The sequence below is a fragment of the Peromyscus californicus genome, unplaced genomic scaffold, assembly GCF_007827085.1.
Source record: "Peromyscus californicus insignis strain IS unplaced genomic scaffold, ASM782708v3 Scaffold_16__1_contigs__length_79575227, whole genome shotgun sequence".
Lineage (NCBI taxonomy): Eukaryota > Metazoa > Chordata > Mammalia > Rodentia > Cricetidae > Peromyscus > Peromyscus californicus.
Genome location: NW_026294458.1, coordinates 35641828 through 35930185, shown reverse-complemented (window position 1 = coordinate 35930185; position 288358 = coordinate 35641828). Strand labels below are relative to the sequence as shown.

The 288358-nt window shown below is 37.4% G+C and overlaps 1 protein-coding gene across 3 annotated transcripts; it reads left to right on the top strand.

Moving 5' to 3' along the window:
• Positions 1 to 100884: 100884 nt before the first annotated feature.
• Positions 100885 to 286153, top strand: Alcam (activated leukocyte cell adhesion molecule). Of its 3 annotated transcripts, none has more exons than XM_052740869.1 (15): positions 100885 to 101142; positions 240208 to 240308; positions 242612 to 242831; positions 251890 to 251954; positions 253140 to 253227; positions 253687 to 253869; positions 258430 to 258557; positions 260363 to 260495; positions 264980 to 265092; positions 267827 to 267962; positions 268062 to 268199; positions 271275 to 271403; positions 273380 to 273418; positions 273705 to 273822; positions 286041 to 286153. In XM_052740869.1, exons 1-15 carry the CDS (start codon positions 101070 to 101072, stop codon positions 286126 to 286128), a joined length of 1752 nt encoding a protein of 583 aa, XP_052596829.1. In that variant the 5' UTR covers positions 100885 to 101069; the 3' UTR covers positions 286129 to 286153. The 3 variants fall into 3 exon arrangements, with proteins under 3 accessions (XP_052596829.1, XP_052596827.1, XP_052596830.1); XM_052740867.1 differs by having other exon boundaries at positions 100886 to 101142; positions 268062 to 268195; positions 271271 to 271403; XM_052740870.1 differs by lacking the exon at positions 273380 to 273418 and having other exon boundaries at positions 100888 to 101142; positions 268062 to 268195; positions 271271 to 271403.
• Positions 286154 to 288358: the final 2205 nt, after the last annotated feature.

Below are 288358 nucleotides of genomic sequence, written 5' to 3'. Positions count from 1 at the left end.
ATTTGCATTAAGTGGCAAGCTCCTATCACAAGGCTTCATATATGGCAGCAGGGTCCAATAGCAGAGCTCCTAGCACAGGTCTTAGTTATCACATTGTGCAGCAGGAGTTACTGTATTGTGACCTTCCTCCTCTCAGATGACTTTAGCTTCTATCAAGTTGACAAAAAAACTAGCCAGGACTAAAGGTAAATTACAATCTGAAATAGAATTTAGTAGAGAAAATAATGAAAAGAAAGCTTCTATCAGTGACTTCCTAAATTGGTCTGATTTAAATGAGGCCAATCCCATCGGCTAATAACTTTGGATTCTTTTGGTTTATCACTTATACATATACATATGTGTTTACAAAATATTAATTCAAATTAAATTGCATATACAAGTACAGAGAACTTCATAACGTATTATTAAGTTATCATCCAATATTGCTTTTAAATGCTAGAAATGACTATAAATTCTAAAGGCCCAAGATAATTAAGGGTATTTTATATATATATATATATATATATATATATACATATATATATATATATATATATGTATATATATGTATATGTATATATATAAATGTGTGTATATGTGTGTGTGATAGACACAGTTAAAAAACATATGTGTGTAATTTATATCCAGCTCCTAATGTCAAAGCATATTATCAATATCATTTCCATGTACATTTGCTAAATAAGAACAAGTACCAATAATGACCACTGGTTATCTTTAGTAGCAATTGTCTGCATATATATATATACATATACATATATATATACACATATATATAATTGAGGAGGTTTTATATATGTGTATGTATATGTGTATGCATATATGTATAAACTGAGGAAGTTATGTATACATATAAGTTACATATATAACCTCCTCAGTTATTATAAAATAAGCTTTAAGATACAATTTACTATTTGGTGCAAAATTGCCTTCACTTAACTACTTCTCTAAAATCTGGTTAAAAGGTTGCCGTTCTTTAGAATGCTAAGGCATTCCCTTGTTTGTCACATTTGTCATGTTGTTAGTAAGTTTGGTTTTCCACGTTTATTTATGCCTGTGTCTGAGTATATGTGCATGCCACGGGCACGTCAGAGGACAGCCTGTAAGAGTCACTTCTCTCGTTTCTCCATGGAGGTTCCTGAGATCAGACTTGCAGCCAGCCCCTCCACCGTGCTCTCAGCCACCTCACCAACACTCCCCAAAATTTCTTCAGATCATCAAGTTTCCCAACAAAGTTCATATTTTCACAGACTGAAGATAAAATTGCTGCCATTTTTTCAGGAGTTTAAAAGTCTTTTACTCAAATTTTCTTTCAGAAATTTTTATACAGTGTGATTCACTAACAATGCATATGCATGTACTACTATTATAATTTCTATTTTCAGAATATTAATTCAGTTCAAATTAGATATGCAAGAGTGAATTTTGTAAAGAAGCATTGTGGCAAATACCTTATAGTTTGTCAAACCTCCAGGAATTAAGTCAAGTTCTAAAAACCAACTTCCTAGCCTGTGGTTACAAAGGAAATGATGATATCACCTCATACAATATCTAGGTTCTAGCAACAGAAAGGATGAAGACAATGACACCTTGAGTAAGGCAATTCAGACTAAGACTATGCCATGTGCAATTGGTTAGTGACAAGACATTTATAACACAATGACAAATCAGGGAGAAACATTTTCCTAATTTGTCTGTGAGTAATAAATTTCAAAATAGACTCATGCTATTAGAGGAAACAAAAACCTTGATGATGGATTTCATGATGAAAATGTGTTTACATGCAGCATTCACTATAGAAAGTGTATTTGAATATAGTTATATTGTCTTAAAAAGACACGAGTTAGCTGGATGCAGGGGAGAATGCTTTTAAAACCAGCACTCTGTGTATTTGGGGGAAGCTGTGTTCGGGGCTAGTTCAGTTTCTTAATATTCTAAATGGGAGGGTGGGGCAGAGGGTAAACAATTTTCTTCCAAAGGTAAGGAAGTATACAGTTCTACTGAAATCCTTAAAAATGTCAAAAATATATTCCTTGGTATATGAAGAAAAATCATGAATAGTTACTAAAGGAAATCCTATCTGAGAGCTCTAAAATATCACATAAGGTTAAAAAATCAACATGCTAAGTTCAGAGGATCAATTTTAATTGATCTGGTTAAGGTATTGTGAAGAAATAAATAGATTAATTTTTAAATGGTACTGGAATTCACTTCTAAAAATCAGTGAACAAAATTATTGTCCCTATGGATAACTATTCACAGGCTTTGTAGTTTATTAGTTCTTCTGGGAGAGAAAAGTCATCAGCAATCTTACTCAGCTGTGAAATCTGTGAGCTGAAATATCAACCTTCTTGGAAAGCTATTCCTATGGAAGTCATAGTGGCATCATGGTTATGGAGCTAACAAATCACTTTCTGACCAGATTCTAGGCCCACTCCATAGGGGAAATTGATACCCAGTACTGAAAACCTGTTCAAAAGCCAATGGTTGTAGAGGTCATAGGCTTCAGGGGCAATCTACTACTGTTGTTTTTGCTTTAGGGATATGATGTCCAACTGCCTTCAAAATATTTATGTTTCTAGCCATAGTTATATTGATCACAGAGTTGGTGAGAAAAGCTTCTGTTTGTAGCAGGCAAAGGGCATGGAGAGGCATTTAAAAGATCAAAGTACTGTGAACAAATGACTATTGAATGATCAACCCTAAATGGGGCATCCGTATTACTCCCTTTAAGGCACAGGGAACATGGCAGAAGAGGGAACAGAGGAAAAATACTTGTGCTAGACGTTTGGGAGGAGTGCTGTTAAAACCTGTCTTCTGGACAGTGTGTGGTTGTTGCCCTCATGAACTCCCAACACTAGTGGTTTTCTCTATAACATCTGAATCAATATTGACCCCTTAAACATTCCATCACAGAATGTGGAGGGTTTTATAAGACTTCATCCCTCCCAGAGAAATTATATGCAGCTAATGTTTCCTGGGGGAGGGAAAGTCATACTCCTAAGTGATGTAGCCACTGGTAAATGTCTGTTTGTCACGTAATTAACTCCCCATTCATGCTAATGTAGTCAATACTAATTAATATAAGTATAACTCAACTAAAAAAGGCATGAAAATAGGAGATGAGCAAGTTGGTATGGAGGTGACAAAGCAGGGGAAAGAGAGGGTAATGGCGAAGAGATACTTGAAGTACATTACATGTAGGGAATTACGAATAAAACTTCAAGAAGCACCAGCCCTGTCCCCACAGCCCAGGAGTGTGGACGCCACTGCAACAAACAAATATGTGATGAAGAGATGGAGTACATGGAGAGATTGGAGAGAAAGAGGAATGGTTCATATGCTGTGGAGAGAGGTGCTGCCACCTGAGGCCGTGATGATGACTGGGAGGGGGCGTTCTCCCATGGGTTGGTGGAGGGGCAGCAAACTGATCTGAGTGGCCTGTGCTGCCACCTGAAGCCATGGTTGATGTCCAGGACAAGACTAGCACCGAGGGCCGTGTCTGGATTCATGGTCTTACTGCAGCAAGGATGTGTATTGATGCCTGAGGCCCATGTTACCACCAAAGGCCATGCTGATGTCAGTGGTCTGGGCTACCACCTGAAGCCTTGTTGATGTCTGAGAGCCATGCTGAGCTGGCCCCAGCCCTAAATGACTGGCCCTGTCTCTAACTGATCTGCAGTGCTAGCAGAGACATGGGTACAGGAGATCTGGCCCTGCCCCTTGTCAGGGGTGAGGGCATGCCCAGTGGAGTCATGGACTGACCAACTCGGCTACCACACAGACCGAGAAACAGGGACTTGAGTTGGCCCACCCCAGCATCTACTCTATCTATGAACTGCTGGAGTGCCCAAAGAGGCCAGTACTGTGGATCTATAACCACAAGATCTCCATGACTCTGAGCAACAGCAGGATATCTGAGAAAAGTCTCAGTGATGGTCCAGTGTTGATGGTGGAGCAGAATCCAGAGGCCTTGAACAAGACCAATGACTCATTGCAATGGACATTTGCAAGTGCAGCTGTTTGGGCAGAAGGGTATACTGCATGATACACCACAGTTCCCAATGCCACTACAGTGAATGAATATGTTATGGAGAGGCAGGAAAGACGGAGGAGTAGAGTGGTACAAGTATGGCATCATTTTTATTTTTACTTTTTATTTTCTCTTGGGAGATAGGTTACAAGCATGGAGAGCAGATATGGAAGGACTGGAAAATGAGTGGGACTGGGGTGAATGATGTAAAATTCCCAAAGAATCAATCTTCTAAAAAATATGATTAAAAATGAAAAACAAGAAATTTTAAAAGATTATTTTTCTAGAGTATGGTACTTTCCAAATAGAAGAATACATAGAGATTCTTGCTCATGGATTAGTATTTCATGTTATAAAATTATGTAAGAAACTATAAAGACAATGACAGACAGTCTGAGAAAAAAATTATATGTTCTATTTTGCACTAGAAACTATGAGTGTGAGCTTATATTCAAAACATATAGATAAAAACAAAGCTGCATTTTTGCATTGCTTATAGACTATAGTTTTATTTGACCCTACCAATTTCTATCTTGATAAATTTCTTTAAAAATGCATTTTCATGGACATACTTTCACAATGACTATTTTGTATATGTATAATTTAAGTGAAAGGTGAACTGGAATAAAACTTAGCATATACTTTAACGAAAGCTCCTTCTTTTCTTCTTTTTAATCTATAGACTTGTGTGGCCCCCTAAAATCACGACACACACCACAGCTGTGAACCCGTGTCTTTGGGAGTACATGTCATATGCATGCTTTGATGTTCCTATTGCTTAAGAAGAATATTTTCCAGCTGTGCTTTTGCATTCAAGAAAATGAATCCATTAGAATCAAGCTCTCTGCTGTCAACCCCCTTGAGGAACCTGTGGCATATGGTGCATCTCCAGTGGAGTGTGGAATGTTGGGTGTGGCCCTGTGGTTACTTCTACACTGAGGTAAGTGCAGCTTCACTCTCACTCCAGGAGTCCCAGTAAAAAGTATAAATTTGCTTCATACAATAAGCACATAAATGCCTTTGCCAACCTCTTGGCAATATCTTTTCCTCAAGCTGGCAAACAAAATTCAACAGATGCTTTCCCAGATGACTCCACACTGATGAGCATTATATATGCAATCTATCTCATATGATTATACAACATAGATCATCATAAACATTGCATGTTTCACAGTCTGTCTGCCAACTGATCTATGGTTCTTGAGGCTTCCTGGGTTGGAAATCACTGTGCATTTGAATGCCTGCCCACAAATCCAATAGGGACAAATAACATATGTGACCACAAACCTTGGAATATCCCTGACTTACTAATATACTGTAGGTGAGAGGGTTGAGTTCTCAAGAAACTGACTTACAACAAAGGAATAACAGCCACAAGAGATGGCAGGAAAAACTCAGAAACCTTGACTGGAAGATTAAAAGTTCACATTACAGAATATTCCTCTACTTTGTGCCAAGGAAATAGTGCAGAGCAGTCACACCGGAAACCCAATAGCCCATCACTGGATGGCTGTCCATCTGCCTTCTAATGAGCTGCTCATTCAGTCCCTGGGAAACAATTTCTACAATAAAGAAATCAAGTTTAATATAGACCTGTACACTTAGCTTGAAAATTTATCTCTGCTGCTTTTTAGTTATATAACTTTTGTAATATTAATAAATTTTAAATGTAGAAATGTAATAAGTATTCTTTGTGAGGCACTACACTATGAAGATTCCTTAATTATGAAAATGTCACAAAGACCAAGTCATAAAGAGTCAGAGCTGTCACCTAGTTTTAACGTCATAAACACAAAAATTGTGATAACTCCATCTCTACTTTAAAGAAGGAAAATAAAGCTTGAAATGTTTAAGTTATCTGATAAATGTATAAAAAAGAAGTCACAAATTCTTCGCAGACTTAGAAGATTGAAGTCCAATATCTCTCTCCTTAAAGGCAAGGTAAAGGACAAAAATGACATTAGGGATTTATCAATGGGATAGTAGGCAACTGGTAAAACTCTTTTAAAAATATATTTTATTATTTGTTTGAGAATTTCATACATGATTTTATCATATTCATCCTTGCTAACTCTTACCAGATCCATCCCCCTTTTTGTACCCATCCAACTTTATGTCTCTTATTTTTTTAATGAAGTTCAGTTTGTATACAACATACACTCCTGAATGTGTGGCCTTCCATTGGAGATTGCTTAACTTAACAGGGACAATGCTCTGAGAGAAAACTGACTTTCCCTCCCTCGGTAGTTGTTTCTTACCAACAGCTCCTTGACTAGAGGTAAGACTTCATGCCAACTCAGCTCTCCTTGCCAGAATTTAGTTTGACTCTTGTTTGTACAGGACCTGTGCATGCTTTCACAACTGCTGTGAGTCCAACATCCTTACCCATGCGGGAAAGTCAATTTAAAACTATTTGAGATTTTGTCTTACCAAGGTCAGAAGGGTTAATTTTTTTTTTTTTTTTAATGCTGGCCTGGATGTAGGGTAAAAGAAACACCACTGCTGGTGGCAGTGAAAGTGTGTGCAGCCACTATGGAGTAAATGTGAAGGTTACTCAAAAAGCTTGAAATAGATCTACTACATGATCTAGCTATGCCACTCTTTGGAAAGCACCTCAAGGATTCCATATGCTTCTATAGAGATATATGTTCACTCATGCTTTACTCTTGAGTAACTAGGAAATGCAAGTAGCTTGGATGTCCATCAACTGGTAAATTAGTAGTGAAAATGTGGTATATTTATAAAACTGTATATTAATGAGCTACTAATAAAAATGAAATTTGCAGGTAAATTAATGTATCTGGAAAAATCATTATGTGGGAGGCAACACAGACACAGAAAGACAAATGTCATCTATTTCCTTTCATTTACAGATGTTATCTTTGAAAAATTTCAATGGATAAGTTTTATTTGGAATATCCATAGAGGTCAGGAAATTACTAAGGGGTTGTGAGTCTGGGTCTTTTAAGAGAGGGGAGATAAAACATAATAGTATAAAAAGTTATAAGGTAATGATAGAATAGGAAGGGATTAATTGGCATGAGGTGGCAGGATAGAGGAAGGAATACTGGGAGGGAAAAATAACATTAAAGGCTTTTTTTTTAAGTCATATAGAAACCTAGTGGTGTAGAAGCTTCCTAAAATATATCTATACATATACTTAAAAAGAACTCATATGGAGTTAACCTATAATGGGACAACAGTGACCACTACACCCCAGAGGATAACCAAAAGCCCAGGTTTGGGTTACTTCTTTTGAAGTTGTTGGCCAATGAGTTCCCAGAGACAAAATAAACAGTCAACAAACAAAGAAAAGAAAGAGAAAAGCAAAATAAAGGCTAATCGCCTTAATTAGCATAGACCCCAAGTTCTCAACAAAATGTTCACAAACAAAATCCAAGAAAAACACATCAAAAAATCCTCTACCATAGTCAAGCTGGCTTGAACCCAATGATGTAACTGTAAATCAATAAATATAATTCTCTACATAAGTAGATTGGAAGATAAAAACCACAAATCATCTCATTAGAAACATAAAAGGTCTTGGAAAAAATCCTGCATCCTTTCATGATAAAAGTGCTAGAAAATTTAGGGTTACAAAGAACATCTATCAACATAATAAAGTCAATGTACAACAAACCCACAGCCAGCATCATGCTCACTAGAGGAAACTAGAAGTATTTTCAATGAAGAACAAGACAAGAAAGTCCACTGTATTCACTTCTGTTAAATATAGGTTTAACTAAAGCAGTAAGGCAAGAGAAGGAGATACGAATAAGAAAATAAGAAGCCAAAGTACCTTCATTTGTAGATTATATGATTCTATACACAAAATACACTAAAGACTCCAACAAAAACTTCTATAGCTAATAAACACACTTAACCAAGTATCAGGATAAAAAAATTAACACATAAAAATCAGTAATCTTCCTATACGTGCTGTAAAACACACTGAGATGGAAAATCAGAGTTACAATCCAATATAACTTAGCCTCAAAAAAGAAATATATTGGGATAAATCTAGCTCATAAAGAAAGAATTGTGAAACAAACACTTTAAAACATTGAAGAAAGTAATTAATTGAAGTAGATACTAGAAGAGGAAAAAAGACAACAACAAACAAACAAATAAATAAAACAAAACACTCATGGACCATTAGGATTTGTATTATGAAAATAACCACGCTATTCAAAATAATTTACATATCCAATGCAATCCATAAAAAACTCTAATACAACTTTTTACAAAAATTGAAATAAAATGTTGAAATTCATTTGGAAGCACAGAAGACCCAGCACACCTAAAGCAATACTGAACAATAGAAGCAGTTCCAGAAGTGTCCTTGTCTTGATTAGAAGTTATGCTAGAGACATCATAATAAAAACAGCACAATATTTACATCAAAAGAGACTCATTAATCAATGGAATGGAATTGAGATGTCCAAACTCCTACAGCCATCTGATTCTTGAAAATGAGGCCAAAAATGCACATCAGAGAAAAGACAGTATCTTTAACAGATGGTGATAAAACTGGATAGCTACAGGTAAAAGAAAGAAATCAGATTCTATCTCTCACTGCACACAAAACAACTCAAAATAGATCAAAAAACTAATATAAGGTCTATACTCTGAATTAGTTAGTAGAGTAACAAATCCACCTGAACTCATTTGCACAGGAAAGAACTTTCTAAAGACTTTGATAAAACACTGAAGCATTGAGACCAATAATTAACTAATGGAAAGTCATGAGACCATGCTTTGGTACAGCAGAGAATATTATTATTCAAGTAAAGAGGCAATCCACAGCATGGAGGAAATTACTAGCTATACATCTGACACAGGGCTTATATCTAGAATATACAAAGAACTAAAAATCTTAAGAAGAAAACAAATAACCCAACTACTAATTGAAGCATGAAACTAAACAGAGAGTTGTTTTTTTTAATTTTTTTTTATATTTTTTTTAATTTATTTTAATTTATTTTGCAATACAATTCAGATCTACATATCAGCCACGGATTCCCTTGTTCTCCCCCCTCCTGTCCCCCTCACCTTCCCCCCAACCCCCCCCCCCCCCATTCCCATCTCCTCCAGGGCAAAGCCTTCCCCACAGACTGAGGTCAACCTGGTAGACTCAGTCCAGGTAGGTCTAGTCCCCTCCTCCCAGGCCGAGCCAAACAATCCTGCATAGGCCCCAGGTTTCAAACAGCCAACTCATGCAATGAGCACAAGATCTGGTCCCACTGCCTGGATGCCTCCCAAACAGATCAAGCCAATCAACTGTCTCACCCATTCGGAGGGCCTGATCCAGTGGGGACCCCTCAGCCATTGGTTCATAGTTCATGTGTTTCCATTCATTTGGCTATTTGTCCCTGTGCTTTATCCAACCTTGGTCTCAACAATTCTCGCTCATATAAACCCTCCTCATTCTCGCTAATTGGACTCCCAGAGATCCACCCGGGGCCTAGTCATGGATCTCTGCATCCAGATCCCTCAGTAGTTGGATGAGGTTTCTAGCACAACAATTAGGGTGTTTGGCCATCCCATCACCAGAGTAGGTCAGTTCGGGCTCTCTCTCGACCATTGCCAGCAGTCTGTTGTGTGGGTATCTTTGTGGATTTCTGTGGGCCTCTCTAGCACTTTGCTTCTTCCTATTCTCATGTGGTCTTCATTTACCATGGTCTCCTATTCCTTGTTCTCCCTCTCTGTTGTTGATCCAGCTGGGATCTCCCGCTCCCCCAAGCTCTCTTTCCCTCAACCCTCGCCTTTCAATACCCCCACTCATGTCCAGGCTGTTCATGTAGAGCTCATTCCATTTCTCTGTCATTGGGCGATCCCTGTGTCTTTCTTGGGGTCCTGTTTTCCAGGTAGCCTCCCTGGTGATGTGAGTAGCAGACAAGTCATCCTTGTTTCATGTCTAGTATCCTGCTATGAGTGAGTACATACCATGTTTGTCTTTCTGAGTCTGGGTTACCTCACTCAGGATGATTTTTTCTAGATCCATCCATTTGTCTGCAAACCTCATGATGCCATTGTTTTTCTCTGCTGAGTAGTATTCCATTGTGTATATGTACCACATTTTGTTTATCCATTCTTCAGTTGAAGGGCATCTGGGTTGTTTCCATGTTCTGGCTATTACAAACAATGCTGATATGAACATAGCTGAACAAGTGCTCTTATGGTGTGGTTGAGCATTTCTTGGGTATATGCCCAAGAGTGGTATAGCTGGATCTTGGGGGAGATTGATTCCCAATTTTCTAAGAAAGCGCCATATTGATTTCCAAAGTGGTTGTACAAGCTTGCATTCCCACCAGCAGTGGAGGAGAGTTCCCCTAGCTCCACATCCTCTCCAGCATAAGGTGTCTTCAGTGTTTTTGATCTTAGCCATTCTGACAGGCGTAAGGTGGTATCTCAGAGTTGTTTTGATTTGCATTTCCCTGATGATTAGGGATGTTGAGCAATTCCTTAAATGTCTTTCGGCCATTTGAGTTTCCTCTGTTGAGAATTCTCTGTTTAGTTCTATAGCCCATTTCTTAATTGGACTGTTGGGCATTTTGATGTCTAATTTCTTGAATTCCTTATATATTCTGGATATCAGTCCTCTGTCAGATGTGGGGTTGGTGAAGATCTTTTCCCATTCTGTAGGCTGTCGCTTTGCCTTGTTGACTATATCCTTTGCTCTACAAAAGCTTCTCAGTTTCAAGAGGTCCCATTGATTGATTGTTTCTCTCAGAGACTGTGCTACTGGTGTTCTATTTAGGAAGTAGTCTCCTATGCCAATGCGTTCAAAAACCGACATGTGGACCAATGGAATCGAATTGAAGACCCTGACATTAATCCACACACCTATGAACATATAATTTTTGACAAAGAAGCCAAAAGTGCACAATGGAAAAAAGAAAGCATCTTCAACAAATGGTGCTGGCAAAACTGGATATCAACATGTAGAAGGCTGCAAATAGATCCATATCTATCACCGTGCACAAAACTTAAGTCCAAGTGGATCAAGGACCTCAACATAAATCCAGCTACTCTGAACCTGCTAGAAGAGAAAGTAGGAAGTAGTCTTGAACAGAGAGTTTTAAAATGAAGAAATACCACTTGTTTGGAAATATTTTTTTGTTCAGCATTCTTAGCCATCAGTAAAATACAAATTAAAACTACTTTGAGATTTTTGTCTTACCCTAGTTAGAATGGCTAACTTGAAAACAGAAATTGTCTTGCATGTGGGCAAAGAGGAGCAATTACTCACTGTTGGTGGGAGTGCAAACTGTTGGGAGGCACAATAGAAATCAATGTGGAAGTCCCATAGGAAGGTGGAAATAGATTCTCCATATGAACCAGCTCTACCACTCTTAATCACATTCCTGAAAGACTCAAAATCCTCCTTCAGAGGTATTTGTTCATCCATGTTCATTATTGCTTTATTCACAATGGCAGAAAAAAAACATGAAAACAGCCTAAATGTCCATCAAGATAAAATGAAAATGTATTATATTTGCAAAATGGAATATTATTAGCTGTTAAGGAAAATGTATGAAATTCACAGGTAATGGGTAGATCTTGAAATGTTCAATCTGAGTGAAGTGAGGTGACTCAGACCAAGAGAGATAAATCTTGCATGTTCTCTTCTATGTGAAAATATACATGTTTTTAAATTGGAGTTTCCATAGATGTCAGGAAACTAGTAAGGGGCCATTGGGGTACTGCACATGGAGGATAGAATAAAGATGTTATAAAAGTGGATAGGGGAATAATTTAAAAAAAGAAAAGTTAAATAGAATGGAGAACTGGGGGACAGAATAGAAGAGGTGGTACGGGAGGGAATAAATAACAGTGAAAGAGTTTGGAAATAAAGTGGAAACCTAGTGTAATAGGAGCTTCCCAAAATGTACACATATACTTATTTAAAATGAGTTTAAACGTATTTACCCTATGACAGAGAACAGTGCCTTCCCCAGATACCATAGGCTATCAAATAAGAAAGCCCAGTGCCAGGTTGGGACAACTCTTTCTCAGTTGTTGGTCAATGACACCCCATAATGCTCCCCAAACATGCAAGCTATCATGATTGCTCTTGGCTATGCTCTTGAACTTGACAGTAAGACCCTAAAGGAACCACATAGTTGAGGCAGACGACATGAAGAATTGATATGGTAGTGACCTGGAAGCTTCATCCCTACTGGCTAGCTTTCATAATGCTTGAAGTTGTTTTCTATGCATGCTATCAGGGAAGAAAAGTAATTTATTATCTTGGCCCTCTGTGAAGTCTTGAAATAACAATAATGATTGGACTACCCAGATTTGTCAACTTGTGCAACAAAAACACAAGTGTCCTGTAAACAGCCAAACAATTTCTGATTGTATTTAACTCTACTTCATAAGATGGAATTTATGCTTGGTACTATTAACTGAATGAAAAACCTGTCACCAACTACAATGCAGAAGAAAACCTAAATGATCATAGTAATAAACCACCCATAATTCTTACCCTTAAGGCTATGTATTAGGACATCTTTCATAGAAGCTTTTGTATACAGTAAACAGCAACTACTAGAGACCCATAATTCATCAAGGTGCAGAGAACAAGAGATTGTGGAGTTCAGGCCTCTAAATGAGATATCTACATCACAGTTACTCCCCCAAAGTTTGGGAACAATTGTGGAAGAGAGTCTGGAAAGATTATAAGAGCCAGAGGTAATCCACAACTGTAGTGAAAGAGTATTTGCCAAGTATGACCGTGCTGATGCACACGTGTATTCACAGTACTTCAACACCAGAATTCATCTATAATACAGCCCCAGATTAGAGTACTCACACGTTCAATCAAAATGCCACCAGCGGTAAACATATACCACTTTAAGGCTCAAAACTATTTGATTCTATCTCCACTATCTTACACAAGATGGCTACTGACAAAAAAAAAACTGATAAATATATGGAAACACAAAACAAGACAGCACATTCCAAGAGACAAAAACAAAAACAAAAGCGGGTAGACACAGATATGGCACTGTGGCCGAAATCATCAGAAAAGAAATTTCAAAATGCAGTGATACAAGGGGTATGTCAAAGGTTGCATTTCTTAAAAAGAAGGCAGATAGCATTCAGAATAGGCAACATTCTTACATTCACATCAAAGCAGAGTAAATAACCTCACCAAAAAAAGATAAAAGAAGCCAGCTTGGTGACAGACTTCACATAAACCTTCAAAAACCAGTGACATGGATTTATGATTATACAGTGCTAAGGGATTCCCACCATGACCCCCAGTACTTGCAATGTGTGCCAACAAGACACTAATCTGTTACAAACACAAGAAATAATTACTTAATATAAAATTTTGAGGAATAAGCTGTCTGTATTTGTCACTGGTAAAAAGATAAAATCCAACCAATTGTATTTATTCAATATATACACCGAAGAAATACTGGTACTGTATTAAATGACATAGACAGGAACACTAAATTCATTCCACAAAACTATAATCACTCACTCACTCACTTTACTCAGTAAAGACTACTGTGATAAATCAAATTCTGTTAACTAAATATTGGGTATCTATTTTTTTCCAGGACTTACTCTCAATGATGAAGATATCACAATGAAAAGAAACAAAAGTTTCATGTTCACGAAAGTGAACCACTTAGACACAATTGCCAAACTACCACCAGCATTATAGCTGCAAACATTGGTGGGAATTTCAAAGTTTATAAAAGTAATTTTATAAGCAATAAAAACCAGTACCTAAGGCAAGAAAGCCAAGAGAATGTGTTGGAAGTGTCAAATACTTCTTTTTCGTGGCAGGGCTCCAACTGTTTAAAATTATGAACACATTGCCTTACAAAACACAATGGCTCTGAAATTTCAATCATTTTATAAGCATTTCCTTATAAGGAATTAAAAATCTTTTCCTACAAATGTACTTGAGACTTGTCACCTTAAAAGCTTCATTTGCTTCTGTTGATTTCAAGTGGAAGCAAAACTAGCAGTGTTGTATTTTGAAGCCAATCATAGTGTGATCCAATATGTATGAAAATTGTTTTTTTACTACTTAGTTGGATTATGTCTAAAATAATATTTGCCATGAATAATGAAGTACATTCTTAAACAATGAAGTTTGCTGTTTGTTTGTACTTCTATTATTTTGTTTTCCTTTCCCCTAAAATTTATCAATTTTCCATAATAAACTTTAATTGTTGCAGTATAGTAGTTTCTCCTTTTAAAGAAGGGTGTTACTGAGTGACAGGAATGTAAATGATGGTTATTTTATTCTTTGTATTTCCTGTGCTTTTAACTTGAGGAAATAAAAAATGATTTCAATAAAATAGCTCTCTAAAATACCAAGAAACATCAAATAATGCAAAATGTAAAAAAATGGAGTGCCTGACAAGCTAATCAATAAACCTGAGTGTGGGAGAACAGACGCATACCTTACAGGGGCTCCAGGGAAGGGTCAAGCAAGGGTCACCTCTCCATCCCTTCTCAGTCATGGAAGATATAGAGGCCTTCAAGAAACACCTTTGCTGACTGATGAGTATCAGAACATCAACACAAGGAACAGGAACTGTGGGGTCTCTCTCTTCATCCTGTTCCTTATGGCTCCATGTGCTTTTCTTAATGCCTGTACCAAAAGTGGTCAGGAGCATTTTTATTTGGGTAATAGAATCTGACATCCTGAAATGATGAAGCAAACTAATTCCCATGCTTCTGTTTGTATAATCCCTGGAGGCTGGAATAAAGTAATCTTCTTTATTTTATTACATTTGGTGTTAGCATAGGCCACAGTGACCAGAAGAAGCTGCTTGCTGTTCATATCACTGGGAGATCAGCTAATGGATCCAGGCTACCTTTTCCAGGAAATAGTTAAAAGGAAATAGAGGATGAGTCCATGTTCCCTTTCATTGTTTTTGTCAACCTACATCACAAACTTGGAAGCCTCCAGTTCACCTCACTAATTATCTAAAGTGGAACAAAGCCATGGGTGTTCCAAAGTGGGGCCAGGGTAGCCAGAGAAATAATGAGGTGCTTCATAATGTGGGACATTATTTAGGATGGAAAATGGCTTCAGTAAAGTTTGAAAAGAATTGCAGCAAATATAGACTGCATATTTTCACAAATTATATTTTATGGATGAGGTGTAGATTTAAAAGAGGGCAGTTCTTATCTTCTTTGCCATGTGCCTTGTGTTCTGAATACACCTGCTGTCAGATTCTGTCTATACAAGAACAGCAGCCCTTTAAACTCTATACCCATAAGAAGCTTTCTTTTAAAACAATAGTGAAAGTCATCAATTAGCAATGAAAAAAATGAAAGCCATTTCTCCTCCAGCAGGGAAGCTTTTTAATGCTTTCTTGTCAGACCCCTATGGCTCAGGCTCTCTGTCAGTTACTTTAGGTCTCAGACACAGAACGTTTATCCTGAAAGGTCATCCCTCCATGGCATTTTCTCCCATTTATTTTTAGATGTTCTAACCCTAGTAAGTTTGACCACCTAGAGGCACACACACACACACACACACACACACACACACACACACACACACACACACACATTTTAGTGCTGCTGAAGCTGGACCTGAATTAAATACTCGCCCCCACAGACGTTTTCCACATGACATCTCTGCACCTGCCATGGCCACCTTAATAGTCACCTGCATGCAAGGCACTGAGGTCTGTAGGGCATCAGGAAAATGAAAGAGGGCAACATTATTTTATTTCCAAACTCAAGATCAAAGCATAACCTATTTTACACATAATTCATTTTCAGCCAAAAAGGTCAGCCCTAGCACTCATGTAGAAACCTGTGTGTAACCCAGAGGAACTGCACATCACATCTGGACAGCATGTGCTCTACTCCACAGTGACTCCAGATATGCTCAAAGCTCCACTAAGAGGCAGAAAGTCACCTTCCAGGTCAGTATATGCCCTTCCAAACATATAAAGGTGAAATAATCTTTAAAGCTTTAAACATATTCTGAGTTTTGATAGCCTGTAACTACTCAGAGCCTACACACGGACAATGAGAACTGAGGGGAGTAAGCCTGTAAATCTGATCAAGATGTTTGATCAGAGCTGAGGCAAGCTTACAAAATCTGCATTCGATGGTGGCCACCACATGAGAGAAATGTTAGTAAGCCTTGTAACATTCTGAGACAACAAAATGATTTCTACCCACAGATATATCATCATGTGTGAATATGACTTAACTACAACATAGTTGTCTACCTTACTTGTATATTATGTGTGCATTTGTGTGTGTGTCTATATATACCAGCATTTTTCTGTGTGTGTGTATTTGTTTAAATTAAGGTGACATCTGTTAAAGACCAAGAACTGCGTGTAACCACATTTATGCTTAATGATTTTATAAAAATGTGGACACATCTTAGTTCTGTATGAAGTATTGTGTTTCAAATTGGAGGTAATGAGATAAGGAGTTATTTAGAAGACATTTTTGAATAGTTTAAGATGTAAAGTAATACGTTTTAGTGTTGGATTTTACTAAAAAATATATATAAAAAGAAGTACTCTATATTGCCAATCATTGCTACATGCTTCGTGTCCATTGGGATGTGAAAGAAAGGAATAAGAAGAAGAGACAGTATAATGGCAAAGGAAGAACTAAGAGGGAGTCAAGGAATGAAGCACATAGAGAAAAGTTGTCATAAACCCCCAGAGACAACAAGTGAAAAAAATGGAAGAAGAAAAGAAATCTATTAACAAACAACACAGACAGGGATGGGAGGATAAAACCAAAGCAGTGGAGAAGAGAGAGGGAGAAGGAGAGACTGAAGTTGAGACTGCCAGAGACACAGGTGGACACTGAAAGGTTCTCTAGAGGTGAATTGTATGTTCTTCCCTTCTTGTGGGGGTTTTAGATAGATGCCGATGAGTCCACAGCCCCATTAAAGGAAGAAATAAGTAAATAAACATTTTGTCAATATTTTCCTGGGATAATTAGTATGATGATATTCAAGAGGACATTCAAAGAAAAATGAAAAGATTATAGGGTAAGATCTGGAGAGGACATACATGCCTTCACTTATTTCTCAACTGCAGCACTTGTGACATTTCAAGTTATAATTCTTCCTTGTGCTAGAGCTGTCCTTGGCTTACAGTTTCCTAGTTAGCAGAAATCCTGGTTATTTACATACCAGTTGCCAATGGCACTTTCCTATAGTGACAATCACCAGATAGTACAAGCAATTCTGGTACTACAAAGAGTTGCTTGGTCCTTCTGTGCCACACATTGCTTCAGTCATCAGCATCCAGTATTGTTTGCACAGCAAGACACCATAGGTTAAGATTTAAATATGTTTTTCTCTATAAAGTGTTACATAGAAATCAAACTGGGTTAAAATTTAGTTGCCATTTCCTCTCTTGCACCATCAGAAACCCAAAACAGCCCTTGTAGGATATCCTGGAATTTCTGGTCTACCTAGATTTAGGATGGAGTCCCAGAGAGTCCAGCTACACTCCGCAGTTATTTGAGTCTTTCCTATCAACTGTGGATTGAGGTGCTGGCCACTGCTTCAAATAGGCCAACAGGCATAGTGAATAACAAATGCTTAGCAGTCAGTGTGTCTGAGGGACAGCAGGGGAGCGAGATTTTCTGGCACAGAACGCCCCATTAGAGTGCCATTTCCCTCTCTCAGGCCTTCTATTTCAAACCCTCAGGGAACATTAAAACCTTGCTAGAGCAGGCCTCTTGCTTTGGCTGAGCTGAATTAGGCTGTACAATTTCTAAATCACCCCCCTGGATATTAGCCACAGGCAATTGAGACACAAGCAAAGCAGGATGCATGCCAGCTTCTCAGAAGTCAAGCCAACTCCAAAATGGAAGTTTGCCTCCCAAAACACCCCTTGAACTTCACAACCACCTTCTTTAGTTTAGAGATTTTGTTTAGAAGACAGCATGATAAGACATGTCCAAGGAGACATCACATGTCTACTTTGAACCAGCAAACAAACAAAAAAAAAAAAAACCAACCAAACAAACAAACAAACAAACAAAAAACAACTTTGGTTATGGTATCAGCTTCATGGCAGCATGTACCTGAGATTTTTTTTTTAATTTTTTATTGTAATTTTGTTTATAGATATGCAGGTAGATAGATAGATAGATAGATAGATAGATCTCTTCAAGTCTAATCCTTCTTAGAATAGAAAGTAAATTAATTATTCAGATAATTATTGATATTCATTAGAGAATAAATATAAGATATATGTGGTTATGATTTTTACCACTTCCAAAAGCACAAAATGAACAAAGTATCTCTTTTTCTCTGTGTGTCATCTTTTATTCAAAACAGTTGTTTTTATGGTTTCTCTTGATTCATGCCTTGGAGAGCTCCCATAACCAGAGGAATGACAAAATCTTATTACAATTTTACAGATAAGGATTTTACATTGAGCATTCTCTTCCATCTGTTTATTTACCAGACATCCTCGGTTTTTGAGGGCTCTTCTGCATGACATTGCATGAGGATGTAACATTAACTTGTACTCTTCTGAAAGCAGCATGACTTCTGATTTTTGTTTGTTGCTGTTGCATTTATTGGTAATTTTGATATTATACAAAAAAATCCACAAAGAATATTTTCACACATAAACTTCAGTGAGTTTTTACAAGTTTTCTAATGATTTGAGAAATGTTTGACACCCAGACTCTCTCCTGGAATCATTCATACTCTGAGCAGTTGCAAAACATCCAGCATTTCTCAGGCAAAAGAAAATACTTGGTACCATTGTCTGTATCAATTTATCACAGTAGAGATTTCTCCCTCGTAAATGTTATATCATTATGTTAGAAATTATGTTTAAGGCCTTACTATGATGCAAATACAAGACAGAAGTTGTTGATATTTATTGACTGATTGAAACAACTTTGTAATGCCTTCCAAGGAAACAAACGAAACACTAATTATTGTATGTATCCTTTAGATAAAAAAAACATGTTTGTAATTAATGAGTATCTTCATTCTAATATTTAACATAATATTTAAATATATTGTGAAAATATGTTCATCTCTTTTGTATATAGATAATAGGGATGGAAGACATAGCAGTTTTTGGAGGTTAGCATTACCCCCAAGAGTGTATACAGAATCATCATGTGACCAAGCAATTCCATTCCTACACAAAATTTGAAAGAACCTGAAAGCATATCACACAAAGGCATGCACATAGCAGTATTTATAATGGATAAAAATGTGAAAACAACTACTTAAAAGAAACACAAAATTCAGTCAATCTATAGAGAGATAAAATAGATTAATGGCTGAGAAAATGCTGTTTTGAAGGGAAGACAGGGGGAACAGGAACTGCTAATGAATATCAGACCTTTGGAGGGAGTGGGAAAGTGATGTAGTCAGTTAAATGCTTCAGAATTAGATAGGTATTACTGTATTCTTCTAAAAATATGTTAGAACTATTCCATTGTCCAATTTATAAAAGAAAAACATACAGTGTATGAACTAAATATCCATAAATCTATAATGAACAACTAGGCATACTTGTGTGCAATATTTCCATAAGCATCAAATATGCTTTGCATATGAATAACAGCATCTTAGAGACCTGCTTGGCTGGGCCTAAAGTGACCCAGAATATAAGATAACTTTCAGTTAATTAGAAGGCTTGAGAGCAGATCTATTCTGGAAACTAGAAAGTAAAGTTTGCCTCCCCGTACAGAGAGATTTCTGAAAGTGAATCTTACTTTGGAAGATAGTAATTGGAAGCAATGCTTCAACCCAGTACTAAATTACATGTCATGAAACGCCCATTTGAAATTTATAATTAGTTCTTTCACTTATAAGTATCAGCTGAAGCACAGAAACGTCAAAACAGAAGAAGTCCAAGTCACAGCTGTTGACCTCCAGGAGAAGGAGGAGCTCAGAGGTAAATATCATGTATGCTGGATGTGCCACACCAGATGGATTGCTAAAGAAGGTTCTTTTGCTGTTATTGTGAAAATCTTTGTTTGGCAATCACTGACTTATATAAAATCAAATTCTAAGACTGAAAAGAACAGGATGATTTTATTGAAATGCTTGGCCAGGGAATATGGTTACTCTTGCTGAGTAGTCTTGCCTATCCTTCTCCCCGACTCATCATCATCTAATAAGAAGGGCAAAGTCCTGCAATTAACATTCTTGTGTAACCACATTTCTCATTTGGAGATAAAGGATCTTCGAAGATTCAGTCTCACTAGAATAAGGCTTTGGATGCTCTCTACACTGTTAAAAAACAAAAAGCAGCTCATTTCCTAATCCAGTGATATATTATGGTCTACCTCAGACTCTGTTCTCATTAGACTAGGAGGCCACTTCTAGGTTTTAGGCTTTCTGATTACAGAACACCATAAGGATGAATGACTTCTTGTTCTATTATCCCCAACAGGGTTGAGCTTTGCCAGACCATGAGCATAAAAATGAACAAACAAAAATCAAAAGGTATTTGAATCAGGAAAAAGTAATTTAGAATGTGCTTCATGGAGTTTCGAAGCATAAAGGAAAGAAAGAAATACTAAAGATCTTATATTTTTGGTTGTGAGCCTAGCCTTTAACGGCTGAGCCATCTCTCCAGCCCAGAAATACTAAAGATCTTAATGGTGATAGGGGTATTCTCTTATTAGAAAGGAATTCTAGCCAGGCAGTGCTGGCGCACGCCTTTAATCCCAGCACTTGGGAGGCAGAGGCAGGCGGATCTCTGTGAGTTCGAGGCCAGCCTGGTCTCCAAAGCGAGTTCCAGAAAAGGCGCAAAGCTATACAGAGAAACCCTGTCTTGAAAAAAAAAAAGAAAGAAAGGAATTCTAATACACTGTGAAATCCAAATCAAAGTATGTACTTACATGACTGAGTCTTATATCATATATAATTTGATAAATATATGCTATTTTAGGGGGTTTCTTGTGCTATGGAACAGGTTGAAATGTTCTTGTTTCTTTTATTTTGATTGTGTTATGATTATAACTTTATTCTTTAGAACACTAGATTTATTGGTATGACATAGACATAGATGTTTATATTATTTGTATTTCTGCTTATAAATACAAACACATATGTATGTATATCGAATAAGAGAGAGAGAGAGCTACCATTTTTGACAGGCCATGTATTGAGTTTATGTTAGTCCTAAGGGAAAATAGATTCAAGTCATGACCAATGTTCTAGATTATGTAAGTAAAATTATCTTGCTCCCTTTAATTCAATAAGCTTATATATCATGTTTTATAATTCATATAAAGATTAAAATTATACCTTTCACTTATATTCCAATGGAATGAATCACCCACTCTTCACATTTTAGAAAATGCAGAACTGCACTTACAGGGAGCTCTTAATATTTGAAACCCACTACCTACCCTTAGCTTTTAATTCTTACCAATATTATGATGCTTGAAATGCATAGAGTGAGCGAGAATTATATAAAAACATCAGGAGACTAATACATACTTAATACACTTAATCTATCCATAGGGGGAAAATCACTATCAGAAACTGAAAATACCAGATTGCAAAATGTTTGATTTTCCCATTCATGAGGAGGCAGTAAGGAAGTTTATAAAGAGTAAGTTTTCTTACACCATGTTTGACTTTGCTTGAAGCCTTTTCTTCTGTTGAGTAAAGGTAAAGAACAGCTCTCATGATTGTAGACACTATATTTCCATAAATGCAATGGTCCCCAGACTAAGCTTGGCCAAAGAACCAGGTTGGAGAGCCAAGGGGCTGAGAAATTAGTTCTTCAGGCTTATGTCTCCAACCACCTTGAATGTGAAGAACTTTGCCCTGCCAGCTATTCTACAGTTGAATTAGGATTACCATCTGGATGAATTTCAGCCATTACCATGAAATTTTAAATAGAGAAATGTTTCCCCTTAGCACTATGTCAAATTTATAATAATACAGTATAACACACTATGTGTGTGTTGTGTTGTGTATGTGTGTGTGTAAAATCTGCTAAAGCAATTATCATGAAACAAAAGGTCAGACAAACAGAAAGAGGCCATCTATCTGTTTGCTAGTCGTAACGGTTATTAAATTGTTTTATTTGCATGCTATTTCAGTCAAAACTGTTTTTGTGTTATAACTGATAGCGGCATCTAAGAGCATTTTAACATGTCCTGGGAACTCAACAGAGGTTTATAATTGCAAGGACTGAGTGAATAGAACACAGCTGAGAATAGGATTTTCCTCAGTATGGGGAATCCATCCAAACTCCTTTCCTTGTACTAGCTGCATCACTGCTGGAACTCTGGTAAGCGCCAAGAGCATCTCCCGGGCGCCACAAGTAGAGTCATACCTGTGTCTATAAAACAGCACAACGTGGGAGAAAAGTATGATGCCTAACATCCCGGGAGCTGCTCATTTGCAAAAATGCTTCCATCACATGCCCTTCGTTTTCTTCATTGTATGGGCAATTTATTACCCCCACACAGTGATGGATAAGGAAATGGTGAAGGAATGTAATTTGTTTGACGTGGCATAGCATAATGATGGCTTCATTCATGATTCCAGTCCAGTATTCTTCATTCTAAATAGCAAATTGCTGTCATTTTCTTTGATAAAATTGGTATCTTAAAATGATATATGCTCCCTCATGTTCACTGCAGCATGAATCGCATAGATGAGTTGTGGAAACAGCCTAGTGTCAGCTGAGAAATGATAATATCACACACACACTCACACACACACACACACACACACACACACACACACACACACACACACTTTGGAGAGAAGAGGAAAAATGTAATTCAGTCATTTAAAAAAAGAAATACAATGAACATAGTATTTGTCAGGGAAAATAAGCCAGATTTAGACATGGAAACCCAGTATGACCTCACTTATGTGTAGAAATTAAGAACTGTAGTGATGGAAGTAAAATGGCTTTTGTCATTGACTGTATAGGATGTGAGAAACTTGAGAAATGGTGAAAATACAGATGCTCACATAAAACCAATAGTTTCTGGGGATCTGCAACGAAGTGTCTGTACTTAATAATAATACCATGATGTTTCTAACTGAAATCTGGTGAGTGCAAGTAATTTCATCCAACCACATAATTTCAACGTAATTAATGGCCATGTTAATCTTTGTGATTGTGATAATCATTACAGCACACCTCACATACCAAATCATCACATTTAAAATTTTTAACCTGTATATGCACTGTTTAAGTCAACACAATCATTAAATTTTTTCAAATACAAAAAGAAAAGCCCCACAAATATCATGTTGTCCCAGCATTGGAAACTTACATTGTTTTTATAACTTAATTTTATATGCTATAGATTAATGTCATATTAATCATTTCATTGAACTGATATTTCTGGTTAGTTAGAAACAGTTACTAAGCAATTATTTCAACTAACTCTTAAGTACAGCCTCAAATGGAAGTCTTTCTCTTTCTTGTAAAAACCTGAATCACTATTTCTATATTTCTAGTAAACTCAATAGAACAATTATCTTGAACATAAACAAAATAAGCTCATTTTTCTTTTTCAATTGTAAGAGTTTTAATTGTTGGCTAAAATTTAATAAAGCGAAACTTCATGAAAACTTCAAATTAAAGAGCTTTGCAAGGATGTGGAAGAAAGAGAAATTGAACTTAGCTCACCACCTGAGGAAGAGGCTACCCCAGGATGTCCATTTAACTATTAGATGCATTTACTAGATCTCTTGGTTTCTATCTACCATGGGACTCTTTCCCTGAGGTGAAAACCAAGCATCTAATATCCCTTAACAGCTGGGGACATTGTGAATAATAAATGAGGCAAGTGGAGCACTTATCTGGCTGCTATGTAAGTAATATTTTTAAGAAGAAAAATATCCAAAAGGGAATTGAGAGCGATGTCATTTTAACACCATGTAGCCATTCCCACGAGGATGAAAAGAACAATCTAACATAAAAATAAATAAATAAATTATGAAATTTGGTTCAAGTTAAGAGACTCATACTACAGTCAAAGCCCTTGACTATGTTAGTCAAAAGTTAATAAAACATGCAAAGCAATCAGCATTCACATTCATGAGGTCAAAACTAAAATCACTGATAATATTAAAACAGAAATTGGTGAAATAAATCTCAAAGGAAATAAAATTCCTTTTGCTAAGACATGAAAGAAAAGTTGTGTTAATCACAATACATCTTGAAGGGCTGTTAGCTAAGAAGCAAAAATATGGTTATGATTAGTAAATATAGCATTAAACTATATTAGCTCAGGAAATTAATATCTTAGTTCAAAGCACATTCTAGTTGCCCAATGTATGATGAATTCAAGCAGTAACTTCTAGAAACATAGACATTGTTTTCAAGAGTATCCAATTTTTTATGGTTAGAGACACAACAATATTCTTAATGTAAATGTATATAAGTAGTAAAAATGTCCCTGTGTTATTTCAAGGTATTCCTGGCAACAGTGAAGTCTACTGGAGATCAAACTAGAAATCTAGGTCTGTATTCAAATATTCAAATTCCCTTCCCTATTCTACCTTCTGTTACATAATGAAATAATGTTAAATCAAAAACAGACTGAAGCGGGAAGTACTGAAGGGGCATATAGATTCATAAGCTTTATACACATGCAGATTTGGAAATATGTGTAATGGGAGTATCCCAGGATAGCATTAGCTGGAGGATGTTAAAGGATGTGACCCAAGTGTCCACATGCAAATGCATGTACTGTGCAAATGGAAAAACTGGTTTTCTGTTAGATTCACAACAGCCAAAGCATCAGTTGACCCTTTCCCTTCTCACTAAGCACTCATATAAGCAAACCAGAAACTTTTTGATCCTGGAGAGTGAATGAACTCCACTCAAGGAAACTATATACAGAGCACTCAGATTTGCGTGGCAGCTATAATGTTACATAGCTATTACTGGGGTTAAGGGCTGAAGATAAAAAACTATCGATTTCAGTAATAAGATCTCTATATCTGGAAGAAGATGTCACCATGGACAACATGTCATGGAAAAAAAATAGCCAGATGAAAATGTAGGAAAGGCTGTTACAATTCTACCAAACACACTGTTAAAATTATTCCACATTCTTTGAATGAGAACTGATATCAAACCAACCATATATATTTCAGAACACATTGCATATGGTATGTTGTGCTCTTATGTAAACATTGTACATTTTTACAGTTCTCCTCAAATGTAGATTCATTAATTTTCAGAAAATCCATCTGTCATCACCATTTAAGTCCAGATTTAGACTTTTTTTTCAGAGTATTGCCATAGTTAGGGATGTCAATCTAAGTGATCCATCCATCTAGTCTCTATTTCCTCAATATTTCTAAAATACTTCTTCATTAAAATCAATTCATTTAGATCATTCTTTAAATGCTAGCTCTTATTTTTAAATAGTTTGAAATATAACACCAAAGGATAAAATTTTTGAGGGCCAAGGTTTAAATCTTCAGCAGTCACATAAAAACCAGGCCTTGTAGTGTACTTATATAGCCCCAGAACTATGGGGGTTAAGAGATGAGTAGATGTTCACAACTTGATGGTATTCCAATCTAGCTGAAATGGCAAGCTTCAGATTCAATGAGGAAATACTGTTTTAAAAAAGTAAAGCACAGAGCAACAGGGGAAGACATCTGACATAGACCTCTGGCTTCCACCTGTACACACAGCCGAGAACACACACAAATACACAAATACACCCATATACAGATATTTGCACACATATCCATACATTATATATATATATATATATATATATAAAACACATACACACACACACACACACACACACACACACACACACACACATTCCATAGCTTCATGCCACTAGGATAAGGCAACTTGTAGGATTTGTTTAGGGAAAGAAGCCTAGTGTAGCAGGAATGATTTAGATGTCACACAATTCTAGCCACCATCTTTAAAAATCTGACTTACAATCTTACTAAACAGTTTTTTCAAGAACCATCAAAAGGATGCTCTTAACAGAAGGAATAGAGACTGAGAAGTATTTGAAATAAGAGACAAGCTATAGGAAGAGCATAAAATTCCTTTATATGCAATGAGTTTGGTAGACTGTGTGTGTGTGTGTGTGTGTGTGTGTGTGTGTGTGTGTGTGTGTGAGAGAGAGAGAGAGAGAGAGAGAGAGAGAGAGAGAGAGAGAGAGAGAGAGAGAGAGGGAGAGAGAGAGAGACTGAGTGTCTACTGGAAGGTGTATATATGTGCCTATGCCTTTGCAGGCCAGCAGGTGATGTCTTCATCATCACTTGCTACCTTATCTTTTGAGACAGGGTCTTTCAATAAACATAAATGTCATTAATTTTGGTAGACTGCATGTCTGGCCATCTTCAGGGACTCTCCCTGTCTCTGCCTCACAGCACTGTGGCAGAGACATGTGCAACCATGCCTAGCTTTTTACATTGGTTCTGGAGATCCAAATCAGGACCTTATACTTGCTAAGCAAGCACTTTAGCCACAGAACTATCACCAGGCAATTGAATTGATTTGTCAGACTCACTACTGTTATCCCCCTCTATTCATGAACCTTTGCAAGGATGATTTTGTTTGCATCAAATTTGCTTGGAATATTGCAAAAATCCATGCATATATTCATTAGAATATTTTAATTCTTTCTGTAGTCTTCTAAGAGTCAAATAAGACTGTAATTGTGGAAAACAGAATTTCCAGTAGGTAAGATGAAAACTGAATATGAAGTCTTGTTCATATAAATTAACATTCCAGTTCTAGAGTGGTCACAATTTGTTTTGCTTTTGTACAATTCAATCATGATGGACAGTGGCTTCTCTCTTCCAGTTAGTTCAACATCACATAACTACATCACTGAAGCAATGAGACACATGCTAGCTCCTCTTGGGGGAATCTATTGCATGTATATCGAAGAAAAGTTGTTGTTCCTCCACCCACCCTCTGCTAACATGTGATGTCATCATAAGTGCATTTGATCAATCAGACATTTTAATCTTCCTTTATCAATTAGTTCAAGGACTGACACTAAGCCAGAGTCAACTCAGGACCATGTGATTAGAATTGTCAGGAAAATGTTCTTTTGCTTAAAGTTACATTAGGTTGATTAATACTCCAGTGTGATTTCCCTTTTCATACAGTAAACACTTCTTTGAGTCATGGATAGTAGCTTAAAAATGAAGAGGTCATACCTGAAATCCAATGTATTGTTTCCTTTTCCAGGAGTTGGCACCTGATTTTAGGATCCCTGTGGATCCTCGAGGACTAGTCTGTGTTCATAAATTCTTTGTTTCATTTCATGAAAATCAGCACTGTGGACCAAAACCAAGAACTAGAAAGGATGTAAAATACTTATGTGTACATTTGTGAAACTGAGGATACGTGTATAGTGATTGATTACTGTGATGTTCATGTCCTAAACAGAGAAAGTGAGTCCCCCTAACTGACCCTGAATGAATTATAACATTGATCTGTTCATTTCACTTTCAAAACATCAAAATTAGAACAGGTTAAAAAAAAGAAGTAGAAAACTTTCCAACAGTGAACCAACAAAAAGGATAAAATTTATGTCTCTTGGTTGAATTAGTCTGTATGAGGTGAATGCATGAACACTTCTCTTTAAGAAAGAAAAAGAAGAAAAAAAGAATACTTCAAATTTTGGGGATTTATCACATGAGCAATGCTTGGCTTGACTTTCTAGCTAAAATATAGCATGTTCTTTATTGACAGATTCAAAAGCATCTTTCATTTTTCACTCTGGAAGGAGCAGTGAGATGCTGCTGCCTCAAGAAACTGAGCGGATGCACTTTCCCAGGAGGGAACTCAGAGTCGTGACTTCTTTAGAAGTCAGAGGTTATGTCAGGCTGAGAAAAATCCCCCCTGTGACCCAGTGCTATTTTGAAATATACAGCAGATGCTGTCGGGTGGAAAGGGGGAAGAAACATCATTTCCATCTCAGAATTCAAACTTGACATTAGATTTTGGAATGTCTCCATTTTAATCACACACGGGTCATGGATAATTGGCAAAGGATATTATAAAATGTTTTAAGTATAGGAAGATTCATAATGTCACTCTAGTGAGAGTAGAAACACCATATAATGCAAATGGAAAGCTGTGGTGATATTTTGTTGTACTCTAATAAAATTTGCCTAAATATCAGAGGACAGAGCCAGCCACAGAGTTAAACATAGAAGTCAGACAGTGGTGGCACACACCTTTAATCCTAGCACTCGGGAGGCAGAGATCCATCTGGATCTCTGTGAGTTCAAGGTTGCATTGGGCTACATGAGATTGACTCAGTCTAGGAGAGAAACAGAGCCAAGCAGTGGTGGCACACACCTTTAACCCCAGTATTTGGGAAGCACACAAGCCATTAATCCCAGCCCTAGGAAGGTTGAGATAGGAAGTGAAATGGCTGGGTAGAGAAAGGCATATAAGGCATGAGGAGACAGGCTGAGGACTCAGAGGCTTTCGGTCTGAGGATTCATGGAGTTGGTGAGGTGAGAAGGGGCTGTGGCTTGTTTCCTCCAATTTTTCAGCATTTACCTCAATATCTAGCTCCTGGTTTTTATTTTAAAACCTTTTAGGATTCATGCAACAAAAAGCAAGTCCTGTGGTGCTTTTTGTTTATCTGGCTAAGGTAAGGATTGCGCACAAAGAGTACTGCTTCTCACAGTCCAATTCTCTGTAAAGAGAGCTTTGTGGCCCAACCTGCTTTCTTAGAAGCGACTCACGAAAGCACTGCTTCATAAACTAATTTTAATTATATAAAGACTTAAATAGAGCAAAGAACGTTTTATTATTAAAATGCTCAATAATTGTCATTGTATTGGTTATGTCAAAGGCTTAGCCTGGTTGCTCTCCATTTCCCCTGCACATGAGAATCACCTTGGGAACTTGGTAAACCCAACTGTGCCCAGGATGACCACCACAAGCAGTCTGAGGCTCTGCTACAATAGATGTGATCTAGGACCTACACATAAGTAATTGTTTTTTTAAGTAGATAATTCTAATAATCAGCCAGAATTAAGGAACCATGACATAGACAAATGCAGAAGTTTTTATTGTGTAAATCAAGTGAATGGATGAACATAAAGAAATATGTTAAACTTATTGGAATCATTCTGAATCTTCCTTTCTAACCCCTTTGTCTCTACATACATAGTATGTGTACATCTCTAGATATGAGCTAAATTTAATTCTGTTTCTCCCTATTAGTAAGCATCATTTAATGTTGCAAGAGATATCTACTTGTATCAGTCTTCAATCCTTTATCATGACTGTATAATGTCTCCCAATAAAATACTTTGAATTAAATATATGCATCACAATAGGCAAAGCGAAAATAATTAAATCACTGTCCTGTTAATGTTTAAGGAAAAAAGTATTAGAATTTGATAACTTTAATAAACTAAAAGAAATCGGTATAAGAGGGTAGAAAATTAAATGAAAGATAAATAACATCCCTTTTAAATTGATGTGCATAGAGTAAACAGTCCAGTTTAAAATTAAAAAAATTTATGAAACATTTTTTCAAAGGAGACATTCCCAGATATAATATAAATTTGAAGTATGCATGTATGAGAATTAAATTATGAAAAGAGTATCATTGGCTTAAAATACAGCTTCTGGGTAGGGGAGATTCATGATTCTTTTGGGTATGCACGTTGGGAGGTTGACAAAGCTCTGGCAAATGGCCCTTAACTCATGCACATATAGAAAACACTAATTGAACTTAGTGGGTTATTAAAAACACACAGAGAATAGAGTATGAATTTGACAGAGGAAGGGAGTGTCTAGGGAAAATTAGGGGAGGAAAGGAGTATTATCATGTTTCATTACATATGTAGAAGTACTCAGTACTCATAGAATCAATTAGAAAGTTAGATAATTAATTAATGTAAAATACAGAGGATGCATATAAATTAATTCATATTGCATATGCATCACTTAGGTGGTATTTTAAGTTAAAAATATTGTATTTCACTAATAAGTTAAAACATTTAAAACCTGTAAGAAATTTCATCAATAAGCTGCAAAATTTCCATGATGTCTTTTTTACTTCCTCTTAGATGACAAGAATTTCATTTTTTTCATCATATGGGATCTCACATTTTGTGTTGTCTCACCCCTTACCAATAACAAAAATATATCCTTATAAACTACTTCCATCCATCATTCCTGCCCTTTGAATACTTGTGACAGTTTAGGGTTTTTTCTTTCATGTCAACTGAATGCATAATAATTGTCCAACATTATAAAACATGTCAGTCCCTTGGGATGGCATCCATTTCAAACTGGTTCCATCACACAAATAGAGTAAGTATATTGGCTCCTTTAACATTCCTTTATATAGAATGCAGGTTGTACTTAGGTTATTAAAGGATGTTGTTACTTACTGGCCATAGAATTCTGCATTGACAGTTATTTCACCATATTAATAAAAGTTGTTCTACTCCCTTCTGATCTTAACATCTACAAAGTTTTTCTTTATCCAACCAGCTTCCATCAGTTGAGTTTTTAAGTTAACACATGATTTTTTTTTACTTTTGAGGTTTTTTTTACATTTGAGTTTCATTATTTCTTTTAAAATTTATTCCATTTATTTATGTTTGTGTATATACATGCATTTGTATGAATATGGTACATGCACATCTAACAGACGCATACTTGGGAGGAGGAGAGGTGCACACATGAAGAACTGTATCATCTTCTTATTTTTTCATGTGTGTGCTGAGATGAGACCTCTGCTCCTGTGTTTTACAAGAAGTCTTGATTACCTGAGGGATCTCTTCAGATCAGACTCCTTCACAATGTGTAAATATTCCTTCACTAAATTTGAAGCCCCTGAGACCAGAATTTCTTGAGTAAATTTTTATATTTGTTGCTTAATCTTAAAAGTGAAGTTTAACATAGTTTCACAATTCTGCAAGTCTCAATTCATTAGTACATTGTGTTTCTTTAGTTATATAATTTAAACAATTTATATAAACTGAAATCTAAACTCACCCTCCTTCTCTCATTCTCTGAGCTCTACTTGTAAGTTTCCTGTTAGTACAATGCTTCCTATGTAAAATTTCTAAGTGGTTCTTTTATGGAGCTCTTATCTCCCTATAGAGAATGTCTACTCTTCCCTTTATTTCAAGAGTTTTGCTTTTTGGTAGGGGTAGTGACTCAGTGCATAAGAGTTCTAGACAGGCAAGCAGGAGGACCTAAGTTTTGAATCTCCAGAACCCCAGTCAACCTTGGAGCATCTGTGTTCCCAGTATTTCCACAGAGAGATGGGAGGTAGATCCAAGGAAACACCTGGAAGCTCATGGACCAACTAGATTGGCCTAATCAGCAACAGTGAGACTATTTCAAAACAGGCTGAAAAAAAGATGTACAGACAAGGTTGTCCTCTGAGCTACTCACATGTACAGCAGCATGCATATACCCATATTATACACATGAGTACGTGCACACACACACACACACACACACACACACACACACACACACACACACACACACACTTGCTCTTTTATCATTGGTTAAGGTTTTAGAAACTGCTTTAACATTTTTTTCTAATTCTAACACTGGGGCCAGACAGACTTTAGTATTTGTAGATAGCCACCCTTTTCTTTGAGAAAATTATGATGATCTTTGTTCTTTGGTTGTAAATAGTTTTAGAATGTGTACTGCATAGTTTAAATATTATGGGACTATGATTGCTGTTTAAAATCCAGTGGGATATTAACTATATGTTTGCTTATTTCTGTTTGTAATCAAACCTAGTTTGGTTAAGACTACAATCCCCAATTGGTCTTCAGTGGATTTGGCTCCAACATCAGTTTAATTTTCAAAGCCTTGTTGACTACTTAGCTTGCCCACATTAAATGTGTACCACAAGAGGAAAATTTGGGTACCTGGCAATGGAGCCCACCAACATCCTGATTTCCAAGCTTCATTTCTGTGTTTTGCTTCAATTTTACAGTATAGCCTGGGGACTACAGGCTTCCTCTGAAGACTTAATCTATCCAATTCCCTTCTTCCTATTACATTTCCTAGATTCCTAGAACTCCTGTCAAAGAATGTTGGCTACATAGTCAAAGTTTTAATCTCCTTATGCCATCCTTATGCCCCATTACTGGATGGTGCTCTGGACAAAATGTGAGACAAGAGAGAGGTGACGTAAATAGAGTGCACCCCATCCTCCACAGATCTCATCTGTCTCTTTTATAAGTGCTTATGGAGACAGAGAAGGGTTTGTCAGAGTTTCATGTGCCTCTGCCACCCCTGTATGGCTATCTCTCTGTTCAAGTCAGGAAGGTTTGAAAAAGAAAGCACAGGGCATTGGCCTTGGCTCACATTCTTATAGAAGCCCTACATGGGATCTAGCATGAAAGAGGATGTTTTTCACTGAAACTTTTTCTGTGTGTGCAGGATTTTAGGGATTGTAATAAGTTATGGGAAAAATGAAGAAGACTACAGTCCTTTGTGTTGGTCATTTATGAAAACTGTATTGCTATCATGAGTCTTAGAGCTGTAATTTACCTTGCAAGTCCATTAATATTAACAGGACCGTGTCCTTCAAATTTTCTTCTCTCTCATTAGTCTACATTTTCAATTATCAGGTGTATCCTGTGTGTCTCATTGTACTCCAGCAGGGTTAGACTTTAGCATTTTTCACCCTCAGATACCTCACAACTTAATTTTTATCTATAATTGTAGATTTCTCTTTGAGATAAGTGATGTATCTTCATTTTCTGACCCTTTAGAAAAAATTAGGTTATCAAAATTAAATTTACTTTAATATCTCAATCTTGAATTTGTATATGGAAAAAAGGACAGTATAGCACATTACCTCTTTGATGTATGCTTACTTTCTAATTTTTTTTACTAGAACTGAAATTTTTAGGATATAATTTATGAAATATTGTAACAACTAACATTAACTTTTCATATTTTGTCTTATTTATTTCATTCATTCTAACTTTTCTTCCTTTTGTACTTATTAAATGATTTCACAAGACTTTTAGGGTATATCTTTTACATACTTAAAAAGCTTTTCTAGATTTTTACTAAAATAACTCTACTTACACAAAGTAAATGCCTTTACCTGACATTGCAAAGGATCCTGAAGACAATTTCCTTAAATATTGTACAGAAGGGTTTAATTTTAAGATATGTAGCTAATTCAAACAAAATAGATACATATGTAGGTCTTCAGAAATTAGTCTCAAAATTAATGGAAAATTTGGGAGATCAATGTCACTGTTTGTAACTTCTGGAACAATGATGTAATAAAAAGATTACATGACTGGTGATAATTTCAATACAATATTTGAGAAAATATTCTACCTCAAAGATAATCTTGAGTAGATAGTAATAAACATTCCTATCATGTGTAAGGAATTTCATATATAAATATTTTTAAAGTGTTATATTAAACTGATGTTTATACCTTTAATCCCAGAGGCAGAGGCAGGCACATCTCTGAGTTTGAGGCCAGCTTGGTATACAGAGTGAGTTTCATGATAGCCTGGACTACACAGAGAAACTTTGTCTTGAAAAACAAAAAAAAAAATGAAAAAGTGCTATGTTAATTTCTCTTCTGTTGCTATGATAAATGGCATGATGAAAAGCAACAAAGTTTATTTGAGCTAAGGCTTTTAGTGGAAGATTCCATAATGGTATAAAATACATGTCAGAAGGAGCCAGACCAGGAAGCCCAAAGACCACATTTCTAACCACACACAAAACCTAGAAAGGACAGCTCACAAGTGGGACAAGGCTTTGAAATTTCAAAGCCCATACATAGCGATATCCTTCCCCCATTAAGGTCACCTAAAGGTTTCATAACCAACTGTCCAAATATCTGAGCCCATGGGTGGGGACTGGGGGAAACTGTCATTCAGGCCACTACATGTGCTACCGGTACAGATGTCATTGTACAGTACAGTACCCATTTTCTTTTTTTTTATAACTGCTCATTGATATTTTGGAATTTCTGCAATTCCTTTGATGTGATAAGTATATCAAGATAATCCAGTGATCGCATTCTACATCAGTACATCAAGACTATTTTAGAGATGGCCATAACACTTCAGATACCTCAATCCTAGTGACAATCAGGACTGATTTTGAGATTCTGAATAAAAGATGCCTCTTTTCTGGATCATTTAACATACAGATATGAAACACTGAACCGTCTGTTGCTGTTTTTCCTCTTGGAATTAATGGAACCATATACAATGAAACTAAAGATTTCTTCAAAAGTCATGGAAACACATAGACAAATGCTTGATCCTATTATGCCTAACATTTATTAAAAAACCCTTTAATCTTCTTCAGTAAATTAACTAATATTCATTATTGACTGTTAATAACAAACTGTCAAAGATTTCACTGGCTTAAAACGATGATAAACATTTAGAATATCTTGGTTTTTTTCCCTAAGTCAAAAATTGAGATAGCTTATCTCTGCTTCATAATTACAAAGACTGGAATATTTGAAGACTTGAAAACTGTATGCTGGAGTCATTTGATACACACACATTTAAAGTCTGACACTGACTGTTAACAGGGGAAACTGCTGGATGTATCAAAATAAAAAAATGTATATGTTAGGTAAAGTCCCCCCCCCCTTTATTACTAGACTCCAGGGTGAATCATACAGAGAACAGAGAGGAGAAATGAGAGAAAAGATTAGAGACAGAGTATCTAATGTGGAATATTTATTTACAGGAAGCATCTTAGGAAAAAATTACAGTGTGAGACATTAATTACATAAGCCAGTTTTGGTTAGATGATTTGTTCCTTATATTTAAATCATATAATTAGCAGTATACATGTATGTGTTATTACATCTTCATGGGCTACATCTATGGTATGGATATGCTTTTAGCACATGTATCAATCAGGGTTCTCAAGGAAAAGAATGATAAAGTTGTAAAATAGATTTACAAATGGATGGATGGATTGTTGAATTGATAGATGGGATAATGGATAAATAAATATATGGATATTATTATATGTAATTATAACAGTACAGAATCCATAGAAGGGACAAAAGAATAGAGATCTAGCAAATGTAATGACTGAGTTCCTAGTCTGGAATTTCTAGAGCAGGCAACCATGTTAGATACAGAAGATCTGATGTTATCACAAACTTGAAATTTTGTGGAGGCCAGATTTGGCAACTTGGCCAGAATTTTCACATTGTAAACATAAACAGAATTCCATCTTTGGAAAATTAGTTATTTTATCTAGAGGCCTGAAGTTTACTGGATCAGAGTTATCCACAGTCAAGAGTAATCCCCATCAATTATTGATGTTATTCACATCTATTCCACTATGCAACAGCATCATCTAACTCTGAACTAATATTTTTTTAATTTTGAGATCATAGTACAATTGTGACATTTCTTCTCTCCATTTTCTGCCTCCAAACCCTCCTGTATACTATTCCTTGATCTCTTTCAAATTCATATTTTCATTGTTATTGCTCTTACATATAATTATTATGTTAGTGAACATACATATGTATGTCTGTATATATAAATGTACATATACTTAAACATTCTTAAATACTGCTCAGTTCATATAACGTTACTTGTATGAACATTTTTCAGGGTTGACTACTTGGTATTGGATAATCAGCTGGTATATGCTTTAGTGAAGACTATTTTCCAACTCCTAGCTTTCCTCAGTCACCTGTAGTATTCTGTGTAAGTTTGAGTCCTCGTGGGTTTTTTCCCATCTACATTGGCATATCCACTTGTGTTTTCCTTGTTCAATTCACATTTGGGTAGTCATGTTAGTCATACTTTGTAAGTATAGCTTCTGACCTTACTAAGAGACACCATCTCACAGCAGACTACTTGGTCCTCTGTCTCTTCTAATCTTTCTGGCCCTCTTCTTCCAGAAAGTTCCCTGAGCCTTAGGAGAAAGTACATTTGGTCGACATATTCATTGGCACTGGGCTCCACACCTCTGCACTTTGATGGGTTGTGGTTTTCTGTGGTGGTCTCTGTCTGTTGCAAAGAGAAGTTTCCTTGATGAAGAGTAAATACTACACGTATTTGTGGGTATAAGGACAAATGTTAACAGATTGTTAGGGATTGTGATGGTTTAGTAAAGTAGAGATTATACATTCTTCTTCAATAACCATGATTTCACTAGCACTAGCTAGGTTTCCAGCACTAAGCATGGTTTCCCTCTTGTTGAATGGATTATAAGTCCAATTAGAAAGCTGTTGGTTAATCCAAGATTAACATGCCACTACTCCATCCTTTGGGTTATTATGCTGTGCTGGTCATTGATGTAGTTCATAGGCATCAGGGCAGGGCCTATGGAGGGTTGGTTGCCTCCTACCTTTGGAAGTTTGCCTGGTGCCTTCTAGTACCATGAAAGCTAGTCCTAAGGAAGGAAACTTAAAGGTTAGTTCTAGCTCAGGCAGCCCAGATGTTCTTCAATGTTCTCTACTCCTGACCCCCTTTTCCCTGAGCAGGTTGTACACAACCGGTTATAACTACATGTAAGTCAGGTATGTCAATTAAGTCTTTACAAACAATACATCATTTTTTAATAAGTATTAAAATGACTTTCAGCAATTCTTGCAATATACAGATGTGAATTCTCCATCCCATTGGCTAGTTTGTAATTTAGAAAATCATTTTATGTCTCATATCCCCTCTGTGCCTCCTCCAACATTAATCTATGCCCTATAATGTAGACACTGGCATCCATTATGCCAGGTGTGTGGGGAGGGGGCTCCACTGTCTTCTGAATTCTGCTAGACTACTAGAATTACAGCAGCAGTTCTCAACCTATGGGACACAACCCCTCTGGGGGTCACATATCAGATATCCTACATTTCATATATTTACACTACAATTCATAACAGTAGCAAAATTACAATTATGAAGTATCAACAAAATAATTTTATGATTGGGGGCCACCACAACATGATGAACTATATTAAAGGTTCACAGCATTAGGAAGGTCGAGAACCACTGTGCTAGAGTAGGACCAGGAGAAAACACCAAAGAGGCAGATGAGATCATCTAGAATATGTACTCTTCTGCTCATCCGCAGATGGGGTTCTATGGTGGGGTTATTTTTTCTTGAGAGCCTCATCATTGTGGACTTGCAGAATGTCTTCTCCTTCACCATTACATTCCACAAAACACCACTCTGGAAAAGCAAGTTATCTAGCCAGAATTATAGTGGTTGGCTCAAATGCACAGCATGTTGCCTTGATGAGAAACAGCAGGAATGTAAGAGTAGAGGAAGGCTTATCTGAAAGTTCACTAGTTGTTTATTTGTTACTCCATCCTGTGTGTTTCTGGTGTATAGACTCTATAAATATGTGGTATACATTTTTGAACTGTAGTCAGCATAAGAAGCTAATAGAACCATAGGCCAATTTAACAGAACATGGAACTGAAAGATAGAAGCAGAAGTGTTCATCCCTTCTCATGATTTTGTCAAGTAATTCATTTCAAGAGGGTGGACTACTTGTCCTGGAAACATGGGGCACGGGGAATTTAATAGACCTTACCTGAGGAACAAATGGTTCTACCAAGGGATGAGGGATAGCATTACGCTAAATGTTAGTGTGGGAATAAAAGCTAGCTATTCTGTACTATTCACTGAACCATTAGGAACAGAGAGACTTTATCCTACTGAATTGGTAATTGATCTCAATTACCCAGTGGAAATGTCTTGGTTACCTGCAATGACAGCAAAAGGGACAGTGGCTGGAACGTGTGAATTTGTAAAAGTTCCTCTCAGTGTTCCTTTACACATGGCTCTGGTCAATGGACACAACTTTATGAAGATAAAATCAATGAAAGATCATATTCTTGGCTGCAGGTGTATAGCTCAGTCATGACACACGCGCTTTCCCAGCATGGATGAGGATCTCAGTTCACTCCTCAGTTCCGAATAATCCATATTCTAGAGATTTAGTCATGCAGAAGGGGTAAAGGCTTGTCAGGGGGTTGATAAGCAGTAAAGGGATCATCCAACTTTACATCAAGTTCACTAGCAAAGCTTAGAGATTTCCTTTTCTAAGTAAGGTAAGTGTGTGATTAAATTTATTCCATGGTGATAGAGTAGCTGACTAGGACAGCTGTGTTCCCTGTGAAGAAGGAAATGGATTTCCCATCAAAAGACGTGTAAGGAATGGGTGTGGATGTACAAAGGGGTTAGGGCATGTGGGTTTTCTGTCCATCAGATACACTCAATCACTTTTCATCTTCTCTTTGCTCTGAGGGCACCCCTTGTGTGTGGCTTCTGATTAGCAGCAGTTGATAGCTTTTGTAAGGGAATCAGAGGCAGGAAGGGACACACTGGCAAATGCCTCTACCACAGGTCATAGGTTTTTGTGTCCCTAGAGCACTAGTATGATCATATCTTTCTGGTATTCCTAGCCCTAGGGTGCTTCATCAACCTTCATCCTTCTTAAGTTCCCTTAGTCTCCACCACAACTGTAAATGATGCCTTCATTAAACTCTCTTCTGTCACCCTTTGAAGATGCCATCTGTTTGTGACAGGAACATCATTGCAAGAAGTGGTCCGCTTCATTTTAATAAGGCTTATGATCATATTCAACCTACCAACATAATACTCCTAAGGCCCACCTCTGAAGCCACCTTATCCATGTGAATGTGGTTTGCTTCTGATGCAGTACTCTAGACTCTTGGCTAGCTCTGCAAAGGATGACAAGTAATTTTAGGTAGTATCAGTATTTCAGGGGGCTTTGCGAGCTCTTTGTCCTTCAAGCTAGGTATGATTTCAAAGACCGAAAAGCAAAGCCAAACATGTTGTAATTAAAATAATGCCAGAAGTTAGAAGGAAAAGGGATCTTAGGTTATCATATTAACAAAGAAAAAGGATGGAAGGTTTTAATTTGTTACTTAAGAACAGCCACAGGGTCTAAAACAAAAGAATACAGTTCTAAGAAAGTAGCCAACTAAATTGATAAGACAGATAACCCAAGAAACATTTAACATTGCTAAGAATTCTGGGGTTAATTTAAAAATCCATTTAAGAGAAAACTAGTTCCAGAGAAAATTAATTCCAGGACTGCAGTGTGGTGTTCTCAGTAAACAGCTGGGTGGAGCATACATGCTGTGATGCAGGGCTCCATGTGGGATCTCCCAAGCCATCGCCTGCTCAGCAGCTGCTAACACAGTGGTGTAAGTACTGAGGACACAGATAAAAATCAGATAAAGTTCTCTGACTGAAAACATGCTAAATATTTTAAATAATGCATCTTCTTTCTGAACATAAGAGTGCCTTTATCTTAGTGAGTGCCCAAGTTTTCCCTACCTCCCACCCAAGCTAAACAGCAGGCAAAACCTGAGGGTCCTCATTAGTTGCCTCTAATCATGAATTTCTGAAATCCAAAGCTGCAGAGGCATGGACACCATCATTGTGTAAAGCATTTGAGACAAATCAAGCTGTAACTGGTAGAATAATGATTCTTTTAGAAAAGCAGATGGAAAAATAATTCATAATTTGTTTAGACTTCTGTTTTTCACATAAAAGTCAACACTTCTAGTCTACGAAAGCTGAACTTCGTTAAGAATTTACATTTTTTAAAATGTGACAAAATGGGAATTCCTCTCCATGGGTTCTTTGGAAAGGTTTCAAGAATGGACAATGCATATGGCCAGATCCATGTGCAAGTGATGGAGAATTTTGACATTGAAGTAGTGAATTTATAAATCAAAGTCAGGAACTCGGGAGAGAGTTCAGTGATTAAAATACCCATCATGCAAGAGTGAGAGCTAGAATACCGATCACCTGAACCCTGATAAATGCCAAGTGGGCATACTGACCCACCCGTAATTCCAGAAAGTGGAAGGTAGAAATAGAGGATGCCTATAACAAGCCAGATATTCAGACTAGATGTACAAGTGAGTATGTTATTCCATTAAGAGTTCCTGTCTCATAGAATAAGATGGAGAGTGATCAAAAAAGACTCCCAATGTCAACTTCATCTCTAAATGTACACACACACACACACACACACACACACACACACACACACACACACACATCTGTGCAGGCACATGTGTGCGAACAAGTGTGTGCATGCATGCCCATCTTTTCCAGCAATTGCTGGCATAAATTTGCAGTACAAAAAGGAGATTTTTAGGATTAGGATTCCATTGTTGATACATCTTAGGGAACTTTTTGTTAATATTCTTAAATAAAATATAATTGTATCACTTTCCCCCTTAAAGAAATGCTGGTTACCACTAACTTATGAGTGTCATACATATATCATACTCAAGCATGATAATAGCAAGTATAAAATTTGTAAAAGTTCAGTCTTAGATTTTTTAATTTGCAGAAATTAATAGCAAAATCACTGAAGTCACAGAGATTAGGAAGCTCTTCTGAAGAATGGTTGATATATTTTGTTTATCCGGAGAAAATTTATTAGTGTCATGCCTTAACCCTTCCTAAATACTTAAAACTTTTAAAAGACAAGGAATAAAGACAAAAAGCAGGAAATAGTGAAGATGTTTGGTAAATTTAAGGTATTGTGGCACATTGCCTTTTCTCCCTCAGCCATTTCTAAACAGAATATAAGCAGCATGTGGAAATCTGGAGACTGAGTCACAGACTGAGTGTGACTACAGATGAGCACTGCTGAGCGCCTCTGAACACCATGCTGAGTTACATCACACACTTGCCATTCAGTTTCTAAGAAGTGGTGGGAAATGGGAAGCAATTGAGGAACTTTTTTCCTGAAATGCCAAATACAGTATAATTATTTAAAAAATATACCCTAAATACTTCGAAATAACCAAAAAAAAAAAGAAAGAAAGAAAAGCAAACTTACAGGGAGAAGCAAAAACATGACACACTTAGCATCTTTAATTTTCATTCAACTATAACATTTGAAAATAACATTTTATCCCTTTGTTCTATTGGTAAGAGACTTACATTTGCTGAAAACTTCTCGACTTAAAGGTGACAATCACAAGAGTCAAACAGCTTGATAACACCACTAGATTTTATTTACCTCTCTATTTAACCAAGCTATCTAAATTGATTGTGGTCATCATGGTAGCGGTGGGGTTAGGAAACTTGGGGAAAAGCCAATCACCCAGAAGAACAGTTTTCCTTTTTAGGTATTAAGATCAGTCTTGAGTGTCTTCTAGATATTTTCATGTGACAGAAAACAGTACCTAAAAATGTAGGGAAGTAAGTGATTTGTGCAGTCTACCATCAGGTTAAATTTGTACACACAGAGTTCTTCTCCATTACTTCAAGTTCAGTTCCTCTATTTAATAGGTATAAGTTTCAATTCCAAATCCCTTAAAAAAAAAAAAACAGGATAAAAATTACTTGAGATGAAGCAAAGGTTAGTATTTTTGTTATCTTTTGATGTGGTCTAACTTGAAGGGGAAAACATCACTTTAAAATAATTTGAACAAAAATATTAATCAGTTGAAGGAGTGGTTAAACACAGTTCTGAAGTGTGAAAAAATACAGAGCAGTTTTAAAACCTATACTGACTTCACCCCTTTAGTACCACATACATGGACCTCAATGAGATATATTCATTAATTTTTCAACTGAACGTTCATTCCAACATACAGCTTGGTGTTAAATCACAGTATAAGAGTGCATAGCATGAAATCCTATAGGGTTCATGTAACTCCCCCAGAAGACATGAATATCCTCTCCATGCCAGGCATGGTACCACTGCTGAACTTAAGCTACGATAGTACTTCTGTGTGTTTGACATCCTGTGGTGGATCACTTTAAATGAATTTATCAGAATTCTGTGGCAAGAAAATGAAAAGAACAAATCATTCCAGACAGTAGTAAACCATGCCTGAGCCCTGATTGATTAAACTCACAGTCATCCTCAAGACAGGCTTTCCTTCAGTGTTCACTATGAGAACATTAATAAAAAACATATCCCAGGAAGGGTCAACTTTAGACTGCTGCCAAACTATAAAGAAAACATAAGTCATTCTTCTACAGGTTTTGCCAGCCACCGTTAGTCATCTTTTTTTCTTCCAGAGCATGTAGCACATTTCTCCCATTTTCTATGTTGGTATTATTCTTCATAGTTGATATGTGCTCTTGAAAAGACCAGGATTCATGTTTGCTTGAACAGATCTTACCTATTCTATAGTTTACATTTTCTTATAATTCTCTTCCTCTCCTACTTTGGGTTCTTGTCTTCCCAAAACCCTCTAGTGCACCGCTTATTAAGCCTAGGAATAAAAATCCATAGGAAAACTTATCAAAGTACAGATTTGAGAGTTTTCTCAGATCCTCATCTGTTTGTCAAGAACATGGATCTATGACATTCATTTCCTTCAAGTGCTGTAGATGCTTCCAGTGCGCATTGAGTAGCACTTGCTCTGAGAGATGGTATAACAAAGTGTGCTCTGCAGACCACGAGGAGCAAAACTATGATTTCAATGTTCATCATCATGCAGAGCCTGAGGCTCTGACAAGGTCTACACAATGTTTTTTTGTTTGGTTTTTTCTTAAGCTGTGTCATAGAATAAAACTATACATCTATAGAATATATGTTGTCCTTCCTTGAAGTCACCTACCAAAGAATCCTGAAGCATGTAAGGCCTATCCTGCTTACTTATCTTTGTGTTGGGCCTCTGTTACTTCAACTAATACTGGGATACTTGCAGTACTTGGCAGAATTCAGTACCATTGTTGTAGCTCCTCTTCTCCAAGGGTGGAGTCAATATCCTTACTTTTTGAGTCCAGTTGGGTATGTGTTCAGATCCCTAGAGTATGACAAACCAACACTGTGAAACATAAACAAAAACATCATGAATCCTAGTGTTTTTTTGCTGTTCTGGGATCATTTGCCAACAGTCTCACATGAAATAACTCAGGCACAGATGTGGGATGGTGAGGAACATGTAGCATTATGACTGCAATGAACAGACAGGATCCCTCAGACACAAAACTGCCTGGATAACCAGAAACTGGATGAATGAAAATAAAAACAAGAGATTTGCCCAGCTGAAACCAGGCTTTAGTATCTAAGTCATGCAATTGTGGACCGAGAGACCAGGGATATTAGCAACTAAAATTTCTGTAAAGAAAAAGTATTGATCCTTCTTAATAATTTTCTTTGGGACACCTAAAAGCGAATTATGACTATACAGCTCAGAAACTACTCCATTTTCAACTTCTTGGCTTTGATAATATTAATAAATTAAGATAAAACAAAGCTAACACAGTGAGAAAGATTGGCATTAACTCTTATTTGAAAGTATGGCCGGGCGGTGGTGGCTCACGCCTTTAATCCCAGCACTCAGGAGGCAGAGGCAGGCGGATCTCTGTGAGTTCGAGGCCAGCCTGGTCTACAAAGTGAATTCCAGGAAAGGCGCAAAACTACAGAGAAACCCTGTCTCGAAAAACCAAAAAAAAAAAAAAAGAAAGTATGGTAGAAGTCAACACTAAATCCATCTAGCCGTGGGCATGTTTTGGTTGGTAGACGTTCAATTACTGCTTCTACTTCACTAGGGATTATAGGTCTTTTTAATTGATTATCTGATCTTGACTATGCACTTATCTCTAAATATTTACCAGTAAACAATTAACAGTCATTTCAGCAACCACCACCAACACCATCATCATCATCATCATCATCATCATCATCATCACCATCAAAACAGACAACCCATTACTACTTTTTAAGTAGAATAATGGAAAGATATTCATGCTAAATATATTCCTGAAGGATACACAAGTATTGGTTCCACTGTCTTCAGACATTGAAATCAATAACCAAGAAGGAGCTCCAGAGACATGTGGAGTCTCAAGAGTGTAGCCTGCACAGCCCCTCAAGCCTATGTTTCTTTCAGTCTGTACCCAGCCATGGCTTTTTTTTAATATTTTCATGATATATTCAGACTAAATTAGAGAACTTTCACCACAAAAGCGGAATATGTTCTGTGTATAAGACAAGTTTAAAGGGGTATCATTTTTCTTAATAAACATATTAATGAGCTTACTAGATAAGTTTATTTTATTTTTTACAACAGCAAAAGCTCATATTTGAGGGTAATTAGAAAGCATATGAAGTGGTGAATGTGAGTAAAATATGATGATATATGTTTGTAAAACCAATAATACATATGTTTTTGGGGTTGACCTTTTGCTCTTGGATTACCAGTTGGTGTGCTCTTTCTTGGGGAAGATTGTATGTAACAGTTGAAAAACAAGGCCATGAATTTGAAAATAAGCAAGGAGGAATATATGGGATGGTTCGTGTCGTTATTTAAATAAGAAGGCTCCATAGGCTCTAACGCTTATATACTTGGTCCTCACTTGGTGGAACTATTTGGGAAGGATTAAGGGGTGTTGCCTTAAGGATAACCAGGCTACAATCCACAACCCCAGAGAAGCTAGGTAAAAAGGAGGCCCCTAAGAGGGACATGCATGGAGGTCCTCAGGAAGGGAAAATAGTTAATATCTCCTGGGTAAACTGGGAAGAGGGTAGAAGATGGGGGCAGGGAACATGAGGGATTGAGATGGCCCAGTTGGGGGAGGGTCAGAGAGGGAGACCAGTGAAAACAATATCTTGATAGAGAGAGTCATTATAGGCAAGAGAGAAACAGAGAAACCTGATGCTAGGAAAATTCCCAGGATTCCACAAGGATGGCCCCAGCTCAGACTCCTAGCAATAGTAGAGAGAGTGCCTGAACTGGTCTTACCCTGTAATCAGATTAAATTGTCATCATAGAACCTACATCCAGGAACTGATGGAAGCAGATGCAGTGATCCACAGCCAAGCACTGGGCTGAGCTCCTGGAGAGCATTTGAAGAGAGGGAGAAAGGATCATATGAGCAAAGGGGGTCAAGATCATGATGGGGAAAACTATAGAGACACCTGACCCGATCTAGTGGAAGCTCAAGGACTCTGGACTGACAGCTAGGTAATCTGCATGGGACTGAACTAGGCTCTCTGAATGTAGATGACAGTTGTGAGGCTTGATCTGTTTGCAATGGGACCAAGATTTATACCAGGTGTATGAACTGGCTTTTTGGAGCCCATTCTTTATGGTGGGATGCCCTGCTCAGCCTTGGTAAGGGGGGGTGGGGGGACCCTGCCTCAACTTGGTATGCCAGACTTTGTTGACTCCCCAAGAAAGGCCTTACCCCCCTTGGGGAGTATTTGGGGAGTGGGATATAGAGAAGTGTGGGGCAGAAGAAGGTGAAAGAGGGGGAACTGGAGAGAGCATATAAAATGAAAAAAAATTAAATAAAATTAAAAAATATAGAGGTATTGCCTTGCTGAAGGAGGTTTGTCATCAAAGGTGGGGTTTGAGATTTCAAAAGTTCATGCCATTAGCACTTAGCTTTCTCTCTCTTCCTCATGCCAGTGGATCAGATGTGTGCTCTTACTACTGCTACAGTGCCATGTCTGCTTGCCTGCTGCCATGCTCCCCACCATGATAGTCATGGACTCAAGCCCTCTGAAACTGTGGATCTCAAAATTGATGTCTAGCACCTCTTGGACTCTGCCTTTGCCACTCAGAAAAGTTCTGGCAAATAATTGTTAAAAACAGTTAAAGCCACAAGGATGTTTTGACTTCCAAACATAAGCTACACAAGGGCTTGCCAAGAGGTCTATGGATGTGAAGAACATAATTTTGAGGTATGGGTATCTGTCTTTCTGGGATAGCATGCCTCTATTATTAAGCACCATAATAGAGGCATAAACAAATAAATGACTTAAAAATAATACTAATACCACTGTGTGACTGAGTCTAGGTTCATCCACACAGTGTTTAAACAATTTGAGTGAAAATAAGTAATATGAATTTCCTACAGAGAAATTATTGCCAAGGTTAGAATTATCATTAAGACATAAAACAACCAAGGGCAGGGCAATATATCAGTCATGGGAATTATGTCAGTATATATCATTTTAGGATCTACAGCTAAAGGGATACTGCTGGAAGCTTCTAAGGATGGACTTTTGGTTATAGCAATTTATGAAGGTTACAAAAATCTTCCCTCAATTTGATAGCATGTTGGTGGTGGTACTTTCAGACAATGCCATCATTAAGTAAATATATATGTCAAGACTGAATACTGTTGTTGATAGGAAATAGGTCCAGCAGGATTTCGGAGCCATGCAGTACACTTTCTGGGAAAAGTACATTTAATTATGATGTACAAAAGTTGTAGAAAAAAATCTCAAAGACATCCAACTGGTTACCACTTTGTCGTGCATAGCTGGACTTCATCCTACATTCAACAAACTAATCTGTGAGACAGTTCAGTACAGGCATGCAGCTGCACAGTGACCTAACAAGGAAATATGTCCTCAAAACATATTCTAGGTATGACAGAATCAAGGGTGTTCTCACCAAATACTTGAAAAATTAAAACAAAGATAGCAGATGCAATGAAAACTTTGCAATCATTGAAAATGAGCGTAAGAGATTCCCTTTCCTTTCGACAACTCTAGTAATAAATGTTTTTCCTCTTCAAATATTGACACACAGAGAGAAATGTCACTGCTTCCTACAGGACCACCTCATGTTCTGTCTCTTCCTAGAAAAGAGAAGTCATATGTCAGGCAAAATATACTGTCACCCTGGTGACTAAGAAATTGTTAGCAATGATTTTGAAAAGAAGTGGGCTGCATGTGGCTAGAAAAGTTTCTACACACAGAACATTATTGCAGGAACTCCTAACCAACTCTTGCCTTTTTATACATGATTTGAATCCAAGAAAAGAAATCATATATTTCTAAGCCTATTTTTGAATGCAGTGCTTCTCAAAAGATATTATGCACACAAATCACATTAACTTCCTTAAATTTGGATGCTAATTTGAAAAGTAGAACCCAGGGCAGCTTCTCTAACAAATTCTTAGCTCATATTACTGCTGCTGACCTGGAGACACAGTTTGCAAACCCATGATATACTTGACTGTCTGCATTCTATTGCATTTAGTGGAGTATTTATTTCTAAGAAAATATACTGTGTTTTCCCTTTTCACAGAAAATGAGACAATCAGCATAATGAAGAGATCAATCTCAGACTATTTTCTCATTATACATCTGATACCAGGTTGACTTTCAGAATATATAAGAAATAACTTAGGAGAAAAAATGATTAAATCATAACTAACAATAATGGACAATAAATGAAAATGGAGATTTCACAAAGGAGGACAAGTAGCCCACTATCCCATGAACAAACGTCACCATCACTAATTTGCAGTAAAATGGAACTCTAAATACTGGTAAGATATTATCTTATACCAACAAAAATGGCAACTACCCAAAAGATTAAGGAGAACAACTGTGAGTTAGGGGGTGAATAAAAGAAAATAAATTCACATTGTTGATGGCAATGTTCATACCTCTATTATGGAAGACCGTGTAGAAACCCTTGCCGAAGTTATCCAGCAATCCCACTACTGGTTATATATTCAAAGGAACTGAAAGCAGTACGTCTAAAGATACTTGCCTTCCTCTTTTTATGGCAAGAGATTTCAAAATAGTGAAAACAAGCAACACAGTGAACTTTAAGTGTTCATTGACTGATGAATAGATAAAGAAAATATGATCTGTATTCACAGTGGAATATATTTTAGCCTTATCAAGAAGGAGATCCCTTCATTAGCAATAACATGGAGATCATTAGGCTAAATGAAGTAGGCCATGTCCAGAGAGACAGTCCCTGAATGATCTCACTCACATGTGGAATATAAAATCTATAAAAGTTCACAGTAGAATGCATCTGGATGATAAAGAGAGAATAGACAAAGGGGAGGTATACAAAGGTCAATCTGTAGGTATTAAGTTACCACTAGAAAGCAGCAAAAAGTTCTGGTGTCCTCAGTAACGTGTAGGTAACCATAGCATACAGAGTACTTAAAGACAAGCAGAAAAGACTGAATATTTTCAACACAAATAAACAACAAATGTTTACGGATACAGAAATATTAGCTCTGAGTTGAATTAGCAGCCATTATATACTCCACTGCTAGACATTTCAGTCTGAAAGCATAGATTTACTGAAGATTGTCCACAATGATTCAGAAAATGTCTTCAGTTAAAATTTTCTAAACGGTTAATCACTTTGGCATTAACATAGTAGGGCTGTCACAAAGAAAACTTCTTATAAAACTGGGTTCCAAGCTAAACTAGTTGACTTGTTTATAGATAATTCAGTTTACTCGAAGATTTATAAATGGTAGTTACTCAGACTGGCATTTGGTAGACATAGTCTCCAAGCAGAATAAAATGAAACCACTGACAGCATTTGTTGGCAAGAATACAATCTGAGCTTCCAAGCAAAAGCAAGATCTTTGGGAAATTTATATCAGTTACAATTTTGACAGCTTCTCAATACAGACTTCTCTAATGAGATTAACAAATGTTACTATTTAATAATGTATAATAAAACGTTTCAACATTTGGAGGAACTGCATAATTCAGTGGACCAACATTTTCCAAATGGCTGATGCGTGATGTTACAGACTCAAGCATGGCTGGATATGCAAAGATGCTCTGAAGACTGTAATGTAGTGTTAATAGAGTGGAAATTTCATCCATATGGTTTTGGTTTCTTCATTGTGATTGCTTTTAACTAGTAGAGTTTCAGAGTAGCCTGGAATAGAGTGAAAAACTGCTTCCAAAATCTTCTAAAATACTCCTGCCTCCTTTTGTAACTAGTTGTCTTTGTAGCAATGCCATATCTTCATTAATTTCAAGTAAAAATGCAACATACACCACAAACAGACACAAAAAGCTTATACATACATCCAGCTGTTTCTGTTGAGCCACACATTAAAAACTTTTGGAAAAAAAGAAAAGTGCTGTCACTACTTACTGATTTTTTTTACTTTGGAAATTCAAATGGTTTCACAAATGTATTTATATGTTCACATGTAGTGGGTTAGTTATTGCTATTTTTATATGTTAAAAAGTAGTTTAATTTTTAATATTAATAGACATTGCTGTAAGTATAAAAGATAATAACTTACATTTAAAATCTCCTTCATCACTCTCAATTTTTTCCTTAAAGGGTCATGAGAACAAAATGTCTGAGAATCACTACTCCAGGAGATATATACATAGTGTCCTCATCAGTTTGGGGATTCTGCACAAGTCCTTGTGTGGTCATCCATCCTTATAGTGCCAGGTAGACCATGCATGAACTTCAAAGACTCCTTTTTATCTTCTTTTTTTTATCCAAAACTAAAATAGAACCTGGCTCCTATTATCCTCAAGATTAACCAGGACTTTTGCTTTCTCAGGGAACAAGACTCTCAAAGAAGAAAGTTTAATCTGTCTTTCTTAGAATCAGAGATTGAAAACATACCAAATATTAAGCTGCATCCTGAAAACAAAATCAAATTCTGAAGAGGCCTCCATACTTTCTGCCTGGCCTTACGTGGACTCTGCATAAAAGTGTTTCCCCAGCAAAAAGCTGAAATCTTAAGCCCGTGGTTTAAACAACAAAGACTGTGAACAAAGAGGGTTGTCCTCGGGTAAGTGCTGTATTGCCAGTGTCATTATCATCATTTCCACAATCAGCGTCAGCATCAATGCCTACTGCTCCCATCTGTGCAGCATATATGTCACCTGAGGCTTAAGCTTTATATGAACACTACCATTCTAAGGATTTTTAACAAATTACTTCATGTGCAGTAGTAAGATGCAGGTATGGTATCATTCCCATGTTAGAAAGGAGACACTGAAACTGAGTGACTGATTCATTTTAAGTCCCAAGTCAAGACTTGAAATGATGTAGGGTTAATAAAATTCAAATTGCTACTTTTCGGTGAGGACTCCTCTGCTCTTCATCAAGTTTATGTAAAGGAGGTGGATGGGCATGGATCCGAGGGGGACTTGCCTTCTTTTTGATTACTATCCTTCTATATCCTAAAGCATGGAATAGGATGGGGCTTATATTAAAATCAGCGTTATGACTTGGAAAATTTTACTGGTAGATATCTTGATAAGATGTGATGTGGGTCTTTATTGAGAAGACTTTATGAACTCATGCTATTTTCTCCTCATTCTTATTTCTTTGTATGCTGTAACATAAATGAAAACAATGTTCTTATCAGGATTTCAGGAACCAATTCATGCAAGTTTGAATAGTAAGTCACTCTTACTTTTTTCCAAAACAAAATTTAAGGAAATCTTTATCCTGTGAGTCTTGTCCAAAACAGTTTAGGCTACAAAATAAACAATGTCTTCAAAAGCTGTTTTTCGATAATGAGGAAATGTTGTGCAAGTAGACATTTCTTTCCTTGGCCCTCTATAAGAACTCAGAGCTTTAACCTTAGACCATACACCTGTGAAAGTGTTTCTGAAAGAAACTAAGGTAATATCACTCAGGGATGATGTTCTGGCAGACACGACTTGATAGAGAGTTTCTGTAAGTGGCTTAGAGAACCCAGAGCAATGAATAGTTAATATATTCTTAGCCTCTGTTACTGGTACATCAGCGAGCTGATGGCAACTGCTGGCTCACAGTCAACTCTTGATTAGACTTCCTGACATTGCCTGAAGAAGTGATATTATGTTTTGTTTATTAGAAAGAAATCCTAACGTTGTACATGCCAAACATTCGGGCAGCTGGCAAATCTGCTTTCAGAATTTTGAAGCCTGTCACATTCTTGGCAAAGGAAGAATCCTAAACTATATCTAGGTGATCAGAAGCGTGCACACAGCCTGGCCTCACTTTTTCCCTTGCTGAATCTATCCGGAGTCCTCAGAGGGCAAGCATACACCCTGGGTCTAAGCTGAGACTGAGTGACACGGGTCCTGAAGGGGCAGATTGCAGGATGAAAGGCTCTGGAGATAGGAAGTACCTTCTGAGAAGTAAAACACAACAAAGACAAATACCATGAATTTTAGGCAGAGTTTTCCTGTCCTGACTGCATTCTTCCAAATAACTGACACAGAGGTCTAATATTACTTACAAATGCTCAGCTGATACCTTAGGCTTGTTACTAGCTAACTCTTACACTTAAATTAACCCATATTTCTTATCTGTGATTCACCACATGGCTCATGACTTGATACCTCATTTTCTATATATGTCCTGCTTCCTCTATGGATCGCTGACATCTCTCTGACTCCACCCTTCCTCCCTACAGAGTCCTCCTTGTCTGATTGTCTGACCTATACTTCCTGCCTGGCTACAGGCCTGTCAGCTTTTATTAATCAATGAGAGAAATACATATTCACAGTCTACAGAAGGATTATTCTACAGCAATGAATAATTCAACTCACAATTTCCAGCATGAGTAAGGGGTTTCCTTACGCTGAGTACAAGATGCCAGAGCCAAGGGTCGTTTTCCATATGTCTCCAAGCCTCTGTACCCAAAGAAGGTCACTGTTACCCCACAAGTCTGTTCTAACAAACTTTGATCAAGACATGAGAGAAATACTCATCTGAGACCACAGCTGACATCATTAAAACCACTCTTTTGTGCTTTCTTACAAACAAGGGAGAGAACATTTTGCAATCAACACTTCAGGTAATAGTAAATATAGAATGGCTAGCTTTGGAAAGCTTTTATTTGGGCTTATTTAAAATGATACCACAAGCATAAGCCAACAGAGACATTTGAAGAGCTACAAAAGATGATTTTGTGAATAATATTTTATTAATTCTTTCAAAATTTCATACAATTTATTTTAATCATATTCACCCCCTCCTCTGCCTTCTCCCAGATCCACTCTCACCTCCCTACTCACCCAACTTCATGTCCTCTTTTTCTTTGCCTCAAGAATCCAATATATGTTGCCCATATACTCTTGGATGTATGAGCTTCCATAGGTTGGTCAACTTACCGTCACATCCTTAAGGAAAATAGACTCTCCTTCTCCCAGCAGATATCAGTTGCCACTCAATCCTCAGTTAGTGTTGGGACTTTTTGCCTACTGTCACCCTTCATGCTGGTATTTTGTTTTACTTGAGCTCTTGCAGGTCTTATGCACATTTTTTCAACTCTTGTGAGTTCATATAAGCAACTTCTCTGTTGAGTCTGGTAAATGCTCTTTCCCTATACTCATCCACTACTGCTGGCTCTTACAGTCTTTCAGCATCCTCTTCTGAGATCATCCCTGAGGTTTAGTGGAAAGAGTATGATATAGATGTTCTATTTATGGCTGAACATTACACAATCTCATATTCTATGCTTGTTGACAAGTTGTTGGTCTCAGTGTTAATCACCACCTATTGTAAGAAAAAGCTTCTCTGATGAGGATTGAGAGATGCACTAGTCTAGGAGCATGAGGATAAGTCATTAGTAGTCAGTTTAATACAATGTACCTTAAACAGAAAAAAATAGTACTTGGTAGGATCTTCCTTAGTTTGGGGCAATCCATTTGTTTACTGTTGTACCTCTGCTTTTTAGCAGCCAAAGAGTTTTATATTAATTTTTTAATTTTTATTTTTTCATTTTATGCACATGAGTGTTTTGACTGCCTATAAGTCCATGCACTGTGTGCATGCTGGGTGCCCTTGGAGGCCAGAAGAGGGAGTTGGAGCCCCAGAGACTGGAGTTAGAGATGGTTGTGCATCACTCTGTAAATGCTGTGAATTGAACCTACGTCTTCTAGAAGAGCAGTCAGTGTTCTTACCTGATAAGCCATCTTTCCAAACCAAAATTTACATGAATTTTAAGAGCACAGATAAAATACAGATTTACCTTAAATGGAACAGTTAGTCCTGATCAAGACTGTACATATCAAGTAGTGGCTAGTCTGACTTTACAATGAATAAACATGTTAAAGAATCTAACACTGATCTAAGTGTAACATTTCAAAGCCCCTTATACATTCTGAGTGGTTCTTGTATGTATTCATGTACAGTGCATCAGGAATCAATAATAGACTAAACATCATCACTATGGAAGATAATATATTATTATTTAGCAGTAAAATTTGTTCATGAAACTGTGAACATTACATTTTGAGAAAATATGTACAGTAAAATGCCTTTCTCTTTTGAAAGTAAACAAAATATTTCTCAATGTTACTAAACAGTTTTTAATTTATGCTGAAGTATGTGTTTGACATTTACACTAACATAGATATGGTCTTATCAATGTATATTAAGATACAGAAGTCCTTTTCAAAATCATTTATAGGTCTTTTTCAACTTTAATTTTTTTATTGTTTGAAAATTTCATACATACCTATAATGCTCATAAAGTTCCACACTTACCTAAGGAACTACTGGCAGTTGATGACTTCTGGAGAAGGAACAGTCTGTTTTCTTAAAGGTAGTGGCCCCTAAAAGGCTGCCTGTGCTACAGTAGATGGTCCAACACCCATATACATACTGGCAACACTAATTTTAATTTTTTTCAATTAATGAGATTACTGAAAAGAAAAACAAGACAGAAACCTAGAAGTTAGAAGATGCAAATGAGTATTTCATAAAATTTTTAAAACCTAGAGGAGTAACATGCAAGTATCACTAGATGATTTTAATCCATCATTCATATTACATATGTACTTCTATTATTCACAACATTTTATACTACACAACTATTATTGGATTGGACTTGATGGCTAAGAACAGGCCTTTCTTTGGTTAATTTAATTTATAAAAGAATAAGTTACTCTTAAAGGGATTATAAACTAACACATTTATGTGTGACTTCATCTGAATTCCAATTGAGGTGCTGTGCCTCTAATTTACCAATTATTTTAATTACATTTTATGCTATTTTTTTTAACTTCCCTGAAGTCTTGATTAAAATATGGGAAGCATGAGTTAGTACGCAATGGTCAAGATTCATTCAATCCTCCTGTAACCCTACCTACAGTTATCTCTAAATGACAGCCCAGAAGATTTGTTGAAATTGCTTAGACCTAGAACACTGTTGACCAAGAGAGAGCGAATCTGTCCATATTAACTTTCTTTCATCCTTCAATTAGACTAATAGGATTATGACCAGTTGCAACTGTAATTAAAATATTCATTTCTAGAATCATGCCAACCACAATTGGTAGTTGTTATTAAGAAATAATGTTAAGCTTTTGTTGGAGACAATCTTTAGACATGTTTCGTAAATCATGTGTTGGTATGATAGCTAATCTTGCCTGTCAATTTGATGCAACTGGGAAGAATGAGGAATTACCTCTATCAGATTTGCCTGTGGATATTCTGTAGGCCACTTTCTTGATTATTAATTGATATATATAGGTGGGTCCAGCCCACTATAGGCAGTACCATCCCTAAGCAGATAGGACTTGGCTATTTAAGAAACATAGATGATCCTGAGGATTAGATCAAGCCAGTAATTAATGTCCCTCTGCAGATTCTGCTTCAAACGCCAGCCTTGAGTACCTGCCTTGACTCCCCTCAACAGTGGTCTGTAATTTAAAATGAAATAAACCCTTCTAGCTCAGATAGTTTTCAGCCAGGTTGTTTATCACAGGAACAAAGTTCTAATTTGGATAGGCAGTGGTACTAGTAGAGTGGAGCTTTTATTTGAATGGACCTGATCATGGTGGTTTTTTTGCAATTGTGGAAATACTTGGAACTTTGGTCTAGAAAACCATTGCATGATAGAACTTAACTTCTTTTTTTTTCAATTTTTATGAATTTTTTATTCTTTTGAAATTTTAAATTTTATTTTTTTATTTTATAAAAAATTTAATTTTACATATCAGCTACGGATTCCCCTGTCCTCCCTCCTCCCACCCACCCCCACCTTCCCCCCCAATCTACCCCCAATTCCCAGGAGCCTGGAGGATAAGAATGCTGAGAAGAATGCAAGCAATATAAGCCTAGTTTGTGACCTTTCAAAATGAAGTGAAGATTCTATGGGAGCTGTCTCTGATAGTTTGGATTAAGAATCCATGGAAGAAAAACCTTTGCTTTATTGGGACAATGAAACTCAGTGCAGAAACTGTGGAGCAATGCTGCTGGTCAGCTGGGGTTAAGGAATAATCTGTGATTAATCAATATCACTGAGGCCAACTCTGGGAAGATTTCCTCAAAATCAGAAAGAAATGTGTAGACTATGGGGCCAAGGCTGCATCTCTAACAGGCAGCTTAATTTGGCAAGATCAAAGTCTCCTATGTACTACTTGTTTTAGATTCATGAGAGATGAAAGTTTGAGGTCTTTATGGGGAGCAGCTCAGTCCCTACACTGTGTGGTCGGACTGAAGTTCCTGAAGAGAATGTGTCACTTCAGTTGCAAGGGAGAGCCTAGAATGTTTCAAGATGTCAAGACTATGAAATGGCCATGAGGAGCATAGGCAATTGTGGAGTAGCGGTGACCTGAGACTACCAGTTAAACTGTGTGTGCAGCTGATAAAAGTGCTGAAGGGGCTTCCCAAGCCCTTGGAGCCAAGAAGATCATGAGGGTCTCCCTGATACCAGACATTGAAGAATAGGATTTGATTTGCAGTACTGAATTTAGGGGGTGACGTTGGTCTTGTTTTTGGACTCTGGTATATAATTTGTTTTTTGTTTGTTTTGTTTTATAAGAGCTGGCAATTATGGAACTTTGAGTTTTGAAGATAACTTGGGCTTTTAAGTCTTTGAAAAAAAATTAAATCATGGGAATTCTAAAATCAGCCTGTTTTGTTTTTGTTTTGTTTTTTGTTTCTTTTGTTTGATTATTTTAAAAAGTGATATTAACATGTGATCTTAGGGACAGGAAAAGGTCATAATTTAGCAGTGATGTGTTTGCATGTAAAGTTGACAAGGAGTAGACATCCGATGGCTAATCTTGTTGTCATTGTGATTAACCTAGGAAGAGGGAACCTCAACTGAAGAATTGTCTCCATTATATTGGCCTGTGGCATGTGACAGAGAGAATTCTTTCTTTCTTGTTTTTCTTTTTTTTTTTTTTTTGGTTTTTCGAGACAGGGTTTCTCTGTGTAGCTTTGTGCCTTTCCTGGAACTCACGCTGTAGTCCAGGCTGGCCTTGAACTCACAGAGATCCTCCTGCTTCTGCCTCCCAAGTGCTGTGATTAAAGGCATGCACCACCACCTCCTAGCTGAGAATCTTCTTAATTGTTAATTGTTGTAGGAAGGTTTAGCCTGTCCGTAGTTGGTAATACTATCCCTAGGCAAATAGATGTGGGCTATATAAGAAAAATAGCTGAACCAGAGCCTGAGAGCAAGCCAGTAGCCAGCATCACTCCATTGGTTTTTGCTTCAAGCTCCTGCCTTGAGACCCAGCCTTGACTTTCCTTGATAATGGACCATAACCTGTAAGATGAAATAAACCCTTTTCTCCCCATGTTGCTTTTGATCTTGTTTATCAGAGCAACACCACATTTATGTGGAATGGAAATGAAGTATTTGCGTAAATGGAAACCTCAAGCAGGTGTATGTTCTTGACATACAATGAATCTGAATAAATTATGTCATCTTTATGTGTCACAGAAGAACCATGAACAGCATATGCATAGAAATTGACCACAGTATAAAGTGAAAATACCATCTCTTCTCAAATCTGTCCTCATGTGTGTTTTACTGAATGTCTCTTCCATAAAGCTCTGGCCAGCATCATTTATCTGAAAACAAGTGCTGGCACACTCTTTACAATGTTGACTTCTGCAATGAATGGATAGAACATTAACTACAGAATTAGAACCAAAATGAACCTATCCTATGCCAGATGATTTCCTATAAGAGTGTTATTGTTGCTTGTACATTTCTCAATCCACCCTGTCCTCCAATGTCTTCCATCAAGTCCTCACCCTATGTATCAAAATTAAGTTTATTAGATTTGTCTGAATGAAATGCTTCCATTTGCATTAAACAGTTTTCATTTGTTTGTTTTGGCTTGAGACTCTGTGATCATTGAAAAATGCTAATGTCACATAGACCAGCCAAGTGCTTTTGCTCATAAATATTGGATGTGCTAGAATTTTGCCTGTTTCTCACTTCTTTGGAGCTTTAACACTTAACTGAGCACAATATTATTTGCTTTCATTGTTCACTAAACTAGACACAAAGGTGAAAGGGATGATCTTGTTACTACGAAAAGAACTGTGTTATGTAATAGTCAATTGGAAAAAAAATATGGTTTTTAATTGTGCTATAAACAAACAAGAAAGGCCTTGAAAATAAAACAAATTGCACACTGATATTTAATTTGCCCCCCCAAAAAAAGCAAGTTATAGTGCTAAGAATAGTACTCTTTACCAAGTATTCTTCTGTTTGTGGGGTTGGGGCATGAATGTTTGGGAAATCCCTCCCTATTTACCTACATGCCGTGTCCCTCCCCCAAGTATAGTATAGCTAGTTGCATCATCTAGGCTTTGTAATCTTATGTGAAGCTGCACACACTCCAAGTGGCTGATAGTATCCTATGTTTCCTGTTGGTGTTCTAATCTGTGGCTCACATTTCAAAATAAATCTAAGTTGAGTTAATAAAAAACATCACAAATATGGATCATGTTTATAATCTGACTATAACAAGTATGTTATAAGTGAATAAATGTATAAATAGGCATACATTTCATCTTTTTATCTGGATTTCCAAAATGTTTTCACTCTGATTCTGTATGTGCATATTTTCCTTTGGTTTCCGACTCCCTATGAACTGAAGGCACAGTGCACCAGTAACAGTAATGTAATGCCATAGTCTTGGAGTCAGCCACCTGAGCCTTTATGGTAAATTATGTGACCAAGGTTTTTCAGGAACCTTTTGGAGTGCAGTTTTTTTTTCAAGTACTGAGGAGAGCCCAGGAATAGAAGGTATATATCTTGAATAATTGAATTTTACTGTGAAGTTGCAGAGGGCAGTGGACAAGAATAAGATCTAAACGCAACGGCATGTGGTCCTTGGCTCTTGCATATGGTCCATGTCTGCAAGCACATTATGTAACTTCCATGAAGCACCATTTCTTCATCTCTAATGAAAGAGAAAACAACTAGCATCTAATGAGAGTTTTCTGATAATTAAAAAAAAAATAGATGAACAGTTTAATTGATGTTATAGTTTCAGGAAATGCCAATCATTAGTGTTTACCATTATAATAGAACTAGAGATGTGTACAGTAGTGTAAGTGGTGTGTCTGAACTTTAAGCTGCTAATCATCAGTTTGGAAACATTTGACATGTGTTTTTAAAATATTCACACACTTACTTCTTCATTTTACTCACCTTTTGGTACAGTTTCTTGATCGTGTATTTTTTAAGTGCAAATGTAATAATAATACAAGATTAAATAGATCAGTATGGTGCAGGAGGAAAAATCATAGTTTCAAAATCATAGGTTTGAATGCTTAATGTATCCTTTGTGCTGTGGTTTGGGATAAGTAAATTGTTTTAGATGGATATACTTAATTATGATGTATTAATAGGGATGTTTTAGAATTGAAAATATTGATTTATTTTTGTGTGGCAAATACTACTACAGAATAGAATAAGGATGAGACAGAGTAAATATCTGATGCAAACCATGTAAGCAAGAACTACTGAAGAAAGCATCACCATAAAGGCAATGTCATTCTTTGATTGTGGAATAAAATTAGGATTTAATAAAAGCACATGTGTGGTCAAAATGTTGAGGTAAATCAATTGGATTTATATGTGAATAGTCCAATGAAGAGAGAAATGAATATGGTATATAACTAATGGGAATAATGTGGTAAGTATTTTAGGATAGTCGGTTTGCATATGTGAGGTGTTGTACATTATCACTGCTTGCATAGGGAGCCTATGATGTATAGAAGGTGAGTCCAGATAAGGAGCAATTAGATGCAGGAAGAATAAGAAAGCAACAGCAATTGCTGTTAAGGTGGAAACATGAGTATCAGACATAGGTGAGAGCAGCAGGATCTGAGATACACTCGGAAGCACATTAACCTGACGTGCTTGTTTAGTGCTCTGTTTGGCTTGCAAAATTATTTGTATCTGGAAGTAGAATTTTTAAAAGGAGCTTGTAAGAGCTGACTGAGAACCTAATCAGAGGCAGAGGACAATGGTAAGACTTAAGAGTGTGATAATGGGGCTGGAGAGATGGCTCAGCCGTTAAAGGCTAGGCTCACAACCAAAAATATAAGAGTGTGATAATGATGGCTAGGGATCAGGTTTGAGTGTATTTATATTAATGTAATGCAGTTGGAATGGCCAATAGGATGCTCTTACAGGATTAATGCTATGAATTGGAGATACTTTGTATGTGTAAACCACATAAGATCCACTAAAAGTATTAACTTAAATATTACTTTTGCATTGAAAAAAATACAAATAATATGCTTCTGATTCGTGCAGAAGATGAAACAGAGGGAGTCTGAGGGAGAAAAAGAGAAGAGAGGAAGTGGGGGAGGAAATGAGGGAAGGAAGTCAAGAAGAGTAATGAGGGATGGAAGGGAGGGAGGGAGGTAGAGGGGAGGGAATAAAGAAGGAAGATATGAGTGAAGAAAGGAAAGAAGGAAGGAAGAAGACAAAAACAGAGCTCTCATAGAAATGGCATGAAAGAAGAAGGCAAATTTGTGTGAGTTGGGCCTTTGTTGACACCCTTAACTTGAGAGAAATAAGGATCAGGCAGGGATATGGAGTTGATTCAAGCAATTTGCTGAGGAGAAAGCCTTACCATCAGAAACACTCTGAAAACATCTCAGAGAAGACAGACAGACAGACAGACAGACACACACACACACACACACACACACACACACACACACACACACACAAAAAAAAAAAAAAAAAAAAAAAAAAAAAAAAAAAACAGGTAATAATTTTAGATTCGACAAGAAGGACTCCACCACATGGCCTCCATGGACTAGAAAAGGCTGAAATCTCACTTAGAAACACTAAATTGAGAACGGGAGTTGAAGAGATTGTTTCTGAAACAAGAGACCTTCAAGCATGAGATCAGCTCCAGGTCTTCTATGCAAATACAAAATAGAAAGTCAAGTACCTGCTCCGGTTATTTTCTGGGTATGGATAAGTCGCCTCCTACAGCTCTTCATAGCACCCTCTGTTTTACAGTATCACAGTCCTTACAGAGGGTCCACAATTTTTGAATACCAAAACTAACTTTCGTGAGGTTGCAGACAGTGGGAAAGATGCTAATTGTACTTGATTCTCTCCAGTTCACCATCCAGGACTGCCTTTGAAGCCTCTTGCTCTGAGCTGGTTTTACCTATCTCAGTGAGATAGCTTCTAATGCCCTCAGGGTAAAGTATACAAAGCAAAATGATATCTGTGCTTTCAATTTCCTGAGTGAAAAAGAAAAGGTTGTATGATGATTTAGCATAGCAAAATTCAGTATGAAATAATATTTGGTCCAAATTAAGGCTGTAATTATGTTAAAAATCACTTTATGATATGATTCAATCTTTAAATTTTAAATGATGCCAGTTATTTTGTTTAGTTTTGCATGAAACACTTTTACTTTCTCATTTTCATCCATTCCTCCCTTTGAGGAATGATTTTCTGCACCTCTATGACACAGGATGAAATGATTGCCCCAGGCTCACCAATTAGAGTATGTTCACCGCATCACAGTGACATGTCCATCAGTCAACTAGTCTATTACTGGTCCAGAGTGCAGCCCCTAGCAGAGATGGATCATTTAGAGAACCATGAGGATTCTCCTTTTAGAGAGAAAAGATGGACATTTTTATGTTCATTTAATAAACTATGAGGACTATGTCAGCCTTATCACTGGAAGGAAATGGAAAATCAACTCTTAGGACTGAAAAAAAATATATCTAACAAAGTTGGTTGTGTTATGTAAAGTGTCTATCATCTTTGAGGGGCTGGAAAGATAGCTCCATGGTTAAGAGCAGTGGTTGCTGTTGAAGAAAACCAGCACTCAGTTCCCAGCACCCACATGGTGGATCACAACCATCCACAAATCCAGTTCCAAGAGATCCTAAACCCTCAATCTTCCATCGACACTAGCACATATGTAGCACATATACCTACTTGCTAACAAAACACTCAAAGAAATAAATAAACCTAAAAAAAATTTGAATTATTTTTATTCAACCTGTCTTAGTTAGGGTTACTATTGCTGTGATGAAACACCATGATCAAAAGCAGCTTGGAAGAAAAGGTTTATTTGGCTTATACTTCTACATGACTGTTTGTCATCAAAGAAAATCTAGACAGGAACTCAAACAGGCTAGGAACCTGGGGCGGGAGCTGGTGCAGAGGCCATGGAGGAGTGCTGCTTACTGACTTGCTTCCCATAGCTTGCTCAGAAAGCTTTCTTATAGAACTAAGGACTACCAGTCCAGGGGTGGCACCACCGACAATAGTCCGGCCCCTCCTCATTTATCACTAATTAAGAAATTGCCCCAAAGACTTGCCTACAGCCCAATCTTATGAAGGCACCTTCTTTAATTGAGGTTCCCTCTGCTCAAATGACTTCAGCTTGTGTCAAGGTGACATAAAACTATCTGGCACACTACCAAGACTTACTGAGTATGTGCACATGAAACTCATGATTTGACAAGTTCTCTGCATTTCCAATAATATATAGGGCAACCTTCTGCTTCTGAGAGCCAGTAGGTCACTTGATAACACAGATCATGTCAAAGCCTGGTGTCTTTAGCTTCAGTGGTGTGTGGGACATAGGTTTTCACTTCCAATTTCAACCTAACAAGACTGAAGTCAATTGATATCTCTTGTGTATGATTTCTAGTTTGTGAGTTTGGAAACTGCAGGAAGTAAAATTCCAAAATGCTGTCCAAAAGAGTATTCCTCATGTTCTTAGTCCTTCAGAGACACATCACTGCTTCTAAGATCTCTTGTCTGGGATAGCCCATTAATTTCTTTATATATATACTGCTTAATGGTTTCTCAAGAATTGATCTTTTAAAAAGGAGTCTTTCAATTCTGTGGTAATACAACTGGGATTTAATTGGAAACAATTATGAAGATTACCTTGGTCTGAAAGAGTTTTTCAGACTCATTGCCATCATCGTACTAATGTTGAGAAGCAAGGCCAGCTCTGCACAACTGAGCATCATTGATCTTCTGAGTGAGCCACATGATAGTGTGCTCATCACAGACACAACCTCACTCGTAGTTCAGTACACTAAGCTGAAGGAGTTTAAAAGTCTGAAATACATCATAGCAGTCAAAAAAGTGTTCTTAAATACTTTTTAAATGACAGAAACTGGCCGGGTGGTGGTGGCGCACGCCTTTAATCCCAGCACTTGGGAGGCAGAGCCAGGCGGATCTTTGTGAGTTCGAGGCCAGCCTGGGCTACCAAGTGAGTTCCAGGAAAGGCGCAAAGCTACACAGAGAAACCCTGTCTCGAAAAACCAAAAAAAAAAAAAAAAAAAAAAAAAAAAAAAAAAAAAAAAAAAAAAAAAAAATGACAGAAACTGAAAGAGTAATCACAATTAATTAACATTAGTTCCAATACATTTTAAATCACTAAAACATGACAGAATACTCAGGCACAAAAATATATATCCTTAGTATTTTCTTTTAGAGTGCTTGAAAGTAACATCAATTTCCTGCCAGTAAAATCATACATGCTTCATCCATTGTTATTTGCCATACTACAATTGTCATATGTGCCTCATTTTAAAATACAGTACACATAACTCTTTTGAAAAATCAAAAAGTTTCAAGAACTATAGAAATGTACTATAGGATGCATCTGTAGTGACATCTAAGAAGGGATATAAAACCAGATATATTTCTATATTAAAAAAATTATACAATTTTATCTAATAATTTGGTTAGAGTCCTGTTTTCAAAAAAGTGGGGAAACTGAGGATAATATAAAGGTTTATTTTATGCCGTGAATCCTGTAAATATGAATATTAAAACAGGGAATGATGTATGAGAGTCGATTTAATTTCTCTAATTTATTCTAGCTAATCAAGGTTGATTGTCACCAATATATAAAGAATTTTAAGTAAAGGAGAAAATGTATGAATAAAAGCCACACATTGTTTTGATAGAATAACTGGTAATTTATAACACAAAATAACTCAGAGTAAAATTAGGAACCATAAAACACACCCAGATGTAGGTGGCTAGTTGTCACCAATACCTGCTTCTCATTTTTCTTCTAAATATATTTGATTCTTTCTCTCTGTAATACAGAAAATAATTTTTGCCGCTACTTTTTTACACCAGGTAAAAACCTATTTTCTGATTTTGTTTGTGATGAGAGAAAGAAATGGACTCAATCTCTCCTTTTAATTCCTGATGCCTTTCTCCCTCACAAGGCACTTGTGGGGTAGACCAGTTAGGAGTCGGTTCACTGATTGGCTCTTCCCAATGCTACAATGTCTTTTGCTTTATTGTCTTGGCAATAAAATACCTGGATAGAAGTTGTTTTCTGGGTATTGATACATCATCAGTGTCTTAGTTTGCTTCCCACTGCTATGATAAAGACATCATGACCAAAAGCAACTTGAGGAAGAAAGGGGTTTGTTTCACTTAACAGCTTATACTACACCATGAGGGGAAGCGAGGGCAGAACTCAAGGGAAGAATCATGGCACAGAAGTGAAGCAAAGGTCCTGGAGGAACATTGCTTACTGGTTTCTCCCCTTGGCTAGCTCAGCCTGGTTTCTTATAAAACCCAGGACTACCTGTAGACTGATTTTTTTCTGAGTTGCCAGCTCACAAAAAAAAATAAATAAATAACATAAAGACTTATTATCAATTATGAAAGCTCAGCCTATAGCTTAGGCTTGTTCCTAACTAGCTCTTATAACTTAAATTAATCCATTTCTATTAATCTACATCCTGTCACATGTTGCCCATCCTGCTTCCTCCATGTTTGCTCCACTCTCTCTCTCAGGCGCCTAGATTCTTCCTCCTACTTTCTCTCTCTGTCCAGAAGTCTGGCCTATACCTCCTGACTAGATATTGGCCATTCAGCCTTTTATTAAACCAATCATAGCAATATATCTTCACACAGTGTACAACTATCCCACAATAACTACCTGCCTAGAAGTGGTATCACCCACAGTGTGCTGAGCCCTCTCCCATTAGCCACTAATAAAGAAAAAATGTCCTATAGGCCTGCATACAGGACAAGATTATAGGAACATTCTTTGATTAGGTTTCCTTCTTCCCAGATGAAGGCCATGTAGGTGACAAACAAACAAACAAACAAACAAAAAAACCTAACTAGAACATTTGAACCTTTGTCAATTTGACACACAAATAATATCAAATCAGTAAATTTCCTTTCAGATTGAGCCCCAAGATCTCATGTAAATATCAATATCATAATATCAAAAACATTCCAACTTTTTTTAGGAGGTCCTCAGGCAGTGGGACTGGGACCTGTCCTTGGTGCATGAGCTGGCTGTTTGGAACCTAGGGCCTATGCTGCGACACTTTGCTCAGCCTTGGTGTAGGGAGGAGGCGACTGGACCTGGCTCAACTGAATATACCAGATTCAGCTGGGGAGTCCTTGCCTTGGAGAAAGTGGGAATCAGGGATGGATTGAGGGGGAAGACTGGGGGGTGGGAAGAGGGAGGACAGGGGAATATGTAGCTGATATGTAAAATTAAATTAATTATAAAATAAAAATATTTATAAAAATACAATTCCATAATTCTATTTTAATTCTATTTAAGGAGAATGAAAATTTCCAAATTCACTCTAAAAGTAAAAAATCTCTCGACTGTGGACCCTTGTAAAATACAAAATAAGTTAAGTTCTTCTTATTCCAAGAGTGAAGAACCAGGCACAGTCACAATCAAAGCAAAGCAAAACCAAAGTCTAACAGTGTAATTTAAATCCTACAGCTCAGTGTCTCACAACTTGGATTCTCTTATGGTGTCCTGGGCTCCAGGGGGCTTGGGGAGCTCCACCTCTTGGGCTCTGGCATTTTGCAGCTTGTCTCCTAGTTTCAGGCCAGCTCCGCTCCACACCTGCTGCTGTCCTTGGCAGTCATCTCATGGTCCTGGCATCCCCAGTATACTAAGTCTCCACTGTAACTGGGCTGCACCTTCACCACTACCTCTCCTGGGCTTTCTTCAGAGATGCTACCCCTGACACATGGTGCTAAGTTTCAGCTTCTCTCCATCATTTCTTCAATCATGGGATTTCCCCCGTGCAGCAGAGGCTACACCTTCACCAATGGCCTCTCCTTACTCTTCATGGTGCCAAATATGGCTGATCTCCACGACGCCTAAAACCTATAGCTCCCTGCTGCCAGAACCAGTAACATGTGGGGGACTCTCACTTTACCAAGCTCAGCAACCAGCTTGAAATGCAGCCTTGCCCCCACTGGCCCATAGCTTCTGTGTGATGACCCTGGGGAAATACTTCTACGAAGAATTTCCCTCAGTAATGCTGGTCTTTTCTCAATTACAGCTGATTTTTCAGCTCCAGCCAACCAGCATTGATTGTCCCAATACAGTAAGTTGTACTTCAATGGTGCTTGTCTCTTCTTAATCATATCTGATTCATCAGCTCTAGCTGACCAGAAACCACATATTTTTAATTTAAAGCATCATATAAATGACTTTGGTAGTCTTTGAGGGACTTTCAAACTTCCTCGGAAAATCACAAGTCCTCCATCACCTCTACTGCTCTCAGCATTATCTTCCACAGTCCCACAACAGCTCACGAAGCTCTGAATACTCAAGAGCTTTTCCAGCCTGAAGTTTCAAACTCCTCTCACAGTTTTCTCCCAGTACATAGTCATTTTTGCTATAGTAACTCCCCACAAACCTGGTACCAACTTCTGTCTTAGCTTGCTTTCTGTTATTATAATAAAGACACCATGACCAAAAGCAACTTGGAAGAGGAAAATGTTTTGTTTTACTTCCCAGCTAACTGTCCATCACAGTGGGAAGTCAAAGAAGACAACCAAGGCAAGAACCCAGAGACAGGAACTAAAGCAGAGCCCATGGAGGAATGCTATTTACTGACTTGCCCTCTGTGGCCTCCTTTCTTATACAACCCAGGACATTCTACCCAGGAAAGGCACAATATACCCCATCAATCATTAATCAAGTAAATTCCCAGATGCCTGCCTGTTGGTCAGTCTGATGAGACACTTTCTCAATTGATGTTCTTTCTTCCAAGATGACCCTAGCTTATGTGAAGTTGACAAAAAGAAGAACCAGCATAATCAACAAACACAGTTATTCAGAATTATTGACCAGCCTTCAAACATAATGATCCAGAAACTTTAATTAGCATAAGGGATTATTTTAATTTCATTACAATATCCTGCTCATACTTTCTTTGTTATATACAATCTAATTTTTTCAGAGATATTTCAACACATTAACAATTCCAATTGATATGTACCTATCCTTTCTGAATTTTCTCTTAACATAGGTTCTCAGTCACTCATTCAATACTGCATCTGCTCATTATCCAATATACCACCTCCTGTATACCTACACAAAACCACCTGGGGATTGGGTTTAGTAATTTTGTGCTGCAATGACAAATCAAGTTCTGCTTCAAGTCTTTTCCCTGTAGAGTTATAGTAATCTAATTACTACAGGTGGGCTTTAGACTTTATATACTATTTCAACCTGCTCCATTTACCTGAAGGGATATTCAGGTACCATTAACCTCCTCTCTATTTTTGGACATTGCATTATTGTCCACCTTGAATGCAATACATTTTGCATGATCATATTATCCATGTATGTATTTTTTTACTTATGGCTATGAAAAATGTTCAATTAAAAACTGAACAGTTAAAAATTCAAGAATAGAAGTAATAGTTAACCTGGTTTTTACCAAACCACCATGAATATGCCTGAGCTCATCTGATCTGAGAAAGATCAATAGTGATCTGAGAAAGATCACTATTGATTAGTACTTTGATGGGAGAAGTACTTTAACTGTGAGGGTTTGACTGTATCTCCCAACTCCTGTTGAAACTTAATTCTCACAATAATAGTAAGAAGCAAAAATGGCTTCTGGATGTATGTCATGAAGTCTCCAGCATCATGAATGGGATTACTGCTTGTATAAAAGAAACATTATACTGTGTTGGTCTCATTATTGCCCCCTTGCCATGTAAGAACAAGGTGAACAGATGCCATCTTGAAACAGAGATGATACCCTCCTCAGACTCTGGACCTGCCATTACATTGGTGTTGGAAGTCCCAGCCTCTGTAACTGTGAGAAATAACTATGTTCTGTGGACTAAGACAACAAAATGCAACACAAACTCCAATTAAAGCCATCTCATATGTAAAGAAAATTTGGAAGAGTAGTAAAAAGATCCTATTATTGCGCCTCTACTTGAATATTAGTTTCATTCAGAATATTAACTGAAAGGTTAAGATATGGTTTATAAGTAAGACTTGCACATAGACTTTGTTCTTGATATTCATCTATAAATCTATAATTCTCGTTGAAATGGGTGATTTAGCATGGCATGTTAATTTTCTTTTAAGTATAGTGGATATTTTTCAAATATTCTAATCACACTAAGCAGTACAACTCCGGGAAAAAATAATTAAAAGGTATCACAATAGAAGGTGTATTTTTATAGCAATATCAGCCTCTTGTTTTCATAGCCACATGCTAAAAACATTTACTGAAACCAAGTTAAACACTGAATGAATGAATATGGAAGAATGAAAATGTTTCAGTGTGACGGGCTTTCTTTGCAGCCTAGTGAGGTTTGATATCCTCATCAGGTGATACACAAAATTCCCACTTCAAATGAGTCCTGGGGTGAATGGTTCACATGTGTGTCAATACAGATAGGCCTAGGAGGCTTGTGATGGGATAAGAAAGTAAGATCTTGTTTCAGGAACAAAAATTCTAAGATTATGAAGCCTCAGTTATCACTTGAAATGTACATTTTTTTTTTTTGGAAGCTGAGGACCGAACCCAGGGTCTTGCACTTGCTAGGCAAGCACTCTACCACTGAGCTAAATCCCCAACTAAAATGTACATTTTAAAGGAATATTTTTAAAGTCCAGATTATATACCCAATAATGCAATTTAGTGGGAAAATATCAATGAACAAAACATAAAAATATTAAATGGTCTCTCCCCTACTACTTCATTAATCAGATGATACAGTGCACTGTGTATGTCAGGGGAAAAACCAAAAGCAATGCCCATAGTATGTAAATTTAATGAAAGACAGAAGACTTGAAGGGGCACACTCCTGACCCTTATTACTCATATAATGACGTCTCTAATATGTACTTTTCCCTTATGACCTCTGTAGAAGACAGTTTATGTAGGATGAGCAACCAAATTTGGTGCCTTGTGAAGCTATGAGCAACTTAGGAAAAAATAGCATTTTTATGTCATTTACCATCTTCTCTTCCCCACTTGCCTTTTCATTCACTCCTGCCCTGCAATTATATAAACAAGGTTCTTAGCAGATTTGGTGCAATAGGGAATAACAACTCAGATCAAAGGTAAGAAGCCAGCTCTTGCCAACAGTTTAATAGCCAAGTGAAAGCTATGACACATACGCTCCATTAGTGAGTTAGACCTAGAGAAGTTCACTGCTTGTGAGCGTTCACTATGGGGAACTCCACAACAGATGTGACCAAAAAGTTCTGAAGAAGGAAAAATAGTTACACATAAAGAATTCACCGTTTAAATATATTCCAAGAAAAGAAATTAGTAATGAAAAAAAAAAAAGCATGAAGCAGTTCACAGAAAAAAAAAATTATCCTGAGATTTATCATTCCGCATACCTACAAGGTACTTGCTTGAAATATGCTTTTTGGGACCTGTGATGGTTAATTTTGGTTATCAACTTGTTAGGATTTAGAATGACCATTGAAACAAATCTTGGAGTAATTCTGTGTGGTATTATCTATATTAGGTTAATTCAGGTTGGAAAACACAACCTCAAAGTAGACTGTGTTGTTTCATAGATTGACTGAATAAACACAAGAGAGCTGGCTCTCTCTGACTCAAGACTGAAAATATATAATGGGACAGCCTGCCTTAAGTTTCCGCTGCCATGACTTTCAAATCCTGGTAGACTGCCACCACATGATGCAAGCCAAAAATAAAGCCTTCCTTCTTTAATTTGATTTTTGTCAGATATTTTATCAAAGCAACAAAACAAGTAACTAATACAGGACTTCATTACAGTAAGTTCTGAAATGAGATTACTACAGTGTCTACCCCCACAGTATTACCTTCTGGCTTGAATAAGAGAATGCATGAAATATGCTGTTATGGAGTCCAGTCTCAATCAATACATCTACAAAACACTCCCACATTTGAGGCTCAGAGAACATTGAGGAAGAAAGGAGAGAAAGAGTGTAAGTTCCTGAGGATCAGGAGTTTTCTAGGAGATTGTCAAGTAATATCAGAAGCTACACTCCGTAACATGTCTCCCCAACATGACTGCCCCAACCTGAACTGAACAAGGATGACACCAACAAATTTGCTAACCTGGATTGGGAAAAGACCTAAGGCCTCAACTTTATACAAGAACTACAGGCAATTGAGGAAAGCCAGAAATGGGAGAGGTGACCCTCCTCAGGAAAAAGCACATCAATTGGTTGTCCAGTATCAGATGGTCAGTAACACTATAGGGATTAAAGAGGTCATCTTTGGGAATACATATGCATATACAAATACATATATGCATGTGAAAACAACTGATGAAAATAAAAAAGGCCATAAACTTGAGGAACAGGAAGGGGAGTGTGAAGGGAGGAAAGAGAAGGGAGAAATGTTGTAATGAAAATACAATCTCAAAAATACATTTTAAAAAGCACTTAGATAAATGTCTGGCAGATATTTGAGTGCCTTAGACACTGTAACAGCCCTGTTTTCAAAGGAGCTCACCCCATCTAGTCTTTTCTGTGTCTAGATAAATTGCATTACATGTTAATAATTTGAACTGTTTTAATATGCATCTCCATTTAAAACTGACTTCTAAACATCTATTGAACTGCCTAGGAAATGGACTTTCAGAAATGAACTAGTGATTCAGTTTAATAATATTCAAAGAATCATAAGGTTATCAAACCTCCAACTTGACAAAAATATTTTTTGACATTTGTGTTTCTCCATTTTTACCTTTTGATTAAATGTATCTGCGTTTGTGTTTTATTAAATACTGAAAAAAAACACCAATGAAGCAAGTATGTACTTTCCTCACTATCTTTAAGTGAGTCTGAAATTATTTTTAGCACATACCTTATTATTTATTTTGTAAAGGGAAAATGTCAAATAATTAGAATTATTTTTTAACAAATTTTTACTTAAAAATATCCTTAATAAATTATTATATATACCTTTTTTCTACCACATTAATGTATGTAGCATCAACATGATTATGAAGAGGCTTTATTTTCTCTAAATGTTTTTATCTTCATTACTTTTATCTTCTTCATTACTTCATCCACCAAAAATTAACTACGAAGATCAGTGGAAAGTGTTTCTCAAAAATATTCATTGCTCCATATTAACTTTCTGTTATTATGAAGGATTACAACCTTATTTATGGAATCTAAATGATTCAAATGATACACAGTTGTCCACAAATCAGTGCAAAAAGTAATTAAGATTTTAGAGTTCGGACTAATGTACAACAATGGAATGAATTGAAGAAAGTTGACTCATGGAATATGAGCAAAATGAATATAATTATAAAAGTTATAGTTGCAAATTAGGAATGTAGAATATCTGTCAGATCATTATTGTCTCTCTCTCTTTCTTTCTCTCTCTCTCTCTCTCTCTCTCTCTCTCTCTCTATATATATATATATATATATATACACACATATGTATGTATTATATATATGTATATGTATATATATCAATGTGTGAAGGTGAAACTCAACAATATATGCAAGTGAACTGGTAATAACATTGAGCAATCCATGTGACATAAATATTTGAAAATATTCTGACTATAGATATTCTACTATTAGTATCTGAATTTATATAAAACCTACTAGCAGGCCCTTAAATAAATATGACAGTTTGTGATAAAGAAACTAATTTTATGAAATATACCTTGTGGTTTAGAAGTCATCTTTCTTCTCTTCTTTTCCTCCTATTGATTATTTTTTTATTATATTAATATAAGGAAACAAGAAAAATAAACAATCTATAATGGGCTTAATTTGTATATCTTTAAGGTGAATTCTAAATAATCTATGCTTAATTTTTTCAAGAATTAAAAAACAGTAATAAATACTATGGGTTTTTTTCTAACATTCTTATCTCTATCAGTTTAAAATCAGTATATCTAAAGCAAGTTGCCATATTTACTCCTATGTTATAATAACAGGTATCTGTAATCACAGCTTAGAGAGTTAGGAAAGGAATAATGGGATTTTAATTTCAATGACAATTAAGTTTGGAATATTCTACCATTAACTATATTTGACTGATCTTTATATATTTAGTTTTTTGTTCCATTTTTTCTTTTCTTCCTTCCTTCCTTCCTCCCTCCCTTCCTCCCTCCCTCTCTCCCTCCCTTCCTTCCTTTCTTTCTTTTTTATTTTCTTTAGATAGAATTGACTCCCATTTGTAGATTATATAGAGACAAAGCATTTTCTGATCATAAAGGGCTCTTCATTCTTGCTCTCTTACTGACCAGCTTATCATTCAACTCTAGAGGAGTAGATGAACAAGATAATTAGTGAGATCATACTGATATCCTAAATGAGATCGTCTTACTTTATTATTATTTGCTGTATGATTCCCGATTCCTTAAGTTCTTAGGTCTGACCTTCCACATCGCAAGACGGTTTGTGAAGCTTACATGAAAATGTCATCACATCATGTGTCACACGGTTTAGTAAAAAGTATAATGTCATATGCCATGTGACACAGGGTTTAGCAGGATTATGACATCATCATGTCACGTGGCACAAGGCTGAGAAGAAAACATGATACCAAAAAGATTTTAAACATTATAACTTTTCCCCAAGTGTTATTCATTCCAAAGCAGGCTTTTATTATTATGAGCACCTAAAGTAATAAACAACTTAAGCAAAAATAAAACAATTGCCTTTTTTTGGTATTTATTTTTTTATCTTTTTTTATTTTATAATTTAATTTAATTTTACATATCAACCACGGATTCCCTTGTTCTCTCCAACAATTGCCTTTTATAAGATACTCTGAAACAGAGGTGAGTAACACTAGTTTAAACCATTTCTTAGTATAAATAGGAACTCCATACATATTAAGATTAAGGCTGGTTTTTTGTTGTTGTTGTTGTTGTTTTTGTTTTTTTGTTTTTTGAGACAGGGTTTCTCTGTGTAGCTTTGTGCCTTTCCTGGATCTCACTCTGTAGACCAGACTGGCCTGGAACTCACAAGGATCTGCCTGCCTCTGCCTGCCTCCCAAGTGCTGGGATTAAAGGCGTGTGCCACCACTGCCCGGCTAGCTGTTTTTCTTTTAAACATTATCCAAGCAGCAACTTCCTTTCTATTGGAGTAGATGTTGGAAGCTGAGTAAAATAAATAATGTAGAAAAAACAACATAATTGCTTGAGAGAGCACATTCATGAAGATACTAATTTTGACACATAAAAGGTCTCAACTTACAGTGACTTAACTTGGATTTTCCTGATAAAAGTGAGATATATTTAGTAGAACCCGTACTTTGAATTTTTGGCCTTTTTGCGGGGTAGACAAATACAGTACAATATACTCTTGAGGTCCCAGACAACAAGAGTGGGCCTCAGCTATCAGTTATCCATGCCAATGTTGAATAAACAAGTGGCACTCTAGAGAGTATGGTATTGCTTCCGAGGGTCATTAGGTTAGAGGTATGGAATGTACTTTCAATTTACAATACTTCCATCTAACAATGCTTTTATTAGAACATGCCCCATTTTGAATAACATAGCATTTGTGTTTTCAGATTAACGGCAGGTAAACAGGATGAATTGTCTTTCAATTCATTTACAATTCAATTACAGATAGTATCAGCACATGATTTAAAAAGTATAGCCACTGTTGTCTAGTGTTTAAACCAGTATCTCCTCCCTTCTTGTTTATTAAAAAAGTGTGTGAATCTCTCTTTGGGCAGAGCATACTGAGGATCCTAAACATCTGAAGATGACTGGAAGAAGGAATAGAAGTAGAATAATTAATCCTCCAATGATTTCCAAATTAATAAAACTCCATAAAGAGTTATCATTAACATTTTTTTAACAGAGTTGGTAAAGTAACTAGCCACCTATTCTGAAGAGGATATTTGTGTAGCCTAGAATGTCCAACAGCACTAATCTGAGAATGAAGTATGTCCATATTAATAGTAAGCTGATAACTGTTCTAAATGCCTTGTAGATGTATTTGTACTTGATCCCAGGACATCTCTGATCTACTGTAAGGCAGAGGAGTAATACACAGTGTATGTTAGAGTGATATATCATATTTCCTTTCCTGTACCTGATAATCATTAGGGCATACGATGTACTGTGAAGCTATAAAAACTTAAGCTTTGGGGCCCCTTGTGTGCAGAGGCCATCTCAAGACTCTACATTTAACATTTTATATATAATTTTATGTTTTGTAATTTTAAAAGAGCATCCTATGTTACATAAGCCTTCGAATCCACAAACTCTGCACATGCCCTCTGGAAGCAAGTGACATCAGGATACTATCAGCACTGGCCTCTATTCTAAAATGAGAAGACCACCTTGCCTAAAGGACTTACACATAGGTAAGCAAGAAGTGAATCCACATGGTTTCAAGACCCTGAAATGTGGTGTTGTCATAGGAGCATAACCTAGGTTACCTCAAATAGTATAATTGGTTCAATAATTTCCTACAGAGAGGGAATATGCAGTCAGGTCAAAGCAAGCAATTAATTGGCCTGACAATTATATTTAATATATGAGTAAATTGTCTAGAAATTGATTTCATCGATGCTTTATAAACTTAAATAACAAGTAAATGACTCGGTGTCTAAGACCTTAAGAATTAAATCAAATCTGTAGCAAGGAAAGCTATGGCTTGATAATTGGAAGCTGTTCAAGCTCAGTGGTTAAGAGCTAGAGTGTTGTCTTTGCCAGGAGTTCAAGCGAGATCCATCTTGAACAGTATCTCAGACATTAGAACAGACCCTATGCCTCTGATTCATTTTCTGTTCAATTTTATTACTTAAATAGTAACCAGATGCCAATTTCTATTCTCTCTCTCTCTCTCTCTCTCTCTCTCTTTCTCTCTCTCTCTCTCTCTCTCTCTCTCTCTTTCTCTCTGTGTGTGTGTGTGTGTGTGTGTGTGTGTGTGTGTGTGTGTGTGTGTGTTTTGTTGGACTGCATTATGTTAAATAAAATCAAATAGCACCAGTGGACTGCACCCTTAATTCAATCACTTCTTAATTGTGTAACCTAATGTAAATTGCTTTAGTCGCTGTAAGCTTTCATTTATTTACCTGCCAGTGAGGTGCATAATCTCACGATTTTCTGGTTGGAATAAAATGTGATCCTTTTAGTAAATAGAACGTATAGAAGCCATTTGAAAGACTAAGTGTAGCCATTATCCTGCCCTGGAGCACATACACTGAAGTTGTTGGCATTTGTGGTAGCCCACCTCTACGGTGATTTCCAAAGTATAGTCTCTTTCTGGTATTCATACCCTTCTACAGTTCTCTTTCCAATAACTAAGGCTTATCTGCTTGCCAATCCAGTGTTAACGAAGCATCCTTGTGATTTCTGCAGCTAGGCTGCAAGTAGCATTACAGCTATCATCTCAAGCTCTCCAGTTTCTCCCTAAGAAGAAAGCCGAGTAATGAGGTGCAAGCAGCACAGAGAGAAGACCAAGAGAAGGAAAAACCGAGTCCTTCTCCCATCAACAAGTGCCAAGTTGTCAGTCATCAATGTGAGGCATAGTTGACGGGAAGCGTCCAGGTCTCAGACAGCATCACGGGAGAGGAGAAGTTGCTCACCTGTGCCACTCTCAAACCGTGACCTACAAAAGCAGAGATAATAAATGTTTGCTTTTCTCTTAAGCAATGATAACAATTACGGCAATTCTTGTGCACTGATAAGGAACTAATGCCATTCTGCTTTGAGTTTTGTTCCACAGGATTGACAGTACAAACCATCTGTTGATTAAACAGCAAATTTGTATTCTCAGAGACAAGGTGATTGAACTTATACTGTCATCACAGAACAGTCTCAAGCCTACATACAACAGGAGCAGGATTCCCAACAATAACAATTTACTCAGCAATGAACCTTGTGATGGGAAATATGTGGGCAAGGGAGCAAAGGAAGGCAAAGGTCCTCCCAGACCATAAGAAAAGCTGTTTCGAAACAGTTACCTTTGGCTATGGGGATCACTTGCAAGTGTGATGTCAGTTCAAGGTTGGACTGGCAGTTGCTAGGTAGACATCTTTGTAGACCATGTTTCTGTTTTAATTTTTGTTAGGTTTATGGTGGTTTCCCTGGCAGTTTATGGCTCTGGCAGAGAGTTCTGTGATCGTTTTTGTTATCAGGCACATATTCCCATCCCTCAAAGCCTTACATCTTTGTTTATTTTTGTTAAGGTTTGACAAAAGTTGCTCTAAGTTCATTCTGACAACGTCTATAATTTCCACACACCATTTTCTTTAGTACAGCAAGCCAAGGTTCCATCACAGTGTCACCCAAGATTCTAATTTAGTTCAATGTTGTCAGTAAATGCAATATTACCTTTCTGCTTCCATTTCCTTCTCCTTGTTTATTAGTCTACACTAACTTTAAAACCCAGCACTGTGGGATGTTGCAGCTATGGGCTTTGGTATCTCTATTTTAATGCTTTTCCTCATAACTTTAAAAGGGGGCTTTTGCTCAACATGAGGAAGCTTTTAACAACAGAGCCCGAAGCTGCATATCATTTACCATTCAGTTCTTTTAAGTTGAAAAGTAAGTGCGCGGGAGAGATGGAGTCCTTCAGTCTCCAAACACCACTCTTGGCATAGTGGCCCAGAGGCCTCCAGCCAAGTGCTCCAAAATGTTAATTGATGAGTACCCCAGGCTCTGATTTCTGTTCCTAAACAGCTCTCCCTTTATTAGTCATTGATGGGATACAATGTTGTGCCAAATGCTGGGTTAGGCCTGTGACTCTGACAGTGCTTTGGCTTTCTTTTCCTTCATCGTCTTTTCCTTTTTTTTTCTCTTTCTCGAAAGGGACCAGAGATATATTTTCAGATGTATGTATGTAAATAACAGATACAGACAAATGCCACAGTTACCACATATAGCCTAGCGTTCCCATTCCTGTGTATTTTCTGCTTCAATTTGAATGTGTGATCACATGACACCAATAGCTGGCAGTCACAATTAGTGCTAACTGAAGCTCTAACGGAGAAGTGACAATAAGGTGGAAGTTCAGTGGCAGATCGGAAACAATCACTGTTCTGTGGCCAATAAAAGTAATCAATAAAATGAGCACAAGGTGGACAAACTGAAAGTTGTGAAAGTAAATGGACCATAAATGTTTAAAGGGACTTGAAAAGATTTGTTTCTTATTACATTTGTAGATCTGAATTTCTTATAAACAGTTGGGATTTTGTCCTTCTTATTTTTACCAAACTAGAAATTCCATGTAATGTTCATTGGCAGAGTGATGATACATTCATGTCTGTAAATGTGCTGTGATTGCTCTATCATGTTTCAGGCTTCCTCCCTGACCTGCAATAAGAAAGCATTTTTCTGTTGATGGGGGAGACATTTCTTAAATCTGTTGAATGGAGCATGTGATTAAGAAAAAAATTTCAAGGTGGTTGGTTATCCTGTAAAAGCCCTTAACTATCTGTTATAGGTATTGCAGACAGATATTATTTATGTTGTCCAACTACCTATGCTTAATGTCCAAATAAGTGTTACCAGGACCATGAAATTGATAGTCATACTGTATGCCAGTCTGTGTAGATGTTCAAAATAGTTAACAAACTGAATGGTATTGGTATAGACAATCAGAATTGACACTGGAGATAACACAAAATATTGCCCTGGGATAATCTGGAGCAAGTAGTTAGGTGAATGGACTAATCTTATGTGGAGGACTTGAAAGGAGTGACTGTTAGTAACCAGCATGGAATTTTTTTGGTATTTTAGTAGTTGAAATGGATGTGCCACATGGAACTGTTGTCAACAGAACTTGATGAGATAATATGATGCTGATGCCATTATTTCAGCACATTTATTTTTGTTTATTTGTATAGAATGTTTATGACCGTTTGTACCACGTACATGAAGTGATTATTGAGTCCAGAAGAGGGGATCAGATTCCCTGGTTCTGGCATTATGGATAGTTATAAACTACTATGTGGGTGCAGGGAATTGAACCAGGTTCCTCAGGAAGAGCAGCCAGTCTCCCCAGCAGCACCCCCTTTATTTCAGAGCTATTGTTACTGTCTGCACTATGTGGGGAACTCCTCTCTGCAAACGCCTTCAGAGCCACTTTACAAGCCAGGCAAAAAGTCTCATTAATTTCATCACAACATTTTCTTTACCAAAAATGGTCTTATACAGCTTGCTCACATGCATTATTCAATACTGTTGGCTCTGAGAGGGTTTCAGCTATTTCCAAATATCAGACTTAAGCCGCAAAGACAAAGACGTGTTAAGCATGTATTTTATAGTCTTTGGTTCAGCATTTAAAGCAACTCCAAATGAGGAAAAGAAAAGAGAAAAAGAGAGTTAAAAAAATAAAAAGACTATGGTCTTATTATACATCATTACAGTACTGTAAGTTTGCAGCACTTGTTTCATTGAGTTTCTATTCTTTTAATTTAAATCATTGATGACTTAAGTCTGAAACCCTGACAGAAAAATTTCAGAACAAATATCCACAGTGCTGTAAAGAGACTGACTATCTATATGAGGATAGCCCACCTCCTAATTACAACCTCTGACTCTAATTACTAGATGCATGGATAATAACACATTGAAAGAAAACAGGGACAAAGTTTCCAAATATTTTAAAATAAAAGGAAGCTAAGATTTATTGCATGTCCATTGCATGCCAGGGCTACCACATGTCAGAGCTAGCTTTGCACATATGTAGTAAATTTTAAAGGACTATATTTGGACAGGCAATGTGTTACATTTCTACATAATTTACTACTAACTAATTGCTGACTGGAAACAAAAGTTTCCATTAGTATGTGTTTTAACACTTTAGAGTCCCTACTAGTAAATAAACATATATAAAATAATTACATATTATTTTGTTTAATTCCCCCAATAATCCCACAATGTAGACTCTATTTAAACTCCCACTTTATAGATAAGGAAATGAGAGCTTTGGGGTGTTAAGATTGTTTATGATGACTAGAAGGGAAGTTAAGGTAACCTTGCTGTGGAGCTACCCAACTATGGCACATTGAAGGGATTAAATATACTGGCAAGGCTTGCATTGGAGAGTTGCTAAAACTAAATACACCACAAATTGGCTGGTTTCAAACAGTTGAAGTTTCCCATACTTTGGGAGAACTGGGAGTATAGATGATGCGGACATGGACCCCCTTAGGATAGCACCTCAACCCAACTGCAGAAGACATTAATATTGGTTCCTCATGAAGCAAAAGAGAGCTCTGGGTCCCTTCTTCTAGAAGCTCTAATCCCACGCGAGAGGATTCCCCCCTTGTGAACTAATTAAGGTCTCCTCCTCAGATATAACCCTACTTAGATTAAAGTTCATGTGAAATTTTAGGAGACACACATTCAGCACATTATACAATTAAAATCAGAGGACCGGCAAGATGGCTCAGTTGATTCAGGCACTTGCCACCAAACCTGATGACTTGAGTTTTAGCCCCCAGGACCCACAGGTTGGGAGGAAAGACTCCCTCAAGTTGTCCTTTGACCTCCATAACCACACCATAGCATGCTCCTCCCCCTCTCCCACATAAATAGGTAATATACTAAAAATTAAAATTCAGAACTCTGGTTTTACATTTAGAATAGTGTCTACCTTGTCGAGTGTTGTGGATACAGGTGATCACAGGACACTCATTCTGAAGACAAGACAGAAAGCAGGAGATGGTCGGTACTCAGTGGTAAAAAGAGCAGTCATTTCTCAGCATCCCCTAAATGTGTTTGCTGAAGTCTGAGTCTAGAATGACTGGAAATCTCAACACGAATCTGTCTTCTTGAAAGTTCAAGAGTTGTGTTAATTTTAGTCATATTATGCAAAGTAACTGTCACAAACAATTGGTAAACTCCATACCAAAAATTCAGAATTTGTTTTTAACTTAGTTTGTGCAAATGATTTTATTGTTCAACCTATATACACATAAAACTACAGTGCATGGACAAAGTCATCTATTATCCATGTATGTATATGTGTACACATGTAATAACATACTTAAAAGTAGTAAGAACTTCAATGCAGTTTTAAAAAAAAATTAGACTGACTCCTAAAGAGTCACAATCTTTCTTTTTTAAAAAAAGATTTATATTACTTTTAACTATGTGTATTTTTGTGGTGGGGAAATGATGGGGCATGTGAACACAAGTACAGATGTCCTTGGAGGGTAGCATGTAACATAGAATCCCATGGAGCTGGAGTGTTATGTAGTTGTGAGCAACCAACATGGGTGCTGGGCAACAAATTATCTTTTTAGAAAAACAGTATATTATTAACCACTAAAGTGTTTCTCCAACACCTTCTTCATTTTTTAAAAGTTTTTAAAGTGTGTGTGTGTGTGTGTGTGTGTGTGTGTGTGTGTGTGTGTGTGTGTGTGTTTGTCTGTGGGTCTGTGCATGCTGCCATGTATTATGCCTGCATGGAGGCCAGAGGACATTGGAAGGAGTCAGTTCTCTTCTTTCATCATGTGGGGCTGGTAATTGAACTCAGGCCTTCAGGCTTGGTGACAAGAACCTTTAACCACTGAGCCATCTCACCGGCTCTCTCCTGTAATTCTGACCCAGTTAACAATAAAGCAAGGACATTAGTATTGAATGTTTTTTTCCATGTTGGTTCCTTCTGTCTACGTGAACGTCTGCTGCTCCTCATGTTAACATGTGTGATTTCATTCTCTTGCATTTCTTCAGTTTACCAGTCACGCAGGTGTCTCTAAGGTTTTGTATTTTTAAATGTTGCCCTTTTTAACTTTATGTAAATGGAGTCATTGGCCTGGTTTCTTTTAGAATATCTACAAAACTTGGGTATGTTGATTAGCATTGAGGGTTTTTTTTATTTGTAGTTATATAATATGTACAATCCATTTATTCCTTTCATTTTTGATGAACTGAATTATTTACAGGCTCTTGGTCATTGTTTCTGTCAGGAAGACCATGGTGCTCTATATCACATGGCCCTCATTAGAAACATTAGCTCCTCACCTGGAGTAAAATGTCTATGTCACAGCTTCTGGTGGAGACACTTCATTTCTACCCAATCCTCTCTCATTCTTTATAAAAAGAAGACCCAAGAAAAAACATCCCCTGGACTTCTTGCAGCCACGTGTTTCCATGTGACCACGTCCTTGATGAAATAAAAATGCAAAGTGAATGAGAAACCTACTCTTCTAGCTCCTAACTTTCCGGACACCTGTGCTCTCTGTGTGCTTTTCTCCCTTCCCACACACTGTGACACTGATGTACCTACAGTTCAGCCTGAGGATATTGTCGGATTGGAAAATAGCCTAAAATAAGAGACTGACCAAGTCATGAGACAGAAAACGTCACTGATCTTTAAATGAACCTGAGGAGGAAGCCACTCACAAAACTGGAACCTTGATACAGAAGTGTATCCATAGCCTAAAACAAGACACTCACCAAGTCATGAGACAAAAAACATCACTGATCCTTAAAGAACCCTGGGGAAGAAGCCACTCGAAAAAGTGGAACCTTGATGTAGAAGTGTATCCACGAGATAAATACCACCATAGTTGTTTTCACAAGCTGAGCTTGTCTTTTGTAATGTGTGGGGCATGCATGTGTTTCGTGAGTAGGTGTTGCCAAAACGTATTTCAATGGGGTTTTGTCAATCTGCACTCCCACCACAAGTCACCATGACCCCACCTCCTAGCTCACATTTGCTATTGTTAGTCATTTTAACTTTACACCTCCTGTGCACGCCAAATGCTATCTCACTGGGTTTTGCCACATTCCCCTGGCCAATTTGCTTGTGTGTGTGTGTGTGTGTGTGTGTGTGTGTGTGTGTGTGTGTGTGTGTGCTTGTTTGACCCAAGTTCTTCTGTGAAGTACATGCTTAAGCCTTTTGGTGCATTTCTCTACCTGACTTTTTTTTTTTTTTTTTGCTTAATACTTTTTAAGAGGTTTTTATAACTCTTGAAAATAAGCTAGACTATTGTTAATCATATGTGTTGCAAATAAGTATAAACTTTTCATTTCCTTTGTGGCATCCTGATAATGTTTCTGTTTTAAGGAAGTAGCTGCCTCTAATTTTACTTTATTATTTGTGATTTCTTTCTTTTTTGATGATGAATAAGAAGTTCTCAGTCCTAATGTCATGGAGATGGCCATCCAGTCTGATCTAAAAGCTTCAGGCTCTGTTGCAATTGGGATTTGGTTAACTGTTTACTTGCTCCTTTTCTGGTATACTTTTTTCACAGAAGAGCAAAGAATAGAGGCACAACTGGTTGTTGTGACTCACAAGTCATCACAAGTGTGCCTGTGGGTGTTTCTACTCCTTATGCATGTCATCACTCCTGTGTACTGAGTGGGGAGAAATGTTGGGACTGACAGACTGAAGACTTTTTTCTCCAGGAGTTGCCTTGGGAGAATTTCAAAAGAACCAAAGTGAAACTTTTCTGTTGAATACACTCTTGTTCACTTACGTGCAGAACAGGTTGAGCCTGCTGTAGAAGGACTCATGTGCAAAAGCCATAAAGTTCTGACTAGTGGTTGACAAGCTACACACGAACCGAAGCATGTCAAAAGATTGTTGGAAATCTGAGATCTTAGCTTCCATTCGTATGCCAAAGAGCGAAAGCACCAGGTCTTAGGAAACACTATCTCCCTCTCTGGCTAGTATTCAGTAAACAGCGAGTAGATTATTGCAATTTAATTTGGAGGTATTTTTAAAGAGATACATGGGTAATGCAGGCAGATGTTGACAAGATGGGAAACCACAACAATCAATAAATAATTAAAGAATTTGAGACTCTTAGATTGAGTAGATAAGATATGGATTAGCAATTATATATAATATATATACATATTATACATATATATGTAGCATGTAACTACCAGAGATGATGACCAGAAGCTTTAAAGTAGATTTTTACTAATTACAAAGGGCCTTACACCAGTTGGACAGTGTATCTTCCCAAGGAACTGATGGACTAAAGAATGCAGAAGTCTCCTTCCCCAATACTGAGGACATTGAAATGGAATCTGAAAGCTCATTTATCATGGAAATTACCAGTAATGGCTAATATCTATTAATGCTGCTACTGACAAGGAATTATTCAATGTGCTTTGTCTGCATTTTCCCACTCCATCCTCACAGAGGCCCTACAAGACGTGAAAGAATTTTGTCATTCTCTAATGAAAGGGCTGAAGTATAGCGAGGTTAAGTAATTTGCCCAAAGTCATACAATTTGTAAAAGGCAGAAATCACATCTATCTTGTGTTCAGAATCTGGATTTGCACCCCTCCCCCGCCCGACCCAGGGCTTCTCACTTGTCAGTGATGTAAAAAGATTTGCTGCACCAGGAGAGAAACTACTATGGGGCTTTCTAATTCTGAGACTACTTGGTTTTAACAAATTAAAAAGGTATTCCCCATATGCATAAAACAGTACAGAAAAGAGAAGCCAGGAGGAATGTGAAAAGGGGTAGGTGAAATTTCAGGAGGGAGGAAAATGTCTGGAAAGTTCTTACATGCAGGGCATTTGTCCAGAAAAAATTCATTCCTGACAAGGTGTAGACAAAGGACACTTCCTGAAAGTTGTGCATACGTGATGTGATGAGGGAGTAGGAAGTAGCAAAGATATAAAACACACAAAATGTTCTTGCCTGGCAGAGGTGAGACGTGGTAATCTGAAATGAGGTTCCAAGAATCACATGGTTTGTTACAAGTAAGAAGGAACTAAGAGAAAAATAGCATTTGCCATCAAGTGTCAAAGGTCCTACAATGGTTTTACTTCAGGACATTTTATTTAACAATTAATTAACACTCCTCTCTATCAAAAATTAATAGCAAGAGGATGGTAATAAGATTCAAATGGAAAATTTTAGGCATTCATTCATGAGTGCATTCATGTCAGAAGCAATGACTGTGTTACTACAATTTGTACTTTTCTAGGAATTAGGGACAATGGGGTTAACAAAGGATTCCTCCCTACTCCTCACAAATCAGTCTTTACAAATGTTACTTATGTTCTCTGCATCAGGAAAGCACACAAACAAACTGCTGAGCTATGTAAACTCTAAGTTGTGGTAAGATAGCCAAGAGATGAAGAAACAAAGAAAGAGAACATAGAAAGTGAACACATATGGAAAAACTGTTGAAGCTTCACAGGAGTTGAACTAAACATCTGAACAGAAAAGAAGGAAAACCGTCTAGAAAAGAGGATGTGTTCCAAACCACGAGAGTGTAGTTCATGCTTCTGAGTCATAAGCACTGTGAAAGTCTCTCCACAATGTGAAGAGGGTGGTGGGCGAGTCACTTCCCTTCTCTTGACTCCATTTCCTCATCTCGGCAACGTCAATCCTAACATTAGCCCTCTTGGTCATCTGAGACGTAGTTGTGCTTCAAATGAGCCACTGAACTTGGGTGTGGCCTTCAAAGTATAAAACTTGGCGTCTCATTTTACTATAAATGTTATTAATATCCTCAAAAGTTCCCTCTAATTGTCTGGATCACTGATATATGTGGTCTTCCACACAGGAACAGACACATATACAAAACTGGATAGAGAATTCTTTCATTGAGTGTAAGGACATATACACATTTGGGCCCAATCCAACTCTAATTTTATAAAACCCGTCTAGAGTGACTACCTGACTAAAAGAATAAGTATGTCTGTGGTTGAAACCCAAGAACAGTGTACTAAAAAGCTCACAGGAGCATGTGCACAGACCTGGGTAATACATTTCCTCTTTATTCAGTCTCCCTGTGTTCCTGAAGCCCCAGTAAATCGCTCTCATTCACCTCTCCAAATGTGAGTTTTTCCTTCTATGTCCAGAAGACCCAACAACATGGAACTTGTCAACTCTGCTTATGGTAATAAATCTCTTTTCTGCAATTCTCCTGACATTCTAATGCCTTCCTGAACATAATAAAAAGGTCATTTTCCACCTGAATTCATCTTCTCCAAGCTGCCTTATATTTCTGCAAATCCAAGTTTCAACAAGTTAGATTTCATTCCATCTCGAGTATTTTATTTGCTTTAACCAAGTAAAAATCCCAACTGCTGCCCGAAGCTCTATTCTAATAGCTCGAATGGGGATTATATTTTATTGTCTGACTGTATAATGCAGATACATTTTGAGAGCTGAACTGCTTCTTTTTTCTTGAGTGACAGAGAATTAAATGCCCCTTTTTCAGATATTGCCCAAGGATTTCTTATAATTTTGTTTCCCACATCAACTCAATAATTTTTCTATGTATCAATTATGCTTCAACCAACAATTCTCACCTAAATTTAAAACAATCCCCCAGAATCTCTAAGACCAAACAAGTCTTTTACTTTACAAAGTCAGCTCAGCCATACTGCCTTGTATTTCACAATCCTGTCTCTTGTTTCCCAAAGAGTGGATTCCTTTAAAGAGTTTCACATTCCTGCTTCCTGAGAATTTCCTTCCTGTAAAAAGTAATAGTGTCTCCTTCAGGTAGATTTGAATATTGATTAAAATGTAATGGTCATTTCTAGAGAAGATTATCCAGAAAACTTTTTTCCTGTTTTGTTTTGGTCTTGTTTTTTAATGTGAGGGGTATGATTATCAGGGGCATCTCTAGGCACAAGTTTGAAATCTGGAAAAACCTTTGACTCCTTGTCCACAGTGTGGGAAAGAAAAAGTCTCCACTTGCTTGTTTTGATTAGCAGATCTGTGAGCTCGTTTAAGTAGATAAAACCCTCCACTTCCCTAAAATGATTGGTCAAAGGTTTGTGATTAGCAGAGAGTGGGCTTTCCCTGGAGGGAAGAAATCCCAGGATGGCTTGTGGAGTCCATACCATCACATGCTGTCTTCTGCATGAGGCAGGACACATGGCCATCCTGGGGACAGGTAGTTCACCCAGCCTCCCAAGAAGCCTTGTCACTGTTAAGAGCAATGCTAAATGCTCCACTGTAGCTGCCAGACACTGTCTGGGTCAGTGATGGCCACATCACAGCCGAGCCTTGTGCTCTGTATTCTTCCTGGGTGAGGCAGTGTGGTCTCAGTCATCAAGAAGAGGAAGAGGAAGGACAGTTAAGAGACACAGACAACTGCTCAGAAGTATCATATTCCCCTCCTCCTGCTGCTGAGACGGCAGGCAAGAGACAGGTGGGCAGAAGAAAGTCAGGAGAAGAAGTCAACAGGGCAGCCTGTCAGTGTGCTTACCTGTTTGGAAACAGGCTCAATGAAACTCTGATCTGCTGAAGAGAAGCTGAGAGCTGCATGGGGCATGGAAGTATGCAGCGCTTTGAGCCTAAAAGGGCAACGTAAACATTAGCAGTAACAAACTTTTGCCTGTGGCCTCCCATGCTGAAGAAAGGTTCACTTTAAGGAACAGGGATACAGAAAAACCAGCGGGGAAACCATTTTGTGATTGTTGCTATTTTGATTTTTTTGTTTTTACTTTCGTTTTCTTTTTTTCCCTTTTGCTAAGCTCCATAGAGAATCAGCCAGTACTGACCTGGAGACCATTTTTTTTATGTATTTTTTTTTAAGTGAGCATGCCTTTTTCTTTGAAATTAAAACAATAGTACTTCCTTTATCCACCTGTTCTTGAGTCAACTGTTCCGTTTCTCTCTTAATTCATGCTTGCTCTTAACTGATGGAGAGAACTTAATTCAGTTGCTCTGCCCTGTGCATTAGGTATTCATCTTCGCCAATGTTTCCTGGGTATGCTATTCACATGAAAATCCCTTCCCAAGGGACCTCACCCTTCTCTAGCCATTGTCTATGTCCCTAGTATGGATGAAGTCATTTCTTCCCCCATTCCTTCTATAAGAACACAGATTTTCAAGGCCTATCCCTTACATTCCATGACCTGACTGAGCTGCTGTTTTGTCTTCAGGCTGTCATAGGACTTCAAAGGCTAGTTTTGAATGTACTTAGACCAAAGTTGGTACATAAAGCAGGGTCACTTTCAAGACCTGAAACCACACATTAGATTTAAAAAAAAAATACAGTGTCAGTGTCTGCTAATAAAACCAATCAAGAAACCAAGATGTTGAGACAAAGCTCTGAAAAAGCAAAGTGTGGCCAGTCTTCTGCACCCCTAAATAACTTACTATTCCCCCTCCCTTTCCTGCTTTCTTTTCCTCATCTACTTTCTGCTCTCCACTAGCACTTGAGATTCTGGCATTCCAAATTTAATCCAATGCTGTTGACTCTGATATGGAAAAGGATCTAGTTTTAGTTATTTTGGCTTTGCTGTAAGGTCACACAAGGTACTACCAACCACTTGTTCTATAAGCAACCATCAAACACTTCTTAGGTGCCAGACACTGGGAACTGGTCCAGGGGCTAAAAATATAAATGCCATGTCTTTGGCATCACCTTTCTTCTCCCACTGCCCTGCCTGCTATCTCCTCCAAGGAGTCATCACCACGTCCATTAATATTCATTAATATACGTCAAGCGTTGGGTGGGAGCTTTACGTGTGCTTTGTCATTTTTGTTATTAGAAGGATCCTGTGAGACCAGTAGGATATTAGCTCCTTTTTATAGGTGAGAAAACTGGGGATTAAAGGAGCCGAGCAGCTGCCTTAAACTCATATATCTAATGTGTGTTGATGCAGGTGTTTGTAAACGAGACAGTCTGACTCCAGGCTTGTGGCACATCCCTTCTAAGGAGTCACTGTTTTAGTGGAGGAGTCAGACGTGTAAACAGATAAATATATCAAAGAGGTAAGTGCCAGAGCCGTAGAAATACAGAGGCAGCAATGACTAACATTGCCTAGGGGAATCAGGGAAGGCTGAACAGACAAATTGACATGGGAGGTGGGTTTTGAAATATGAGTAGGAACATCTCAAGCAAACAAAGGCCCCAGAGTGTGGGAGGTATGTTTCAGGCTGAGGGAATCGCATACGCAAAGGCATGGTTGAGAAAGACTGCCATGGTATGTTTGGGAAACAGTGAGTTCGTGAGAGAATGTTGAGATGTGAAACTGAAGAGAGGCAGAGGTAAAACTAGATTCGAGAATGTAAAAATGTTCACAGTTTCACAGACCTGCTTTCACTGGACTTTTATTGGGAAGGTACAATTACTCCAGCGTAGGTTTCTGTTGTTGTTTTGTTTTGTTTTGCTTTTAGGAGACCATCAAATGAGTGTATGTGTCTCTGTTTTTTGGTTTTTGGTTGTTTTTTTTTTTTCTTTTTGTCTGCCAACCTTAAGATGAGCAGAATTCTAGAGAAAGAAAAGAGGAACTCAATAGTACGACAATGGTTATAAATATCGTGTACAAATGTATGAAATGACTGGGATCTAAGATGAAAACAGTATAAAAATGAAGGACTGTGTGCTCTAAAGAATATTGGCATTCTATCTGGTGTGAGATTGAAAAGCTGGAGAAACCCCACATAAACTCGTGCAAACTAAGAAGGTCTCTTTGTCCTAGGCCTCACTCATTGTCCTTCTCAGTTTTTGTAATGCTGAGGATCTCACACGTCTTAACTACTGAGCTACATCTCTAGCCCAAGTTCTCCATGGGCTTTAGGGAAATGAAATCCATGCCGTCAACCACTGAGGAATCACTACTGTCACCTTCTGTGCTGAGACCCCTCTCCAGACATTATTGTCCTTCAGTACTGCTGATCCACATGACAACTTTTCAGCTGTCCCGCGCGCTATGTGCTAAGATTAAAACTTACCCATGGCCTGGGAGAACAGTTCAGTTGGTAAAATGTTTGCTTTGCAAGCATAGAGGCTGGAGTTTAATTCACATGAACTACATGAGGAACTAAATTTAAAGCACTGCATCCACATTAAAGGGGGAAAAAAAAGCCAGAGATGTTGGCAAATGTTATATCAGTACTGCAGAAACGGAGGCAGGAAGATCCCAAGGGCTCACCAGCTAGCCCAGGCAGACAACTTCCAAGCCAGTGAGAGACCCTATCTCAAAATCAAGGTAAATGGTGCCTAAAAAAAATTGATACCTCATGCTGTCCTCTGGCCTTCACATGTGCGTACAAGTACACACACACACACACACACACACACACACACACACACACACACACCACATGCATACATGAGTACATATGTAGACACATATGCACATGCATTAATAAAAATTTCAAAATTCCAGGCCTAGAGAGATGACTCAGAAGTCAAGATCACTGGCTGCTCTTCCAGAGGACCCATGTTTGATTCCCAGCACCCACATAGGAACAACCACCTGTAACTCCAGTTCCATGGGATCTAATGCCTTCTTCTGGTCTGTGAAAGAAATCCACACAAATGGTACACAGACATAAATGTAGACAAAACACCCATATATATATAAAATATCAGTAAATAAATATTTTAAAGTTAAATGCCTTAGGCATTCTTATTTAGTCACATTCTAATGCTGTCTTCAAAAATAAGCTGCCCTTATCTTTGCGCAATGTGTTCCAGTCATTACTGGCCATGCATTCCTTACTAATAATAAATGGATTGAGTTTAGATTTTGTCCATAAGAAACACATTAAGAAATGTACTACTATAACCACATTTAAGAGATAGAGCGGTGGTTCACAACCTGTGGGTTTTTGACCCTTTACGGGTCACATATCAGATATCCTGCACATCACATAATTACATTACAATTCATAATAGTAGCAAAATTACAGTTATGAAGTAGCAACAAAAATAATTTTATGGTTGGGGATCACCACAACAAGAGGAACCATATTAAAGGGTCACAGCATTTGGAAGGTTGAGAACCAATGAGTTAGAGTTTTATGATAAAAGAAAAGAGAAAACACCTGTGATATCCACATGCAACAAGAGACACAGATAATGAAAACTTCCTACGACAAGCATGATAGATCAGAGGTGGGGAAACCTCCACTGTTGTGGGTTTTCTCGTACCATCGGATTCAAATGTTTTATATTACTGCAGAAAAGTGACATAGGTGGATGAAATAAGTCTCTTAGTGTTGCAGAGATCCTAAGTGAACGAGTTGAACGTTTACCTCACACCTGACTCAGGCTCACAAGCACTGCTTTGCCCATTAGCCAAGATAGCAATCAGCTCCACGGAACGAGTCCTCAAAACTCAACAAAACTAAAAAGCAACAACAAACAAAGCAGACATTTCATAACGTCCGGTGGCTTGGAAGTGCTCTAAGAGAGAAGCTATGGTACGGTGTTGGTCTTCAAGCTGCCTGCAAGAGTGGAAGCAGCAGTGAGGACCTGCGTACACCTCCAGCTCTGGAAGGCGCTTCACCGTGCAAATGGAGGAAGAGGTCCATGAGCAGTAGTTTCAGAGGCAAAGCGTCAGAGAACTGGGGTAATCTTTGTAGACATAAAAATATGGCATGAAAGCTGGACTAGGGATTCCTTGGTTGCTTTCAGGAAGCCAGGCAGATGAGCCAGCTGTGATTCTGTGAAGTAGAAAGATGGGTTGAGGACAGTCTAGGCTGGTACTTCCTTTCTATTGCTATTTTTGAGAGGTTGACAGTTTTTTAGAAGAAGACAAATAATGACTTGTATTAAGAACTTTTGCCAAGTTCTTGTTTTAATGACTATTAAAACTGACAGCGTATGACATTAATCTAATCACAAGGCTAGATGAATCAAAAAGCTTAGCCCAATATGAATTTATGTGGGTTTTTGTTTTTCTGCTTTTCTCATTCCTTCTGGCAAGGACAACAGCAAAAAAAAAAAAAAAATGAAGATAATATATTGATTAAAAATGTGCCTTAGGAAAAAAATGTAGCAAATAAAGTTGAGCGGAGTTACTTAGTTCTCAACCTTCCAAACCTGCTTAACATTGACCTTGTGTGCAGGAGAAAGAAATACGTTCCCAAATACTGTTATTTTGTCACCTTATTTCACATGTCTTAGAGAATAAAACAGTGACAAAGCTTCCTTATTGCCCACAGGATCAGTGCATACGGTAGTGACAAGAGCAAACCGTAGCTGGTCCCTGTACATAATGCCTGTCCTCTGCGCCATTAGTACAGAGGAAAAGAAGAAGGTAAAAGCAGAACTCCCCAGTTGTGCAGTATTTCTGTTTTGTCTTTTGTCTTTTGTTTGTTTGCTTGTTCTTGTTTCCTTGACCTGCTAACCAAAAGGTTCTGTTGTGCACAATCTGGATGGAGAGATCTCTTGGGCCTTACAACCACTGAAGCATAAACAGGAAATACATTTGATGTATCTCATTTTCCCTGGTTGGAACACAGACCGCCACACACTTGTTCTTCATACCTTCACACATAAACTATCATGGCTTTCTCATCGAACTCAACATGCTACCTCCCTAGAACATACAAAAACATAACATTAAGTTGGAAGAAAAAGAAGGCAGAAGATATATTAACTGCTTTGAATTGAAAGAGCAAATCCATGCAAGGAAAAAAAAATTATTTGAAATTTCATAGCAGGAATTGGTATGGATGGAAAGAACTGCCCTGTGGTTAGAAAAAAGAAGCTGCTGAGAGTTTTCAATCCTTCTGTGAATATCCCAGAAGCTACAGAAGGTAGTCATGGAAAAATGAAAATATGTGACTCAGTTCCGAGAGTGAGGAAAAGATCTGAGTAACTCAAATCTATCTTTTTGTCATGCTGAGGGGTGTGGTCCCCTCTATACCACTTCTCAATTTGCCCCTGGCTAATTCTTTGCTTTACTGGGAGAATTGATAAAAATGAATGTTCATTTAATCCTAAGCTCAATATTTACCTCAGCCTTAAAAATCTCAAGAAATAACTGGAGCGCACACACACACACACACACACACACACACACACACACACACACATTCCTTTGAAATGTGGAGTCTTAAAAATTTGAGAAGTATATTCATTGAAGATTTTTCTAACTGGCATGTTAATTCTTGGACTGAATTGTTCACTTTATTAGTACTGTCATAGTTTTGATCAATGTGACTCAAACATTGACATTTCCGGGGAGACAGAACCTCAGTGGAGAGTTTGCCTCTATCAGAAGATCCTATGGACATGTCTATGGGATGTTTCTTTGATTTCTAATTGATGTAGAAGGGCCCAGCACACTGTGAGCAATACTGTCACTGGGCTGTGGAAGAAATGTAGCCAAGTAAGTGAGAGAAAGGAGGCCAGACAGCATTATTTCCCCTTGGTCAGTGCTTCAAGTTCCTGTGTTCCTACCCTGGCTTCCCTTAGTGATGGATTGGAACCTTCAAGCCAAATAAACCTTTTCCTCCCCAAGTAGCTTCTGGTCAGTGTTTACAACAGCATCAGAAAAATAAATGATACCAGATGCCATTCTCTATAACAAGAGAAATCATTCTTAGGCCCAGAGATGTTGATCAACTAGTTAGAACAAAAAAATAAATCCATAATCATTGGTCAAAGGTCCTATCCTCTACCTCCTGTTAGTTAGCTAGACTAAATGACTAGTTCTGCTCTTGTCAATGAAAACATGTTCACATTTTTACATCTTTGTCTGCACAGCTGTTTTAATATGCACTGCCTTTTCTCACAAGCTTCTCACCTTGAGGTACAATCATTAGGTGAATTTCCTGCCCTTACAAAGAAATGTAAACATATTAAGTATCTGCAAGAAATCTTATAATGCTGGACAATAAGTTAAATTAAATATTTGTCCTATAACAGTGTGAGCCGAATAGGTTATGAGTCATCTAAATTTGTGGAATCCGTTCCTCAGAATTATAACTGTACCAAATTTACTCCATAAAGAACACAGTATAAAGAACACCAAGGCTTAAAATCTTTAATGCTGTACTGAGTCTGTAGACCTTGCAATATTGGTACTGAATCCATAATCTTGCCTTAGTGAAATGTAATACGGAACATTATGCAGAATGTCTGCTCTGAAAAGAGTTTGGATAAATGTGCTATATTTAAAATTGATTAATGCAGTCTGATATACATCTTGATTTTTTTTATTATCCTTGGAATTTTAACTTAAAAGTTACAGGATGTCTTATACAGTTCATCTATTTGAAAGGGGTTCACTTGTATTTAAATAAAAAGGATACCCAAAGCTATGGAATTTCTGTTCTATCCTTGACTCTTGAGACCTGTATTACCTCATCTGTTCTAAGAGCTACTCTAGAAAGACTAAGAGCAGTGGTTCTCAACCTGTGTGTCGTGACCTCTTTACAAACCTCTATCTTTAAAAATATTTACATTACAATTCACAATAGTAACAAAATGACACTTACGAAATAGCAAGGGAAATAATTTCATGGATGGGGGTTACCACAATATAAGGAACTGTATTAAAGAGTCGCAGCATTAGGAAGGTTGAGAACCACTGCCTTAGCGTGTCCATAAAATGAAGTAAAGCTTCAGGCTACACACTGAAATTCAGCCAAAAGAACCCCACCTTCATCTGATTGTTAAGTACCTTGCACAATGATTTATTTGTTCATCCACATATTATTGAATTCATTAATCAAATAGTACCATTTGCATTTGCATTCTCTATGTTATCTGTTTCAGACAGAAAATGAAACAGAAGCAAACCTCTGCCTTCCTTCCCTGAGCTTCACTGCCACAACAAGACAGACAATAACCATCAAAATATGTGTTTAATATACTTTATACTATACGATAATAGAGTCTGCGGGGAAACATGAAGCAGGAAATACAGGAAATCAGTATCAAGGGACTGGGATTCAGTTGAAAGCTTTTATAGTTGTTATTGGAAAGCTTAACTGAGAAGGCAAAATATGAACAGACGTCTCAAAGGTGGTAATGTAGTGGTCTCCATCAACAGCTGTGGGGAAGATTTCCAAGGACTAGAAACACCAGCTGCAAAGGCCCTGGGGTGAGTGTCTGACTGCTATAATTAGGAGCAATGAAGAAAACACTCTGATTTGAAAGGATATAACAAAGGGGGAATAGGGAAACTAGAGTTCAAAGCAAGCCTATATTAGAAGGAAAAGGCCCATTTATTTTATGTATTATTTAAATGTATTTATTCAAAATAAAATTTGAAGATTGTTAAATTTCTTGAATGCCCCTGGATGGTATTAAAGTTACAATATTTTTACTTAAATTATGTGATCAGTGAGTCCTGATTCACTATTACCAATCTGGTTTTGAAACTTAAAAAGTCTTTGCTGTTTAGGAATTATAGGTTTATCCAAAAATTGATTTTTAATACTCTCATGTAAATCTAAATATATTACTTATCATTAGGGAAAACAGAATGGATTATCAAGACTAGTACTTAAGATGACTTATCAGAAGGCCATGGTATCTATGGTGAATTGTTTGTTTTTAACAATGAAATATATATTATTATAATATATTGGATCTATTTTTTGTCTAACTGATATTATTTAAATGAGTGATTGTATATAACAAAGGAAGGGTTTAGCACATAACAAAGAAATAGAGATGACGGTAGTGAGCTTCTGGAACTGAGTTGAAATTTCTCATCAGACTTTGTACTTTTGCACATACACTGAGTCACTTTCCGCATTCTCAAATCTAATAGAGCTGTTGATCTCAATGGAAAGTCTAAATCACCAAGTGACCTTTGAGGAGAAGCTCTCACATTGTGTTAGAGTTTTGGATTCAGTTCTATGCACTTACTGAAAACACTAATGAGTTATGAGTATTTAAACACACTGGGAGTTTCTGACATCCGTTTTATATGGTGGAAGTTCCATGGCCGAATGGCTTTGCTGGATTCTTTCTCCATTCCTCATGTCTGAGGCAGGAAGGAAAAATGACTAAGTGGATTTGTAGTTGCACTGAAATAACTATGCGTGTCCTTTTGTACCTAACATAGAACACACTGCAACCTGAAATAAGAACTGAATATTTACCGAAGACTATGAAAGTTTTTGCCTTCCTGAGCTCTTATGGTATCTTTATTAACTACTGAGGGTGTGAGCAGCTGTATGTTAATTATTTATGAACAGTGCTACTTTAAACAATTAAAATGATGTAATAAGCCCATTGGAATGTGTCTTAAGAAGACAAATACCTATGTAATTTTAATACATATCTAGAGAAATTTGAGAAATAAACTACTTAAAAAGAAAAACAACTTAGGATCCTGAAACAAAGGAATTTTATCTTGTATTTAGGTAGTCTCTGAGACTCTTCAAATTTTTATAACTCCCAAGGCTTAATATAAATCCTACTTAGTTTTCTGTGTCAGTCTTTGCCATCAATGTATTGTAAGGAATTTAAAATGGTCACTGTGGTGGTTTGAAAGAAAATGGCCCCCAAAGGGAGTGGCACTATTAGGAGATGTGGCCTTATTAGAGGAAGTGTGTCATTGTGGGGGCAGGCTTTGAGGTCTCTGTAACACAAATTGCTAAATGGTCTTATTAATTAAAAAAAAAAAAACAAAAAACAAACCCAGAGCCAGATAATGGGATAAAAACTAAGAGATCGGAATAACAGAAAGAAGCCAGCCACGTTCTTACCACTTGGAAATCCTCAGCTAAAGAGGTCTGTATACCCATACCTATATGCCTTTCTGTTCTGCAATCTTACTTCCTCTCTCCACCCAGCTATATCACTTACTCTTCCTGCCCAGCTCTGTCACTTCCTGTCTGTCTCTACAGACCTTCAGACCTTTATGGTTAACTAGTGTTGGAATTTAAGGTGTGTGCCACCACACCTGGTTCTGTTCCCAATGTGGCCTTGAACTCACAGAGATCTGGATGGATCTCTGCCTCCCAAATGCTAGGATTAAAGATGCGTGCTACCATTGTCTGACTTCTATGTTTAATACTGTGGCTGGGGTTTTTCCTCTGATCCTCAGATAAGCTTTATTAGGGTGCACAATATTTTGGGGGACACAATCTATCACCACAGTTCTCTTTTTCTCAAGCTTCCCTCAGGATGATAGCTAGCCAGCTTCCTATTGCCTGCAAGATGTATTACCCTCAGCTTCAGCACCACATTGGCCTGCATGCTGCCATGCCCTCCTTCACGGTCATAATGTACTGAACCTCTGAAACTGTAAGGGAGCCAGCCTCAATTAAATGTTTCTTTATAAGAGTTGATGTAGTCATGGTGTCAACTCATAGCAATGAAAACCCTAAGACAGTTGCTTACTAATTCAATATCTGGGCCCTTTGGTTTTATTGTCCTGGATAACAAATTATTTTTTCTATCCTTTTTCCCCTGAAGATTGTCACTTCATATTATATAGGTTGAGTATCCCTTATCCAAAGTGTTTAGGACCGATAGTCTTGGATTTTGGAGCATTTTGTCTTGTTTCAGAATATTTGCAGAAATAAGGAACTATTTTGAAGATAGACTATAGGTCTCAGCACAATTTATGCATTCATTATAGTTTATTGAAACTTTACCCTTACGTCTTATATGTTTGGTCCCATCACAAATGTCTTGAACTCACAGCCTGGAATAAGATTTAGATAATATTTTTGGTGCTACTGTTTTGACTTTTACTTGCAGCCTGAGGTCAGGCTTGGGATCTTCTATACGTGACATCATGTTTGCACTTAAAGAGGTTCATTTGTGGCAGGGGCATGTGGGGCTTTTTATTTCCAGTTAGGAATGATAAACTTGTACTTGGCTGAGCTTCCCTTGATGTTGAGGACTTAGTGTCGTGCTTTATCTGCATTCTGTAAAGAAGAACTCATCTCCACTGGTTGTCATTCGTTTTCAAATATTTATGGGATGTACAGTCTATTGGAAAAATACATCTTGTCTTAGCTAAGGTTCCTATCGCTGTGATGAAACACCATGACCAAAAGCAACTTGGAAGGAGGCAGTTATTTCACCTATGCTTCTATATCACGGGTCGTCACCCAAGGCAGTCAGGTCAGGAACTCAAACTGGACAGGAACCTCAAGGCAGGAGCTGATGCAGAGGAAATGGAGGAGTGCTGTTGGTTGGCTTGCTCTTTATGGCTTGTTCAGCCTGATTTCTTATAGCACCTGGGACCGCTAATTCAGGGGTGGCACCATCCACAATGGACCAGGTCCTCCTGTATCAATAATTATTTTTTTAAAAAAAATGCCTTACATGTCTATGTATCACCTGATGTTTTGGAATCATTTTCTCCATTGGGGTTCTTTCTCTCAGATGACTCTAGCTTGTGTCAAGTTGACATAAAGACTAGCCATCACACACCTAGACGTGGATTCACAAATAGGCTCCATACATCTTTGGCTAAAACATAGAAAGACACCCAAACCACTCTCATATACTAGAGTAAGAAACACATTTCTCCAGCTTCCAGACTTTCTTTGGTAAATTTCATTTACAGTAAGAAGCAGTTTGATTAGTCAGGGTGTGTATGTGTGGGGGGAGTCTTGTCTACTCATTAAATGCATACATACTTTCCAGGGAATGTTGGCACACAATGATGGGTTGTGGTTTTTATAAAGAAAAAAGATCATGGCCTGAGTCTTGGAAGTGGGGTGCTGAGTTCTGATCTTAGTAGACTGTAAATAGGAAACGTCTTTTGTATCAGATCACTTCTTTGAATATACTACCCTGACTGATGATAAAATATTTTATGCTCATTAATGCAAAGTTTTTCTTATGTTTTGGGCAACATGAAATATCTTGATTCTGGATGAGCATTTTTCATTTTACGTCTTGCAGTAAGGAATACTAATGAGGATGCTCTGAGCCAAGACTAAACTGACAAATATCATTGGGTTGTTATTTCTTCTTGATCTTCCCAAAAGTGCCCTTGATGTTGATACAACTAACAGCTTCCCTCTTAATAACCAAGAAAGGAGGTTCTTAGCCCCTGTTTCCTAGATTCTGGAAGACAAATTCTCTCCTGTGATGGTACTAATTTTAATTGTCAACTCAATATAACCTAGAGTAATCTGAGAAGAGTGCTGAGGAGGGATTGTTTAGATTAGGTTGGAATTGTCTAGATTAGGTTAGGATTGTCTAGATTAGGTTGGGATTGTCTAGATTAGGTTGGGATTGTCTAGATTAGGTTGTCCTGTGGGAATGTCTATGGAGGAACTGTCATTATTGTTAACTGATATGGGAAGACCCAAGTTATTGTGGCCAACACTATTCCTCAGGCAATGTTTCTGAATTACATAAGAAAAGAGAAATCCAGCTGAGCAGTAAGCATGAATGCATTTTTTTTTTCTCTATTCTTGACTATAGATGTGATGTAACTGGATGCTTCGAAGAAGTGTTTTGACTTTTGGGCAATGAGGGACTGTAACCTAAAATTTTTAACTGAACTCTTTCTCTCTGTTCTGTGTTTGCTATTTTACCACTGCAAAATAAAAGAAACTAGAACGCTTCCCTACTGCATTACTTGTGGAGTTCACATTCTCTCGTTCACTTCCGACTCTTGTCTACTATTCATGAATGAACATCAATTCCCTTAGACGAGCTCTCCCTCTCCTCACTTCTCACACAGGGCTCCATAGCCCAATCAGATAGTGCTAGCCACCTTATTAATTTCCTCAATAAAAAATGTTTCACTGTAGCAGACCTTATTGAAATTTTGAGAAGACGAAGAAATTTATGTTTAAGTGGAGACCTCCATATTCCCAAATGCATAAAGCTATTGTAACACAAATCCAGTAATCAAGGTGGGTAGGAATTCAATACTAGAATCAGAGGTTCAAGTCTAGAATTCTAGCTTTGTTGTTGCTATAAATCATTGTGTAGCCTTGAGGAAGCTACTTCTTGTTCTGGCCTTTCTTGCAAGTAAAATACTGACAGGGATTTTTTGAGGGTGAATAATGTTTACTGACTCATAAAAATTGCTTGGAATTTTCTAACATGAGCATTTAGTAAAAGTTCCTAATTAACTGAGATAATTTTAAGGGCCTCTGATCATTTCCAAATTCCAGCTAATATAATCAGAACTTGTCTCTTCCTCTGTCCTTAGTCTCATCCCACACTCTTCTGCTAAATTCCTATCTTAATATTTTATTATTTTATCTAATACAGAGTAATGCCACTATTACTTTTTGTGGTCCTAGCTATGTATGAGCCATGGCCTTTGAAGTTATTATTCCAAGCAGTTTACCAAGACATTTTCTATGGACATTCTGAAGATAACGGACTATAATTCAAATATATATGCATATATGTGTGCATAAATATGGTGTGCCTATTACATGTGTGCATATATAGTCAGCTGCATATGCTGTATATGTATACATATATGTATGTATACATGTATACATATATGCATACATTCCAGAAATGTGTGCATGCTTAATATCTGCAATTGATATATTTTGATGTATCTTTAAATGTGACTTAATGTGTCATCACAATTTAATTGTGTGTGAGAGGTTGACTTTTGATGAAGGTTACTAAGTGCAAATCAGGATTCTCCCTAGGCTCTATCTGTTCCCTAAAGCCCATCACCTTCTACTATGCCTGGCCAGTGTCCTATGCTGTCTCATTTACTCACAATAACCACTCCAATGATCCTGGAACGATGGATATCCCCTTTTGCAAGTGAGGAGACTGAGTTTTCGAGAGGTTGAATTGACTGTGCTCATGAGACAATGCCAGAGCCAGGGTTCTGCCTTTTGCCATAGAGCTATATGCTATGATAACTTCCCCCTCAAAATAGCCTGAAGATCCAGGAGGAATGCAGGATGGTTTGCTCTAAAACATCCAACTTAAGGCTGGCTACAGTTAATTCCCTAAAGGAATCTAGTAGGATTCCCACGAGTACGCCAGCCGTTTAGCTCTGTGCATGGAATACAGAGTTAAGGGCATTTGCCTCCTAGCATTTAGCCTTCTGGTTGATTCATAAGATGCAAATGAAATGTAAATGTTAAAACCATATGGGAAAAACTACTTATTTTCCGAGGAAAAATATACGAGATCCATCCTAGAATACTGTAAAACACCGCGAGGAGAACTAGACAGAGAGGCGCTGGGGGGGGGGGTGGGGGTGGAAAAATCACAACTGAAGATGGAGCTTAATAATTTCAAGCACGAAAGGAAAGGAATTCAAAGAACAGTGTCTGTGTGTGCGCTTGCGCGCTCGCGGGTGTGTGTGTGTGTGTGTGTGTGTGTGTGTGTGTGTGTGTGTGTGTGTGTGCGCGCGCGTGATGCTTCTGCCTGCACACTCGGAGACCCCCATCTCCACCCGCAGGTGACTGGTGGTTCCCAGTCTGTTGAAGACCGAGCCCTGTGTGACTAGTTAGCATTCTCAGCTGGAGACTGGCTTCTCACAGGGGATGACCCTGCGATGCAGGAAAGACTATTTAACCCTCGCGAGGTGGTTCAGGAACCAGGATTTTATTATGCTACCGGCATAAGAGTTGTAATCCCGCATTCCTGAGTTAGAGCCACTTAGGGCCCCAACAGCTCCACCCCGGTGTTTCAGAGGAAAATATTCCTTCATGCTTTCTGCCTGAACTGAAAACGACACGGCTTCCTGATGCTAAGCCTGGGAGGTGGTTGGAGCTTTAGAAATTGCCTGAGAAGCCTGCCCATCTGCTGGGTGCCTGGCTTTCTGGAACGGACCAGGAGGAGTTGATTTTTAATTCGAGTAACTCTGGATTTTGTTTTGTAATTTAAAATCGCCGCCCAATTAAAAATAAAAGTGACACTTTTTAAAAGGGACGTTAGGAAAATCCGTAAGATGTGGTATGGTGTAGAGTCCTAATGCTCACCGGGAGGGAGATGGGGAGTGGGGGGAGGGAGGGCAGAAATCTCTTCTGGCTTCTTGGTACTGGATACTTGACTAAATGTTCTGCTTTGAGGAGGTGTGCGGGAGCTGGGACTAGGGCTAGAGAAGATAGGCGAATTAGAGAAGGAAGGAAGGAAGGAGTTTATCCCGGGGGAGAATTATCCTGAACCAGCCAGTGACTGTTTCCATCTTTTCCACCTCCTCAGTCCTGGTCCAAGAGGACCAAAGGTGCTCTCCTCACCCCCACGGTGCTGCCCTCATAACTCCACAGAAGCCAAAGGCGGTACCACCACGGAGGAGAAAAATCCCTAGGTGTGAGCCAGTGAGTTGGGCTTCCGAGTGCAAGAAGACAGCTATGTGACTAGGCGGGGCGGACAGCAGATGGTCACAGATTGTGTGTCTTGGGGGCGCTGAGAACCCCGTGGCCAGAGCCAGTCCGCGGCGAACCCAGCCCGCTGTGCCCGGGGGTTCTCAAGCCCGCTCCTTATTGGCGGGTGTGTCCTTGGGAGGCGGAGTCAAGGGCAGCCCCGCCCACCCGGGCACAGGGCGGGAGGCGGGGGGTGGGGGGGACGTCAGGCTCTCCTCCCACCCCGGGGCCGCCAGCTCCGCTCAGTTCCCGGACTCGGTCCTGCAGCGCCTCTAGGCTGCAGATCCGCGCTCCAACCACCTGCTCCGCGCTGCCGCCAAGGAAGCTGGGCGGGAGGGAGGAGCGGGAGGAGCGGGAGGAGGAGGAGGAGACCGGCAGCTTACACACGCCTTCCAGCCCTCCACTCAGAGCAGCCCGAGCCCGCGGCCGCCTCCACTGCTCCAGCTGCCGCCGCTCCAGCCAGTGCCGCGGCTGCCACCTGAGGAGACCCACACGGTGCGAGCCCAAGGCGCTGCTGCCCCCGCCGACCCCTTCGAGGTCCCCCGAGATCCGTGCGCGGTGCAACTCTCACTGCTCTTCTTATCGTCTCCTTTTTTTTTTTTTCTTTTTGCAAGAAGAGAAACTAACCGGAGATTGCAGCCAAGAAGAACCGCGTCCACCTTGACTGACTACCGAAGCGTCTCCTGGAATTAAGAGGGTCGCCCGTCCTGGGAGGAGCAGCCAAAGACACCGAGGGAGGGCGTGGAGGGGGAGGGAGGAGTTGCGGGCGGCGCGTGGAGGAAAGTTGCGTGTGGTGTGGTCTAGACCCGACGGCGCAGCGCCACGATCCCCGGGGGACCGTGTGTCTAGGAAAACGCCGTTGCCCCTTGAGTCGGGACCCAGGAGCGAGCGGGCCCCGTGGGCCCGGGGACGACGCCCCCTCCTGCGGCGTGGACTTTGTCGGTGGCCCTCGAGGAGGAGGAGGAATATGGCACCTAAGGTTTCTCCTTCTGGCCGTCTGGTTTTCTGCCTCTTGATCTCCGCCGCGGTCCTCAGACCAGGTAAGCAATGGCCTCTGAGCAGGCGACTGGCGCGGTTGCCGTGGCCCGGGGGCGGTTCCCTGGGTGGCCTGGGACTGTGTGTTCTAGCGCGTGGTTGGGAAAGTCAGGGAGCTGGAAAGGCGCGCGGGGACGCGGACCGGTCCCTGGGAACAGTCACTGGTGTCACACGTTTTAGGCTTGACTGGGTCAGATCAAGTTTGGGCAGAGAAAGAGAGAGCGAGCGAGCACTGAGGAAATCTCCAGGAACTTTGGCTGAGGCTTAGCTTTGAGGCTGAGGAGCCCCCAGGATTTGCTCAACTCTCTCCCCAGCACGGTCCCTCCGGTCTCGGGGTGTCAAAGTCCACGTCACTGAACCCAGGGCAGTTTCCTTTCGCTGGGCTTTGAGCTGAAATAACTGCCTGTACTTTGTCATGATAAATCCCCTAGTAACTTCCTCTTGGTCATAATATGAAGACCTGGGAAGGAAGGCAGGGGCAAGGGAGGGCTTTGACCATCTCAGAAAAATAAATAAATAAATAAATAGATGAACACTGAAATAGCAGCTGCATCGTCTGGTGGGTGGTGAGTGGAGGGTTGATGGCAGCCGAGTCACGCAGCGTGGACTGGGTTAGCAGCCAGGTTTGTGAGCCCTGTGTGAGGGATTTCTTGATTTCCACACACCCGGTGATAGCGCCTCAGTTCTCACTTCTACGCTGAGTCTTCGAAGGAAAATGATAAAATTCCCACCAACCAGAATATCTTGGGGGGAATCCCTTTGCTCACCCTAGGGGACATCCCTGGCCCTGGCGTCCACCAGCTGGCCTGCGGGCTGACACACCGTAGTCCTGCCCTCCCAATATATGCTCTCCCAGTCTACTAGCCCAAGTGGCAGGTACTTTTCCCTGTGGAGCCCTAGGATCTAACCTTTTGAAGTTTTGATTTTCTACCGTTTAGTGGCTAGTTGGGGGTTCAACTACTATTCCCTGTTATTTTGGCTTCTGCCTGCTCCCCCCCCCCACCTCCCCTTTAGTTTTAAATCAAGGAGGAGGGGGAAAAAAGGACTGACTTCCTTTTCTCATCTTCTATCCCTGTACACCCCTTGAGTTATTGGCAAGCTGAAGCCACAGAAGAGGGTTTATAGGCTAGGAATCTTTCTCAGGAAAGAGGAGAAAGTAAGGAGGCCACAGGAGCCTGAGATCCTGCTGCTGCTGCTGCTGTGTGTGTGTGTGTGTGTGTGTGTGTGTGTGTGTGTGTGTGTGTGTGTGTGTTGGGGGGGGGAGATCAGAGTGGAGGGTTGTCTTCACCACCATATCTCTATATCAAAGTTGCATTTCTGGGTGAGGTAATGACTTTACTGTTTCTGAGGCTGGGAAAGACATCGGTGGCCAATCTCAGGCTCTGGGGCGGGGACCCTAAACCCTGAGTAGCACCGGATTTAAGGCAGGTAGGTCAGAGTCACAACACTCAGAAGATGAGCACCGGGCCCCTCGTCTTGCACAATGTAGACTCACTTTTTCTGGATCCCAGATGGGGGAAGGGCACCTTGGAACCCTGGTGAAGAGTCAATAAGGGAGCTTGGGAGTCAGTGTGTGAAATGTGACAATACACATGCCTGTGTCCGCTCTTGGCTTTAACCCTCTCACACCAGGCTCCGAGGCTGTCACACTTCCACCCCCCGGGCTGCAGCACACAGCAGTTAACCTTTCATGCGGTCGCGCTGGAATTTCTTTTCAGTTGGCCCCGTCGAAAAACAGGTTTTTCTTCACTCGGAACTGCCAACTGGGAGGGGGGAGAGGTTCCTCTTTCAGACCTGATGGCAATTCTTTCTGCACCGCAGCCTCCGGTCCAAGCCACCAGCTGTGCGCTTTCCCGCAGGAGCGCGCCTGCTGATCCGGGGGATCACAAGCCACAGACCCCCAAAATTCGCTATTCCCTTGAATGATAGCGCTGACGCAAACTTCTCCACGGGATCTCAGAGTGCTTTCAATGGAAAGATCGTGGTTGTAAAGGCACAGGGTCTCCAGCAAGTGAGTTCAGGACAGAGAGTGCGCCTCTTGCAGTGGGCTCTGCAGAGGGAGCCTTGAGAGTGAGGTACTGCCTAGCTTCATCCTTGGGGCTCATTTTCCTGCCTGCCTCATTTCCGAAGCAGTTTTTACAGTATGTGTCAGGTGCCAGAGGACAGACGCTGCTCCTGCAGGTCTTTTGACTTGACGAGGACCACAGTAGTGACCCATATGTTTTAGGCCTCTTGTATAATCTGTTTTGAAGGTAAAGGGAGGCAAGACTTCCACCAACAAAATCTGAATGTGATAAAGGCAAGGAAGTGTGTGCTCAGCATCCTAGGTGGCAAAAATCTCATTATTCTTGCAGAAAGAGCGTCAGCCTGTGGTGACATTTTGTACTGCTTTAAAGAAAGCTTTCCTTGGTTGTTTGCAAGGAGGTGTGGTATGGCAGTTAACTGTTTCTTCACTTGAGCCATCTGAGCACAGCCCTCCCTGGGAGTTTTTTTTTTTTTTTTTTTTTTTCATTTCTCATGAGGATACAAGGTTCACTCTAAGACTTAAGGACGCATAAAGCTGTTCTCAGTGGGGGTACCATCGTTTATCAGTTTATTTCATTAGTTCTGGGGCGGGGGGAAGCAGCCACTGAAGTCATGTCCTTTCAGATCTCTCACATGGGATTATTAAAATTTATTAATTTTACAAATACAAACTGCTTCGTAGCCACGATAGGTTGTTGTTTGCTTGGTTTATTTAATCCAATAGCAATTTACAATGCAATGGTGTACTGCTTGCAGCCAATTGCTTTTCTAGACTTGGCTCAAAACCTACGTCTACATTTGGGCACTTGAACATGACAAGAAACCTTTTGAGGCTTCAGCTTTCTCCTGTGAAAAGTAAAAAAGAAAAAGGAACCATGAATCTATTCCTTGAGACTTCCTCCAGCTCAGACACTATTTTTTTTGTATTGAGGTAGAAAAACATTTGGACTGACAGAATCATTTTCCAATAATGTGTTTCTTATACTCTCTTTCTGGACAAAATTTATTGCTAGAAAGATTTCAGTGTGTATCCCTACTGCTAACTTTCTCTCTTTTTCTCCTTTTATAAATTCATGAGAATGTGTTGTGCTTATTCTTCCAGGACCAATCAGGACAATCAAAACAACATGAGACGGGGTAGGGGTGGGGTGGGGGGTTATTAGTCTCCTATTCACCTAGGAGTGGGAAAGGTTTTAGACCTTAGAAAAGCCTGGTCGTGTAGCCATCTGCCTCCCTCTTAACTGCGTGTGTAGTTCTAGAATTAGGTATAAGCTGGCTGGTACTAAAATGCTCATGTACCAAAACTTGTTCTACTGACCCTAATAGTGCTCATATACAGAGAATACAACACGCGGAAACTTTCATGTCACTTTAAAAGCTATAGAAATCCAAGCTATTTTGCATTGCTAATTCCCAACTTTTCTGACATTTTAGGATATTCAAGCTCACTTTTTTTGTGTGATAGAAATTCAGATGGGAATGCATGTATATCACTAACTTGTTAAGCAGGCAGTCAACAAGAGCCCACTCAGTACTCTTAAGTACTATTTATATTGAAGCTGGTATTCCAGAGTTCAATTTCTTACCTATTGCATCTAAGAATGCTGTGGCATGACCTTGAGAGCTATTGTTCTGCCCCTGTTTCTCATCAACAGAATTTTCCTTTTATGTAATTCATGGTTCTGATTGTAGTGAGATTAATCATTCCACAGCACTGCGTTTTTGAAATTTGTAGATGTAAGATGTGCTATATTAAAACGTAAAGATATTAACAAAATATTTTTAATCTATTCCACTTAGTTATCTCTTTATTGTTTTATTAAAAGGCGCCAAAAATGTTACTTTCTTTTCTTTTATCTTAGTCCCTTTTTTATGCCCCCAATTCTTATGTCATTAAACCCAGATCTTACCGAAACTGAGTGCTGAATTGTAAACATTTTTTCATGTGTAATAGCAGTAATTTTAAGGCAGTGTTTTAAATGCTTTATGATCATTATGTCTTATATTCCAGACACACCATTTGTTTAACATCAAATATGAAAGAGTTCTTTAACCCAAGTAGACACATCTGATTTATATCTGGGAAAATGGAGAAGAGCCACACAGGTTTCCTATTTTAAATATAAAAGTGCATCCGTGTCTTTGTGTGGACAAAGAGAATCAGTTACTTCAAAGTGTTAATTTTGTTCTTTGTTGTTTTCACACAGGTCCATGCCATTGCTGGCATAAGACTTTTGTGACGTACAAAGAATTACATCATTCACTGAAATAACAAAAACTACCAAGAATATTTTCTTAGGAGTGGTGATAAATTAATGTTTGTTTATTATTACTTTCAAATTTTAGTTCATTTTCTTCTCAATGAGAACTAAAAAGACTGGAAATGTGTCCATTTCTACCTTTATTTACTTTCTTATTTGAGTATTTCCTTTCCCTATGGAGAGCAAGGTGAAATTTGAATATATATGTGTATATATATATATATATATATATATATATATCATGCCATTTGACAAAGCTGTAGCCTACAGTTACTCAAGCAATCTTACTATATGTAAAATGTTACATATTACTAGAGTTATAAATATTTTCATTCAGATATTTATTTAAACAACAAATCTCATAATTTTTTTTACTTTTTGTTTTTGACTAGAGTAGCATATATTTCAGAAAAAAAAATGGTTCAAAAATGTTGTGATATTTAGTCATTGTTTTATGGTAACCTATTATCATTGCCCATTATTGTAGTGTGTGTTCCAGGAATGAAATTAGCTTTTAATGCTTCTTCTTATTTATCTAGTCAGTTCTCAATTACCCATTGTATCGACAGGAAAATCAGAGTTGCATGCAGTGCATACCAGTCCTAATCAAAGGATTATTTAATGTGACTTTAAGTTGAGTTACTTAATGATCATGCCTGTATCTGGTCTTCTAAGGGTTGATTGTATTTAAAAATAATAAAATCAAACTATGTGGGGAATAGATGGTTCAGAAATTGGGTATCTAACTTCTGCCTCTGGTTTCTCCTTTCTCCTCTCTGTTTTCTATGTCCTTACAAAAAGTGAGGTGAAATCTTGGTCAAAGTAAGACTATAAGACTAAAAACATCATGTTTAGATGTAATTAAGTTTTTCCAGTCTTTTCAAATGGTAGAAATATCACGAACTCTTGACAGTCACAAGGAAAACATCCTATGGCCACATTATTTCATCTAATCTTCAAATTTGTCCAGTCACATATCAATCACTGAGATGGGCAAAGTTAATACTTTCCAGATTGGGTAAGAGTTTGCCTTCCCTAAGCGACCACTTTCTTAGCAAGTTTGTTCTGTTATTTTATATGAGTTTCTATGAATAAATCAAGAGGTGGCTCCTGTTTTCTTGATATAAGTTGGCTTGGCAACTTGGTACATTGATTCTCCAAGGGCTATTTACATACCTGCTCTTAGTAAAAACAGTAGTACTTTCAGTGGATTTCAAGGTCATTTTAAACAGTGGCAACCAGTAATGTAAAATTTATAAATAACAGAGGGAAACTGAATTAAAAGAAGTTTATAATTACTGAAGACACAACAATGGAATAGCTTTCTGCCCCAACCTCCTTTTCTTCTCCCTGGCTCATGGCATAGGCAGTTTTCCCGTGGTGTCCTCCTGCCATGAAGTACTGTGTCACCATGGGCCCAAAACAAGGGTGCCAATTGCATTCCAACTGGAAACTTCAGAACTATGATTCAAAACCTTTTCTCTTTGTAAGTCGATTTTCTCAAGTATTTCATTATAGTAACAGAGAACTGACAAGCAGAGCATAATTATTACTAACTGTTCCATCTACATGTTTACCTTCTAATACTTAACTATAAAAAATGCATTTGTCATCCTGAAAAAGTCCATATTCCTAACATTTTAAAATTTAAATGTCAGTTATAGTGAAATATCACCAAGAGATCTGAGCTTGATTCTTGTCGAGTACATGAAAGATGGAGTTATAGCCTGGTTTTGTAGTGAGTTTGATCGCTTAGATTCATAGTTAAAAAAGAGAAGTGGGGGAGAGGCAAAAAAAAAAGTGTGTGTGTGTGTGTGTGTGTGTGTGTGTGTGTGTGTGGTGGGGTGTTTGAGAGACAGAGACAGAGACAGAGAGACAGAGAGGCAGACACAAACACATACAGATTTACCAGGATCTTCCATTAATTTCTTACTCTTAAAATCTTAACCTATGGAATGAGAAGATGGAAAGTTTCATGTGGGAGAGAGAGAAGAGAGATTAAGACCAAGATCCATGCTTTGGCATGTCAAAAGAATGGCATAGAATACTGTGAAACCTCTAAATAAAGAATTTGTTACCAGTCAAAGGGCACATTGTTGGACAATCTAAATTCAAAACTCACATAACTACTCAACATGTAAAACATTCAGTAACTGCTGAGTCCTCGGAGTGTGTAGAGCAAAGGGCTGTACTTTGGGATGAGGAAGTGGGCTAGTTACTCGACAGCTAAGAGGCCATCCCTCCAGCACCGTGTTCTCTGGGAAGCAGAAACTTGTACAAAGTGTGTAACTAGAGCAAGGGGGGATTGCTGGGTGCTGCAAAAGAATAAAGAACAGTTTACATGGAAGCACCTGGATCTAGTTGAGGTTAGGATAAACTTGGAAAAGGTTTAGAGTGACAGCTGAGGCATGTGCTGAGGAGGAACCGGAGCAAAAACTTTTGGGTCAGAGAGTAGGAGGGATAAGGAGACTGGGGGTAGGGGGAATGGGGCTCTGACTCAGAGACAAGTGGAACCTGTTCCTTTTTAGCGAAACTAAACAAGCTCTAAAAGTTGTCACAGACACTGGGTGATTCTTGAGGTTGTTTAATACTTCCCTGCTACCTGCTAATTTGCTTGCCAATGTGAGGCTCAGAAAATCTGTTTCATTCAAGTACTTATACAGTGACAGAAAATTGCACAAACACTTCTCTGCTTTAGGAGGAGTAAGGACTCATTATATCCACATTTTTGCAATTTTCCTTTTCCTTATCAACACAGTTTAGAGACGAAGAAACTCTGTCATATCAGAACATTTGTTCCACCTCACCTAAAACCAAAAAAAAAATTTATGCATTTACTTAAATTGGGACATTGTGATGAACATTTTGCCATTCTTGGAAGTGTAGCTATTCCTGTATTTTTTATATTGTAAATAGAGCAATGAACATTCTTTTACATGCTATCTTCTGTATGAACAATGATGTTAGAAGGAAGGTATGTTAAAAGTGAAATTCCTGAGTTATATAACACATTCATCATTTGAAGAGAAATTCTAAAATTATATTTCAAAAAAACATGCTCCTACTATAATTGTGCTATTGCCATATAACAAACATAAAGAACTGATTTCATATAATCAAAAGATATTGTAAAATACAGTTATGAGTAATGCACATGCATAAATAATGTACATATAGAGAGCAGAAGTTACAAATATATTACTGCCTGACTTGGTTGTACACAGATGGAGCCATTGATGACGGGAAACTTGGTTCATATGGTTTTTTAAATTACTGTTCTTTACATATAATTTGACACCTAACTTCTAGAACACCTAACTTTTAGAACACAAGTTGTAGTTGGGAGCAATGTTTTATTCCACTCACAACTGTGGAATCAGATTGGCTGGCCCGAAAGTAGATTCAGAGGAAGCCACATGTGTGCCTTAAGTATTTGACACTGCTTTCCCTTACACAAGTGACTGCCAAATATTTGTATTCATTCACTGAAGGTACAACATACACTGTGGTGGTATAACTACTGCCATTTGCAATGCCCATACAAAAGATCTTACTAAGCAAACTTCACATATTTTTAAGTAAATCATATTTTGAACAATTCTTCCAGCAATTCAGTGGATCAGGGTCATCATTTAATGTTTTGTTAAAGCTGAAAAATAGCATTATTTACAAACACTAAAGAGGTTAATATGAGTAAACACATTTCATCCTGTAATCTTTGGACCTATTAAGAAAAATGGGAGCGAAGTATACTTCATGATGACTTTTATATAGAAAGAAGCATGGCAATCTATATTTGGAAAGTTTCCACCAAGAATATACTGAAGAAAACATTTTTAAAACAAGGAAAGAAATATTCACAGTGGAGTTAAGATGTAGTTTCAAGCTTTTTCTGCTTGTTATTTATGCTTGTATGTCACATTTATTAACTTAGTGTGTGTGTGTGTGTGTGTGTGTGTGTGTGTGTGTGTGTGTGTGTGTGTGCGCGCGTGCTCAGAGTGTGAGGATGGAGGTCACAGGACAACTTGCTGGAGTCCATTCTCTCCTGCTTTGGGTCTTGGAAATCAAGCTCAGATCATCAGGATTGACAGCAAGCACCTTTGCCCCCAGGGCCATCTCATATATTTTAACAAATATATATATTTGATTTTTTTTGTTTGTTTGTTTTTTAGATATGGGCTTTCCGTGTGGCCCTGGCTTCCCTGGAACTTACTCTGCAGACCAGGCTGGCCTCTGACTCAAAGATCTGCCTGCCTCTGCCTCCTGAGTGCTAGGATTAAAGATGTGAGATACCACTTCCTGGCTGACTGTTTATATTTTTATAGAGCTAAGCAAAATTCTTCATAGAATAGTATTTTTGGTATCAGATCAAGGAGGAAAATAGAATGGGTATTTGCATTCGTCCTTCTAGATAAATAACCTGTTTGACTCAGCCCCTGGATGACAACCTAGTTCTCAAATATAATTTATTTAAGAAATGTCTGTTTAGTGAGGAACTCAATCATGTTTCTTATTATACTAAAATATTAAATAAGTATCTGTTTATGAAACAGACCATGAATCAGTTATTATCCCTTTGATGATAAAAAATGTCCCCCATTTTAAAAAAATTGTAAAATAGAGAAAAGGAGGGAGGGAGAGAGAGAGAGAGAGAGAGAGACAGAGAGAGACAGAGAGACAGAGAGACAGAGAGACAGAGAGAGACAGAGAGACAGAGAGAGAGGAGTTGAGATTCACAGGATTGTTTTGGAGGTATGATATAGAATTAATCCAAAGTGTTCAGAGGGAAATCATTAGAACTCTTTAAACAGTAACTTCCTGTTGTAGGTTGTATGATACACACTTGGTGTTAAAACCTATTCTGTACTTGCGACAGCCCTGACTCATGGCTTCAGGACTAGATGTCACTTAAAGAACTGAAGAGCTGCAGCTGTGGTCAGGCGTTTTTTGTTTGTTTGTTTGTATTTTTTTTGTTGTTGTTGTTTTCAGGTAGTTTTCTAGCGTTTGTCTGTTTTCTCATTCATAAGTTGAGGATGATAATTATCAAATATATTTGATGTAAATATTCAAGAAGGTAATGAGTTTGTCTGGCATTTCCCCATGCCTGACACACAGTGGACTTTCAATAGTTAGGAATGGTTTGCATTCCATTTTCAGAAATAGTGTTAAAGCTGTAATGGAAATTGAACATTATTCTCCTCTATTACTGGAATTTAACAACTGCATCTACAATTACTATGCATTTTAAAACTCAATTAGTTAATAAGTTTTGTTGTGAATAACAAATTATCAGGGGAAATTACCACAGGTAATAGACAGGAAAGGTGCAGCAATGCATGAAGATGATATTTATTTCTATTGACAAAAATATCACATGTCTTTATAATAATCTGTGATAAATATTAAATTAGAATATATTTACCTGAGTAATAGAAAACTTATGTTTTCCAACTTTTCTAGATTTCTACAAGAAAATGGTATACATTTACAGTCTGCTTGCTTCTTATTTTCTCTAAAATCCCCTTAATTCACACAGCTACAGCCATATTTTCACTCTGTGGAATCTATCATCTTATCTGTTTATTTGCTTTGTAAATGGATTACAATGAAAGATATTACTTGGGTTTTGGCACAAAAATTTAGAATTTTTTTTGTCACCACTGAAAGTCTAATTTATAATAGATTTCTATAAAGCAAGTGCTCATTTCATTGTGTCCTCCATTATAGGTTAGTATTTCAGAATGTGGCTCCTCAGCTGTGAAACTCATGTCTCCATACTTTGCTGTCCCAGCTGAGTGGAACAATTGATTCACTACCATCTCTGAAACAGCCTATGCCCTGAGGATGTGACTCCTGAAGTGAGGGCCACAATAGAGTTGTTGGGAATGAAAAGTCATTACTACACATAAACCTCATTCAATTCTGTGGCTGCCAGAGCATCAGCTCTTAATAAATGTGACTATTATTTATATATTTTGTCTTTAAACTTTTCCCTCCAAATATAATTGATATGCGTCCATTGGTACAGAGAAGAGAAACCACAGATTCTTCAAAATTGTGAAACTGCCAGCTCTGGTGTCTCTCCACTTGGCAGATTAAAGTGGAGCACAGTGACGTGAATATAAAAGGAAGCAAAGAAAACAAACGTGGTGTGACTTTCCCCGAATGTCATTCTAACCTCCCTTTGATCAAATCCTCTCTGCTGCCATCAGAGGGATACCAACGTGAATCGAATTGTGTAGCTGCCTGCTTACAATACATCCATTGCTCTTCTGTACAGTCAAGGTAAACTTGAGCTGTTAGTCTAGCATTTAAGGTTCTTAAAACTTTCTTGCACAGTCTTCCTTGGAACCCATGTTGGAGCTATATTTTTAAATATGTCATGCCCTTTCCATTCTCTGGGTTGCTTACACACATCTCTGGCCTCTGTCTTATGCTACAACACTTCCTCCTCCCATCCTCCCACAGAGCCTCCTTTAACTGAATGAGTTGTGTTTCCATCTTTTGGAACACTGGTGAGATGCTCTTTCCTCCAAAGACTCCTCCCAGATCTCCCCCAGGCTCCTGTCCTCAGTAGCTCCAAAGCTCATTTCATTATTTCTTGTTGTTTATTTAATTCTTGTTTCTCTTTCTCCAGAGTCTTTCTGTTCCTAGAGATAAGGATTATGATGTCATAATCTTTCTCTACTCAGTGTATTCTGATATATATATATATATATATATATATATATTATATATTATATATATATATATCTTCAGCACCTGTGCCACTGTGTAATTAAATTAGTCAAAATCTCAATTCTTTGTAATAAAGAAGACACAATTTTATAAATTCCCATTTATTTATTTAGAAGATAACTCATGTATCATGGCACACATGGAGTCCAGAGAGCAACAGGCAGAAATCATTTTTTCTTTCCACCATGTGGATCTTCAATATGGACTTTTGATCATCAGCCTGGGTGACACATTCCTTTACTAGCTAACCTATCCCACTGTACTAGAAGTGGAAGATGAATTGCTAAATGGTCTTATTAAAAAAACAAAACAACAACAACAACAACAAAAAAAAAACGGATCCAAATACTGGAGTGAAAGCTGAAAGATCAGAGAAGCAGAAAGAAGCCAGCCACGTTCTTACTGCTAGGAAATCCTCAGCCAAGAGAGATCTACTTTCTTTATACTCATGTCTATATCCTTTCTGTGCCCTACCATTTTACTTCCTCTCTCTTCTCAGCTACATCACTTTCTCTTTTTGCCTAGCTCTATCACTTCCTTTCTGTCTGTACAGACCTCCAGACATCTATGGTTAACTAGTGCTGGGAATTAAAGGCGTGTGCCACTACACCTGGCTCTGTTTCCAGTGTGGCCTTGAACTCACAGAGATCCAGATGAATCTCTGCCTCACTAATGCTAGGATTAAAGGCATGCCTTACCACTGCCTGACTTCTTTGTTTACTATAGTGGCTGGCCTTTTCCTCTGGTCTCCATACATTTTTATTTATTAGAGCACAAATAAAATATTACCACACAGAAGCATATTTTAAATAACAAAATATATTCTCATATTAATACAAAATAACTGTAAATGAAAGTTTCTATTTCCTTTAAGAATTTAGGGGGGAAAAAAAACTTCTTTTAAAACTTATACACAACTTCACTCCTAGCACTTTGGAGACCAGACAGGCAGATCTCTAACAGTTTGATGCCAACCTGGTGTACATCGTCTACATAGAGATTTCCAGGACAGCCAGTGCTACATAGTGAGACCCTGTCTCAAACTAGCAATTAATAAAGTAAAATAAAAGCAAAATCATTACCCTAGCCAAATGAAGTGTAAAGATATGCAAATGAAGTGTAAAAACAAATGGAACGTTTGTCTATCTAATTGTTTTCAAGTATCAATACAGATTAACATAAAATAAAGCATCCATAACTGGGAAATAGTCTTGAAAACTTTCTTCTGTTTTACACAGTCTGTATATTAATATGAGGTCATCTATGTCTGTAGGTTTCTGAAGATAGTCAAACTAACTATACTTCTGTTTCTAGTTAGTAGCACATGCTCAAAATTGGCAATGAATGCTTGACATTACTTCTATTTTTTAAAGTTTTAGTTTGTATTTTCTTGTGTGTGTGTGTGTGTGTGTGTGTGTGTGTGTGTGTGTGTGTGTGTGTGTGCATCTGCATACAAGTGTAGCTGCCTATGAGGGCAACTTTCTGGAGTCAGAGATTTCTTGAGCAAATTAATCATCCACTTAGGCACATGAAACACATTTACCATTAATGCTTTTCAAATACAGTGCAATAAAAAAGTTGGAAAAACACCTGATGTTCCATTTTGCAAGTGAATTATAGTGATGACTAGTCAACAAACCTTCAGAAAATACACAAAGTTGGGCATGTTGAGTAATTCCGACAGTTCCAGCACTGGGAAGGCAGAGGAAGGAGATCAGGTACAAGGCCTGTTTGGGATAGGCAGTGGGGTCTTGTCTCCACAAAAAGATGATATTTGATTTTTTACTGCAAAATAACCCTAGATCTGGCAGGATGGATCAGTGGGCAAGGATGCTGCTACCTAGACTGGTTAGGACAGTTGTCTTTGTCTGCTCTGAGTTAGCTGCACAGTGGCTCAGGTATCCCTCAATGCCAGATTAAGCAGAGGCTGGGGTCTGGGTGCAGGTTTCCTTTCTGGGATTTATTCATAAATAGAACTAAATTAAATCCATTCTCACGAGCTTAGGACATTGCTCCTTCCACTGATTTTTTGTCAGACTTTCCCCCGCCCCTGCACCCTATATTCTTACCTCTTTCCTCTAATTCCCATGATTCCTATTGCTAAACTTTAGACCTTGCTTCCTCACAGGCCTGCAATCCCAGAACAAAATCTATCTCTGTTTTTCTGCGAATGGTGGATTTTTCTTTCAAAACTCAGAGTTCCATGAAACTTAAATTCTAGTCTTTATTATCAAGCTAGGCCCATGTATAAGCACACTTGTGGGCAAAGTTATACAGAAAGGACAGGTAAGAACTTACATCTTTCTACTCTTTGTCCACTCAGCAATGTCTCCGGTTCAGAAAGCTTTTCATTCCAAACTCTATCCTATAACTCTAAAGCAACCAAAGGTAAGCTGAGCAAAAATACCTAAGCAACTTTATTTTTCCAGGTTTAAATCTGCCTATACTTAAAGTCATATTAATTGATGATGGGTCAAGCTGATGAAGTGTTAGTTCTCTCTTAATTTTTCTTTCTTTTTTTTTTTTAACCACAATTCACTTTCTAAAATAGAAGTTTGGTAATTTCTCCATGAGTAGAATGGGGAATAACATGGGACTAATTATGTTTTCCTCAGTGGTAGGTAGTAGTCACTCAGGGTGTTTCCAAATGAGGCTATTACAGGAATGTTAGGTAGAAATAAAAATAAAATAAAGAATCCTTTCTGTCCACACACACGCACACAAACAATACAGAAATCAAAAGAAAAAAGAATGAAACCTTCATACAAAACTCAAACCCTTGAAATGTAAGATCTTTTATTTGCCTTTTCTTGGTTGTTTATTTTACCTTCTGAAAATATTGCCCAACCTATTAGCTTTTCCTCTTTTAGATGTTTCAGGATACTGAATCTACTGGAGACTTAACTGCAGAACTTGTATGTGGAGGCCCACAAAGGTTTCCTAGTGAGATCTGAGCTTGCTTTACCCAGCAGGGCTGCATTAGAGGATTGCTTGACCATGTGTGTTTACCAGGTGATTGGAAGGGTCTGCACTTGGCTGAGCTAGGGGGAGGTATTTTGCTTCACCCCTTGGTATTCCTATAAATAGCCCTTTAGAAGAGACAGGAGGGGGCAGTGGATAAGGACCTGGGCCCTCCCGGGGCTATCCTGTGTTTCTGTTTCTCTCCCCTCTATCCATCTATCTGATATTTCTTATCCCTCTGTCTCTGAGAGTTCCCTGTCATAAAATGTAGGAGCCAGGCTCCCAGCTGGACTCCCAAACTTGTGTGCATGTTCATGAACCACAAATCTATATTATTAACCTAAGTTTCTCAAAAATAATAAAATGGAAAAAAAAAACCTTAGGAAACTGACCTTATGCAGACATCCCATTACTCAGTGACTTAAGGAGGAAACATGTAAAGTGAATGTTGATTTGTCACTGTTGAGACTACAATGGTTGAGGATCATAGTTGTTCCCTGGCTACCCAATGACTGATGGGGCAGTGACATGGAAGATTGGAGAGGGAATAAGAGACTTGGCTTCAGTTCTCTCCGTGAGTTGGGTTAGTCACTGTGTATTTTGCTTCTCCAAGTATTCTCTTGTTCAATGGTTATGTTAGACTACAACCTAGTTGGCTCTCTTCCATGGTAATTGTGTGATTTTGCTCTACTGCCATATAAAAATAATCACTTCATCATCTCTGTTCCGTATTATTCGTGCTTTATTTGTCCTCATAACTATGCATTATTAGGAGCTAACCATGTAACGCTTTGCAGATTGAGATCCCCAGTGATAGTGGACCATAAATAAAATAATTGAAACATTGAAATAAAAAATATGATACAAGCAGAGTGTGAAATTAGGTTAGACAAGGAGCAGTGTAAGCTTTCCCCTATGCCATGCTAAAACTAGGCTTCTTTTATGATTTAACTTTTTTTTTTTTTCTGTTTAAGACAAGGGCTTGTTATGTAGCCCAGGCTGGTCTGGACATCTTGCCTAGTGTTCTTAGAGTTGCATTTACTGACATGTGCCTCTAACTCTAGCTAAACAAACTTTTCTTCAGACTGTAGTATAATGCTTTATTGAATGCTTTACAATTTTAATGAAGCTGCATAGAACTGGAAATGGCCTGCAGAGAAACAATACGACTGATTGATTAAACATATAGAGTACATGTCTGTAAGGAAGGAGGGCTGGAGAAGGAAGGGAAATAAATGGCTGCTAACGTGGTTGCTGAAAGCAAAAGCTCATCCCTTGACTTGGTTGGTTTTCAAAGAAAGATCAGGCACCATTGTTCCTGACAACATTGCAAAGATCTAGCCACTCTACTATTTGCAACTTTGATGTATTAGGATACTCTAGATAGATATTCTCCAACCTTTATTTTCAACTTGAAAATTCATACGAAAGAAGGATAACTTGTTGATACATTGAATGACAGGTGCCTTGTTTTCCTTATCCATAAAGCATTAAGAATGGCAGATTACAATTTCTAATTCTGCAGATTTTTCTTGGATTTTGAGCCATTGAGCCTAAATGTTTCTGACTACAGAAATACTTGCTAAAGAAAACCTATTTTGAATTAAGAAACTATGTATTTCTTACTTGTTCTTTTTAGCTATCGAGTGAATTCACTTCTAACTTAATTATTATTAGATTCCAAATGGTTTTCAGCACACCCTGTAGATCTCTGACTCTCGAGGGTTTGAACTCAAGAGGCTTCATGGTAAAATTTCTAAAGAGAGGGATAAAGAAGGTGTGGAGTTGGGTGGGTGGGCAAAGTGGGGAGGTTCTAGGAGGAGTTGTGGGAGGAGAAACAGTCACCAGAATATATTGCATGAAAAAATATTTTCAACAAAAAATAAGACTTACTAAGTATGAGTGAAATGACTTTATTAAAGAGTTCACAAAAGAAAAGAAAGAAAGAAAAACATTTAAAACAAGTTACATAATTTGGCAGGTCCCATGCTGTCTCTAAGCCTATTTCTTTATCTGCACAAAGAAAAGAATAATAGTAATTACTGGAGACAGTTGTTGAAAGAATGAGGTGAGATAATGTTTGGAAAGTGATTAGCAAAGTGAAGGCGAGTAGGACAAGCCTGGGATTTCTGGCTATTGTTGTTTTTATTTTCATTGTTATTAACATCTTAAGGAGAATGTTTTAGTATAATAGGCCTTCTAAAGAGAGGTTAGATATTCAATGTATTCAACCGTAATAGAAAAGGAAGGGAGCCATACAAAATAGAAAATTTTGTTGTTATAATTATGTTTGTCTTTGTTTACTAAGATATAAAAAAGTAAGAAAAACAGAGTGGCAGAATTATGTGCATATATTTGATGATAGCAAACAAAAAGTGGAATACATTCACAAACAAAGTCATTGCACGTTAGCTTGTACTTCCCCAAATGCTCAAAATAGTTACTGTTATCTCTGTAAAGCATTCCTGGGAATAAGTATCATTTTTAACTCTAAAATCTCTGTATTATTGTTATGTTTAATTCTTTATTAATTAAATAAACTACTAATATCAAAATCATTGTAAAGGAGCTACCATCAAAACTAGAGATAGCAATATTGTCTCCAGTACTAATGTACTTATTCTGAAATAAGAAACCAGGGCACAAGTAGATATGATTCTTTAAAGATTTGGTGACAACCATACACATTTTTCTTTGTTATTTTTTTCCTTCCTTTCCCAAGACATGTGATAACATTCTGACTTATAATAAACTTAAGGGACAGAATTGAAGTGATTCTCCACTTTCATAGTATTTATATATCAGTCACGTAAGATGAGGTTGCTTTGATTACTTTTTATTGGTTGGTTAAGTGATTTGTGGATAAAAATTTAGCTGACAAAATATTACCAAACTATGAAGAGCAGAGCATAGATTCATTAATGTCTGAAGTCCATATGTGATGGTACGCAAAGGACTTGAGAAGAAACTGAGAAAATGGGGCTTTAAGCGTTGTATTAGTGATTTCTGAGGCAAATATCAGATTGTGCTTAATGGAGTGGATTATTTTACAAGTTTCCATCACACTATTCCAGGAGAAACTTTCCCTCAATTCAAGCAATCTTAATTATTAGACTTTGATCAAGTCAATTAGTAGATGGCGTGTGCTTACACTCACTCTACAATTCTCAAATAAACTGAGTTCTGATGATTTCCTGATGTAAGTATATCTGCTTAACATTGTTTAATCTTGTCCCCTAACTTAAGACATTCTGAAAGCCAGTGTTTGAGAGACACTGTTTGCAATGAACTATATTACACAACAAGATATGGTGTCCAGATTTAGGGTTATTTGGTTTCCAGTATCTTCTAGAACTATATTTCTGTATTATAAACAAAAGTACACAGAAGATCATAACAAATAAAAATAAAAGAAAACTACTCTTCATTTCCATAAGCAGCATGACTTTCAATTTAAATTATTCAAGACCTAATCATAAACTCATTCAAGTACAGGCAATCATTAATTGTGGAAAAAGACAATAATAACATTATTGTTGTTGTGATAATTTTCTATTGAGTTAGATACCTTGCCCTTCCTAAATGAAACAAGACTAAGGGTTTTCATGAATACACCTGACCACATAAGTTATAGAAAAATTGTATTGCCAAGCCATTTCCATCAATTACATACCATTTCGAAGTATAGCAATCTAGAATATAAAACATTTCTGTTATTCTAAGTTACTGTATAAGACTTGGAAAAGTATTAAGTCTCATCTCTTTGTGGGAGATTCACGGTAGCAGTGTAGCCGACTTAAACACCATGACATCAAGAAACGCTTGTAACAACAATGTTCATTTTTATTCATTTTAAATTCATACAAAATGTATGAATTTCTCACAAAATTCAGAGAGGCTCCACTCTGCCTCGTTCTCTGCATGACTATTGTCTCTGGAACCTTTTAAAAACATCACTCATGAAATGACTCTCAGATGATAGGCTACCTGGGTAAAGGCTTCATACTTTTAGAATTTACTTTGGCATTGAGAATTCCAAATTATCCTTGTTTCTGGGACTTCTTTTGTGTCTGACATTTTGTTCACAGGTAGGGAAAAGCTAATTTAAAAGATATTAGACAATAAAGTATATGTCAACATGTTTATAAAGAAACAACTAGGAAACAGGACAAAAAAAAATACCAAAAAGAAAGAGGATAAAATTAAGACAAGGTGTAAACTTGTACTTTCTAAAATTTAAAAATACAACAAATACCTGCAGGGAGGTAATCCACAATCCCGGGGTGTTTTAACTGACCTCACTCATCAAGTATTGAAGAGGGGCTGATTCGAGTGGAAAAAAAAAGTGCTTTCAGTTTATGAGCTGAGCTGTATGTCTTCCAAGGCGTTATGAATCTGTTCAAATCACAAAACAAGTCTAACTGCTGCCAGGGCAAATGGCACATGTGTTTTTACAAAGCAGATCAGTGTGTTTTCTCAAGAGTGCCATGCCAGTGGCCCGCTATTGTTGTGCTCTAAGTAAATACATGAAGAGGTTACATGTAAGCCATACACAGGTGAGGGAATTCAGATTTAGTTCTCTGCTAGAGGAAGCCACTAGAGTACAGAGCATTGGGGCAGAAGGTTGGCTGTGTTTCGTTCCATTGTGTTTCTCCATGACTGCCCATGATGCATGTCTCATTTCCTGTGTGTTGATACCTGAGACAGTGATACAGAAAATGGTTGCGGGGAAGCTAAGGGCAGCTTATGTGTCCTAAGGCTTGTGCCTGCTCCAGTCTAGAAAACACTACCCCACAGTTCCGGATAAATACCCACTGCCCACACTTCTCTCCACCCGCTGTACCCCCTTCAGCAGGCCCATGGACAGGTTTGTGCTTTGTTGGTATAGTTTACATCTACTGAGGTGTCAAAGATTTCCTGAGACTCCTTCATTCCATGCTGATTTATAAACCTGAACTTAAGAGGAAATTCTGGAGCTTGTCAGTATTAAAACAAGCAATTAAAGCAAGATATTAAGCAAATCCCACAGTGTACACATAGAAATACCATTCCATATTTTAGAATTACAGGATATGCACTTAGAACCACACTTCTACAGCTCCCTCAGCTATGTCTAGAACCATTATCAAAACAATATTGGCTTTAGGTAATGCCATACCTTTCCCACTTTAATATCAACTGCAGCCATATAAAAACTGCATCAAGCTATTTGCTATATTCTGGAAAGTCATTTAATATAGTCTACAGCTTACAGATATAGCCACTGTTTCTACTGGACCCCTCATAATGGCCTTGTGAGACCTGCTCTATGTAGTGGCACTTTTCATTAATGCAGAAAGTAGTAGTCATTTCATAACTCTGAGATAAATATGAGTTTAATATTATTGACCATGTTACAATGATTTTTTATAATTTGTCACTGTGATTTTGCTAATGAGAAACATAAGCAAGGGATGCTATAGAAGGTAGAAAGTCATCCTGGGAACTGAATTAGAATGAGGGCGGGAGCAGCGTCAGCTTCCTCTCCTCATCTTTTAGACTCTGTTCCCTTTATTTATCTGTCCTTCATCTGCATACTATCCTACCTTGATCATAAGGGAATATGATAGCTATTCACTTCTAAATTTAGGTTTTGTTTTTTTTTTTTAAAAAATTCCACTCAAAAAAAGTAACCAGCATGTTTTTGCCTAGTTCTTACTCCAAATTCACAGGGGAAGGATTCTCATTGGCTCAACTGGAGTCAGGTGTGCCGGGTAAGACCAAAGGACTGGGAACTTCGATGCAGGGAGAGCGGCAGGTTTCTATGTAAGCGCAGAAAAGTTCAAGGAAACCTAGAGAAAGACCGGGAAGGCAAAGCAGTTTAACTGGTAGTTCTGAGGCAGCCACTGTGTGGATAAAATGCTGTAGGACTTGGGTCTGCTTGCAAAATATTCAGGAGTACAACATCTCAGGAAGCTGTGTATATTAAGTAGCTAGGAGATTTTGTACTTCTGGAATATTTAAACAAAAACTATGTATGGGGTGAAAATGAAACAAATGGCAAGCTAAAGTGGAGGGACTGAGCTTGGAAATCAACGAAGACTGATAAAGTCTGAAAGGCAGGCAAAAGCATGGTTTACAACTGTTATGGGCTTAGTCCTCAGAGACAGAATCAAAAGACCGACAAGGAACACAGGACAAATAACAAAGTTAAGTTAAATTCACTTGTGGGAGACATGACGTTTTGGATAATCACCGGCAGTATCAGCGAACAGGAGTAAAATGACAGCCGGACCACAACAGGAGTAAAATGACAGCCGGACCTCCACTCTCCAAGCCTCACTTTGTGTCCGTTTCCTTTCTTCTGTCATGCGCACACGGGGAAATTTTACCCTAACTGCAAGTAAAATTTCATTCAGATGAAACATTTTAAGTCAGCTGAAAAAAAAATTGTTATAAATGAAATTTATTTACCAGTACCAACAAAATACCAACAATGACTTGAAATACCTGTTGAAACTGATAGTACTTGAAATATTTTTTGAGTAACTTCTATGATTCAGCCAACGTACTGGGTTAGGTTCTGGCCAGAAATCAGTGAAGAATATATATATAAATTATAATTATAAAATGTATCTTATATTTTGGTAGTCTGGTGGTTCTCAAACTTGGACATATATTCTAATGACCGCAAAGCTTGTTCAAATTGACATTTTGGCCCAACCCCTAGAGGTCCAGACTCACTATTTCTGGCATGGGAGGGGGGAATTTGCATTTCTAGCATGGTCCACATGCTGCAGGTAAGGCTTGTCCTGGGCACACTGTGAGAGCAGCTGTGTGAGGAGGAGAAACAGCGCTGCTCATATGCTGAGACTCTCGTTAGTCTACTCTCTACTGGCCCAAGCCCACTACCAGCACTCCTGCTGGGTTATTTCCACTAAGAGAGAACATTTTCTATAAATCTAATCTGATTTCTGACTATTGTTCAGCTGTATAACTTAACAAAATTATCGATAACAAGGTCAAGCAAATACAATTTTCAAAGACGAAGGCTCCTTGTTTACTCAGTAAAAATATTTCCTCAGCTTTATGGCCTAATTTCCAATTTAATTGTTGCTTTATTTTTAACAGGAAACTTTTCTTTCTGATTTTTGGTAAACATCCAGTCTTCCATACTCTTTTAGATGTGATAGCCAGTGGTTCATTTATTGCAATAATTAAGATGGATAACAGCATGCCAGCTGGAGTGACTGTGCTTGGGTTTAGTGTGTGAATTATTTCGCTGGTCGGAAGGCCTCTTTTGCAGCTTTTGCTCTCGTCCTGTCTCTTGCATTCTAAGCCATTAGCCACAGCATGTTTTGGAAAGCTATTTATAAAGAAGTTGGTCATATTTACCAATTTTTGATAACTATTAGTTTGAGTCTTCAGTTTTCAAGGTCCTGAGCATTGCCTCTCACTTTCATTCTGCCAAGGAATAGGGTGGGAAAAAGAAAAGCCTTCTAGGATTTGTAAGTCTAATTTTTGTTTTCTTACATTCATACTTTTATCTTGTCCCAGTTCTCAACTCCCCAGTTTATGACTCTTAAGTGACTGTGGGCAGTTTACTCTCAATACCTACAAGTGCAATGCTAATGTGAATTTCTCATAAGATTCTGAAAGCCCATTAAAATGGAGATGGCAAAAGACTTGCACTTGGACACCATTTTTATTTCAAAAATAAATGTACTTCAAGTTCTAAAAATGTTATTCAGATAAATTTTGGACAGTGGTCAGGTAATGTCTGCATCCATCTCTCTCTACATCCAGCACATTTCAGTAAATAATTGTTGGCCTAAGTTTATTTTTCCAGTTTAACTTCAAAGGAAATTGAACTCCTGTTACCTTTCTGCATTAGAGTAGTTCATTATTCTGTGTTCACAATATGCATTTTTCCTTTTAAACATTATATATCTAAAAAATATACTATAGAAGTTGTCAAAATGGTATTAGTTAGTACCCATGTCAATAACTCACTAAAATACGCCAATAAACTTAATAAGGAATTTCCACAGGTAATGCATGCATACTGTCACATGTTCATATTCTTATTAGCCTACTAATATTCATGGTCTACAATCCTTTAATTTTCTTACTGGGTTTCACTAGGAAAACAAGCAAAAATCTAATGAAATAAACCAAAGACTCTATTGAGTTAATGCCTGTAGTATTTATTTGTATCATCATTATGATTTCATGTTATATCTTGATAGTCTTATGATTTCAGACTAATTTTTTTAGGTTGTCTTTTCCCAATGACCCAAACAGTGAAAAAAAACTGGTGCTCTCTGGAAAATATAAACGAGCTGCTTATACAAAGACAACAAGACTCACTCTGTTTGCCAAACTTTGGCTCTTTTTCAGCATTCTCCATGGGCCTGAGAACACAGAGCGCTCTCACTTACCGGCTAAAATTAACTTGCTTATCAGACAGCCTGCGTTCCTTTGTATGAAAACTGTTCTGAAGAGAAGCTAGATTCGTCCTAGACCTCCACACCCTCTTCCTCACTGCCACTACTTCTTCTCTGTCAATGACGTGTTCCTATCTTTATTTTTACTTATCTACTAGTATTGTAGTGTTAAGAACAGAAGCCAAGGCCTGGCCCATTCTAAAATCACTCTGCCAATTAAAAGAGCTCCAACCCATTTGTCGTTATTTTTTATGGTGATTTTACATCTTCTTCTTTTGAAATCATAACAGTTGATAGGAGTAACCACATTGTTCTGTATAGGATAACAAAACACTCTGTAGACAAATTTAAATAATCAAAGGAAGAATTAGAAAAGTAAATATTGGCCGGGCGGTGGTGGCGCACGCCTTTAATCCCAGCACTCGGGAGGCAGGGGCAGGCGGATCTTTGTGAGTTCGAGGCCAACCTGGTCTATGGAGCAAGATCCAGGAAAGGCGCAAAGCTACACAGAGAAACCCTGTCTCGAAAAACCGGAAAAAAAGAAAAGAAAAGTAAATATCCCTATTTTGAATCCTCAATGTTATGATGAAGTGTATTTTTTATAGCATGTTCAGAGGTATTTGAGAGCTTCTATTCTGCCACCATAAAACAGACTTTTTGTTTTGTTTTTAATCAGGTTTTAAACTGATTAAAAACTGAGTAGCAAACTAAAGTATATATATATATATATATATATATATATATATACTGTTTTTATATACATATATAAATATACATATATGCATACATATACAAATACTTTAACTGAATTCTAAATTTTAATACTTAGAATGTTAAAGTAGTCTAGAATAATAGGCTGCTCTGACATAATGCATCATTCACACTTATCTAATGAGTTTATTAATACCCTTCTGTAACATGCCTTTGAAACCATGATACAGAAATGAGAAGAATGTCTATAAGTTCTTAGCCGTGTTATCAGAGATGAGCAATAGGTTGTTGGAATATATGCAGAGGGAAAGAATCAGTCCTAGGCAGAATTGAAGAACTGTTCAAGTGAATGTTTCTATGTGGTGGGGTTGAAGTTTCCATGGTCAAACAGAGAAGCTCATTTATTCGTTTTGGATACCTTAAGTAAATCAGTGACCAGTTTCTGCTCTCACTGTCTAGCCATGTGTATTCGAGGCACTTGAATCATGCTTTCGATTCTTTGATTTCCATCTGTAGACTAGGGCAACTAATATCTATTGTACAATGGGGAAATTGAATGTTTAGGATGTGTGATATAAAGGGGAAAAGAAGAATGATGTGGAGAAAAATCTAACTGGGTAGACAGTTGAGAGAGTAGGGCATAGGAAGAAAGAAGAAAGGGAAAAACCAATACTAAAGATGTTTAAGAGACTCATATGGAAACCAACTATTTTATAAACTTTCTAAAAATAAACATGCACACACACAAAACATATACATATATGCAGACATACATACAGATGTATGATATATACACACATGTATAAACACACACACACACACACATATCACAATTATTCAGAGTGCAGAGAAGAAGTGTCAGTGGCATACTTGGCCATAAACGTATCATCTATACCACACTATCCGTGAGTACATGGGCAGTATAATTTGTTCTTGTTGGATTATAAAAACAGAGGTCAAGAATTGAGGTGTTGTGTGGTGGATCTGGGTTAGTCAGAGGGAGAAGCTGGGTTTGTATATTGTATGTATGTATGTGTGAAATTCTTAAAAAATCAATAAAATGTTATATTTTCAAAAGTATTTTTTTTACAAAGTATGCAAGAGCTATTCCTAAAATGTATTTTTTAAAGATTTTTGTCAATAAATTTAATCATACATAATAGTGGGTTTCATTATGACAAGTCCATACACGTGCATAATGATTTTTATCATATCAATCCCTCATTACTCTGTCTTATCCTCTTCCAAAGCCTACTGAACCCATCCCTCTTCTGAATTTATGCTTTAATTTCTTTCTTTCTATGTGTGTGAACCAATAAGTTTAAATATGATTATTTACAGGAACATAGATGAGGGGTAATTTACAGAATCAAGGGTGTTCACCACCAAAGAAAGTGACCAACAAGTTGTAAGCTGATGACACAATGAATATATTATAAAATATTTACTGATATGAGCTGGTGAAATGACTCAGTAGGTACAGGCAATTGTCCCTAAGCCTAACAACTCTGCAGAGAGGGGGAGAGAGAGAGAGAGAGAGAGAGAGAGAGAGAGAGAGAGAGAGAGAGAGAGAGAGACAGAGAGACAGAGAGACAGAGAGACAGAGAGACAGAGAGACAGAGAGAAGTGCGTACATGTGAGTGTGTACTTGTCGTAGGGAACATGTGAAGGTCCAGAGTACAGACTGAGAGTCGGTTAGGCCCAGGAACTGTGCCTAGAACTAAAAAGCAGGTCTAGTTGTTGACTTCATAGATCTTAACACTAACTCTAAAATAAATATTTTTTCAAAACGCTCTTATTCTGTGGAGGATATTGTTTATCTTAGATAGAAAGAATCAAGTAAAATTTTCAATGAACCCCACTTTTCTTGCTTTTGGTTATGTGGTGATCTAGATGCCCCAAGGCAAAGACAAGGGATCTAATTCAGTAATTTTCATCTCTACCTATTCCTCATGATCATCTTGGCAGTGAAAATAACAGTCACCAAATATCACCAGTCAATTATGAAATAATCCCCAGGTCTGGGACTCTGCCTTATGTCCCTTTTGGGAAACTGCACAGACTCTAGAATGTAGCTATGGTTAAGAACCACGACTTCAATGAGACAAACAGAGACATAGTAATGACTATGTGATTCTGTGATGGGAGTAATGACAAATGTCATGAGAAGAAAGTGACTGTTAATAAGACCTGGGAACTTCACCAGATTTCCCCATTTCAAGTAAGTGGCTTATACAGCAGGCAAGTAAGAAACTTCAGTTAGATTATCCAATGACTACATTTATACTCACTGGGAATTTTTTGTTGAGAAATATGTCAAACACTTTGTCACATTGATAAGAATTCCCTGTCCTAAGCATGAGTGATTATTATGTCATACAGTGTCAATGGGAACTGTATGAATGCAGTGAATTTAGGCCAGATCAGTCTGTACTTTCAGTAGGCTCATTTTTTAGTTTTAGAACTTTTAGTTTCACAGAAAGTTGTAATGGATGGTGCAAAGAATCATCATGTACCACTTTCCCTATCACACATCTGAGATCCTCCACTGCCAACTACCCTCAACAGAATAGTATGGATGCTACAACTCAGGAACCCACATTGAAGTATCTGTATCTCCCAGAATTGATAGTTTAGAGTGGTTTTTCATTCCCGAGGAACATTTTCTGGATGTATGTAATGCATAATCTCATTGATATGTATTTTTTAAGTAGAGGTAACCACATGATTTTGAATTTGACATTTGTAACCTTAAAATACCGGATTTATTGTATCTTTGGATGTTATGGAGGTACCTGAGTAGCTGTACCACTGGCAAGTTCAGTCTCCAAGATTGCCAATCTGGGTAACCCAGAATAACAAAATAGGAAAAGCTTGTTAGGCAGGCTGAGACAGAAACCACAAAGACATGCTGTCTTGTTGAGAAAAGGAAGAAGAGTTGTGATGTGATATTCTCTATAAAATTCATCAGAGGATTAGTTGGTTCAAAATTAATTGGGGCAGATGAGTTTTTGTCCATTTTGAGTGTGTCAGTGTTATGTGTGTGCAGGGGAAGGGGGTGCATATGTGTTTTCCTACCCACAGTATTGATATCAGTTTCTGCTAACTTGAAGTGCTATCCACTGTTGATTCACTAATAAATATGATTGTTAACTCCTATATTCTGTTTGCCTGACAGAGTTCAGTCCGGCAGGCTTTAATTGGCCTAACAGCATGCTAGCAATTCCTAGACTGAGAAATCTAAGTACATTTTGGCCGTTGTTAAACTGCCTTATCTCCAAGCTTTAGGCTCTTTGTGTATGTTAGATGAAGACTTTCTTCAGCCAAGGGTTTTCCGTGAGGAACAAATCCTAAAAATGATTACTGGGTACTTTAAAAGTTCAAGTTGTTATGAAAAAGTTAATTATTTTTCACTATGTCCATTAACATGTGTACAAGGAAAAAAACCTAATATTTTTCATTATAGAATTGTTAATGGAATTTAGCATTTTTGTTTATCACTCAGTTCTCAGTACTCATGTACCCTTCTTCTCCTAACTCAGTGTGGGTTATCATCATACAATATTTGAATGATATTTCTGCTATATAAGCTTTCAAATATCACGGTAATGGAAAAATTTAATGCATATCTTACAAGATGTCAGCCTGACAGAGAATGATCTCAGGAAGGAGAAGGACTAGAGACCTAGACTCCCCAGTCTGAATAACTATGTTGCAGTATCTTTGTCAAGTGGCTAATCTTTTTCTTAAAGGTTTGGGATTAAGGTGAACCCAGCTGAACTACCTGTACAATTAAGAGGAATTGGGAGTACTAAGCAGGCATTTCCCAGTTCCACAAGGCATTGCAAATTCCAGTTCGGTTGGATGTCCCGCTCAGTAGATGAAAATGCATTAGCCAGAGTGTAAATAGAGTCATGGACAGCAGAAAAAGCAGAAATCATAGCAGCAGTGCGAGTTGTAAACCAATACCAGAGGCAGAGGCTTCAATAGCAGCTACAGCCCACAGAGACAGGAGCCGCATAGTAACTACAGCTGGCCAAGGAGAAATAACAGCAGTGGTAGCTGAAGCAATGGATATGATCTATTGACCATTAACTGTGTGCCAGGCATCATACAAAGATGTCTGCCCGATGTGATTCTTTTAATTTTCCCAATAGTTTCTGTATCATGACACTCTTTACTTTAGGAAATATTTTCATTTGGAATATAGTTCATCAAACAACAAACAAACAAACAAACAAAAGGCCAATGGGCCAATGTATGGTACTTATAATATGAGGTGCTGGCTAGTCACCTTCCTGGGGATGGTCCGACTCTACCTAGCGGTGCTGTCTTCAGAGGCTAGCTCAGCACCAGCCAGTAGAAAGCTTCTGAGGCTAAAGAGAAGAACGAAGAGATTGCGATGTGATACAGGTTTCACAAACCAATAGAGGAGAGAAATAATAGCCAAAACAAAAGAGGAGAACATTTTTCACAGAAATATGGAAAGACTAAAAATTGACCTACTCACATATTAACGTCCATATTACGAAATGAGACAAGGGGGAAGTCTACTAGTGGTGAGGATATCTCTATAAACTAAAATGAATTGCTAAAGAGAAAATGGAATCTTTTGCCCTGGGGAAATTTAATGGCAGAACTAATAGCTTCAGCAGCAAATGATACAGGTAAAGCCTAGAGAAGGAAGGAGTAAGCCTCCTGAGTCTTTTTTTCACTATAATTTTATAAAGCAATTTAATTTTTTTTATATCTCACAACTGTGTTTATGAACAGAGAGAGGAATCTTTGTGTCCGAGTAGTTGGAACCTGTTTCTGTGAAAATTTGTCTTAATGACCTTAAAGACTGTAACAAAAGAACACAAAGGTCAAAAAGTGTTAGAAGCCAGTGCACTTCTCACTGTGGATGGATATGGTAGATAATACTTGAGAAGCATCATTATAATTAACTCAAAATGAACTGTTCAACATTGATGCAAATAAATTGCTTTCAAGGTTAGAGGTAAAATGAAATACAATTAATTTTCTATTTCAACAAGACTAATGATCCGTAGGTATCTGATTTAATGCATGTAAATATTAATTCTGTGGTATAGTTTATGTTTAAGAAAGGTACAAGCTGTGGTTCAGAGTTGGACTTTTGAAAATCCTATATTGTTTCTTTTCCATCTGGGATGACTGACAGTCTTCAACACTAACCCTCTTCAGAGGGAAAGTGATTTACACATAGGACTGAAGTCAGTATGAGCACAAAGCAAATGATGCTTTTATTTCATTGAGAAACTTTCCCTACCTCAATATGTTGGTAAAATATTATGAGAGCATGTAAATAAAAATCTGAATATAAATATCTGAATATATATATATATATATATATATATATATATATATATATATTCATGTGTACTGGTAGGTTTAAGTTTATATAATATTGGGTCTCAGTCAGTACATATGTTATTGAGGTTAATAACTAGAATTCTCCAAAGATATATTTCAAAGTAAAACCTTGTAAATCTCAAGCATAGATACTCCTCCTCATATAATGAACAGTGATAAAGTATTTTGATAAATTTAGTGTTTCAAATATTTACATTTTGTTTTTCTATGAGTTCATGCACAAAATTAGGGAATATATCTTGTCTCAAACAAACCTTGTAAATCACAACTCTGCCACTAGTTAACATTGTGAAACTGTTACCTTAGATATATATGATAGCTCTGTTTTGTTTCTTTATTTGTAAAATATGTATAAAGTTAACTCAGTGCTCTTGTGAGGATGAAATCAATCCATATATTTACTGTTTTATAGAATTAATGAGGTGTGATATACATCATTGAAGATCATATTTTTAATGAATATCTGATAACAATATCATGTAGTTTAGGCTAAGAATTGGCTCGACAGTTATAAAGGAACACATTTTTCCAGTGTTTCTTTCTAGCATTAGTTTCTGCCAGGATAGACTGATGAACACAGATATAAAATTGTTTCTCCATGTTCATTCCATACATTTACATATCATTCCAATCTTTCAGATCTGGGGTGCTGTGTAGTAGTTTAAAGTGTGTAAATTCTATAGTCAAACATATAATTTTTATTTTCTTCTATCGTAGTTAATAGGAGGTTGAAAAAGACACTTAATCCACCTCTAGCCTTCGCTGTCATCTGTAATATCAGAGAATTGATTGTTATCTAATATGTTGCATGGAATTATGGATAAAGCCAAGTTAGTGGTTTCTATGACTAACACAGAACAGGCTTGCCACTGACTAAGTAATGTGTTCACAGTTCCCCTTTATTGCAACATGTATTTGATCATCATAGGACTCCGAGTAATTACAATCTTCTTTCTGTTGAAGGAAAGCAAAAGAAACATGAATTGAACTTAATACACACATTTTTTTTTTTTACTGAAAATTTGTACTTATTAAAAAGGCAATTGGCCTAGTAATTAAGGTGTTCATATACTTAGGCCTAAGATGGTCAGACATGCCCTAGAATGTCACTCATCAAATATTATTTAGTTCAATTTAGGTGATTTAACGCCTACCTTATGCAAAGCACCATGCCCAATGTAGGCAAGGGGAGAAAATAAATAAATAAATTCGACACAGTTCTGGTATTTAATGGCTTAAAATGCAGTTGTTAACAGAGACAGAGTTTAAGATGAGCAATGAGAGCCCTTGAAGAGGTATACATTCAAAGTACTATGAGATTAGAAGAGAGAGGTTTCCTCTAAGAGGGATGAACTGGAGAGCCCTTGGAACAGTTTGAAGAAAAAAAAAAAAGTACAGCTTCAATCCAGTTTAGACTTGAGGATGCATAGAACATTTTCAGGGAAGTGAAATTCAAGATGCCTTTGTGCATCTTTGTTTGTGTGGTGGTGGTTATTTAGAAAAGACAGAGGTCAGTGCAGCAGTAGACAAATACAACAGGGTTAAGTCATAATTACAGTGAGGAAAGGTTTGAATTCTAGGCCAAGGCCCTTTGAATTTACTTTAGATATATTAGGAGCACGTCGATTTTCCTAGCACAAAGGAAAGAAAAGATCTAATGTTTGTGTGAGAGAGGTGTCTATGATGCTGGTATGTCATGTGTGCATAGAATGCATCGGGAGGCATAACACAATAGTGGACACTAGAAGATAAATGTTCTAGACGAAATCTACCAATGTCCTTTTATCTTTGCACCAAAGATATAAGTAACAGAAAATTTAACATTCATTTATAAGATTACTTAAAGAGAAGAAAAAGACTCGAAAGATAAACAAACAATCAAAACAACAACAACATAATTGTTAACTTCTGAAAAATATGTATAATCCCATCAGGTATAAGGAGTTGTAGTAAAATAAAAACTAATTTATAAACAGTCACTTTAATTCCAAGTGCCCATCCTTATGGTTTCAGGAGAGAACTCATAAATGTTTTGATGGCTGACTTCACCATGACTTTGGAGCTAGTCAGCTGACTGTTTTCTTACAAAATAAAGCTATCACTGGAAAAAAAAAAAATCCATTTCCTATGCCAGAGCCAGTCCAGAGGAACTTGCTATCAGTGTTTCTTGTTTATCTTTAACTACACAGGGTTTCTGTTTTTCTTTTATTTACTCCCCAAACACTGGCTAAGGGGTGTGTAGAGAATTTGCTGATCTCAGAGCAATGGCATTTTGTACCTCATGTCCACTTTTTGGAAGAACTTCATCTCACCTAATGAATCCTAAAAAAAGCGAAACCCAAAGTGAAGACCCATGAATAGAGCTCACTGGAAGTGAGCATGGTTGGTTTGTTTGGTGGTGGTTGGTTGCTTTGTTTCTAGCTTTGTTTCTTGTGTCCCTGGTTTTGGGAATTCATGGTTAAACTTCCTCAGAACATTATAAGAGCTGCATTTCTGTCTATTCCACGTGTGAAAATGAGCGTGTTGGGGCACCTTGCTTGCTCTCATCAAATAAGCGTGGTAAAAATGTCACTTGTCACATATTACACTCTCTATAGAGCAACACTTTCAGGATCCTAGCCTCCATGTCATGCAAGATAGCACTTTACAGACCAGCTGGCAGTATGTAAGTGGCCTGACTGTTGTTAGTGCCCTGTCTGTGACATCTGTCCTTCAAAATGGTCTCACCACTGTTTTCACTGAGGAATAAATTATTTGGAACTTCTTGGCGTGACTTTAGACCACCACCAGAACACTTGGACATCTTCAAACACTGTGACATTTAGTGTCTCCTTAACGCTTTCTTTCATACTTTCTAGCCAGCTGGCGTTGTCATTAGCAGCTGTGTGATACTGATAGAGCTACATACTTTTCAGTTCTTACTTACTCCATTGGCAACACTGAGAGAGTCAGAAAAACTAGATCAGAGGTGATGTTAAAAGGAAATTGCATAAATAGATACAGATGTATTATAGTTTGAAGTGTGTGTGTGTGTGTGTGTGTGTGTGTGTGTGTGTGTGTGTGTGTGTGTTTCATTCAATAATCAGCTATTTACCGAGGCAGAATCTCTCAAGGGACCAGAGGCCTGCCATTTCCACCTCGTCTAGCTAGCCATCTTGCTCTCAAGTACCCTTGTCTCTGCCTCTAAGTGCTGGGGTTATAGGTGGCTACCAGATATGTCTGGCTGTTTAGGTAAATACTGGGGGTTCAAACTTTAACCTTTATGCTTGCCCAGCATGTGCTTTATCCACTGAGCCATCTCCTCAGTACCATGTTACTGTTTTTAAAGCATTTTTGTTTGTTTAGTTTTGGGATTATAATTTAATTATGTTTTGACCTTCCCCTTCCTTCCTTCAAACCCTCCTATATACCCCTTCCAGCTCTCCTTCAAATTCATGACCTCTTTTTCCATTAATTGTTGTTGCATGCGCATATATTTCTAAATATATCCTTGTGGCCAATAACATTAATTGCATGTATGATTTTGGTGATGACCATTTGGCGCAGGACAATTAACCAATTGGTTATAATTGTTCTTCCTGGTGAGAACCCCTTCTCCTGGTCTTAGCTTTACTCAGTTGCCTGTAGTTCCTTGGGTGAGGTTGATGCCTCGTGGACTTTCTGCTGTCTGGTTTGGCATATTCATTTTTTTTAACCAGACTCATTTTTCTGTTACCTATCTGGAAAGGTGGATAACATCGCCATCCAACAATCTTTAGGCCAGGGTTTCATGATGAACTGCAGGCTGGCCTGACCTTAAACTCACCTTCTGACTTAACCTTGCAAGAGCTAGGACTAGAAGTATGCAGGAGTGCACGTTGGTGGGGCAGTCTCTTAAATTATTTTCCACCTGCCTCCACCCATCATAGCCTACACACAGTCATCCAGATACTTCTGCTTATTCTTTCCCTAGCTACCACTTGCGTCTCAACACATTCGCTTCATTTGTTTATGCTGCCATCGCTCCGAAGGTGAAGCTACCATCATTTCTTGAATTAACTGCTCTGGTAGCTAGCTCTTCTCTCCACATTTGTAATTAATAAATCATAATATTTCTGGAGAGAGTTTTAGAAAATTCAAATCTGGTGATGTTACATCTTGCTTAAAATGTTTCAGTAGCTTCTTACTTCTAGTTTAAAGTCTAGAATTATTGACACCAATTATATTAAAATCTCTGGCACTTCTTTCTCTTTGCTTAATTTCTCAGTGCTCATTTGCTCTTTAACACCTTTGTCCCCAAGGATCAGTTTTACTGAACTCCCTTTGTTTCCTCCCAAAGTCACCCAGCCTTCTCACTCAATGCCTCTGCCCACCTCACTTCAGCTGTAAGGCATCTTTGAGCCCCTAGCTCATCAGAAGACCTAGTAACTTTTTCTGAAGTATTCCTGATACTTCCCAGGCTATGCTACTGTTAGGTCCTATGGCACTTGATAGTCTAATACCACGTACACCATGTTTTACTTTCTATTTCAACATGGGATCTTTTTAAAAATGATTCTAAGAACTTTAAAGACAGAGACAATTTCACTTTTTCTACTAATTTGGGAAAAATATAAAAGATGGCTGAAAATTAGTATGAAATAATTATACTTAAAGCAGTATAATTGTTGAGTGAACTGGATGGACTTTAATGAGAAGATTGAATTCTCCTTTCAGACGCCATCTCAGATTTCAGCTTGACCACTTCATTATTCTGCTACCATGAATGTGTTGTTTAGTCTGTTTGTTTTTTCTTAGATCAGGAAACAGTGAGACAATTATGCTTGGTTCATATTCATTGTGAGAGTTAAGAATGAGTAAGCATGCAAAGCAGTTAACTTTTTCAGAATGTGTTTTCTATAAATGGTACTTCTTCTTTTGCCCATTTATATGCACAGTAGTTCTGTTGACATGCCGTCATTCTGACTGGGGTGAAAAGTCCTGCCACTCCATTATATATTCTCTTTCAACATATAGTTCATCATATTTCCCCCTTTTTGTCAGTATTTGAAAGGCTGTCAATGAGCCATTTTAGTATTGAGGAACTTACTATCATGTTTTTCTTCAGGGATAGTTTTTATTGTTGTTTGCAATGGTTCTGTGAAATGGATGACCTAATGGTTAAATGTACCAAAATATTGTCGTTTTGCTGCTGTGTAGGGCCTGACTATTTACTGCATTTGTGCTGACTCACTCAGACTACATACCGTGCTTCATTCTATGTGGCCCTGCACATTGTTCCACACACATTTGAGTAAATTCATTACATATGATCGATCGCCAGTGTAAACCCCACGTTTTAAAAATGTTTCTAACCTGTCTTTTTAAAGGTAAGTCCCAGAAAAATGAGGTTGAAGGGGTTACTCTTGGTTTTACTATTACAATGCAATCTTCACCAGCTGTCCATTTTTAAATGAGGTTTCATTTTCAGTCATAGGGTATTTCGTGTGTTAGCTAGCTGTTGTGTAGGAATGTAAATGTGCAAAGGCTTTGAAGTTAGTTCTCTGTTCAGAAACAGCAGAGAAGTTGAACATGGTACTATGTGCTTCTCCTTGAATCTGTAGTCAAGCAAATGTGCCTCTTCCTGTCAACTTGGACTCCCAACCATGAGATTAAAAAACAAACAGAAAAATTGTTAATGAGAGATCATATTTGTTCCATAAAGCCAAGTGTCCTGAGGCAGCAGACCATTATGCTGAGGAACTGGATCACTTTTTTTTTTTTGCAAGTTTGTATTTCTTTTGGCTTTATTTTGCTAAGTTAATTTGGTGCCTTACAGTTTATGTCCCTCATAATGTGATGGGGAGCTGCCATTTTAAGATGAACCCCAGAATACAAATGAGAGATTAAAATTGTGTTCTTAAAAAGGAATATACTTACGACAAAACACAATAGTGCTACTCTATTTCATTTTAACTTCAGCTTCCTCAGTTACCTAGATGTTCACAATAGAAGGCAAGAGCTGCTAGTCCCAAATGGAATTTCCCTTGGGTACTGTGCTTTTAAACACCAAAATATAAGACCTTCTGTTTTTGTTTTTGCATTTCTCAGATACCATTTATCCACCTATTCATATTATTTTTCCTACAAATATAACTCCTTTAGTGATTTCCTTACACTGGTTTCCTTGAACAGTTAATACTTCCTACCTTCTGTTCAGATCAAATCCCAGAGCATGTATTGAGCCTCTGAGTTCTGTAATTATTGGAGATATTATTACATGGCATAAAATTATGACATACCTTTATATATGAAATAAATTCCCCTGCATTTTTCTCTGAAAGGGGACACAATGTGACTTTATAGCTTAAAATTGGTGTCCCTTACTGAATTCCTGGAAATTGCAGTGAGGTCAGGGCCACTGAGTTCAAGAACAACCTGCAACATGTGGTCATTTCACAGCTATGATTTCTGAGTCACAATCAAATTGATGCCACTTATTATCATGGAGGCACTTGAGTAAACATTGTAATAAGACCAGACTCCATAAAGAATGGCTGATAGACATGAAAACAAAGAGTGAGAACCAGGAAGGCACTGATAATTCTGGAACACCAATTGGGAAAAGAGAAAAGATGTCCAGAGAGAACATCACTTCTTTCACCTTGGCAGCTGGTAAAGGCAACGTCCCAAACTGCATTATCCAAACTATAATAAGTCAATGGCATTTCGATGTTCATTTTCATAGGGAAAGTCCGGAGGCAAAGAATGAAATGAGTATAAAGTGCCAGATTGTGTTAAGCCTTAAAATAAATAATAATGAAATTTCCTGTAGGATTTTTTTTTAAATAACAAAATAGAAATTATAAATCCCAGGGGCATCTTATTTTTCCAGTTGAAGTGCCTGTAACTAATCTGAGTTATAGTAATAATAATAATAGTGGTAAATTTTTGATATCACACAGCAATGTTCTCAATACAGTCAAATAATGAACACAGGTCTCAAGGTCATTCTTTCAAACGAACTTTGCTTTTCAAATTCAGCTGTATGCCTGACACAGCTCATAGACTCAATGTTCTACATATAAATATGAGAGATAGATGGGCTTAAAAGGAGATCAAGTCTTTAAGTATATGTAGGCACAATATAACTGCACTTTTGGAATTGTTATAGGATTGTAGGCAGAAAGATTAGCAACCACGGAACTCTTAATTTTGTTTTACTATAAGGCAAATGTTCCAAGTTTTTCATTGAAGAGTTGCCTTGTCTCACATCTTATAGGGAGTTTCTCTGGGATTCTCCCATTTCTCTCTCTTCTTTTTTCTGTCTCTTCCGTCTTTCATTTTCACATTTATTTATATTCATTTTTCATTCATATAAATAAGTTGAAATTACTTCCAAAATTAAACTTATGTCAAAAGGGTATTTTAAATATAAGAGAACAGAAAAAAATCAGAAATGATTAGAAAAAAAGTAGACACTATTAAACCAGGGATATGCATGAGGTAGTACCTGTTATTTTTCACAAAATATATTGTGGAGCAGCATGGAATATTAGGGAGGAATTTGATGGTGTCTCAAAAAAGCTGCCATGATGAATACGAGCTGCTTAGCCACCAGTTCTCTCAGTAAAGTCATGTCTAAAGCAGAGTCAATAACACATACTTTAGCATCAGAACAAGAGTTACATAAAACAAATATGTACAGCATCTTATATCATGTCCCACACATGCAAGCACTTATAATGTTCTGTCTACTTCCCTTACACTATTCTGAACCCAAACAAAAGAGAGTAATAAGCAGATTGTGCAGCTTCCAGCTTTAAAAATGTAAATAGAAGAGTATTAATTTAAAGACACTCTTCTTTATAAGACTTGGAGGAATGTAATGAACATAGATTTATCTGCAGTTTGACACACAGTTAGATTCTTTAGGTGATCACATTTATTTTGATTCCCATAACAACTGCAGAAGAGTCCATTGGCATGTAACTGATTTTCAGTCATGTTTATAAGCAGCTAAACTGAAGTTCCTACATGATTTTGGTGATCTGTCTTAATGGGAGTAAGGTCATCTCATGTGAACTCCACAGACAAAGTGGAGTGTCAGTAAGGTCTTTGACAAAGGTTATAGCACCTGCTCGTCTTTAATTTCTGGGAACATTTTCATTTCCCTGTGCCTGAGGTGATGACTCAGTCACTAGAGGGTTTGCTGTACAGGCAGAAGGACCTGAGTTCTATCTTAGCACCCATAGATAAATCACCTGTGGCAGTGTGTACTTGCAACCTCAGCACTAGGGAGGCAGAGACAGGAGCCCTGGGGATTGCTGACTAGCTGGCCCAGCGTAATTGATGAGCTTTTGACTTAGGGAGAGATTCTGTCTCACAAAATGGGGCTGGCTAGTGATTGACATACACACTAGATCCTGATCTCTGGCCACTGTGTGTACAAGCATACATTTGCATAAATACCTGTACCTGCAACACCCATATATACATCAACACACACACACACACACACACACACACACACACACACACACACACACACAGAGAGAGAGAGAGAGAGAGAGAGAGAGAGAGAGAGAGAGAGAGAGAGAGAGAGAAACAGAGAGAGAGAGAGAGAGAGACTGTAGATTAGAAAGAAATGAAGTCAATATAGTCAATATCATGGAGAGCCCAAACGTGAAGACCCAGAAGGGACAGCTCACGAATTTCTGTGGCTGTCTTTGTCAAGAATCACCTTCTTTGCAACGCCATGGATAGGAGTAGTTGCAGTGTCATGCTTCCTAATAGCCACAGACATTCCCTTATCACACAAATAATAATAAAAAAAAATACAAGGAGGAAACACTACCCTAGTGTGGAGTGCATGTCTGCCTTTTGTCTTTGGTTTAGAGGGACAACTTTCTACTTTCCTACTCACCATATATGTAAAGTCTCCAATATCATAGAAAATTTACCTGCTTTTCTTTAAAATATAATTAACAAAGTGGTATAAAATGCTCAATGTATATATAAATAATGTTCTTTACTTCATTCTCATATTTTGATGATGAAAAAGGTTTTGAAAACTATTTTCAATAAAAAGAAATCCAAAGACATGTTTTGTTCTGGCTTCTGCTATTTAGGAAACCAGTTTACTTCTGAGAATGTTTATCCTCTGTATACATCAGACAAGATAAGATAACTACAGAAAGGTTAATGAATTAATTTACTGGATGTATTAAAAAATTACATATCTGAATTTTGGGAAATGCATGTCCTGTCAGGTGACAAATGTCATCATAATGCCCTCTATTTATTAAGGCATGCATTATTTAGACAGATCCTACCATAATCCACACAAGTACTAGATTCTCAAGAGCCTGTGATAAAGCAAAGGGAGTATTTATGTGTGATTGACAGGGCAGTAAAAGAGGACTTGTTCTCAACTAGTCATGATGCTCTGAGACTAAGGCCAGTGGTGGAAATACTGCTTTAGGAACTGAAACAGGGAAGCAATGCATTTGGGTAGAGGGGTAGAAGCTGTATTTATTTGCTCAAAAAAGGAAGAAAAAAAATCAAAGAACTTATCATATCTAAAGGCATATAAAGAAAGAAGACCAGTGGTTTTAGACAATCTTTGGTTGTATTTTAAGTTGGGAAATCAGTGATTGATTACTGGGAACCATATCAGAAAATTCTATTTTTAGGATTGATAACTGTGAACAAATGATCTGTAGCAGTGATTCTTAAACTTCCTAATTCTGCAACCCTTTAATATAGCTTCTCATGTTGTGATAACACAACCATAAAATTATTTTGTTGCTACTTAATAAATACAATTTTGCTACTTTTATAAATTGTAATGTAAACAACTGATATGCAGGATATACAATATGCGATCACCATTAAAGGATCATTCAACCCCAAGGGGTCGCCAGCCGTAAGTTGAGAACCAATGATCTATACTATATATAGGTGCCTGTTCCTCAGACTCTATACAAGCAATGGTTTCAAGTATTTGAAGTTTTACTTCTGTCAAACAGAAAAGCGAGTCCTCTAGGGTCAGAGTCAGTTGCTTTTGTTATAGATGAAGAAATCCTTTCAGAAAACCTGAGTGTGGGGTTCACCCTTCAATTATTGCCATCAGATTTGCTCTGTGAATTAAATGAAGGAGAGAGATGTACAGAAATGAAGAGAAAATTGGTGGTATTAATGAGAAAAGATAACAGGATCTGTTGTGATTTGAAGTCTGTAATAAATCAGCTTCATCTTTGTATTGAACATGGCATTAAAAACACCAGATTTCAATGACACTTATTCTTCTCATAATAAAGTTTCATTGTAAAATACCAGTGAAATTTGTAATCCCAACTTTTAAAATAAAAGAAGAAATGTTACTTTTAATAACGTATTTTCTCCCACTCCATCTCTTCTACCCTAATGGAAAGTGAACAAAGAAGACATTATGAGAAGGAAACATGGAACTTCTCACTCATGGAAAACCTAGATTCTACAATATCAAGCAATCCATGGAACTCAGAATAAAGCTCCCAAATCTTGACCTAGTGAAAAATGTTCCAGAAACATTACTGTCCATTCTTGAGTCAAAAAGCTGATAAGGTCAATGCATGTGTACTTCAATTTGGGGGAAGGGCTCAGTTTTGAACAACTTTGATCTAAGATAAACTTTAAAGCAACTGCTGATTCCAACATCACTTCTAGTGATAGTGGTAATTCATTCAAGCAGAAAATTTGGTTGGCTTTCTCAATTTCCTTGAATCAGTGCACCTTTGGAGTACCAATTAATAAATTTAATACTTATGAATGTTTTCTTTTCCGTGAAATAATTTGTAGACTTTTGCCAAAAGAAAAATTGACTCTTTGAGATCACAAATGATAAATAGAGAAAACAGTATCTTTCCTCTGTTGTGTGGGCTGTAACAGTTACCCTAACATGTGCAGTGTGTTAGGTGTTATCACATCAGGTGTTGAATTGGATGGCTTTGGTGCATTGTGGAGCAGAATATTGAACAATGACAAGATAGAGCATTTCTTAAAACAGCCTGTGTTCAAACTACTGCTAATTATGAAATTATGCCAGATGAACTTGCTTTGTTCTCCAGCCACTTCTTCAAGAGTTCCTGGTAGATAAAATATTGAGTGAAGAGAAGCATTAATGTCAGAAGGAGCAAGCATACTCATTACACTAGGGAATGACGGTTCACTGCTGAATATTCTCTTCAGAAATGATTAAATTCATAACTAACAGTTGTATGAGTTGTGCTCTGAAAATATAGTAGCTATTTCATTTTACAGCATGGTATATAGTTAAGTCATATAATTTTACTGGAATCTTCTGGTATAAGTTCTTACTCTAAGCACTGAAAGAAACAACTGGCCACAAGGGCATTTTCTGAAACAGCAGGATAAAATAGAAATTTTGTACAAATGTTCATTCCTGTATTAGAGAATATAATCAAAGTCTTTAGAATGAGGATTTTATTGTTATAATTTACTGCAAATATATACTAATAACCAAAGTTCTTTACTATCATATTTTTGGGGTTTTGTGTATAAAATGTGTCCCTTACCACAAATGAATAAAAGAAACTAAAGCAAATTTAAGGAGATGACTCATCAGGTGAAGCGATTGCTATGCACACACAAGAACCTGAATTCAGATTTCCAGAGCCCACAGAAAAGCTGGGTGTGTGTGGAACCCCACCTGTTATCCCAGTTTACAGGAAAGCAAAATCTGTTCTGGCCAGACAAGCTGTAGCTGAGATCTCTGACTTAAGTGAGAGACTCTGCTTCAGTTAATGAAGTAGAGAATTATTAACAGATTCCTCATGTCAGCTTCAGGCATCCACACACACCCCCAAACAGACTTATGTGTATGATCACATAGGAGCAGATATGCACCCATGGGCCACACATATACATACATAATAAGTTACTCTTGTATGTACGATAGAATGCTGTATACACAATACAGCCATGGAAAATTAAATTTAGTTATTTGAGACAACATAGATGTAATGCGAAGATATTTTGTGAAAAACAACAATCAAGGCACAGAAAGATAAATGTCACCACACGTATATGTAGTGTCTTAAAAGGATGACCCTATTAAAACAGAGACTGCATACCAGAGGCTGCAGTGGAAAAAGAAGAGGAAAACGTGAGGAGGTTGTAGATGTAACGGTCTTATTAAATAAGAAACACAGAGCCAAATGCAGAGTTAGAAACCCAAGAGATCAGAGCAGTAGCTAAGAGCTGAGACTAAAACCGCCTTGTTATCACTCACTGCCACTGCTGTCCTTCCCCTCTTTTTATTGACTTTCTGTTCTGCCCAACCACGTGACCTCCTCCTCACTGCCTGTCTATACAGACCTCCAGGTCTCTATGGTTGGTATTGAGATTAAAGGCATGTGTCTCCATGCTGGTGGTGTCCTTGAACACACAGAGATCTGCCTGTCATGTGATTGGGATTAAGGGTTTGTGCTACCAATGCTAGACTTCTGCTATGGCTTGCTATTAGCTCTGACCCCCCAGGCACTTTTATTTATTAACATACAAATAAAATCACATTTCAGCACAAATAAAATATCACCATAGGAGGTGTTGATCAAAAAGTTCAAAGATGCAGAGTGGGGTTAAACTTTTAGGAATCTATTGCACTGCTTAGTGACCACAGTTAATGATAATGTACTTTATGTGTAGCACAAAAAAAGTGCTAAAAATGAGTTTTGAAATATTCTACTGTCAAAAATGGTAAGTTAAAGATATACTAGATATGTTGATTACTTGATTGAGATTTTCCTCACAGAACAAAACATCACACTGTACCACATGAATATGCATAGTTATTATCTGTCAATTAAAAATCATGACCTTCAGAAAACATTTATTGTTGCCATTTCTTGCCTTTTTCATTACCAGAAACTGGCAGTTGTCATTAAGAAAGAGGGGAAGAAAGAGGAAACTGGGGATGGCAGAGCCCTGTTTTTTCTCAGTATCCATGGCTCTGTACCTGTGTTGGCTGGTTTGTCTGAAAGTTGCCTGGAGAATAATTTTTGAGCTCCTGGCCATCCTCACATGAATAATTTCTCTATGATATTGTAGGAAAGGATTCCATGTGTTTTAGAGTACATCATTTTACTAGATTCTTAGATAGTGGACTTTATTTGCTTCAACATGTCCTACTTGGAGTACTTTGGAAGTCTGTTGCTTCACTTTTCCTCTCTAAATCTTCATTAACTTTGACTTTGCATGTATGAGCTGTGCTAAGTAACCTCATAACCATGTCCACAAAGGCTTTATGTAGATTATGTGGCCCCATGTTGGGAGCCATGTGTTGGCTGACTTTTTGTCCCACCAACCCAAATAACCACACAGAGACTTATTATTAATTATAAATGCTTGGCAGATAGCTTAGACTTGTTACTAACCAGCTCTTACAACTTAAACCAACCCATTTCTATTAATTTACATTCTGTTACATGGCTCATGGGTTGTTACCTCATTTTCTACATGTCCTGCTCCCTCTGCATCTGGCTGGCAACTCTGCCCTCCTCCTTCCAAGCATTCTCTTCATCTGGCTCTCCTGCATAAACTCTTTCTGACTAGCTATTGGCCAGCTGGCTATTTATTAAGCCAATGAGAGCAAAATATTTCACAATGTACAAAAGGATTATTCCACAGCAAAATACCTTTTTGTAAGTCTATTGTGTGTCAGTTAATTATTTCTTGATGTGTGGACCATTCTGAAAAACAAAGGTGGTCTCATACTGATATCTGCAAGTTGACACAGAAACTAGAAAGTGGTAGAAAGAACATGAGAGAAAATGATGTAGAATTTCAATGCACTGGAGTTGGCCTCCAGACTAGAACTGACATATGCATGAACCCTTAAGAGAAGAAACCCATCTTTTATTTTTATGACTCAGTTATATTTCTTCACTTAGGGTACATAAATGCAAAAGAAACATCATCAGCAAATTTACATTGGCACTTACATGAATTAGACAAATCCCAAACTAAATGTGATCCATCATAACCTATGGTTAGACTCTGCAAACAGAAATTGTCTTAATACACAGAATCTCAAGGTTTCGCTGCTGATAATCCCAATTCTACCACAAAACTCTATTTATCCTCTTAGAAATTAACATTAGGTTTAGCCACAGTTTCTGTGACCTGTCTTTTGGTTGCCATGTCAGTAGACTCTCACAATCTAAGAATTTCCCTGAAGCAAATACACTGGAGTTCACTATCAAACAGAGTCCCAGGAAACCAAACAAAGAGTGGTCAAAAAATTAGAGAATTGTTTTATTAAATGTCATCTACACCTGTTTCAGTTATCATTCAGATATGTTTACCAATGTTCTGTGGATGCCCTAGGTTGTCTGAAAGTTACTGAAATGTGAGCCGACAGCTGTTTTGTGTCCATGCTGAAAATTTTTCCTATAATATTAAATACTACAAATAATGGCATAGTATTAAAATAATATAATCCACATGCAAGAATCTCCATGAAAGGTTCTTGGCTGCAAGAGGTTAGAGCTGGTAAACAGATCTGTACTATTAAGCTAGCACTGTAAATACAAAGCAGTATTGAAACAGCTGGTGTCTCTGTGATCATACCATTAATCTTCTCCAGAGAGAGTGTGACAAGAAGTGATATTCAATAATAAATTTAGAAACTGTTTGCAAAAGCCAATTGATGATGCAATTTACATGTTATTTCAAAAACTGAGTGGATTCTATTCATTTAAATGCATCATAGAATTAAACTGATTTCATCCATGAAATTTATACTATGTTTTAAACTGGAATATTATTTTATTTACATGTAGTAATTAGTTGTCTGCTAAATTCATTTCTGCATTGGCACTGTTAGGTAAATCAAATTTTGAAATTTTTAAAATGACACTGGAAAGTCCAAAAGAACTTGCTTGACAATGGAAGTGATGATAAACAAGAAATCAAGAAGTCAACAGTGCATAAAAAAATTAGTTGAGTGTAATCAGCCCTTCAAAACCTTGAATCTACAGAGGTTAGTGACTATAAAAGTACATAATTTATTGTACATAGTTTCATAAACACTATATTTTTTTCATTTTTATATATGTGTGTGTACATATGTGTACACAGATGTGTGTTTGGACAAGTATGAGTGTGTGCGTGGAGACTAAGGGTCAATATTGGATTCTTTCCTCTATCGCTCCCCACCTTACTTTTTGAGGCAGAATTTTTCACTACTATCTGGAACTCTGTGGCTTGGTTTAACTGGTAGGCCCATGAACTTTGGAAATCTGACTGTCTCTATCATCTCCTCCACTTCTTCAGTTTAGCTGAGACTACAGATGTGTTCTACCATGCCCAGCTTCTACTTGGATATTGGGGATACAAATTTAAGTTTTTTGTGTGCATGCACCATACTTCATGAGCCCCAGCCCCTTTGGACAATATATTTTTAGACAAAAAAATTAACTTCAGTATATTTTGTGGATTTACACAGTAAGACCATACTTCATTGTCCATAGCGAGTTTCTCCTATAACCAACATCATTTTTATGGTACATTTATTACAATTTATGTGCAATACTTATGCACTATATTAGTGAACTAATATTTTCATTAATTAATTAGTATTGATGAAATTCATGCTTATTCACATTTTCTTAATTTCAAGAGACCATCTTTCTAGAGGACATTTAATTCCTTGTCTCATTTGCTGATCTTGTCACATTAGCTTCTGTTTAGATATAAGACTTGCTCAGATTTTTTTTGTCATCTTTGTCATTTTGAGGGGTACAGGACAGATGTTTGGAATAATATTCTTCTGTTGTGAATTTGTCTAGTGGGCTTGGAGTAAAGCTAGTGCAGGAAAACCATGTACGCTAAAATGATATTCCTAACATATTATACCCAGTGTACCTAATCTCCCAGTCTTTGTGCCTCTCATTATGGTTGATACTAACTTAGATCACTTGGAAAATCAGTGGTTGTCAAAGTTCTCCAGTTACTCTTTTCTTCCATGATTTTCATGTACATTTTGGAATGAAGTCACCACACAAAGCATACATATATGGTGATTGCATGCAAATCCCACACCTCCTGTCCCAAAAGCTGTTCTTTCCAATGGGTGAGGTTTCAGTATTTATATGCTGCCTCTTTGTAGGTAGATCATCTGTTAGAGTGTTTTTCGTGTGGAAGATCTATCAGTTCTCCATTTTAAGTCTTAATCATTTAGTGTTGGGAAGGAGTCATGGATATTTATTTACACTTAGGGTTTCGGTTCATTACTGCTATGTATTTTGCTTTCTCAAGCATTCAACTTGGTGTTGGAAGGGCTTATTTGTAAGTGCAATTCCTGGTAGCATTACCAAAACATTGTTAATAATCAGTAAATTATCATTTAAAGTAAATCTAAGTGTAGAAATGGGCTAGTAGACTTCTTCTTAGTTTAAAAGGAGAATCATAACTTTATCCAGAACCACTTGATCCTTATTTGGAGATCGCCACCTACACTCATGTGGGAGTGGGAGGAGGTTTCACAACAAGATAAGAACATAAAACTTAGATAATGCCACAGTCATGTGGGATTACACACAACCATCAGTCTTGGTCACAAGCAAAAAGGATCAATTGACCTGAGCTACGTCTGGTTGACTTTGCCTCTTCTTGCAGATGTCTGTGTGGCAGGGACAGGATGATGGGTTTGCAGTCAGGTTTAGTCACCTGTTCCTGAATATGCATTTGGTGGCATAGCTAGTGTGACTCAGTCAGGGTCAGGATTGTCTCTCATCAGGGAATAGGCAGCCTGAGCATACCTTCATGGAGACAGCCAAGAGCTCAACTGAAAAGAAAAAGTGATTTTTCTCAAGCTGTGGTATCCAACATGCTTGCTAGCGTTCCTGTCAGCAAAGCAAGATGATCTCAAATTCAGAAGTGTTTTATGACTTGTGCCTCATCTCTTCAATTGTGAGGAGAAACACAAAGTCTTGTGGCACATGTAGTATATATAGAAAGGAGTAAGGAATGGGAGTCAATGGAGATGTCAGTCTATCACAACTACATGAGGGAAATACCTCATGTAGTTCTCATGGGCATGTTTACTGTTTCTGAAACCAGTGTTCACTCCATTTTGTTATGAATTATGACAGTGAGTGAAATAACCAAAGTTATCATTAAACCATAGTTCAGGAGTTGATTTATCCCAACTGATGATGAAATCACTTAAAATATAAGACAGTAATTTACTCTGCACACATCTTACAGTATAATAAAATATTAGCTAATGAATACTTTTCATGGACCTGTGCTCCCAATATGAATGAGTTCAAGCAACAAAATTTGAAATGTAATAATGATCAGGTCTGTAAAATGAAAGAATTGATTCATACTATAAATTTTGTCTATCTGCATTTAGACCAGATACATACAGAAGGAGTCTAGTCTTGGTCAATGTTCCATAAAAAGGAGACTCTTGCATATAGAGAGTAGCTTTCCAGGGAAATGCTTTTACAAATAGAATTATGGAGAATTGTAGAGAACACAAATTACAAAAACAGTTGTTTTAGAGTTTGTGTGAAGCCTCTATGAATTCATGCATATACAAATCTTTTTTTAGTGTTATAACTCAAACTGAAAAGTTTTTCTGAAAATAATGTATAAAGTGTAATTAAGCATAGTTCATTGTTTACATTTTATGTTCTAAATATAATCCTGAATGAAACAGTGTCTACCACAAAACTCTTAGAAAGTTGCTTCTCAGTGAGGTAGTAGTTTTTAGTGAAAATGTCTGCAGCTATAGATTCAGGCAACTTTGGTAGAGATCCCAGTTCTCAGTCTTTTATAAAGTAGATGTAGATAATTTTTTTCCTCCCAAGCATTCAAGCCTCTGTCCCTCCTTTATGTACAAGAAGTAATATGTCTACCTCATAAAATTTTAATGACAATTAAATGATGAATAAAATGCCAAATAGCCACAGTGCTTTGCATACAACAAATTTCTTATTAATATTTTGAACTCTAGGATACCAACTTCTATTTCTTCAGCTAATGTTTTCCCCTCAATTGCTGCCTTTTGCATTCTAGAACAAAAATGGTCATTTTACAGTGAGTATAACAAATGATTTCTCTGTGTAGTTCTTCCTGGCCTGAAACTTGCCTTTTAGATCAAGCTGCCTTCAATCTCAAGAAATCTACCTGCCTCTGGCTCCCAAGTCCTGAGATTAAAGGTATGTGTCACTTTGCCTGGCCCAATGCATCTAGATATTAACTATGTGTGTGTATATATATATATACTTTTCTCAACTCTATCAGCATTAAAAATATTTTCAATTATATTAAGTTGAAGAACTTTGTTAACATTATTTCAAGACATTGGCAGCATAGGGCAGTGGACATTTAACTGTAGTTTACTTATCACCTTTTCATCTTGCAAAGACAGTGGAAACTTGTGTTTATAGCTATAATGACCATGTCACTGTATGAGATAAATTCTTGCAATTGCTATGAGTTTAGTTCTTCTGCAAACTCAAGATGCTTGTCGCAGATATTATGATCAATGACTAAATCCTTGATGGCAAACTTAAAGATGAAATGTGCCAAATTGATCAATAGATGTTTAGTGTGCAGTTTTTCCATCAGAACATACCCTGGGTAAATCACTCTAGCAATTCAGCAACTTGCTTTTCATGAGAACCTGAGAAGCACATTACACAGAATGCATTCATAAGAACTATGTCCACCTGCCAAATTCCTCTTTTATCACTAATGGATGGTGCTAAGAAGGCTGAACTTTTTAAACAGAGCTGAGTATTCCATTCATCACCTCAAGAAATGATATGCACAAGCTGACAAGCCGAAAACTGAATGATAGGCAATGTCTTTAACTTGTGTGATGGACAACTGATGATCTGATTGCTGCCCTTTTCATCACAGAACAAAAATGGTCTTTGCATAATATGAGCACAACAAATGGCTGCCACAAATTGGTATTATTACAGGGATTAATACACAAACATATATATACATTTGTTTTTTAAGACAAGGTATCTCTGAGTTAGAGTGAGTCTAGAATTCAAGTCCTCTTCTTTTTTTTTTTTTTTTTTTGGTCTAGAGCTGAGGAACAAACCCAGGGCCTTGCACTTGCTAGGCAAGCGCTCTACCACTGAGCTAAATCCCCAACCCCAGAATTCAAGTCTTTATTCCACTTCATGGAAGTGCCTCTGGATCTGTTGCTAGGAAAGTGATTAATTAATTAAGAACAATGGAAGTAGTTAGTTGGTACTCTGTTTCTATCTCCCCAAATATCAACTACTTACTGTTTTTCCAAAGGAGCTGCTCAGTAAGCTCTTAACTGCAAGGCTTACAAGTCTTAAACATAAGACTATGGTTGCGTTCACATGAGGAATTTCTTATGATTTGTATAGGCTTTTAAATCATGTCTAGTTTCTCCATGAAGTGAGTTTCTCTTTAAATCCTTTGATATTCATGGGGTTAATAATATGTTATATTAACACCAAGTCTTTCATCCAGGAAACTTCAAAGTATTCTTTCACTGACACGCACTATGGTTATTTTGTATAGCTGCCAATTGTTTTTATGATTGATATCTAATGAGGAAACATTAAGAAAGATAAAGTACAATTTGGGGTAAATTTTCCAACACACAGCGTTTCATCTTAACTAATTCTCTTATCTCTTTAGAGTTTGTGATAAATTAGAAGGAAATGTACTTCCACTTAACAGCTGGCTTTGTAACATCTGCTTCTCTTAAATTGGACTTTAATGTAAAATAGCTTGTCTTTATTTTAAAAATATATTATAGGGAATATTTTCTCTCAGACTTAAGGTTCCCTCAGTAAAAATTTCATATATTAATATATGCAAATATATTCTACATTGGCCTTTTAATCCTCTTGGGCAATTACTGAAATAATTCATAGACCTGTTCTTACCAGTAAGGAGGGATAAATTAAATTTGTCAGGACACCAAAGAAGCATTAGATAAATTATGTTCCGTCAACCTAAAAGATAACTAATTCTACAGAAATGAATGTTTATGACTTAACTCTTGGATTAAGTTTATATTGGATTTTGAGGGTGCTAATGAATCCACTGTTTAGCCAGCTCTTATTTAGTGGAGAACACTGTAAAATTCCTTGCTACTCTGCTCACGCATTATCACAGGGATGGAGAAACTAAATTGGATTTCTACATGTGACTAGAAATCTAAGATCCAATCATTTTTTAAAATTCTTTCGTGATTTAAAAGCATCTCTGCAAGAAGCAGCATATGGGAACTAATAAAAATCACAATGTGCCTTGTCACATTACATTATTTGCCTCCGCCACTTATCTTGACACTGCATCGGCCTGTCCCTTCGCGGCCTTTAATTGTAAAGTAAGGGCACAAATGAATACATTTGAATACTCTTCTCGGAAGTCATTGTTCTTTCAGGTCCTCAAACTTGCCATGGTTGTTTTCTATTGGTCAAACAAACTAGGGCTTGATCATAACTTACCTCACTGCCAGAGTCCACAACACTGGCAAGTTGCACAAGGATGAAAATACCGCCCAAAGCTATTGTTGGCAGGAAAATGAACGCTCTTCCTCTTTAGCAATTTAGTCGGAGTAAATGTGAAAGATGACACAAACATTGCAGGCCAATTCTGAGTGGAGACTAATTCTTCCCATCATTTCTCTCCAGTTGTTATTTCAGGACTCAGCGTTGACCTGGTGCTGATCATTCTATTGTGTAGAGGGACAAAAGTATTAGATAAAATATTGGAAAATGTATTTTCTATGGTCAAATGTTGAATAAGAGGACTCTATTTCACACATGAGTATATGAAGGTGAAGTTTATTGGGTCACATAACTTCACAATAATAATAATAATAATAATAATAATAATAATAATAATAATAATAAAGAGGCTATATCCTAAAATATAGAGCTTGCAAGATGGCAAGATAGGCTGCTTGCCACCATTTGGCTAGATTTTCCTTAACCTGGACAACGTTTTTTTTTTTTTTTTTTTTTTCATGATGTTTTAGAGGGTCAGGCAGAACAAAAATTCCACTCAACCATATTTATACAATGCCATTTCTTTAGCAGTTAGTACAGAGTTCTTCAACCATCTGCTAGGCGTGGTGTTGGTAACATGTCCATCTGAACAGCAATGTGGTTCATTCATTGAGACATACTCTACCCAAGGAGCTAATGAAAAACATACTCAACTCTGGAGTTTACTGAGCTAGAGGATGGGAACAGGACAACCTGCTTGTATTGTAGAGGTTGAGTATTAGGGAGGAAGCCTAGTGCCAGCAGTACTGGGCTGCCACTAGTCATAGATAATCCACATAAGACAAGAGCATCAGACAATGAAGTACTGTTCTTTCCTATTTTTCTTCAATTTTTTGAGAATATTAAATACAAGTACTCTATTTTATATCATTTCTACCTCTTCCTCTCCACCTCCAACTCCTGCTATGTCCCCAAACTTCCTCTCAAATTATTTACTTCATTTTTTTTGGTTTTTCGAGACAGGGTTTCTCTGTGTAGTTTTGGTGCCTGTCTTGGATCTTGCTCTGTAGACCAGGCTGGCCTTGAACTCACAGAGGTCCACCTGGCTCTGCCTCCTGAGTGCTGTGATTAAAGGCATGAGCCACCACCGCTCGGCTATTTACTTAATCTTAATTACTATTGGCATACACACACATTCTATCACACCTCCAAAATGTATATAAACCTAATCTATTTAGTATTGGTCATACGTATACATATTTAGAAGTACTGCTCTCTCAGTAGCATACTTTGAGAGTTCCTATTGTTCAGTGTTCTAAGGACACAGATGTCATACACAGGCAAAACTCCTGTCCTTATGTAGTTTACTGTATTGGGAGAAGCGGAGTCCAGGCAGTATTAGTGCACTATTCACAATATGAAAATTAGTGGATTCACAATTTTCTAGAGACTGGCTTTGCTAGATTATTTCATCTCTGACTTTTAGACACCCTACTTTTCAGTATGTACTAAATTACTAGAGATTTTTTTTTAAATTCTCCTCACAGCTGAATATTGCCTGTATTAGACACCAAACCTCTAAAGGTGTAGTTATATAATTTTAAAACCCTTATAATATAGATTATCAGTCTATGGAAATATGGATTTCATTAGGAAAATGATGGTTTCTCATATGCCTTTTGAAGATTTCTTCAGCTGTTCTTTAAAAAACCCTTTGTTCCTTTCTTGAATGCTAAATGTTTCTGTGAGAATAGTATGACTTTGTGGCAAAGATAAAATTAGTTTTTATTCTCTTTATCCTCCTACTCCTCCACCGCCCCGCAGTGCCTCATAGTCCCCGTGGCCAGAATGTTTGAAAAAGATGACTCCTTAGTGATCTTGTTAGTACCTAGGAGGATACTTTTTTCTCCTTTTCCGAGAGAATAAAAATAAAACAGTTTTTAAAAATCTTCGGGCTCTTTGTGAAAGAAGCGCTAGCTGGTTCTTGCACGTTGAAGCATCAGGACACTTCATTCACAGTGGTTAGAAGGAAAGAAAGTTTTCATGCACACAGGCATCCTGATTAACTCCCCCGTATTAGATGAGCCTAGTACTGTAGTTAGTAGACACTCTAATTAGCTATAAAATTTAAGGAGCCACTCTTGTAATAGGTTTAACACCTTCTTGGGATAATGAGCTCTTTCAGAATCCAATTTTTGCATCCCACCCACCTCCAGGGGAGGAAAAGGGATATAAATTAACATGAAACAGATATGTTTTCTACATATTCCCTAAAAGTCCCTTACAATGCTAGGAAGGTGTTTTCAAATGGCTGGTGAATATAAAATACCATTCTTTAAGTATACTCTGCAAAGTCAAAACAACTCATTTTTACAGTTGTGTTTATTAATCAAGTCCTAAATGCTCGTGTATTAGAGTAGGAAATGCATCTTTAAAACAATTATTGTTAAATCCAAGTAACATACATATTTTCAAAGAAAAGGTATGGTCTAAACTTAAAACTTGTTAGTAAATAATTGTTTATTTATAGATACCACACATCCCTTTATATAATGTGAAATCATCTTCATGCTGTAGTTTAAAGTATACTTTCCATCTTTTAAAAAAAGCAATCTTCTGTCCAAGACAGAGGTTCTCAACCTGTGGGTCATGACTTTTTGGGAATAAATAACCCTTTCACAGGGATAGCCTAAGATCATTGGAAAACACAGATATTTACATTATGATTCATAACAGTAGCAAAATTACAGTTATGAAGTGACAACAAAAATTAATTTATGGTTGAGGTCACCACAACATGGGGAACTGTAATAAAGGGTTACAGATTTAGGAAAGTTGAGAACCACTGCCCTAAGGCATGAGTTTCATGTTGCAACTAAGGATCTATTGCTTTAAAAGTTGATGGAGAATCTTTTGTTTTCATAGTCTGTACAGTGGTTTACAACTAATTTAACATTTTTGAGTTTTCATAACTTCCACAATTTCTGATATAATTAACTTTCAACATTATAATGTTTTGGCATTCTACTTAGCTTTGTATCTGAGAGACATGCATCATCTTGTTTCAATGTTACTATAACTCAAAGTTATTCAGAAAAGTGTAGCAAATCTCTGCAAATTCAATAGCATTTCTATGGATTTCTATGCAGTTTCTATGAGGGGAAAAAAGAAAATGTTTTCTCTCCTCAAAGATTGATATGACAGTTGAGGCTGAAGAGATTGCTCAGTGGTTAATAGTGCTTACTATTAGAGAGGACTCAAGTTCAGTTCCCAACATCAACATTAGGCAGCTAATAACTACCTGTAATTGAGCTCCAGAGGAACTGATACCTCGGGGTTTCATAGATACCTGCAATTGTTTACACATATCCATACACATACACACAACTAAAAATAAAATAAATGATTGAATATCACATGACCATGAATTTAAGTATTATACAAGTATTCCTTATTAGATACAAAATGTTATTTTTCTTTGAATATTATCTTTCTGGTTAGTGCTGAAATGAAGAAAAATATTCAAATACATGTTCCTTTAATGAAAGATTCACCTGGGCAATGATATAGGTAATGACACTGTGTAAAAACAGATTGGAGCCGGGCGGTGGTGGCGCACGCCTTTAATCCCAGCACTCGGGAGGCAGAGCCAGGCGGATCTCTGTGAGTTCGAGGCCAGCCTGGGCTACCAAGTGAGTTCCAGGAAAGGCGCAAAGCTACACAGAGAAACCCTGTCTCGAAACACCAAAAAAAAGAAACAAACAAAAAAAAAAACCCAGATTGGAATAATGTTATAGTATGGCAGAGCAAGTTATGAGAATTCGATATACAGTAATTTCAAACTAGTCATTGACTTTGCTCCCATTGTCAAAGTGAAGCCGTTGCAGAAATGTCCACAGTGACTGTTTTCAAGGAGAATAAATATCTCCTCACTTGCTGGTATCTACGGCCATGACGGGAGTTAGGATAAATGTCATCAGTCTTAATTTCTCAGTAATTAGGCACCAAATAATTTTATAATCATTAGTTTAGCATATAACAGCTATATAGGTTTCATAGTTTTTATTTAAAACTATTTTTAACAGATACATAGGCATCAAAGTTTTTATTTAAATTATAAACATATATTAAAATCAATGACTTGTTGTAATAATTCAGTTTGATTGGAATCCCTGATTGGTCAATTGGATTATTTGAGTGGCTCATGGAATTAAAATATACTTTAGCTTGTTATCAATAAAGCATAAATAAAATAGGGTACTCAAATAACTTCATATGTAGTAAATATATATGTTTTTCATATATAGAAAATCAAATGGAATGCTCCTGCTGTATAAGTGCTCAGTAAATCATAATTACTACCATGGAGATAAAACTTCGTTCGATTCTAAAATAAGCTTCCAATTCAGTTTGGAAGAAAGTAATAGCAATGAATGGAACCTGAGAATGTTGAGCGTCTGGGCTTAGCATGGAATTTTGAGGTTCCTGTGTTCTAAAGAGGGAAACTGGAGCAGTTTTGTTCTAGACTCACAGAGGTCAGGCACAGTGAGACCAGGAAGCAAGTGTTTAGGACACAAGATACTCAACCCCAGGCAAAGGGAATCGTTTCTGTGGCCCATTTTCGATTTCTGAAGGAGACTTCTCGGCTAAAGAGCAGGACAAAAAGTTATCTCAGGAGAATGGGCTCCTGTGGCTGCAGAACTTGCTACATTTCCTCCTGTAATGTGGGGTAAGTATGGGACTGGAGACATTCCAATTCTAATATACGAGAATCATCAACAATCAGTTTGTGCATATTATGATCACTCCAATGCAATAATTCATTTTTCTCAAACTACATGTAGAATCATTTCTCAATATCCCCAGGAGATTTGTTCTAAAAGGCTTCCAACTTAAATATCAAAATCCATGAACAGGCAAGCCTCTTATGTAAAACGACATGATATTTGCATGACCTCTATAGATCCTCCTGTGCAGGAAAAAACATCTCTGGCTTACTTATAGTATTGAATGCAATGTAAATGATGTGTAAATAGCTGTTCACTGCTTAGGGAATAATGACAATAACACAGGTCAGGTTCAGTAGAGATGCAACTTTCTTCCAAAATGTCTGTTTGTGGTTAGTTTAATCCACAGGTGCAAAAACCTCTGATTCAATGGCCATTGTATGGCTTTTTTTTTTCTTTCTATGTGTTTGTTAGGCACAATATAGCACAAGTAGTCCTTATGTTTGTGCCTAACAATAATTCTTCTTGACTCTGAGATTGTATTAAATAAAATGTTGTAAAATTTTCTAACAATCCTTGTAGAGTATAATCTACTCTTCTTTTGTTTATTTTCTGTTTACCTTTCCTTTTTGACAAATCATCATAGAATGCATAAGTAAAATATGTAAATTGAAATCTAAGTTTCCATGGCTAAGAAATAATGAAAGTCAAATAAATAAAAAAATTAAATTAGTTTATATTTTTCATATCACTTCTAATTCTTTTTTGAAAAGGATGGGAAGAGATAGATGGATAAGAATAAATTTCATTTTACTTTTACACATATGGAAATTTAACATGGAAATTCAATATTTTTGTTTTAGTAAACTTTAAAAATCATTTTTGGCTCACTCATAATAATTTCATGTATTTATACTGTACAGTGTGATGTCTAGATTCATATATACTTTACACAGTGGAAAAAATTCCTGGTAGCCAATATAATACCTAAAGCATGTTGTTATGTACAAGACATTCAAAGTCTTCTTTTGGTATTTTGAAAGTGCAATAATTATTAATTCTTCCCACACTACTGGGCAACATAACATCAGAATTTATTGCCCCTATTTTACTGCAACATCTTATCTCTTATTAGACCTCTCTGGTTCTTCCTCCCACCTACTTTCCTTATCATCTGGTAAACCTCTGTTCTACCTTCAACTTCTTTGAGGGTGAGCATTGTTTAGATTCCACATTGAAGTGCCTGGCTTACTGTCTGTCTGTACCTGGATTGTTTCACTTCACATACTGACCTCCATGCCCATTTGTGGCAGGTAAATGGATTTTAGCTCTTATGACCTAGGACTCTTTTCTTACCTATTCATTCAAAGATGAACATTTAGGCTGATTCTACAGCTTATCTGTTACAAATAGTGCTGTGATAAATACCATAGTGCCTCTATCTCTTTGCCACATTATTTTATTTCTTTTGAATAAGTACCCAATAATAAGATTATTGGATTACACATTACTTCACTTTAGCTTCTTTTTGTTTTGTTCTGTTTTGTTTTGTTTTTTCGAGACAGGGTTTCTCTGTGTAACAGTCCTGGCTGTCCTGGAACTCGCTTTGTAGACCAGGGAGCCTCGAACTCATTGAGATTCGCCTGCCTCTGCCTCCCAAGTGCTGGGATTAAAGATGTGTACCACCACTGCCCAGCCACTGTTTTTTATAGAAGCCTTCATGCTACCAATTGTTATTGCTATACACCAATATGTTTTGGAAATTTTCTAAAAATATGTATTTGTATGTGGTTATTTGTTACTTTGAAAAGACTTTATTTCACTGTCTCTTAAATTACATTTTCAAACCTTTATCTAAAAATAATCCAATGAATAATCTCTAAATACGTATGGTATGTTATTTCTTTCCTCTCATGACATTACCAATTTAATTCAGAACATAAGTCAATACTTTTTAGCAAAAGCATCCAACTTGTAGCATTGACAATTATAATAATATTTATTTCCTCTGTTTAGCTTTAGAGTTCAATACAACAAATGAAGCATACTACTGAGTTTAAGAGGCTTATAAATTCTGCCACAAAATATGTAGAAGTAATTTCTTAATTATGTGATTACTGACACTTTAAACACAGGAGACAATGTTTAATGATGAAATTCATGAATGACTGCAGGCTGCCTATTGATTTTATTTGTAAATATGAAAGAATTTAGAAAATATTCTTTTCTACTACAGTATTTGTGAACATATACATTAATATCTCAGAGACAATTTTTAGTTGAAGTTTGAGTATATCTTGATTTATTTTCATTACCTAATAAATTATTTTTCTTGGATTTTATATATTTGATAATGACTTATGACTGATCATCTTGCATCTAAAGTCATATGAAAATATGGGTTTAGATTAGATACTTTTTATTTCAAAAAATACTGTTTATATACACATCTAATTTCTTATCTGTGGGAAACAGTTATTCATTATCAACTCAATGGTAAATAAAGGCCATTTGATATTTACAGGAACTGTACTAGTCAATGAAGATAAAGTTGACCAGACTAATAATATTCTTGTGGGGATAAAATGTAGATAAACACAGAATTAGAGAAACTCTGTGGGATGATTTAGAAGGGGAAACAGAATCATTAACCCTTGTGTGAAATGAGTGACAGACAGGTCAAGAGAGGACCAGAGAGGAGGGGGAAATCCCCCTAGTAAGAGTACCTGAGACACGAGAAATAATCGAGTCCTTGAACAATCTGAATTTGAAGAACAAGTTGTCTACTGTCTAGAAAAGTACAAATGAGCTTTGCTGGCTTGTTTTATTCTGCTTACATTTTGGAGAGATGCTTGAGTGGGTGGGAAGATGAGCTCTGAGAAAATGTTCCACGCTGTAGATTCTCAAAGGCTAGAAAGAAATGCCCCTGGACTGAGAATATATCTTGGGAACACCAGAATGGAACCTTTCAGTCAAAAGCAAAAGTTGGTGTAGTTCCTGGCAATCTTTAAAGGGTGAGGTTTCTGCCTTTTATTTCCAGTGTGCCCTGGGGAAGAAGTTAGCAAAGAGCACAAACACTGCCATCTCCAGTTACTAATCAAGGTCTGTACATGTTAATAATCCTTGCTTAAAATCAAAGAGGCAGGAGAGCTGTCCGTTCACTCTGACAGTACATCACCTCCACCAGGTAACCAAATTGCTTTTCGTTTTAATAATGGGAGCTCTTCTGTCTTTGTGTATGTGTTTTGTTGTGGTTGTGGTTGTTATTGTTATTTTTTGTGGAAGTGTGTTGTGAATGTTCATGGGTATCCTGGCCCTGTAGTTGTTAGTGAATCTGGTTAATTGAGAATAGAAATGGTTGAGGGCAGGGAAACAGAAAGGAAGGTAGCGGTAGAGGAGAAAGCAACCATGAAGTAAGATACTGTCTCTGATTTTTATTGGTGCTTATGGTATTTTTAACCTTTTCCAGAAAGTGCACTATAAATTGTTTTGTTTGAGTGAATGTAAAATAATTAGGTCTGGATTTTTTGCCTCGGTTCTGTGCATCAGTCATAACCATTTGATTGTTAACAGAGGTGCAAGTACCATTTAAACATTTGCAAAAGGTTCATGAGACTGTGACCAAACACAGTGGAGAAGAATCTCTAAGTTCTCATATCACAGTCTTTTGAAGGTTTTTAAGCCTTTCCCTTAGCTCCGAGCTATTCACTTAGTTTTCTGTGTATGCATAACTTAGCAAACCCAGTAAACTATGTGACCCCCTAGTGTTGCTACCATGGCTGAAGTTCCTGGCTTAGATTATACTGATTGAGGTTCCTGTTCTCCTTCCTTATTACAAGAGAGGAGACTGAGTAGAGGAAAGTAAGGCCACCTTATTCATTATGTATAGCTCATTAGTTTCCTGTCAACTTCCCTTTGCCTTTAATCAATTGAAAGAAAACAGCCTTACAGATTTTTAGGAGGAAGCACATGGGGCTGTAGTTTATCAGCACTGTGTGAAGTTAAATTTAAAGGTACAGGCGACCTCCACTCTGAGTTTTCACCATGTTGCCTTGAATACATCCTGAGATCAATAAGAGGAATGGTATTCCACCCCCTCACAGCTCACCTCCTCCTGTCTGTGCTTTCCAAACAACAGTTAGTCATCTCTAAAACATGTTCCCTTTGTAATAGGCTCCAATCTTTGCTATACATTTCACAGAAGAAAGACAACACATGTCATTAGTGAAATATGCCTGTAAAATAATGAACTGATCAAATTAGTCTTTCTAAAAGTCTGGTTGTTCTGAAAAGTCTGTGTGAATGCTGTATTGTTTCGAAGGGGTTGCCCTGAGGGAGGTTGTATTTATTGAGTGGGTGTTACCTTTCATGGAGGTTCTTTCTGTTACCGCCTTACCGCCTTTGGATTAATACTGTTTAGTATTTATTTTAGAGAATTAGAACAAAATTCACAAACAGTGTTTGCCATCATCACTATATTTTTTTCTGTATGCATTTGTGAATATCTTGGGAAGAATAATAAAAAAATACAAATAGGTTAATATTGAATTTGATACTACTTATGATTTTATACTGTTATATGAGGTTAGAATGCAACCAGAAATGGTCTATCTTGTAGACCATAGCTCACTTCATCACAGAGATACAGATGTGGGTAATCAGAAACATCTTCCTCTCAGAGACTCTTTGGCTTAAATAGAATAAACTTAAATGGTTTTTAAGTATATTAAAGAGTTGCAAGATGCTGGACAACTAAATTTTCATATGTCATTGAAAATATCTCCACTGTGTTGCTTAGCATAGTCAAGAGGGGAAGATGAAATATTTGAAAAAAAAAGATTTTTTAATTCAAGAATTCTAGGAAAAATGAACAAATTATGTCCTCACATAGGAAGAGGCATCCAATGTATCAGACATTGCTAAACCAGACTTAGTGTCTCACACCTGTATCCAAGACTTGGAAGGCTGGAGAAGAATTGCTGTGGATTCTAAACCAGTCTGGACTCCACTGTGAGGCCCTGTCTCAAAACAAGCAACATCCAAATATATCATTATAGAAAAGAGAAATTGCAGCTTAACACGAATGGATTCTTTCTATTTTAAAATGTTTTTTATTCATTTTCTAAGTGTAGTATTCTCAGGCTTCATACACAAAATTAAGATTTTTATGCACTATTTTGAAAATGAGATTAAAACATCCATTTATACACCAGTTCTCACATGAAGACAAGCACATGATTTTTTTAGAGGCCAAGAGAATTTATTACTCATAGACACTCATTAAAGGCACCAGAGAATCACATCAGCTCAAATACTAATAACTACCAGCAAATAATGTGTACTCAAATAAAATATCACCGTATAACATTTGATAGCATGTTCTGTTAAATTTAGCTATTGAATGTAACGATATACAATAGCAAGATGTATATATTAAATAAAAGGTAAAGTTAATGTAACAATAATCATCATGTAATGGGATATATTAAGTACACAAATTTTTATCAAATACTTGATCCTTTTTTTATATATCAGTGCTTGAATATTCTTTTTTTTATTTTTATTTTGCAATACAATTCAGTTCTACATATCAGCCACGGATTCCCTTGTTCTCCCCACTTCCGCCCCCCCTCACCTTCCCCCCATCCCACCCCCCATTCCCACCTCCTCCAGGGCAAAGCCTCCCCCGAGGACTGAGATCAACCTGGTAGACTCAGTCCATGTAGGTTCAGTCCCCTCCTCCCAGGCCGAGCCAAGCGATCCTGCATAGGCCCCAGGTTTCAAACAGTCAACTCATGCAATGAGCACAGGACCCGGTCCCACTGCCTGGATGCCTCCCAAACAGATCAAGCCAATCAACTGTCTCACCCATTCAGAGGGCCTGATCCAGTTGGTGACCCCTCAGCCATTGGTTCACAGTTCATGTGTTTCCATTCATTTGGCTATTTGTCCCTGTGCTTTATCCAACCTTGGTCTCAACAATTCTCGCTCATATAAACCCTCCTCATTCTCGCTAAGTGGACTCCCAGAGATCCACCCGGGGCCTATCCATGGATCTCTGCATCCAGATCCCTCAGTAGTTGGATGAGGTTTCTAGCACGACAATTAGGGTGTTTGGCCATCCCATCACCAGAGTAGGTCAGTTCGGGCTGTCTCTCGACCATTGCCAGCAGTCTGTTGTGGGGGTATCTTTGTGGATTTCTGTGGGCCTCTCTAGCACTTTGCTTCTTCCTATTCTCATGTGGTCTTCATTTACCATGGTCTCCTATTCCTTGTTCTCCCTCTCTGTTGTTGATCCAGCTGGGATCTCCCGCTCCCCCAAGCTCTCTTTCCCTCGACCCTCGCCCTTCACTACCCCCACTCATGTCCAGGCTGTTCATATAGATCTCATTCCATTTCTCTGTCATTGGGCGATCCCCGTGTCTTTCTTGGGGTCCTGTTTTCCAGGTAGCCTCCCTGGTTATGTGAGTAGCAGTCCAGTCATCCTTGTTCCACATCTAGTATCCTGCTATGAGTGAGTACATATCATGTTTGTCTTTCTGAGTCTGGGTTACCTCACTCAGGATGATTTTTTCTAGATCCATCCATTTGTCTGCAAACCTCATGATGTCATTGTTTTTCTCTGCTGAGTAGTATTCCATTGTGTATATGTACCACATTTTGTTTATCCATTCTTCAGTTGAAGGGCATCTAGGTTGTTTCCATGTTCTGGCTATTACAAACAATGCTGATATGAACATAGCTGAACAAGTGCTCTTGTGAAGTGGTTGAGCATTCCTTGGGTATATGCCCAAGAGTGGTATAGCTGGATCTTGGGGGAGATGGATTCCCAATTTTCTAAGAAAGTGCCATATTGATTTCCAAAGTGGTTGTACAAGCTTGCATTCCCACCAACAGTGGAAGAGAGTTACCCTAGCTCCACATCCTCTCCAGCATAAGGTGTCTTCAGTGTTTTTGATCTTAGCCATTCTGACAGGTGTAAGGTGGTATCTCAGAGTTGTTTTGATTTGTATTTCCCTGATGATTAGGGATGTAAGCACATATTTTTTAAAACTGTGTTTCTACCTCACTGGCCTTCTTCAAATCCCAGTAGGCTTTCCCATCTCTTCATTTCTATTGTATTGAAAACCATACTTTGCAGTGTACAGAGGTCTGAATGGAGTGGGTTGTGCAAGTTAGCTTCCTAAAACTGAAAAATATTGAGAATCATTGAATTAAACTGTAGCTATTTGAAAGATATTGAATAACAATAACAGGTTTACAATGGATTTAATTGTTCATTAATAAAAATTCTATCTGGGGTTTTAAAAAATAGACATTTTTAAACCAAGAAAAATACACATAATGAAGACAGCTGCTTTTGAAATGATGATAAAACAAAGGCGCACATGCTTCTGTCTTAAACATTAGGCCACTCCATTACAAAAGCTCTTTGCTATTTCAAAGGCACAAGCAGGCTTCAAATGGGTCTGCACATACACTTGCTGACAAGCTTACTCTCAAATCAGGCCAGTTAATAGCTTCTTCATTCTTTGAACCAAATTCAAAACTCTTACTTTCATGGTATTAAATAGATAAATCAAATGTTCCTGTAATGCTGACTTTCCTTTAATCCATCCACACCCAAGTTTAAGGACTGCTGTCACAATGCCAGAAGATGTAGACCATAAAGAAGACCTGGGGTAAGTTTTGTAACACAGTCTCAGTGTTGTGCCCATGGAATGCCTTTCAAGAAAAACAAAATCACCTTTAGTTCCTTAAGGGACCTTTTGAAGATGTAACAGAGTAGAATGAAACATACACTATATAGCAAGAAGTGCCACTTGTATTAAGTTTCAAAAATAGAAGTGCTTGCGTTTTCTTTTACCTTGTATTCACTTTATATGGTGCGGAATACGTGATTACCATCTATAAATAAGCAAAGATATTGGCCAAGTATAAAAGTGATCAAAAGGGCCTCAAAAATCATCCTATTCCTCCTCAAATCCTCCCATTCTGAAAGGAAAAATGTTCCCAATTAAACCAACACATTTAGTAAAGTTGTTCATTAGTTAAACCTTTAAAAAGTACTCTTGTGCTATGTTCTTTATCTATTCGCTCTGATATCTTGATTAAGATATTAGATTTACCAGCTAAGCAATCCCTGATGCAGATTTACATCACAATAAATTATGACACCAACATGGATTCCCTCAACAAATATAAAATTACGTTTCATTTGGAAATACTGAAAGCATCCCTAGAAAGAAATCGCATACACATACAGTGTATTCATACACATACAAATGTGTAGTGACTTCTAAATCCAGTGTACATACAGGAGACAATCAGCAATTTAATGATATGTAATATATGAAACTATCTAAATGAAGATCACTTTCCTTTACCTGTAGGTTCTAAGATTGTCTCCTGCATCCTCAGCCTGATTGTATCGTAACGTTCTCAAAGAGTGATAATTACAAAAGAATTGGGGGAAAAAATGTCACTGAGATCATCAACAGAATCAACCCATCATGTATTTTGTGTTTATTCAGGTCCTGTGAATGTTGATTAACTAAGGTATGCACAGGCCACTTTCTCTTTAAAATTTGCAAAGGTTATCTAACAAGCCAATACTTTAAATGAAAAAAAAAAAAAAAAAAACCCACACACTTTCAGTGCAAAAGAGTGTTCCAGAATTTTAAGGACACTATATTTTTGAAGACAAATTACCACCATTCCTACAAGAGGAGTTATATTCACATTTGTGAGTTTTTTAGGTATAATTCTGAAAACTTTCGCATGCTTTTGAAAAACATTTTGCTTTTGTTAACAAACTATACTGGTGTTTGCCAGTGGAAGAAGGCCCAGTCTTTCTTCCTGTTGTCGTGATGTCAGAATAAGCATATCAAAAGAATGAAAGGCTGTAATCATTTTTTTCTTTTTAATGTTCTAAGAAATAGGTCAAATATATAAGGAGGAAGGTACTAGACATTTGCTATTTCTGTTCATTACATTTTTTTAATTAAAATTACCTATTTTAATCCTGGTCTCCAATTTTCCACAACTGTATTTTTAAGCCATGAACTAATAAAAACACTGCTCAAACCAACCAAGCATAAATACATAACAATAATTAAAGAAAAATTCAAATTCATGAATTTGAAAGAGAGTCGGGGTAGTAGTGGGTGTACTTGGGAGGGTTTGGGGATGAATAGGAAGGAAAAAACCTGTGTAAATAGACTATAATCCCCCCAAATTAAAACAAAGAAATGAAATTAGGATTTTGGTATTTTAAACATATCTTTTAGTTATCTAAGAATCTAACCAAATTATTACCATAAAAATCATAAGATCGTTTCAGTCCTGACTAAATGTCTTTCTTTGATCAATTCAGTCTAATTTTCATTTATAGATTTTGCCATATTTACACCACTTACAAAACCCGAACAATAAACATTTTTAAAAAAAGACAAGAAAGGGTAACACAGATGTGAAAGGAGCAAAGTAGGTAACATATATGTGTGAAGGTGTCGAAATGAAGCCCGTTATTTGAATGTATGTTTCAAAGTAATAAGAATCAATAAAGGCTATAATGGAGCATAGGGTCATTCGTTGATCAATACCTTTCTGGAATACCTTTAAACTCAAAGAAAAGTAAAATTTCCTTAATTAAATAAAAAGATCCCTTTTATTCTTTTCACATTTATTAAAAAATAAACCCGTAATCTTCTAAATCCTTTTCCACTGACAGCACTATAACGTCTGTTTCTATACATGTTGCAGCCCTTTAGTTGATTCCAGCTCAGAGTGATGAGTAACCATGGCTCCATCCTATTTTCCACATGACATCAGTGGCAGAGAGGCATTCACAGGCCCTGTCTCCTGGAGAGCTCTCCCTGAGGTAAAACTGGAGTTTCTGTAAGAGAGTTACTTACAGGAATCCAGTCTGGACTCTACATTAAAGCTAGAAGCTGCCAGTGCTGTGAGGTTGACAAGACAAGGTTTCTTATCTCTAGGATTTTATGCCCTTCCCCCAAGAAGCTATGCTCCTGCGGGTTGGCAGGGAATCCATCTCCGGGCAAGAGGGTGACAGACCCCCCTTTGATGATGGGCACCCACAGGCACAGCGGGCAGGCTCTTGCTATTCATCGTGCTACACAGCTGTGGCAGTGGCCTCATGTCAAAAATGGGGGAGGGCTTCAGTTTACTTGGAAGGGAAGACAGTTGCAGAGTGAACTGCTTTAGACTCTGGATTTCTGGCCTCTGGGAAGTCAGAGATTTAAGATCTAATCTCTGTTTTACTGAAACATCGTAGTTATAATGTTGCCTCTTCTCTATAAGCTCCCATTGAACAAAGTCCCAGTGGCCATGTTTTTATGCTCCCAGGATATATTTGCACATATGACAACCTTCATGCTTCCTCAGTGTTGGTAGTTTTATTACTATCCTCTGCCTCCATCGATCTCTCTATGTCTCTGTCTGTCTGTCTCTCTTATTAACTCCTATGCTCACCATGAAATAATTTGTTGACCCATTTCCATTAGTCTTACATGCCCTGCTGGATTTCAGGGGCATCAATTTGGAAGATTTCTCCAACCTGAGAACTTGAGAACAGAATGTTCACACATGAAAGAAATGATCTGTTCAAATCTTGAAAAGTACTTGTCTTTGAAAAAAGACATTTTTACAGTTATTGAACGAGAATCTATAGCTGGTGGCTATTCCCAGCCGGGCAGCACTAAAAGCACATAAGGAGTTAACCCAAGTGTATAAATGAATATGCTAATCAGTGCACAATTTATCTCTGAAGAAACATATTTATTGTGTCCGCTATTTGATTAGATGGCTTCAATGTTCAATTAATCAGTTGCCTTTCAATATCATTCCTGAGCTGTTTAATTAATCTGTAGCTCTGCAACCCTATTCATCCTCACAGCAGCTTCTTGCCCCGCTTCCAATGACAAAACCCAGGAACTATGCCACGTAAAGACTTTATGTCAATGTCAGGGGAAGGTTGACAAGTAGCAGGCTTCTTTTTTCTCTATCAGGTTAATCAAACCAACCAGCCTTATAGGATTTACATTTGTCAGAAAATTTTAATGGGTTGAAACTAATGAGAAATAGAAGAGAAAAACTGGCAAGAGAAGGTTGGCTCTGCTTGGATACCTCAAGGCGGTATACTACTTTTTATTAAGCAGGGTGTTTTCTCCTGATTTTCCAGATGAGGAATTTAAAACATACCACTGATTGAACAGAGACCAGTTTCTGACCAGCTTCTCATTAGCTAGTGAAATGTGATACAAACCCCCATCTTTGAAACAACCTGTGATCTATTCATTTATTGCCTTCTGGGAACCATTTAATCCTCCCCTAATGCCATCAATAGTTGCAGTAAAAGTTCTATGAATTCTTAGTCCCTTTGAGGTGATCTGTGTAGGTCTCATATTATTAACAACTAATTCTAAGTAACAAAGAGAGTGAGTTGGCTTAGAATATTAGGAAGTATAAGGGTCCAAACCATCTGACCCACTGACGGCACTGAGTATTGAAACATATCACTTTTATGTCATCTTTCACAATTTTTAATCATGTTTTCCTCTGTATTGACTTTGTTTTTAGATGTGATCTGAGCAATGGTCTCCAATGTTTAGAATGTAGACTCTAAGTCAATGTACCTTTCTTTCAGCATAGTTCCTTCTCCTGTCAGCCAGTTGCACCCAAATAAAGTCAGAATTCATTAATAAGATCCTCCTCATTCTACACTAATAGATAGCACTTGAAGTTGAATGGGCACATAATAAATGCTCATGAAAATCTGTTGTAGTAATGGTCCACTATATTAAAACAAACCCTTGTTCAGTTGCTAAAAGAAATAAAGGCAAACGCTTTCCTTTTATGATACTTAAACTGAAGTACCATTCGTGGAGCCTGCAAGATGGCTCAGAAGGTAAGGACACTTGCCAACAGACCCGATGACTTGAGTTCAATCTCTAGGGCCCACGTAGTGGAAGTAGAAAAGTGACTCCAGCAAGTTGTCCTCTGACCCCCACATGTGTACCATGGCACATGTGTGTGTCTTGTGTGTGTGTGTGTATATGTGTGTGTGTGTGTGTATGTGTGTGTGTGTGTATATGTGTGTGTACACATTAAAGAAGTGTAAAGTGCTGGTTTTGAGCCTTATGATAAGTATATTGGGATATTTTTCCAAAGTCTAGTTTATATAAAGAAATATTTGTTAGAGATAATAGTTGAAAATATAAAAATCCAATGTTGAAATTGTCAAATAGATAACAAACAAGCATGTATACATAAAGTGGAATGTCTTACAAGACACAAATTATCACTATGATGTTATTTGCTAAATTGAACTTTAAAAATAATTTCATTGTATTAGGTACAAACTTCCTTTCATAACGTTTTCTGTGTATTTTTACCAAAATATTATCACACATTTGTAAAAGGCGAAAGATTTATACGGTCTGAAGAGAAACCAGAGCATTATCACACATTTGTAATGTTTATACAAGCTTGAGTAAGAGCTATCAAGCAACTTTGCATCACTTTCTTGGACATCTCTCTGTTTCTCCTGTGGATCTAGAGGAAAGTGATATGTATTCAGGTGCCAAGAAAATAAGGAAACATACACATAAGTGCATGAAGGCGAATTGGGAAGGTGTGTGTGGGTGTGCTGTACAATTGCGGGATGAAGACAAATGTGAGAGTACCCCAATAAATAAGGAGGTGTGGTGGGCTATTTCTTCGTATTCAAAGATGCAGAAATCAGAACTCTATGTTACTGGTGCTCTTTCCCCTGTCCTCACCTCTTCTCACACACTGTCAATTCTTCCTGGAACGCCCTCGCACCCCTGAGTGGCGACTCAAAAATCCCTCTCGCATTCCTGGAGGGTGTTGTCAGGAGTGTCTTCCTTGTCAGAAGGCCAACTGAGTCGTGTCTCTATCACCATACATACAAGCTTGTACCAAGAACACTTATTGAGTCACTTTGAAATTTTAATGACAGTGGCCGTATAGGGTCCATATCTATACCACCAAAATCTGGTAGAGTCTTAGGAACATCACAGGTAAGCAATACATACAACTTGGATGAGTGAAAGGATGCTAGTAAATGCAGAAGAAACTGGCTAAACATACTTATTATAAATATAAAAACAAATACCTTAAAGCTCTCTCTCTCTCTCTCTCTCTCTCTCTCTCTCTCTCTCTCTCTCTCTCTCTCTCTCTCTCTCTCTCTCTCTTTGGTCTTTTGACACAGGGTTTCTCTGTGTAGCTTTGTGCCATTCCTGGAACTCACTTTGTAGCCCAGGCTGGCCTTGAACTCACAGAGATCCACCTGCCTCTGCCTCCCGAGTGCTAGGATTAAAGGCATGTGCCACCACCGCCCAGCCTTAGAGATCTTTTATAACCTTCTTTTCTGTACACTGAATTTTCACCCATGCATGTGTGCATGTACACACACACACACACACACACACACACACACACACACACACACACACATATTCATACATGCACATGTACACATTTGTTTGAACCAGCACAGTGTTTTCCAAAATCTCCAATTTGAAGACTTCCATCTAAGTCTAAGAAGCTTTGCAACACAATACAAAGTATATGTTAGGCCATAATAAGCTTAAGATTTCTTCAGGATTCCCTGAGCTCTGGCTAATATTTGGCTGTGGGTCTGCATCTGTTTCCATCAGTTGCTGGATGACAGTTGGACTAGACACCAATCTGTGTATAGCAGAATATCGTTAGACATCATTACATTGACATTCTTTTGTCCAGTCATGTTTGGTTCTATTCTAGGTCTCTGGGTCATCCAGCCTGTTGGTCCTGGTGCTAAAGGCAGTGTCAGGGGTGGGCTTACTCTCATGGCATGGGTTTTAGGCTAGACTGTTCATTGGTTGGTCACTCCCTCTATCTCTAGAACACCCTTTATGCCAGCACATCCCAGTCAGGACAGACTGTTGATCAAAGGTTATATGAGTGGGTTGTTTTCCCACTCCCTCCACTTTGTCTTACCTGGTCAAGAGAAGGGCAGAAAAGATTGTAGAAACCAGAAGGGTCAAGAACACCACAAGAAAATTCACAGAACTGACTAACCTGGGCTCACAGGGGCTCACAGAGACTGAACTGACAATCAGGCAGCCTGCATGGGACTGATCTAGGCACTTTGCATATATATTACAGTTGTGTAGCTTGGTCCTCTTTTGGGACTCCTAACAGTGGGAACAGGGGTTGTCTCTAACTCTTTTGCTCGATTTTGGTCCCCTACTTCTCATACTGGGTCACCTTGCCCAGCATTAATACGTGAGGAGGTGCTTAGTCTTACTGCAACTTAATGTGCCATGTTTTGTTGATACTCATGGGAGACCTGCCCTTTCCTAAACAGAAATGGAGGAGGAGTGGATTAGGGGGTGGAACAGAAGGGGAGAGTGGGAGAAGGGGCAGGGAGGAAAGGAGGGAGGGGATGTAAAATAAATTTTAAAAAAGATTTCTTAAACTCTGGTGATTCTGTGTTACTCCTTCAAGTACAAAACATGAATTTTACCTGTGAGACTGGATAAATCACCGACTCTTGGTTTTGTTTTTTTGTTTTTTTTTTTTAAAGGCCAGTCAAATCATGTACCTTTACACAGGCCAAGGGTAGATCCTATTCCAGTAAGTACATACATAAAAATGTCACTAAGAATGCCAGAAATAAGGATTGCTTTAGATGGCTCTTTTGTGTTTGTTTTAGGGGATCAGATTTTGCGTTGGGGAATTAACCCATTGTCTGTCATGTGTCTTTCCTGGATACTTCACATACTCAAAATTTTAGTTTCTAATACAGATTGGATTGACAAGGTACAGTTTGTTTTAAAATTACCTACATAAAAATAAGGGCTACCTTCCTTTGGTACCTGAGGTTCTTCTGATGAGTATATGGTGAAGTGGATACTGGACATGATTTTTTTCCCCTGCATCTATGAAAGCTAACACTATCTATTCATAGCTGAGAAAATCTTTAATTTTAAATCTTCTTTTGCATCTCTTCATTCAGCTACCCAACATGCTACATTTTACTTCTGAAATAGCTCTGCTGTGAGATTTCCAACTGTTCCTGTATCTGGAAATCATATTACTTCTCTGAGCAAATTGCTCATCTAGAAATGCCTTCCCTACTTATATACTGTTTAACCATGGTGCTTGTTACACAGGAGACAGGTCACAATGGATGTCATCTTGTTCATCCTATTTCAGTGATGAGCAGCAGATATAAAATTAATGATGTCTATTAAAGATAATAGTGAAAAACTCAATGCTTGCTTTACATCAGGTTCAACCTGATGGAGGAGCAAGATCCAAACCGTATGATACAAAGTTGGGTCTTGGTAAAATTTTTACTTTCCCTTCCAATTATATCATAAGCTACAGAAGAAATAGTTTATCACCCATGTGGTATGTTTGGTCTTGAAAATGTTTTGTGTGTAGTAAGGACTCAGTTGGTAATTACTAAGTGTTAAAAGTACATCAACAAATTTTCCTGTGGCTCATCTAAAATTCCAAATATACATACCCCATTGTTGTATGATTATTAAATAGCTACACTGATAGAATGTATCAACTTCCTAGGGAAGTCTCTCCTCTTAGATGCTGTTCTCCTCCATCTTATACAACACTCTAATTGATCACTGGGTTTTGGACAGAGAAGAAATAGTAACCGGTGGGGGCAAAGGCTTACCTGGCAAAAATGTCATAAGCACATTTTCAATAGGTTTTCTGATAGTGGAAGGGAGCATAAGAAAATCTTCTGGAAACTTAACTCAAGAAGCATCTTGGGTAAAAGAGGACAGACTCAAAACAGTTTGGGAAAAGAGCAACCAAGTGAGATAACTTTGATGGACTGTGGTGAGCACTCTCTTTGCCATGACTAATTGAGAATTGATTGGGCATGCAGAAAGGTTATGTTTTATTAAGGGAAACCTTTCTCCCTTTTGTCGTTATGAAATCCGCTCTTCTGTAAATGTTATTCCCTTCCCATACTAAACCCTCATTAATTTATAATTTACCACATTGCTTTAAGAGTGCTGCAGAGATTTCCTGTTTCTCTCACGTGTCCTGCCTCTAATAGAGAAAGTCAAGTCGGATACAGGTTAAAATGCCTCTTGTCTCAAGGGCCGCATGTCAGACATGCCGGTGCCAACACTTTTCCCCAACAATCTTTAGATGTTGTAAATGTTTCAGAATGCCAGGTTGCAGGCACTGTGAATGTGACTTGGGCTCTACGATTATTTCACTCTTGACTATAAATTGACAGTGGTTGTCAGAAGCTGGAGTCAAAGAGAGACAGCTACATAGGGAGTCTGCATTAAATTTGAGGACAATAATCCTCACGGGGTGGGGGCTCACAATTTCATCAAGTACGGATCTAGGGTCAGAGGCAATAGAAATGGAGAACAGGAAATAAGCACTGTTTCCCTTCATAATTCTTCTCTCTGCCAGTGAATTTGATAGAATCTGGGAAATCATCAAGTAGAAAAGAAGTCAGAATGGCTCTCCCATTTCTGTTTGTCCAAAAGAAGAGAAAGGAACTCAGGAAGCAGGAGTTTTAGCATCCATGTACTTGGAATTCTAGTTTGCTAATATATAGGGAATAGGAGGATAAATCAGCAATGCAAACATTTTACTATTCTCAAATGTAAAATGCCTAAGAGAGATACATAGATACAGTTCTAAAATCTTTTGTGTGCTTTCAAATGTATTTGGAATATGTATGCATGAGTGTGTGTACATTTGTGTGTGAGCATGTGTTTGTGTGTGCATGTTTTTGCATGTATTCATACATGTATATGTTTTCATTGAAAATAGATTCTTTTCTCATACAATATATCCTGATTATAGTTACCCCTCCCTCTACTCCTCCCAGTTGCTCCCCACCTCCCCTTTCCTACAGATCCACCCCTTTCTGCCTTCAATTAGAAAAGAGCAAGCTTCTAAGAGAGAATAGTCAAACATGAAAAAATAAAATAAATAAAATGTAGCAAAAACATTCATAATAAAGTTGGACATGGCAACCCAACAGGAGGAAAAGAGTACCAAGAGCAGGCAAAAGATTCAGATATCAACTTGTTCTCATAGTCAAGTGTCCCATATAAACACTAAGCTAATAGCTGTAATATACCCATGCAGAGGACCTGGTATAGACCTATGATGGCCCTGTGCTTGCTGCTTCAGTCTCTGTGAGCTCATATGCACCTTGCTTATTGGATTCCAAGGCCTATGTTCTCCTCAAGTCTTCCATCCCCTTTGACTTTTACAATTGTTCTGTCTCCTCTTCTGTAGGATTCCCTGAGCTCTGGGGTGAGATATTTAATGGAAACCTATGATAGACTCTCTCTCTCTCTCTCTCTCTCTCTCTCTCTCTCTCTCTCTCTCTCTTTCTCTGCATAATATCTGGTTGTGGATCTCTGTATCTGCTCCCACATGTAGCCAGCAGAAGCTTCTCTGATGGTAACCGGATAAGACACTGATCTCTGAATATAGCAGAATATCATTAGGAGACATTTTATTGATTTTTGTTTGTCTTTAGACTAGTTTTGTTTGGTTTTACACTAGGTCTCTGGGTTATCTAGTCTCTGATTCTTGGTTATCCAAGCAGTGTTGGCTATGGATTCTTTCTCATGGAGTGTGCCTTACGTCAAATCAGACACAGGTTGGCTACTCCCACAAGTTCTCTGACACCATTGTCCTAGTGTATCTTGCCGAACAGATTGTAGACCAAAGGTTTTGTGCCTGAGTTGGTGTCCACGTTTCGCTTTTGGTAGAGGAGTACTGCAGAGTACATTCCCACACCAAAGAGACTAGACACAGGGGTAAAAATTCCATGTAGGCATCAGTTTGACTTCTTCATGTTCAATGAGTTGTATGGTTCTTTTGTCAGCAATAGGGCCCTGCTTGAGTATGTGGAGAGCATCACTTTGTCTTAGCATCAGCCTGGGTTGTTTGGGGAATTCCATGAGATAGATCCCTTTGGTCAACCACTTTATTAAATACAGCCTGGTCCCTCCACTGAAAGCCTTGCCTGGCTACAAGAGATGGCCTGTTGAGACTTTCAACCCCCATTTCTAGGAGTCCTCATTAGGATCACTTTCATAGATTTCAGGAAGTTTCTACTGCACTAGAATTCCATACCACAATCCAAATGCCCCCAATTCCAGCCATCTCCCCCTACACCTGATCCCTCCCATACCTGTCCCCCCTCACCCCCAGTCCACCCACAGCAGCTGTTATTTTCCCTTCCCAGGGAGATCCGTGCATCCCCCCTAGACCTTCCTCTTTACCTAATCTCTTTATGTCTATGAATTGTTGCTTGTTTATCATTTACTTAATTGCTAACATCCCTTTATAACTGAATACATGTAATATTTGTCTATCTGGGTCTGTGTTACCTCATTCAGGGTGATTTTTTCTAGTTTGCCTGCAAATTTTATGATGTCATTTTTTAATTAAATTAATTTATTTATTTTACATCCTAAATATTTCCCCTACCTCCTCTTCTTCTACCTTCCCTCACATTTTTTAAAGAGCTGATTAATATTCCATTGTGTAAAAGTACCACATTTTGTTTTTCTATTCTTCTGTTGAGGGACATTTAGGTTTTTTCCAGTTTCTGGCTGCTATGAACAAAGCCACAATGAACATGGTTGAGTAAGTGCTCTTGTGGTAGGATGGAGTGTCCTTTGTATATATGCCCAAAAATGGAATGGCTGCGTCTTGAGGTGATACATGTGTATGTTGGGTATATTAATATGCTATATTGTGAAGGGTTAAATATTGAAGCTACACAAGCTCCAGAAAGATAACATAAATATATGAAGGAAGCCGGATGTGGAAAGATAGTGCCCAGATCAATTCTATAGTATCTATTCAACTGAGGTTCATAATTGACAAATAAGAACACATGTTCAGTGTTACTTAATCTTGTACTTTTTTCTAGGAAAAACTACAAAACTACTTTTTTAAAAATCTCATGTGAATATTTCAATTTATTAAGAATAAAAATTGCCGGGCTGTGGTGGCACACACCTTTAATCCCAGCACTCGGTAGGCAAGGCAGGCAGATCTCTGTGAGTTCGAGGTCAGCCTGGGCTACAGAGCAAGTTTTCTCTTGCATGCAAACATTTATTGGATCCAACTTTATTCTAAATTGATCACGTGATCATCCACACTCACCATGCTTTACATATTCAAGAAAGAGATTAAGTTCCCTGAGAATTCCTAGAGTCCTAAGAAGTAAACTGTTAATTCTGTACTATGTCATATACTTGTTTCCAACACTCTGGAAGCAAATGAAAATAAGGCAATGTCATATTTTACATAGTTTATATAAAAGTAGGAGTAGTCAAATTCATTTTCTATATCACTATACAGCCATTGAATGAATACTTACCGGAACATACTAAAATCAGCATGGTAATATTTTAATAATTCACGGCTTTAGGTCCTATATCCATTTGTGTAGGGAAGCACACAGATATGCAGAAAGATAAATAGAGAAAATAAAAATTGATTTCAGAAAAGCAATACTGGCAAACATCAAGAAACACCCTTGAATATATATCATCTACATTTCATTTTATAGAGAATTAAAGTAGTATCTATGTATATGCATTTTAAATGGCCCTTCAGCTGCATCTTAAATGGTCCTTCAGCTACATCAAAGGCTTGTTACATCTTTTTAAAATATGACAGTCTAGTTTATAGTCAAGTACATTAAATAATCAAATTAAATAAACAATGGGTTCATAATCCAGAGTGCACATCATAATGGGGTTAGAAGGCACTAACTCAGCTAACCAGTGACTGTGAGTTAGCACTTGGAAAAACTTAGCCCAAGCATTCATTGCCAATAGCACAGTAGTCTGCAAAATATAAAGTCAGCAAAACATCTATACTGATATCTCAAATCTAGTATTGCTTTTAAAACACCATCAAACAGTTGAGAGTCATGCCAAAAGCTGGAAACTTTAGGCAACTTAGTATAAAATATGGACTTAGAAAGCTTGCAGTGTGTAGCATTCCATTCAAAAATTGCTATTGCCAGCCTAATCTTGACATCTATTTCTCACAGATATCTTATCCAGGCATGTTTCCAAGACACACAGAATATAAGCTGTGCACTCTTGCAATTTAACTTGAAAATCAAGAAAGATCAGATCCATATGTACAAGAAAAATAAAGTGTCAGTGTGACCATCTTGAATATGCTTTTTCAAAGCGGCTTCTTCATAACTGGCATACTACATAACAAATATAATGCAATTTAGACTTATTTTGTGGCATACCTTTTGAAAACCATACTTCAGTCATGAAAAGGGATAAGAATCAATATTCACTTAATACATTTGACTTAAAAGTGTATACGCAAAAGGAATTCCAGCCTCTGAATCTCAGTCATATTTCACCTCCCTCAGCCCGGTTTCTTCTTCGTCAGCACAACATTATCTCAGGCCACAGCCATTAGGGTGGTTTTCTTTCTGTTGCTGACTCTCTCTTGCATTCATTTTACTGCCTGCTCTGATGGAATTTTTATCTTCATAAATGTGTTACCTAATTTGTCTGTTTCTGTGCCCTGTAAGCTTTAGTCTATATGCTAAAAAGATAAAGTTATTGTCTCTTCAGGTTATAAAACATCAAAAGTTGAATTTTCGGCAGTGATAACTCATGTACTTTATTGAGGTACTTTCATGAAAAATAAAACTTTCTAGTTAATTACTTTATAATTTCTAAAAATGTGGATTTGAAGCATATGAGGAAAAGAAGATTGTTCAATGGATACCTGCACGACAAGGCTAAGCTAATAGATCCTTCTTAGAAGTTAACCTGTGTGGTTGCTTTAAAAAAAATCTTCCCTTTGCTTTTGGATATAATGCAGATTAATCCTTCACTTTCAAAGTAAAGGTGTTATAACCTTCCCCTTGGAGTACCCAGGCCATGGATTCAGAGAAAGCAAAGCTATTCAGAAAATTTAGAGTTGCTATTCTTTTTATTGCTAAGGTGCTTTACCTGAAGCCATGTAGTCAATAGTAACATAGTTTCTAGGGGCTGCAAATTACTTTACATTGATGTCTGACAACTTGTAAATTTTCACCCCTCATGAGGAAGGCCTTTTTAATGCAAAGATATTTTATTCATTGTGAGTGAAATGAATCAAAGTCTGAAAAATACTCGCCCACCCCATTTATGGCTTGTGAACTGTGTTCTCACAAAACTGACCTGTCAGTCTTCACACCACTGCTAATGAGTGCATGGAGCAGGGACCAGGCAAGGACGTAGATCTTGCATATATTTTTTCTTTTCCAATTATATTATTAGAAAATACTAATAAAATACCTCATTCTTTTCATGAACATTTTCAATGACACCTTCTACTCAGAGGAATATTAGACTATGACATGAAGAATAGTGGAACAATTTTGAAAGTATTAAGAAGTAAGTTTACATTTTCATATTATATATGATATCAATTTCAAAACAGGTACAATCTCTGTGCACAAATTTTATTTGTGGCAGACAGGTGAACATTTCAGAAAGATAAATTTTCCACTTAGCACAGATACTTAGAGGGCTTTTGTTTTCTCAAGACAGAAAAATCTCAGTCATCAATGTGGTTAGTGTCTTTGAGTGAAGAAACACAGAATTTCTTTATATTTTCTCTTTTGTAATTATAGGTACATTAATAACTAACATTAACTTTTGATTTGTAGGTGTCCTTAGAATAATGTAAAATACTTTATTCTTTGGAGGAATCTGTATGTTACCATCAAAAATGTCCAATCATTTATGGAGTAACTCTTTCTAGAAGAGGTGACTTCATTTTCTGACTCAGTGGAATTTTAACATAAGGATTCTTTTTATATTCACAACTGTAGGCCCAGATAAGATTATGGTAGAAACATTAACACTGAAATTTTAAGAAACACAATTGTTTGAGGGAGGAATGCATGTCACCATCTAAGAATGCTTTTTGATATCTAATTTGCAATTTTTGAGGAATAATCTCCATTTCTGTCATCAAAGAATGGGTACCTGTGTTCTTATAAAAGACATAATGCCATATGTGTTTAGAAACATTGATTATTAAAGAAATGAGAAGAGGTAGCGTCACATAATAAAAGAGATGAGGATGGTTTTGTCAAAGTGAAAAGCTACTTGAAACTGCTAAGAAGCACAGACAAAAAGAGGCTCTGAAAAGACATTGAAGGTTTGAAACATGGCGTATGCAATGGAATGGTTTTCAAAAAAGGAGAAACATCTGAGTTGTTATCAGTGTTCTGAGTGGAAATGGACTTTCACAGAAGCATTAGTCAAAACTGTTACATGACATTTTCCTCTCCAGAAAATTCCAAGCAGCTAGGGGCTGGATGCAGGGAAATCTGAAGAGGTGATGTGGCTGAGATGAGTCATGGGCACATAGGTACAGGAGATGATCAAAGCGCAATGATAATTAGGGCAGAGTAAAGTGCGTAAAGAGAAAGTCTGCTTGGTGAGGATCAATGGAATGGCAGTGCTCTGACTAAGGCACTGGTTGTTTTTTGATTGATCTGTCTGAATGTTCTTCTTCAGTTCTCACTCCACCTTCAAAGAAGGACCATGTTTTCATTAGCTGCTTTTCCCATTTCTGTGATAAAATACTTTAACAAAAGCAACTCAAGAGAAAAGGGGTTTATTTTGGCTTACATCATGCTGAGGACATTATGATTGCAAGTACTTGAGGCAGATAAACACATTCACCGACAGGAAGCAGAGAGTGACGAATGCCAGCTCGTAACTCACTGTCTCCATCATCTTCATTCCAGGACCCTCCACTTGAAAGTGGTGAATGGACATGGGAGGGGTTCAAGGGTACTTAGGTGGGTGGAATGAGAGAGAAGAAAGAGAAGAGAAAGTGATGCAATTATATTTCACTTAAAATATTAAAATAAATATATTAATAAATAAAAGATGGTTCTTGCTGTCTTAATTAACCCAGTCTTAGAGTGTCTCACAGACATGCCCAGAGGCTAACCTAATTCAAACGGAACCCTCACAATTTTGTCTGGAGCCTTGTCTCCTAAGTTGTTCTTGATCCTGTAAAATTGACAGTCAATGTTAGTCATCACACTTTTCATCTAAACGCATGGGTGATAATCTTCAATGGGTTTAGGGAATGTTTCATTATAGTTTCTGCCCCAAATATTTTTCTTTTACTATTTCTTTTATTTTTGAGATTATAATATAATTACATTTTTCCCTTCCCTTTCTTCCTTCCGAACCCTCCCATACACCCCCCTGTGCTCCCTTGACCTCTTTTTCATTAATTGTAATATGCACTATGTGTATGCACATATATTCCTAAATGTAATCTGCTCAATCTGTAAAATGTTACTTGTATGTATGTCTTCAGGACTGACCATTTGTTATTGGGTAACCAACTGGTGTGCTCTTCCCTGGGGAAGACCATGTCTCCTGCCCTCAGCATTCCTTAGCTGCTTGCAGTTCTTTGGGCAGGGCTGAACCCCCATGGTCTTTCCTGTAAATGGATGTTTTCTGTCCCAACCTCCCAGTCCCAAATAACTGACCAAGAGGCTGAATATGAATTATAAATGCTCGGCTGATAGCTCTGGTTTGTTGCTAGCTAACTCTTACATTTAAATTCGCCCTCATTTCTATTTACTCTTTATCACATAGCTCATAGCTTGTTACCTCATTTTCACATGTCCTGCTTGCTCAGTGGCTGGCTGGACATGGAAAGAGACATCCCTTCTCACTCCACCCTCCTCTTTCCCATCATTCTCATTTTGGCTTTCCCGCCTAACTTCCTGCCCAGCTGCTGGCCTGTCAGCTTTTTATTAACCAATGAGAGTAATACATATTCATAGTGTAGAAAAGGATTGTTCCACAGCAATTTCCTCTGTCCAGTTTGGCAGGTCTATTGTTGCTGTTCTTTTTCAACTTATGTTTAAGCTACTCTGACTGTTTTATAGGTAAGCATTCATATACACTTGTTAATGAAATACTTCCAGACACATAGGATATTCCTGTAGCTTCTTGTTCTTTACAAAAACATGTTGCTCTCAGAGCAAACCAGACCAGAATCTTGACTATTGAATATCCACTGAAATAGATCTGAGTTTAAGTACAATAAATCAGTGTTTTTTTTTCAAAACTCAACTTTACATTGGATTCCCTAATAAAGCAATGCTACCTTTGAATTTGTCATGCTTTCTATAAAATATTGGGTTTGTCTTTTTTCTTTAATTCAAAGCAGTCTGTGCATAGTTTCAAACATTTTTTGCTACTTTCCCTTTCACCATTTATTTCTTGGCATTGGCTCTGTAACTTAGGGATATGGTGACAACTGCCTTTTTTTTTTTTTTGGTTTTTCGAGACAGGGTTTCTCTGCCTTTTTATTCCTACTCTGTTATGCTTTCTTAACTCCTCAGGACTTTTGGAGGGAACTCTTGCCCTTGAAGGTCGAGATTCTCCTCATTTTCAGTACTTTCTCTATCTATTAAGGGCCTTTCTGGTCAACTTGAATATTCTCCAAGGAAGCATGGATAAATAGGCCTGGGTGGCCATGCTCTTAAGTACAAATAGCAGGCATTTCAGCAACTGGGGGCCAGAGACCCTGCAAAAGTATTCACCCACCTTCACATTTTAATTTAATCGTTATTCAATTATTATGGTTTCACTATATTCTGAAGACCCCAGTCCATTCACAAGAAGTACTTAAGCACTTTTCCTATAACCATTTTTTTTTGTATTAAGTAAAAAACCTTCCCCCCCCCAGTTCCATTAGTTATCAAAGCCATTCTTTCTCATGTGCCATGTGAAACTCAAAGGTTAACTTGTCCATAGAATTTAATCAAGAGGTGACTGTAGTTGTGTGTGCTTAGACATGTGGAATGAAAAGGTTATAAACTCAGAGTGTCAAGAACATTGTTTCAGCACCGACTAATTAGTGGTAAATGACCTGAATTGATTCTGTCTACATCTACTCAAGTAGACATTTGATTTGCAGTCTCAGATGCTAGAAGCCTGGCTGTGGAGTTCTCCATCAGAAGTCCCAGTTTCGAGTCTTAACAGTTTGAAGGAGTTAGACTTTGTTTTAACAGTCCCATCAAGTGAGTCACCTCCTGAGAAGAGATTGATACTAAACAAGCCATCAGAGTCTAGTTTGTGAGGGAAAATGTAACTGTATCGATTTGAAGGTAAAATAGAATGGTACAGACTTTGGAAAGGCATAGAATTCACATCCTCATTTAAATAGGTATGGAGCTTTGAAGGTGTCACTTAATCTCTCAGAATTTAGTTTTTTCATTTGTAAAATGAGTATAATACTTGTTGGACTCTGGAGAGAGTTTCCAGGGGTTAGGATGAGAAGTTTTTGAGATACTCTGGGAAACATATTATGTAATAGGTAAACAACTTCTTTTTCTCAAGCCCTGTGTTTAGAAGAAAAGCATTTGCATAGTAAGCATGGGATGCACTTGTAGCTAGATTCCTTCAGAATGCGAGGCTATAGTTTCAATACTTAGGTCACAACATGGAATTGCACTAAAATTATTATTAACCGAAGTACAATTAACTAAGGAAGTTTCATATTTGTCAGGAGTGATTAATATGTGGTTTCTGCAACTTTAGTGTCACATGACTTTTCAAACACTCTGAGATATGTATTTTGTGGCTGTAGCCGGAACAGTTAAAATTGAACTCATAAAACAATTGTAATGGAGTATCTTACTTTTCAACATACCACTGTGACTCTTGCTATCACACATCACAGGCCAATACTACCTTGGAGGTCTTATACAACTTCATCTTTCTTCATTCCCCTTCAGTATTTCTGGTTTGCTGAGGTTAGTGATTAGGAATCAAAAATTAAGGGTCCTCTTTCCTGTTTATGGGCTAATGAAAAATAATGGTAATTTATAATATTACTGCTCAAGTAGTTTAAATATAGTAGGAGATACAGGCCATAAAACAGCAGTGATGGGCAACACTAATTTCATCAGTGAATTATGAATGCTGAATGGGAGAGCAATTATGAATGCAGTATGGGAAAAGAAGGATGTCTGATTCAAACTGAGCATGCCTTGAAGTTAGACTAGACCGTTGGCCAGAGTGTTTTATTTTCCTACTGTCTTTTTTCTGGTACCACATCAAAGTGTTATAAAAAAATTTGAAAGGGTGCTAAAAATACCTTCAAATTTTCCATTTAATAAAGATAAGTTAAAAAGGAATATAGCTGATCAGCCGCTGGTTGATTTGAGAGTCATGCTTTGATCCGATGAATGGTTTTTATTGCTTAATACCTTTCCAGAGGAGTAGAGAGAGTCAGTCCTATGTTTTATTATCTTGAGGTCAGACCATATCGGAAACTTTGGCCATCATCTATCATTTTAGATGTCATGAAAAAAATTAAAAACTAAGCACCATTTTTCAACTTTCCAGAATTGCAGAAAAATAAACTCACCAGTATTCATGTTGCACACTGTGGTTGAAAGTCACATTAATGGAAGGTGGCTTGTACAATTTACCAGGCCTTCTCTCTTACCTTTCTAAGAAATAATTCCTTACCACTGTAGTTGAAAGGGAACACAAATAATGACTAAATGTATATAAAATAATGCTCGGTTTAATTTGATGCCATGTTTGTATTTAAAATGTGAAGCTACTTCATCTAGATGTGTTGGTGCTTATTTTAACAGGTGTTAAATACCCACAGCAAACTTTTCAACTTTTGATATTGTATTTTCAGTGTTAGAATTTCATTTTTTTTAATTTCCCTGAAATCATCTTTTTATTTATCTTTGAACATAAAATTTCTTGTCCTAAATGTCATTGTAAAAGTGTTTTAAAACCGCTGCTTACTATTGGAGCATCTGGGTCCCAGGAGAGATGGTCTCTTCAGTTAATTTTTCTCACAACAATTTCGGGTAGCAATGCCTTGCTTTTATTACAGGTGTAGCAATTGTGAGTTTTATACTGGATATTGTGAATTATTGAACAGATATCAGATTTGTTGTTTTCATTCAAAGAGGAGTATGTATATGCATGTGTGTGTGTGTGTGTGTGTGTGTGTGTGTGTGTGTGTGTGTGTGTGTTCTATATCACAATTCCATATTTACTACCACCACCATGGGCCACAACTGAAATGCTCATTCAGAGCTTGTTTTTTCCTGGGTGTCTCAGAGTCCTGCAGTTCGGCAGCATTCATACTTAGCGTCTGCCCCACTTCTCCTTTCTCTACAGGCACATGGCATTCCCTATTCTGTTTTGTAAACCAGTCACACTAAGGGCATTCCATTTATTTACAAGACTTGAATGCACAAGAAAGATACCAAAGCAAGTGCTACGTAGAAAGTAGTTGAAAGTTGCCACTTAGAAAGTGCAGTGTTGTCGTTTCACTCTTCTATATGAGGAAATCCAATTCTCCCATGACAGTGGTTTCATTCATCTCCAGGTGGGTAACCAGTTTCCTCAGTACCATTTGTTAAAGAGGCTGTCCTTTCTGCAAAATGTATACTTTGGCATGTTTATCAAAGCAGTCACCTGGTTGTAACTTTGTGAGTTTATGTGGGTGTGTTCTATTCCATGGCTCTACATGCCTCTGTTTGTTTTGGTATCATAGTGCTTTTTTTTTTTTAAATTAATACCATGTCTATGTAGTATAATTAACTGAAATCCACATGGTGATAGCTTCAGTGTTTGTTTGTTTAACTTTTACTTTTATTTATTGTATTTTCTGAGAGAGAAGTATATTCATGCCTGGTGGAAGAGTGGAAATCAGAGGACAACTTGCAGGAACTGGTTCTCTTTCTACCGCATGGGTTCCAAGGCTAGACCTTGGGTCATCAGTATTGGTGCAAAGTGCCTTTACTAACTGAACCAACTTTCCGGCCACCCTGCCAACATTCTTTTTCCTCAGGATTGCAGTGATTATCCATGATCCTTTGTGCTTCCAAATGAATTGTAGGGTTGCTTCTTTCTATTCCTATGAAGAATGGCATTTGAAATTGGGTGGGAATAATGTTGAATCTGTAAACTGTTTCTGGTTGGGTGGCCATTTTCACAATATTCTTTTTTACAGTCCATGATAGACCACACCTTTTTTGTAGCTAGCTTCTCTCTTGAGTGTTCTACAAGTTTCATTATAGAGGTCTTTTAACTTCCGTAGTTCAATTTATTCCAAAGGTTTCATTTCTTCTCAACTGTGAAAGAAAGAGATTGCTTCTTTGATTTCTGTCTGATTGTGCTTATTGTTGGCATATTGGAAGGCTACATATAGTATAAGTGTTTATTTTACATCCTGGTGATTTTCTAAAAGTGTATACCAGTTCTGATAGTTTGTATGGCATTGGTTTAGGGTCTAATGTGGATAAATCATATCATTTGTAAATAAGATACTTGGACTTCTTCATGTCTTATTTCTATCTCTTTTATTGTCATCTCTTACCAATTTCTCATCTAGTAATTCCATCACCACACTGAATTAGAAAATGTTGCCAGAGGCTTCAAGGACAAAAAGGAAGAGATCATTTAACAGATTTCTGTGTGATCTTCATCTTATATTGTAACAAACTCACTATCACTCTTGCCCTTTCTAAGCTCAATTTTCATATGTATAAATAAAAATGATATTCTTATCTCATAAGGGACAGTGAATAATAATAATAATACTATGAATATAATATGCACATGTTATAATATGCAGACATTTTACTATGGCTGACTATGACAAACGCTCAGTAAGTGATTTTAAAAATTTGCTCTACAGCCTTTATTTAAATTGAAAGTTCTACATTTTTCACATGCTATATAAAGTCTTAGAAGTGGTATCTGGTATCATCATTCAAATAGTTTATTCACAGTAGGTTACAAATATATTAACAAGTAAATTGAAAGTCTGGATAAGTGCAGCTGCTGTTACTTCTCTTTGGGGTGACAAATTCATCTTCTGTTCATTCCAGATTAAGAAAAGATGTAAGCCCTCTTACTGTAAAATTATCCTAAAATTTTCTTTCTTTCCTGTATGAGCCCATTTTTCATCACTTTAATGGAAGCCTTGAAGCTGGGTACTTTATAAAGAAAGGATATTTCAGTTCATGATTCTAGAATTTCACGGATGTGGAACTGGTGTTGTCTTAACAGTGATGAGCACATTATGAAAACTGGTGCCACAGTGGTAGGGGCATATCTGGGAGTCCAGACCATACTGCAGGGCAGGAATTAAAAGAGCAACTCAGTATTTAGGCTCAGGATATCATTAACACTAGCTCTTAGAGGATCTACATAGTCTCCCAGGAGAAGGCATCCTCATAGTTCAAGCATATCTGACTTGGCTCTGAAAAGTCCATCTACATCACCACCACTCTGGGAACCAAACCCTCAACACTTAAGTCCTTAAAGGACAAGTCACACCTGAACGATAGCAATCAGAATGAAAAAGAGCCTTTGAAATTAATTGATAACTCAACAGGATGTTCATGGGTAAATGGATTTTGTGTATGTATGCCAGTATGTTCTATATATGTATCAAGAAATGGCTTAATGAATAGAGAAGGGGACCTCTTGTTGGAAGTTAGAAAACAAATTAGTGGTTAATTATGATCAAAATAATTAATCTCTTGTTAAGTGGAAATTATCTGTTACCTATAAGGTTAGTGTACAGGTTTCATGAGTACAATTTAGTATAGTTTTCTTTCCTGATTTTTTTCAGATGTTAAGCAAAGAGAGAAGTTAGACAAAAAGACATGTGATAAAGTTTATTTAGAAAGTTGAATGCGTAAGTCCAAACTTAAACCATCATCTTCAAACTCTACAATAAATATTGTTTTTCATGATGATTCTGACAGACCATTTTTATCTTCAGATATGTTCATTCTCCTCTATAGATTATACTTAATAAACCAAGAAAGAGACAACATTATTTTCAAAAGATTTTCAAGAATGATCAAAACAAACTTGTGCTATTTTCTTCTTTGTGTATCTTAAGTACATGAGAACGTTCAATGGCCAGAAGATCTCATTCTCTGAGCATTGTAGTATGTAATATTGTATGGAGATGTTTTTTCAACCAACAAACTGCTGTATGGAAGGTTTTATTTAATTTTATGCTAACTTTCTGTTTTGACTAGAAACTTTCACCTGCCCAGCAGAGAATGAATGTGGAAAAGGAAACCCCAGAAAATATGTGAGCTGTTCTTTCTCATACACGTAGGCAAATTATTGATTTGTGAGTTTTAAATTAGAATATTGCTTGAATGGATTTGATATTTTGAAACAGATGAATTTGATAGCATAGGGAATAAAATTCTTTATAGTGTAGTTGTTAAATAGACTGAGTTTGGAGGGCAGATTTAGATCTAATTTTGATAATTGTGTTTGCTAATAGAGTAGAAAAAAATCAAAGAAAAAAGAAATTTATAGACAGGAAAAACAGCATTTTCTAAGAATCTCTTGGTTGTAAAAAGCCTGATTGTTATTCCATAAAAAGATCAGCAAATGGAAAGGAGGTCAAAGTAAAATGAATCAACCTTATAATGAAAAAATGTAGTGATGTGAAGGACTTCTGCAAACAGGCTACTTAATTGTAGAATGGTCTTCTTCCAGAAAGAAGGCTGTTAGCTGGAGTTGGTCATCTGAAATCCGAATTGCAGCATCTCTACATGGTTAATAGGAGAGAAATTTATTTTGTGCCCTTTGGCAAAATAACCAGATTAATAAAGGAAAACAACTTCTGTAGAATGAAAATGTGTTTTTTTTCTTTCCATTCCTTTTATTTTTTAAGCTTTTTTTTTCTTTCACAGGAAATTACTAAGTCAGAAAAAAATGTAGGCTTATCTACAAAGGTAAAAATACACTTCTATAAGCTACTATAATTATTTATAATTATGTAGTATATATAGAAGTGAATATCACCCAAAATGTGCTGCAAAACCAGACATATGAGATTGAGATAGTTTTAATATAGATTTTACTTTATTCTTTAGCTTAAATTTCTTTTAGTGGTCACAAACTTTAGGATTAATTACGTTTTGTCATAAATACAGAAAGTTATGTTTACAGCTTTATTAATCCTTGTCTAGAAAAAGCTGGTATTTGTCTGACCCATCATCTGAGAAAGTTCTAGCACCACATACAGGATAGCATTCTCTAGACTTGGATGAATTAGGAAAATTACAATAAGCAGCCATATTTGGCCAGCAGGTTTCCCACCAACTTCATGTTCTTCATGGCTACTAGGTCATCCCCCTGTGTAGACCCCCTTCTGACCTAATAATAGGTCAGAAGAACTTCTATTGCACAATTTGAATCTTTCAGCATCTGACTTAATATCATACAGCCCTTGGAATTAGTTAGAAGACAAGTTGTAGTGATCTTCTTAGAACTGGTTTAATTCTACCCTGACAAAATACATCAACTAGTACTTTCTTAGTTATATTGACCTCTTACTGTTTTTGATCCATTTATTTGTATATTATCTGGACAAAGGAGCACAAAGAGTGATACATCTGTCATGGATCTAGAAATTGAGAAGCAAATGATATAAAATACTATCAGATCTGTCTGTTTAGCTCCCATCCCAGACAGAAAACATCCCTTGCCGGGCAAACAGATGATTGAAGAGTCAATACACTGAGTAATTTACCAAAGATTATTCTTCAAATACCAAGAAGTAAAACCTGGGATCTCAAGTATTATTTTATTTTATTGCCCTCAACTGTTTCTAATATGTTCTAGACTTTCTCATTCAAGATGGAAATTAGAATATTTAAAATATAGTTGAGATGACTAAATGAATAACCTATGAAAAATGATTAATAAAATATTAATTCTTGTATAAATAAGGATATTTACAATTATGTTAAATAGCTAATGTATTTTATAGCAAAGTGTATTAAAAACATAGAGCTGTTAAAAGAGATAAAACTTGATAACATTACATTAACCCAATAATAATTTCAATTTGGGTTTCAATGCTGGTTTACATAGCCTAGTTTTTAACTAAAATAGCCTATGCTTATAGGTTAATTCTTTAATTAGCTTAGACCCAAACAATTAGACATAGTAATAATAAAGTATTTCAACCTTTTCCCAACAGACTTCCTGTTCTCTAACCTGTATTGCCTGAGCCTTTATTGCAGTTAGAACCTTACAAATTTTTACTCCTTTATCTATTTCTTTTCCCATGTTTCTTTATTTAGCAAGGGTTAGACTTCTGTTATTTAAACCCAGCTATCCATCTACGCAGACTACCCCGCAAACTGATGACCCTAGCCGGGAGAAAATAAACAACTACTCTGACTTGTCCCATGTAAAATGCATGACCTCAAAATGCCAAATAATGGATAGTGCTATGGAATTCTTTTTCCAAGTGCTTGTGTTTTTCACCATACGTATCATGACTAAGGAAAGTGTGCTTAGGTCTACACGGTTTTGTGGTATATTCCATCTCTTAAACCATTGCCTCAAATAGAGGTTCTGGAAAGGCATTTAGTGCAACTAAGCCACTAAATAACAGTTTTTTTATAATGAGAGGGAACAAGATTTTTAAAGCTGTGTTGACTGGTGGTCTGAATAAGAATGGCCCCGAAAGTTCAGAGTTTTGAATACTCGGTACCAGGGAGTAAAACTATTTGAAAGGCTTGGGAGGTGTGACATTGTTGGAGGAAGTGTGTCACTGGGATGGGCTTTGAGCTTTCAAAAATCTCCTTCCAAGTCTAAAGTCTCTCTCTTCCTGCTGCCTGTGGATCCAGATGTAGAACTCTCAGCTGCTTCTCTAGCACCATGTCTGTCTGTGCGCCACCAGGTTCTCGCCATGATAACAATGGACTAAACTTCTGAAACTGTAAGCAAGCCACAATGAAATGCTTTCTTTTTTAAGTTACTATGGTCATGGTATCTCTTCACAACGATAGAACACTGACTAAGACATTGACTGTCTTTAAGTATCTACTGCATTCAATTATTCCAAAGGTTATTGTCATTTGAAACTATGCTTTTAAAGGACAATGGCCAGATAATTAGTAACTCTATCTTTTGACTATGTACCTGTGGTTCTATCAGTTCCTGTAGGTTTGGGAGCATTTGGTTTCACTGTCAGTAATTGGGAAACTATCCTTTGAGGTTTTAGCAATTACCCACAGCATGTGCTGTTTTTCCAACAACATCAAATAGATTATGTAGACTTTGTTACAAGAATCTTGATGCTCTTCTGTTACCTCCCCCCATACATTTGAATTAAAGATGCAATTAGGCGCTGAACAGACTGGCTGGCATGCACTCTGCATGCCAACTCCTCTCTGTGGTATGCATGAGGCAGCTTCCTTTATCTGTGCATGGACTCGTTCAACAAAACCATTCTTGCACTGGATGGAGGTATTATGTGGAAAATCTTCTACTAATGTATTTCTCTGGTTACATGGGAGGATGTTCAGGCTGATTAAACTGTTCCTGGAACAGGAGGGTAATACCTAAGAGATTTACAGCAACCGTATGGAACTTCATTTATAATTGGCCTAATTTGCTGGGAAACTCTGTTTTCAATGACAAATTAATACATTCAGATGTTGTCCTTTTCTTGTAAAAAAGAGAAAGAAAGAGAAAGGTGGGAGAGAAAGAAAGAAGCAGCATTATTATCTCATATCCATAATAGATTCATATTAATGAAATATGATGTGCATCAAGTGCATTGATAAAAACTTTGAGTGTATTGACAATGGACACACAGACCTTTAAATCAAAATTCTTCCATTCACTCACTATAATTTTGCTGTAAGAATTACTGTTTTAAAGCCGGGGAGATAGCTAGGTAGTTCAGTGGTTGCTGCTAGGTAGCTCACTTGCTGCATTAAGTGTGAGGACCTGAGTTTGGACACCCAGAACCCTCATAGTGCTAGGTATAGGAGCATGCATCTATAGAACCACAGCTTTTTCAGCAAGGTGGCATGTAAAGACAGGAAATTTCCTGGAAGCTCACGTGGCAGCTAGCATTCCTAGCAGAGAATAACAAACAGACCCTTTCTAAAATAAGGTGGACAGCCGAGATTGACACCAGATGTTGTCTGCTGACCTGAACAGGTGTGCTGTGACATTTTTATATTTCTCTAGTTACACATGAGTGCCTGTGCATGCACGCATGTGCACACACACACTCACACACACACACACACACACACGCATACACACAGAAGCGCACACGGAGATTTTTATAAATTAATATTTTTCATAGCAATCAAATGACTCCTAATGATATTCTGTTATGCTCATAGATCAGTCATCCTCAGAGAAGCTTCCTCCTGAAGCAGATGGGAACAAACAGAGACCTACAGCCAAATAACATGCAAAGTGAGAGACCTTGGAACATTCAGCCCTAAATGGAATGTATCTGTTAAAACCCTTCCCCCTGGGGCTCAGGGAACTCTGCTGAAGAGGAGACAGAAAGAATATAATAAGACCCATAAGGGATAGAGGAAGCCAAGAAAACAAGGCCCTCTAAATCAATGTTCTCAAAGCTCACATGAACTCACAGAGACTGAGGCAGCATGCGCAGGGCCTGCGTAGGTCTGCAAGTGTTTGCACTATGTCTCCCAGTTTAGTGTTTTTATGGGATTCCTGAATGTGAGAATGAGTGAGTCTCTGATTCTTGTGCCTTCTCTTGGTCTCTTTATCTTCTGTTTGTTTATTTGGTCCAATACCAATGTGTTAGCTTTTGCTTTATCATATTGTGGTGGTTTGAATAGGAATGACCCCCACAGACTCATGTGTTTGAATGCTTGAACCATAGGGTATAGCACGATTAGGATTTATGGCCTTGTTGGTGTAGGTGTGGCCTTGTCAGAGGAAGTGTGTCACTGTGGAAACTGGCTTTGAGGTCATATATGCTCAAGCTAAGCCTAGTGTGACAGTCTCCTTCTGCTGCCTGTGAATCAAGATATAGAACTCTCAGCTCCTTCTCCAGCACCAGGTCTGCTTGCACATCATCATGTCCTGTCATGATAATAATAGACTAAACCTCTGAAACTGTAAGCCACCCCAATGAAATACTTTCCTTTATAAAAGTTGCCATGGTCATGGTGTCTCTTTATAGCAATAGAAATCCTAACTAAGACACTATTATACGATATTATATTATATTATGTTATGTTATGTTATATTATATTATATTATATTATATTATATTATATTATATTATATTATATTATATTATATTATATTATATTATATTATAATCCCTTAGAAGTCTGTTTGTTTTCTAGTGAAAGGCAGAAAGGGTGGATCCAATGAAAGGGAAGGTGGGGAAGGAACAAAGAGGAGTAGAGAGATTAGAAGCTGAAATCAGAATATATTACATGTGAACAAAACCTATTTTCAGTAAAAGCAAAAATATCAGGGGGAAAGTCTTAAAATAAAGAAAAAAGGAAAAATAAAAAAAGAAGAAGAAATACTGTTTTGTAAGTCACTTTTTCCCAGATTCATTTTTTTATTTTGTTGCCTGTTAAATGCTTTGCCATATATGTTTCAGCCCGTTCATGTATTCTTCTGTCCATTTAAAGAACATTCCTACAGTAGCTGAATTGTAGACAACAGTATCTGACTCTCTAGCTATTCGGTGGATAAGATGCAGCTGGCAAATAGATCTCATCTCATAAGGTTCTGCACTGTTCTTAAACACTTAGCCACACTCTCCTCCATAGTCCTCGGCTGTGGTTGTAAACCAGCCAGGCATCTTCTCGCCTACCTACCTCCTTGAAGGTGTTTGCTTACACAGGCAGAGTGGTTCTTTGAAGCGTGAGTTTTAATTTCAATCATCAAACAAGTCAACTGATATTTACGTTTATAGCTTATGTGTATACTTTAGTGAAATAATACATTTTAAAACAGTACTGATGACTAAATGACAACCTTCAGATGAATTCTGTTTGCATACTGGCAAAGTTTAAAATGAGATTTTAAAAATTCTATTTTTTCCAAGATGAAATCACTCAGGTAACTTTGCAAAAATAAATAGTAAATTGCTGTATGTTGTCTGTTCACCCATTTCTGTTGTGTGCTTGCTTGAAAGTGATTTTCAAGATAAGTTTTGGATTTTTGTTAAAGGCTTTGCTGAATTAGACAAATGCTATACATAACTTTTCATGAACTGAGGCATAAGTTTTAAGTACAGAAGACTTAATCACACACATAATTTGGTAATAAAGTTTTTCAGGATTAAGGACCGCTACAGTTAAATGTCATGCTCAGCAAAACATTCATTTGTGTAAATTTGAGGGGAAAAGTACTTATTCTTAAATGATTTTCTTGTTGGATTAACTTGAAGTTGAAGCAAGTCAAATCTGCCGTAGCCCTTATTCTGCACCTTCATTCTCTAAACTAGATCTTGGCTGCATCATCATGCTTAGAGGCGCCTATGACGAAATCAGTCCCAGAGCGCTCCTTCACCTCACCCTTCTAAGTGCTACCTCTTTTCATCTCCTTCAGGTCAGACACTGTGGCAATAGCAATCTAGAATCATACCTACCATGTCTTCATTTTCTACACGTCATTTTGAGGGTGGTTTTTGTTCATTTGTTTGTTTTGAGTTTGTGTTTGTACTCAGGAGTCTCCCATTTACTAAGCACAAGGTCTACTATGATTGCTATTACTAGAATCTGCTTTTGCCGTCTTTCAGCCCATCGCAAAAACATCAGCAGTGGCCTCTAATATTTCATGTCTATTAAGTTTTATGTCTTATGTCTAAAAGGCTTCAAGTTCAGGTATAGACATCAAAAGGTTTTTTTTTTTATAGTTAACCACATATTTACCTTTTCTAATAATGCCCTTAATTGTCTCCTGAAGTTTTGAGTTTATTTGCTATCCGTTGTCCTCAGAATGAAGAACAAATGCTAGCAGTCCACTCTATAGAATATTTTTGCTCACTATGTAATTCTGTCTGAAATGACTTTCTTCTTTTCAATATTTTAAGGATGTTGATTTTCTGTCTTCTTGCACCAGTTGTTTCTAATTAGAAAACAGAAGTCATATGACTCATTATTCCCCTCTGAGCAAGGAATCAATTGTCTCTTGCTGATTTCCAGATTTTCTCTCTTTGTTTTTAAGATGTTTAATAATGAAGTCTCTAGTTGTCACATTGTTGTACTCTGAGTGTCTAGGTTTGCTGTCTTTTCCTCTCTCTCTCTCTCTCTCTCTCTCTCTCTCTCTCTCTCTCTCTCTCCCTCCCTCCCTCCCTCCCTCCCTCTCCATCTCCCTCTCTCCCTCTTTCCCTCCCCCTCTCTCTCTCTGCTCCCCCCACCTTTCCTTTATTAGACAAGATTTCTCTGAGTAGCCCTGCCTGTCCTTGAACTTACTCTGTAGACCACGATGGCCTCAAACTCAGAGATCTGCCTGCCTAGATCTCACGAATGCTGGGACTAAAAGCATGAACCACTGTACCCGGTGTAGCTTTGTTGTAGTTCTTAAAACTGCAAACTTAAACCCTTCTCTCAATTGAGAAAATATTCAATCATTATTTCTCCGACCCCATATTTCTCTACTATCACTTTAGGACTCAAAAACATTCATTTTATAACTCTTTGTGTTATGCACAGACTCTTAAACACTATTAATTAGCTTCATCAACTTTCTCTCTTTTTAAAAAAATATAATGAATTGAGGGGTGTGGGGCGGGGAAGAGAGAGAGAGAATGTGTGCATACTGTGAAATCTGAAATGGGTCTTAAGTGGTGGTTTTGAAATACAGTGGGATTCTGAGCCTTTGACCTAACAGAAAATCAGAGAGCTCAAATCTAAATCCTCCGTGAGCCTGGATTCAGCAGGACAGTCATTGGAGATTTTTAAGGGCCATGCTAGGCTAATGTGCCGCATAAAGGCCATGTCAGGGTAAGAACTGCTGCCCGTGCACAGCATGAAGCTTGACTCTAGATGTTTTCTTCCTTTTCTTGTTTTACTTTTATATGCTGGTATTTAAACCCCTTGTGTGTATGAAATAAGATTTCACATAAAATATATTTCCTAGGAACAATGTATTCATGCTGGAAAGTGCTTACTAGGGAGACAAGGCCTGTCATTTATTACCTCAGCCCCACAAAGTGATTCAACAGAATTGCTTTTGGGGGTTCTTTCCATTGTTTCCACTCTAGTGCAAAGAAGGCGTAAGAGAGCAGAATCCTCTCATCTGATGGATGAGACTGCGTGCGGGCCATGGCAGGGCATCACTCCTCTCACTGCCCTCTCTTGACCTCCAGAGAGGCCTGAAGTAGCACAGCCTGGAGGCGTGAGAGATTTGGGGATGTTTTCTTTTTTCTCTTGCCATGACTATTTATAAATATAGGAAGCATCAGCAGCTGTGAGAGAGAAAAGTGGAATGAGTCTTTTATCCAAAAAGTTAAGACAAAATTGCTGAATGCAGTTTGCTGGACAAGGCCGGAGAAGCAAATATCACTAGTTTGAGAATTTACATACAACACTAAGAACTGTTTATTCCCAAACCCAAAACTAAATTTATGACAGTAGCCTCTAATCTATAATTAGATGTTACCATCTGAACAGAAGGAGGTTGAGGCCAGACTTAGATTATCTGTTACTTGTACTCATTTTCCCATATGAGAAATAACTATAATTTCATCTTTCACTAATGGAAGCAGTAGTTTACAATCTCCTCCTGTGTGTGGAACATTTACAGCATTGGTTAGCGGTTCCCATGTTAGAGATGCAATCGCAAGCACTAGAATACTTAAGGATAAGTGGATTGAAGTGGCATTTAGTTCTGAATTAGTGGATTTTGTTTGTCGCTTTCAGGAAGAATAATGCTCCGAAAGTCCAGAATTCAGACGGTATCTTTTCAAAAAAAAAAGAATCTGAATCAAGAAGTGCTTTCATTTTACTGAATTTCTGCTTCTATTACATTAGATAAATTAAGACAGAGGATGAAACACGCATGTGTAGAAATATAATGAAGCCCATTACTTTGAACACTAAGTTAAAAATTAATAATAAAACGAAGAAAACAAGCAGTATATCTCAAAGTAATGAATGCTGAGATACATAAAGCAGCTCACTTAATAGGAAATAAAATGGTATTTTCTCATCTAAATCAATGAAAAAAGAGGCTTTGAATTTGAAAAAGAACAAGGATGGGTATGAAGAAGGGTTCGGAAGCAGAAAAGTGAAGGGAGAAATGATTGAATTATACGGATAACCTCAAAAATAGAAGAAGAGAGACATAAAGTTACATGTAACTAGACATGAAAGGGGATTTTTTTTTGCTATGTGTTGTTTTGTTTTGTTTTTCCCAGTGCAAAGGATCAAACCCATGACCTCTAGCATGCTGGGAAAGTGCTTTGTTACTGACCTGTGTCCCCAGACAACAGAGGTTTTCTTGATAGAATAAATATAAAGTTACATTTTCTTTGGTCTTGTTATGTCTTAGTCTTTATAAAATCTTAAGGGTATTATTGGTTGGTCAATGTATTAAAGATGAACAGCATTATGTGCTCCAATATGAGAAATGTGTTAGCTTCTTCACTACTTATTGAAATATATCGGGAACTTCTGGATTAAATAGGGTTTTAAATTTGTTTCATGGGGGTTGGGGATTTAGCTCAGTGGTAGAGTGCTTGCCTAGCAAGCACATAAGCCCTGGGTTCGGTCCTCAGCTCCAAAAAAAAAATTGCTTCATGACTATAAACTATATAAACTACTTCTGAGAAGGAAGTTTAATAAAAACTCTAAAATCTTGCTGAAAACTTGTTTGTTTTTTATTAATATTAATTAACATTGTAAAGAACAATTGTTTGTGAATTCTCAAATGATAGCTTTTGTAGTATAGATCTTGTGTTAGGCAACGATGAGTCGTTATTATTGTCAGGATATAACTTGTCTCTTTTAGAATAAATATGTCATGTAAAAATCATCAGATGAGCTTGCCATTTTGAATAGAACAACATGGTTGAGACCAGGCCAAAAAGGGGGCATACATCACAATAAATCTGAAATTGAAGTTACTCTGTAGCTTGGCCAGGATATTTGTACAGCCTATAGCTTATTTTCATATATGTGGCTCATTTTAGTTACTTTATTCATACTATGACTTTTCATATAAAGTTTATAGAACAATGTAATTTAGATTTTTGTTTCATGAACTATAGCTAAAATCTGTAGTCATATTTTCACTGTCATTAACTTTTCACAACAAACACTGAGCTGCTTTAGAAAAAAACTGAGTCTCAAGAGATCATGGCTACCTGGAGAGAAGAGAAGCTATATTGGTCATTATGGAAACCATTTATTTCTCATTGCTCAGGTAGTCATTCTAAAGGTATTTATAGAAGACAAGCTAGAATATAAATTTCATTTTTTTGTCTAAGATTTCATCATTCAAAACATTTCTTGAGACTTTAGCTTGAATGAAGACTCTCCAGTGGTAGACAATCACCACAGTGGAAGACAGCACATATCGTGTGGGTATGTTTTCCAATGAACAAGATGAAGTCTGGGACAACACAATAGTCATTTACTCATTTTTTATTTTATTTATTCACCAATGCACCATTTGTGAATTGTTAGGCATTGCAGTGCCTTATCGGATAATGGGGGAATGACAGATCACTTGACAGGCATAAGTAAAGGATAGTAAGAGGGCTTTGGACTTAGTGCTAAGGCTATTGATGGTGGACAAATCCAGGGAGATTCCAACATCCCCTGTTTGGTCGCCCCCACAGATGGCCGATTTTAGTAACCAACTGAAAAATGTCAAAGGAAAAACCCACTGATGACAGTATGAGGAGAATATGACAACATTTCGTTCAATTGCAATGCTATATTGAGTTTAGGATGGCTGGGGACATCCAGGTGAGGGAATTTATAATACTGCACGTGGTTCTGGTCTAGATCCCAGAAGCAACATTGGGGCTGCATATACAGACTCAGAGAAAGCCCTGCAGGAGATGATACAGCCAATGTCACCTTGGGAAAGTCATGGAGAAAGGACAGGGGGTCTGGGGAGATAGCTCAGTCAGTATATTATTTGCCCTGAAAGCATGAGAACATGAGGTGAACCCCAGAACCCATGTGAAAAAGAAAAGTGAGGTATGGGGACACACACATATAGCCCTAACAGTGTGTGGATCTCTGGGTTGTTAGACTACTACTGTAGCCTACTTGGCAAGTTCCAGAGTTAGTAAGAGATTTAGTTAAAAAAAACTTTCCAGAATCTGAGGCATGATACCTGAGATTGTCCAATAACCTGAACATACACATGTGTACGTGCACCCGCACACACATGAACATATATACATATGCACAGGCAGGCGTGTGCACACATACACACAGAAAGAGAGAGGGAGAGAAAGAAAGAGAGAGAAAAAGAACAGAAGAGGAGAACAGTAGACTAAGAAGAGACTAGGAGAGTGTGATCCACAGAGGACAAGTAGAAAATGTGAACAGAGAACACAGTAAACAAAGATTAAAGGAGGCAAGAGAAGTTGAGATGGATGGCATACAAAAATAAAACAATTTTTATCAAATTTACAATTTGCTAAGTGCTGAATGCTAGGCTGTAGCCTGTCGCAGTTTTGCAAAACTCAATTACATTCGGAAGTCTATTTTAAGTGGTGGACTGTTAAGTCTCTCAGTATCACTCTCTGTTCTTTTTCCTTACTTTAAAATCAAAATGAGGAGGGTTGATCAAATAACGTGCAAGTTCCCTCCACATTCCAATATGTTACCTGCAGTGTTGGAAACAGCAAAGAAAACACTATTGGTCAGATGCAACCTTAGGGAATAAACAAGCGTAGCCTTCGGCCATCAAATGTCAAGTTCACATTTTGCATAAGGGAAGCAGTCATATTTAAAAGCATCTTCAAACAGTACTAACAGGGAAGTCCAACAACTGAATGTCTTTCTACTAGATGCATGACTTCTATTTTGTAGGAACTGGGAAAATAAATCAAGAAGATCCACAATTGGTATAGGTAACATGTAGTTGCCACACTTAAACTGTAACAACAACAACAACAAAATCAGCCTGATTTGGGATGACTAAAAGGTCAGTGGATCATGGGACTGGTCAATATTAAAACATGACCTCATGAGACAAAATGGTCTCTATTTTTTTTTTCCGTACACTATGCTTGAAGTATGTATCAAACAGCTTTCTTAAGAAAAATCCATGTGGGTGACTTTTGGACGGTCATTCTCACCGTGAAGACTCTAAGATACTGTAACTATTAATAGCAGGATGAAGGCAATGATGAGAGAAGGCAGGAGAAGGAGCATTAGCTTCTGAAGGCATTTGTGCGGGGCAGCAATTATCCCCAGGTGCGCAGGCTAATATGATTTCAATGGAAGCATGTGGAATAAACAGATGTCATGGTTATGTCCCCCATAATGAAGGCTTTGCTCAGGCAGAAAAACAACTGGCAGGTTAGTGAACTGGTACCTGCTCATACCTTGGGAAAACAAAAAAGTTTTTAACTGAGCCCACAGACAAGCCAGAAATGACTGTTTTAAAAGGGGTAGCAATCTCAGATTCTGAAACTTACTAAAATTAAAATATAATTACCTGGGTGTTTTTTCTTTCATGGTTCTGTTTTTACCCACTAAATCTTGAATTATTGAAATTATCTAGATGCTGTTTCACACACATATGGGGATAGAAATAAAAACAGATATATTTTGACCGCACCAAGCTTTGTGTCTCTAAGGAAGCATAGAGAAAAGCCATGACATTGTGTCCAAACCATCACTCACCAGGCTTAGACGCAAGCTGGTCCTGGTCAAGTAAGCCTTTGTGCTTTGCCTTGAGGGTGGTGCAAATAAGGTTTTCAAAGAAATCTTCTATTAAAATCCAGAAAAAATCTCAGTAAATAATCCTTAATTTTAGATGACAGTCAAGACTACAGTGTGGGGGGGAGGGGTGTTATGTGACATTATGGGTGGCAGAGAGTGAGAGAGAAGGAGAGGAGGGAGAGTTTGTACATAACACGAAAATTTAAGTGATTTGCTTCATAAAAATAAAACCCAAACCAAGTCAAGCAAGATGAAAGGCAGGGATGTTAAAGAGCCTAGCACACGTAAGGGCTTGGGTTTGAGCCCGAACAAAATGCGCACACACACACACACACACACACACACACACACACACACACACACCCACACACACACACACACCATACACACCACACACACAGGGGGGGGCAGGGAGAGAGAGAGAGAGAGAACTAAAAACAAATCAGAAAAAAATGGGTAGACAAAATGTTGTCATTTCTTTTAGATGGTGTTGTCCATCTGCCTATGCTATTGAATGATTGTGATATTGAAATTACGTATTTACTAACCTTGATTTTAGGTTAACCAATGTGAAATTACCTACACATGATCATTTTAAATGAAAAGAACTACTTTATACTTTTAAATAGCATTTGATTTATCACTAAGCACTCTAATGATAAATGTTAATTTCATAGCTTAGGAGGGTGACTTAAAGAAAGCATAAAATTATAATGAATCAAAATAAAGCCATACAGTGTTAAGCTGGGGCTCTGCTGCATAGATTAGCACAAATTATATCAATTTGCCTAAAAGAATCATTTCTAAAATCAGACTAGTAAGGGTTTATTCCTCTTGAATTTTTACCTACCACTAGACTGATAACAAGGTCAGATTTCTTATTAGGAAATTATTATGTACAAAATTTGGGGCATTAAACAGTTGTTTCAAGAACTTTTGACAAGTCCTGAAGATGAAGAGTTCATCTCTTTTTAGTAACTTTGAACCTGTCTAGTTTGAAAGTCTTTAGATGAAAGCTCTGATCTTCTCATGTTTCATAAACCAGCACCCCACGGGGGCTGTCATGGCAATAATCTTCCTACTGGGAGAGCTATCAGCCTGGCGTATTGAATAGAGAGCTTAAAACATCATGGATCCTTCTAAAGCTCAGCTTGATTTCTAAAAAGCATTTTCTACATAGTGCATGCTTACTGTACTCAGCTATATGAGGTGCTGGAGCACTTACGAAATTTTCACATGAATTACTGTTCTGTGAATAAAACTATTGTAGCAGCTTATAAAGCCCAGTACATATTCTACCTTCCAAATGGGCACCGGACAATCTTCAATTGTGTCTTCATATTATTTTTTATGAGATCCCACTGCTTTTCTGAAAGAAAGAAGGTAGAATGGGAACAAAGTGCATGACAAAATTCATATTAAGAGGAACTGAGCTTGTTGGTTGCTTGTTTCTTTCTAATAAGGAGAGAATGCGTTCTATGGCATTGTGTGTGTTATTGTATGTTATGAGTATGTGCATTAATGTGCATGTATGTGTACATGTGAGCACAAGGGACATAGGCTCAGAAATCAAGTGTCTTCTTCAATCACTTTCCATCCTGATTGTGAGTAAAGGTCTTTCACTGAACCTAGAACTCAGATCTCTGTTGGTCTGGACTGGCAACTCTGGAAGCCTCAGGGATATATAGCCCTGTCTTGGCCTCCCCAGTGCTGAGACCAGAGTCGTGTCCTCTTCCCGTGGCTTTTTACTTAGATGATAGGGGTCTGGACTTGGGTCCTCAATCCTTGCCCTGAAAGTACTTCACTTTTCTTTTTTTTTTTTTTTTTGGTTTTTCGAGACAGGGTTTCTCTGTGTAGCTTTGCGCCTCTCCTGGAACTCACTTGGTAGTCCAGGCTGGCCTCGAACTCACAGAGATCCGCCTGGCTCTGCCTCCCGAGTGCTGGGATTAAAGGCGTGCGCCACCACTGCCCGGCCTACTTCACTTTTCTTATTTGCCACTCTGCATCATTGTAAATTCTCATCTTGTATATCTTAGAGAGTGCACGTCTGTTAAAACTGTATTGTTTTTTAGGATGCAATTTATAGTGAAACAGGATACATACACAGACAGATCATTAATTCACTAGATAAGGGGTATTTAGGGAGGTTGGCTTCTGACAGGTAACCAGTCCAAAGGAATTTTTGAAATTATAGTTGGAAAGTTTGCTTCAGGAAATAACTTCCATTTACTTTTTAATGCTAATTTTAAACTTAGTAGCATAAGGTTTAACTTTAAAATGTACAGATTATATTTTTAAAACTACTTGAATTAAAATTAGGTAATTTTAGACAGTGAATTGCTCAAATACTATCTTCCTAAACAGAGCACACAACGTGCTTACTTATTTATTTATTCAGTTGTTCTGCTAGGCTAAGATTCAAAGTAGGTTTCCAGTGAAGCAGGAGAATTTCTGCCTAGTTTTGCAAGAGTTTTATCTATAGGCCCTAAAAATAGGGAAAGCTTTCATTTGGGAAACTAGCTAAGATTCAAGAGTCATGAATTTCAAAGACAGAATAACCAGTTGTGGTTTTCTTCTTTAATTTATTTAAATCAAACCATGCAAAATGTTCATGTGTCCACTGCTACTTTCCTTTACCAAGACTTCTTCCATCGTCTTTCAGCTGTATCTAACTCACAGATGCTTATAGAGAATTCTTTCCAAGTGTGATTCCAGATAAATTAATATCCCTTGTTACAGATGAGTTTGGGTTTAACTTTAAATCTTGAAGCAGTCTCTGCCCTTGGCTAGCACTGAACTTGTACCAAACAGAGTATGTATGTAGATATCTAGGAAGAGCCTTAGACTGAAATTCAATTTAGCATTGCCAACTTCTAATTTATGCTATATATAAGCAATTAGGGAATGAAGTATTCCTCTCTTATACTCCTCTATCCTACACAGAAGGTGCAAGAAAAACAATACAAAGAGGTCAGCTAATCTAAGAGCTGGAAGGGACCTCATGAAGTGAGAACTGGGGAAACAGAAGAATTCTCAAGTATGTTTCTTTTGATAGAAGCTATAACTTCCTAATAATTGTACTTTTGCCATTAATAACACTAGTACGTCTTTAAAGTAAGCATGCAACCGAGAAAGTATAGAGCTGAGTCTTTTTCTCTTAACTCCAAAGATGAAATTATAAAGACAGAGTTAAGAAACAAAATGTATTTAGAGAGCTAGTGATAGAGGTGGAAAAGATTGAGTTGAATAGTTAAAATGAGTTCCGTTCCTAGGTTGAGCCAACAGTGACTAAGGAGCTTGGAAAGATACTTCCAACCTGACTATAAAGGAGGCAGAAGTGGGAACCAGAAGAACTCCAGAGAAAACAAATTCTGGTTTAGACACTGCTCCTACAGCAAAGACAGAACTAAATGTAAGCTATTAATGAATCAGAACTTTAATAAAAGTGTTGACAGTGAAGATATGTTAGGAGGAATATATCTTCCTAAATCCATTCAGGATTGTTTACATTAATTTGTGGGGAAAGATGGAATGCAGGAATTTTAACACAAAATAAAGGGAGGAAAGAATTGAATTACAAAATGAATATGTAGGCCTATATGAAGAGATAATACAACACATTAGTGCATGATTAATGTAAGAAATGAATCACTCAGCTTCTTTACATTTGTTTCCTCTCTTGCAAAATGGGGGGATTGGACAGTATGACTTATAGTTAGTGCCACTTGCTGTTTGAAAACAGCTGATTCAAGACAAAAGCAAGCCTAGTAAAAGATCCACTTGTAAGCAGTCAAAACAACAGCTTGTTTAAACCATATTTATCAGTGAAGTATTTTCTCAAAGAATATAATGTACAACAAAAAGACTCTATGAAAGTGGAGACTGAAGACTATCAAAAGGAAAAATATGAGATGTAATAGCATGAAACCATTATGTCTTGAGTACAGACAGTCGATCACTGTCAAGGCTTATGTTTAGGACTGCTGTGTTCTAATTCAGGGCTCTCAAGCTTGACCTGCATACAAAGCATCTGTGATATTGCCAACATTCTGATTCAGAAGGACCTGGTGGCAGGAAGTGCTGACAGTTTCATTTTCTACACGCACTCCTGTGATGTCAATACACACCACTGTGCTTTCATACTGCAGTGCACATTATATTTTGATGACTTAAGGTGAAAAAGCAAATCTGTGTGTACAGTATTTATTGAAATGCCAGACATTTGGCATTTGGTGACAGTAGTCATCCAGAACTAGCTGTATACCAAGACATTTTTTTCTCAAAAATACAGGACAACAGTTATCAGCACTCTCATGAGACATAGAATAGAGTACGCCTACCATATTACCAAGTCTGATGAAGAAATCAATGGAATGTTCAATGACATCTAGAAAAATTGCCACTCAAAATGTCAAAGCATATTTTGTTAGTATAATTCTGTAATTAAATGGTTATATTTTAGTTATTTTGAATTTTTTCTCATCCAGAACATTTCATCACCCAGAATATATATATATATATAAAGAGGTGTCATGTAAGTACACACATTTATTATGCCTTTAGGCACAATTTGATCTGTTATATTGAGATGAATGTGAACTTGATTCTCTTAATGCTGTGCAGGAACAGAGGGGACAAAATCTTCCTGCTGTTCAAAAAAGTAAAATTGCCTTTGTTTTTACATTCTGAGTATCACTGGAACACACTGGCTGGGTCCCCACCTCCTGGTTTTCATCTGTGTTGTTTTTCACATTCCATTGACACTGCCATTGACACTGTAGAGAGTGGCCCAAGTGTTGCTGCCATTGTTTCCTGACACTCCGATTGGACAATGGTGTCTATTTTAAGATATTTTGTTCACCTACGGAAGACTTTTAGAGGAATGAGATTCAAAACTAGTCTTTCACTCGTGTGTTTCTTTTCAGAGAGGTTCTTGGTTACAAGTCTCTTTTTACTTAGGCACTGTAGACCCTTTCATTATCTTACTTTTTCTAGATGCCAATTTTTTTTTCCTTTTCTGTCCCAACCCTTTCTCAAACATTCAGCTGATGATTTGCACCAGAGGAGTGAAGTCAAATGGCCATGTTAAGTCAAATTGTTTTAACTCCACAAAATAAACAGTAAGCAAATGTCACTTCTGGTTTGCTATGGAACAATGGGACACACAATCCTCTTGACCTTAGTATATTTTAAAATAGAGAAAAATATTGTTTTCCCTTAAACATATATGTGTAATTTCTGACTCTTTATTTCTGATAAAACTTTAGTAATTGTTGAAATATAATTATGTGTGTTTGTGTGTGTGTGTATGCTTCTTTGTGTATACATGTTTGTGGAGTGTGTTTGTGTGTGCTATTTAGGAGGAAGAGTTGAGAAGAGAAAGATAGATTGGAAGTAAGCATTGTGGTTTTGGGATAAACATTGTCAAACTGTAAAAGTCACAAAATATTTTGATAGTTCATTGAACCAATATAGATTTTTTTAAAGAAATATTATAATATTGTATTGGCAATATAGCACTGTGATAAATTAGAAATGAAATTAATTATTCACACCTCAGAGTGCCAGTTTTTTCTCACTAAGTAATTATGCTAATTCAAGACTATGAAAACTAAAGAGGAAAGAAAATAAAAAAACAAGCAAAGAAAAATAGCTTAGAAATTTAATATTTGGACTCTAAAACTTTGCTTTATTCCAAATTAAATTCTGACTTTATTTCAAGTATTCTAGCAATTAGAAACATTTACCTTAATATGTTTTAGGGTAACTTCTATATACTGTAAAATTTTAGTTTGATTTTTTTCATTGATTATGAAAATTCAACAATTTAGCTTGATTTTTTAATATTATTATTAATTCAATTTCAAACTCCATATAAATGTTGATCATAAATTTTATATTACTATTACTAGCACTTCAAAAAAGGAAAACACATATGTTGCAGCAGGAGCTATGAATCATGCAAAATCAGCACCAACTAGTTGAAAGGTTTTGTCCAAATGGCTTCAAGTCACTTGCCAGCTGGTTATTTATCAGAGAAATGGTTAGAGGGAAAGCCTTTAGACAACACCTAAGCTGTATGAAACTCAAGATGTATGGTCACGCTTTAGTAACAATGAAAAAGTGAAAATAATGGTGATAATAGCAAGCACATTTGTTTAGTAGCCCAAGACAATTTCCTAAGGAAAAGAATAAGGATTTCCCAGTCATGTCTATGCTTTGCACCCACATCCTGGAAAATATAACTTTAAATGCCCAAGGAATTCTGTCATGTGAGTATTGATGAGGACATTGAGGTAGAGTGATTATCATGGATTATCTAGGAGGTCTCAACATAATCACCACTTAAAACAGGGAAACATGGGGCTGGAGAAATAGCTTGGAAATTAAGAGCACTGGCTGTTCTTCCAGAGGTCCTGAGTTCAATTCCCAGCAACCACATAGTGACTCACAACCATCTGTAATGAGATCTGGTGCCCTCTTCTGGCATGCAGGCACACATGCAAGCAGAACACTGTTAAACATAATACACAAATAAATCTTCAAAAACAAAATCAAAAACAGGGAACATTCTGGCCACAGATAAAGAGATATAGATATAAAGTTAGTTCCTGGCTTTGAAGGTTAAGGAATTGGATTTATAAACAAGAGATACGTTTCAGAAAAGTTGGAAAGAGCCAGGAAACATTCTCCTATGAGCCTCAAGAACTAAAGATGGACCACCCGACACCTTGGTGCTCGCCAGTGAGAACCAGGTCAGACATTTGACCACCGTGGCTAGCACTGAACTCCCACCAAGCAGAGGATATATGTATACATCTAGGAGGAGCCTTAGACTTCAAGTGTCTGGCTTCGTTTGCTTTATGGTAGAATCAAAATGTATTTTCTCTTCTCTAACAATTGCATGCCAGAAGGAAAGCCAATGAGAAAATTCAAAAATCTGAAAGGCCCAAGAGGAGAAGTTTATAGGTGCTTCTCAAATTAACTCCTATACTAAAATCACCACTGAAGGGCTCCCTAACAGGCCTGAGCATGCAAACATGGCGCCCACAGATTTTTGCCCTATCTCTCCTTTCCTCTTCATTACTCCAAACCATCAGGTTGCATTCCTAAAGCTAGCCTCCAAGCTCCGTTCCCATCTTTGGCCACTGACTCATTCCTGAGACAAAACACCAAGGTCCAACAATCGAAATTCATTATTTGCCAATACCGACTAACCTGTCCAATTAGGACTTACCTCAGCACCTGAGCACACACTCCCCTTTTTTCTCTCTAAAAGCCTACTTCTGCAGAACACACCTGTTGCTTCTGCCTGCTGTCTGATTTTGCCTGATCCAGGAGCAGGCTCCCCTCCCAGCTTGCTCATCCAGGGTAATAAATCTACTTTGTGCTGAGAATTCAGTGTCTGGGTAAGTCCTGTATGGACTGGGGAAGGGGGTGCTCCCTTAAAACCACCTTTCATTTGTCTCAGGAACTCAATGATATTATTTTATGAAAGAAGCACAAAAGTGATGTACCCAGTCTCACATTCTCCCCAGTGGAGAAAAAAAAAACAAAAAACTCTGTTTTGTTGGGATTTACTCACCCTCCCATCCTCTCTCCTTCTTTCTGTCTCCCTCCTTCCCTTCTTTCCTTTCTTCTTTTTATAATGTTTTCACACAATATATTTTGATACTATTATTTCCCCTCCCCTAACTCTTCCCAGACCCTCCCCATCTCCTTGTCACTCAACTTCATGTTTTCTCTCTCTCTCAAAAAAAAAAAGATCAAAACATCCAACAAAAAAACCTCAGTAACACAAAAATTACCAAAAACAAAACAAAACAAATAAACCAAAAACAAAAACATGCAGTTCGTTTTGTGTTGGCTAAATACTTCTGGGCATGGGACCAGCCCTGGAGTGTGATGCTCCATTGAAGAAAACCGATTTTTCTCTTCCCCAGGAAGTATCAACAGCAAAAAGCTTCTTTGTTAACAAGTGGCATTTTTGTGTCCACTTCCCCTTTTTCATGCTGGGATTTTATCTGTTTTGTGCTTGTTGTCAGTCTTGGTGAGTTCATATGTGCTTCAATCCTCTCTTATTTGGACAACACTGTTTCCTTGAAGTTATCTACCATCCCTCTCTCTCTGAAGATCTTTCCACTTCCTCCTCCAAGTAGATTCCCGATACTTGATGGGGAGGGATTGATAGGAAATCCTATTTAGGGCTGAGTGTTACCGAGTCTTCTCTGTCCTAATTATCACCTTCTGCAAGAAGAATCTTCTCTGATGAGAGCTGGGCAATACACTCATCTGTAGCTGTAGGTCATTCAGAGTCACTGGCATCCTTTTTTTCAGTTAAGTCAATTCATTCCCCAAAGATCAAGGAAAGCAGAGTTTGTGCCCTCCTGAGAAAGACATTCATTACTGATTTTTGAGGCTACTGTGTCTCAAATATTTATCATCTCATTCTCAATGCTTCTTTACTCCCTTTCATAAATTTATGCTTAACTCCCCTTCTATCCACTCATAGTGAGGGCTGTAAGTTTGCCTGGGAGCTCTGAACAGTTTATAACCTTGTCACCAAAATAACACCTCTGCATCTGTGTCACATGATATGAAGAGCTGGTGAAAGCTACCTGGTGTCCTGCTCGTAACACGTGACACCACATTCCACATCAGGAAGCAGGAACAGCCCCCAAATGGCCCAGCTTGTTGGGTTCATCTTTTATGCTGAAACACTTGAAGACACTTGAGGCTGCCAGCGTCTTGGATTCCTTGTCAGTAGGAGAACTTTGATAATAACTGAACAGCAAAAGAACATTTTAACTTGATAACAGTGAGAGTGAACAGGATGATCGGTTGGGCTTTCAGCACAGAGAAAAAATAGAAGTATTTAGAAAAGGAATGTGTATTGGTAGATTCCTGGTTGAAAATAGAAATGTCAGACACCAACTTCTATTATTTTATTTATTTTTTCTTTTATTAAAAATAGATTTTTTTCTCATATAATATATCTTAATTATGGTTTCCCCTTTTGCTACTCCTCCCAGTTCTTCCCTACCTCCCCTCCCATTCAGATCCACATGCTTTCTGTCTCTCATCAGAAAACAAACACGTTTCTAAGGGATAATAGTAAAATAAAATCTAACACATCAGGATAGGACAAAACAAACAAACAGAAGGAAAAGAGCTCAAGAAAAAGCACAAGAAACAAATATAGATGCAGAGACCCACTCATTTGCATACTCAGGAATCTCATAAAAACACTAACCTGAAAGCCGTGATATATACACAAAGGACCTGTAGGGTAAAAAGAGAGAAGTAATAAACAAACAAACAAATAAGTAAAATAATGTTTATAAAATAATAGTAATAAATAAAATATTTTTTAAAAGTCCTGACACAACATTATGAGCCACGAAACCTCAAAAGATGTCATTGAATTTATTTATATTATCCATCTACTGCTGGGCATGCAGCCCACCCTTAAGAGTAGTTGGTTTTCCGGTGAGATTCCCTTGGAGAAAACTAAATTTTCATTTACAAGTGTTTTATCAATTGGAGACAGCTTCTGGTTTAGGGATGTGTGCAAGTATCCACTTTTCCTTTCAACTCTAGGAGCCCATCCGGTACAGAGGCTTGCCAGCCCTGTGCATTCTGCCTCCGTCTCTGTGAATTCATAAGTGCTTTGGTCATGTTGGTTTAGAGGGTCTTGTTTCCTTGGTGTCCTCCATGTGCTCTGGCTCTTACACTCTTTCTGGCCCCTCATCCATGGGGTTCCCTGAGCCCTAAGGGGAGGGATTTGATGGAGACATCCCATATAGGACTGAGTGTCCCAAGGTCTCTCACTCTCTGCATAACATCTGGTTGTGGGCCTCTCTGTATATGCAGACACCAATTTTCAAAAGAGAAAAAAATATGGCAATGTAAGTAATAATTACCTTTTGTATAAAGAAACCGAGGTTGTACTTAAAGTGATCAAGACAGAGTAAGATATATGATACACAACAAGCATTCAGAACCAGTTTATACCGAAAATTAATAAATATTAAGTTGCTTTTATGATTGAAAACAAATGATTGCCCAAGACTAGATTAATGGGTATCTAAATCAAAATAAATGCTGAAGACATTAAAAACTGTAGTACTGTCTTAAGTTAAATAATATATGCAGACTTTTTGCAGGAGGTAAAATTAGGGCTGCCTTCTCTTTCATGTTCACTCTTAATTTTTTAGCGACAGATTGTTGTCAAAGCATAAACACCTCTGTTAATTATAAACTTCTAGTGGTTAGCAGAAGTGATGATAGCTTCCCTTCAAATCTCTTTAGAAATTCGTACTTTAAAAATACTCCTTTTGCTCATGGGGCACTTTCAAGAAGATAAATTGAGAAATGTGATTAGTAAAAGTTTCTCTACACATGTAGACACTTCACAAGTCAATACTCAAGTTCCATAATGCACTGTAGCTCAGTATACTAAATAATATTTGTGATATAGACTACCTTACAAGTGAAGGCCAGGTGGCGGTGGTGCATGTCTTTAATCCCAGTACTCAGAAGGCAGAGGCAGGCAGATCTCTGTGAGTTCGAGGACAGCCTGGTCTACAGAGTGAGATCCAGGATAGGCACCAAAACTACACTAAGAAACCCTGTCTAGAACCCCCCACAAAAAAAAATTTACAAGTGAAGAAGGTCATAACCAATAGTTTCAGCTTATAACTAAATTAAAACTCCATGGTTTCTCCTTGTTACATAACATCACTTTATGTTATTGTCTCAGAGTCATTCTAAGTGAATGGGTAAGGCTAGGAAGGCAACTTATAGGTAGAGCAGTTGCAAGACACACAGAAGGTCCTGGACTTGACCTTAACTTTCAAGGAGAGAAGGAAAAGAGAAGAGGGGAGGGGTGAAGAGGAGAGGGCAGGGGAGGTAAAAGGAGGGGAGGGGAGGAGAGACAAAAGAACAGATAAAGGAGGGCAAAAGTCAAAGTTTAAAAAATAAAACAGGAAAAAAAAGGAGGGAAAAGGATAAAAAGGTGATGATTATTCTCCAGAAGAGTCAACTCTGTTTTTTTTACTGTAGCTCTATAGTAGAGCTTGAAGTCAGGGATCGTGATGCCTCCAGAGGTTGTGTTATTGTACAGCATTCTTTTGGCTATCCTGGGTTTTTTGTTTTTCCATATGAAGTTGAGTATTATTCTTTCCAGGTCTGTGAAGAATTGTGTTGGTATTTTGATGGGGATTGCATTGCATCTGTAGATTGCTTTTGGTAAGATTGCCATTTTTACTATGTTAGTCCTGCCTATCCATGAGCATGGGAGATCTTTCCACTTTCTGACATCTTCTTCAATTTCTTTTTTCAGGGACTTAAAGTTCTTGTCATATAGGTCCTTCACTTGCTTGGTTTGTGTTACCCCAAGGTATTTTATGTCATTTGTGGCTATAGTAAAGGGTGATATATCTCTGATTTCCTTCTCCACTTCTTTGTCCATAGTATATAGGAGGGCTACTGATTTTTTTTTTTTAGTTAATCTTGTATCCTGCTATGTTGCTGAAGGTGTTTATAATCTGTATCAGTTCCTTGGTGGAATCTTTGGGGTCACTCAAGTATACTATCATGTCATCTGCAAATAGGGAAAGCTTGACTTCTTCCTTTCCAATTTGTATCCCCTTAATCTCCTTATGTTGTCTTATTGCTCTGGCTAGAACTTCAAGTACTATATTGAATAAGTATGGGGAGAGCGGACAGCCTTGCCTCGTTCCTGATTTTAGTGGAATTGCTTTGAGTTTCTCTCCATTTAATTTAATGTTGGCTGTTGGCTTGCTGTAAATTGCCTTTATTATGTTTAGGTATGTTCCCTGTATTCCTGATCGCTCCAAGACCTTTATCATGAAGGGGTGTTGGATTTTGTCAAATGCCTTTTCTGCATCTAGTGAGATGATCATGTGGTTTTTTTCTTTGAGTTTGTTTGTATGGTGTATTACATTGACGGACTTTCGTATGTTGAACCACCCTTGCATCCCTGGAATGAAGCCTACTTGATCATGGTGGATAATTGTTTTGATGTGTTCTTGGAGTCTGTTTGCCAGTATTTTATTGAGTATTTTTGCATCAATGTTCATGAGGGAGATCGGTCTGTAGTTCTCTTTCTTTGTTGTATCCTTGTTTGGTTTAGGAATCAAGGTAATTGTAACCTCATAGAAGGAGTCTGGTAATGTTCCTTCCGTTTCTATTGGAGGAGGTGGGAATGGGGGGTGGGCTGGGGAGAAGGTGAGGGGGGCAGGATGGGGGAGAACAAGGGAATCCGTGGCTGATATGTAGAACTGAATTGTATTGCAAAATAAAAATTAAAAAAAAATTTTAAAAAAACACTAAAAAAAAAGTAATAAAGTAAATGGTCCTTAAAAAAAAAAAAAAAAAGAGTCAACTCTGTTCAGGATTTTGCAGTGAGCTTTATGTCTTATTCTGGGTACTCAAGAAAAGATCCAAAGCCATGAAAAGGTTAAAAGCAAGGGGAAAAGGAAGTTGGCACTATAAACACCAGCACGAACAGACTGTTCTAAAATCAGTGCTAGTCCACACTGCAAAGTAAATATTGGTTTTCTATCTCCTCCAACATCTACAGCTTTATTAGACTTCTGTCACAGTCACCACAAGCATCACTCAGCAAGAATGTCAATGAGGCCTTTTGACATTCTTGGTATCCAACTGCTTATCAGAACAGGGTGACTGGGGTTGATAAAAATTATCTTTAAGTAAAACTGTGGCATCCATTGTTATCAGTAGAAGAGTTTCCTTCAGACAAGATGGCTGCTCACTTTACTCAGTGAAGTTAGATATTCTTGTGGTCCAGTTAAAACTTATCTGTCCCGACTGGGCTACATACAACAGGATTCATGGAAATGAAACCAGAAGGAGCAGTCCAGTGAAGGTGAAATTGGCCTAAATAAGGAGAGAACTAACAGGATTTTCTCCTCTCTACTGTTCCTCATTCAAGCTGATCTTAGTTGAGGAAACTTTAGAGAGAAGAATTTAAATGAAGTGCCCTTCTCACCTAGACCAAGGGAAGCATGAGAATGTTCTCTTCAAACAACACTGACTCATTCTTGCCGAGAAAGAAGGACTTTAAAATCTCACTGAATGTTTTGAGGATGAGAAATGGTTTCTCTCTATATACTCCAAGGAAGAGAAACATTCCCCTGATACTCAAAATGCTAAAGCCATGTCCATTACACTTTTCTATCATTACATGAGAATCTGTATATATTTCTGAATTTGCCACCACTTTAATTTATAATAATGTGATATAGGCAATGCATATTTTTTTCAGAGAAAATATTTTTCCTACAGGCATTATACTTCAGAGGACATGATTTTGTTTTGTTTTTAAGTAAAAACAACAGAAGTCACTAATAAATAAAACTTCATTAAAAACAAATAGTCTTGTCTACCCTCCTGTTGTCTACATTTTTCATAACATAGTCAGCAGTTACTCGAATTACACAGAAAAAATTGCACTCAGATATCTGTCCGATCATGTCATGGGTCATGGGTCTTGTCATGAATGTTCCAACTTTTCGTTATAAGATTTAATAATTGAACATGTTTGTTTGCCAACAGAATTTCTTGAGTCTTACTGTTTAAAAAGAAGACAGGTTTATCCCTTGTAAAGTAGCTATCATGTGTAAGAAAGATTAATTTCTTACATTCATCATCGACTTACTGATGAAATATAGGTATAATTACTCTTATTTTGTACTTTGCAAAGGAGATAAACATAGTGTTTAAAGTATGCTTAAGATTACACCCTTGGGAAGTCATAAGTATCAGGGTTCTAACCCAGACATTTTAAAACAAAGTTCAGATTTTGTTCATATCATCTATATAGTATTATACCTCACCATCTGTAACTTCTGGTCATAAAAACTAAAACATATAAAATATTGGGAAGATGTCTAAAGATGAATATGTGAGTGCTGTGCTAGGGCACTCAGGAGTCATAGAGTGGAGAAGAGTTACATTGCAGCTTCTCTAAACTGATAACCTAGTCACTATCATGTTATAGCTGTATGCTTGCCAAACAGGAGTAGAAGCTATCTCTTTATTTTTTTTTAATTTTATAATTTAATTTAATTTTACATATCAGCCACGGATTCTGTTGTCCTCCCTCCTCCCACCACCCCCCGACCCTCCCCGCAACCCCCCATTCCCATCTCCTCCAGGGCAAGGACTCCCCTGGGGATTCAGCTCAGTCAGGGCAGGTCCAGTCCCCTCCTCCCTTCACCCAGGCTGAGCAAAGTGTCCCTGCATAGGCCCCAGGCTCCAAACAGGCAGCTCATGCACTAATATTATCCTAATACATCTTCATTATTCTTGCCATAATATAGATCAGTGTTATTGCCCTTTGATAAATTCTTGTTGTGTGATAGGATACAAGAACATCACATGGGAACCAGAAAATTGGTTCAACAAATAAAGGCACCTGCTGCCGAGGCTGACTATCTAAGTTTGATTCCCAAAACCCACTTGTTGGAAGAGGCAACCAACTCTTCAAAGTTGTTATCTGATCTTCACAAGTGTGCCATATCATGCTTGCACATGTACAAACTCACACACAGAATAAACTAATAAAATATAATTTATAACATCACAGCTTTTCTTTCCCCTTTCCCTAACATATTAGATAAATGTTAATACTTTCAGGGTTCTCTTTACCATATAAATCATGTGTATGCTCAGACATAGGAAAATTTCAATTCTCACTTTCCTTCAGGCAAATGAATAGCAGAAATTATATCAACATACTACCACTGCACTACTTCTGAGTTAATGAAAGTAATTAAAATGCACCAGCCAAATATAATGTTAAATAACCATCAAATCTCAGTAGAGTAGACTAGGCATGTTGTTCAGTGTAGAGTGCTTGTCTAGCATGTGTAAGGTCCTGGGTCCTGTTCCCAGTACTCCAAAGACATCAATAACAGCAACAAAGTAGAATTTTCAAAGTTACATAGAATCAAGGGTGCTATTATTTAATATCTAAGAGGTACAAAATCATTTGAAATGTACATATATTGCACATATTTATAAGTATTTTAAGTAAGAATAAACAAAAATATGATACATGTGGTACCAGTAAGATTAAAAGATACATTAAAAAGTCAAGTTATAAAATCAAATTATAGCTACTAGAAAATATTGAAAATATAAGAGAAAAAAGAATCTACAGAATTTTTCCTGCCATAGAATTAACTGACTTAGTAAATGAACCCATAAATATTTTAGTTTTCTTTTCTTTTCAGGGTGTGATTGTTGTTGTTGTTGTTGTTGTTGTTGTTATTGTTTTGGGTGGTGCTTGTTTATTTTGAGGCATGGTTTTATTGTGTAGCCCTGGCTGGCCTGGAACTCAGTGTGTAGAACAGGTTGTCCCTGAACTCACAGAGCTCTGTCTGCCTCTCCCTTTCCAATCCTGGAATTAAAAGTATGCATCATAAGCTGGGTGTGGTTGGGCACAATTTTAATCCTGAAAGCAGAACCAGGCAGATCTCAGGCTAACCTGGTCTATACAGTGAGTTCCAGGACAGCCAAGTTGTTACATAGAAAAACCCTGTCTTGAAATATGAAAAAAAAAAGGAAGAAATAAATAAATAAAAGTATGCACTATTAACCTGGTAATACGTTATTTTTTTTATCAATTCTATCCAAATTCCAGGTTAAAAAAAAATCTCAGGTAACTTTGCATAGTATTTATTTCCAACGATATATTGAGAATTTCTAAAATTTTATATTGTTTAAAACATTTACTTGATCTTAAAAATGGTTTATGAAACAATTCATATCTGCCCCACATACCAATTAATTCCTATTCATTGATTAAAGTCTACTAGGATGAAAATGTAATTGTTTGGTACTATTGGTTTCTCAAGTATAGATGCAAATGATTAAGTAGGGTAAACATTAGAAAGGATGGCAAATAAAACCCAGTATGTTTTCTCATGGTCGTTCTGGCGGAGAGCTGACGTGATCTCTAGAAAGAATGGACAATTTCCCCAGAAGTACACAAATTCAAACATAACTGACTCTTTCTCCTATGTGCTTCCTCATTCTATATCCAATTAATTACAGAATCCTCAGGGAAAACGTATTTTACAACTGGAATTTGAGAATTGCTATAGTCTTAATGGGTTTTGGTCCCTTTAAATTAATATACTTTCTATCATTTTTTAAGTCCAAATTGCTTTTTCTATCCACTGCTTTGTTTCCAAATCTGTTTGCTGAAGGTCAGTGGACTGTGAGTTGCCTTCACTTATGCATTCTACTTAAGGTCCGCATCAAAGGCTTGCTGTCTTAGGACATGCTTCACCTGAAATCTCCTAATTTTCTTTTTAAATATTATGTGTGATTTATCATCATGTTCTTCATATTCTGTAAAACAGAATTTCATCTTCACAATTCTCCTTCCAATAACAAATACCTGAATCATCTTGAATATGGAATGAGTCAGTTGCAAATTTGTAAGACAAGTTTTACTACCAAGGTTAAAAAAAAAAGTAGTTTTCTTTTTAAAAGTTTATTTTGTGTGCATGGTATGCATGTGTATATATACATGTTCATATTTGTGTGTGCTGGCTACATACATAGTTGTCAACATCAAATATCTTCCTAAATTTGCTACACCTTCTGTTTTGAGACAGGCTCTCTCTCTGAACTTAGAGCTTACCCATTTGGCTAAAGTGACTAGATATGAAGTCCAAGGATTCTTTTGTCTCTACCTCCCCGGGGCTAGAGTAACAGAAATGGGGTACAATGGCCATCATTTCTTTCACTTAAAACATATTTAAGCATAAAAACCTGATACAAAGTTGTTAAATAATAAAACACCAAGACTCTTTCTTTGATGTTACATAAATTAACTTTATATCAAATGTTTCATTAAGTATAATTTCAAGAAGGTTGTTTGTCTGTTCTTTTGTTTTAGTGTGACCATTTGGCAAAGCAAGACTGCACTAAGGCTTGCCATGGGCAATAGTTGGCATCCTGTTCTCAACTCCAATAAATGAATTGCATGTGAAATCAGAACAGGCACTCATCTCAGCACCCAAATGCCTACTGCTTCTGTTAGTGATTGAAAAGAGAGGTAGTGGAGGAATGATAGTGCTGTGCAGTCAAGGCATCATATACAGAAAATGTAGCATATTTTACTACCCTTTCCTGCCCAGCCAGATAATAAATGAAAGGCTTAAGCACAAACTGAATATGGGAGAAAATTAGTGAAGTAACAAACTGTCGACTTCTGCAGCTTGTATGCAAATGATGACTGAGCTCCCATTACAGTTACCTTCTTTTTCCTCCTGTCTCTTTCTCTAGTCCCCCACACCACCACCACCACCACCACCACCACCACCACCACTACCACCACCACATACACACACTTTAGACTTCTGTATTTCTAGGATCTAGTTTTGTGTGTGGTGGGTGGTTAGTTGAAAATTTTTGTAATTCACTTTTTTGTTATTTTCTAATTTTAAGAAATATGAAAAAACACCAAGTATCTCCTGGTGAGGAGTACTTAAAAAAAAAAAGACAACTTAGAGGATTACAAGCTGGAAATATTAGTGAAAAGAATATGGGACTAAGAGTAGTAAGATTCATTTTCTTGACTAAGTTCTGACTTAAACACGTGAGATTTTCCTAGTCTTCCACATTTTTAACTATGCAGTGAACAACCTACATTAAATAAACTCTGAGACCTGTCTCATTTGGGTGTGCGATGACTAATTTCCAAACCTTTACGAAAGCACAATAATAAAAATATTTCAAAGAGATGGCATTTGCTTATTTACCAACCCCACCCATTCCAGGTCCAGCCAAGAGTGTTTGGGAAACACAAAGGTCCCTGTAGCCAAAATAAATGCTAATGTTTATGAACTAAGCTTTGTTCTGAGGAAACGCCAGGGGGCCTCTCACTCAGGGTTTGTTTACTCTTTAAATAGCCTCTCTTTTTAAGTTTGATGATATTGTTTTCAAAAGCCTGGCACTTCAGTGGCAAATTGGAAAGGGACTTGGAGAGAATACACTGGAAAGATGTTTGAGAAGGTGCTTTGTCAGCTCTCAAGTGCAGGCATTAGTGGCTGTCATTAGCAAGACTGACTGACACCTGGCAGGAACTATGATGGGAAAGATTAACAAACTGGGTCAGAAACAGCACCAAAAATGCTAACGTCCTGTTTGGGTGGGCTGCTCAGAACATCAGTGAAAAGGTTTCGATGATTGCTGAGGTAATCACATATCTGTAGCCCCGTACATGTGCACACGGGTGGAAAGGACTGGGTTATCAAGGAAAAGTTCATTCCCAGCCCACAAGATATGGGTGGAAGACACTGTGCACTTAGAAAGTGCATCTGAAAGCATCCTCACCGCCATGCCTTTTGACCTGACGTCAGGAAAGCATACAACCTGCAGCCTGCCCTGAATGCTTTCCTCTTGAAGAACTAGAGAATGAAAATGCAAGTGACTCGCAAGATGGGCTACATTATAAATACTTCAGAGGTTATATCGTCATGGTCCTGAATCCTTAAATACTCGTGTAGTTGAAGAGACGTGGAACTTTTGTTGTCCCCAGTGAAAGCAATTAAGACAATAATTTATCCTGTTACTTTTGGAACAAAGTGACCTTGTACTTGTGTCAAGATTTTCTCTGATGCCGTTTTACCCTCACAAGGTATTCCAAAGGTTAAAATACTGGAGGGCTTGCTAACAGCCAAACTGTGTGCTAGGCTTCAGCCATGGTATAAAACATTTAATAACTTGTAAGAGATAGAAGCAACCAATCTAAAGGAAGCTCAAGTCATAGCTCAGAACATTCCTCAACAGATTCACGGTCAGGACAAGCATGATGTCTCAGCAGATAAGACCCCTTGCGGCCAAGCTTGATGACCTGAGTTTGTTCCATAGGACCCACGAGGTAGAAGAGAACTGACTCGTCCTAGCTGGACCACCTCGAAATGGCACTCAATACACACGTATACACACACTAAAAATAAGCAAAATGGAATATATATATTAGATTTTGACTATTTATAAATTTATATTTGAATATTTATGTATGTATCACATACACACACACACACACACACACACACACACACACACACACATATATATATATATATATATATATATATATATATATATATATAGTCAGTCAGAAACTCAAACTGAAGTACTTTCAGTGGCATTACTAAGCTGTTAACAGGAAACTCCTATAGTAAATTAAGAAGTCTGACACACTGTATGTTTTAAGTACAGTCAGCCAAGTCATAAAAGCAATAGAATTTCAGATCCCAACAGAAAACAACCGCATACTTTCCTCTTAGTGGGGAATGTGAATCTAAGGACATTTAAACTTTTCATTCTGTTAACCAAAAATTAGCTGTGGCACAAGAAAGCAAATATGAGGTGGCAAAGCCTTGATTGTTTAGTATCTTATGCTGGTGTTCTTTCAGCTGGGAGTTACAGGACTGGTATTTCCTGTTATGTTTCTTAAAAGATTTATTTTTCTCTGTTTTATGTATCTGAGTGTTTTGCCTACATCTATGTATGTGTAACAGGTGTGTATGTGACAGAGAGAGAGAGAGAGAGAGAGAGAGAGAGAGAGAGAGAACTTTCATACATGTGTGTATACATTCATTCTTGTGCAAGCCTCCCACCCACTGAGTCCATAACAGAGTGTTAGATCTGCTGGAACTAAAGTTATGGACAGTTTGGAGGCACTGTGAAGGTGCCCAAAGGGAACCCTGGTCCTCTGAACGGGCAGGAAGTGCTTCTAACCACTAAGCCATCATCACTCCAACCCCTATTCTGGATTTTAGATAAAGACATCTTATCTGTTATCCAAGCTCAGTTGCAGTCATTTCAGGAGGAAAGCTTGTGTGGTTGTCAGACCGTGCCATCCTGGGTGCTTGATCCTATGCTTTGGGAAATCATTTCTCAGAGTCAGGGCATCTGGGGAAAGAAAACAAAAGTGACTGAGTGGTAAATAAGAGCGAGGCCATCAGCCAGGCAGCTGCAGGTTAGACAGATGCATTGACTTTCAGGCAGGCCAGAACACAGTTTGCTCAATCCCCCTTTTGTACAGCTTGGACAGAAACACACAAACAGGATAGACTGCTAAGCCCCAGTTAACAATAACATTCCAAAGAGATTTTTAAAGATATAAAAATAAATCATTCCATTTTCCCCATATAGGAAATGTACACTGCATCAGGTCACCCTTGAAGTTCACTAGCAAGGGAAGCTAGCAACAGTTGTCCTTGGCAACCAATCTGGTCACATGACACCTTGAACTGGAATACTGATGCCACACATCTGTAATGTCTTTACACTTGACACTAGAGACTTGCAGCATCCTCCATTCAAACAGAAGTGTTTTCAAAATACTCTGCAGTCCCCAATTAATCCAGAAACTTCTAGAAAGGAAAAAAAAAATAATTGTGAATTAAAAGCACAAAATTCTAGTGCTTTGTGTGCCTTTCAATTTGGGCCCCTTTGTCAAAAGTTCCAAACTGGTAAACACAAAGCTCAAATAAAACAGAGAGGGAATTATTTAAATTCTCCGTTTTGGTTTTTCTATTTCCATTATCTAGAGAATACAGCAAACAGGGGTTGAAGGTGTTAAAGCATTTTGCATTAACAATTTGCGTTTGGAAACCCAGGCACCTAACACCGCCCGAGTTAATATTTGCTTTGGACTGTTCTGCGTATTTAGTCTCAAGCTTCTCCACAGAGCTAACACAAAAAGTCTGCATTCCTATTTGCCCAGCTCGTGTGTGATTTCACACATTGTGTATTATATGCTCCCACAGAGGCAGCGCATTAGCTGTTCTTTAAGTGAGCAGTGTACTTAGCTCTGTTGGGAAATGTGAACTTTGTAGTTTCAGGAACCAGCAGACTTACTGAAACTCACATTGATTTCACTTTGGAAACATTCACCCCGTCTCTCTCTGTCTCTGTCTCTTTTTTTTTTTTTTTTTTTTTTTTTTTTTTTTTACTATGTCTCCCTTTATTCATCCCCACTGCCCTATTTCCTGACTATTGTATAAGCAATTAAAGTTTCTGATGGGGCTTTCTGATTCTTGGACCTTCTTTAGCTGGTTTTTGCCCAGATTGCTGGTAACAATAATTATCAAGAGCAAAAACCTGTGGGCGTCACTGCTATCCTCAACCTAGCCCCAAATTCCCTTTCTTGCCTCCACGTTTATTGTGGGATAAAGTCTGAATTCTTTAAGCTTTGGTTTAACCATTTCCAGGTCTCTTTCCCAGATCCCTCTCAGCTATGTTACCTCTCCATTGCCTCTCCCTGGTCCCAAGTCTCAGCCAGTACCAGCTATATAGATGAGACCTTGTGCTCACAGTGCACCGAGTCTTTGTAGACGAAATTCTAAACAAACAGTCTTATTAAATAAGAAACACAGAGCCAAATACAGGGTGAAAAGTCCAAGAGATCAGAGCACTAGCAAAGAGCCAAGACCACCTTATCTTACCACCTGGTCGCCGTCGCTTCCCCAGAGAGAAAGACCTTCTTCCTGTGTGTCTTGTGTTTTATTGCTTTCCTGTTCCGCCTTCTCATTGGCTCTAAGCCCAGACACATGACTTCCTCGTCACTGCCTGTCTATACAGACCTCCTGGTCTCTATGGTTGGTACTGGGGTTAAAGACTCCCGTCACCACGCTTGGCTGTGTCCTTGACCACACAGAGATTCTGCCTGCCATGTGATCAGTTTAAAGGTGTGGGCTACCACCACCTGACTTCTATTCCTGGCTTGCTAATGACCTCTGATCTCCAGGCAAACTTTATTTATTAACATACAAATAAAATCACATTTCAGCACAATTAAAATATCACCACAAGCCTCTTGCAGTTTTCTTCCACCTGAAGAGCTTCTCATCTGTGAGGACTCAATACAAACACTCCTTTCAGGGCAAGCCCTTCTGTATCTATCCATCAATCCCACATCTGCTCCTACAATGCTGGTCACACTGTTTCTATTATCCTAATAAATATAAGCCAGGCAGGTGCAGTGGCTAGTGATTGGTGAGAATGTGATTCCTGGCAAATACTTCTTAGCTAAACCTAACACATGATTAGTGGCAACCTTGTGGGCTTGATACTATCATTGCCCTTAATTTTATAGTTGGACAAGATAAGCACATACCAGTTAAATAACTCCTAGAGATTGCCTGGCTTATTAGGAACAGAGCTTAGTACAGGCCCACACATCTGAGCACAAGGACCATATTTTAGCTATTATTGCTATCTGATGTATGTTGTATTAGAGAATGCATTCTCCTTGGAAATGAATCTGACCTACTGTAGTGAACAAACCAAAGCTTTATGTCAATTTTATAGTTAACATGAATCAGAATGCTTTAAATTAAATTTAATTTCTAAAACATTATAGAAATTTTGATTTTTATCTTATTTCTTTAATTTTTATTTTCATATAGTATACTCTGGTCATGCTTATTCTCCCTGATCCAGCTCCTTCCAAATCCTCTCCACCTCCCTACCTACCCAACTTTATGTGTTCTCTCCCCAACCCCTCTCTCTCAAAACAACAAAACAAAAATAAGACACAATGACAATCAAAACCAACAGAACCTACTAAAAAAAAAAAATACATGGAGTTTGTTTTGTGTTGGCCAACTACTCCTGGGCTTAGGACCTACTCTGGAGTATGGCTAAAATATCCAGTGACACTCTATTGAAGAACTGAAGAAAACAGAAAACTCATTTCCTTTTGCCAGCAAGTATAAAAATGCTACTTGGTTAGGGGTAGAACCCTGTGCCCTGTGTCCATTTCTCTCTCTGTCTCTCTGTCTCTCTGTCTCTGTCTCTCTCTCTCTCTCTCTCTCTCTCTCTCTCTCTCTCTCTCTCTCTCTCTCTCTCAGTACTGGACTTCTTCTGGACTGAATCCCCACAAGACTTCTGTGCATTGCTGTAATGGCTCAGTTTGTCTAAGCCTCTTCTAAGTAGCATGAGTGAGCTGAGTTTCTTCATGACAGTTAAGCAGGGTAAATCCTGTAAGTTTCAGGGAGTTCTTGAAGCTATTTTGAGATGTAGACATCCTCTGTATATGTCCTCTGTCTTTTTTTTTCTCCTCCGACATATTGTTCTCATTAATTATTTGAGAATTTCAGTGTGTAGTGTGCTCTAGGCATGCGGTTTTCATAAGCTATGTATCATGTTAGTTTGGAGTTCCATAATGGCAACAGTTTTTGAGTACCTTTGGGTAAGCAACCTCTTCCACATATTGCTGTAAGTAACCCCCAAAATATTCATTGGTTCAACAAGAAAGAAAGGGGATGAGAGAAACATGCAATATTTGCATTTTTGGGATCTGGGTTACCTCATTCAGGATGATGTTTTTTCCTAACTATATCCATTTAATTACAAATTTCACTTTTCTTTCATTTATTTATTTATTTGTTTATTTTTAGGTTTTCTTGTTTATTTAAAGTTTTTTTATTTTACATACCACCCACTGTTCCCCCTCCCTCCACTTCTCCCAATCCTCCCCATACCTTCCCCCATCCCACCCGCACCCAGTCCTCATGGCAGGTAAGGCCTTTTTGGGTTTTCCACAAAGGCTGGCATACCAAGTTGGTGCAGGCCCAAGCCCCTCACGCCTGCATCAAGGCTGAGTAAGGCATGGAACCATAAGGAAATGGGCTCTAAAAAAGCCACTTCCTGAACTTGAGATGAGTCCTGGTCCAGTTACCAGGGGACTCACAAACAGATCAAACCACACATCTGTCACCCTCACTCAAGGGGCCCAGTGTGGTCCCATGCAGGCTCACCTGCTGTCAATCCAGAGTCTGTGGGCTCCCATTAGCTTGGGTCAGCTGTCTCTGTGGTTTTTCCCATCATAACCTTGTCTTCCCCTTGCTCTCATAGTCCCTCCTCCCTCTCTTTACCTGAACTCCAGGAGCTTGGCCAAGTGCTTGGCTATGGGTCTCTGCATCTGCTTCCATCAGTTGGTGAATGTAAGTTCTATGATGACAATTAAGGTAGTCACCGATCTGAGTACAGGGGAAGGCTAGTTCAAGCACCCTCTCCACCACTGCTATGAGTCTTAGCTGGGGACATCCTTGTGAGTCCCAAGGGAATTCCCTAGCACCAGATTTCTCCCTAACCCCATAATGTCTCATTCTGTCAAGATATCTCTTTCATTATTCTTCCTCTATGTCATCTCAAGCCCTCATGTTCCTACCCGCCCCCCAGCAATACCACTCTTGAGCATATACCCAAAAGATGTTCAACCACACCACAAGGACAGTTGCTCAACCAAGTTCATAGCAGCACTAATCGTAACAGCCAGAACCTGGAAACAACCTAGATGTCCCTCAACTGAAGAATGGATAAAGAAAATGTGGTACATATACACAGTGACACAATGGAGTATTACTCTACTGAAGAAAAAAAAAAAAAACAATAACATCATGAAATTCGTAGGCAAATGGATGGAACTAGAAAAAAAATCATCCTGAGTGAGGTAACCCAGACCCAGAAAGACAAACACGATATGTACTCAATCATAAGTGAATATTAGATGCAAAGCAAAGGATAACCAGGCTACAAGCCACAAACCCAGAGAAGCTAGGTAAAGAGGAGGACCCTAAGAGGGACATGCATGGATCGCCCCATGAAGGGGAAAGGGGGGTAAGAACAAATTTCATTTTTCTTAACAGTTGAATAATATTACACTGTGTAAATCTACCATAGTTTCATTATCCATTCATCAGCTGTAGACATCTAAGCTGTTCCTAATTGTTTGCTATTGTGTACTCACAACTTTACTAGCAGCAATGAACATGAATGAACATCCCTGTAGTAGTTTGTACAGTAAATTCTGAGAATTAATGAATTTTTGGCATGATCAATAATAAAAATGTCTTCAGTTTTAGTGAGATTTACCCCATGCTTCTTTCTATATATTATATTCTTTACAATTTTTTCATCATGCCAACAAAAAGTCATTAAATTTAATGTATATTTACTGTGTTCTTTTTTCAGGCATTTCCCCCCATTCTATGTAGATTTCAGTGATCTATTCATCTATATACATACATATATACATATATTTACATATCTATAATCAGGAATTGTTTAATGTTACAAAGATTTCAGGGAAAATAGCAAATTTCCACAATGATATTTTTCAGAAATTAAAGTCTATCCATTATTTTCATAGAACATATATTTTTAAATTCATAGCCATTCATGGAGATATCGGGCTAGACATTTTCTCTGTGGAACATCTCCCAAGTTTTCGAATTAGAAGTGACCACAGAAGAGGAGGCAGAAAGAGCAGAAGAGCCAGAATGGATGGAGGACACCAAGAAAGCAAAGCCCTTTAAATCCTGATAAATAAAGCTCACATGAACTCACAGAGCCATGCATAGGGCTTGCACATGTCTGCACCAGACCCTTTGCATGTATATTTTGGCTTCCAGTTTAGTGTTTTCATGGGATTTGTAAGTGTGAAAACAAGAGGGCCTCTGGTTCTTCGGCTTCTCTTGGATTCCTTTCCTTCGGCTGGTTTGTCTTGTCCAACTCTGGTGTGTTATTTTTTATTTTATTCTGTTATTATCTCTTAAAAGCCTATTTGTTTTTTAATGAGAGACAGAAAGGGAGTTGTAGCTGGATAGTTTTCTCTCCGGGTCCCGCCAAACCCCGGTAGTCTGACAGCCCACTTATAAGATAAACACACAGATGCTTATATTATTTAAACTGTTTGGCCTAATGGCTCAGGCGTCTAGCTATCTAGTTCTTACATCTTAAATTAATCCATTTCTATAAATCTATACCTTGCCACGTGGCTCGTGGCTTACCGACATCTTCACATGCTGCTTGTCATGGCGGCAGCTGGCAGTGTCTCCCTCCGCCTTCCTGTTCTCTCAATTCTCTTCTCTGTTAGTCCCGCCTATACTTCCTGCCTGGTTACTGGCCAATCAGTGTTTTATTTATTGACCAATCAGAGCAACACATTTGACATACAGACCATCCCACAGCAGGAAGTGAATCTGGATAGGAGGGGAAGGGAGGAGGAACTGAGAGGAGTAGAGGGAGAGGACCTGTAATCACGATATAGCATGTGAAGAAAAAAATCCATATTCAATAAAAGGAAATTATAAAAATCATAGATGAAATCTCACAGATTTCTGAGCAAAAGAAAATATCTAAAGACATCTAATAACCTAGTAGGCATTTGGTGTATGTATATATTGGCAGATGTGGTATATATTGGCAGATGTGTACCAATTATCATATTTATACGCTAAGAATTCAGTTACTTCAGAAAAGACTTTAAAACTATATGAGCAATGTTCTTGTCTATTCTAAACTTAGAGAGGAGATGCTAAGGCTGAATGAAATTCACCTAGAGCAGAGAGAGAGAGAGAGAGAGAGAGAGAGAGAGAGAGAGAGAGAGAGAGAGAGAGAGAGAGAGAGAGAGAGAGATCTTTTAGAACTCTTAAGAGAGAACTAACTTGAAAATTGCCAATGGATTTTTTTTTTTCACAAAGTGGCAGAGTCCAAGGATTTTCTTCTCTGTGTGGTTTATTTGGTTTCCAGTGAATCACTTCCTGGGGGACAATTTAGTTCTTTCCAGATGAGATTCATAAACAAAACATGATATAACCTGCAGTCCTTCCTGGGACTCTTAATAGCTCATGTCTATAACCTGGCATGCTTTAAATGTGTAAGAAAAGTGAACTTTTATTTAACCTAAATGACACCATTGCTTTTAAAAGCTGTTAAAAATAGCAGTGCCAAAGAGGCAATATTATAATATCCAGTTAGGGGAATTTTGAGTATCATTATCTCCCTAAGCAGCAGCCATGAGCAAATTTTCAAAGACATTGCATCTTTTAAATGTAAAGCTGAAGCAAATCTATTTTCACCTCAGTGGGATGGGTGATATGTGGGAAACATCCTCATAAAACAGCAGTGAAAGAGCTGCAGTCAGCCAGGACCCTCCCACCAGCAAGGCATGGATGTTGCTGACTGTCAACACCAGCCCAGTTGCCTGGAAATTAAGGCTACCTTCCTGAGACCAAAAGAATTTAGATGAGACTCTTGAAATATAGTGTATCCCCAAAGCTAAAGAAATTATGTACATTGTCTCTTTTCAACTTGGCCAACTACTTTGTATAGAAACAGACTGAAAATGAGAGTTCCCATAGACTCCCCTCAGACACGCCACCACTGCCCTCTTTCCCTTCTCGTGATTAGCTTTGCATTAGAGTGGTGCATTTGTTAAAATTGATGAACCAACATTATTGCACTAAAGTCTGTAGTTTATCTTAGGTTTTCCTCTTTGGGGAAACATTTAGGGTGTTGATGCCTATTTAATAGCATTTATGCTTCTTATGATGTCAGAAGAATTTCACAACACTTAAAAAAACATCTCCTGGGCTTGATTTTGTTATTCCTTCCTTCCTCCCAGGAACCAATGTCAACTGGTCTACCATTTACCTTCCCTTAGCTTTGTCTTGTCTTATCTACAATGACACATGGGTGAAGCCTCTTCAGTTGGTTTTTTCCGTTTAGCCATGTACATTTCAGGTTGCACTATGTCTTTTCATAGCAGGCTGGCTAATTCTTTTCAGTGCTGAGTAATATGCTCCTGGGTAGATGTCACATTGCTTGTTTTTCAACTATAGAAGGACACTTGGTTGCTTGCCAGTGTGGGAAATTAAAACTGAAGTTTCTACAAAAGGTTTGAGCATGTTTATGTGAGGATATATAACTCAAAGTCATTTAAAAGTCACAATCATGGGCAGTATTTCAGATGCACAGGAATAACAGTAGGCTTTGAAACTGGAAACTTCTAGATCCAATCCTAAGTTTGTCATTTGGATCCTTCAGAGGTTTTCCTGGTGGTCAGCCATGCTGTGTCTCTGCTACTCTAGGTGTTACAAATGCATGATGGGCACTTCTGTTAGTTGACTGCCTTTTCCGCATTCTCCTGCCTCCTCAGCTCCCTGCTTCCTGTTTGGAAAATGCCTAAAGCTTGGTCAAGTAAAGGTTCTGACTGGTCTTCTAATGACTGGTCTTAGATGAGCTGTCTGTGGCAAAACTTAAGTTTTTGAGAAAGATGATCAAATAAAACAGCTTAAGCCCTTTTTAAGCTCTTAAACCTATAGTTTTCAAAACTACTTTGGGATGAATATGTAAAGCTTTTAAAATACATTTTGAAGGGTATAAATGAATTGTGCATAACAGAAAATAAATTAATGACATTGAATTATTCTCGCATAAATATAAGACTCAAACTTCTTTTTTGAACCCTGGATTTATTGTGCTCTGGTTTGATGATGTTGGTTTAGTCTTTGGGCTTTGTATGGTAGATGCTGTGCTACTAGTCAAATGAAGTTATCATGATACTTGCTCATTATACAAGCCTCTTTGCTCATCTTGCTGAACTTTCCTGAAGGCCAACTCCTCTTCAAAAAGTACAGTGCATGAGATTGTTACAACTTAGAAAATCTGATAAATTACATACTATTTGTGTAGTTATTATTTACATACTTTAAGATTACTTAATATGTTGTTTCTTGTACAACTTGATAAATGCAGCAGGATGTTAGTACATACATATACATACATATACACATATCTACATATATCTACATATACATACATACACACACACACACACACACACACACACACACACACACACACACACACATATATATATATACCTGTAAACCAATGAACATATTCATCACCTCACGTAGTTACTGTTTTGGTGTGTGGAAAGAATATCTGATATCTACTCTATATATTTTATCTCTACAATATAGATTTTTAAAGATAGTATTATTAACTCTAGTCATCACTACACTTTATATTTTATAGAGATATGAGGTGATAGTCTCTCTTGGGGTTTTGATTATCATCTCTCTACTTAGAGACATTCAGGACTTTTTCATGTGCCTGTGTGCCATTTATATATTTAGGTAAATGTGTCTGTTTGCAGCCTTTCCCCTTTAAATACAACTGTTTCTTTACTATTATTTACAATGAGTTCCTTCTGAATTTTGGATTTAGGAGATTTTTATTTGTTTGGGGCTTTTCTTTTTAATTTTGGATATTAATCTTGTGCCAGGTACAGCATTTGAAATATCTTCTCCTAAATCTTAGAGTTATTTTAGATTACAAACATTGTCATCCTACTGTGTGATTTTGGGTAGAAGCTTTAGCATTTGATGTAGTTCTGTATGTTTGTTTACCTAGAATTTGGTGTCAAATCCAAAAACAGTTTGCCACAAACAATGTCAAGGAGGTCTCATCTCTGTTCTCTTTAGTGTTTTTATGGTTTTGGGTCTTTTATCCACTTTGAACTTGTGTCAATATATTGCTTAATTTTAAATTCACTAACCCTTTACAGATTCATTTTTTTAAACCTTCACTTTTTCCATACTGAAATCATAGTTTTTTAGAATCTATTAACCTACCTGTTAATTTCAGCAACTCAGTATCATAGTCACTTTCCTGGTTTCTTCCATGTGTTAGTTGAGATGCTCTTGGTGGCAGGTGGCAAATGTACTTTGCCACAGTGACATTGTGGTATTGACAGTATCTATGTGAGAAACAATGAGGAGGGAGCTGGTGGCCTTACAGGAGTCATCAGAACACAATGTAAATACAACCCTTGGTGGAAAAGCAGGGGCAGAAGGCTGAGTGAAGGCCCTCCAAAATGTCTTGTGCCCTATGGTGTCATTGGGCGTTGAAGAGTGAGCTAGGTTGTCATCAACATAGGAGAAAACTCCCATCTGATGAACTTGCCATTTTAGTATCTTTGTTACACTCAGCCCTCTGCTGGGAACAGCTCATCGAAAATGTGGCATTAGCGTACATGATTTGTGCAGAGCCAAAACCACTTGGTAAGTTAACATTTCCTGAAGCTAGAAATTGGTCTTGTACATTTTTATATCAACTATACCCCACAACTGTACCCTAAATAACAGCAGAAAAGATAAGTCCTTTTATTTTGTCATGGCTTCAACCTGGGCATATAACATCAAAACTGATAACAAAATAATGTATACCACAACTATACAGAAAAATAGCTAGCAGCAAGCACACCCTTATAAACAGATAGGAATTCGTGGGTAGGGTTTAATAACACTGTCCACGTGCTCAGACTGCTGTGCAGTCACAGACGACAGGCCATATTTCCTTTACACACTTCTTCCTTTCTCTGCTTTTACTTTTGTTTTGGTACCTTGCCTGCAACAACCAAAGAGTGTAAAGATTCTTAAAGGGAGAGGACGTTAAGTCAGTTTGAAATCATAGGCTAGAGGCCTGTCATTTATGAATAAGAACTGGATTTAGGAACCAGAAGATGAAATTTTTAAAGAGTTAAAGCTTTGGGGAATAAGGAAAAGTTTTAAAGCTGGAAGCAACTTTAGGGGCAGATTTCACCCCATCTCACAGCATTTCTCTATTCTGACACCCTTACAAATGATAAAATTACCTTTCAATAGAGCTTCATATATTTCCTATTCTACTCATCACCTTCCTAAATTATCTTGTTCTCTTTCCCACTTTTCCTCCCACTCATCAATTAAGAATAATGACTGTCAGAGAAAATGGAATATATGAAAAGTTATTGTTAAAATATTAATAGATGTCAGCATTCTAAGTTCATGCTTCCTAGTGTTGCCCCAGTGAGCTCCATTGTAGGAAAGCTACAATGGACATGCTTTACATTCCGATTCAGTACTTGAGGCTACACAAGTTCTCTTAAGATGAGAAAATGATTTCAACTTCATATAAATTCTCATAAAGCACAATACTTGCTGATTTCTTAAATTTCTTTTTAAATTTTATCTTCCCTGTGCTTTCATTCTTTTCAAAAACGTATCTTGGATACACTTCCCCATTTTTCTTTCATATTCAAAGCTGAAAATAATTCGTAGTTCAGTTTGTAAGGGATAGGGAAAATGTCATAGAAACATAATTTTCTTCCTAAGAATTTAACTTATATTGAAAATGCCCTGAGACATGTCGATTAAAAGCATGTAATTTACAGAAATCTAAGCTTTGGAAATCAGCCAGCACACTGCACCAACTATGTGGATCATCTTATTAAATAGCTTTTAACCTTTAGGATTTATCATGTTTGATTGTACAACCCTATAGCCCAGGGAGATATAGGTAATGTAAATTAGGATGCATGAGGAAACATCAAGAAAGAATAATTTCAACCAATGTAAATGTTTCTCAAACCAACTCAGATACTTACTGTGAAATATGCAAAATACAGTATCCCAAACAGGATAGTTCAACCAACCCTGAAGCAGAAACCTACTAAACTCATTTGGAATCCCGTCAATTCACTGGTCAGCTTTAGTTCTTCATTACTTCAATGGTAAAATAAAATTTGTTATGTCTGTTATTCCAGTAGGGTTGTACATTTCTTCAAATGATAATGCAAAACAATTAAGCAAGCTCTTTTTAGTAGATGCTGTCTGTGAAAGCAGTGGTGATCTTATTGCTTAAAAATCTTTGGAATATATTTTTCTAAGACACTTTAAGCACTATTAAGGTTATTAGAAATTTGTTGTTTGGTAGTTTGACAGAGCTATCAAGGAGACCTTTGATTTTTCTCCTATCAAGATGTCCTTTGTTGTCATGGTATTAAATTATTTGCAGAAAACAAACTAATTGTGTCACAATAGCTATGAACTCTTTTTGAAGACAGACTCTTCTAAATTCCAGAAGTTTCCATTACTTCAGATGATGCACTTAAAGTCTTTTGTGAAGCCTTGGGACTGCATTCTTGTTGATGGTGTTTGTGTGAATACAGTACTGCTATTCTTCTTCTTGCTAAAGTAATTCAACTCTATCCACAGTTTCAATTCAGCTTACGTGGTAAATTGTACAGGAAAAGTATGATTTCTCTCCACTAACATAGCAATGATACTCTTAAATAGTTAAACCTGGAATTTCTTGCTGAGAAAATGCACAATAATGGAGCCTAAATATCTGCATTATCTAATCCCAGAGAGTGTTCAAATATTGCTTTCTTCCACTTCTTCTTTAGTTAAACTAGCTCAAATAAAGTCCCCAGGATTCAGACAGAACAATATAATATGAGAAAATGAATTGAGGGAATTGACAAATCCAGAAAGTAATATTTTGCTAATTATTTTCATTAAATTGGCTAAGTCTCTCAGTAGAGAATTCTTCTTATTTAGTATCTTAAAGATGTAGCATCAAGTCTAGAAAAAAAAAATACCCTGTAAGCAGTTCATATAAATCCCTAATCACATACGTAATTTTTATTTTTATCATGAGTAACATGCAAAATAAAAGAAAATATACTTAAACATTTCTCTTATTTTCTTTAATCGTGAGAATCTACTTTAAAGTAAGAATTAAAGTGGCTATACTTTTTTTACACACAATCTAAATTTTTGGTTCACTGTGTATTTCTTACCCACAAAGGAACAGAGCATGAAGCATTTTTAAGTGTTTGGGGTTAAGCTTGTCAATGGCTGAAGAACCTGTGCTTTGGCACACTGACATGGCTATAGCTTAATTATAATTATATAGCTTATGATTCTAATTATATAGCTTAATTAATTATAGTTTAATCAAAAACTCGTCTCTTAGGAATGAGTGATGACTTGTAACACAGGGATCTCATTGTGGCACAAGTGGGAATATCATTCCCCTTCCTAGAACGAATTATATGTGGAGTTACTGGGGGAAAAAAAACACCAACACTAAAATATTAGAGCCATTAGTAACATTCCAAACGTAAGTTCACATCTGTTAGTTTTTTGTGTGTGTACATTATAGTCCATTAAATAATTTCTAAGCTAAATTAGTTTTTGTTGATGTGAACATTTTACAACAGTCCTTTTAAATTGCCACAGTGTTCCCCTCCCCAAACTCTGATGCTAGGCTCTTCTTCCAGAAAAATAATATATGGACTTCTGGAAGGTTCAACATAGAGAAAAAATGTGGGCTAGTTGATGTTCAGACTTTCTCTCAGTGTTGTATAGATGGACTTCAACTTGTACTTTATTTGGGGATGAGATTGAGAAAAGGTCTTACGTAGCCCAGGCTAGCCTAAAACTTGTTATACAGCTAGTATTGTGTTAGCTCCATCCCCCAAGATCTGGGATTATATGTGTACAACACCCTGCACAGCGAGCTCAAACATTATCATTGTGTTTCTTCAAACTTTAAGGTGCTTCATAACATTTCAAACTAAAATGTTGGGAATTGTCATCAATAGTTCTCTGGTTAGAGAAAGAACTACGATGGAAATTCTTCCTACCTTACTATATATATATATATATATACACACACACACACACACACACACACACACACACACACACACACATGTATATGTACTTACTTCTGTTTGGTCGTGTGTGTTTGTGTAACTTCATTTATCTTACCTACAACTGCATTTGGCACCGAGTGACTGCCCATTGCTCAATGAGTAATGATTGTGTAGTTTAAATTTTTAAACCAAAATATTTACATAATGAAGAAAAGTAGTATATTTGTTCTCATTACTTCCTAAGCTGTTCATAGGGAGAATTGTCTCCATAGATACTCTCTTTATATTAATATGCATTTCGGTTTTTTCAGTGTTGAGCATTTGCAGTACTGCTGCTCTATATAATCGTGCATATATGCAAACGCTGTTGTTGGAGAGACCCCCTGTAAGGGACATGCTAGATAGAAGGGTGTTTTATCCTCAATACTAGCAAATTGTGCTTACCTAAGTTCAGTTCAGCTTAGAGTGAATTTAGAGTTTTTATTCTTCCTCTGAGTTACCTGTTAGCAATCTGATTTATTTATATCTTCTTCATATAAAGTATACATTTTAGCACTCCTTTATCTAAAATACATTTGAATATTATTCAAGAGGACTCACAGATGTCTTAAAGTTCATTCATGGATTTTCCAGAGTTAAGAGCTTCTGACAAGCAGAGAAAAATCTATGTCCTGACTGAAGTTCAGGAAGCAACTCTCAATAAAGGAAAGGAATGGTTCACAAGTTTTATTTTGTTTCTTTGTTTCTCTGAGCATTACAGTTGCCTGTAGTTGTTTCTGAAGGGTTGAGTTCTCATGGTCTTTGGCTTACCCATTGTTGTCCTTGTTCAGCTTATGTTGAGGCAGTCATGTTAGTGAAACTTCGTGGGCATAGCTTCAGAAATTCCTAGAAGACATAGTCTCAAAACAAACACCCTGGACCTCTGGCCCTTACAGTCTTTCCACTCCCTCTTCCACAACGTTCTCTGAGCCTTGGGAGTAGGAGTTGTTTTGTGGATGTAGTCATTGAGACCGGGCTCCACAACTCTGCATTTTGATTGGTTAGGGTTTTATGAAATGGTCTCTGTTGCAAAGAGAAGTTGCCTTTTTGTTAGTGAGGGCTACACTTACCTGTGGGTGTAAGGACAAAAATAGAGAGGGTAGTTCAGGATTCTGCTGCTGTAGTGAGGTAGTGGTTGTAGGTTCTCCTGCAAGATCCATGACTTCACTTCCCCAGGGGAGAGCACACCGGTTGGTTATCTAATATCAAATGGTCAGATCTGAAAATATACATACAAGTTATGTTATACCGCCTGAAGTTATATTTAGAAGTGTGTGTGTGTGTGTGTGTGTGTGTGTGTGTGTGTGTGTGTGTGTGTACATATATGCATGTGACAAGAATTAATGAAAAAAGAGGCCATGAATTTGAAAGAGAGCAAGAGGGGTATATGGGAGGATTCAGAGGCAGACAAATCAAAGGAGAAATTACATAACAATAATTATAATCTCAAAAACATGATTAAAAAATTGTTGTCTTAGGGTAATGTCTAAATAAAATTCTCACTTATAATTTTAACCTGCTTTCAATAGAAACTCAGTGCCAATGTTGATGATGAGAGCAAGAAGAAAGTGGCAATCTCCAATGTCTATTGCATTTCATTAGAGAAGCTTCATGTGCATTTGTGAGCCCGGGGAAAGGGCTTGTGTTAGTCCTTGTGAAAATCAAAGCTCTGTTCCGTGGGGACTAACGAAAAGTTGAATTTGCCTTAAGAGAAGAAACCATGTCACCATCACTTCTTGCGGCCTCCTCCTGTGATGCCCCGTTGAGGTTGTCTGTAACCTCCCACTTACTGAAACCTTCTTTCACTGTTCCAGCCGAATGGAATGTCCTCCAAGGCGCTTTCACCAACATCCCCAGGCTCATTGTTGGGATTCCTTTCTGCACATTCCTGCAGCACATACTTTAGTTGATATGCACCTAATATTAATTCAGCCATGTTCCCCAAGGAAACAGCCCCCTTATTTCATTTATGTATTCCCTTCACAAAGAAGCACACCTAGCACTTTGCTTGAGGTAGATGTTTAATAAACCCTTGGTGCATGACTGAATATATAAACAGACAGTCTTTAAAGGGTGCACAGAACATCAATCAGAAGAGACAGGCCCAACGAGTGCTAAAAAATGAGGTAGCGATGGAGCAAAGCCTAGAATGGTAGAGAAATCTTGACTTATGCTACATTATAGGCCAGGCCATGTTTGCTTATGATGTACATGTACAGGTAGACTAAAAGGGTAATTTTCAACACAAGAGTGCAAGTCCCAATAAAATATTTTGAACAACTTTTATGTGGACCTGTCACATAATAGGGAGTATTAGGTTGACCTATAATCTAATAAAATGATAACTACTTTGGAGTGTTATAAAACACCAATTTTGCAAGTAAAATGAAGAGTACATATCTTAAAACACAATCTCAGATACTAATGTTAATTTATGGTTTTATGGGATCGTCGTTTCCTTCCAAGTATTATTCCTTAGTGGCCTGATCATTACTTTAAAATGTGTAATGTGACATATTTTTTAATTATAGGAAGTGGAGAGAAAAAGGAGAGGAAGAATTGCTTTTTCTTATTCACAGGTCTAGCTCAGACATGTGAGTGACAGGACGTGTCACTTGTGAAAGGCAACACTGAAGGTGAACTTTGAGCAAGGATTCCTGATATCCAAATCCAAGTTAACCTCTAAGTACCCAAGTGAGTTGAAGGGAAATGACAGAAAAGAATGGAGAGGGGAGGAAAAATTCTTCCCTCTGTTTGTCAAAATGACATTACATTTTATCAGATGTCTTCTCCCATCCCTCATCCATTCATTGCCAATTACTTGAAATTATAGCCCCTTATACTTCTCATGCACATGAACATGCACACAAACACACTCCTTAATTTACATATATGCATGTGTTGTGGAATATTAGTTGAAGATGTGTTGCATTCATGTATGCTGTGGAACAATGGTTTAATGATGCAAAAATGTGTTGCATTTTTTCATGTTGCATTTGTTTAACTCTGTGAAGCTGTGTTACTTTGCCTGTCTGAAATACCTGATCGGCCTAATAAAGAGCTGAGTGGTGAATAGCTCGGCAGGAACAAGGATAAATCGGGCTGGCAGGCAGAGAGAATAAATAGGAGGAGAAATCTGGAAGGAGAAGATTGAGACTAGAGAAAATAGAAGGGGAGGAGGATTCTGGGGGTCAGCCCACCAGCCAAGCAGCCAGACACAGAATAAGAAGGAAAGAGAAGATACGCAGAAACAGAAAAAGGTAAAAGCCCAGAGGCAAAGGGTAGACAGAATAATTTAATTTAAAATAAAAAAGCTAGCTAGACATGAGCCAAGCTAAGGCCGAGCATTCATAAATAAGAAAGAATAAGTCTCCATATCTATTTATTTGTGAGCTGGTTGACAGGCTCCCAAAAGAGAAAAGAGTTTAAAACAAAACAAAACAAAACAAAAAAAACAACTACATGTGTGATTGTAAAGAAAATCTTAAATACTAATTTAATGTGATGAGTTACCAGAGCAGAACTGAGATGGATATCTTTCAGTGACTGAATCATAAAATAATAGGGTTAGCCAACACTTTCAAAATATCTACTTCACTACATATCTATATTTTCTTATATTAAATAAAATACATACAATATGTATGTTTTATAATTTATTCATGGTATTGATCGATACTGAGTGGTTTGTGAAGTGAAAAAAATAAAATTTATCATTTCTATAAAGATTGGAAATCAAATTTTAGAATCTGTGCTCCATCATCATGTAATAGTTTAATGTGTTTATATTTATGTATGATGTGTTTATTTATATTTATTTAAATTTTATTTGTGTTTATTTATATCATTAATAGTTTAATATCCCTCCACATTAATTCAGTCATTATTTTGTCCTACATTAAGGTTCTATTTTACTTTTAAATGTCTCCATTGATAACCACAGTTTCATGGAATCTATGAAGCCCGTGGTTGCAACTTAAACCAAGTCTCTAAGTGAATGAGGATTGGGGTGATTTTGCATATAAAAGAACATTTATCACTTCTGTAGGTTTTAGACTTTCATAGTGGGGGAAGAGTGGTAGTATCAGAGATGCTTCAAATACCTCACAATATACAGTCCAGTCCTCTTACAACCAAGATAGATTTAACCTTAAATGTCAGGTGTAACCAACACTGCTGTGAACTGATATTAGAAATCATTTGCACTTCATCTAGAGCTTCGCACATCCTGTTGTTAATAAGGTAAACAGGAGCATCGCCACAGTTATATAGCAAAATCAATCAAGTAAGCACAGAGGTAGTTTTCAATGACAGATATCTTCGTATCTAATCCCTTCCCCCAGCAATTCATTTGTTCCAAGTAAGTGTGAAATTTCTGTGAAACTGGAATTTAGTTCTTACATCACAAGCTCTAACCCCATTATAATTTAGGTTAACCCTTTCATGGCACCCAACAGCGCTGCAGAGCTCAGCAAGGGCATCTAAGGACGATGATGCTATTAAAATATCAGAGCAATAATAATAATTATACATGCTACATTACAACATGCAGAAGAATACTGGTTCTGATTCTCATCCTGTCCTCCATATTATTGTTTTTCTGCTTGGAATGTGACAGCAGAGTCTAAGGTCCATTAGCAATATAAAGAGAATCATTACTCTGACCTTTAGAATTCATTTATATAGAAAAATCATTTGCCACTCATATGCTAAAAATCATTACATTCATAATTATTTCTGCTGGAAGTCAAAAGTGTGCACCTAACTTATATTCTGAATATCTCTTTTGATATTTGCTTTAAATTATTTGATGTAGAAATAAACAATTACACTCATTGTGCAGTTTATGCTCAGTTTTTAAGATTCTATATATCAGGATTATTTGATCAAGAGATATTTTTATACTCTTTGTTTATCCCATTGTATTTTCTTTCCACTTCTATTTGATTTTTTTTTTAAATTTTTGGCTCATAGCACTTTATAAAAAGTGCTTTAATTATACCCTGCTTCTCAGGCATAAAAATTTGTGTTATTTTATGTCATATTTTTGCTAGCAATTATAATTCACCCAAGTATCTTGAATGTTCAGAGCACATTTAATATAGATAGTTCTCACCCAGTTAAAAGCAGGTACAGACATGACATGGGCTGACTATAAAAGCACATACTTGGATAGGGAAGTGACTCTGTTCGTTAAGTGCTCACCATGCAAGTGTGAGCATCTGTGTTAAGAAGAAACTAGGTAGGATGGTTCATATGAGCACTTGTAATCTGTAATATCAGTACCAGGAAGGTGGGGGTGTATACATCCTTTGAGCTTCCTGACCAACTCAACTACTTGTTGAGTTCCAGTTCACTGAGAGTTCGTCTCATAAAAAAACTACATGGCACCTGAAGAGAGACACTTGAGGTTGTCCTCTATTCTTCACATAAACACACCCATTCATACACATGTACAGCTGCATGCACAACTACCTATACACAGACACATGAATAATCATGCACATACACACGCATATTGTGCACAGCCACAGTCTACTGCTTCAGAATGCATTTTCAGCCTCTTGGTGGAATATGTGACAGTTGTTATTTTCAATAGTTCCCAATAATCTGTAGACCACAAAACTCAATAATTTAGTCAATGACTGTTACAGGAAGAAAACTGCAGGATATTTCTAGTAAGTTGAACTCAATTTTCAGATTTGATAGTTTAAAGATGAAAGGCTTTTTCTTCAAGGTGAAAACAGAATCACTCGGGATGGCAGGTGCTTCAGTTCTTGCTGCCCCCTCCTCTCAAAGATTAAGACATCTCTAGGAGTTAGGATGCTAATTCATCACCAAATCCCAGTGCTCTTTGCAGTTACTGTATCTCTAGCAGGTTAGACATGTTAGCTCGTCCACAGATGCAAATCTTTCATCTTTCTCTCAGATGAACCTAGGAGTCATATACACTTAATAGATGCAGGTTGATGGCTGTAGCCAACTCAAAAATTGATTCTAAAGTAAGCACTATTATGGCTCCCTGTGCTATCCAAAGTACTTCTGTTCTGAATCTGAGGAACATGGTTCCTGTCTGTGACTGTTGGCCATTCCCTGTCGTCCTTATTCTTGTCATGGATCTTATTTCTTTTGTCTGTTCTCTTGAGCATCTTGTCCTGGCTAATATCAATCTGGTATTTTCACTATAAGATGCGATCCATGAATTTTCAAAACAATTACAGCAACACTTGGACTTGTGGTCATTCGAAATGAAAGGGGGTGTTTTCTGGTATCATTTGTAAATCAGAGAGCAGAAATAGTTATTCATCTCACTGGGGGAAGAGAGGCTTAAGCTTTTTCTTTCCTGGAGTTCTATGCATGAACTATCATGAAATATGTGTGCTTTTAGGTTCTTTTCTCTTCATGACAGTAAATAACATAAGAGGACAAAGTCCATGTTCTCAACACATGCAAGTTATAATGAATCTGAGGGAGCAAGAAGAATATCTCTAAGTTCCACGTTCATAAGTTCTTTCTGATTTTCAAAGCTATTCATCTGATCAGCAAGATCGAAAGGGTGCCACCACGTTCAAATGAGAAATCATTTCACTAAAGTCCTTAAGTGTCAGGCATTGATATTAGATACAAAGTTTAAAACTGCTTGTTCCTTTCTCTGCCACACTTGTGCTCTGATCATGATAATAATACAAGATATACTTCAGATTCACACAACCTTAAATCCTGTCATGAAACCTGGCATATGGAGAACACATTAATGTTCTATAAGGGTAGAAGAGAAAAAATAGTCTCTGAAAAGAGCAATGATCGACGTTTTGGGAAAGGCCTTTGCTTACTTCCCTTTACCTAGTGAAAGATTCACCTCATAGGAATCTAATCTCTGCAAACTGTTTGCATTTCCTGGTCCACCTTGGAATCAGTGTCAATTGTCAAAGGACGGTGGTTTTTGAACAACAGGAGCATTTTGAAAGGTACACCCTGACAGAGATGAAGGTGAAATGACAATTCACCGTTATGTTCAAGTGCCTCTCTATAGAACAATGAAAAAAGCAAAAAGGTGAAGTCATAGGCTTCCTGTGGCTTGGTTGACCAGCACCTCTGCCTGGCCACAACTTGAAATGCATGGTGGAAATTTCACATTCAGGATCCTGATACAGAAAACCTAATGGTATCATGAATTAGAACAGTTCACTCAATGTTAGTGTGCATATCTGGGATCACACATCTAAAACTCCAGCATTAGAGCTGGTGTGCTCACTTGTAGAATACTTGCCTAGCATGCCCAAGGCCCTAGGTTTAATCCCTAGCACTGCAAAATGCATGAAATAAATCTAAAACATAAAACATTGTTTCTTCTTTTATGGTCCTCTGATTTATATGGTTTAATGTCAAAGGGAGTAATAACTTCAGCATGTGGGAAATGGGAAAGTTTTAATGTTATTTTAACAGATATTGAGTATATAATAAACAATTTTATGTATGCTTTCATTATTAAATTCCAAATGAAAATATACTCTCACTGTTTCTGTTTAGTATCCTGTATCTTGCGGGGGGGGGGGGGGGGCAGTTTGAGATAGTTTGAGTTTTTCTGTGTTACAGCCCTAGCTGTCCTAGAACTGGCTTTGTAGACCAAGCTGGCCTTGAACTCATAGAGATCTGCCTGCCTCTGCCTCCACAGTGCTAGGATTAAAGACGTGTACCACCATGCCCAGCTAGTATCCTGCATATTAACAGTGGTAAAAATGTTAAAATAGTTTGTGCTACATATTTTCCCCTTAGATTCTTATTCCCAGAGACACGTATAAAGAGGAAGTAGTCTCCTTAACCAAATGCATTTTAGAATAGGAATTTTGTCAAGATTTTTATTCCTTTTGTGTGTACTATGCAATTAATAGTTAACAGTGAAAGGTGCCATCCACCAGTAAGGTGGATGTTCGGAAAGTCCCAAGGTGGTTTTATTTATGGTCTGCAGATTGCGTTAGCTTTACCCTTTAGCACCACCTGCTGGACGAAATAACATCTGCTTATGTGTTTCCAACTACAGATTAAATTAGCCCCTTCATGCTCTATACCTATCTGTGATTTACCTTGTGCGCACTCACCCAGAAACTTTTCCAATTTTAAACAACTTCATAAGCATCATAAGTCAAAATGTCTGAGAGTTTCATTGATACTGTTGCCAATAAAAATATCAAAATGATTTTTCTTTATAATTAGCACATTCAAGTTTTACGTGATGTGTCAACATATGTACATAATATGCTCAGATAGAATCAGAGTAATGGGCATTTCCATTTTTTTTCATAACTCTTTCATGCTTGCCAGCTCCTCTCATCCAGTTCTTCATAAAATATATGGCAGGATATTGTGAACTCCATCATCCTGTTCCATTCAGCACTGGAAATTATCCCTCTTATCTGTTTTTCAGTATTATCCCTCCACTCTTCCCTCTTCTCTTAACCACTATTATATTTTCACATTGACCTTTTGTGGGAAGAGCATATGGTATTTGTCTTTCTATGGCTGTAAAACCTTAAGATTTTTTCAAGACACCCTGACTATGAACAGATATGAAAAGTATTTTACATTGTTAATCAAAATTATCCTTTTCATGTTTTAATTATTTATCACATTTCTCAATAAAGCATGAATTGACCTGTTACTTTTTTTTTGTATCAGATTAACAAACACTGGTTTAAATTAGATTGACTCCCAAATATAGCTAACCATGTTGTGAATAATTCTTTATGAGGATTTTTTACTCTATAATTTTACCATGATAATATTTTATAAAAAATAAAATTTAGTTTCATTTATGCCGATAAAATCAGCTATTTGAATACTGACTTTTCACCATCCAAATAAAGTTGAATTTTTCTCTTGCTTGAACCATTTCTTGATACTTAATTTTTATTTCCTAAGAGGTAAATTTGATAACAGTTCAATGAGAATTATCTTAAGCTATTTTGAGAATTTTGAACATGTTATTTTTGGTGTAGCCTCATGTTTCTGTGAAATATATTCCTAGTAAATACAGTGAAGAACATAATTGGCTTATAAATTCCCCCTGTGTCTCTGCTATAGCTTCAGGACAACACTCAAAATCTCTTTTCCCTTTTGCCCAAAGGCCTCGGATGGTACACTGTCAACTCAGCTTATGGAGACACCATTGTCATGCCTTGCCGACTCGATGTACCTCAGAACCTCATGTTTGGCAAATGGAAATATGTAAGTGTGAGCCTCCTGGGGCTTAGAGAACTGCTGCCTCCAGTTTTTAGAATATAATTCTCTCTCTTTTTTTTGAGAATGTATGAGCATGTAATACTGACATAATGCTAATACTCATCTGTTCACACCTGTATAGAAAGAATTAATGTATTGAGTATGTCAAAAATATTCATGATTATATAACTAGTGCTGTTTTTAAATATACCCAATAACTCAAAATTTGTATGTCATCTTTGTCAGAAAATTCCATACTTTAAGTGTTAGCAGCAGAGGGAAAGGCAGAGTTATGAAGTACAGTTTTGTGGAGGAGAGCATTCTCTCTTTACTAGTTTCTGTGTAATGCAGCTACTGCAGTACCTAGAGAACTCAGATTTCCAGGGGGAACTGGCAATCAGCATTGTTTCCGTTGCTGAATCTTCTAAGTGTGTGCTGATATTACAGATAACTTGTACATTTAACATTGTTGATTTCATCCATTGCTTACCCTTAACTCCATCGCATTTTGTCAGGCATAACTGTGCAGATGGGTCTGGAAATGGAGATCAGAGATCCTGGTAGGTGGGTGTGGTAGCCCAGTTAACTTTAACAGATTAATGCCTCAGTTGAACACAGATCAATGAAAGGTGTCTTTGTGGTATAGTTTCTCAACACAGGGCCACAAGAGACAGCAGTGAACAAGCTTCAAGTAGATGGATGTTTCCTGGAACACAATAGCCTGTTTCCCTAGTCCCTGAATATTTGCAGACATTTGCATAGGGGAATGTTGTTGGTTACCAGATGATTTATTAACTGTTTGCTTATTGCAGCATTTCTCAGAACAGTAGGTATGTTAAAATGTACTATGAATTGTATAAGACCTTGGTTGGATTAATTTGTTAGATTTATTTGACCACCAACATTTTTACCTAAAATGTCTCCATAAAAATTATGTTATACTAAATACAGTTTGTCTGAAGTGCCTAAGCTTGCACCCAAGGCAAGAACTGACATGGCCTTTTACAATGTGAGCTCTGAAATACAACCAACAGGGTCTAGAGTCTTCCATGGATAGGTAAATTAGGCATATTTTCTTACTATGAAAATGAGATATCTTCCTCACAATGTTGTTGTGAGGGCTAAGTAATTAACTCATAGCAAAATGCTTACTAGTACTTGACAGGTAGCAAATAGCTTTACGAATTCAGCTGTAACAACTAACTCTAGGGTTCAACCCCCCAGCCACACTACGCATGTGTGAGTGTCATAAAAGAAAAAATAGAGGGGACACAACACACTGCGTCTCTGTGCTCATTGTCAGGTCAATCCGGGTCATTCTGAACTCCGTCTAGTTCCCTATAAAAGTGGAGGAGTTGTGATCAGGAAAGAGCCTATTCGGAGTCCTCAGGTTCCAAGTCTCAGAGTCTACCATGCAGTGTACCCACTGAACCAAAGTCACCGTCAAAATAAATGGAATCAACTGAGAGAAATATGAACATGTGTGATCATAGTACAGCCTAAGGATAACATAGGGACTAGATTCCACACAAACTAAATTGACACACTGGTAGAGACCAGTGTTCCTGGCACCATTTCCCATGCTGGATTATATATTATTTTGATCATGTTTTCATATGACAGCTTTTCAAAGAAAGTTTTAAGCCTCAAATAAAAACCTCTGGGTTTCAGTGGTCAATCTGGTTCTCTTTTAGTGAAGAGGATGGTTTGCCTGAGCCGAATATTGCTCCTTCATGAAAACTGAATGCGTAGTGTAAAGGACCACCACATCAATGCTAACTGGCAAACAGGAACATTTAAAGTGTGGGGATTAGAGCAATGCATGTTTCAAATACAGCTGTCTGATACTGCTGAGGCCATATATCAAGATCAGCTATACGACCACTTTGGTTTTTTATGTGGGTTTTTTTTTATGACCACACAATTTTTTTCTGAAGATTAGTTTTTGTATTTTTATGTTTATTTGCATCTACTTTTTTGCTGTATATTAAGCAAGACTACGGCATGTCCCTTCAAAACAGCTACCGATGTCCCATAAGTGTGAGATGAGCTCCAACTCTGAGAGCTTTACCCTTTCGTTTTCACCCATCTCTATGAACCTATGAGTGAAACAACAGGTTCACTTCATGTGAAGTGTGATTTTTCTTTCTGCAAGCAAAGAATTACGTGATACTGATATCTGAAAACCACTGCTCTTTAACACCACCACCCACAAAAGCCCATCTAGAATAATATGGCAAAAGAAATCATACTATTCTGAAACATGAATTATGTGTATTTTCAACATGTATTGTTACTTTATTTTTCAGGAAAAGCCTGACGGATCCCCAGTATTTATTGCATTCAGATCCTCTACAAAGAAAAGTGTGCAGTATGATGATGTACCAGAATACAAGGACAGATTGAGCCTCTCAGAAAACTACACTTTGTCTATCAACAATGCAAAAATCCGTGATGAAAAGAGATTTGTGTGCATGCTAGTGACCGAGGACAACGTGTTTGAGGCACCTACACTAGTCAAGGTGTTCAGTAAGTAGACTGCACTAACACGGCTAAGCGGGGTTGATGGCTGGTATGAGAAGGTGTTCTTCAGGTGGAAGCTTGAGCTCTCTGCAATGCCTCTCACAGGAAACCATGTGTAAGGGAGTTTCTAGAGCTCTTTATTCTATTTATGCATGCTGGTGGCAAGGAAGATAAGTCTGGCATTCAAGTAGGAGATGCACAGTGAGGAAGGAGAACAATAACGTTAGAACAGTAACTTTCCTTGGGATGTGGATTGCTACTGGTGATAACTGACTAATGACCTCTAACTTCCAATGATTTGTTCAAAGAAAAAAATCATAATGCTTATATAGGTATAAGATACATATATAATCATGTGTATCATATAAATGTAGTCATATAAAATTGGCATTTTAATATATAAAAAAGAATAAAGTACAAATTTAAGGTATTCTATAATCTAGAGATCTAAGAATTCAACCTGTATATACATATATGTGTGTGTGTGTGTGTAACATGTTTATAAGTGTGTATGTGTTCATATGTGTGTATGCGTGTACTTTCTAGCATTCAATGCTTGTTGATGCAGTTTTTAACATGTTCACATGGTTCAGAAAAATTTCACTAAAATAATGAAGCTCAGAACACTGAGAATGCTCATGGGATTACAAAGGTATTTCACCAAAAATATAAAGTAGGGTTGGAAAAAAGAAACTAATGGAAGATACTCAACATAATTACTATAGTTACCATGGCACAATGACTTCACCTGATAATATATAGTTAATGTTACTGTGCAAATAGCTATGCAAATGAATGACTTGAGATGTATAATTAAAGTAGTTCTTCTTTAAAGATTCAAATAAAAAGTCCCACCTCTAAAACATTACATCATAATGTTTTAGAAACTACAGGAAGAAAAAAAATCAAGTCCAAAAAGTTTCAGAATCCCAGTCTTTCTTAATTGGGAAGAATGTCTTACTTTTCCACTTCCTCTCTCTGTTTTCTGATGAGTTGACAGCTCCTAGAAATGATTAAAATAAATAGTAAAGAAGGAAACCCCGGAGGCCTCCAACTGGAGCAAGCAACCATGGACTATTCGTGTTTCTCTTTAATAACCTATGCAGCTGAGTAGGGCTGTCCCTTAAGTATTTATGTAGACTTCAAAGCTCCAATGAGTTCATGATGCGTACTCAAAGAACACGAACACTGTCAAAGGAAACCTTTGTTCTCCAGAAAGGGCTTGTAAATATATATTACACGTTTCAGTTGATTATCCTTTAGCTTAGAAGGCACCTTCCAGAAGTCATCTACACCTCCCCATCATATTTTAATCAAACCAAGCCCCAGCTGCTTACCAGCACTGCCTACTTCCACAGGGTTCGGGAAGAGCTCGTGTTCCACATTTGCCGTTGACCGCGTTGGCTTTTGAGTTTCCTTTATTTCCCTTACTTCCTATTATTTCGTTTTTATTAGAGAGATGGAAGGTAGATTTGCTAAGGGCATTTTTTTTTTCCTAAAAGCAAAATAACAGCAACAACAACAAACTTACCATAGGCTTTGATATCATAAATACCAAGAATGTGGGTAGACTAACTCACAACACTAATCATTATGTAAATTAATTTGCCATTTTCAAGTTTCTATAAATTATGTTGAAATTATTGAACTTCAATGTAGTACACAAATAAGCCAGGAACAGCCCGAGTTATATTTAGAAGAATCATTTGTGACATTTTCCAAATTTTCTTCCTTTATAAAACTGCTACATCGGTATCTAAAAGTAAAAATCCGATTGGTTTAATTTAATAAAATTTCTAAGCTGCTTTAGAATATAGAAGCTTTCTGTCATGGTGAAAACAAACTCACATGCCACATACCGCCAGGACCCCTGCCCCCTGCTCTTTTGAATGTTGTGGAAAACAAAGCAATTCTCAGTAACAGAATTTGCATTCCAGGCTGTGGGCCAGGGAGAATTTACATAGCAAGTTACACACTCTCGAAAATGGCGTTGATTCTGAGAAACCAAGAAAGACCCACCATGCAAGAAAATGAATGACATCTCAAATGATCATGACACCCCTACAAGATCGTGTAGGAATTATGAATTTACGTCTGGCCACTTTTTGCGAATCCAGCAGCAGCTGTGGCAGGGAGGCTTTCATCCTCTGCGTGTATATATTTCAGTCACTTAAGAGTTACTGTGCTCATCAATCAGTCCTCTGTTTCCCTCTATTGAATCACCTAGCAACGTGAACCATGTACCATCAGCCTTCTGCAGACTGCCAGCCCCATAAGCAAAATCAAATTGCCTTTATGCAAGCCAGAGGAACTAACTGATGATTTTGACTTCAATGCGTGTTTGTTTGTTTAGTTTTAAACTACATCTCTGATGTAAGGAATCATATCCCTAAGTCCAAGCAAGTAACGGGCTTGGTTACCACTAATCAGTTCTTGAATGGCATCAAAATGAAGCTGCCTTTGTGTTTAGTGCACATTTGAGAGTAATAAAAGTATTTGGAAGCAAAATTAGACCACTGAAACTTCCCAAAGATTCATTCCAATGATTGTGCAAAATGCTCAGAGGTCAAACAGGTGCCCAGAGAGCCAAATGGCTCTCAGTGATGAGTTGGGAAAATCTTTGAGCTGGTCACCGGAAGACCTTGCTTTGTCAGAACTGCCACTAAGTTCTGACCTTGGCAAGTCTCTGCCTGCGTGGGATTAAAACGACCTCTTGAGTAAAATGAATGTTTTAGATTACGTGGGAGGCTTTTCTATTCTGCTGCTAATGCCCTGTCCAGGAGCTAAGGAGCAGGGTCTAGCATTGTCAGAAGCTGCTTCGATTCAAGTGGTTAGAATCCTATTCACTGTTTCAGTTATGTACAATAACTTGTGGATGAAAAGAAAAAGAAGACGAAGAAGAAAAGTCAGCCTGAGCCACTTAGGAGATCAGGCCTGACTGCAGAGTCAGCATGGAGAACATAAGAAGACCCATCTGGATGTTTTAAGGGTGTGAGGCATCTCTGGGTGAGCCTTTGAACACTACAGTCTTAATTTGTCAATTCTCTGTGTTTGGTGGTATTCTCTGGTATTACAAGAAAGCCCAAGACTTAGTCCATGCACAAGTGGTCCAGTCCTCAAGGCGCTGGCCAGTGTGTGCAGGCTCTACACATCATTTCCCAGTTCCTACTTGGATATGATTCTTAAAGCTTCATCGAATTGGAAAATTGAGAATCTCTCCTCCCTCCATTGGAAGATTGTTAAATCAGGAAATAGTAAATCCCATCAAAGACCTGAGAAGGAATATAATGGTACCTAAGAAATGGTAGATGGATGCAAGCAACGGTCGGGAATCTTGCAAGAATAGACCAAGACAGCTGGCAGCCTGGACAGTCACCTAATGTTTCTCAGCATTGTTGGTGCATTCAAATTGGCTACAGGCCTAAAGTATCTGACAGACCATTTTCAGAAGCAGGAATTCTGAAAGACCATCTTACCCTGTCTTGGCAGAATACAGTGGTCGCTTTCCTTGTGTCCCGCTTGTCCAGAAAGGACAGCATTGCATTTGTACTGTCAGCAGTCGAGGCAAGGGCAGTTCTTTGCCCAGTAGGCCATTTTGTGCCAAGAAGACAAACTTCCAAATGGAAATGCCTTAGAAGCCCAACATTCTCTCGGGATCAAATTGGTGCAGCCAGGAGCAATTGTGTCTCACGTCAACAGAATTCTGAGTTATTTAAATGCCATATTCTCTAGGTCTATGAAGTGTTTGAACATTACCTGTCCATCTGACCTATGTATCTGTAAATCTGGATAACCTAACTAATGTAACTCCTTTTAACTACATGGAGTGGCCTTAATAATTTCACCAATAAATATTTTTCAAGGGGAAAGAAATAGAAAATGAGCTATTTAACAAATAAGATATAAACTGTATGTTACAGTTTGATTCTTTCTTTTTGGGGGAGGGTGGTGAAGGAAATTGAAACTGGGTCTCACATAGCCCAAGCTATTCCACAAACATGCTATGTAGCCACAACTGGCCTTGAACTCCTCATCCCCCTCCATCACCATCCAAGTATTGAAATGATATGTGTATCATTGTACCCAAGTCACTTTGATTCTTAAAATACAAAAACAAAACAAAACAAAACAAAACAACAACAACAACAAAAAAGTTTCCAATCTAATGAGAAAAATACAACATTATTCCATGGATACACTAGCTTAAGTGCTTGGTGACTGGGAAGGAATTTGATTGTCAACAGGGATTGAGAGCCTTGCCTCTGCACAAACCTGCCAGGGCATTTTCTCCTCTTGTTCATGGACTGAGCTAGCCTTTGTATGGTTTTACAATAATGCTGTGATACCACGGGTGACAAAGAACACTTTTGTACGCAGCACTACATCTTCACCTGTACATTAGATGGCTGGGGGCCCAGACTGTAACTTTTAGTAAGGTATTGATTTCTACTTTTTTTTCCCTGAAAAATCAATATTCATAGCATTCATTAACTATAGCCTGAGAGTTAGAGCTAGGAAGTGGGCTATCTATTTTAGTATATTTATTCCTGATCAGTCCTTATCTCTATTACAATATCCTTCTCCAAAAGAAAAAAAATTGGTTACAAAACAAGAGCAGCGAGTAGAAGAGCAAAGCTTCTGTCTCCAGAACGCTTGAACTTACGCAGCGTTTTCTATCTAGCTCAGCCTTTAATTATTTGTGGTAAGCCTTCAAGGGATATTAACAAAAGCCTGTGATCTCTTTAGTTAAAAAGAAACCACTTCAGCTTGAGAATTATATTCCATTGTTACAGATACTATTGTATGGCAACACACACACACACACACACACACACACACACAGCCCTGCACATGCAGCGAAATACTGCATTGTCAGGTGTTCCAGGGCTTACTATATGATTTATTTCTAAAATCTTAAAATCTCCCTGTCCTATAATTTTTAATGTGCCACCATATTGTGTCCCTAGGTTGGCATACTTCTAGCTACTTCAACTGAGAGAGCCAGGCCAGCAAGGAAGTAAACTATGAACTAAGACATAATTCTATAATTGATACATGTCACATGAGCGCTTCTAGAGAGATTACTTGGAAATTTTCTGAAACAAACTTTAGCTTAATTTTAAATTTGTCACATTGACTAAATTAATGTTACAAGCAAATTTGTAGTGTTGTTTTTCTTTCAGTTTTATACTTGGTTATGAATCCTTGAATCATATTAAGATATAATTCACATGAAGTGATTTTTTTTTTTTTACAAAAACACTACTTGGGAATCGATATGCAATTTTGCTAAAATAGTATGTGTCCTTTTAATGGTTCTCCAACTAATATCCATTGATTGTTACAAGCTAATATAAAAGAAAATTACATACAAAAAATGTAGTTAATACAAAGGGTTTGGAGCAAGAATCTAAGGAGAAAATAACTCAAGGGAATAGAATAGTTACTATTATTAAGTTATCATTAAATCACAAAGTTCACTGGGACTCTTCCAAAGAAAAGATGAATAAAAATTTAAGAAAGACTAAAAGTTAAGCACCCTTCCACCAGGTCCTTTTCTTTCTTTCTTTCTTTCTTTCTTTCTTTCTTTCTTTCTTTCTCTCTCTCTCTCTCTCTCTCTCTCTCTCTCTCTCTCTCTCTCTCTCTCTCTCTTAACTACAACTTACTTTCGCTAAAACAATGATGAATTTTAGAAATAATTAATGTAAGCAAAGGATTTCACAAATTCGACATACATGGGGTGTGTGTGCTTTTGTGCCTATTGATGACATGTTATCAGGTTTAATTAAAAATAAGAGGTAAACATGTTGGGTAGTAAGTGGAGGCTCAAATATGAGTTCGGTCTTTTTCTGTAGTACTCAGTGAATTGAAAAGCAGTAAAATTTGTCAAAATTACCCAGTAAGCTTTTTTTTTTTTTTCTTTTTTTGATTTTTCGAGACAGGGTTTCTCTGTGTAGCTTTGTGACTTTCCTGGAGAGATGGCTCAGCCATTAAAGGCTAGGCTCACAACCCAGTAAGCTTTTATTCAGAGCCTACATTTGTGTGATTTGCAAACCTCTCCATATTTTCCAAGCATATTACTATTGAAGGAGAAATTAAATACCAGTTGTCTTTTCCTTTCTGTTAATTTTGACCTTTTTAAAAATCAGATAAATTAATTAATGTGTTCTGTCACTTGAGTTTTTAAGGGTTTTGTCACTTAAGGACTTCTTAGGAGCTTTGGTTTATTTAATTAAGACCCAAGAATTTTCATTTGTTTAAATATTCTCCGTGCATTTGTCTCTCAAACATATTAAATGTTTGTCTTTGACAGCATGGATTCTAAGCAAAAGTCAATGTCTGATCAATAATTCAGTTTTGATTTGAAGTGAGTTCCATTAAAATGCTGAGAGCATTAAGTTGTATTGACATACAAAAGGATTTAACCTCCACGCCATATGTTTCCCCCACATACTTGTGACTATTTCGAGGGGAAATTTTGTGAACGTTTTCTAATCTGTAGTCACTTTCTCAATACTCAGGAACTTGGGCCTCACTTCTTGTTTGCATTAACCTTGATTGTCTGCCCTGTTCATTTGTATTGCCGTTTTCCTGCTTTCCTGAGTTTTGTTCCTAGCTGCTGTTATCATTGTAAAACTTCCATTAGTGGAATCATTATATAGCAAATAAGATCTATAAGCAAAGTGCATGGGGTCAACACACAAGTTCATTATATTCACTGTTCTAATATAACACACCTACAAAAGGAAAATTAATGATACCCTAAAGAATGTTACTTTTTTTTATTCATTCTAGAGACAACCATTTTGTAACTCCATTTGTGTTATGGTCTGGTGAGGTAATTCTTTCAACTTAACCCAAAATTGAGTAATACAATACAAAAATCAGTTTAGTTTAGTATGAGAATCAAAAATCTTTAAAAATATAAACATCAACACTATGAAAGGAAATACGATTAGTTTCTTGTGTTTAAAATAAAAGTAATTCTACTCTGAATGATAACGAGTCAAGTTACATTCTTTATAAACTAATTAGTTGAGTTTGTTTGTTTGTTTGTTTGTTTGTTTGTTTGTTTGAGACATGGTTTCTCTGTGTAGTCCTGGAACTCGCTCTGTAGACCAGGCTGGCCTGGAATTTAGAGATCCACCTGCATCAGCCTCTCAGAGTGCTAGCATTAAAAGTATGTGTCACGAGAGCCTGGCTTAATTGAACTGTTTTTAAAGTATAAAATTTATCATTAATAGAAAACTAAAAGAATATAAATCCTTTATTGAGACTATATAAAAAGCTCAAAAAGAATACCCCCAAAAAATCTTTAATAATCGATAACTGGACAAACAAAATAGACAGTTCTGAGAAATACAATTTACCAATAAATATTAGATTAAAAGGTTTTACATTCTTGGCCACCAAGGATTGAAAGCCAAAACTAGATTCTCTTCTATCCTAGTGAGAAAGGCTGTTATTAAGAAAAAAAAACAGTAAATTCTCGTGAGGACAAGAAAAGAAAAATCTTATATAAAGCTAGTAGCAATGCCAATTAGTCCAGTCACTGTGGAAATTAGAATGATAATTCCTCAAAGAATAGAAAACAGAACCATTATAGGATACAACTGTACCATCTTTAGGTATGCACTCAATGGAATCCATGATAAAACACAACAGAGATACCTGCACAGCCATTTTTATTATAGCACTATCCCCAACAGTTAAATTGTAGATTCAGCTCATACGTCCATCCACACATGAGCAGATATAGAAAATAAAGTGTAAGTCTAGATGTTCTTACTTAGCCATTAAAAAAAAAAAAAAAACAAAAATTGTAATTGCAGAAAATGGGGAAAAGGTCATCATGTTAAGCAAAATAATAAAGGTTCAGAAAGATGAATGTCATGTTTTCTCATATATATGGAATCTACACTTAAAAATTTAAGATTTGCCAGGCGATGGTGGCGCACTCCTTTAATCCCAGCACTCGGGAGGCAGAGGCAGGCGGATCTCTGTGAGTTCGAGGCCAGCCTGGGCTACCAAGTGAGTTCCAGGAAAGGAGCAAAGCTACACAGAGAAACCCTGTCTCGAAAAAAAAAAAAAAATTTAAGATTTGAAGGTATAGAGGGTACTATTAAAACAAGAAAAATGACAGTGGGGCCAGCACAGAACATGACAATGAGGATGAATAAGATCAAATTCCATAATATGGTTATATGAAAATGTCACAATGAAAGTTTCTATTATATTGAACAATGAATATGCATTAAGAAGAGCAAAATAACTTAAAGAAATCATTGCTGAAATTTTAATCAATTTTCTCTGAAGCTACTTTTAGAATTTGTTTAAAGAACTTTCTAGAAACTCTCTGTCCTCTATTTCAAGTATCAAATTGGAATTTTTTAAAAATATTTTTATAATTTCATAAGGTCAGATAAGAGATAAACATTGATTTATTTAGGAAATTGGGGTATGTACATCACTACATAGATTTCTCATTATTTTACAGCTGTATTTCTTAGACTTCCTTGTGCCTAAGAATCCTTAAGGAGCTTGTTAAAAAGTATAGACCAATGGAATTTTCCCTGGAGATTCTGGAAGCTTCTTAAGCCTCAGAAATGCGTGTTTCAAATTAAAACCTTTGTGATTTGGATTCATATGCAATAACACCCTCAAGTAATGAATTAGAGGTCTTATACTTAATAAGTAGAAAGTACTTATTTTCTTGGTAATCAACAAGAAATATGTTCTAATTTCCTAATTAGAACTAATGTTCTAATATTAATGTCTATATTTACCATCAAATCCATATTGACCTCAAAAAACATCTAGAGAGTATTGAAGATATTTTATTCAAAGGAGTTATAAGTACTTAAAACAATACTTCAAGTCATAAAGCAAGTACTTGATAGGATACCTACTACATTCCTTAAATCTGGATTATTGTAAATAATCCATTCTTTATTCTATTGTTTATGCTTTTGCTTTGAGGATACAGATTCTCTTTTTTTTTCATAAATCATTTGTGTCCTTTATCTCTTCCAGTATACTTATACCTTTTTCTACTTATATTTAGAGCAACCCTCCCAACCTGAAATTGTAAACAAAGCACCATATCTCGAAACAGAGCAGCTAAAAAAGGTGAGAACTTGTTTATATTATTGGCTTTACCCAATTTATGTGCTCCTAGATGCCCAGATAAACAGGATGCACTTGTTTTTATGAAGTTTTCAGTGCTTCAGGTCAAATCAGAGAGCACAGGAAGTCACAGTAACAGTGTGAGCACTGTCTGTTTGATCAAGACAATAGGCATGTGAAGGAGATATGGTCATTTATCCAGAAGAGCCTTTCTGATGTGGATGGACCAAATACTTGATAGAATCAGTGAAGAGCAAGTGGATTTCCTCCAGGCCAACCTTGAGAAAAGCTTTCCAACTAAATGAAATCATAGGGTGTGAAGAGTGTGGTCTGTCTGGTAAACATCAATTTTTGGTGTTTCAGAAATTTGGGGTGCTAAAGTTCAAGGCAAGAGAGCACTAGGAGATAAATCTGGAGAGGTAAAAAGTTCCCAGATGAATCAAGACTTATGTAATATTTAGACTTTATTCTATTAAAGTAAGTTACTGTAGGTTTGAAGTACGTGGTGAGAGAAGACAAACACAATCACATTGTCACAGGTGTGAAAGAAAGTGGAATTTATAGGCAGGCACAAATGGAGTTCCACACATAAGCACATCAATTAGGTAATAATCTCATCATCATTAATCAAAATACTTCAATATTCCCTTGTGTTTGTGAGGGTGGGTAAGATCAAGGTTTTTTTAACCCTATTTAATTTTACTACCCAGTGTTTGATAAATGTTGAATAATTGAGTTAAAATGCACTTGAAGACTGAACTAAGGATTATAGAATATGGCAAGTATTTATCCCGTGAAATGAAAATGGAATTGGAGAGGTGCCACATTTTAACACTAAATGTTTCTTGCACTTAGAGATCTATGAACCACAACAATAATCAATATTAATATAGTTATAATGTCATTTAGTTAATATTAAAAATGAATAGCATCAAAATGAAATTGGTAGTGCCTTTAAATGGATATGATTTTATGTATAGTGGAAAGCTTTATTGTACATTTCAAAATAGGTAAGACTGTAATTTTTAATACAAAGCATTATTTTTATACAAGATTCAAAGTATGTTTCTTAACCAAAGGTGGAAAATAAATTGTTTAAGATACTTCATTTCTTGAAGATTTTGAGGCTTCCATAAAATAAGGATTAAAACCATTTGAAATGAAGAAATTTTCTTTTGCATTTTTCAGTTAGGTGACTGCATTTCAAGAGACAGTTACCCAGATGGCAACATCACATGGTACAAGAATGGGAAAGTTCTGCAACCCCTTATAGGAGGTGAGTCTGTGTCAGGCAATGGGTTCCCATGGCCTTTCGTATATTGTATAGACTGGTCATTCAATGAACTGTCCAGAATTGATCATGCTGTCCCCTTCTCTATCTACAACTCTACACTTCAGTTACACTAAGTGCCCCTTCACTCATTGGGTGATCTCTTTAGACACCATTTTATCCGTTGTATGGAAGAATCAGAAGCAGAAAGCAGTATTTCTATATATGGCATGTTCTAGAAGTTAATTAAATTGAGTGGGAGATAGGATTTTGGGATTCTATTTTTGCCTATGCCTCTGATTCACAGTTTTGAAATGACATCTTACCTTATTGAGTGTCAATTTTCTCTCCTACTAAATACAATTAGAAGGACAAATTCACCTCTCAAATATGTTGGAATATTTAATTATGGATTGTGGCTTTCCAGTGAAACATCTTATCATTGATGTTCTTTACTTTCTTTAGAGGTGGTCATACTTTTTAAAAAGGAAATTGATCCAGTTACTCAGTTGTACACTATGACTTCATCCTTGGAGTATAAGACAACCAAGGCTGACATACAAATGCCATTCACCTGTTCTGTGACATATTATGGGCCCTCAGGCCAGAAGACAATTCATTCAGAGCAAGTAGTCTTCGATATTTACTGTAAGTAACTGAATATACAGTTGTGTAATTGTAATATATTAGAAACAATATTCAAATTTTAATCTTTGAAATCCTGATTCAATTCCTCTTAATATTCTGCTGTCAAACTTTGATATACAAGTAATCCCCTCTTCCTTGGAAAACCTATAGAAAAAAATACTTACCACTTAACAATATACTCTACTTCACATATTATTTATATCTATTCTGTACTCTATGAGGTGTTACATTCTTTAAAGATTTGATCTCTAACTTGACCAATTCTCTCTAGTACTCTCCAGTCATAGCATATTACCATGTTCCTAATGCCTTCTGACCATTTCCTTAAAAAATGATGGACAAATACTACCTTATGACTGGCTAGCTTCCTAAGTTTAAAACTGGGAAAGTGAGTATTAAGACTTGGGAAATTGGCTTCAGGAGGAACTTGTATGTATGTGAGTACCAGGTATAAAGGTGGATGCATGAGAATGACACAATAATACCATATATGTATGGAGTATTTGCAATGAGAAGACAACATAGGCGCTATAGAAACTCTTGATAATGACACAAAGTAGTTCATTCAAAGAGGTTCTTCTTCCAACTAAGAATCAAGACATCAAAAGGAAATTGACAGTGTGAGGTTGCGAGTGAGAAATGTCATAGGAACAGAATGGTAAGTCATATGTCCCAGGACAGTGATTCTGGAACTGTTGAACACATTAGTTGAATATGACGGAGTTGCTAGGACACAGATTACTGAACATCACTCAAGTAAAAAGATCCAGTGTTGGGGGAGGGATGGAGTGGAAGAGCAGTGAAAGAGATACCTTGATAGAGGGAGACATTGTGGGGTTAGGGAGAAACCTGGTGCTAGGGAAATTCCTAGGAATCCACAAGAATGACTCCAGCTAAGACTCCTACCAGTAGTAGAGAGGGTGTCTAAACTGGCCTTGCCCTGTAATCAGATTGGTGACTATCTTAACTGTCATCATAGAACCTTCATCCATTAATTGATGGAAGCAGATGCAGAGATTCACAGCCAAGTACCAGGCCAAGCTCCTGGAGTCCAGTTGAAGAGAGGGAAGAGGGATTATTTGAGCAACAGGGGTCAAGGTCATGATGGAGAAACCCACAGAGACAGCTGACCTGAGTTAGTGGTAGTTCAAGGACTCTAGACCAACAGCTGGAGAGCCTGCATGGGACCAAACTAGGCCCCCTGCATGTGGATAACAGTTGTGTAGCTTGGTCTGTTTGTGAGACCCCTGGCAATGGGACCAGGATCTATCCCTGGTGCATGACCTGGCTTTTTGGAACCCATTGCCTATGGTGGGATGCCTTGCTCAGCCTTGATGCGGGGATGAGGGGCTTGGTCCTGCCTCCATTTGACATGCCAGGCTTTGTTGACTCCCCATGGGAGGTCTTACCCATTCTGAGGAGTGGATGGGTGGTGGGATGAGGGGAAGGTCGGGGGTGGGGGGATGGAGGGAGGAGTAGGAGGAGGGGAGGGAAGGGGAACTGCAGTTGGTATGTAAAATGAAAAAATAAATAAAAAGAGGTGCTTCACAGTGCATTACAAAAATGATATATTAATATTATTACTGGTAATCTGTAGAGCATATATGGAAAACCACTGCCGTAGGGAGACTAGAGACAGAGCAAAATGATAGAAGAGGACATTCAAGAAAGAGAACTGGATGAAAGAATTCAACTTGAGAGAGCCTGAGAAAGAAGTATTAGTCCTCCCCTCTCGTTTTTATGTTCACCTGATTTCTGCCCCTGGTGCTCACTTCACACAACCATTCCCAGTTCCCTGTACTTCCTGCAGTGATCACCAAAATGGTATTCCTGACTACTCGTCTTTCTCTCCTCACCCTAAACACACTGCTCCTCAGGCTGCCATCAGAAGTCTCTTTCTAAAACTTAAATCTGCAGCATTCCTACTGTGACTGAACTTCTTCACTGACACCTCGGGATGCTCAGATTCATCGTCTTCATGTTCTAGGCTGCTGTATTATCAAACCTGTTTCAGCCACAGTCACGCACTATGTGTCAACCTTCATCATCACACTTTACACACTGCACTCTTTTCTACTGTTCACATTCCTCTGGGAGAATACAATTCTTATGCCTGCCTGTGTGTTCTCTTTACCTTGCCTTTATTATCTGGCAAGCCCCTACTTATTCTTTAAAACAGGTCTGGAGGAGAATCCTTTTGGAAGCTACCCAGGCTTGCACATCTATCTAGGTTTTACCTTTTGTGCCATGTGTAATGTAATAGTCTGAATGGTTAAATTTGTTTTTCTCATAAATAGAGAAAATTCACTGAAGCGAGAAGCACAGTATTTTCAGCTTTATGATCCTTGCACACTACTTAAATAATATTCATGCTAAACTAATAAATCTTTGACTGGGTAGAAGGATAAGTGAACAAATAGGTGTGGGGGGGAAAAATGAATAGACTAATTTGGTAAAATGGTGAAATATAACATCTCATTTGATGTAAATTCTAGATAACCATGTATAGTAAGTTATGGAATACGCATTTCAAATGTTTATGTGTAGGAAATGTATGAAGGATGTTGAATATCCTTATAATAGTCAAAAGATTATCTTAGAAAACAGTTATGAAAGTGTTGAAAGGGAAAGGAGGGCTCAAGGTGAGGGAGCAAATGAGACGTGATAGTACTATTTCTGATGTAGGTTAATTAGGGCATAGACTAGGAAAATATTAAGTGTGAGTAGAAGGGGAGAATCAAACGTAAGATATAGCAAAGCATTCAGCACTGAGAATCGGTACTAGAGTGGATTAGAGGAGGTAGAGCAGAAAGAATAATGGGAAGAATGATGACTTATTAATAAGCAGAATGACATCCAGAGTCTGAGGCAGAGGGACTTGAACAAGTGGTCATCAATTTGTTAGGCATGGGAGTGGCCCAGAAAGCTCCTGTAAAAATGCAAATGTGTTAAAACAATCCTCTGATCACACTTTAGTCCTTCACCTCTCTAGTATGGAATACATTGAAAAGGATTGCAGAGAAGGGACACAGACATAGAAGAAGTTAGACAGGTCCTGGTCCTGGCTGTCCTAGTGTCAGCCTTGATCAGAGATGGGCCGCTGTTCCTTTCGGAGAAAGGGCCACGTCAAAGTGTGAACCTGACACACATTACCAAAAGAGTCATGATGAATCCCACTGTTTCTTGCAACTGAGGTATACTAACAAATAATGGAAATGGAAAAAAGAAAGAGAAGGGAGGGGCACGGGACGAAAACCCAGAAATGGTGGCTGTCAGTGGGATGTCAAAAGCGAGCTTTATTCTCTTTTTCCACTCTACTGAGAACTGCTGGTTGGAGAACTACCTGTAACAAATCCAGAAATAAACACATGCAACAAACTGAAAGCAGCGTGTGAATCTCGCTGTTCAGTCTCGGGATTTGGTGATACTCAGACATTCACATGTAGATCAGTGTCAGAGAAGCAATCTAAAACAATCTTTCTAAATTTTCCTGTGCATTTAATTTAATGACTGCAAGAAATGTGGCGTGGAGGGCTTCTCAAACTACAACTTTTTAGTTTCACTTTATTAGCTAATAATAAAATAGGTATTTGTAGCTTGAGTATTCTGTTCATAAATTTTAAAAGTCAGATAACTCAATCATTGCTCATTTTTGTCTATCTTCCTCAAAATTCCTCCTTTTTGGCATTATTCAGCTATGTAAAGCATGGTTGTTAGAAAAAATTGTTTGTAAAGCCAACATCACTTCCTTTTACTTTCCATTTACTAGACAATGATCCATTGTGTGCAGCATTTAATTCACTTGGCATTCGAGTGTTGAGTAGTCCTATGTATTAAAAAAAATACTCAATACCTCTATTTTATCTGCAAAAATGAACCAATGTGTAATGAAGTTATATCATGTCTTGTTTTAAAGAACAGAATAAAATGACAACAACATTTATGGTCCTGATGACTATATAACAATCTCAATCTCTGTCCTTTACTATCTCTGTCTGTCTTATCTCTCCATGTGTCTATCTGTGTGTTCATGGAATTAATTTTTTAAAGTAGATCTATCTGCCTGTGTGCCAAAAACACTGCTGGTGTTGTTTAGCTCATGTATCTTCATTTGACTTTCATTATTGTATAGTAAGGGTGTGATGGTATCCAGCAGCTTTAGTGACTTTGCTACCCAATTGAGTCTTTCTAAGCTATAAGCTTCATATAACACCATTCAATTTCCTTATAATGAAGTCACACGGTGAGATTGTTCTACTGGTCTTTTACACATAAAATAATTACAGTCATTGCCACCTCAGTTAAAGACATTTTGCTGAGAAGAAATTGATTTTTTTTTTTTTTATGTAACAGGGTTCTTTGTAGTTTGCTCTAACTAAGATTAGTACTTGGTATAGCAAGTGGCTATTAACTTCAATCCCTCTATAAAAAGATACATTTAAGTAATTACCATTACTAGCTTCTTGAGAAAATTGTGTATAATTTAGTCATTTACATTGTATGCACAGAGTAATTTGGTACTTGACAAAAATGGTTAACTTCTGCTTGTGACTCTTGCAGATCCTACTGAGCAGGTGACAATACAAGTGCTACCACCAAAGAATGCCATCAAAGAAGGAGACAACATCACTCTCCAGTGCTTGGGGAATGGCAACCCGCCTCCTGAGGAGTTCATGTTTTACTTACCAGTAAGTGCCTAAGCATTAGTTGAACTTGACGACTATCATTTTTGTCCTATTGTCTGGCTTCTAACTGACGTGAACACTTGCATGAACTTGAGTAGCTTAAGAGAGAAAAACGGGTGATTCTTGAGAATCAAAAAAAATCAAAACACCACCAGTTTTTTGAAACACGTCCGTGGAAAGCTTCTGTGGTACCATCCCCTGTTCTTTCTGCTTTTCCTCCGTGTTTAGAGAGTTCAGCGATAAAGAGGAAAAAGGGGGCAACCACAGGAAACCGTAACTGCAAAAAACTCAGGGTATAATTATCCAAGTAAGACACAAAATCTACTCTTCAGAAGTAGATCACAGGGAAATCAAAAGGCATGATTGCAAATGTTCTAATGTGGATGAGGATCCACCCACACAGGCTGCTCTGAACACGCTCAGATCTTTTGAAGCAAAGAGAGTTCTGTCATGCAGTTTAGCTAACTTGGTAGAATAACCGTGTGGGCTCCTTGTCACAGTACTTGTCATAACTGAAAAGAGTGGTCCGCATAGAGGACACTGTGGGAAATTTCCTCAAGTATTTGCATTCTTAGTGATGTGGAGCCTAGGTGGAAGAGTGGTGTGTTTACCACCATCTTACTGAGGAAAGCTAGATGCTGCTAAATAGTGCATTTACTGCAACCATGACATTATAATGAATTTACTCCCAGCATGGCTGGGAGTGTTTCACAATATCACCCACTGCATTACTGAGAACACCTGTACAGGGAACTTCTTGCAAACGTAAATGTTGGCAGGCAGCATTGTTTCCCCTATTAAATTGATGTATTAATATTTTCTCATTTACAAATAAAAGTTCTGAAGCTGGGTTATTGCTTTGGCTACTGGGGACGGCAGAGCCAAACTCATGTTCTGTCTTTAGAAATAATGTCTGCTGGCTGTCTTGGCTGCTGTTGATGGGTGCTCCTCCCGTCTCTCTCCTTGGCCCCCTCGGTTTGCTTTCCTTTCTTTTATTCATTGTCCTCCTTCCTGTTCTTGCTCTTCTATTGCTCTTCATTCTTCTCCCTGCTTCCTTCATATCTGTCTGTCATTGTTATTTTGGTATACGACTAGCTTTCCCGTCTGCTTGTGTGCTTTCTCTCTGTCCCTCTCCTCTCTTCTTCTCTCCCCTCCTCTCTTCTCCGTTTCTCCTCTCAGATCTGCTCTTCTCTTCTTCCTCCCTCTCTTTCTTGCTCTCTCTGTCTTTCTGTCTTTCTTTTTCTCTGTCTGTCTCTGTCTCTTTCTCCCCCCAGCCTCTCTCATACTTGGAATGAAACCAAGTGCCTTGCGCATGCCAGGCCAGCTACATCTCCATTCTCTGGTTCATTGGCTCACTATATAGCTTAGGCTGACCTTGAACTCACTATGTCACTCAGCCTATCCTCAAACTTGCAATCCTCTTGCTCCCAACTTCTGAATGCTTCAAGTATAGGTATGTATCCCAAGACCCAGTTAGAATTTCTCCAGTCTTTTTGTGGATATAGATAAGATATAGGAAAAAATGGACATTAAATAAAAAAAAAAACTGCTTTAAAATTCAAACTCAAGCTATGCTGTCAAAAAATAGATATCATCAATACGATATAAAATAACCCTTCAAAATTTATCACCAAACTATGAATTGTTCCTCAGATGTTTGTAGAACAAATTGCAATCATTTTTGCCTAATCAAGAAGTGTGCTCACTTTTTTCTCATAACTGAGAAAATTGTACCTTCCCCAAGAATTATAATCTTTCTTATTGTAGCTACCAAGTGTAACCATCTGACATTTTGCCTCCATCCAAAGGGACAGCCTGAGGGAATAAGAAGCTCAAACACTTATACACTGACAGATGTGAGGCGCAATGCCACAGGAGACTACAAATGCTCACTGATCGACAAAAAAGGCATGATCGCTTCAACAGCCATCACGGTTCACTGTAAGTCACCTCCTCAGGACCTGCTGCACCTCAAAGGCCTCCGATAATATTACCTAGCTAACTTTTCTAAGTGCAGTCTTATCTTTCTTAAACAACTTGGTTTTCATTCACTCCATAAAAAGCATCAGAAAAAGTTCAAATTCATGTAGGTTACCACTGTGATACTGAATCCTTGCAGGAGTCTGGGAACCACAAACTTGTCAATGGTAAAACCCTTTTTTCTAAATGCCTTCAGCTTCTTGTAACACTAAGTCATTTGGATATGATCCTTAAATAACTCATTATATATTTAAATATATGTACAGAATATATAAATATATATATAATATACATAATTTATTTTATGCAGTTCTGGAGATGGAACCCGGGGCTCTGTACATGCTAAGTAAGCATTCTGCCACTGAGCTACACCCCTAAGCCCTTTTTAGATATTCTTGATATTAACAAGATTTGCATTTTACCAGGAAGAACGTAGATTATATATATCTCAATTTTAAATCACAGGATAATATTAGCACCCACATCCAGGCAACATGAAGTTACTACAGATTCAGCACTGGAAGATGAAGTAGAGGGGACTAAAAGCTAAAAGACAGTAAATTGTTGGAAAGATAACCTCTTCAAAATCACCTTGAGTGACACCTTTTATTAAATTTTAATCTGCTTGGAGAACTCCGGAGACACCAAAATTATATTTAGTCTCAAGTAATATGATGGGGGAAAGAACCATTAAAAACAGCCATGTAGGGGGCTGGAAAGATGGCTTAGTGGTTAAGAGTCCTTCTTGTTCTTGCAGAGGACCTAGGTTCAATTCCTAGCACTCAACTGTCAGCTCACAACTATCTATAACTCTAGTCCCAGAGGATCTAATGCCATCTTCTGACCTCAGAGATCACCAGTCACACACATGTTACACATACATACATGCAGGCAAAACTCTCGTCCACACAAAAGAATAAAATAAAGAAATCTCCAAAAAAAGGAGAAGACCAGCCATGAAACTTGAGTTCTTGATTTTGTAAGTCATGAAAGCTCATATTATTAATATATCAGATGCTTCTTAAAAGTAATGATTTATTTATTTTTATTGACACTGCCACCTGGTAAGAGTAGAATTCATACACTCTTTTGAATAACTGTGGGTCTTGTTTGGGGATGTAGCCTGAATGAACCTTGCACCCAACAGTGTGATCAGAAAGATTTCTCCCAGAAATGATCTGCTGTAACCCTACAGAGCATGAGGTGACTATGTTTTGTTTTGTTTTGATTAAATGAGATTAAGCAGGAGTGAAGAAAGGGAACTAAAGGTCATCAGAGAGGATGGCCTGGATGTCTAGTAAAGGGTCCTCTGCAGCACAGGGACTTAGAGGAACTCAAAACATCTGCAAGCTTTAAGCATGGGACCAAGGCTGTCCACCTTGACCACATTCCCTGTAAGCAAACACCAAGCATTTGTCAAAAAGCATCACTAAGGAACAATACGGAGGACATGGAGTTCCTGTGCAGTCAGAATTTGGTTGTGCAGAGGAAAGAAGAAAGCAAAGTCAAAACACTTTAAAGGAAACTGCCCTAAGCCCATGCTGCTGTGTCCTCTAGCTACAATGCTTGAAAAACATACAAGTGAGGAACTAAAACCTGGAGGGAGACACAGGAGGACTCAATGGGGAATAATACAACCAAATGGTTGCTTTTGATTGTCTGAGGGGCTCTGTGGTAATAGTGAAGGATTGAAATTGTTCACAGCCAAGCCCTTTCTTTGTTTCTTCTGTCCTTGTTGCTCATTGGTCTGAGGGTGTCATCATCAGGTGCTAGTTAGAAGGACAGTAGTGACCTCTAAGTAGAACAAGAATGATGTTTATTTTCCTCCTCTGGGGACCAGTCAGTCATGAGATCATTTATCTAACCTTGTTCTATGATGGAAATTGAAGAAATACAGCCAACAGATACAAGTACCTGTTAATAGTCATGTGACAGCCTTGTCAATCGTATCTTGAGGCTAGTTACCAATATTCCAGTTACTTAGCTATGTGCCTATGTTAAAGAGATGTTGGGTACACAGATACACAGGATCTTAAGAGGAGAGAGCTATTCTGTGTATGGCATGTAGAATAGGCAGGGAGGACTGGACTACAGATCACAAGGAAGAAGACTTGGTGGCAGCCACATCATATCTCAATGATACTCTCTAACAGGAAGGAAAAAAATACAAAATATGGGGGAGGGTAAATGAATTGGGTGCAGTTTATTATTCAAATGTATCCTGATTTTGACAGATTGACTGGAACATTGGTGTTAAGACCTGAATGTCTTCTTTAGAGCTAAAGAATAATTATGCTCATCATTTTATTTTACATTATATGCACACATGAAAATCACATTTTGCCATTTATCTTTGGCTCCTTGTTTCACAAAAGTGGGATTTGTTTCTTTTCATAAACAATTAAACTAAGTGTTGGTGGAGAAACAGGATCCATACATGCACAGGGATGCAGAGCAGACCTCTCAACAAGACCATATTACTACAGATCCTTAGTCACTGTTAAAACAGCTACTATTCCTCTGCCAAATCTGACATAGATTCTTCATCAGACCCTTCAAAGTTGATTTTATCCTTTAAAATCTTGTGTCTTCTCACTGACAAGCTCTTGACTCTACTAATAAAGGCTCTCAAATTTCTCTTATAGTTTTCATGCAAACATAAATCACCCAAACATTCTAATTTAACTGCTTTTATATAAGATGTCACAGATTAATATTAATGTAAACTAGGAGCATGTGTATTCCATCATTCATTTAATAACCGTGCCTAAGAGTCTTGATATACCAGGTCCTGTGGTTATGTCAGAGGAAATCAAGGTGTGGTCATTACTCTCCTGTTTACTGCTTCACAGCAAAGACAACCACTGAGAACCATTGATGGGGTGGGGAGATGCCTGAGTCAGTACACCGCCTACTGCATAATCGTGAGAACTTGAGTTCCAATTACCAGCAATCAAGTAAAAAGCCGTGCCTAGGTAGAAGTCTGCAACCCCAGAACTGGGGAGGAAAAGTAGGGTGGGCAGATGAAGGACCACCAGAGCTCTGAAGCTCATTGTCTCCCCAGTGCACAAAAAATTGTTGAGTTTCAGGTTCATGATTAAAGACTATCTTAAAAAAATAAAAATGGAGAAATATAGGAAGACGGCTGACATTGACATCTGCCCTGTATGTGCACCTACACACAATGCATAACACCAACATACACACGTACACACATACACACACACACACACACACACCAACAAGTATATTACCACATCCATACATCATACACATTTCTTTTAAAAATGACACAGAAAACGATTGGCAGCCTAAAAAAATCATGAAAGAGAGACAAAAAGCACAACTCATCTATAGTTAGATATACAGTCTATGAGTTACGACCATCAGTACTAAATCATTCAACATTGAGCAGCCTGATGAGTTCTCTCAATTTTTTATTTTGTCCATATGGAAAGGTTTATGCTATGTCCCCACGTACCAAAGCATTTAGTTGTCAAGAGGCTACAACAATGTAGTGTCTTGTACAAAGCCTTTCTGCTTTGAAACCCAGTTTGATTTTTCTTCTCTTTACTCCTGCAAGTCTTTCCTTATGCTATGGCTTAGTATTTCAACAAGTAATTACTGATATCTGAATGTGTAATAGATTTGATACTAGGGTCTGACTTTGTAGGTAGTGCACTGACTTGGAGTGCATAGTGCCTCCACCTCCATCATCATGGATGGATCTCCCATTAGTGCCTAGAACATAGTAGCTGTATGACAATATTTGTTCCATTGAGCTGAATTTTCTTCCTACACATCACATTGTAAGTTTTATATTTAAAAAATCATTTTTTACCTGAAAGGCTCTACATCCTTAGACATGCTTATCCTGTGCATTTTTAAAATTATCTGTTGAAAATGTACCTAATAATAGGTCTTATTCAAAATTTCAACTGCATGGAAAATGGAATAGTATTTCAAAAATAATTCAATTATTTGTCAATTTTCTCTGAAGAAACATCTGCACTATCTCATAGTTTTTCCATTTATCACCTGCTGTCTAAATATATGTGATTTTCCAATGCAATGCCTTATCAACGGCTTTTTATATTTACCTACTCATTTTTATTTCCTTCCTGAAGTGAGTTGATTTTTTTTTCTTAAGGTGATAGGTCTCAAAAAGAAATATTTGTAGGCACCCCCAACATCAATTATGTTAACTGAAAATCAATGCATAATCAGTTAGATTGACCATATGCTTGTTCAAGTGGCCATCAGTGCTAGCTTGTAAGGCTAAGCTGAATCTTCTGGAGTCTAGCTGTTTTACTCCATAGAAGTGAGTTCTGATACTCAAGCACAGTTGGAAAAAAAAATGTTGTTGTTTGTTTGTTTGTTTGTTTTATGTTTCCTATCTTGCTTCCTTGTAGTTTTCATTTCAAGCAGATTTTTCTGTCTCACAGATTTGGATTTATCCTTAAACCCAAGTGGGGAAGTGACCAAGCAGATCGGTGATGCTCTACCTGTGTCATGCACAATATCCGCTAGTAAGAATGCGACTGTGGTGTGGACGAAAGTAAGTTCAGGCCTTTGCTGCTGTCCTGCTGCTTAGAAGGAGTTCTTTCAGTGCCTTGCGTCTTTTGTTTTACATTCTAGAATGCATATTCGTGCTTGCCTTGTATGCTCACATCCATGTGCTCTTCCACTCCTTTCCTCTCCAGTGTTGGTCAAACCACAGTAAAACTGTAGAGGCACTCAGCCTCACTGCGGCATCGTTAATGGATGGGCTGGAACTTAGTGTGGTGCATTGCTTTATGATTATATAATGAAAAGTGATCCACACATGCATGCGCACACACAAGCACATGCAATTATGTACTTTGAGGATAAAGCTTTTAGAGTCCATTTTAACTGCCGTTATTCTGACATCCTGCTTGTGAATCTCTATGAAAAATGCAGCTCGTTCACTATTTTTTCACATCATGTATAATGAAATCCAGGCCGATAAATCAGAAAATTCACAAGTGAGAATAGGGGCTCGAGCTCAGGCTTTCTGGAGTATGAATGGCCCCAACATTTTTGCCTCCCCTTTGGTGTTGAGACAACTTTTCAGTCTCTAATAGCAGGTCCTTATGAATGATGAACTCTTTGATGCTAAGTAGCTCTTTCACTTCTAGACCTTAGGAAGCAACTAGAACATTCTGTGATCTTGCTTCCGGTCTCCTGTATGAGCTCACGTAGTCATATAACTCTAAAATAAAGACTGTGACGTGGGGCCCAGTCATTTCTACATTTACAGAATTGGAAAGGAGGGTATATAGTTGGTGCTTTGAGTCAAGCTTGTCCTTAAAACAGAAGTCTATGAATGGTATGAATATGGTACCACTGCTTACATCTTTGGCTTGTGTTTCCCAACACTCATAGTGTAGCATGGACAGGGGCAGCTAACCAGTGGTATTCTGAGAAAATAAATATTCACATTGTTTGAAACAGGGGATGAAAGTATCTTTTTTTTTTTTTGGTTTTTCACAATCATGCAGAAATTTTCTTAGTAGGACTTCTTGACAAAATATTATTGTATAATGCTGTTTTCTAGTCTAAATGTTAGATTCTTAGCTGTCTATCTATCTATCATCTATCTATGTATCATCTATCTACCATCTATCTATCTAATCTATCATCTATTATCTATCTATTATCTATCATCTATCTACCATCTATCTATCTATCTATCTATCTATCTATCTATCTATCTATCTGTCTATCTCCTACTTTCCCCCTTTTCTCTCGTCTCTCTGAAACAGGGTCTCACTCACTAGCCTCCAACAAGCTATGTAGACCTGGCTGGCATCCAACTTCTGAGTGCGGGATTAAAGGTGTGCACCTCCACATCCAGCATTCTCTCATTCTTAGAACAGTTCCTTTTACTTTCTCTTAGGCACAATGTTGTTACTGTTTGTTCTTCTCCCAGATGATTACAGTGTTACTCTCCATCATCCTTATTTAACATGTACTAGTTATAGTACTTAATGCTCACAAAGCTAAATAACATATAAGCAAGTGGAATAGTCAATGATTGTACAAACACATATCGTGTGTTTTATTTGAGAAATAAGTCAACTACACTAAACATGAAATGCAGTCACTATAGTTGGTTGAACCCTAATGTCAGTATTGCTAAGCAACATTCTTATATCAACATTAGTTGATGGGAGAATGGGCAAAAGGAAAACCCAGTATATAAAGATCTATAATCTTAGAATTTTGGCTTATTAACTGCTTTTCGATTTCAATTCCAAAAAAAATATGATTATATTCTGATGTCAAGTAACTTTTTAAAAGATTAAGTATTTTTTCTTTGTAGAAATTAGAATAATAAAGTTTTCTTACTAATTGAATTTTTTCATAGTTTTTGTCATTTTATAGTGAGATCCCAGTGTTGATAGACACTGAGATCAAATAAGTCTTGAGCATTTATGCCTACCGCTGTTTAGATTCCATGAATTTCTTATGAAACAGTCCTAACACAATAAGTAGGGACTGACAATTGAGACTTTTACTCAATAAAACCCATTTTTCTATTCATATAGTTAAATCCTTCAAACAGTGAGATACAATAAGAATAAGACCCCATTTCCCACATAAAAGAAACTCAGTCTCAGAAAATCATGGACTTGTTCCAAATCACCAATGCTAGAACAGGTGACTCTGAACTATAACTCTACTTTGCCTAACTCCTGGACTATGAAGGATAAAAAGATATCTAGTTTTGAAAGCATCTTAAAGGTTTATTTTTTAAGTATATGTATTTACATCAGACCCAGAACAATAACTTTGGACTTAATTATTATAGGACACATATATCTTAAGTCACGATTGTGGGGCTGGAGAGATAGTTCAGGGAGGAAGAACTCACTCCCTCCAGTCAACACATGAGGACCTTGTGTGAATCCCCAGCACCCACCAAATATTACTGTGTGTCTGAAACTCCAGCATTGGAATTCAGAAACAGACTGAGTCCAAGAGCTCCTGAGCCAGCCAGCCTAGCCAAAACGCAAGCTTCTGCTTCAGTTAAATACCCAATCTCAAGGCAATAAGACAGATGGTTAGAGGAGGAGAAGAGATGGCCTGCACTCATACAGAGGTGTAGTCATCCACACACCCAGGTACATGCACCACACACACACACACACACACACACACACACACACACACACACACACACCCCTATCATGCACAGTGATTAAAAATATAAAACAATGAAAACAGAAGTTGTGGCCTCTGAAGTAATGTGCTCTGCGTTTAACCAGGATAACATCAGGCTCCGATCAAGCCCATCGTTTTCTAGCCTTCATTATCAGGATGCTGGGAACTACGTCTGCGAAACTGCTCTTCAGGAGGTGGAAGGACTGAAGAAAAGGGAGTCACTGACACTCATTGTAGAAGGTATGAAATGATGTAGCTGCAGTTTTTTTCTTTAAGAACTTGGTATCTGGTTTCTTTTGATATTTCAGCTGTAATGTTTCAATTGTCATACTATTTTAGGAAAACCCCAAATCAAAATGACAAAGAAAACTGACCCCAGCGGACTGTCAAAAACCATAATCTGCCATGTGGAAGGGTTTCCAAAACCAGCGATACAGTGGACCATTACCGGAAGTGGAAGCGTCATAAACCAAGCAAGTGGTTTTTGTTTTTTTTTTTCCCTCTGTGCTGCTCCTGCTCCCAAGCTGAGTTTTATTTAGGTAACTGAAGTGTAGGCTGGTGTGGTTAGCACACGGAATGTGCATCCTATGCTCAGAGAAAGTGCTTGCTGACATCTTAATTTTCTTGGAAGGAGAACATGCCTCAAAGAACACATTTAAATTCCAGGCCCATGGAAAATATCAAAACCACCGTGTTATGGTGTCTGCTTTTAAAAAGAATTAAAATTGGATGTTTCTCCATGGTCATTAATTCCTGAGACATGGATAATTAAATCATTAAGGTATATACTTTTCTGCACCATAAACTTATATGTTACAGTATAAGTAGCCTCTATTACTTTTCCTGTTTACACATGTTTAAAGGATATAGCTTATTGAATCTGGACCCCAGGGGTAGTGACCAACATAGTCACTGCTTGGAAACACGTGGTCCAGTTTGCTTGTTACAGGGCTAGGACCAGAACAAGGATGCCCAAGTGTAAAATCTAGGTTGTGCCCTCCTGGACAATAGAGGACATTAATCTAATAGACAATGTATCTATTAATCTAAACTTAATATCTGTAGTCTTGGTAGGATACTTCAGTAGCCACAAAGGTTTTCAATTTATAAATGCTGTGAGTATTTTCTTCTTCATACAAGTCAGACACAGAAAGAGAGAGACAGAGAGACAATGAGACAGAGAGAACAGCCTATTGCTAAGGGTTCAGAACTTTAATCCCACTAATTAATCTCTTTGGGGTACTACTCTAACATTAGTTACATTTTTCCCTATAGCAGTCCTCAAGTCTGCTTAGATCATTAGAACCAGTTAAAGAGCCACAGGACATGGGCTCTCCATTTAAGGATTCAGCAGACACATATAAAGCAAAAAGATGCAAATTAATTTTAGGTTGAGAACTCCGCATTCCCCTGTGGAGAAGTGAGCCACTGGTTCAGCTCATATAATATCATTTGCTAAGCATGGTGGATCTGGGCTCTTGCCTGTGAGTCATAGAAATACATTTGCATATGTTCAAGCACAGAGAGCCCTCGGAGTGGTCACGCTTGAAGCCAATAACTCCTGACTGGATTAAATACATTTTGAGACACCCAAGTAAAAAGACCATGCTTAGGAAGGCAGAGAGGCAAGGAGACCGTCAAGCCTGAGAAGATGCATGCTTCTCTATTCAGAATAAAGACCTGAATTGCTGACAATGTGCAGAAGTACTTTTTAGAATCAAATGCTAAAAGTAAAATGCTAAAAGAATAGAAACGTTTCCTTTCTACTTTACTTTTTTCTCTCTATATCTCTAGTTCAGTTAAGTGCCATTGAAAAAGAACCTGTAGGTATTGGTAATGCTGACATGGAAAGCAGAGAAAAGGGAAGAAAAGCACACATATAAATGAATAGAACAATGAAAAAGGCCAGGCTAGAAATCAGAAAGTATATTTTGTAGAGATTGAAGTAGCAAGCACAAAGACTCAGGGAAATAGCAGGCACACTTACCGCAGTGATAGAAATAATAATGCCATTCTTCATTGTCATAGAGAAGGTTGAGTCTGGCCTCAGGGACAATATGTTAGTTTTCTTGTTAAGGGTCTGAGATGATCTATCCATAAAATTTTATTTGTTCTCCCCTCCAAGGCATGACGAATCTACCAGTGTACAGCCATGAGGGAGCTCCCAGGGAGCAGAGGCAAACACACTCTCATCCTCAAGACAGTTACAGTATAGTTAGAATAAAACCAAGAGAGAAGAACATGGGACAGAGTGCAAGTTAGTGACCAAGAAAAGGCTCTGAATGCAAGCTAGCTTGAGTTGTGTTACATTTGTGTCTAATCCCAAGAGTGACCCAATTACATTTTTTGGAATTTTAAATCCTTTTAAAAGATTTTTTGTGGGGTTAGGCAGTATGTATACTTTTTTCTTTTTTCCCTATTTTTATTGAAAATGGATTTTTTCATGTAATATATTCTGATCACAGTTCTGCACTTTCCCCTCCCCAACTCCTCCCAGATTCTCCCACCTCCACTTCCACTGAAATCTACACCCTTGCTTTCTCTCTCATTTGAAAACAAACAGGCATTTAAAAAATAACAATAAAATAAAATGACATAAGATAGAATAAAAACAAACAAGCTGGAATTGGACAAAACAAATGACAGAAAAAGCACAAGAACCATACATAAATGCAGAGGCCTGAGTTCTTGCTGCAGAGATCCCATAAACACACATCAGAAACCAAAGCATGTCTACAAAAAACCTGCCAATTTTTTTAAAGAGACCTCAAAAAAAAAAAAAAAAACCACAAGATACAGATCTAAACAGAGAATCCTCAAAAGATTAAATGCAAATGGCTGAAAAACACTTAAAGAAATATTCTTCATCCTTAACCATCAGAGAAATACAAATCAAAACTACTGCATTGTTTCCTATGTGTGAAGGTCTCACATCCAGAGGTGCTTCCATTTGTGCCTCGGGACTGTCAAATGTATTTAACCTAAGTCATCATTAAAGGAGCCACTTTTTTTATTTAGCACAGGAAAATTCTGAAAGAAACAAATGGTTTTATTTACCCATAAACAGATCTTACATTCCTTGCACATTGGTATAACATTTCAAGGTAAGAGAATAGATGCCCACTGCAAAGAATTAAGATAATAGAATAGATGTCTACAGCAAAAAGCATTGAGCCTTATTCACAGATAATTAAATGCTAATATTCACTGAAGGGAAACTGGTGATTATAATGACTAATAACATGCTTTGAAATAAGTATCATGGGAAAAGTTTGAAACTGAGCATTTATCGAAAAAGAAAAGTTTGATTGATGTATCAAAATTCCCAAGAGAATCATAGACACACAAATGCCATTATTGCTTTACTGATCTCTTCTCTGCCCTCCGTAAAGCTGTGGACGACCTGGATGGTCCTTATCTGTAGTTCCCATACATCCTTAAAAACAGAAAGTAGGACATCACACCTTCCCTGTGTCATCTATCACTATTCTTTCCCAGACTTGTAAAATGCATTTCCACTTCTAAACTCATCTTCCTTCTTCTTCCAGACAGAGGAGTCTCCTTATATCAATGGCAGGTATTATAGTAAAATTATCATTTCCCCCGAGGAGAATGTTACATTAACTTGCACAGCAGAAAACCAACTGGAGAGAACAGTAAACTCCCTGAATGTCTCTGCGAGTGAGTATTTCATTTCTGCCATTAAAACCGTAAGAAAATTTGAAGTTATTCTTCATTAGCTTAACATCTTCAGTCCCATCTCCCTGTACTGCATCATGGTAAGTTTCATGCATTTGTTTCACATTTGATACCATCACCATGAGGTTATTTTTCTTTTCTTCCTGGTTTCCATTCTTCTCCTATCCCTGTTTTCACAGTTTAAGTCACTTCGTATGTTAGGACTCAGACACTTTCCCCTATGGTAGGAATCCTCCCAAAAGCAAGGAAGAATAAGAAATGGGTTGCTTGTGTTTAATCCATATTATGGATCCAAAGTCAGATAATTCAATGGTTATCTTAAAATACGTTTATAAAAGGTACACATTTGACACATTTTTAATTCAACTATTAGTTTGCATTACAATTTATTGTATTTTTGTCCTACCCTTACATAACACAGAAATGCCCTAAATTTGCCCAATTAACAAATTAGTAGTAAAAAAGATATGAGAATTAACGAAATCAGCATACAAAAGTTTCCCTTCTCTTATCAGTTTTGAATCATAATGAAAATAGATGAAATTATCTTAGAGAAATTTGAAGAATCTGTCAATATTGAAATCCTAGTTTATATGTTTCTGGAGGAGAGAAAACATTTTGAAAAATATGATTTATTGGAAAATTAGACATTTTCAATTCTGTTACTATTCCTGTTGCTATGTTACTATGGCAACCTTAAATCAGGATTGGCCTAGAGTAAGGTTCACTTTTAGACAGTATGTTAGCTGACCTGCTGCCAAATGTTTATTTCTTGATCAGTTGGAATCCTTGCATTAGTATGTTATGAATATAATAGCTAGGAATTTATGGGATGAAACAATTTTCAAAAGATAATGGCCTCTAACAGATGGACTAGAATGTAAAGTCCCAATGTATTAGCTGGAAAACAAAACTAAACAAAATTAAAATACAGTCATTGACTTCTCACAAAGCAATTCCATGAGTATTGATTTGTACTACCTAGAGAGAATTCATCCTTTCTCTTTTCTTTTTTTAGCCAAACAGATCTTTTTAACACTAATCTATTGGATGAGGTACTTCAGCTTTCTCAGTATTTAAAACAGTCATTTCAAACTTTGTACTTTCTGAGTACTTAAGATGAGGAATGTAGGACTTGGAATTTTACCTAACATCATGGAGAATTCTGATGCGGACTCGTGCACACTGAAGAATGCTTATGTAATTTAATGATAACCCACAAGAGCACTGAGTTTTAACCAGACTAAGATCATAACACAATCAGAAACCTGGAAGTCTGGCAAACATCAGATAGGGCAGGGTGATGTTTAATGTATTGAGTACCACATTTATAACCTCAACCCCAGCTCCTGCTTTGAGAACATAACTAATAGTGTCCTTGATACTAGCAAATGAAAATGAATTCTCACTGGGCGGTGGTGGCACACCTTTAATCCCAGCACTGGGGAGGCAGAGCCAGGTGAATCTCTGTGAGTTCGAGGCCAGCCTAGTCTACAGCTCAAGATCCAGGACAGGCACCAAAACTACACAGAGAAACCTTGTCTCAAAAAAAAAAAATGAATTCTTCTAAATAGGGGCAGAAAAAGTTGAGCACAGTTGAGAAACACAGCATTGTAGACTTCATAGAGGCCAACTTGTTTCTCCTAAAAAGAAGTTCTAGTGAAAGATACCCACAGTCGGAAATTAATATCAATTTTAGATAAATACTGTAGCTTATTGGTTGTAAATGTTCTCTAATAGATTAAAATATTTGCAATTGAACTACTCTCCTTAAAACAAGATTAATTCCTTTGTAGGGAAGTTCTTACTCTGTAAAGTATGGTTTTCCTTTTCTTTATCCTTAGTTCTAGAATAGCTGTTTTATCTAAATATTATTACATCATACAATAATGGTAAAGGTGACTTTCATTTATCAACAAATTTTGTTTTTAATTTCATATTAACATTTTTCATTTCAGTAAGTATTCCAGAACACGATGAGGCAGACGATATAAGTGGTAGGTACTATACTGTAGACTCCTCTTCCTTGACTGTCAGCTCAAGATTTATGAAGTGTCCTTGTCTGAGTGATTTTCTTAGCTGTCCAAAATTTGACTTGAATTACAATACCAAATGAGACAAGATAGTCAAAATTCTGAAAATTTTACCCTTTAAAATCACAAGTTTGCATGTCAATCATCATAGTGAGCCTTTCTCATCATTATTGAGTTAAAACTACACCAGCTTCGTTTGAAACGCCTTAGCACTGGCTGTAATTGCACGGACTTTTCTTCTTTGTTGTAGATGAAAACAGAGAAAAGGTGAATGACCAGGCAAAGCTAATTGTGGGAATTGTAGTTGGTCTCCTCCTCGCGGCCCTCGTGGCTGGTGTCGTCTACTGGCTGTACATGAAAAAATCAAAGTAAGTGGTAGGAAAAGGCTCTTGCTGTTCACAGCCTCCGAATTGGATAGATCCAATGTGCTGACTGTGTTTCTCCCTGCTGTGGGTGTAATTTCTATAATAATACAAACACATCATCAAATTGGGCATATCATGTTTTGTTTCACTTCACAGTGACTACAGGAGCGACATTAGGGATGTGGCCTGGGGTGTGCTTGTGTTGATTCTTTTTCTTTTTCTTTTTCTTTTTTTTCTTTTTTTTTTTTTTTTTTTTTTTTCCGAGACAGGGTTTCTCTGCGTAGTTTTGGTGCCTGTCCTGGATCTCACTCTGTAGCCCAGGCTGACCTTGAACTCACAGAGATCTGCCTAGCTCTGCCTCCCAAGTGCTGGGATTAAAGGCGTGCTCTACTACCGCCCGGCCTTAGTTGACATTCTAAATGCAAGTATTTTTGTTATTGTTGCTTTCTGCTTGGGTAGATTTTTTTTTTAAGCACATACTGCCTAAATGGAAAACATTCTAAGGTTTTTGTTTGAAGTTGATGAAGATTAGTTAAAAGAATCTACATATTTCAGGAACTGTAAATTGACTGAGTAGTGTCTGATCTGACCATAAATAAAATTGCCACTGAAATGAGGATATCTCCCTCTATTCTAATTAAGGGACTTTATTCCATGTAAGGATCTAATTAAAAGGTAGAAAAAAATCATTACTTTGGCCTTAATGAAAACATTGATTAGACAAAGTACTACAAATGCATTTAAAACACTTTATATAAGGTTAGGTTAAAAAAAAAAATGATTGGGCCGGGCGGTGGTGGCACACACCTTTAATCCCAGCACTCGGGAGGCAGAGGCAGACGGATCTCTGTGAGTTCGAGGCCAGCCTGGTCTACAGAGCGAGATCCAGGAAAGGCACAAAGCTACACGGAGAAACCCTGTCTCGAAAAACCAAAAAAAAAAAAAAAAAAAAATGATTGGAATTATAAAGTAGTACATGCAAGATGAACCTTGAAGATCTTCTAACATTGGTTATACTGAATATGGCTAAGCTAATGAAGATTATCAGTAAGTACCCCTTAAGTACACCAGTCACTCCTTATCAGTCAAGATTAAGATGCATATAATTTACATAAGACAGACACATCCCTCAAATTAGGCTGATGGCATTATGTGTAAGTTCACAGTGACTACATTGTCAGCACAGGGGGAAATAGGAGTCTGGCAATTTGCATGTTTTGAAAGTCCCATTGGTAACTCTAGGCCCCACTCCTGGTTTCAAACAAAGGCTTTAAAATAATATCTTATAAGTGAATAAACTGTTTTTACAACAGAATATCTGTAGCTAGTACCAACCTGAAACATAATTTTATGCTTTCACTCTGTCTGAGTTAATTCCTCCAAAAATTCAAGAAATATATCTTACTAAGAGAAAGTTGAAAGATAAAGTAAGCTCAAACCTATGATCATAATCTTACCCTATGAACATGTAGAGATCTGTGTGGAGTTCCCTGGGAGGAGGCACAGCTGAAAAATGTAGAAGTTACAAAGCATGATAACCATATATTGACCTTTAGTTCACAGCACATCTGCAAAGTAGACACCATTGTTATTCATATTTTACCTTTGAAAGAGACTTTCTTGTGGTGACTAATTATAGTGGACAGAATTATTTGTCTTAAAGGCATGATAACTGCGCCTTACTATATCTCATGATGTTTTGCTGTCCTTTTTCCATTAAAAGTTTTCTGTTGTGTTTGTGACTGATATGCATGATGTCCATTTCCATATGGGGGACACAGTCACTCCTTTTTATACAGTAAGATGAATTTCAAGTCCTAAGAGAACTCTTAACATTTTAATCATACTATGTTAATGGCCAGTATCTCATCAGACATCAAACGTTCTATGAATAAAAGAAATGTGTCTGTGTGTTACATTAACTGCTATCATATAGCAACCAAAAATTCAAATCACAGATAAATAAATGCTGGACACTTTGTTTAATAATGTCATTAGGTTAGGCCTCAAGCCTTCCTTTTAAAGTTTGTCATTAAATTAAAGGACAGTCTTACATGTGACTGCTACTTAATTGAAAAGTGTGCCAAATTTGGTGGACTTATTGGTAATCAATCACTTATTGGTAACTGCAGCGCTCATCATCTCAACTATCAGAGACTTTTATGAAGAATGTGTGGGGTGCTTCGGATTTCTAAATGCAGTTAATCCCTTGCCTGAGCCTCTACAATAAGCTGACATTTGTGCACTGTGAATGAGTGTTTAACCCTTTAAGCCACTGGCAGAGAAAGTTGAGACTCATCATTTCAGTTCAGAATCTCCAAGGCCAGTTTCTGTAATGCAGTTAGTAGAGCAATGGAGTTTTAGCAACATTGGAGGGATGTTCTTTGAATGTGCTATGTTAAACATCATTGGAAAAATAAGAGAAACAATTTTTTTTTTTTTTGTAGAACTGAAGAGTACATTTATTTGCATATTTAGTGTTTTTTTACATATCCCATATAAATTCATGTACATTTTGTTACCTCATCAGTACCACTTTTCAATTGAGATTCCAGATGTGACTTTGCCTTTGTGCATTTAACATCCTGCCATGGGGAAGGAATATGCCCCAAGTTCAGGGATGGGATGGACCCTCTGTAGTAGGAATTTTACAGAATCTTATTAATAAAATCAAACCCAGGGCCAGTTATTGGGGTGAAATGCTGGATGGTCAGAGAGACAGAACAAGCCACAGCTAACCTCACCTAGCCAACTTCTCAGCTGATCCTGTTTCCTCAGACTGGAAGCCTCTGTGTCCTCATATCTGAATGGCTCTCAGCTGAACTGTGCTGCTAGAAGCCTGAAAGCTTAACCAGCCAAATGCTTAACCAGACAAATGCTTAACCAGACAAATGCTTCTAGTTTCTGGGCCTCACGCCTTATATACCTTTCTGCTTTCTACCATCACTCCCTGGGATTAAAGGCTCGCTTTCTGGGATTAAAGGCGTGTGTCACCATGCCTGGCCGTTTTCAATGTGGCCTTGAACTCACAGAGATCCAGAGGGATTTCTACCTCTGGAGTGTTAGGATTAAAGGTGTGAGTACCACCATTTTCTAGCCTTTGTATCTAGTGGCTGTTCTGTCTCTGACCCCAGATAAGTTTATTAGAGTGCACAATATTTTGGGGAACACAATACCACCACAACCCTCCATTTGTATTAAAAGACAGGGTTATCCAAGTTTGGAGTTTCTTTCTTTGTTTCTTTCTTTCTTTCTTTGTTTCTTTCTTTCTGTCTTTAATTAATTAATTTTTGTACCTATAACTCAGCAAGCATCCAGAAGGGAAAAAAGAAAATGTCCCATTATCCTCTCAAACCACAAATAATAAGCTAAAAGGGAAATAGGATAAAGAGGAAATATTGGCATATCTAGCTAATTACAGCGTCACTGGCCACTAAGTGCAGAACCAGGACTCCCCTCTATCATGTTGTTTTGACCTGAAAGTCCTCAGAGGAAAGGGTTCACATCAAAATAGAGCATTTATAATTATAAAAGATCATGGTTCACTTCCCATGGGAAAATATAACTATGTGGCTCTGTCATGAGTAACCTTGAATCTGTATGTATTTGCTCACAAACTCAATTTCTGCACCTCTAGCATGTAAGACACATGTGCTTTTTAATATTAATATGCATGTAAACTTATAAATTAAATGCTCAAAAGAGCAAATTATCAGTTTTTGTTAGCTTTTCTAAGGTAAGGGGAAAATGTCCTTCTCCTTGCCATGAGCCAGGTTGTTTTCTGTATAAGTGTTATGGATGCTGACTGACACAGAGCCATGCTGTGGAATGCAACAGGAACTTCTTGTTTTCATGGAGTCAGGTTTTTTAATCTTCATTTTCATCTTTCAATATTCTGCTTACTGTGCAGTCTACAGAATCACTGTTAGCTAAGATGGAAACGCTATTTCCTGATCATTTTTTTTTTAACAGAGGACATAAGCATTCCTTATTTTAGTGAGGAATTTCTCAGAACAGTCTCAAAGTACAGGCATGGCAAATTGAAAGTGGTGGCAATAAAACCAACTGTTTATTCTTCTCCAAGTCAAGAAATTGCTGCCCACTGTCAGCTAGGATTAAAGCTCTCTCCTCCACCTCTGGCTTTCCATTAAAGTTGGTCCAAGAGGAGACTCATTCTGCTGACAGCTGTGACCAGGGAATAGGGGAAAATAACTATTATCTTGGATGTGCCGCTAATCACCGGCACAGATGTCAATGGTCAGCCTGCTTGAGCTGGCAATTTTCCACTGTCAAGGTACCTGTCCTGAAAGCTTGTAGTCATGGCACCTTTATGTGGTGTAAATTGGGCACACTTTAAAATGTAAATCATAGAATTTAACCCTGCATTCAGGAAGAGTTAATATTTCCTCACACTCTAACAGGGTTTTTAGTTGATTGTACACATGCATGTCTGTTTTTGAAAACCCTAGAACTTATTAAATAATTTCAATATAAGTTGTTTTCTTTTGCAAATATAAAATTCTGGGGTTTTGTTGTTGTTGTTGTTTTATTTCATTCAGTGATAGCTCTCAGCGTTGGTTGAACCTATATTCTCAAGAATTCTCTTCGCTTTCCCACTTCCCTACCCCCACTAAAGTATTGTTAAATAAAGCCGTCCATAGAGGGCAGTAGAGAGGACTTCTCTAGCTTCTCTCCTGAAGACCTCAAAGCAAGTATTTAATCACTGAACAATATCCCTGGAAAGAACTCTGAGACTTTCTGAGAAGTCATTGCAGATAGCTTTAGCTCCTTCACAGAATTGCTCTTGCAGATGAAATTGAAACGTAGATTTGAACTGGTCTGCTCAGTAGCCATGTGGCCTTTGGCAACAGTTCTGTAACATCAGGTTGTTGAGTCCTGTGCCTCACCTAGAGCTTTCTCATGAACATTCATGTTGATCCTCATGCCAGCCTTGTGTGCTCTTCTATCCTCTATTTATAGAGAACAAGAGTGTTTAGGAGGAAGGATGTGGCCAGGCTCTTATAGCTCAAAATCAACACTCATGCACACTTTCTTAGTTAGAGTTACTATTGCTATGCTGGAACAACATGACTAAAGAAATTTGTGGAGGAAAGGGTTTATTTGGCTTACACTTCTACATTATAGTTCATCATTGAAGGAAGTCAGGATCTGGACTCAAACAGGGCAGAAACCTGGAGGCAGGAGCTGATGCAGAGACCATACAGGGGTGGTACTTACTGACTTGCTTCCTATGAGTTGCTCAGCCTGCTTTCTTATAGAACCCAGGACCATCAGCCCAGGGATGGCACCACCCGTAATGGACTAGCCCTCCCCCATCAATTACTAATTAAGAAAGTGACCCACAGGGTTGCTTACAGCCCATCTTATGGAGGCATTTTCTTAAGGGAGGCTCCCTCCTCTCAGATGACTTTAGTTTTTGTCAAGTTGACTTAAAATTAACCAGGACATCCACTAAGCTCAAGACCCTGACCCTACCTCACAAGTTACACTTCATGGTCAAGGCTAGAGTTTCTTTCCATTCTCATCTTAGTTTACTATGATACTATGATTTAAATTTTCTCTTACACTCAAAGTAACCAAAAAAATTACTGATGAAAATTTAAGACAAGCAGTCATCATAACTTATAGTTTAATCCAATTTAACTATTTATAATTTATAAAGAACACATGCTTTGTAAGTGCTTTGTCCTTCAAATAGATGATAAATACTTTGCTAAAGAGAGTGATTTAGCCGGGCGGTGGTGGCGCACGCCTTTAATCCCAGCACTCGGGAGGCAGAGCCAGGCGGATCTCTGTGAGTTCAAGGCCAGCCTGGGCTACCAAGTGAGTTCCAGAAAAAGGCGCAAAGCTACACAGAGAAACCCTGTCTCGAAAAAAAAAAAAAGAGAGTGATTTAAAGAAAAATTTGTCTTTGTCAGTTGGAGATGGAGTTCTAACCTTTGTAATTCTTTCAAATCTCTGGAAACTTTCCAAAATTTAAAGATATTTATTCCATCTAATTTGGGACATCATTCTCAAAACAAAAACTAAAGGACCCAAAATAATTTTTAAAGGGAAGAGAACTCTCAAACCACTGAACAGAGAACTATGGGAAACTAATGAAAGCCGAGAGTAGAATTAGTCTTCCCTAGGGAAGAGCATGCCAATGGGTTATCCTATAGGAAATGGTCAGCCCTGTAGATGTTTACATACAAGTGATACTATACAAACCGAGGGAAGAGCATACCAATGGGTTATCCTATAGGAAATGGTCAGCCCTGAAGATATTTACATACAAGTGATACTATACAAACCGAGGGAAGAGCATACCAATGGGTTATCCTATAGGAAATGGTCAGCCCTGAAGATATTTACATACAAGTGATACTATACAAACCGAGGGAAGAGCATGCCAATGGGTTATCCTATAGGAAATGGTCATCCCTGTAGATGTTTACATACAAGTGATACTATACAAACCGAGGGAAGAGCATGCCAATGGGTTATCCTACAGGAAATGGTCAGCCCTGAAGATATTTACATACAAGTGACACTATACAAACTGAGCTAGTTATATTTAGCAATATATATGTCTATGCACATACAATTGTGCATGTTATAATAATTAGTGTAAAAAGAAGCCATGAATTTGAAAGAGAATAAGGAGAGGCATATGGGAGAAGAGTTTAAAGGGAGGAAAGAGTTAAAGGAAATGATGAGATTATAGTATAATCTCAAAAATGAAAGAAATAATTTTCTTAAAAAGTAAGAATAAAAATTGAGAAAGAAGTTCTCAACAAAGTGCATGCAACTCAGTCCAGGGTGTCCAGTCCTCCCACCCCATCATCAGAAAGTGTTTCTACTTAGCACCCCTGACAGTGATACATCTTAGCAGAGTTGCACAACTGTCTGCATCCAAAAGGCTGGAATTCTAAGCCTTTGTTACTTATTAGCTGTGTGACTGCAGGCAAGCTTATGAATTTCCCTGTAAAATCAAAATATACTAAGAATAAAATAGTTTCATACCTGTGAAGAATGTGGTTTATAAATTTTAAGAAGTCATCATTCTCAACATATTCTATACATACATTTCAAGTCTGTGTTATACACAATAGCCCCTTTCCCCATTTTTCAAGCAAGGATGGTTCCACTTGGTTCAGCCTGGATAGACATACTGAAGGACACAGGGATTCATCCTAAGGACCACAGCTTCCCTGGAGAGAATTCAGTCACCACCTTCATCCTGGTGCCTCTTTCTTTTCCCTCTTATTTTATGGATTTACATAATTTTACAATGACATTTTGGACAACTGTAACGACCTAGACCATAAATAGGATTGGAAATTAAAATGCTATCAGTTGTCGCATTGTCCTTTTGCCCAATTCCTTCAATTCTGTACTTTTCAAGCATTTATGTTTTCAGTCCTGTTACTCATAACACTTTTGCCTCAGCATCTTTTTTACTGAGATCAAAGGTATTTACCACCATGCTCACTTTATTATTTCTTAAAACGATGAGGAGTATTCGTTTCAGTTTACTTGGCTATTAGTCCTTCAAGAACTGCAGTTAGTTAGAATGCATCTGAGATGTTTGTGACAGTGCTTCTCAAGATGTGGGTCACATCCCCTTTGGGGGGTCAAATGACCCTTTCACAGAGGTTGCATATCAAATATTTACATTACAATTCTTAACAGTAGCAAAATTACAGTTGCGAAGTAGCAATGAAATAATAGTATGGTTGGGGGTCACCACAACATGAGGAACTGTATTAAAAGGTCGCAGCACTAGGAAGGTTGAGAACCACTGCTCTAATCTGAAACTCTTACCGTAATGGGCTATCTATTGATAGGAAGTTATTTAATGCATGATCTTCTTTCACTTTGAGTTCTGCTGGACATATTTTCCAGAGTTTATAGAGTTTCAAGTTGTGAACTTTTGGAATATTGGGCACTTTAATGATGTCTCATTTTCTAAATTGTATTTCTTTTAATCAAAAATGATTAATTCTTTTCACTTTTCTCAAAAAAATTTTGCTTCTACCCATTTTCTATTTATGAAATCCCAAAAGTCTGTATGTGGGATGGTTTTAACTTATCTCACAAGTTGCCGAGGCTTGGCTCATTTTTAAAATCTTGGTCTGTGCTAGGAAGAGAGCACAGTTGGTAAAGGTCTTGCTTTACAAGCCCAGTGACCTAAGTTCTGTCCCCAGAACCCACATTAAAAATCCAGGATATGGTGGCTCACACCTGTGACCCCAGCATTGGAGAGGCAGAAACAGGGGAATCCCTGGAACTCTCTGGCCAACTGGTCGAGCACAATTGACAAGTTCCAAGCCAATGAGAGGTTTAGCCAGAGAGAGAGGGGGAGATACAGGTGGATGGTACTTCTCTAGGGACACCCAAGGTTATCCTCTAACCTCCATATACAAGCACACACACACAAACACATGTGCATATATGCATGTACACACACACATACACACACACACACACACACACATCCAAAAAATTTACTTTTTTAATTTTAGAATTTATATTGAACTATTTTTATAGTTACGTTTTCATTTTCAGTGGCGCACGCCTTTAATCCCAGCACTCGGGAGGCAGAGCCAGGCGGATCTCTGTGAGTTCGAGGCCAGCCTGGTCTCCAAAGTGAGTTCCAGGAAAGGCGCAAAGCTACACAGAGAAACCCTGTCTCGAAAAACCAAAAAAAAAAAAAAAAAAAAAAAAAAAAAAAAAAAAAAAAAAAAAAAAAAAAAAAAAATTTTTTTCTATTTTAATGCTTGAGGTGTTAATAAGCTCATCTGATGAGTTACAATGATTTTGTGATTTTCAGTTTTTATTAATTGGCCTTTACAATTTTGCAAATATATATATAATGCCTGTTTTATAAGCCTTTTCTGGCTATTTAATTATTTGAGTTTGTATTCACCTAGTTTTCGTGTCATTACAATGACATCGTTCTACTTAGTTTTAGTGATTTTACATTAGTTGCTGGGCATTTTGATATCATGTTGTTATGCACGGAGTTCTGTGTGGAGTGGTACTCAAACTACTTGCCAATCAGCTTGTTCCTTTGAAGCTTCACTTTAAATTTTATTAGGATAGAATATCTGATTTAGGAGATGGACCAAGCATCAAGGAAGCCTCCTGGGAATTCCCCATGCTCATCTCTGCGGTTTCCCCTGTCTCCAATAATTCTTTTCACCTCATTCCCAAGAACTGTTCTTTCCCTATTTAAATCACTGAGATCAAGATATGCTGCTTGGGCCCTCATTTTTGAAGCACAGTCCAACAAGTTTGTACTGGCACAAAGTCCCTGTGATCAGAGAGTACAGCTCATTTGGTTTTCTTCTCTGAGAAATCACAGACCTTTGCTTATTCCTGTAACCACCCCCCAAAAAGGTGAAGTTTTCATTTTTATGTTTTAATACTTTAACATATTTATGAACAGAGAGTTAGGCTAGTACATATTATTTCGACATTCTCACACATACTGAATGTTCATTTAAGTGTCAACTCAATTATTGAGAAAGGGATATCGAATTCTGCATTTTATCTATTCACCCCTATAGTTCTTTCAATTTGGGCTTTATATTTATATTAGGCACATATACTTCTAATTTGTATGACTTCTTAATACATCAAAATTTTATCCTTAGAGATAAAATATAACCTATCAATATTCCTCATTATGAGTCGCAAGTTGTCTGATATGAACAAAGCTATACTAAGCACACTGTATTTTTATGTCTGCCCTTTTCCATAATTTTATCTTCAATTATTTCACTATATATTTAAGAAGTATCTTTTTTTATTAAGAAGTTTTTTGTTCATTTTACATACTAACCACAGATCCCTCTCCCATTCCTGCTCCTGCTCCTAGCCAGCCTCCCCCTACCCCAAACTCACCCATCCCCTCCTCCTAAAAGATAAGGCCTCCCATGGAGTGTCAGCAAAGCCTGGTGCATTCAGTTGAGGCAGGTCCAAGCCCCTCCCCACTGCATGAAGGCTCTATAAAGTATCCCATCATAGGTAATGGGCCCAAAAAAGCCAGCTCATGCACCAGGGATAGATCCTGATCACACTTCGAAGCCCCTTAAACAGACCAAGCTACACAACTGTCTCCTTTATGCAGAGGGCCTAGTTCAGTCCCATGCAGGCTCCCCAGCTATTATTGGTCTAAAGATCATGAGTTCCTACTAGTTTGGTTCAGTTGTCTCTGTAGGTTTCCCCATCATGATCTTGATGTCCCTTGCTAAGAAGCATCTCACATATCACTTATAAGGTAAAAAGGAAAGGGAATGAAGTAATGATGTAATTATACATATAATCTCAAAACATAAAAGAAGTAATTTTTACAAGAGATGGTACTGAGATAAGATATGCTTTCTCATTTGCCATGATTTCTTTAATGTATAAAAACTATAGTTACTAAAGTATATAGTTAATAGTCGAAAGGCTACTCAGGATACACTTTCTATCTGTGTGATCACAACGCCTCCTGAAACAATGGAGTAGGATAGTATTCCAGCTCTGTCATTTCAGTGTAGGACTTTTAACATTCCCTACATGTGCCAGGAGCTGTATTGGACAATAATATCATTAAGACAAGAAGAAGGAAATAGACTGATGGATTGGTCAATGTAGTAAAATAGATGTCTTCTGTGCTCGGGTCATATTCCATCCTTTATATTATGTGTTGTGGATAAAATATAATGTAAAACATGCCCTTTAATCTCAAAAAAATCTAAGGGGTTTATCCATCTTCGATAGTGCTTGGCAGATGTTGAAAAGAAAGTTGTCTTTCTCTACGTTTTAGGGCAGAGGATCTCAGGATGTCCTAAGGGACAGACCACATATTGAATGAGCCTCACCCAAATTGCACCTAAGCCCTGCACTAGCAGAAACCTTGGTAGAACTATGCTGATTTCCCTCATTATCTCTGTTTAACAACAGAAAGGCAGGATCTTCCCTGCTACAAACTACATTGCATGGAGCCAATACATTTTTTAAAATAGTGTCAGCATTAAAAAAAAAAAAAGATTGGAAAAGCACAGAGTAAATACATACAATAAATAATCAAGACAAAATTAGAGAGGGAAAACAAATAACTAGCTAATGGAAATACTACATTTAATCAGCAAGAAGGATAAAATATCCATAAATGCTGAATTAACTATCAAGAAATCAAAAGAAGACAAGAGGCAAGTAAGAGAATAAGAAACAGGACAGACCCCAAAGAACAACCTAAATTATGTGTCTGAAACCCTAAGACGACAAAAGAGCAAACAGCGCCTACTGGTCAAAGTCCAACCCATGACTACTTTACCACTAACTTTGAATGTCACAGACTTACGGCCGAGTTTCACAAAAAGGCAAATACCAGTGAGTACATATGTTATGATTCTGTTAATCTATAAATTACATGAACAGCTAAAACTGTCCTGTGGAAACTGAGGTTGTGTTATTTATGGGGGCAGCAGTACCTGTGAGGGAATTTAAAGGTCTGCCACTATTTTATAATCTGAGTCCAGTACTATTTACGTTTATGTAGGTAGTTTTTTCAAATTTCACTAGATTTTCCTCTTGATAGGTACATTAGCTTGGGTGGGTGTTATTTTTCAACACAGCATTTCACAAAGATTCACAGGTTTCCTCGAAGTCTAAGAAATCATCAAACCAGCCTTCCCACCTTTATAGCTATAATCTGTATTAATCATATTTTGCGGAGGGATGTAAAATCTGAGATAAACAGCAAAAAAAAAGGAAAAATGAGTTTGGCCCCATAGTTTCTGTGGCTTCTACATTGGCTGGGCCCACTGCTTTGTGCCTGATGAGATTCATGGCAATGCATGTCTATTGAGATAATGGGGCTCCCTCAAAAACAATTTATTTTTAATATCAAAGAATGGAAAAGCTGGCTAAGAAAGGATAACAATTGCTTCTCTGGTACCATGGGGAAAATTAATCCAACTTACAACAGAGTCCAACAAAATTGTACAATCTGGTTTCAAAATTTTTCTTGTCTCATCAATTATTTAACTCTGTCTTACTTAAGGACTCGTTAATTTTTTTCTTCCCAATGTGTTGTTATGTACCAGTCTGTGCAGATGTATAATTGCCCACCCTAACCCTTACTTCTCAGAAATATTTTCAAACTAGAACAGTATTTTTTTTAATTTGAGTGACTATGTGATATCTATTTTATCCTCCTGTAGAACTGCATCCAAACACGTCAACAAGGACCTTGGGAATATGGAGGAGAATAAAAAGCTAGAAGAAAACAATCACAAGACAGAAGCCTAAGAGAGGAGAGGTTCCAGGTGTCCAGGTAGGTGGGACTGGGGGCGTGGTTTGTAGAGGCAACTCCTGGGAAGTGGGGAAGCCCTGTGGGGGTGAAACCCAAGCTTCACTTGCAGATACTTCTTAATTACAGCTCCCCAAACAGGAAGAAGGTTTTCAAAAGGGAACATCAGTGACTCATTGCTTTCAGAAGAATGGATTCTTCCCAGTCTCCTCAACCTCCCCAACATAATTATTATCCACTGAATAATAAAATCCATTTTGGAGATTTTTTTTTAACATCTCATTTGCATTTTGTTTTTTAATGCCAAAAAATTTTCCTGCACACAAAGAAGCTTTATTTCATAAGTTGGTATTTAGGTTTAGTAAGCACAAACACTAAGTTTATTTTTAAAACCCATTAGAATAAATTTTAATATATAAATACTTTAATCCAAGGATATGGCATAATTGTTGAGTGTATTTATACAGTCATCTCTCCAGTCATTTTAATGAAAAGGCTGACAAGCTTGTATACACACACACACACACACACACACACACACACACACACACACACACGCAGGCTTTCTTCTCCATAGTACGTGTATATTATGTTTGTGTGAGTACATATGCATACAAGTACCTACATGTGCACATATGTGTGTATTAGTGCTACATATATTGCATAAATTCATATATATTAGTGCATCCATATGATTTTTAAGGCAGCCTTGAAAAAGTGTATGTCTCAATATTGCCACATACAATTGATCATTTTCTTTTTGTTTGGTTGGTTTTGGGTTTGGGGTTGTTGTTGTTGTTGTTGTTGTTTGAGACAGGGTTTCTCTGTGTAACAGCCTTGGCTGTCCTGGAACTCACTTTATAGACCAGTTTGGCTTCAAACTCAAAGAGATCTGCCTGCTTCTACCTCCTGAATGCTGGGATTAAAGGCGGCATGTGCCTGGCTCATTTTCTTCTTGGGTCCCCTTGAGACTAACAAAGGCATCATTTGGATTAATTAGTCTGTGTGTCATGGAGATAACTGCTATGACTAAGAAGGTGTAAAAAGCCCAACTGTGCCAAATGGTGGTGGCACATCCCTTTAATCCCAGCACTTGGAAGAGAGAGGCAGGTTGATCTCTGTGAGGTCAAGGATAGCCTGATCTACAAAGTGATTTCCAGGACAGCGAGGAAGACAGACAGAGAAACCCAAAACAAAAACGAACAAACAAAAAGCAACCAACTAAACAAAAGCCCAAGTGCTGTGAACTTTGGGTGCAGTATAAATGAACTTCAAGTTACAATCTGAATGGGTCATTAAGTTCATTTCATAGCAACGATGAAGGGCATGAAAAAGAATTACAATTGGAAGGCTATACCCAGGAGAGAAATGTGGCATAATGGAATGAGATCCGTTTGCAAAGTCGAATAGCTGGATTCTCAAAGAGACAGAGGAGTCAGAACTACACTCATTCTCCCAATCTGCTCACTGGGACCCAAATACCTAGTTAGCAATTTCACACTTTCTTCTCTGATGCTCTGCTCTCTTTTCCTCAATTCCATGTAAACATACCCTTTGTTTACATCAAAATTGGGTTGAGTTCCATCTCACTATAAAACTGAAGACAAGTTCCACAAATTAGACTGTGATTTATAGGGATGGGTGCATTTTAAATTTGAGGAGAAATGTCATGAAATATTGTCATGGAACATCATTATTCTCCTCTTATCTTTATGTAAAGTAATCATGTCTTACAAAAGGAGGGAGGGAGAGAGGAAAGGAAGAAATGGAGTGAAGAAGGGAGGGAGAGAAAGAGGGAAGGAGAAAGGGAGAAAGGAAGGAAGGAGGGAAGGAAGAAAAGAAGGAAGGAAGGAAGGAAGGAAGGGAAGAAGGAAGGAAGGAAGGAAGTCATCAATTCCAAAACAATAGGGCTGGGTTTACAAGTGAACTCAGGACAACAGAGTTCTATAAATAATCCCTTCTATGATGTCATTATTGTCACTTTTAGTGCAAAGGATCTGCTGATGGTGAAAAATGTCTGTTACGGTAACTTATCTTCATTATGTTTTTCATCATTTCAGAGAAAAACCATATAGACAAACTGAAGCATGAACGTGGATGTATTTAAGACATATACAAAGACAATGACAGCAATTCATGGTTCAAGTATTACGCAGTTCACCCTACCAAGCTGTCACAGGATCTTAGAGAATTATCTCAAGTAAAACAATGAAATAAAGTTATAAAATA

Coding starts and splice junctions, on each gene's coding strand:
- Alcam (XM_052740869.1), top strand. CDS start 101,070: ATGGCACCTAAGGTTTCTCCTTCTGGCCGTCTGGTTTTCTGCCTCTTG. Junction 251,955..253,139: donor AAACAGAGCAGCTAAAAAAG/GTGAGAACTTGT, acceptor TGCATTTTTCAG/TTAGGTGACTGCATTTCAAG. Junction 258,558..260,362: donor AGTTCATGTTTTACTTACCA/GTAAGTGCCTAA, acceptor CTCCATCCAAAG/GGACAGCCTGAGGGAATAAG.